We start from the raw sequence: 240,989 nt of genomic DNA on the forward strand, positions 1-240,989 counted from the left end.
AATGCTTCTCCAATCTAAAACACCTAAGTTGAAATGGTTTATAACTTTTTTTGAAATCTACTGAAAGATATCACATAAAAACCCCAAAATACATTACGGGCAAGAAATCATAATCTCGGTCTTGGTCTTAAGGCTCAGTGTCTTTTTTGAAGCAAGTCATAAAAGCAAACTAAATTGAGATGATGTCTTGTAGTTAAAGCTGTATACAGAGTCCATCTTACTTCAAAATTGCACACAACAATATCCTAAAGCGCAATTGATTTTTCTCCGCATGTACTGAAGCTTCGAGCTCTGAAGTTTCTCAATTCTTCTTTATTATCCATTGCTTTTTTTCTTATCGCAATTTTCTTATAAAAAATGAGTGCAATACATAAGGCTGGGAATGGGCATTCATGGCGAATTGGAAAAATATTCCCATTTCTTTCTTAGGCGTTTTGATTGGTATTTTATGCCGACTTTTAAGAACATGCATTATTTACAAATTCACACTTTCTACAATTACAGGTCTACAATTGTAATTTACAAATCCACAAAGTGAGTCAGATCCACGCTTATTTTGGCCCTGATATCCCCCCTGAAGTTTTTTCATCAGATTTGCAAGAATCTGAAGGACCGACTTTCTGAAAAAGTGGGGGGGGGGGGGGACTAGTCCCCCCATTACCCCCCCCCCCCTTCTGCCACTGCCTTTGTTTCGTCCAGGCGATTGTCAGATCGTCGAGCCGGGTTTCTCTTCGTCGAGGCGGTCCTGTATCGTGAAAGCTGTCGTTTCGTTCAGGCGGGTTGCATCACAGAATAGAGAATCTCTATTCTGTGGTTGCACTTCGTCGAGGAAAATGTCACTTCGTCGAGGCATTGAATTGAATTGATCACTTTCATGTAGTCGAGTCGTGTTCCAGGGGGTAGTGGTTTATAGCAAGGGGCGGGAAGAGGCGGGGAGAGGAGGAGAAGTGTCTTGGAACTGTTTTTGCTAAGCAACTGAATGCCCATCTGAGCAGCTGGAAGCCCTGTCAATGGGGAGGTGGCGTTTATGTCCTTATAAACACGGAAGAATATTTCGAAGAAGCTCAAGATTTTCTGAAGAGTCCCAGGAGCTTCAGTAGCGCCATCGCTTTTACACCGCTTTCAATTAATTTTATCACAAATATTCCAATCGCCCTCTTTTTTAAAGAACAAGTAAATTCAAATTTAAACAAGCTTTCTTTAATTTTTTCCCAACATTGAGGCCTGGATTGTTCTTAATTTGTTCATAAAGCAGTGCAAACGTATTGGCTTAACATTATGTTTTATGGAATTAAAATATGGAACGAGATTCCATTGGAACTTCGTACGATGTCAAGCAAGATGTCTTTTCAGAAACAGCTTCGCAACTGGCTTCTACAAAAGTATAATGAAATATGAACATAAAAAATCGACATTTGTCTTTATCATTACTAACATTTGTCTTCATTATTATGCAATTGTTCTGCAGGGCCGGCGAAACAGGGGGGGGGGGGCCGGTGGGTCATCGCCCCTCTACCTTTCTGCAGAGCAAAATAAATTTTCTAGGCAAAGTGGAAAGAAATCTAGTCTACCATTCTGTAATTAAGTGCAGGCACCGCGGAGCAGGGGGTTTGGGGAGAGGGGGCTTTAGCTTTAAGCAAAAAATGCCAAATTTTAAGTAATAAACTACCAGTAAAGCCTCTTTTTGTACTGTTTTAAACCCACACTTTTTTAGACCCCCCACTTTTCTCAACACTCCGCTGTGCCTGAAGTGTACTTAGTAATATTTTAAAAATGACTTAGATTAAGCGTGGTAACTATGTTTTCACCAAAGAAGACAAAAAGAAAATTGAAAATGGGAATTTGGTCAAAAAAGTCAGCCATTGTCCAAGTGGTACAACAAGTGACAGCTTGGCTAAGGGAATAGATCGAGAAAATTGATTCAGAAAGACTCTGTTGCCTGCACCAAATGATGGAGCCTTGTTTTTTCTATTGCCTGAACTTCGCTCCCAAGGTCTATTTGTTGACGGGAAGCTTCTCAAAAACTGTTGAAGGAAAAAAACTGCTGGAAAGAAAATGTTTGAGAAAATGAGAAATGAAATGTTTTTGTTGCATAATCTTTCATTTTGAGTTGACAATGATTCTTTTGATATTTTAATGTTATTGGTTTTATTAACGCTTGATTCCTTTCTTTTTCTCCTCCATTTCATTTTGGCTCCTTTTTAAATAAAAAAAGCTTGATTACGAGCTACGATTAAAAGGTTATTCCAAAAATTTGCAAAAACTTTCCTATTACATGTCAACATTATAATAGACGAATTTATGCGACACATTGATAAAAGATAGCTTGACAATATTTCCTCGGATTTTCCTTCAGTCAAAATCCATTTTAGATACTGTTTCTGGCCATACCTTAGAAATCATATTTCTAAAAATTTTCTTGCCGCCAACCAGGGTGGTCTTTCCTAAAACCTTTCATAACCTTGATTTTTTTACCCCAACACTTTCAAATACGTTTCACCGGCCCTTTTCTGTTACTGTTCGAAATGTAAAATTCGAATTCATATCATCTTGTAATGTTTAATACCTAGAACATTGTCATTATAAATCATTTTAACTGTTACTATACACATGTTACTATATTCTCTGAAATTTAGGGGCATGGGCTCGAACACCGTTTCGGTTCCTTCCAACATCCTAGTCAACTTTTTTGTTAACATTTTAATTGCTGTTAAAATTGTTAATTATCTTTATCGACACTCTTTTGACTTCTAGTGTTGTAAAATAGTTGCTGGATATTAAATGAATTTGAATTTGGAGCTTGAGAAAAATGGGGCTTAAGTTGACGCAATTTATAAAAAGTTTATAAGAATGAGGTGAAATTGAGAGTTGTTCCGCTTTTTACTGGGTTGTTCAGCTTGTTCCTCGTTTTAGAATCGGCGGCCCTAAACTGTGTTACGCCACTGACTCACCCTCCACAACAATTTCTTTTTCAAGAACATTATTCGTAAAAATATTCAAACTCAGAATCATCCAATTTATAAGAATATTTTAAGAATATTGCTCAGTCTCAGCATATTTGTACCTAATTTTTCAGCATTTGCCTCTTGTGAGATTTTCATAACATTGAATCGTAGAACTGGCCTATCTATATCTCGTTTTTCAAAAAGCGTGGTTTTTTATAGAGTGAGGGGGGCCCCAGTGAGCGTTTTGAAAAAGCGTTTATATTCAGATTGAAAAAATAAGAATACTGATAGAATATATTCAGGGTCAAAACAAAAATATCGAGGCTGGAAATGTTTTATAAATACTTTATAACATTCTTAGGTGTATCACCATCTCAGTTTACAATTTAGGCTCAGCCTGACTGTTCTTACTTTTTTCGAAAATCTGAGGCTGGATTGTTCCTAATTTGTTCTTAAATTAAGAGGATGTAAGCAGTGCTATTGCTAGCTTTTTCGCTCTAAGGAGTCGTTCAAGCCTCATTTGCCAACAAAGTGAGTGAGACAGCCTTAATTTACTGACAAATTTGAATATTCACCGAAAAAGCACCCACACATCGCTAAAAATTCTTGATTTTGAAAAAAAACGTTGTTCAAAATTGCATTTTGCAGAAGCTCAGCCTCAGCTTGTTCTTAATTTGTTCTTAACTTTTGACCAGTTTTGAGGCTCTTGTATTATAAAATTGTTCTAATAAAAAAAAGAATGAATCATTAAAAAAAGGGTGTATCACCATCTCGAAATTATTTCTTTATTTACAGTGTGCTAAAAACGAATATAGCTAATTTACAGCTTACTTAGGCTGACTACTAGGTACTTTTAATAAAAACGAAACTACCTAACGGAAATTGTAACGAACTTGATAAAAGCAAATTGAGGACCAATTATTTATCAGTCAGTATGCATTCTGTGTCCCGGCTTACAATAGGAAGTATCTGTCATCAAAATACATGACGTTTCTTGCAAGATAGGCATCAAGCTGCTCATCAAAAATAATTTCAAGACACTTCTCCTCCTCTCCCCGCCTCTTTCCGCTCCTTGCTATAAACCATTACCCCCTGGAACACGACTCGACTACATGAAAGTGATCAATTCAATTCAATGCCTCGACGAAGTGACATTTGCCTCGACGAAGTGCAACCCGCTTCAACAAAACGACAGCTAACACGATACAGGACCGGCTCGACGAAGTGAAACCCGGCTCGACGATCTGACAATCGCCTCGACGAAACAAAGGTACCAATTATGTCCAGTACATGACTCCATAATAAGCAGAATGAATGAGCAAATCGTGATAAGAGCATGAAATTTGCACACACCAGGCCCGTCGGGGGGCTGGAGGGGGCTGGGGGGCTGGAGCCCCCTAATAATTGTCAAACTGTAGTATGTTTCCTTTATAACGGTGTATGTCAAACTGTAGTATGTTTCCTACTGAATGAGAAAGAAAACAATGGACAGCCCCCCCCCCCCAATATGAATTTCTTTCCGACGGCACTGCACACAGACAATTTGACATGCTTAAAAAGATGGGATCGGGACCCAGTCTGAGAAATGTCCTTAAGAGCTATTTTTAGAATGATTTATTGTTCCCAGAGCCTTGAAATGATTATCTCTTTAACTTTGTTGAAAAAGAAATCAATGGCATGGAAATTTGTATAGATACTAATCATAACACGGTAATACGATGCGATTTTGTCATAAGTATTGCGTCAAAATTCCCCCAAATGCTTATTTAAGATCATGTACTCGTTCCCAGACCTCTAACACGCTTATCTCTACAACTCCACTAAAAATACAATCAAAGTAAAATTTCGTACGCGAGTCGGTCCAACAATCCGCTAAAAATACAATCGAGATAATTCTCTTATTTTATCTTGATACAATCAATAGCAAGCAATTTGATTTAGATACTAACTATAACACACTAAAAGAATTTGGATCGACACGCCGGGTAAGGCGAAAAGAGTGTAGGGAACCTCATTTGTGTAAAGGGGCAAGTGGCTAAAATTGGCGGGAATGGCCTGGCAGTGGCGGCTTGGCATTTTTCGACTGGGAGGCAGCAGCATAATGGCGCCCTTCATAAAAAACATTATTATCTTTATCCTGACAAGATTGGCAGTCGGGTAATGCTCTTATTTTTTTAACCTTGTCTGTCAAGGATAACCCTGGGTTCCAGAGCGTCAAGTGTAGCAAATGGAGCGTCGAGGAAATAGGGCGTTGCGGGAGAGTGCGGAGGAGGAGAGAAGAGAGGAAGCATAATGAAAATTTAGTCAAAAATCAAGTAATGTCAAACTAAATGCAAGTTTTTAGGCTTTAAAGCCAAGCATCATTCATTTTCAGATTGCCTCGTCTGTTGTAAAGGCCAGGAAATTTTATTGGTTCCTTGACAGTGGCAAAAATAGGCGTTTTCTGGTCACACGGACAAACAATCATAGTCAGATATGATTGCAAAGCTATAGAGACCAATTCTAAAATTGACTGTTGGAGAGTTTCAGAAATGGGTTTTTATCTTGAAAACTAAATTATTAGAAGTAACACAGATAGAAAATCCTAATTTAGAGAAGAATCCACAGATATAAGTGAAACACCCGTAATGTGCTTTTCAAAAGAAAAGATAACTGATTTCTCTCAATCACGTAGCAATAATTTCAGAAGAGAAGTAGTCTCCAGCCCTTGAAAATTACCCGAAAAACAGGACTACACCACCTAAAATGCTAGTTTCGGTACAATACAGGATGAAATTTATAAAATGTAACACCGTAGAAGCTTTCATAAGACAACCAAATCACCCACCCCCTTCCCCTCAAATCAATGTTGTGATTGGCTTGGTAACCGATGTCGTAATCCCCACTTATTCCGTAACCATCTTAACCAACATTGACCCTGGGGCCTGGGGGGAAGGGGGTTTAGGTCACCAGCGCATATTTTATGAAGATATAGCATGCGAAATCCTTTTTTGTTCAAATGTCTCAGCTATTTTTGGCCAGGATTGTGGGTATATATTTTTCATTGTGTTCTTTCGGACCCTTATTCTGAAGGTTTTATGTATAGCGCTGAAGATTATATCGGATAGGACTGCTGGTAAGACTTATATATTCGATTTTATGTAGGAAATATTCGATTTTTCATGCATAGCTAATATGTTCCCGTGCTTAAAAATTCACACATTCACCTTTTTATTAAAAGGTTCTCCTTCTACTCTAAGGAAAACACTTTTTCCGTCTGCGTGTTGCTACATATCTTCAATAACGAGCCATAAAGAACGTGACAACCTTCTCTTGTTTTTAGCTTTAATTCCCCTCCTCTTTAATAAAAAATAGTACTACACCGTTAAAGTTTAATTTAAAAGCAAAGTTTCAGAGCGATGCGAATCGGGTAGAACCATTGACATTACACTAACGCAAGCCAAGGCGATTTTTTTATCAGCTAATAAGCGGAAAGATCTTCACTTCGAAGCCTTCGACTTGCAGTCTATCTCGAACCTGATAGGTATGACATAACTTGAACAATGTCTCTGTCTGATATAAAAATCGGAGACTGCTATATCCCTCCGGTGTGGTTTAAACAGGGCCTAAAAAAGGAGCTCAATCACCTAGTGCCCTTTGATACCCTTTGATACACTTTTGATATACCTGATGAATGCTTATTTACTTGCTTTTACATCAGAGCAATTTGTGCAATCAAAATTCAAATTAATAAAAATTCCAATAAAAAGATCATCTGCAAATTTTGAGCCAAAAAAGCAGCCCAAAAACATATTATTTTATATGCTATAATATCTCTTTATCCAATGGCTAAATGGAAAGTTTGCAGTGGGTATGATTTCTCAGATTTTCCTGGGTACTGCCGCTGTTGCAATGTGGAATAGATGGAGCAACACAAAAGTAGGCCTATTTGAATTAACTAAGTTATATTATTAACAAAATATACAAAAGCGTATATTTACAAAAAATTCATTTCACCAGGTGAATATTTTACATAAGGTTACAAATAATTTGGTAATTTACAACATTTAGAGCTATTGTATATCTTTTACTATTTACAAATTAAAATAACAGCAAAACTTTGAAATTTAACTTTAAATATGATTGTGTCCCCAGCAAGACCTAAAAATTAACAAGAATACATTGACTATAAAGGATTGCTTACAATGCTAAAGGATTGCTTACAACGTAAGACTCTGGGGGGAGGGGGGGTTTTCGAAACACGAAAATGTAGGGATAGGTTGTTTAGGCTGGATTAAAGTCATCTAAATAATTGTCTTTGAGAGCAGAATTACATAAAAATACTGGAGAATTATACCAATATTCAAGCATCTCTAACAAGATGCAACTTAACAAGACTTTGGTGGGCAGTGCTTTGAAAATAGGGCGACATACCAACAACAAAGGGAGGCTATTGAAAAATGGAATAGGGAGGTTACAACCCTGTGCCACCATCCCGGTGAATTTTTTCATGAAGGAAATCAGGTAAATATAACATAGTCAAAATGCGTCTTGAACTTGCAGATGGGTAACTAACTTTTGCCGAGGGTAATCTGCCTCAAAGAGAACTGTTTAAGAGAACTTTTGTACATTTTAAGGCAGGGAAACAAAACTTTGCAAAGGAAGACTTAAGGCTGGATGGTGACTGGAAATCTCAGCAGGCAGGGGCGTGGGAATATAGGAAAAAGCCTTGAGCATTTGAATTTTGAAAAGAGGACTCCCCAGTAAGGAAATTTATCACAGGGGTAGTTTTCACAGGAGTGAAAGGTTACGAGCAAGGATTTCGTAAACGTGTAGATTTCAGGAAGGTAAATTCTGGAATCAGCTCTAGAAATTGTTTAATAACTCTAGAAATAAAGCGATTTTTTGGTGGATTGATATAACTATGATTTGATTCTTTACTGTCAAAGGCAAATCATTGATATTATAAGTTTGCCAACGCAATGGCCGAACATTTATAAAGGCCAGAATCAAGAAGATGGACTTACCCCGCAAATGTTTGAAAATCTGCCATTTTCTTGAAAGGATGAATGGGCAACTCCGGAGAAATGATAGTTGCTAGTTACCTAGTGGGTTTTGGTTTGGCTGTTGCATCAATGTGATCAATGCTTTTAGCAGCCAGTCGGTATCGACGCAGGCTAAAATAGAGGGATATCCTTATAAATGAGCTGCAACTGAAAAAAGTGCCTCTTAGGTAAGACACCATAAGAGGCTTATTACAAGTAAGGTTAACATGTTGGAGAAATGGAGGTGTGGTAGAAAAGAAGCATTAGGGGTTAAAAGTGCAAACTGGTAGAAAGGGGGAGAGAGAGTAAGTCTTATTCAGCTTCTTTCTTTTTTAGGATATATAGATAATCAACTTTGTGTGCGATAATCAATAATCGATAGACCTTGCAAAGTAAGACACTGCCGCCAGATTTGCCAAGGCCCTATGTTTCGCAATTAAAATAAAAAATAAATAGCAAGCAACATAAAGGAAGGTATCAATATAAGGCTATAAAATATAAAACGCAGCTAATAAAGTAAGTAAAATGGAGAGATATAATTTAAAAAAGAAATGGTACGATTTCAAAATGAAGAAAACTTACCGGCCACTAACCGGCCGACCTCGGGCTCTACCGTGCGGTGGCTTCGGTATAATTTTTTCCGGTCTGCTAATCCCCGCATTTTTCTCTCCATCTCCATGAACCTTATGTCTGCGCTTTTTTATCTCTACCCCGGGATCTTTGCGTATATTTTCAACGAGGTTGCCTCCCTGCATTCCCATAGATTTCTCTGATACAATAAAATAACTCTGAATACGGCTTTCCGCATTACCACCTTCCGCAAGTGATATTTTCACCGCAGAATCAGTTGGCATGCTCTTCTCGTTTCTGGTTCTTCCAGCACTATCGGACATGTTGACATCGTCTTCATCAAAATTCTTCGATTCGGGTATTCCCGTTCTCCTTTCATGCACTCCAATAGCATCCTGTGAGATTTGTTCGACCATTCGGTGCGATAAGTACACGTCTTCTGTTCTCGGAAGCGAGTCCACTGTAGCATTGCGCACTTTTGTTTCATTACCATTTTCGGCAATATCTTCATTTCTCTTACAAACATCTTCAACATCGGATCTACCATTGATATGATTCTTTAAACCTGCATTTGCTTCCAAGGCAATCATTCCCAAATTTTCACCACTATTTCTTATCGCAGAATGATAGTCGACATCGTCAACTTTCTCTTTAATCTTTACATCACACTCTTCATCAAAAGACCTTTTGAATGTTATGCTGAAAACAGCATCTCCAGTAGCATTTTCTCCATGTTCGGAATGAAACTTTTTCGCGTTAAAATCAGTTCTCACAACCGGAATAAGATTTTCACTTGTTCTCACGTCAACCTGAACGTTCTCAATTTTGAAGCTATGGCCACCACGGGGTTTGACCTTTTCAACAAGAGCAGACGATCGCGGTAATAACATTTCATCATCATCTGCTCTAATCTCTTTTTTATCATAACCATTTTCTTCAGATAATTTACTTTCCTTTTCTGTTCTACCTTCACAAAGACCAGCCTTTTCTTTTCGCGACAGACATGGTTCACCCTTAATTCCAGTTAAGATTTCCCTGAGATTGCTTGCACCATCAGCCTTGCGTGCTTCTGTAGGACCACATATTTCAGCTCGCTCTTCTCCACGAGGAAGGGATTCCCCTGCCAGGTTACCTGGATAATCATTACCTGACCCTCCATCTAGAAGGTTTTTTGACCCTGTTTCCGGTTCAATCTCTGCAAAATCTCCCCCGCGTACTGCTTCACCGGACGTCTCCCGCTCTACTTCTTTATTAGCCGCAAATTTCGACTCTATTCTTGAACTCACAGACACCACACTCTCCTGCTTTGGTACTTCCCCCAAGGCAGCATTTAAAACCTCCCCAGTTTCTGATGACTCCATCTTGGTCGATTTCTCAAGCACGTGGCTTTCTTTGCTTGCACTAAGCTGTCGCTGGAGCTTCTTTCGATCTAACGCCTCAAAGAATCCCTTCAAAATTGACAGTGTTTTTGATGTGTGCTGGTCAGAGGCAGATCTAGTTCTTCGTTTACTGATTGATTCCTTACTGTTGGTCGTATCACTCACCTTTGAATCATTGCTGTCATTTCTAATGATTGCCTTTTCCGATGAGCACTTTCTTGGAGAACCAACAGGACTCTCAGGTATATTATCTTTGCCAATATTCGCAGGTTCTGTCATCTCTTTAGCACTATCTTTATTATCAACCTTTGCCTTCCATTTTGAGATGAAAATGCCATCTATAGAATCGCGTACAAGTATTTTTTGATTGTTATCTGATGGATCCAACTCATCGAGTTTTCCTTGGAACATTTTCCCACTAATGAAATCTTTACCTTCAGACATCAGCGAACAATTTTCATTATGATTTTGAGGTTTTTCAACGATGCCATCCCTCAATTGTCCCTTCACCAAATTTTCATTATTCTCCATGTCGAGTTTATCAAAAAATCCATCTAAATCATTCCCTTTATGGCCAGAACCCTTTTTTGATTCTGACCGTGCCGACTTTGCCTCATCGTGAAATATCTGAGCCTCCTTCTCAAAACTAAGATTACTCCCTATGCGTTCCTTGTTATCGTGATCCGATATACCTACTTTAATGTCTTTGTCATTATTGTCATTCTCGACTCCACAGAATCCTATACCTGCTTCAGCCTCCTTAGGACGCCCTGTTGCCTCTTTGACTTTGTCTACCACTAAGGCATTCTTGTCTATAGTCTGATCTTCTACTTTTGGCGCGGCTACATCGTCTGACTCACTTTTATGAACTTTATTCAAATTTTCTTCAAAATCATTATCTCCCTTATCACGGGAATCTTTTTCTGCTGTATTTATCCTAGTTTCGAAGGACTCTTGAACAACATTTCTATTATCTTCAGCTTCAGCCCCATAGACCTTATTTTCCATACTTACTCCTTCACAATTTTTTTGTTCAGCGCCCGCTACTCCTTCTCCTTGATCATTCAGCGGCAGATTCCCATCAGCGCCCTCCCCCGGCTTCTTTTCTTCAGTTTCAACAACAACATCTTCAAGCATTTGCGGATGATCCCTTTGGTTCCCAGGCCCCGTTTTTGACTCCGAAGAATTCTCGTGCGCCTTCACATCCTTAGGAATACCGGCCAATAATTTTGTGTCTTTGAGAATAGTTTCTTTCATTGCTTGCAAGAAAGATTTTGGTAGTCGCACTGGAATAGCGGCTTCCTAAGGAAAAGAAAAAACAGCTAAAAGTTTAGACAATGTATCACTAGACACATTTTTATATTAAAGTGTTCTACCGTACGAAAAAGGCCAGTTGCTGATAACGAAAACTATTTAGGAGAAAATCCGGCCGGAATCGCAGCAAAGAAGGTGCTGTAATTGAAGTTATCTAACTGACAGGTCATTTATTGAAAGCATTACGTAGCAAGCCTTTCCTAAATACATAAATAGTGTCAAAGTGGCAGCTGTTTTAAATGTTGTTAAAAACAAGAAATGAGGCAATATCATTTGAACACTACGATAAGACGAAATTTTTTCAATCACTATAAAGGCAAATTTTTGCAAAAAAATTGTTTATTTCTTGCGGGAAGGACCAACCTTAGTTAATTTGAGCTGAGGCCTTGGTCCTTCTGGCACTCCATCCACCATATCCATCGCTGCTAGGACTTTGTCTGCCTCCAGATCTGTTCTTTTGTCTTCCCCTGCTAGGCCAGTTTCAGCAAAGCTCCACCTTCGCTTATCTTTTTGCCGAATATTATCATTCTTAAAACTGTCATCATTAAGTGCAGCCTCGTTTGTCCTTGGCAATTCAGAAATGTTGGTAGCTGCAATATCCGGTTTCAAACCTTTGGGCGTCGGGTTATAGTTTCCAGGAGTACTGGAAACGGTTGTTGTTGTTAATGATCCGTCAGCGGACGCCTTTTCCCAATCGAATGGCTCGTTTTCGTGAACACCTTTGCGCGACATAGCATCCGCAAAGCAACACTCCAAATACTAAACGCAAGATGAAAATTGTAATTAAAAAGCCGGCGACATGTTTCTTGCAACGAGTTTCCTACAATCGACTTCCACAAGATACGACATGATAACGCAAAGGAAAACAGACGAAAGCCTTAGTCATAAATCAAAGGCCTATTTGGTAGGAAAATTCAATCGATACAGCTCCACAATTGGAAAGCAAAACAAGGATTACAAGGGTTCAGAAAAACAAAACCAGATTTACTTCCTATTACAAGATTGGCCGATAAAACATAAATACGTTGCTAAATAATAAAATATTAAAATGAATGATTTGAAGCAAAATGCAAAGCTTGCCATGTGAAAAATTCATGCTCTCAGATCTCTCAGCTATTTGTAAAATTTAAACATAGAATGCTCTTTGATAACAGAATAGACAGCTTTTTCGATTTCGGAATGAAAACATTGCGCATGACACGTAGCAATCGTAGCAAAAGGGTTTTTAAAACAAAGATGTGATTTGCAAAGTGTTCAATCTGTTACTAAAAATGGTTCAGCTGAAATAAATCTAGTACATACTTCTAGCCTTTTTTGACAACAGAAGGTCCCAGGTACTTTTGAAAACACAAACCCCTGGGACCTGCTAAATATTCAACGAAGCATTTGATGAAGAAAAAAGGAGATCAACTCAGACCAACAAAATGGTTGAAAGAGTATTTGGAGGTCATTTGGAAGAATTATAAGTTGTTTCAATCAAATAACAGAAAGACATTTGATAAAGATATATTATCGATATCACTAAGAGACCCTAACAAAGATTGCTTAGGACAGAATAAGCTTTTATAAGAGACCCTAACAAAGATTGCTTAGGACAGAATAAGCTTGTATAAGCCTAAAAATAATCCCAATTTTTAAATATGCTTTAAAATTCAAGTTTTTTTATTGGTTTAGATTTTAAAATATCTGTGGGTTCTGATGTTATTAAAAACAAGTAGAAGTATTGGTTATTACTGTGCACCTCATAATCCGGCCGATCAGCATATCTCAGTTCCTCAATGTGCTTCAAAAAACCTTTGAACTCAATCGGCAGTTGTCTCAACAGCTGCTTGTGATCATACGCCTTCTTGAATGTGCCAACTTCTTCCTATTTAAAACAAACCCTCATTACCCCTTACAAAAAGAAAAAAGCTCGTATTGGAGCTTACAAGTTAAAAATATTTTTAAAATGCCAAGTTAACAGATCTTTGCATTTATTCTCATCTTTTCAGACTCAACGTATTCAAATGTTTAGAAATGTTACCAGTTATCCACTGTTTAGGCTAGTTCTTTGATCACGCTTAGAGGCTCATTTACTTTTTTTATTTCTATCGTTGAACAAAACGTCAAATTTCCAAGCGAATTTCAGAGCTACAATCACAACTGCTTTGAGATAACAAATACCTTATCTTTCAGCTTTCTCCATGGTAGGCCTCCTTGTGCAAATTCCACAAGCATATAAAACACGGACCACAAATCGTCTCGACGACTCATTTCCTGTAACAGCCAAAAAGGTCTTCTTTAAATATCGCTAAAGGGCTCTTTCTAGTCAATTTATTTTCAAGGACAGCTTAGTGACAATATAAATAAACAGACACTGATAGAAATACCACAGATTTCCGATTGGACTAAAATGCTAGATAGCGAATCAAAATATCTGATAATCAGTCAAATAGATCTTCTCAATTTTTAACTGTTTAATATTTTGACAAGAATCCTACCAGCTTGAACAAAAATTGATGTCATTGGGGAGAGTAACAAGAAAGTGTAAACCATGCACATATTTAAACTATCCCACCCATGCAAAAGTAGGCTTGCCAGAGAAGATTTCCAATTGTCGAAAAGGCGGCTTTCCAAACTTTCTGGGAAGGGAAGGGAAGGATGGCTAGCTGTCTACAGTTGGTTTTATTTTCAAAAAGGTGAGAACATTCAAAAGCAATACATGTCTGCTTTAAGAAACCATTTGAATAAGAATAGTCTTTGCAGGTAATCACAATTATATCACACCTCACCAGGAAACTGTTTTTCTTAAATTCCTTTACTCTGTCAAGCACTGTTCCTTATCAATGCAATCCGTTTAAATTCAAAAGATAAACATTAAAAACAAAAAATCATGAGCTGATGTTATTTTTGAAGAACCAGAGCGTTAAAAAATATGATAAAATGGCAAACCTTATTATCGTGAGCGTTAATGGACGCATAGCGTACAGTCCCCCTGAAACCAGCGACAGGACGTGGCTAAAAAAGAAATAAAAGCCATCTTTCAACTATTCTAGAGTCAGTAGATAATTCCTTATGAATCCCTTCCAAATATAAATGGAGAAATAACGCTAAAATTTTTCACCACTGTCACCCTATTACCCTCCACCAACTTGTGCAGCTTCATAAAATATGAATCAAATCTTGAAAAGCCAAAGACACACAACTCTCAAGCTCTGGTCCCAAGCTCTGGTCCCAAGCTCTGGTCCCAAGCTCTGGTCCCAAGCTCTGGTCCCAAGCTCTGGTCCCAAACTCTGGCATTGTTGATATCAGCAAGCAGTAAAACTTCATAAACTTTGAAAAAAATCATTACTTACAACAAAAGGGGCTCATGTAAATATCAAAAACAAGAAAACACGTGGCTTTTTTAAGTTACAATCCAATTACGGTAAAAAAACTTTGAAAACAGGGCGTGCCAATACTCAATTTCAGTTACCTCGCAACTATGATGACAAAAGTTAGCATTTATTAAGAAAAAGCCTAAGTGTACGAGAATACATCATTATACAACTAACCGGCCTTCAAAACTTTTAAACTTTGATTGATCTTGAAAAAGTTAACACCTACATCTGCAGAAACTTTTTTTGTCTTTCAGCAGTATAGTCGCAGGGTAAAAACAGCCCTTGAGGGTGACGTATATACATGATCCCACCTTCAACCAATGGTTTTATCAACACAAATCACGTGATATAAAACAGTATGCTTCACAACTGTAGAACAAATTTTCTAGAGGCAAAGACATTACACTGTCTGCAAAGATATTCTTTTCAGCAATGATTTCTAAATAAAAAAAAACAAAAATATTTACAAGTAAAGTGTTAACATACCGTCCTGACATGCCCCTCGTTATTCACATATTGTCTGCTTAGGCCAAAATCTAGCATAAACACGAGCTTCTTTGTGTCTATGGTGTTTCCGATTGCAAAATTCGACTAGACAAAAAAAGGAAACGACAATTTAGGAAATTGCGGACTTTAAACTTAACGCCACGCCTGTGAAGGTCTTTTTACTGGGGATGCTTGCCCTACCTATAGCTGTCTTCAACAAAAACACTGTCTGTATCAACTAAATAAAACATTTCGAATAAGATGGTCTGCTCTTCATATGGATTCTTTTTCAGACCTTGGCAAACAACGCAGGATGCGAATATAAACTTTTTGTCACAATTTCCACTGCGGTTTTTACAGTGTTGGAAAAATGTTTACATGTAGACTAACCTGCTTTAACATATCCCAAAATGAACGCTGTCTAATATTTTCACTTTTGACTGCGTCTTAAAAGCTTTCGCTTGATATGAGCTTTTGTTCATACTAAGGGATACACTTTAAAAAGAGGGGTATATTTATATTGTTTTTGTACGGTTATTGGTTGAATTTAAGGATATTATTTCCAGAAAAGCTCCAACTATATTAGTTCCAGTCGCTGGCATTAATGATCTCAAAAAACTGAGAACTTTCTTTTCTTTTCAAAAAGGAGTTAAAGGAGACTCGTAAAGCTTTTGATAAAAAACATACCAACAGTAGCAAAGCTGCAAAATCAAATTCTTATCAATCCTTTATTACTTATTGAGAGGATATCACTTGAAAATAATGTTAAAACGAAAGGAAATGGGAATATCAATTTACAGGCTTAACATCCCGGTGCAAGAATCCACAGTCATGAATAGCTTTGATACATTCAATAATTTGAATGCCAAGTCGAAGATAAGTACTCTGTGTAAAAAGTCCCTTCTGCTGATTTCTTCTTAGCTCAGCTAAGTTGGGACCAACTAGAGACATCACAACATAGTTGAAGCGGTCATTACGACCACAGCTCACGAATTCACAGACATGCTGGTCACCTGCAAGGAATCAATTTCCAGTCACAAATCTGCATAAGTATTCATTGATATGGTACAGATATCAAGATATGAATGGTTAATTATTAGGAATAATGTGGCAAAAGTTTAATAGAAGTGGTTTGATAATTTCATGGCACAGAACTCCTGTGATGAGTATAGGCTTGGCTCCAGTATACCCCTTCTACAGAACCGAGAAATTTTAGATGTAAACGATAAAGTAACAAACATAAAAGAAATTTTGGGCTAGCAATTAAACAAAGCATAATGTAAAACATATATAATATGAGCTAGAATACAATTGTTGGTGTACTGTTGGAGATGAGCTAATGGACTGATCTCTTGGTGCATAAGGCTGTGCCATATCATGGTAGGAACATACCATAGAGATTATAAATAACCACAGACCCACATGATCACTGTTAATAGCCATCTTTCTTTAATTTGGGGTTTGTTAAAACTTGTAACAAATGTAATTTACTTTAACACCTATCAACAGTAAACATGATCTACCATCATATCAAATCTTGTGGTAGCACAAAAATGTTTTGATTCTACCAACAAAGATGACTGATCATTAAAATAGTAAAAGTGCTCAATTTTCCCTGTTATTTTTCCTGTGCCACAGCTTAAAACAATTTTGGGATTTTACAACATGAACAGGATTTGGTAATAAGAGAGATGTCAAAACTTTGCCCACCTTGTAATTTCTTTATCACAGCAACTTCCATTTTCAGAACCTGTTTTGTTGTTGTTGCTGACTCTAGCTTTAATGCAACCATATGCTGTGTATTTGTATCGTGGGCTTGGTAAATCTCCCCTGAAAGAGGCAACATGACTAGATAAAATAAGGTGCCCATAAAAAATCATGCCCCATTTTCAGAATACTATTAACAAGAAATATTACCAACCAAATGTCCATATTTAAGTAATGTGCTAATGGACATTAGTTGAGAAAACTCCACTAAAATACATACATATTTGAATTTTGTTATAAGACAGAGCCAGTTTAATTAGAATCTGAAATTTGGGAGTTTTGAATGCCCTGTCATGTCCATATTATCTTTCTATAAGAAATAGTGAAATAACTCATACACTGTATCTATTTTCATATTTTGCTACTTTCTATTTCCTTTTTCAAGCTTAAGAAAACAAATTTACTAGACCTGAACTGCATACTAACTCATCAAGCAAGGGCTATCTTCTAAAAAACATATAATCATTATTTCATTCTAAAGAATGTATTCTGAAATCTAAAATGTATATGATCTTGGCAATGTCCCATCAGCCAATATATTCTGCAGACTTGTCCAATACATTTAGACCAACATTTTAGTGAATTAAAACTGGTAAGTCATAAGTTCATCCAAACCTGTGATAATTGTAGCATGATAAGGCATATATATGGCTTTATGTTTTATATTTATATAAATTCTATAAATTTAATAGTTTCACATGACAAGTGGCACACATTTAAGGGTACTTACCAAACCCGCCACCCCCAATTTTCTTTATCTGAAAAGTAAAATAGCATAAAGTTAATCTTCATGTCCCTGTCAAACCCATCCTTCAAACCAAAATTGTCTTTCCTGTTCTAGCAATGAAGTTTTTTGGAACAACCACTACCGAAAGACATTCACAGTTTAACCCTTTAAGCTAATCCCCATGTGTCAGCCTCAGTATGTTAGGTCAAGCATAATTTTGTAAACCTTTGACCTTTTGGGTCAGCAATGTCAATGCCATTGATTCTTTAGATCAAACATAAATTTTAACTACCCATGAATGTTATGGTAACCTTGATAATTGACAGAAAAGGTAAACAACTTATTTACACAAAGTATGGAGCCAAGGAATTGTCAATTGAAATAATCAGATTGGCACAGAAAAGATGACCATGGGTAGAGCCATCTTGGCTCTTTTATAGAGATAATAATTTTTTAGTTAAGCAAGAAAATCTTCAAGCAGCAAAAAAATATGCACGATTTATTTAATTTCACTTATAGTTAAGAGTGTGGTTTGAATTTGCACTTTTAGCGTGAAGTGTAAAGACATACAATTTTCCATCGTTGTCGGATGTATTCACCAACTTTGATCAAATCATCACTCATTTCAATCCTCTGAAAACCAGCTGACTATGGCACTAAACGTTCTCTCAAATAGCACCAGATTTCTTGCCTAAAAACAATCCATTGGAAATCAATTGGCTTAATATTTTTAATTTCTTGATTCAGCAATTAGTGCAACATAGATCAATTGAGACACTGGCTTATCAAAAGCAATTTAAGTAGATTTGTGTCAATTTGATCATTTAATAATGTTAATAATAATAAATAATAATAAATAATAATAATAATAATAATAATAATTTCGAATATTTATTCTGGATAAAAATCTTCAACTTGAAAAAGCTGTTATCAACATGTGTCCAGGTAAAAGAAGTGAACTTAAAATGAAAATCTTGCCCAATGTACCCAGTAAATTTAAACATTACAAATTTTTACAAGTTTAAAAAGGTTTCAGCTTAAGTGTTCCTGTAAGAAAAGGGTGTTCTTGCATACTCTGTTTTTATTTATTCCCTCTATAACCTATGATAGATGTGTATGCGTGGTTTGGTGGGTTTATGCCATCAATGTGATGCCTTGTGGGTCTTACAAATTATTTATAGATGTAGGTGAAAGTTTTGTGTATTGGATGACTATATACTCCAAACAAAATATTGCTCAAAGTCTATAGGTGAAGATGAAATATGTCATTTAAAGTCAAAGTCAATTTGGGAGCAAGTAATATTTCCATACAATAAGACTTTCCACATGTCATTCAGATATTTTTTTACTTTACAACAAGTATTTGCAAGTTGGGATTTTCCCTTGAAGGGAAAAAGCAAAGATAATAATGGACTTTGTTGTAAAAAACGTAATGAAAGTCCCAGTGCAACAGTTATGAGAAAATTGTTTTACTGAGTTGGCTAGCTGACTGTTGCCACATTTAGAGCAAATCATAAGTATTATTAATCCAAGAAAAAGGCTTTAATAAATAAATATTACTGCAGGTAAACACATTCAAGGATAGAATGCAATGCATATTTGCCTCCGTGTCTCCTCCCGTTCACAAAAACAAGCAATTGTGGATAACAATTTAGCTATCTTGGCATGACAAGATTAATATTGTAACTAGTAAATACTATAATACTAAGGATATGCGAATGGAAGTTAAGATAAAATTCTGTTATCAAAATATAGGTTGAAAAATAGCGCTAAACATTTCGGTTCTGTTAATTGTAGCTCTAGACGGGTTTAGGCCATCTTCGAATCGATGTTGTAGCAACCGATATAACGACGCTTGTCAGAGCAAACTTCACACTAAAACAAAAGTTTTCCTGGGTTTGAAAACAAGAGCTCACCATATTATTGTTTAGTGCTTTTCTCGTTTGTGTCTTCGGAAATCATTTCTCTCTGGATTCCAAGCTGGTTGTCATTCCGCTTCCAACGTATGTTCATGCAAATTAGCAGCCTCGCATTTATTATCACAAATGAGAAATCTGAGGCACCCGACAAAGCAATTATGTTTAATTTACTATCCGTCGCAAATAATTCAAATGCCACCAAAAGATAGCAAACAACCAGGGTGACATGAATTTCATAACAACTATAATCGCAGTCGCCTGAAGATAAATATTTGTTGGAAAATTACTTCTTTGTCGAAATTGGTAGGAAAATATTGCCTTTACTTAGTCTCCCCCCCCCCCCTCAAAAAAGTTTAACCCTCGCACTCGGTTCGCCCCTGTGTAGCACCAGAACCTTTCAGGAGAGGAACGTAGGGTGTTCATAACTTTTCTAGAAATCAGTTTAGCTTAGATTGCAAGACTTGGAGAATTGTAACGACCCTTTTTCTAAAAATTTATTTGAAAAGGGTGTCACTTGCGTATTTATTTGGCTTATTCCAGAAATGCACTTTTCCAGACACCACCCTTTTGGTCTTTGGGTTTGGGTGTTGGGAATAAGCACTTGTCCAACTAAGATGAATTCTTAATGTTTTACCTCCTCCACTGGCACGCAATTAGCTACTTGCCACCCAGAAAACTTTGTTTCTATGTAAAAATGATCGAAACTGTTGTTTATGAAAACAGGATAAAAGATGTATTTAAAGTATTACACATCAATTTTTAGGAAAAACCGGCTCCATTTTGGTAAAGTGGAGTATTGTTAGCTGTATTGTTAGCTGGGAAAATATGTTGATCTAAAGTGTTCTTTCGAATCACTGTCTGAAAGAACAAGTGGTCTTATAGAAATAATAGATATATGAAATGTTATATAGTCAAGTGGCCTTTTACAATACAACACTATTTAGTCAATAAAGGCTAACACTGTTTAAAGGATTAAACTTGTAAAAGATTAGCCTGGATAATTAAAAACCAAGTAATAGTTGGCCTGGATAAGAACAAATATTCTATTAGGAGATAATCGTTTGATAATGAATGCGTTTTCTTACTAAGTGGCGGTTTTATGATGTAATCCCCAAATAAAATAGAATGTGTACCTTGGTGATATTGCATATCCACAGAATTAATTATTCTTCCTGATAACTTTCCTCAGAAAAAGTTTAAAACAAGGCGGGGCTTTTTGGGGGGGGGGGTGACCGCCATGTCCAATGGGTCCTGCATACTTACCACCTACAACCTACCATACTCACTACTTGTCCTTATAATCTTAAGCCAATTGTCTGTAGTTATTGCTTTCGGTCTAACATACGGGACAACACTGAGCTTTTTGCGAATCATGTGTAAATTTGCATATATTTTTGGCTGTGCATTCCTTGAACTATCGGAAAACTTTGAGGTTATAGCTGAATTTTGAGAAAAATCTGAGTCAACCTGTTTTTTTCAACTGAAGAACATCGCCTTAAAATTTCAGACCTCAAGGGGTATTAGCTTGCCAAAGCAGTTTTGTGCCACAACTATGTTTTGTGCCACCAGAAACATGTTAGCGGTTTCGTGCCAACAGCTATTAAAAATTGGTTAAACTAAAAACATTCATATTACATAAATGTGCATGTAGTTGCAATACGAAGCATGAGTTGCAGCTAAGTCCTGTTGCTAGTATCTTTTTGTATGAGCTCACAGGAAAACAGTAGTCCCTCTTTTCTCTCTCTCTCTCTCTCTCTCTCTCTCTCTCTCTCTCTCTCTCTCTCTCTCTCTCTCTCTCTCTCTCTCTCTCTCTCTCTCTCTCTCTCTCTCTCTCTCTCTCTCTCTCTCTCTCTCTACAAAAACAGAAAACCCTCTACCACAAGGAGAGGTTTAAACAAAAAAGAGTGCGCCATAGTTATCGATGATATCATAATGGCAATCAATAGCACCAAAACCTCTCCTTGTGGTACTTTCTCTCTATGACTTGATGTTTTAAGTGTAATTTTGTGATAATCAACTGCCAAGAAATACGTTGGATAACCTCAGTCTATCACATTCCAAGCCCATCAACCTGTCAAAAGCTTGCAGTATTGAAAGGAACATCAAGAAATATCAGCCTAACAAACACTGCTTCAAACTTAGTGCTTCAATCCTCAAGAAAAATACATATCAAATCCAACTCAATAAGAAATTTTACAAATCCTAGCTAAAATACTTTATGTTTAGAAAAAAGAACAAAATTTTTAGTTGATTTCACGGCATCTATTATAACAACTGCACGCAAGAACAAACCCAACAGATCGACGAAAGAAAACGCGAGAAAGAAAGATGGCAGTTGGTCCCAGAGAATTTTATTCTTCTAATAAACTGGATATTCGACAAGAACTAAAATACTTATTTACACAATATCTAATGCATCTAGGAAACTATCCTTTTCAGGACAAAGACGTAAAATGTATCATACATCAATTTCAGGACAAAGACTTAAAAGGAATTATACTGGCTAAAGAATTCGTTTGCAGCCAAAACACTGGCTTTCCATCGGTGACACGGTTTATTTGATTCGCTTGTCAGTCAATCCATTTGGTTGGTCTAAAACCACTGAAACTTTCACCGACTGTGCGTTTTGAGCGATTCAATGTCGTCCTGAAAAAAATTACTCACATTACTTAAAATAGAGGGATTTATTCTGGCTAATACTCCTCACATAGAACCAAATGAATTTTGTATGACCAGAGCAGAATCAGAAACTGAGAAAGATGATTTCAAACCAACCCCGCTTGGTGATACTAGGCAATGTCGCATAATCTTGCATACTGACGACAAGATTTGGAATCTTGTTCGTCATTTGTGCAAAAAACATTTTCTTTGGGGTTGGGGGGTGGTTGTACCATGATACGTGCTTAAACGTAGTCTGCTTCAAAGTTCAATCACAAAATCTTCATAATAAACCAGATATATTTCTGTCAAATATTATGTATGGAATACAAAATATTATCGTGTGTACACTACTGTCTGCTGATACAAACTGATATCCATATTCTTATAAGCAGCAGCTGAAATTGCTTCTTATTGCATAATCTACTTTGCATGGTTTTGGAATATTTATATGACAATCCATGGCGGTAGTTCATCCAATTTCAACTAATTTTCCTCTCGCAAAATTTATAGATGCTGTTTCGTAACAGGATAAAAATCAAAGTAAAAAGGCAAAATCATATATCATAAAATAGACAGCTCATAAAGATGAACTCCATACCTTTTGTATTGAGAAGTTTCTGCCTTGCTTTCATGAAAGCTATTATATCAGCGTCTGTTTTACTATCCCCCGTCAGGTGAATGCCAGCAATGCTTCTGTGAAAAGGAAGTACAGTTTTTCTAAGAAATGAATAAGTACAGCTTTCCAAGAAATAAGTAGAATTTTAAATCTAGTTTGCTTTAGGAGACTAAATTTAATGTCATATCAAATGACGTAAGACTGGAGTTGTCAAACCTCTCGGATGACTTACTTGGGGACTGAACCCACCCTTTATGACTGGTGCACAATAACAGGGAGAATTTCGAAAATTTTGCAGCTTTAAAATTCAACCTGTTTCATATTCAAATCAATTAGCTTCCTTTTCATAATCATCCCTGCATGGACCTACTTTTGAAAACTGTGGATTCCCTTGTTCGAGTAACAAGACCATGTAAAATTTTACTTTCAAAAGTACCAGTTATCAGACATTGACTGTGTATATTGACTATAAATAAAAACTTGGCTCATCTTTTTCATTCAGCTCTTCGTTTAGTCAAAAGTAAAGGACTTAAGTTGGGCATAAAAAAGTTTTCATTCAATTTGTTGTTAAAGTTCGTCATATAAAATAATAAGAATCACAAAACTTTCTGTACTGGTACATACTTCGGATTTATTGCCGTTTAAAAGTTCGAAATTGATGTGTGTTTGGTGAAAAATGCGATTCATGTTCGGGTTTGCAAAGGGTCTTGAGACGAATCTGCTGTGACGTAAAATCAGGAACTTTTGGTTTAGGCAAAGAGCTGTTTTTGGAAGGATTAGAATGCCATGAGTATTTTTTGCAGTGTGCTGAAATATTTTAACAGTTGGTGAATTGAGATTTAAGTGGTTGTTTAGATAGTTAAAGGTTGGTCACCAATGAAGGTCGAAAAACTACTTTCAAATACATGATCCTTCATCAAGAGAAAAAATCTCTCAAAAGCACCAACCTTTATCTTTTATTTCACAACTTGATATATATGATATGTAAAACTTTATAAATAAAATTGAGCAATTTGCCGATAAATACTGAACCAGATTCAAACTTACGTGTCTACAAGCGCCGCTTTCTGATGACTACTGTGTTTTCTTGCTTCAGTCAGTTGTGATAACGATTCTCTACGCGGGTCGTCAGCAGAAAATATCGACGATGCTAAATGGGCCTCTGCTCGCAGTTTACTAGCCATCCGTCCGGTCTCATTATGGGTTTCGTATTCGTTTTGCCACGCGGCACTGTCTTTGCTACTGCTGCTTGAGTCAACAGAGCCGTGTCCGCTTGCTTTTCTTGACGCGCGGGCATTGCGAAGAATTTCATGCAAAGGCTTGTCCGGAGTGACTGGTGGTGTCTTCCAAGCCATTTTTGACGCTGCCTGAGCCTAGAAATGGTTAAAACAACCCGTCATCGATCTAGCCACAGTAATCTATGTAGACTTAATTGGCATTTTTGCTGTAACAAGAAAATATTCTGGCGCAAAATTCACAGATAAACACCATAAAATCGGATAAGGAAGCACAAACACGGATCATTCGCAAAAAGTATTCGTTTATACTTAATCATATAATTGACTTTAAAAACAGTCAGATACAACGCTTTCAAGAAAATTCATAAAATTGAAGGTAAATTGAAAATATCTGTTGAAAGCTTGGTACTAAAAAACTACTTTGCGCGAAAAGACAACTCGTGCATAAGCTTAGGTTAAAACTTTGGTAAAACAGGGCGGTTCTAAGTTGCAACTCTGACCTTCGCGCGCCATGCAATCATCGGGTTGTTCTATACAGTTGCGTTATTCACGGTATCCAACATTTTATGACAGACCGGGTAAACAGTAATTTTAATAGAGTTCTGAATATATATACCTGCAATGCAAATATTCTTAAAAGTACTAATAAAGACGAAATTATAAGTAGCACTTTTAACAAACCCCCGAGTTGAATACCTGGCCTACTGTATCGATGAAAATTGCATTTTTTGATGCATCCGTCCACCAAATTTCGAAATCTTTCTGCATTTGAACTTTTGACTTCTCAAGGAGATGTTGCAAGTGTTCAATTTCCGTTTTCAGATTCTTGAGCTTTGTAAATGCATCTTTGTAGCTGGAGGATTGGAAGAGCAATGACTAAGATTTGCCTTCTAATAAGATTTAATAAAACAGACAATAAACCTGGTGTTGCAAGGAATACAATTATCAATAATACATCAAACAAAAGTGGTGGAATCATCAGATTTAATTATATTTTCAGAAAAATGCCACAAAGAAGAGCACTGAGTAGCCAAGCTGCAGAGAAGCAATCATTGGTGGTAGGTATCTGAAACATTCGGTGTGTAATTTCATCAAAAGGCCTCCGACCTCTATTTTATAAGCCCAATATACATTATGATTGCGTAGGTACAGTAATTCAATATCAATTGTATATGATCATTATACTGATCACTCAACGCAGAAACTGCCTTTTTTTGAAAAAAAATAAAAGGACACATTGATCATGGTACAAATATTTAAGTAAATAACAAAATTGCGTCATCGGTTTAAAAGGTAAATAAAGAAATGTGGTAAAATGGCAGCAGGATTGCTGAATATAGACTTAAATAAAACATACGTCGCTTTTTCTCTGTTAAGTAATTCTCTTAACTTCATTTCCTTTGGATCTGGTTCGTTTGCAGATATATCGCCAGTTAGGCCTGTTGATTAAAATCGTTTGGATTCAAGATCTTCTATTCACTAAGCTACTCCTCGCATTAAGATCTTTTTCAAGCTCAAATCTTTACTGTAATGTTATTGTAACAATTTTATTGTTGTGAATGTGATCAGGAAATCAAACGGCCCAATCAAGAACCCCAAAAATTCTGCCTAGTGAGGTCTCTCTAAACGACAATGATAGATTCTGAATCATCACAAGGACTTTCTCCTGACCAGCCAGTTATTCTTGGTAAAATATTTCGGTTTTTCATTATAAATCGTACAAAATATCTCCCCAATGATAAAGTACGATATATAATTACGTCAAATAAGGACTTTTGCATGATAAAATATTTATCTCAATTCAGAATTACGGGGATTCTCTAAAAGCAGACTAAGTGCAATATCGAGACGTACAATTATCAAGGATTTAGAAAAAGGCAGTTGTGAAATTGCTCGGCAAACTTTGGGCAAAGGCAATTAGATTTTTCACTTGAAATTTGTTGTTAACAATCAATCAGATTTTGTGTTAAGTGTTAACAATCAGGGAGAACTCATTACCTTGCATCGACTGACGAATCTTCTGCTGCTCAATTTGCGATTTGAACGAATCTAGAGTCAGGAGTAAATTTTTTTAACCAGCAAGCTTGTCAAGTGACATAAAGGTTCTAGATTATAGGATAACAAGTGATGACGTCATAACATCGCTTTGTAGAAATTTGAATACAGTTAAGAAAAACTGAAAGACCCTATACAATAATCCCAGCTATGTGAAATCAGTTAATGTGTTTTAAACTGGTTGACATATGGTCAGTGAAAGATCTGAAGCTTATAAAAGGATCAGTTTTGTTTTGACTTGGCTCGTAACGTGTAGACCAAGACTGCTAGTTATTTGATAGGGAAATCGAGTGAGTTTATTTGGTTATATTTCAGTTAATTTTGATTTGAGACGACTATTGCATTACATGTGGGTTTTGACACCTTTTCATATACATTCACTACAATCGTTTTCAAGTATCAAGAACTTTTGAGGCAATTTCAACTATTCACCCAATCTAAATACAGTTCCAACTTTGCCCCTGTTATAGCAACTTAGTCGAATTCGATAGGAATTGCACCCAGCAAATAGGCAGCCTTAAATAACCGTCAATGTTTTCTTTAAAAATTCGACCAAATAAAAAAAAATAAATAAAACTTCAATGCAATTCAAACGTAAAGAAATGATAATTATACAATAAAGAACCCGAAAATTCAGCTTTCATAACAGTCGTTTCTAAGGAAAGTAAATCTTCGAATACCAGTGCAACTGATGCCTATTGTTACAATTAATAACTAGCAAGTTTGAGTATTCACAAAGCTACTTATTTCTGTTTTGTGAATTTGCTCAAACCGACCCGTAAAAACTCATATGGATTGCATACTTATTGCTTTCCTTGACTCGTTGACTTGCTCCCCAAGCGACTTTGCCTCTGCGTATCTATGTAATGAGCAAATCAACATCAACTTTTTGCATACAGTTGAGCAAAAAAAAGTTCCTCATCCATTTATTGGTAAATCAATTAATTAGAAAAGGGTGATATCAATGAATGAAAATTTTAATATAACTTGAAATCAAGGTTAAATTGTAGAAAGAAAATAAGAAGATATTTTAAAAATAACGTTTCGAGCGTAGCCCGTATATTTAATGGAAGTTGTAGCTTAAGTTGAAATGCATGGTCGCTTGAAACTTTGGTAAGGTTGAGCATTTTGGCAATAGTTTCTTATACTGAATTTACCATTTTTTGAAAAAATTCCTTTGTTTAATCGTCGAACAAAAACTGACATAAGGGAATATAAAAATGAAGTTTGACGCCTTGTTCAAAAACGAAAATAATGAACTTAATTTTCTTCAATTTTGGATTGTTGACAAAGATGCCGAAAAAGTGTATAGTGGCATGCATATGTAATACCACATCTACCCCCTTCGCAATTCAAAACTGGAGAACATGTATTTTATTATATAGAGATACCAACACTGGACCGGGGGCAAAGGAGTGCAAATCTTAACAACGCTTGCTCATGACGGTAGACTTATTGTGAAATTGTTGTTCAGTATATTCGTGCAGTTTAAGCTTGAAATGAACACTTAAAAACGAAGCTCAAAAATACTTACTTTTCTTTAAGAGATTTTTTCTGTTCGTGAATCGTGTGATTGTGTTGGTAATTTTTCTTAAATGAGTCGAAGGCTTCTTGCCTGGCAACAGACATTTGGCCTACATGGAAAAATCTCCTTTTAGTCTGAATCATAATTGCTTCTTTGAGATATATGTACCAGAAATGCATTTGGTTTACAAATCTAGCTATCATATTTGCTTAAACGAATGCTTAAAAATTTGCAGCTTTGCCAGAAAGTGTAGGGAAATTGAAGTTATAATGAATGCAAATTAGACAATGACGATACCAAACGAATGAGCATTTGTGATAAGAAGGATTAGACAGTGCATCAAAGAGCAGTGAAGCAATCAGACGATTCTCAAGTAAATTTCAGTCCTGATAGTTAAATAAATGATATGGTTCAGCGCCTGAAATAAAACAAGCCCACTTGTGGAGGCTGAGAAACTCCACAAATCTTCCTTTACATTCATAATGCAGCCTGTGGGATCGCAGATTATTGAATAACACATAGTTCCTGATTACAACTTGGTCAAGCTCAACAAGTAACCACAGTTGCCAAATCTAAATCGTGTTTCAGGCAAAGCTGCGTTATATCCTTGGCAATTGGTTTAATCACCAGTAAATGCAATCAAGTATTCTAGAATTTATAACAGCAAGCTTTATCGATCTTAAAAGGCTCATAACTTGACACTTTTTTATAGTTTACTAAAGTATGTAAACGAATAGAATTATGGTAGTATGCGCATCATAAAGCATCATCATTGAAACACATATTTTTTTGTAGCAAAGATTGACGACTATTCACAAAATGATTAACCATAACCAGGCACCGCGCAGCCATTTGGCTAGCAGGGGCTATAGCCCATCCACTTTTTTTGCAATAATAGGCTAGAAAATTTTTTTGAAGGTTTACTCTAACGCAACTTTGGATAGTTTACTCCTATGTAGCAGCAGTTCTCATTGATTGGGAACCATTTTCGTTCTTTTCCTAGGTGCTTCATCTTTTTTAATGATATGATGTATTTTCTAACTTGGTTAGCTTGGTTTTTTATTACCCTCGAGCTAATTCGATCTATTTTTATAGTTATTGATATTATCTTCTCTGAACCAGACTGTTTATAAAAATTCAATAGAAATAAGCAAGTATTTTTTAAAAGGAGCGTTTTCTGGCGTTCGAGAGGGCGTGGCCTCAAAAATTTTTCGGTCACACCCATTTCAGCACCTCCACTTTTAGAGTGGTGCGCGGTCCCTGACCATAACTACAGAATCAACACAAAATTAAACTGATGCTCTCTGCAGGCTAGTTAAAGTGTCCTTAATAGTATGACGAGTGTATCTAGACACATTATTCTTATTTGTAGCTTTTTTCAAAACAACATCACATAATCCCAACATCTATGGGCTCGCTCTGCTTCTAAAGCTTCAACTGCCCTTACTGCACACGTATATAATACAACAAGATCTCACTTCTTTCGCACCGATTTATATGCTACATTGCTTCCAGCATTAATGGGTGGGCAGTCATTTGCTGAAATGTGAAATCCTTGGGGAAATGTTTAGATAATAAAAAACTCTAGAAGTAGGTATACTTCTAAACAATATTTGAAAAAGAAAAAATATAAAAAACACAATAAAGCTTACCATTATCATTTTCTATGTTTTTCGAATTTCTAATATCTGCTTGATTGGCTGCAGGCCTCTACAATGCAACAAGAGAATCGCCTATCACATTAAGGCAGTTTATAGCATCACTTTGTACGCAAACTGCAAGGCCTACACTACGAAGTTTAACGTGGGATGGGGTGCGAAGGCTAACGAAAGTGGGGGTCAAGCTTCTTTCACCTTTTATTGCGGCTTTGAAATAATTTGCTTCGCAAAAAAGTGGGGAGGTCATGACCAGCCCCCCACCCCCGGTGACGTTTGCCCTGAACTACTTGGTGCAAAAGAGCTTTATTAATGTCATTGTATATTCTATCAGTTTGTTGTCAGCAGATTTCATTCAAAGCAACAAATTACAATTTGATCATGATTTGCTCTACAGGCCAATTTTTTACTGGTCTTTACAGTTTAACAACTATAGCAACTATCAATACATTATTTTGTCACATGAAAGCCTATAGGCTATGCTTAACGACATATACAGATAAAGAAGTCTTATTACTATCGTTTAAAAGCTAGTTAACAGATGGATATGGAATCTATGCAAAGGAAAACAACAAGTTTACTAGATGTTTTTTAAAATACCATTAAAATGATATCAAAAACCGATTATTCTACAAACCTCCTCAACGGAATCTCCTCTGTTTTCAAACGTTTTACTTGTCCTTTGACGCTGTCTTGACGTCATTTCTCCCCTGTGTTCCTCTCTGTCATCAGCTGACCTGTCACTATCTGATGTGAATCCCCTGCTTCGTGTTTCTCGAGAAACAAGTTCCAAGTTTCCTTTCGAACCATTTGAAAATGAATCCAGACTTCTTTTCGAATTAGCAGAGCTTTGTTTTTCTTTCCTCAGCATGTTCACAAGAATATCTGTTTGATTAGTTAAGTTACAAAGTTGGGACTCGCGAGTGGAAGTCGGGAACAGAGGCCAAATGAACTGGCGATTGAAAGGATCAAAAACTGCCAGGCAGGGACAAGACTTTCGCCCAAAACACACCTTGTGTTCATTGGGATTGAACAGCAAATTTGAAGTCTTTATGTAAGTATTTACCAATGTTTTGGTAAACCGATTTTAGAGCGAACACCTCTGCTTGGTACCGAATTACAGTTCATTACAAAGCTTCTCTAAGGGAAGAAATTATAGGGTGAGTTGACTTATGAGATAGATTCCCAAAATACAAAAATATACATACTATTATGTGTCGATGTGAAAAGGATACTTATCTCATTGTCTCTTTGAAGTATCAACTCTTTAAGTTTCTTAACTTCGCTTACGTTGGAAAGATAGTTACTTTCTGATCGATCGGGTACAGGACTCTCATCCCTGAAATTATAGATAAACACATACCTCATCTCTGTGGAAAATCCTTCAGCATAAAATTTCTATAATCCAAAGTTATTTTAAATGTCTTGTCATTTGCTGTGATTGTGATTAAAAATAAATAACGAAAAATGGAAAGTATAAGAATATGTTGCTTGATAATCTTTAGATGGGTGTAGGATGTTTTATAAAAGTGTGTTTTCCAAAGATCAGAAACCTCTCTTAATAGAAAGATTTCTTAATTGGTTCAAAACACCATCTATACGGATAAGTTTCTTTGGTACTTCAAAGGTTTAGATAGGCCAATTTCAAACTTCGCTAATTAACATTCTATGCTCCCATACTTTAGCGAAGTTAATTAAGAATACGTAACTAGCACTCGTGGTTCGTATAAAAATCTATCAATTTATAGCCAACTGGTTTCTTGTTTTCTTACTGAAATTGGAGCAGTTGAAATTGTTATTCAGATTTCAGATGCGAGTAACGCTCAACTTCCGCTACAAAATATACATACCTTGTTTCCCTGTTTATAGACTGTTTAGCTTCGACTGATTTTTTGCGATAGAAACCCTAGAAAAGTGTGGAAGTTAATACAACGCTGCATAATTCACATACTGTATATATAGAAAAACCCTAGAAATGTATGCAAATGAGTCCAAAATATAAATACAGAAAGAAATTTTCTCTACTTTTAGTATTGTTTCCAGCAAGAAGTAATTGAGAAAAACTTTCGGATATATTAGGTAAAAATACAGAAAGATGACAAAATTATTGGACATACCTTGAGTAAGTAAAAGCAATGATTAATTTTGCGCATGTCCGCGCCTACAGATAAGACGGCTTCTGGATCATTGTCTTCCAAGAAAACCCGCACAGTTTCCAACAAACTAAAAAAGATTAACGATAAAGTTACGAATAACTTAGCTAGTGACTGGAATAAATATGGAATGCAAAATGAACAAGAGTGCATTGATCGTATTCAAAAAATAAGAAAAGTACCGTCAAAAGTGATGTTTCTATTGTAATTTTATATTGTTTAAAGGCATTATGTCCGATGCATTTCGCTGGCCATCTATATTTTCCATTGGTTGCATTAAACAATAGACCAATTGTTATGTATCCAATCGGCTCATTTCTCACTGTTTTCTCGATCATAAACGCGCTGCAAAGCCTATCGTTAAGTAGAAAAGAAAGTTCAATACACTGACCTCTTTCTATCTTCTTCAGTCAACTCGCCATCATATTCAACTCCCGTTGACATTGCCAGTTCGTCTTTCAGTTGCTGTATTTCCCGTTTCAATCGCTCTATTACCTTGAGTTTAAATACAAAAAAAGATGGTACGGAAGTTTTCTCATTATTTGTTAAGGAAAGCGTAGAAATTTTTTTTAATAACGTAAAGTAAGAGCATGTTGGAGATAGAAACAAATCTTTACCAGTTTTGGATCAAGCTCCTCGTTTAGGATCGCATCATTCTTGATCATCGCCACTCTTTGTGCAAAGCGACAAGTTGATATCGACTCCTGAAAAGAAATATTTGGTTTTAAATTCTAATGGCTATTATAATCTTTAGGTATAACAACTGAAACTTTTCATAATTTCTGTTTTATACTTCAATTAAAACTAAAAATTAGTAACAGTAGGAGATAAATGTCCAATGTAATTATGGATATGGGCTTAATTAATAAGAAAAAGATGTCCAATGTGATTATTGTTATAAGGCTATAAAAGCTTTTGTATCAGAAAAAGAAAATCATTAGTTATAAACTTACCTTTAAACGGGTTTTTTAGGCCCATATCCAGAATTTGGATATCGTAAGGTGGCCTACAAGCTATCTTTCTTTGAAAAATGAAGGTTTTGAACTAAACTTGTTCAATAATGTATACTATACAATAATCTTGTATAACCATACTTTCTAAGTCATAGTGCTTATTTCGTCTCCTCTACTGGCAATAACAAAATTTAGACTTCGTTGTATCTGTATGTTTTCTTATATGGTTCTAAAACAACGATACTACGGATAACTCGTGTTATCAAGGTGTGTTGCAAGAAAACGGGTAGTGTAAATAACCACAGCTCACATCTATATTTTTCTTTTCCACTGAACATGTTGCAATCATGGTTGTCATGCAATTTCCACCCAAACTTAAAGCAATAAAAGCAAAAATTAGAACAAGGAGGTTTAGGATCGTAGAAGTAGCAATGGCAACAAAAATGTTTTAAAGTAACCACAAGTAACCATGAGCAACTTAGAACAGTAACTTAAAGTAACCGTGACCACGTTTAAAGGCACAAAAAAAGCCCATGGTTGCCAAAAAAGCAACTTGTTCCATTTAGAAGGTTCAGATAGAAGGTGACGAAAGGCCAAAGCATAGAGCAACAAATATTCTCAAGGAAGATGGCCATAAAAGAGTGTCTAATTTAATATTGTTTCTAAATTAAATCCGACTCTACAAAACGGGGTATATGAATCTATCTGCATTGGTTATGATCAACTTGCCAATAGATTCAGAGGTATGATGATTCGGTGTCAGATGAACTGCTCTAACTACTAAGACTGTGTGCTACTTCGGCAAAGTAAAAAACCACGGACATCACGAAGGACGCATAGTCTCGACCATAACTAATGCTCTTTTACTAATCAATCAACATTGAAGGAAACAAAACAAATTAGACGTAATTTCATGGATATCACTTTCTGCAGTGCATCAGTACCAGACAAAGATGCCAACTATAACAAAACGATTTCTGGAGGAAAATTAAAACATGGAAAACGTTATGACGCTGCGGATTTGCTAACGACATACCTGTCACGTAGCACTGACGTCATCATACTGTTTCTGTATGGAATGTGGGACCGAGACTTCTCTGACAAAGCGATGATAACCTAAGAAGAGATTTAAAGTATGAAAGTTCATAGTTCTACTATCATACACGGTAGTTTGCGTGAGACAATATGGTAAAATTCTATTCAAAGTCACTTTTCAGAAAATTTGAGTTGTTGATACTATAACAACAATAAACAATGCACATGTATTATTTTTATGACCAAAAATTGGAATAATGAATATCTAAGTTGCAAGTCACGACACAAAAAATTCGAAAAGGGACTGCCTTGATATTTTAGTAATTCAATTTGGTCATCAATCAAAATAAATTTGTGATGTAAAACTCAAACATCGTGCATAACTAGATCACATTTCAAATTTTGTTTCTTAACCAGTGTTTTTACAAAACGGGCCTAGAAAAAATACAAAAAAACCAATACTGACTTGTTCCAAATAATGAAGAGAGAGATTGATGTACTTTGCCTCACTTAAAAGTGTGCCAACAACGCCAGTCTTGCTAACCCTCTCTGATCTGGGACAAAAAGCCAAGACAGTTTTAACAAAGGACCAGAATACAATACTAAGGGCTAGCATCTTTACTCTAACCCAGAAATCATCAAGGCAGCGAACTTGAACACTAAAATTAGAGCTAGTCCGGTACTGATATCCTTTTTTTGTATAAAAAATATATTATTATTATTTTAGATCGATTAAGCTTAAAGGAAATGCTTTAAAATCACACAAGAAAATACCATTGAATTTTCTGAAGAAGTATATCCGGCAAAGACATGTTCTTACCCTGCAAGATCTACAAGATGGAGTTTTGCTCGTCGAATGGTGGCAGTTGCGGGATCTTTCATTGTTATGTGAATGGTAAAGATACAATGAGATCTAGTGGATGCTTGATTCATCGGTGTCTAGAGAGAATATCATCGGGTCAGCATTTTTCCGTTAGCATACATAATCGTGGCAAAGCTTTTGTCATAACAAAAAAATACAAGCTGACTGACATCGCGCGAGAAGCGCTCGCAGAGGATTGATTCCAATATAATTGGCTGGAATACTTATATTTTGCTGTATAAACACTCCTATTTAGTTCCGCTCATTTTGCAACAGCCAAGAATATTACATGCTCTTTTTTCCATTAAAGTGATCATTGACAAGAATTTGATAGGGTGCTACAAGAATAACGAAAAAACCATAAAGTTCTTTTTGACTAAGAAATCATTAGAAATTTACAAAAAAAAATTTCTTATGCTAATCAAATGCGGTCATAAGATTCTTATACTAATCAAAATGTAACCTCATTACATTTCCAAACTGACAAAATGGAAATTTTCAAAACGTCTTACCTCTGCTATCATCCTGTTGGTATCACCCAAAAATAGAAGGTTCAGGGCTAAAAGACAAAACACCACCAATAAAAGGAGCACAGCTCTGACAAAGTATCCAAGATAGCTCCGACCGATTTCAAATGTTGATGTACGGCCACATAACGATGTTCAAAAGTGTCAGGAAACAGCATGTACCATTTGCAAAAGTCGATTCTTCAAAAGTATTTAAAATCGCCTCAAAAAACGAACTCGGGGAAACCCGAAACTTAAATCTACTCGAATAGAAATTATTTCATGCTTAAGTGTTAACTGTTTCATTAAAATCGGACGCCAATTTTCATGAATCAAGAAACGCAGAAGGTAAAAATAAAATGACTTTGATGCAAATAATTCTTAATGCAAAGGGTTCAGCCAAATTATCAGATGCTTTGTATCAGCCTTTTTCATTCAAAGCAAGGTACGCTTAAAAATTGCTTTCGAATTATTCTTATTAAAAGCGGAGAAAGGGAGTAAAGGTTTTCTAAAAAGATCATCATTGGGACCATGCATGTTTGTTAACAATCTGTCAAAATTGATGTTAATTGAAATCTTTGACCCAGAAAAGCACGGGATTCCAACTTGGAGCAAACATATGCGCAACATATGGAACTGAGATCAAGAGCCTTGAATTAGGATTGAAATTATCCCCTATGATACAAACAGGTAGTAGGCTATATCAGGCTTTAAATTATTCCCACCTGTCACGTGAATAGCTTATTGCCGCAATGATGGATCACAACCTAGTCTTGGCTACACATAGCAACGCGATATTTATACCATACGGATTTGGAAACGGGCAGTTATCTTCGCCGATTTCGAAACAGTATATATTGAGAAACGTTTGCATATGCATCTAGCCAACTTGTTTGCTGTGTCTTCTTATCTTCAGAATTTTTTAATCTATAATACCTCTATTTCACTTGCACAGATTCAGATAACATAGCATGTACCGTTTGCATCTTTTCAGAGGAGGACATAGCTTTCCCCTTCTACCCTCACTAAGCAAAAGAGAAATAGAACAACAACCCACTGGCCTGTGTGTGGTCTATACGTATTTTGTTACAAAGAAATGTCTCAGCATTAACAGCAAACCAAGCAATTGTATCCAAACACCAATTGATGATTTAGGTCATCTTCTAAAGACTTGCACCACTGACAAACAATACCTGGAGATGATGTTTATGGTGCTTCTTTCAAAAAATGAACCCAGCAAATAGATATTTCGTTGTCAACATATATTTCAAACTACATCTTCTATAACCATCAACTTTAAACGTTATTTATGTTGTCGGATATGCTCTCATTAGCGGTATTCATAGATAGCAACAAAGCTAGAAACGACGCAATCCTTTGAGCTGGCAAAAGTTATAATCGTCAGCAAAAGAGAAATGGTAAGAATTTTCACGTACCGTCTTCTTCGTTGTGAGCTGGATGCACTGAAAGATTTCGTAGATGTATATTCCCATCGCTGTCTTCTAATAGATTTACTTTTCTGCAATTTTGAAAAAATTACGACATATACCTAAAGTTTCTTACTATTTAATGCTTGCTTATTTACATATGCCTGATTTACATTAAGTACGGATACATTTCAACCCAGGGAAACTTCAAAACGGTACTTTGAATGTATTTGTCATTAGCATATAACTGGAAATCAATACCTAAAATCGCAAAACACAGATTAACAATAACTCGCAGAAATAAACATAAAGAAAACGTTATATCGCTTTTCAACCCCTTCGCTCCCAAAAATTTTCTAGTACTTTATTTTGTTATAGCCTTGATTTTTCCGTATCCCTGTAAACGGTACCATGTTGATTCAGGCCAGTTGCTAGCGTGCTCAAGGGGTTTCCCAAGTCCCATTGGCCGACAAAATGGGCGAGCCATCCTTTATAGAAATATCAACTTTTAATTACAATTTGCTTTTCCAACCATTCTTTTATTTGAGCATTAATATCAATGTTTTAGAAACTTTTTTGCAAAATTCAACTTGCTGGCACTCTTTTGAGTGAAGCAAAATACATCAATCTCTCGCTTAATTTTTTACAATAAGTCAGTATTTTTGTATGTATGGTCTAGCCCCATTTTGAGCAGGACAGTTGCAAAGAAATGAACATATCAAAATAATGCTTAATTGAAGAGGAGGCCTTTTTTGAGAGACTTTGGGCACTGTGACTAGATCATTGTAAGTGAAAAGGCCATTTTGAAAGGAGAGTGGAGACGTTGAATAGTTAGCTTTAACTGTAATAATTCACAATTGACAATATTCGATGGAAGACTTGAACAAATTGCAGATTGCTTGACGTGACACGATTGAGGAAGTTATTGCTAAATACACCAACAGTTATTACATTGAAAAATTGCATCACTGCAAATGCGTAAAACGATAAGGAAAATTAGTTTTAATTTGATAAATTTGACACTTACGGTAAATCCTCCAGCTTTGCCGCTTCGTGTCTCGGATCTAACAAGTCGTATCCGCTTTCATTGTATATTTCCAGGTATGAAATGTGTGTACTATATTCAAGACTCGAATTCTACAAAGGAGAAATTCATGCTAAATTCAATCATATCGAGCTGTTGATAGTTACTATTGCTACAAACTCTCTTGAGCAAAAATATGTACTATATAGAGAAAAAGACCAATGGAAGAGAAGGGGGGAGTGCCCCTCAATCTATAAATCGAGAACCTGACAGACCAATGCGAATCTTTGATCGGCAAAAAATATTTATAAGTAATGATTATAAAAATAATAGCAAAAACTTTTCGATGGAATAACTCACGGTTTCATAGTAATTGAAGATGTAGGATAAACTTCTTGGTATGATTCCTCGGTCTGCGAATCTCTCTGCACCCCCTGTAATCGTGAATGTTTTACCAGAACCAGTCTAAGAAAAACGAGAGAAAGAATGCAGTAACATGATTCCACATGCAGTACTGAAACTTTGCATTACAAAAGGTAAACAAAGATAAAAAACGGTGAATGCATGTTCAAAATTAAATACAGCAATTCTATGTAATAATTAGTGCTTAAAGGCTGATTATTCTTTTAAAAAGGAAATTATATTGACATCTTAAAGGATGCAGCCAAAACAAAATTGCTATAAGACATGTGAATAAATCACCAAAATGCTAGCTTCTAGAAAGATAAAAGGGAACTTTTTAAAGTGGACTTTTTACGATGAGGAATGAATATCGTTTTGGAAAAAGAGGGGTAGAAGAACCTAGCCACGCTCAAATTTAGTGTCCTTTGATGCAGTAAATAAAACTTTGATGTCCTTTGAAGTAAATAAAAAACATCTAAAGCATGAAATTCGAAAATAATAAGTTAGAACACTGTTCATGTTTTGGTAAAGCCATTTCTTCTGTCTTTTCCTTCTGGATACACTGTTTCAGATACTTGATGATGAAACTAAGAATAATATGCTAACAGTGAACTATTCTAAGACAGTCATCAAATGTAAACATATCTACATACTAAATAAAACAATAAATGACTTGCTTTAACCTCTGACAATCAAGCAGCACTTGCTGGCCAATTTTCAAGAAAACTAAAGAGCAATTGTCTTATTTGTGAATGCTTAGTAAAACATACAAGATGAATAAATCTCACAGTGCTACAAAAATAACTTATTTATCATAGGGAGGGGACAGCCGATTGGTAGAGATTATGACTTCTGCAGATTGGTATATAGAGTTAAAAAGGCTTGATATCCTTAGCTTACCTGTCCATATGCAAAAATGGTTCCGTTATATCCAGAGAGAACACTTTAAAATAAAAACACAACATAGCTCAATATCAAAATTTTGTTGAATGAAATTTATGCTCAATGTTATTATAATAGCAGAATAAAGGACTCTAATCACTTTTATCGTAATGGAATTTTGACTGTTGAATGTATTTGGGGGCAAAGATATGATGAGACTTTTATTTCTATCAATTTTTCTTCAACCATACGTCAGCAAAAACAGAAAGTGGAAATTTGATATCTTACTGTAACCGTAACAAGATATCTTACTTTTCAATAACAGGCTTAGATATGGCGTTAAAGATATCCTCTTGTTTTGCATTCTGTTCAAATATATGATTGAACCTAAAAGGCAAAATCAAATATGATGAGCAACATTAAATGGCCCCAAGTAAACAATATCAAAACTTTGTCAGCATGATCATATAGTTCTTACTACACAATATCCAATGATTCGGCTGCACGGAATGACAAGCAAAAAATAAATTTTATGATTAGGTGCATATTTATTGACATAAACATACCCAATTTTACATATGCTTACTCTCTTAAAGCAATGTTATTCAAAAGTATTTGAAAAAGAACATTGATATGTTAGCATCAAGATATAGCAAAGCATTGATATAAACAGGACTCTTTATAAACAGGACTCTTTATATAGGTCTCTATATAAACAGGAAATTTAAAAAATTGCAATAACAAAAAAGGAAGAAAGAGAAAATGATAAACTCAACTTAAGATAAACTCATAGGGGATAAATAAAATGATCTCAAAAGGTCTACCTGAACTTGTATGCTTCTTTTTTGTTATTGATTAGGCCACTGGCCAAGTCTCTGGGAACACGAAATGTTACTATTGAACTTTCACCAACATCATCATCAACTTCAAAAAGCTGTATAAAACCAAAAAATAAAGTGATTTAAACTCTAGATGAGGCTTAATGAGGCTTAAAGTATAATGAAGCAGCTTACAATAATAACTAAATGTTTTTTAAATATCACCTGACCAGACCATAGATTTTTTTGCAGGCATGCAATATATTGACAGCACAAAAAACTGCCCACATTTGTATTTTAGCTTGGCAAAATCCATCAGATTTGACATGTTGTTGAAATTCACCAGCCCAGTGTCAGTTTTAAGGGGGGTCCAAGGGGACCATGGCCCCATGAACAATGCTTATGGTAGCCAAAAGAGGTCCACACCTAAGAGAAAAGGTAGGAATTGTAAAGAACAAGGGCCCCACATGTGTCTTTGGCCCCGGGGCCTGCAGTTTCTAAAAATGCCAATATTTTCTTAAACAATAAGGTCATCAAACACATTTATAATGTCACAGACAGGAAATTTTGTCATTAATAATGTTATATTGTATGGTGGAGTTTGACCAAATAGATAGACCATAACATGATTATTCTTAGCAAATTCTGTTTCAAAAATTTAACTCAAGCTTCAGTATTGTAATATGTATCCCATCCTAAATGCAGAAAAATATACTTTTTTGATGAAATTATTGAAAGTACATGCTAAAAATAAAAGTAAAATATTTTGGTCTTGCCCCTTCCAATTGTAGCATAGAACCAGGTGTTACAAAGTTTCATAAATAGACAAACAATTAAAGATTGTTGCATGCAAAACTTTCTTCCAAACAAATTGATCAAGCTTGTTAAAAGCCAGACTGCAGGGTATAGCAGTTTCCAACAAGATGTCAAATGTGCAAGAGCAGAATTTAAAGTGTGCACTTTAGTTGTGTAAATCATTGTGCAAAACTGTGCTAGAGCCTAAAGATAATCCAATAAGAAGCAATAGTGAACTATAAGATAAGAAAATATACATGATTGATAATTATTCTGTTATCAAACCATTGCAAGATATCAATGATCTTGAGGAAACCTAATTCTTCATTAGCCCTAAGCAATAGGACACACCCATGTTATGCCCAGATTCCCAAGTGTCATACCCTGTATCAGGTGTGCAGGAACATTTAAGAAAAAAATATCTCGAGTGTGCACTGCCATACTCTGCAGTCAGGGCCGTCGAGAGGCAGCTTGGGCCCAGGGGTGATTCACCAAACTGGACCCCCTTCAGAAAATATCCTGTTGCCACGCCCTCCAGTCTCCCAGAGAACAAGGGAGACACTCTTTTTAGGTACAATTGTTGAACATTTTTTAAAAGATTTTTACAAGAATGTGCAAAAACATTTTACATGAATCAAGGACATGTGGGCATTTCTCTGCGATAAACTCACAGACGTTGATTCCGCATAAATAGCTGAAATAGTAGCTCTTTTGCATTGTAAATAGATCTTGCTTCTTTATTACGGGCCCCATAGGAGCACGGGTCCCGGACTTTTTGCCCCTCCCAACCCCTCCTTCTCGACGGCCCTGTCTGCAGTTACTGGGTTAGCAGCTATTCTGTTGCTGGGGACACCAAGCTAAAAACATTAATGATACATGTGCATGCAAGACACTTAGATTGGCACTCATTGCTACACGACATGTAGAATGGAGTAAAGTTATTTGATGATGTTTGTTTGTTCGACCATCTTCAAAAATGAACACATTAGATACCAAAAGTGTGATACCTGATTTGCAGTATTTTGAGTTGGCTTCAGCCTACAGTATATTTGGATGGTTTGTTTCACCATATTCCTTTCTGAAACTTGTTGCTCCTCAGTTTTTTCTCTCAGCGGCATCCATGTTGAAATTTAGTAAACAGAGCAACCAATGCAAATACGAGGCTAACTGGCCTCGATTCGATAAAATACCAGACAAAGTTTTTTTCAGTTTTATAAACAAACTGCAGAGATGTGAAAACGAAAGAAAGTAGGTGATCATTGGACGCGTACAAATATGGATGATGCGGAGGAAATGCCAACGATAAATTTTCCACAAGTTCCAGAAATGGACTCATCGAATGATTATGTATGTTCTTCTGTTGTCTTGACGATTCTCGCCTCGACTTATCGCAAATTAATTAAGGATCATGTAAAAAATTGTTAGATATGTCCTGTTAGCATTGGAATCCACCCTTTTCAGGTCCCATTTCATGTATCTAAGTAATTTTCTGTAGAGTATAATTACTGGTGGTAGAGGGTTGTTCTTTGCAATTCACCGCCTCATTTCCTCTGACCGTAATGTTTTGATACTAATAATGGGAACTCTTTTTTCAAAATCATCTCATACTTCTATAGGAATGGAATTATTCAATGAGGAGAGAAATGCAGGTTAGCATGTATTTTCCAATACCTTCTGCCATTTAATTGGCAGATTATGTTCTTCATATATGTGCTATATAATTTCATATTTAATTTATTTTGTACCTTAAAATCTTTTTATTTTGTATAACCTTCGGAATTTATTTTACAGGAGATTTTACCTGGAATTTTTCTTGGATCTTATGCAGCGGCAACAAAAAAGATGGTAACAATCATAATGTTTCATGTTTGTATCTAATTATAGGAGTTTGATATACAATCTATTTTATAGTGAGATTGTACATCAATTTCCTTGCAGCGCAGACTGGAAACTTTGTCGCACGCCTGTGATATATTGCCAGCACACTCAAATATTCTATCCACGCACTTTTGCAGATTGGTCGTGCAAAGTCCCTATTTGGATACATTTCACATTATTAACAATGCAAATTTCTTAAAAGTGTGTGATTTCGGGCAAGCAGTCGCACAGTCAAGTGCATGAACTTGCCCACACAAGAAACAAAGTTTCCAGTCTGGTTTGCAGCTTTGTGCAACCCCTGTGTTCACATAGGGTATAGGGTGTCAGCCCTGGAAGTTTGCAGCCTTGAGAAAACAAGCCTTTATTATGGTGATCAACAGGTTGCAGAAACAAAAGATGAAGGTTCCTTTGTCATCATTTTCTAGTTGTTAAAATGATGCATGATTCAAAGGGACAATGAAAACTGGTGCTATTTTGTTACTATGTTTTGAAGATACATTAGTTGAAATTTGAAAATTACCAATCAAAACCAAATACAGAAAAAAGATATCAGATTCTTTCATTACCATCATTGGAGTTTGCCAAAAAGCTACAATAAAGAAAAGTGCATTTCTGAAACATTTCCGGAGCTGTTTGTAGGCATCAAAATCATTGATGGACCAGGATTCTAATCCCAAACACATATTTAAATTAAATTTGGGATTTAAAATGACATGAACTGAAATGAGTTGATGTCAGCTTATATATGCAGTCATGGGGTTCTTTGTACTGCTTTGGGTAATTCAAGTAGTCAAAATATCCTGGTTGGATAAGTGATGGTGTGCTGCCAGAGATAACTTTTGCCAGAGATAACTAATTCTAAGAGTCAAAGTGAAAATAAAAAAAGATAAAATATTGCTTTTGATACACACTCTAGGTATTGACTAACAGTGTTACCAAAATTTCCACTAAAGGAAAATTAGGGGGAGGCAAGGGCTCCTCTCTGCTTTTTATCCTCTGCATTACTACATTCCAGTTTAGATTTATCTTTTGAATTTTTGCCAATAATTCACCAAAAGCCAATAAGTTTTTCTTGTATTATAGCTGAGCTATCTTGAAGGTAATGGTATTACACACATTGTCTGTGTCAGACATCCTATGGAGGCAAAGGCTATCAAAGCAAATTTTCCACAAATAATACAGTTAGTATGAGTAAACCACAATTTTTTTGCAGCAATATATGAAAGCAATTTATGGCATAAAATGTATCACCAAAAAATATTCACTACAACAATGATTTCTTTGATCACAAACCACAACTGTTAATTATTTTATGTTGCAAAGCAAGATACAAAAAGATAAGAAATGCGTCATGATTTTAGTGAGCTCACATTCATGATTTCATGGGTTTTGCAATTTAATAGCTTTTGCTTAGAATGGGACTTTAATTTTTTCTGACATAGTTAACAAGTTTATTGCATGGGAAGAAAAGTGAAACAGATTAATCTTATGTTTCTACAAATAATCTAAGATGGGATTTTTAGCATAGATCATTTCTTTCCTGATTTTTTTAACTGCTGTAAATAATGAATATTGGTTTTGCAGGTACATGGTAATAGACTTAGATGAAAATATTGGAGAATCATTAATCCCATATTTTCCAATGGTATGTTTCAATAGTTTATTCTTTGATACAAACTGCTTTATTTTATCCTTAGCATCATCAAATATCCTTATTTTTGCAGCTTTCAAAAGGACTGTCAAAATCCTGGCTAAATATCACCCTCTATTAAAGTAAATAAATATTTGGGCTGAGAAATCCAATGAATATTTTCATACTCTGTTTCTTCTGAAGAAAGCTGGGGAAAGTAGTCACTGATTGTCTACACTCATGACTTCAAGTCCCTTGTAAAAGGGAGATGATTTTAAGAATTCATTTTTTAAATACTAATTGTTTGTCTTTGAGTTAACTTAATGAAAAACAGCTTTGACCACCAGGTGAAAGGATTCATTGACAATTGCTTAAACAACCAAGGTTAGTCAATAACCTGTTTCTGTTTATTATCACTTTAGTAATAAGTCTTTGTTTTAATTCAATGAAGGCCTAATATTCGTGCACATCATCTAATGCACAGTTATAAATGATGAAAATTATATATGAGGAAGAAAGGAAGCAAGTGACCCAATGTATATAATTTTTAGCATTACAAGAGTCCTGGAAACAAGAAACAGCAATTTTTGTTTGAATAAATTGTTAAAACTGACTTTGAGGCTGACTTTGATATGTCTCCACGTCAATTCTGCCAATAATTTGTATATCAATAAAGTTTTCCAAGCAATGATATGAAATTATATTTGCTGTACTAGTTTTCTCCAACTATTTACTTGGTGTTTTACTTTGTTTAAAGGTCATGTCTTGGTTCATGATACAGCTGGAATTTCATTGAGGTTGAAATGAATTTCTGTTCTTTTAGAAAATAATACAAAAAGAATGTCAGTAACTTTAAATGGCATGGTGTTGGGAATTCACAGAGCTTTCTCTAAACATTTTCATTGATGCCTATCCCAGGAATTGACAGTTCCTTCTGAATGCTTGTCCTATCAAATATGTATGCTAAAAAAGTAATGTTTCATACAATACCCCCATAAGTTTTATTGGTCATTGATACTGATATTGAGCCTATCTTGTCCATCTGAGAAACTTTAGACAAAAATTAAATGATTTAGTTTGTATAAACCTCTTGTAAGGCAGACTTCTGTAGGAAGGCATTAGAGCTCTTAAGAGCGAGTTGGCTAAACTGAACAATGAATCAATATGGTTGATAATTGTTAGTACCTGTCATCCACAACCACCCTGGGGCAACAGCTGCAGCACAATTCCACAGATTTTCTATCATTATTTAGAACAATATCTCTAATAGGACCCCCACCCATAGAACCGGGGGCAGAGATTATTGGGGCTACTAAGGGGCAGTTGCTTCACGGGTCAAATGTTATGGCATCAAAACAATTAGAGAACAGACTGCTCAAAGAAGAAACTCGGCAAATTCACTGTATGCACCCCTACTTTTCAAGGCTAATTTCTGCCACTTTTTAGACACTATTTAAGACTTACAGTATTATATAAATAGTACTAAATGACCTTTTCTCCTCTTTTTAAGTGCAACTCTGGTTATTGCATATCTAATGGAAACATATGGTATAGAATACAACCAAGCATATAAATTAGTACAGCAGAAAAGATTATGTGCACATCCAAGTATGCTTTACAAACAACAATTACTGGTAAGTCTCTAAGAATTCTGCACCAGTTTATTCTTGGATTTTATCCAATCAGCATTGATCCAGAATCTGAAATCTGCAAACCAACTTTCAAAAATTTTAAAATATATTTCTGTGACACAGGATCCCCTCCTTGCAAGTTGGTTGTGTAAAAGATAATATAGCCTTATTTTTTTATAATTGATAATAGAGGCTAGATGCACATTTGAAAATCCCTTTCTTCTTTCAAACAAAGTTTTTCTTTGCATTGATCATTTTAAATTTGCAAGTTAAGCAAAAAAGGTTGTGGGGTTATAAGGCATTTCCCAAACACTTGTATTTATTGTTCATTAGCTTAAATGCACAGGGCTCTGTTCTTTATTATTTCAAGGGACAGAAGCACATCCTCCCCCTTTGCCTCCTCTTGTTTGCCACAATATGAAGCTGGATTAAAATTATTTTGGTAATGTTTTTGTACTTTGCTTGTTCAGAATTATGAAGCAAAATTCTATTTTTGTTCAGGATTATGAAGCTATTTACAAGGCCAAACGTCAAGTAGTTGTAAATACAGATCAAGGTTTGTTGGTTTTGTCTATTGTTTGTTAGGCTGACTGGGAAATCACTCGGATAATCTGAATAATTTAAAGTTTTTTATTGGGTAAGTTTTTTATTTAACTAAAAGCCAAGATGGAATGATCCATTGTCATACTAAAATTGAGAAAACTTTGATAATAATGGAATGAAAATATTGACATTGATTGTAGTGTAATATGACACACTTATCCAGAACACATTCATCCAAAAACATAAAGAATGTTTCAACTATCCCATGATGATCATCTTTGCACCAGAAGTGCATGAATAATTAGAACGGAGCATTTTTAAAACAACTTTGGAGAAATCAGGAAGTAGTCACATAGACATCATGACTGTAAAGTATTTGAAAAGCTTTGTTATATTTTTTCAACAGGTGCAAAAAGATTAAGGGTTGATGTAGATGAAGAAATGAGTGTTGACTTTCCAAATAAATCAACAAAATTAAAGTAGGTAAGAAGCTTTAAATCAAAGATTGGCTGCTTTGAAATAATTTGCAAAATGATTTATGTGTATTGCTTGCAACAGTTCAACATTCTTTCCCTTGATACTTGCAACAACTGGTAGCATACAAGTAAGCCCAATAAGAGCAACTCCTTATTGTTAAAGAAATTAAGTAATTGAATGAATTTGATTGTAATAAAATTTCATTTCAGATCTAATATTAACAGAAAAATTGATTTGTTAAATAAGAAATTGATTGTATGTTTAAAATTTTCTGGTATATCAAGTAACATTGGTCCTTCTAAAAGGAAGTAAGAAATTGATAATTACTTATATAAGAAACAAAAAAGACTGAATACTTGCAGTCTTATTTAAGCTTACAATGGTGTTTCAAATTCATTAAACACAATGATTAGACAAAAACTTGAACTCTGTTTGAAAAATTTGCCCAATATTTGCATCACTTAATGTTCATATAGAAGATCATATGTGTGATCTCAATTTAACTATGATGTAATTGAAAAAAGAAATTCACTTTTCCATGAGTGTTTTGAACATAGAATTGCTATCTTAGTTATTAAATTAAATACTAGAGAACAATAAAATGACTAACCCTGGCTCTCTAATTGAATCTATATTTGCAATTTTTTATAGGTGACTGTGAGAACAAATTTGATGTTCAATTTTGTTGGTCTGGAGAACTGCTAGTCTCAAAAATAGGTTTCTGAAGTCTCAGGAGTCATTTTCAATGAACTACATAGTTTTTGGCAATGATCCGTTTAGAGATGAAATGTATGATTCTCTTACAAAGGTTTTGTTCCTTGGTATGTTAAGAAAACACTACTTAAGGTTGCATTAAAATTTCAATGTCTTAAAGGAACAAATCTATAGGTCAAAGGAGCATTATTTGGTATCTTAAAAGTGTTTTATATTTCATGTAAATATTCGTTTTAAATGAATTTTCAACTCTCAGAAGAATTCAATTCTATCTTGTCCTCTTATAAATGTCAAAATTGTTCTTACTAAAAGTCCCATTGAATTACGTGAAAAGTAAGTCCTCATCAGCTTCGTCTGCAAGTAAACTTGGAGCATGTTCAGCTGCCTGGGCTGTAAAAATAGCAAAACATATTTATATTTGTAAGCATTGTACCAAACCACCTTTATCTTATTTCAAATAACATCAAGCTGTATTTGACTTACAGCACAACTTTAGCCTAGTCTAAAAACACCATTTGTTTCTAACATATCAAAGATTCCACCCAAGAAAAGTTCCTTTACAAAGCTTTTGGTTTTCATAATGCTTGAATTTGAGCATACTGAAGCAAAATATACCATATTTTCTCTAAGGAACATTGCAAGGTTTATTACCAAATCCAACTTTTGTATTCAGCATTTAATAGAAGGTGGCATTTATCTGAGGGCATCATTTAATAAAAAATAAAAAATAGTTAAATGAAAAATGACAAGAAAAGTGTGATAAAAAGATAAAAATAGAATATATAAAAATAAAAGATTGGAAAAAAATTTTCCCCCAAAAACATGTATATATCAAAGATTTGGTGAGAATTTTTCAAAGTTCACAAAAAATGCATTCATGTCAGAGTTTTTATCTATGAAATGAAAACCTTCATAGCTTTACAATAGTAAGCATATAACCTATATATTCCTTATTTCTTGTTTGGTCTGTTTTCTAATCGAGCCGCTTTTCAAAATGTTGTGTTTGAAAGAGAGCAGCATTTATTACATATGGTTGGCATTTATAGAGGGTAGAGAGTGGCATTTATCAGAAAGCAGGGTTCATTCGAAGAAATACAGTATGTAAATGTCTATACAATCTAACACAAATGGGAACTAAACAATAAATAAAAACCAGTTATATATTTTCAATGTTAACTACAGCTCTAGAATACGACTAAATATGAAAAGAAATTGAAAAAAGAATTTTCAATACAGACCATCAATTCCTCTTTGTTGCATTTCTAGTTCTTTCTTGGCTTTATTTTGTTTCTTTTTCTCCTGAATCTTCTTCAACCTAAAGAATTTACAAATTCATACATCAGAGTTTCTTTTATTCAGAAATTATTGATTCTTACAAACCTAGAAAAAGTATTCACTTTCATGGGAGTTTTCCACTCAAAACCATCAGTCACTTATATCAAGGAAACAAATAGATGAAGATTTAAAAATGCATTTAAGCTTCTTAAATGCTCCTACAGGAGTTTGAAAAATGGTTCAAATGATGATTTGCCAAAATTACACAAACTTGGAAGATAATGCCAGCCATGGAAAGGCCTTGCCCAGAAAGGCCTTCAATCGAGTGTGCGGGCCTAGAGCGCACCCAAAAAAGCCTTGGAGAGTGATTTATAGAGCCCCTCAGAACATTTTAACACAGAGTAAAACAATTGTTGGGCCTTTGTTGAATAAACCTGATCAAGCATAAAAAATCTTCCCAACAGACCGCAATATTATGATTTGCATAAGATTAACCTTGAGAAAAAATTCAGCAAATTTGATGTTGGGTTTTTGAGGCCATTTTTAATCGAATAATCCTCTAATAACCACCAAGGACAAATGCCATTAAGCATAATCTCCAGCAGATTTATTTGATTTAAGAGTTAAAATTTATCTTCTGTTGAAGTATCATTTTCTGTTTTTTCTTAATAGCTTAAAATCACCTATGCAAATCAGCGATCACATTTCTGCCCAAATTGTTGCATTGCTTTTCAGTTTTTATATGCTTTTGTGAGCAGTACTCAGTATATATATATTCTAGCGTGACTTGTAGAATAGATAGTATAAAAAGCCATGCATTTTGATTAAGCAATATGAGAAGCTGAAGCTGAACATAACAGTAGTGATACTGACAGTGATAAAAGCTCATCAAATGATGGCAACTTCCATATCTAGAAAAATCTGAACAATTTTGCGACTTTGTTTTATTATATTTCTATATTTACATTAACATAGTGTTTGTTGCATGTTTTGTTATTTCATATTATGGTGCTTTTTGGTATCACCGTTAAATTTCTTATTTAACACTCTTTCAAAGCTCTCGATATGAAGCTCTCAATCTTCCAAAGCACTCAAAGGATGCTCTCAAGAATATTTTATTTAGAGGTGCAAAATAGAGCACCTAGAGTTTCTAAGGGGCTCTTTTTATGGAGCACCTTCATTTTGCTTAGAGCAAGGCCTGCATGGTTGTATAAAAAAAATTTAAATTATTATGGGCCAGTTTTGTGATAAGTATAATAGTAGAAAAACATTCAAATTCTTAAAAGTTTAGAACACCATAAGCTAACCTGTAAAACTCCTCTCGTTCCATCTCATCAAGCTCACTTGAAATATATTGCAGGGTTCTTTCCAATCTTGGAATGATTACTGAAAAAAGTCAAACATGAGTAAAATATTCTGCTAAGCTTTACCTCTATATATATATAACGACTTTCCTAATGTGCTTCTTTCATGAAAAAAGTAACTTAAAGTGCAAGGTCTTTTGGAGGAAAATACTTTCTATTGAATCAAGATTTGCTTATGATGTTTAATGAGAATAACCTCACAGAATTTTCATGATTAGGAACTTGTGATTAAACTTCCAGTGGCCAATGGCCCTTTGAAAAACAGGGTAGTTTATCATTCTTCCTAAAACTTCTTAAAGGAAAGGCCAGTTTTTTCTATCATTTTTTTCAATAATAAGTTAAAACTGTAAATTGAAAACAAAGTTTGCATGATTGCCTACCATGTTCAATTGCATTGACTCTTCTGTTTGTGATTTTGATGGCCTCATCAAGAGTAATGAATGATGTCTATGAAAAAGAATGCAAACAAAAAACTTTATAGACTATTATATTTTTGGTATATAATACAAAAGCATAGTACAAATGTTGTATGTAACAAGAAGAGGTAAAACATGAATTGCTGAAAGATGTGCAGTCAGTAATTACTGTGGTTGCCCATTATGTCTTTGCACAACCAAAAAACTGCACAAGTGAAGGTTAATTTCACTTCTTTAATTATATAACTATATTATATAATTCCACTTAAGTGCATCTTAACTAGCACAAAAGCAAAACCAGGATTGTATGAAGCAAACAATTAGCTGATTTTTACTCTGAACCCAATGATGCACATTACCTGCAGTGAGGCCAATTCAACAAGAAGCTTTACTGCTTTATTGAATGTCTGTGAGCAGTTGTTCACTTGCTGGCCACCTCTAGACAAGCCAGTCAGTTCATAGGCTGTTAGAAATTATAGAAATTTTGAGCATTAAAAATAAGATTCATATAGAAGATCATATGTGTGATCTCAATTTTAATATGATGTAATTGAAAAATGAAATTATCTTATCCTTGAATGTTTTAAACAGGGAATTGTTGTCTTAGTTGTTGAATAAAATTCTAAAGTACAATAAAAAGACTATTTTTTTATCACAGACAGAATGAAGAGATTGCTGTCTTTCAACTGATAGAAAAATATTTGTATATATGCAAAGATAACAAAACATATTAAATAAGAGGAATTACTAAATAAAAATCAAGACAAATGTGAATATAAACCTACTGTTTGCTCCATCATTGTAGGATTCAAACATTGGCAGCAAAACGCCTAAAAAGAAAGTATTATGTCTTAGCACATGTTCTTTCATGCCATCAGCACATAATATTTTAATACATTTCATTAGCATTTAAATTTATTTCAGGTAAATTTATGCATTCAAGTCCAGATAGTATTACTAATTGCTATATTGTAAACCACTGCCTTTAAATATATTTTAAAACTATTAATATTATATCTATATAACAACAGTAGCTCTCTCTCAACGGACAAATAAAAAGGTGCATTCTGATTTTTTACTGATTTGATTCTTCCAGACTGACAGAATATACAAAAACTAAAATATTCAAACTATACACATTTCATAAAATTAAGTAAATAGTTTTTTTTCAAAATCCTTTTCAAGCTGGTTGCTATACAACCCAAAGTACCAGAAAACAGTGAAAAATATTCAAACCTGCTACATTGTCCTTTCTTGTCTTAATTTTTGTCCATGCTTTATCAACATTTTCACAAATAACAAAACTTAAAATAAGAAAAATTATGTATCAATTAATGTCAAATAATGATGGAAACATACAAAGAATGCGACCATCAAAATGAAGAGTTTTGCATATATTCTTTATACATGATCAATTCATAAAATTTACTTTCTTTTAAGGAAACTAATTTTTTCTTTGAGATTTTAAAGTTCAGTAATTTTCTTTAATATGGAAACTTTGGATATTGCTCCATGCTTCTTCTAAATACAACAAAGAAAAAACCCTGCTAGTCATGATTGGTTCCTGGAAGCACTGTAACAAGGCTTGTGTCAAATTTCTTGATGAGATAAGAAACAAATCAGGAAACAAGTATGATGTACCTAAAATCTCCAGCTGCAAAATAAGCTTCAGCAAGGGAAAATGAGGCCTCTTTCATAACATCACCCATCAGTACTTTAGTCTAAAAGGCAAACAAAGTATTAACAATTAGAAAATATAAAATCAATGTTGTTAATAAACTTCTCAACTTACATGGCTTCGTTTTGAGCCTTACTCAAGTCCATGTGGCTATGGATAAAACTAAATGATAGAAGTTTGATAAGAAGGAACAGAATGAAGTGATGATACTGGTACATTCCTCAGAAACCACAGCACAATGATAAACCTTAAAGGCATTGAGTCATGATAAATAGACTGGGTATACCCTAAGTGCCAAAATCTGCTGAGTCATGATTTCCATGACTGCGATGCTATTGGTTGACCTGGAACTGATCACATGAACTCACCTTGTACTGATTAACATAACAGTTTCCATCAATAGCAAGTTGTCAAGAACGGATGCCAATATCACATGAAAAAAAGCAGCGATCACGCCGAAACCAAATGACCCCCTATAGAGAAAGCCTATTTACCATGACTCAATGCCTTTAATATTCAATTTTCAACCTTCCTCCTTTTGTTCCCCTGTACTGGCTGAAGATTGGGACAAGTTTGCCTTGAAGTCTTTCCAATAAAATGGCTTAGTTTATCCAAGATTTTCAGTAAACCAAAGTTCCTAATCTTTTGGGTTATGTCACATATAAAGATGTGGATTGTCTATTACACATTGTTATTTCTTTACAAAAAAAGGAATTTTAAAAGAACTAATAATGGCTTTTGTATATGCAAAGTATGAAAAGTTTATAACAGAGGTCAGTGTTTATTTTGAATAATCTAAATTTTTATATTCCAGCAGAGTTAAACTTACCTCAATAATATTCTTTAAAATTTTACGAAACCTAACTGTGAGAGCATCTGACTTCTTTTTCAACAAACTGTGCCCTTTCTGGGCCCCTTTCAGTCTAGCCTTCATGATGGCCATTGCCCTAAAGTAAAATTCAATAAAAACTAATAGTTAGCAAATTGTATCATTTAGAAAAAGTGCATAATCTTAACCAAACACACAGTTGAGATATAACAATATCCAGGAGTCCAGGCACCTAAAAGAAAACATTCCTTTCGCAAGTTCAGTCACGATTAAATCTACTACTGGAATTTTCAAGAACAGATTTTGAGGTACCTCGCTTGGCCAATGAACACATAAATTGATTACCAAAGAGGCTACATCAACAGTTATATAATATTTGGGAGAGGAAGAAAATTTAAATGCATTGGTATTTTCAAGGATTTACTTTTTCATACCTGGAAAACCTGGAAAAAACACGTTGACACCACAAAACTGAATATATCAGAATAAGAGGTAGTTTGCACGGTTTTCTAACAAATTATATTGCAATGTTTTTGAAACATCATTAAGAGGTAGCTGCTTCCTATTTTGGAAAATTTTATCTATCATTAATTTGGCCTTAATTCAGCAATTTTTTATGCTACTTAGCCCATGAAAACATCTAGATGCCTTTCAAAAAGTCATTTCAAACTAAGTGGCTCGACGCCCAATATTAAAAATAAGAACCTTGATGTGCGTTATAAACTTTAAATCTATCTACGTTTTGAGAAAGAAATTTGGGTAGTTGTGAGAGAAATTTAGTTCTCAAAGCAAAATAATAAGGTAGGTTTGGCATTAAAAACCTGTAAGGTGGGCCTACCAATACCTGCTGATAAAACCATGTCTTACGCAGCGATCGAATTATGCTATGCTAGGAATTTTTGTTCAAATAAGGTATCAATGAATTTATGCTAGAGATAACATAATTGTAGTGGAAATACTCACATTCGAGAAGGGAAAATGTTTATTCTGTCTTTCCCCGACATCTTGGCTGCACCACTTGACCCAGAATTGACGGAATGTTGTTTCACGCATGCGCCGCTTCTCCTTGGGAAGGTCACAAGGGGAAATCGCAATTCCTTATAAAAAAATTGGTTTAAAAGCAAAACTAAGATGAGATGATGTAATGTGTTTCACAAGGAGATTCTAAGATATACTCTCCCCCCCCCCACCCCCGACACCCTCCTTCATATCTTTATGTAAAAGGCTTTATCGAGAGGTGTTTGAAAAGTGTTCCTGTTCCAGAGTCAGCAATAATTTTGACAAAGCCCGAGATTTTAGAATCTCATTAGAGCAAGTTATCTTATTAAAACTTCGTTTACGTCGTGTTTAATATAATTCACACTTTAAGTGTTTTCCATTGTTTCTGTTACTACATTTAGAACAAGATTGTCAACTAAATCGTTAAATTTTCTTCTCTTTAGATTTTCAAATAGTTTAAAATTCCTTTTGCTGACATGAATTATTCTTTTTTCCTTTCTTTTGATCTTTGGTACTTTTATGAGATGTTATCTTTAAAGATTTCTTTGCTACCTCTCCTTTTTCAAAGTGCTGTGTTCTGTATTTGTGTCTTTCTACTTCAAAGTTCACTTCATCCGTCATTTTTTTGGCTATCTCACTCCATTTATTTGCCGCAATGGTTTCAGAACCCAGAAAACGTTACGACACCACGGCTTTGAGCCAGATCAAGGTTATACAAAGATGCAGTAGATTTAAGTAAGGTCAGTGAAAAACCTGACAAGTGTATTTGAATTGAGAGGAATTCACCCTTTAGTATAGTGGAATTAGATATAAAAACGGTTACCCACCCAGGGTAAAAAACGGTCTAACCCGGATAAAAAAAATATAAAGCTGTAATTTGGCACAGATGTTCTATACTAAGTTGGAAATGACCAGAAAAAAGCCCCATCAATTGGACATTGGGAATTCCATTTGGGCAAATACCATAATGGCGCACTGATCAGTAGTGGTTCAAAATTTTAATGTTGCTAAAACCACATAGTATGTACATCTTTTAAAAGATAATTTCATGCTGAATAACTTTTATTTAACGATTATCTAACGAAGAATTTACTTTGTTAGCTGTATAAGTTAAAAATAGTAGTGTTGTTAGTTTACTTGAGACAAATCAGTTGATAATCCAGTTAATTAAAATGCAATCTCCTAATGCAAGATTTTCATTTGAAATGCGTTAAGTTGGTCAACCTAACTGTTACTTTTCTGAAAATGTTGTTTTTACAGTTAGTTATGCTGAACCAGAGTGAACAATGAACTCATTCCAAACATATCTTCATTTCGAAGATCTCAAATACAAGTACCCCGGCTTCACATTGCTTACGGTGCTAACAATAAGAAGAACAGAGGTTTGAAATTGGCGGCTTAGTAGGATGTCGAGGAATAAAGTTCTTTTCTCTATTAATCTTTCAATAATCACATCTTTATCTATAATTTCCCCGCTGTTAAATGTAATCATTTTTGCACATGAAAAAGTGGAAGACCTGTTACCAATCAAAGAAAATTTTTTTTCTTGAAAGATCAAATTTTTTTAGCTTGAACGTGGTGGTTCTCAGGGCTCATGTCTTGATCCATGCTTGCACGATCTCATTGATCCGCCTTTTTCGTTAGAAGAGGTAATGTGAAAGTGTACGCTGACGATAATACTATTTTCAATTCTGCAAGAATATTAAAGAGTATTAAATGGTTACCAATCGAATCTACAAGAATGGTTCAAGGGAAACAAGCTTTCACTGAACATCGTCAAAACACAAAAACGCTAGACTAGCTGACCCTCTAATTACCTAACCCTCTCCAAGCTGGTCGCCAGGCCTGTGGAGTAGGGGTGGCCAACTCCCTATGTCCAATTCAGGCGAAGTTTAATGTCAAGTTATTTGCAATGTTAGATGCAGTAGCGTTATTACACCTTTGCAGTATAAGAAATCTGTCTTAAAGCCTGATTTAGACGAGACGAATTTTTTCGTGCGAAGCGAAGTCCTACAAACAAATTTCCTTCCGCTCCAATGAAAACGACTAAAAAACCCATTCAAAAAATTAGAGACAAAGGTCTCAGTGTGGCAAACAGCCAGTATTCTCGTTCTCCAGGGGTGGCATTACCCCATGCCACCACTTTGGCTACGGACCTGACCCTCTCGTGACTTTCAATGTGAAATGTCTATATTACTTTATACATCTTTCTTGTTTTCGTTAATTCGTGGGAATTTGCTGTAATAAGGAGGTTTCGTTTTCATTTCTAGCAAATCGGCTTTTTAGTTTATAAATCATTTGGCAAATGCTCTCAGTTGATAAACCTGGCTAAAAATTATGAAATGAATATGAATTATTTAAACGTTTGAATGAAAGTGGGAAGCCAAACTTTTGCAGAAACGAAAGAGGATATGACACGGCGCGAAGAACTTTTGAAAAATCCAAAAGGAGGCCAAAAGGATGGCAATGGCGGTTTGTACGGCGGAGAATCTTAAGGTTTTATTTGACCATTTAATTGAAGGTGAGGAACTTTTAACTGTGCTAAAAGAAGGTTTCAAGCATTTGCTTTTCCTACGGAGACAGCTCCCTTTACCATACCTTCTTCTAGAGCGTGAGCAGACGCTAGATAATGGTTTCCTAAACGGGCCTAATAATACTGGTAGAAGTCAAGGTAATGGTGGTAAATGTGGACACCGACCTGTTGGCCTCAGAAGTGCCAAGGCAAGGAAAAGAGATACAGCGATTACCAACATTAAAAGCAATTTGAATGCTTTGGATTGCCTTGAATCTACTAAAAGAATTTTTGCACTCGCGATCGTATTTGGTAGCACAATAATTAGCCCAAGGGAAGTTTTTTTATTAAGACCAAAATTTGGAAAGTCGGATGAAGATGTCAACACTAAAGTCGATGAAAAAAATGATGTTTCTCATGCTAAAAGGATAGACCGAACTGCACGTAGTCTGATTAGAAATCTCGTAACAAACCCGCAGCTGTCAAGTTTGTGCGAAATGAAGCCAACAAACGTGTTTATGTTTGTTCTCGCCACAAGAAGTCAGGAAAGCTCTTTGCATGATGGATTTCTGCCAAAGCAGGGCTATAAGTTACCACACAAAGGAAAACATTATGACATTATATTAACAAATGAAGATAGTTATGACTCAAATGAAGCTGATTTTTCTACTGAATTGCTGAATCTTCAGCAAGAAATGGATTTAATTTGGTATCAGGCCAAGAAAGTCTTACGCGGTTTCAGCGAAACAAAAAGTGCATTTTTGTAGGTTTTTCAATTTTTAAACTGTTCTCTATATATGAATTAAAATTTTTAAAAGGCTGACATTTAACAAAAAGAATTTAACAAGGATGTGATTCAATAACCTAATCAGTTTTAGCATTTATGATGTTATTTTATCAGCTTTTTCATTGAAAGTCTCAAGTCAAGAAATGATTAATAGATGTATGTATTGCTTTATTGTTAAACTCAGCCTTTTATTCAGTACACCTGTATGCTAAACAGGAATGTTAATGAAAATCAAATATGATCTTTGTTAGAAACAAATTGGAGTAATTTTAAGGGGGCAGTGTTATGAGACATTGCATGTATGTGGAACATAGAAAATTTTGTGTCAAGGCTGGTAAGAAAACATTAAAACAGAGAGAGCCTTTAAGGTGGAGGAAACATTGGTAACACAAATCTAAAATTGGTTAACTTCACATCTATAAACAGGCAATCAATTAAAATGAAACTACTCTTTGTTTCTAGACGCTTCATACAACTATGTTATTAGAAATAGCTGATTTACAATGCAAATTGAATTGAATTTGAAAATCATAAGTCGAACAGCACAACTTATGTTTATTAATTCTCTTTAAAGTACATAGTTCTTTTTAATGATATAACACAACCCATTGAAGTTATCAAAGATTGCTAAATAGAAATGTGCGGATTTCAGATTTTTGAACACTATCATAATATTTTTGAAGCACTTGTAAAATCATTGTGATTGGTTAGTGTCTAACCTTTATTTTCAAACAGTAATTTTATATAATCTTTTGTTTGATATATCTAATATAAATTTTTATGTAGTAGGATCCCTATAACTATTTGTTCACATCTCTGATTGTTTTTCTATGACAAAGCAGTGCTGATCATACCCTTTTTTTGCCTTCTTGTGACCCACATAATATATGATTTTGTAAATTGCTTCAGTAATTGTGAAAGCAATGTTTGGTATTGCTGTTGCATAAACTGTACCAATGGAGAAGCCAGTCAATACCCCTAATAGAACACTCCTGTGCAGTGTCATTCAGGAAATATTTTGTGTAAATGTATTTGGTCGTCATAAGATGATTGGTTTTCTGTTGGCAAGCCAGGATGCACTGTGAAAGATCCTTAAGGCATGAAATTTTTTACATTTGACCACTATTATTCATTGAAATAGATTTTTCAAATTTTCCACATAGGATTGCATTAGCAGTAGCTGCCTTGATTAGGTCACTTTTTCAATTAGATTTTGTGTTTCTTAAAAGGTTGATGTCATCCTGACTACTGAGGAATACTTTCTTGTGACTTTTAATGAAGATAAATTGAGTTATATTAACAATCAGGAGGTTTTTTGTATTTCTGTTTTCCCGCTAACATTAGGAACAACACCTTAAATTTTTAAAGATTTCTTAATCAGTTTAACTTACAAAGACAAATTTAATCTACAGTTTTTATGATAAATAGCCTAAAATACTCTGATGTATGCTTTATTACTAACTATCCAGGCTCTGTCAAGCAGTTTGTATTCTGTTAGTACAAAGCCATAATTACATCCTCATCAAATATCCTTTAATATGCCTGACAGCTGTGTGTCGATAGTGTGTTTAATTTGCAAGTGTTTCTGTATACAGCCAAATCTGTGGATTAGTCTCTGTAACAACTAGGGGCTACAGTAGCTTCAATCAAAGTCGTCTTCATCACTTGTGTCTGTCAGAAGATTCATTCTGTCCAGCTGCACAAAATCTCTTTGTTGCTGAAAAAAATTAAAGAAATTGAACCTTACCTGTAAAAAAATATCTAGCCCATAGAACAACAAAAATCGCAACTTAAATCTACATTGATTTCAAATATGAATTAGTTTCAATGCTTTCCGAAAGAGAAGGCCAAAAGGTCTAAGCGAAGAAAACAATTAGGTGCATACAATGAATTTCAGAAAACTTAGTCCTGCTGTGTGCATTTTAGATGGGATTAAAAGTCTTAGATTATAAATGATATGTTGATAATTGCAGAAAGGAAGTAAAGCAACTACTGTTTAAAGAATGATTGTTGCTCCCATGACAACGCTATTGTCTATAGTAAAAAGTAGGGACGAAGAAATGCGTTGAAAAGTTGGGGCAGGTTCAAAAGAGGGCATCATTTGACATAAATAGCGTATCTTTAAGGTCACAAAGCTACGTTGTTTAGTGCAGTGTATCGCCTGCCTTGCACTATAGAAAAACCTAATTTCCTTTAATTAGACGCAAGTTGAAGAGCTCGGGCTATTTGTAAAGCAGAGGGGGCACTTCAACCAGCTCAAGGATACGTACTTATCAATACTCCATTTCTAGCAAATCCAAAAGAAAATGCCTTGAGACTTGCACATTTCTGCTATGCTATGCACATTTCTCTCATCACCAATAACAAATGACCAAAAATATCATGTGCTGTCAAAGTCAGTTTCCTAAGCTAGTGATAGAAAAGTGGAGGCATTATCCTCGTATCCTTTAACATGGTCCAGCTGTCAAAACAAAGGTCGTATCAATTACTCCAAGCAAAGTTTCTGGATACCCCCAAAATATGAACAATTAACATATTTTATAATCTTTGCTTTTCTTGCTATTAACCTGATTTTGCTTGGCATAAATACCAGGTTTTTAGTAAAAATGTGTACCTAAACTCACCTTTCTACCGAAATATCGAACCTTCTTTAGCTTTCTTCTTCTGCAGCAGCGAAACAGCAAAATTGCAATAGAGATAAGCAAAGCTCCGACAACACCAGATGCTATCGGTAACAACACATTCACGTATACGAACCCAATGCCCTGGAATGGTAGCGTTTCAATTTAACTTGCCATATATAAACTTATAATCAAGTTAGTTTACTAATTACGCAAAACTGTATCAGAAACAAACTTTTTGACAGCTGACAGTTTATTTTGCTTGAAGTCTTTTTTGGTAGGGTGTGTTTATTGTTTATTGTAATACCAAATGCTTTATGAAACAAATTTGTTTGAAACTAGCATTTGCTGAAGGGCTACCCTCCTTGAATCTTTAACACCTGTTGCGTTACACTTTAACCTTCGAAAATGCCTGAACAATCACGAAATTTTATGCGTAAACTAAATCAACCTCAGTAAAGTATTGGGTACTGTGACCGGCACTCACCTTTTCGTTCTTTATTGCCTCAGGTACATAACCTAAAGAACAAGGAAAAAACTTATAAGTATGTAGAAAATTATGCATTAAAAAAGTAACGGTGCATTCGGCTGATTGTTTGGAATAAACTTTTGAGCAGGCTTATTCTTTTTGTCAACAAACAGCACAACACAGAAATATCATATGCGTCTTTCTGTAATTGGTTATCTCTTGTTACACCTCCACTGATCTTGAAATATAAATACAAATTTCTATATTGATGACCTATTCAGAAAGAAGATCCTTACCAGCTCAAGATCACAAGTTTCAAAAGTTTCTTACAAAATTGTCTATCAAACTGCGATGAACAAATGTTGTTTTATCTTGGCACCAATTCAAATCTTTTTTAGGTTATGTTTGGCTTAGAGGAAACTCAACCCCAAAAGGTAAGCTATTATTGCCTTAAGAATGGTTACTTTGAGAACGTATTCTTCATTTACGGATTCACTAGTCCGGTGATCATAGGCTAAAAAGCTGGGATTGTGGATTTGGCTTGCTAAGTAATATGTATCATACCTCCATATCCTTTCTCATCTGGAAGAACAGGCATACCCACAGTAGGGCTTGATGGGTAAACAGTGGATGCATACGTATCTGACTTTGACTTTGATGGGTTTGTGTTTGTCCCCGCGACACGTGAAACCGTGTTCTTTGTGTTGCCAAAACTCGTACTAAATGATGATATAGTCTTTTGTGCTGTATCTGATATCATAAGGCTGCTATGCGCTGCGGGCGATGATGAAATAAACAACGGAGTTGTTGATAAGTTCAATGTAGAAACGAAATGAGAGAACAGAGAGGCATGTTCATTTACTCTCGTTACCAATGACACGTTGGTCGTGCTGTTTACTGTCGTGTTTGTAGTGTTCAAGTGTCGCGAGCTAGAAACGTTCTTTGAGAACACGATACTTGTGCTGTTTAGGACTTTCGTTGGTTTTAAGGCTGGTGTACCTAAAAGTTCAGTACTGTTTCTGATTACTGACTTCGACATACTTTCATTTGATGAGCGAGAAATGCTCATCTTCTCTGTACTGACAGAACCAAAACTCGATGGACTTGGGACAATTGACTTGATTGGCACTGTTGGACTAGCTATTTGGCTAGCCTTTTTGTCCACAGATTCTCTAGTTTGTGAATTTTTCGAATCATAAGCAGCTTGAGCGTTTTCGTTTGATCCACCCAAGAATGGAAGTTGATTGAGAATACTGTCAATAAGATTTCCTTGTTTCCAGTGCTCTAATTGCTCTTGATTATCAGTAAGAAGATCTTCCGGCACAGAGTCGCAGCTACCTCCATGAAAAATATAAACAACAAGTAAGAATAAAACGTATACTTTCGAAAACATGTTGATCTCTCTATTTCTTGAAAAACTTGCCAAAATATGAAGCTACTGCTTCAATTTTAAACCAAATTTAGCCTCAAGAGCAAGCAAGTTGACATCTAGACACGCAAAATGCGTTTGGAAACTGTGAGATTACACATCCGCTATAATCTTATACTTTTGTTACTTTGGCGAAAATCTGCTTCTCATCGGAAAGGAGCCATTTCGGGTTTAATCCGTCACACTCTGATCCACAATAGTCCTTTAAGCTTCTAAAGTTTGAAGCACATTTTCAACTCATCTTGTTCCACTTAGAGACGCCAATATTTTTAACAATCGTTTGATACACAATGTATACAAAAAGTGTTGGCTACGACACAACAGTCAGAGTTAACAAAAAACAGACGTAAAAATCTCTATAATTACTGTATACGTAATTAGGCTCAACGGCAATGTTTCCACGACGACAATCTCCAGATCATTAGAGCATGTAGCCACCTGTTAGAGGACACTGTAAATACACGTGCAGAACTGGTAAGCACGAACAACAGGCGGGTACTGGCCGAGAACTATGTCCTTTGTAACGCAAATCAAACGTACCTCGATGGATAGACCTGCCAAAAGTAGATGAATACACTTTTCATCTGATGAATTTTTCAATATTTTTCACTATGAAAAATCATTCTACATTTCTTCAACTTTTGAAGTTAATAGTTTCTTTTTATGAATATCAAAAACCAAAGTTTTTCCCGACACTATCTAGGAAAGAGAGAGTATTTTCAGACGGCATAATCAGACAGCGCGCACTTTAGTGTGGTAGCAAGACAGCCACTTTTATATATACGACCTAAAATTGCAGCTACGTCACTGCCGAATCTCTTATAATGAAGTACACATACTCAGCATGAAGCGATTGTAATGCCCTGCTACTTTGCTGTGTTATTTAAGCAGAAACACGGGACCGGTTAATAGAAGTTGATGTCAGCGCTGTAAAACAGAGGAACACATTCAAGAATCGTTCTAATATATGACGGTTCTGTATACGTTGTCTCCTCAAAGGATTGAATTTTAAAATTCTATCGACTACTCAGTAATCTGATTCACTAATCGCTATTTATTCTACTCAACAGCGTTAAAAACTAAGAATCCATTTCAATGATTTCATATTATTATGTCTTGCATTCGTATTCTTGTTCGAAATAACACTGTAGATATAACAGTTGTTTCATTACTTTGTTTGCCAAAACACAATAGTCTGGCGTGGACTTGTCTGGTTTATGTAATAGTCGAGGTAGAAGCGTCTTAGGACTTAGGAGATGTTTCAGCTTGTTGTCTTATAGATGAAGTCTCTATACGTGGGGCCACTTGAATAGGTTTCATACGCTTTATATCATAGTAGGCACACAAGGCTATTTGGAAATGTTTACATCCTTCTGCTAAATTGTAGTCGGTTGATATTTTCTTATAATTTACTCGTGACAATTGAATGGGCATATTAAAGGGCATATGTCGGATTAACAATTGGCTAATGAAACAAAAGCGTTTGGAGTGGAATTCCATTGTTTCGTGACTTTTCACTTCTTCTTCAGTAAAAACTCACCCTCGATTTCATGCTTTCTACCAAACAAAAAAGATAATTGTATTGCATTAGCCAATCATGTTCACGACACATGTGCTTTAACGTCAGAGGCCAGTTTTCTGGCAATTTCTAGCATAAGAGTATGAAAAACAGTACAAGCCTTTTTTAAGAAGAAATTCACCCAAACTCTCCCCTAAGTGCCCTAAGTCTGACCAATGGTGATACACATATTCCCATCCTTGAAAAAAACGATTAGATGACTGTTCTTTAAAATTACAGCTAAACTATATTGGTAGAAACTGTTTCTTCTTCAAAAGGAATTTGGCAATTCATTAATTGACTACTGGTAATACAGATCTGTTACTTGACAGCATATGCTCTTCAAAACATACTTTTAACAGTGATGTTTAAATTAAGTATTTAAATAAAACTGTTAGGCTAGGCTATCCTTATCTCTGAAATATACTTTAGTAACTGACAAAAATTAAATATATTATTGAAAGCTGAAATTGGGGTAATACAAAGTATCAAGCCCCAGTATACAATGAGAAAAAGTAAATATATAACAAGAAGACAGGATAGAAAAGAAGTGGTTTTTTATTGTTCAGCTCTTCTTGCACTAACAGAGATCCAGCACTGTATGCTGCCCATCCAACACCAAACACCTATAAAAAAAGAAGGTGGATTCTAAAGTAAAAACCCTTCACAAAGTTTATCACCTGTCATCAGGGATGGCACTATGGGGTGTCAAGGGGGCAGCTGCATCCCCAAAAAGTTCCCAATGACACCCCATTGACACATAGTGGTTTGGTTTCTAGCGCCACCCCTGCCTGTTGTAATAAAGTATTACTTTGAAAAGAAGCTACATGATGGATAACAGAAATTGTTGACACATTCTACAAAAAGAGATGTGAGAAAAAATACCTACTTTATAGCTTTCAAATTTTCTTTGGCGTCTTTTTATAACAAAGTATATTTTAATGCAGCAAACAATCTAATGTTCACTTACCTTGCTTAGGGCAGCCAGATAGTATGAAACACTGAGCACTGGTTGAGCAATACCAGTGATAATTAAAGGAAGTAAACAGTAGCCAATAACACCAAGGCATTGTGAATAAGAAACCTGGAAAATGTAAATAAGGACTTTGATAAAAAGAAATACAAATGCTATTCAAACAACAAAAGCTGATGATATAAGTTCACTTATGATGATAACTTTGAAAATGGTTTTGAAATTGGTCAGTGTTAATTAAGCATTTTATGATATAAAGATAAATTGAATAAACCAAATGTTCTGTCTTTTCCAATAATAAAAGACAAACAAACTTTCAAACATCATACTGTCAAGGGCACAATTTCTGATTGCTTTTTAATTAAACCTGAAGGTTAAAAAATCTTAGAGGCTGGATAATTTTAGTAGTTCTATTTTCTCAAACTGAGTACTTACTTCCCCACCAAGTGCTCTTGCCAAAACAAATATAACAAATGAGCCAGTAAACCAGATTGTAACTATCCATGACAAAACCTAATAGGAAAATGTTGGTGATAAAAATATTATCTACATCATATTCTGAATTAATAACTTGTAGTAGTAATTCTACATAATGAATACCACAGCGCACAATATATGCTGGATGTGATAAATGCTCATAATTAGTCAAGTTGATAGGAAAGTAGACAAGTATTTTTGTGTCTTTAGAAAAAAAAGTTGCTTGTTCAGTAAAAGTTTAAAAGGGTTCATATTTCTTTGAAATGTTTTGCGTGATAAAAGGGATGTCTATCAAAAATGAATGAAAGAAAAATAAATTAAAAATAAACAAGAAATTTGGAGATTCTAAGTCTTAACCCCCAATTTGAGTGTACAATACATACCCTGAATTGTCCATATAATGAAAGGAGTGAAAACACAAGAACCACAAACAATGGACCCCAGAAGTCAGGGTTTTCTTTAACAATGCTTCTTTGAAATCCCAATGAAGGAATAGGAAAGAGAACACATCTCAATTTGTAAAAGATCTCTTGTGGATTTATATCAAGTTCTTCCCTGGAAAAAGCAAGACACAAGTATTAAGGCATCTTCAGTAAAAACATACATTTCAAAAAATAAGAAACAAAATGATTAGCAATTGAATTTGTTTCCAGTTACATCAAGCAAACATAATATGCAATATCAGTTACTGGCAAAGAACTCTGGACAAAACACAAATAAATAAGTTATGATATAAGATGAATGACTTTGACAGAGTTGCTTTTAAAAAAACAAAAAGTCAGATTAAAATAGCATGGCAATGCAATTGATCTAACCTTTTTCACATTTAAAATAGAAGCATTTCTGAAAAAAGTTTTGAATTTAAACCAATATCTATTTTCATGCTTTGTAACATATCAAGCAATTAAAAAACACTTTTAGGCAACACATGACAGTGCTGATTGATGTTTAAAGCATTTGGCTGATGATTTGAACATTATGCATTTAAGACATATCAGGATTACTTTCCTCAAGCCTACAGCAAATTCAGCTGGTGATAAAAAGTAAAAAATACTCTTCATATTGTGGAACATTGCAGGTTCACAACAGTTTCAAGCTACAGAAGTGGTAAGGTATTTAGAAGGTATGATTGCAAGTTTTGCAACTTTGCATTGTTAATAAACCAGTAAGCACAGTTTCTCCAGTGTTGCACACTTGAAAACTGATTTGCCATTGTGGAAAATCTCTTTATTTGGGTGGATCCTGAAAAGTTAGCAGCAACAAAAAACCATTTGCTCAAAGTATTGCAGGGACAGAATTCCCAAAGAGGGAAACTACAAGATCCAGGTTGGAAAACATGTATAATTTTGCTTCAACCAACAGTACATTATCAGCTGCCATCTGCGCAAGTAGAGGTATTTGAGCTGGAGCAATTAAAATCATAAATACAGTGCTTTGGTATGATATAGATGACTTAATTGATATTTTGGGTCAAACGTAAGCACAAGAAATTGTTGCAAGCATTTGCAAGTTTTCCAGCCTGGAATAAGATAAACTTCAAAAGTATCTTTGACGTTTGAAGTGCAAGCCTAAGATGTTGTTGCTGCAAAGCCAAACATTAATAGAAAATTGACCATTTTCCATGAAAATTATCATATGGACGACAATCTGGACAAATGGACAAATGGACGACACCTCGAAAAGAATAAAAGGTTTGTCATAAGAAATAAACATACAACAAGGGCTTGTCGTAGGCCTCATCGTCAATATCTTCTATTTCCAACAACCAGCCGAAGCCTCGCTTGTTTAGAATGTTTGAGGTAAGACCGTCGACTCCTGTGGCGTCTTTGGTTGTCGAGCTTTGGTCGTTGTTTATCATCGTTCCACTGTAAACATTTTGATCACTTTCTGTGCTTACAAATGAAAGCTCTCCGAGCTCAATGTTTGCCATATCTTGTGTCTGAGATGTCATTTTTACGGTCGTAGCATTAAACTATTGAGATAAATTTTCGCTTCTCCTAGCCGTTTTTCTTTTCAATCATCAAGGCCATAAATATGATATTGAACCACCTTTTCGCGAAATTGTTTGCGATAGTATCTGATAAATCTCAGTTCCAATTACTTTTCTGGATTATCCACCAAAATAAATTCGAAATAAAACTATACAAATAAATTGCTGTTAGGCTTCCAACGCTTGATTTAAGATGACAACGAACAGAAAAAAAATGTTTCTCTGCAACTCAACTAACTTGTGAAATCAAACATGGTGACGTCGTGGTAGCAACATCAACAACATAAGTTACAATAAACACTGCGAAGGAGCAACTTTGGTTAGCGAGTGTGGTGGCGGGAAGGAAGAAGGATTAGTGTTGTTTGTGTTTTGGAAAAGACGCGAAATGCCAAAAAGAAAATGCCCATTTCCTCAAAACTCCAATCTGATGAAAATGCACATTGACATGAGGGATGTTGGTAAAGAAGAATACCAAAGGGAGGTGTATGGTAAGTGACTCTTATATTGTTTTTACGCGGACTAAGAAGAAAGGCAAATGTGTGATTTTCAGTCCCTTGTGCAGCAAATCACTTCAGATCATTCAAAAGTTAATTTCAGTATCTTATAAAGAAAAAAATCATTTTGAAAGTTTTTTCATGTAGAAGAGACAAGCCAGAGTTATATAGAGGACGATGAATGTCATGTTAAATTAAATTCTGCTTGTCAAGATTTCACAGAAAATTTGACTTTGATTTTGCTGCCAGGAAAAAAGATATTTTTTCAAGCCCTGAGAGTTCCAGGTTCTTTGTAAATCATGTCAGGAAATGGGCATTGCATTGTCATACCAGATATCTTTTTTGTTACTATACATGATCAGTTCTATGGTAATATACTTATAAAATATTTCCATGCAAGGCAAAATCCTTCAGAAGCTGCTTGAATGAAAAGAAAGGCTGTGGGTACCATTTGATCATTGGTGTTTGCACTTGATTGGGCAACTGCGTGCCTGAAATCATGTACTGTAAAGAAATTTCTATTGTTAATAATGTAAAATGTAATCAAATAGAGACTGCGCTGCCAATATGCAAAAGTGCACGGATGGAAAAATTTGAATGCGTAGGCAATATATTGCGGGCGTGCGACAAACTTTCCATTCTGGCCCAAGCAGATCTCTAACTCGGGGCCCTCTGTAAAGATTTTGGTAGGTTCGTGGCTGATCACATACCTTGAAGCAAACTTTTTCATCAAGTTGTGCATTTCATAACTTCTGGTTTAAATTTTACAGAAAAGCAGTAATATCAGTACTATTGATGTTGTGACTTTTCAGGGCAATTTCCAGGCTTTATGGTCCCAAAGTATTATAAAAAATTTGTTTTTCAAGTGTTATAGATACCCAAAAAGAAACTTCTATTATTTAGATCTCAACATATATTTGCAACAGTAATGTACTGAACAAGCTTAGCTAGACTATAAACATGCTTTCAATCCAAAAATTACTTCCTGTTATGGTAATAGTGGCAACACAGATTTAGAGTGGTTATTTCACCACACTTAATTGGCACAGACAGTTTTCCATTGTTTAACTTGCATATTGGGTTATGCAATTCCCTAAATGGTGAATGGTGCTATTAAAAGATGATTCCTAGGCTAAGGCACACAATATCACTTCTTTTTGAGAAGCAGATGTCTTGCCATATGCACACATGCCAAGGCACAAACGTGCAATCAAGTGCCTCTCACTGAGTGTTGTGCCTCTAGCTGCCTATTATCTGTGTTATAAATAACAGTTTATGTGTTGATGAGTTATATGCTAAGGTGCATGTGATACCTGCTAAGGTCTGTGCAGAATACTTTGCCTTTATAGTGCTTTTCTCACTAATTCTTTCAGCTGTCCATTCTAGAAGCATTTACAATCTTCTCAGTCAAATTGTTGCAATGAGAGTTGACTCTAATACTATAAGAATCAGGACTTTTTGTAAGAAATAGCTAACGCGGATGGCCCATCGCTTGCTTGGTTTCTCCTGCGCGAGTGATCGCTCTAAAAATGATAATAACAATGAACAATGCTAAAAGCATCTGTAATGTTTATAAAAACCATTTGATCATGTTGTTTAAGGTAAAATCCAATGAAAACAAACTGTTACAATACCCAATATAAATGTGTTTCCTTTATTAACTTTATGCACATCACGAAGGGCATATCAACGTTATTGCCGGATGATCGCAAAATATTCTTCTTTTTCAAAAACACTTTAGCTGCCCAGAAAATGTTCCAAGTGCTATTGTAGTTCAAATACTAAGTGCCAATAGTATTCCTAAACATTCGCAATGGAATTGATTTTCAAATACATTCTTTCATTGAGCTGTGGTTAAGTCAGCTTACTTATATTTTCTGTGTTTTGATATATCGACTTTATATTGTCTATGTCACTTGCTTGGGTCACAAAAGATGACTAGAAATGTGTTAATTGATGAGACATTTATTCTCAAAATGGTTGAGTTTGCTCAAGTGCTGATGCAATCGCGAGCGATTGCACGCGTCAGACGAAAAGGCCCGAAGGATTGTTTCTTAACATCCAGATTAAACCTCTGTTTTAATAACTTTAAACTGTGTCCCCTTGTTATGCCTTACATCCTTGACAGGGGATTGTGGCTTTAAACATTGTGCATCTTATGCATGTATTTATATGTTTGATAATATGACTTCCTTACTGATTACTTTTTTATTTAGAAAAGACAAAAAATCTGTTGATGAAAGGTGCAATTGAGGCATCAAAGACACATGACAGTACCACCGATGCCAACAGGATTTCTAATGGAAAAGGAAAAAAGGTCCTTGGACCTGCTTTGAGTAAAAGGGTCACATTTGAAAAATGTTTAAGCTGTGGCAATGCAAATGGAGCTAGTTTAATAAAGTGTGAGTTTTGTGAACAAAATGTATGCACAGGCTGTTGCAGGGTTTGTGTTGAGTGTGAGAAGACTTTCTGCCATGTCTGTTCAGTTATCAAGTAAGTGCATTTAATGCCAATATGCATTTACAATTTTATGTGCAATTTTGTTGTTGCTATGCATATCATGGCTCTAATGTAAATCTTTTTAACTACATCAACCATTCACCGTCTGCCTTCTATAGAGAAGATTCTGACAAACACAAACTAGCTCAGTGAAATCACAAATTTTTGACAAATTTTCTAAATGGTTTTGTACTAGATATTTTTTTGGGTTGAAGGTTGTAAATAACGTATGAGAACTAGCAACTTTCTCCACTTGACTTTAATCCTGTAACTTTAGTCCCACAGATATCTAAATTTTTAAAGTTACTTGTGTTTTCTTTTGATATTTCTTTGAGTTGTGATAATCTATTGAGATGCCCAAATTTCCCTTTTTGTTATTGCCTTGTTTGATGCCTTTTTACTAGTTGCTTACCGGTTGAAAGGTATTGTTATCAGATTTTTTCACTTGCCTTTTGTTTATTGTTAGTTGATTAGTATGCAAATTTATTTTGAAAACATGATTTTGATATCAAGTGTTGTTGATGCTCTTAGCTTAGTTATGTTAGTGCTAAATTTTGCATAGTTTTACCAATTTTTTCCTTAGCAATGCTTTGCAGGTTTGTCTTTAAGAAAAATCTTGATTACATTTATTTGATTGATATTACCCATTTTTTATTCACAGCTATGACTTTAGAGACGAGAGAGAGTTTTGTCTCAGCTGTGTCAGATAAGTGGCTCTTATCTTCTTATGTGATTGCAAGAAGACTTTGGGGACAAAAAAGACATCACAGAAACTATTTTGTAATAAAAGGATTTTATAAAAACAAGAAATGTGTGCGGAAAGAGGTATCCTGAGGGTTTCTTGCTTTATTTATTTTGCTAAAACATTGTGAATAGTTCAATTATTGAACATGTAAATACCCAGTTTCTATTAACCATTTCATGTTAGCAGTACCCTTATACTTTTTCAATGCCTAGTGATTATAGGAAGTTTCTAATATGTCTCTATCTTTGTATTTTATTTCATATTTAATAATGTAAATACTTAACTGATGTTTCATCAATTTATGGAGGCTGAAAACATCAAGAGCTTTTCTCTACGTAATACCGTGAAAATTGTTTTGCAATAAAATCATGTGATTAATCAGACAAACTGCTTTCTGCTCCATTTACACTTTCCTCTTTCTTTTGCTCATTCAATTGGAAGCCAAGCAATGCAACCAAACATGCTGGTATTTGAGTCTTTTCCTTCTAAAGAATATTTTTATAAAAAGCATAAAGGACTGCAGCTTTTGACCATTAGTTTATATTCATAATGTTGTACGTTTGAAAATTGATAAGATTTCTTAAAAAACTTATTTGGGCTATTGTTGACTACTTCATTATCAAGCCATGAATAGTTTGTATGATGTTATGCACTATTTTTGATTGTTTTAAACATAGCCTTGTCTGTATTATAATAGAGTTATTATCTATAACTGTTTTCAGACAAATTTTGTCTTCTTTTTGTGACTTTTTGTTTCTGTTCTGTTTAAACTGAACTGTTTATTTGATTCTATTGAAAGACTGCTAGAAAATATGTGACCTGTTTCATATATTCTCTAGTTTTATTTATTGCACTGCAAATTTGATTTATACAGTAATTAGGTAATTAATATAGCTTGATCATAGGCAGATTACAGAAAAGTTTAGTGAAAATTGAGTTGCAAAGCGATTGCATCGCTCAATCTATTTTAGGATATTTGAAATTTGACCGTTTTAGCAGAAAGACTGTGGTATAAAACCACTGAATTCGCTGTCAGTTAAAAACTTTTGAACAACTTTTGACTGACGACATCATTGGGCACGTGATTTGCAGATGATGAATAGTAAAAAAGTTGGTAACTTTTACTATTGACAGACAGCATGTTTCATCTAATGTTGAACGATTTCCACTTAATCTATTCCTTGCTAATGGCAAGAGCATAGTCACCCTTGCTCTGAATATCGCAAAGTAAGGAGTGGCAACCATGGCCAGCATAGCAGAGCAGTTGCTAGTTTTACTTTACCAGTTATTTCTGCAAGGAACTACAAGAGTCATCATTTTCGCAAACAAGATTACAGGTAATAAGAAAATCTTTTTTATAAGAGGACATCGAAATTCGCAAATTGTTCGAGACTTTCAGATGGCATTAGAAAAAAACGCCAGGTCTAGTGGGTGTACCCAAGCATACGGGAATGTTTAGAGATATTTCGGCTATCATGAGAGAAGGAAAAATTTCTCAATCTGCTGACAAATTAAGTGAATAAATAGGATTATAATAATGACTTGATTGACAAGAGTATAGAGACAAGATTTTCAAAAGTTTATTCAAGAAGTAGAAGCTTGCTCTTGAAAAAAATCTATGCCAAAGTTATGTCCTACCAAATCCAATTCAATTCAGCTCAAATTCATTCAGAGATGAAGAGTAGGCAAGTTAATGATGATACAAGTACGTGTTTTGTGCGACCCAAAGAAAGCAGTACTTATCTAGTCCAAGCCGCAAAATAGAATTTATGAATATCTATATTACTATCGAAATTGAAAATGAATGTCGAGAATATGCAGCATACATATATTTATAAGCTTTCACGTTTTTATTTTGTAGTTTGGGTAAAATCATGTTTGCTTTGCTTAGTAAATTTTTGACGGTTTGGGATGAATGAGAGAACTTCTAATTATTTTAACCGTTTATTTGTTACTTCATCATAGACCTAAAGTCTATAACTTTCTTGCGGTGCTACAAGTGAGTTGTCAAGTCAGTTCTAGGTAAACAAGGCCTTGGCTAATCAAAGATGGAACAGAACTTATCGATATCACATTGTATTTTGTCTACCTAAGAATACCGAGTACGTTTTTCATCGACTTTGTCACCAAGATACACCACATCTTGAGCTTTATCTAAGTATCCACCGACTAAATTCGATCAGTACAAAAGTACAACATTTCGTTTTACTGGTGCTGAGCAGTAAAACCTGTGCCATCAGAAATAGCCTTTGCTTTGACGAAATCTCGTTATAGATACAATATAAAGAGGATTACAACACAATATAAAGAGCATTTAGCCAAGGACCCTTGAGGCAAACCTTAATGAATCTTGGCAAGAAGATGTTTTATTCATCACACGGCTAAATCATCATCACAATTGTTTTCTGTTTGCTAAATTATTGTGTAGCAGTCATTTGAAATCCTTATAAAAGTTGAAAAACACATCGACTCAAGAGTTTTTGTCATCTAATCATTGGTAGATGCTCTCGAGTCTCGAGAGGTTCTATCAAACTCTAACTTAGATCAACTTTCAGCATTAGTCTCCAAGTACCTGACTGTTTTCAAACGTTAGGATGTGTTGCATGGCAGCTTGTGGTAATGATAGACCAAGACTTGGTGCAAAATCACAAGAATCTAGCAAGAACAATGCTCTACTATGGCTGAAGCTTATGCAAACAGTACTGCAGCAAAATTGATGAAAGATTTCACTCAGTTGACTCTGGGCAAAATTCTCAACACCGCAGATTGCATAATACTGCCTATAAGAATATTTCAAGTCGTTATTTGCTGTCTCACCCAGTTGACTCTGGGTAGTATACAGTTGGCTCTGGGCAGTGTATGCAATTTCTAAGTAAAACTGAGTCCTTTTCTTTAATGTTCGCATGAGTGGTGCATTAAAGGAAATTGCATCAGAGATTTCTCAGTTAACCTTTTTTCTACGAAAACTGCCTCATACCCAAAATGTTCTATGTATTACCTTAAAGGCAATGTTTACATTCTGCAAGCAAAGATTTCTAAAGATGTCTCTGGAAGCTACTTTTATTTAGCAATTGGATTTTGTGGTCATTGGTAAAAATGGCATCGAGAAGATGTGCTTGTCGAGCAGTGTCCTGTTCCTTCCTCTCGATGGATTCACCCCCTCATGATTCCTATGCCTGCAATAAAAGAGAGCTGATGGCTCTCCTAACCATTGGTAACAATTCCTTTTCCTTTAGTGAGGTTGGTCATTTTGATGATCCGAGCCCAAGACCGTTGGATCTGTATTCCGCGACTCGTTGTACGCACGTTGAAAAACACATTGTATACAGAAGTGAAAAAATCCCCACGAGATGAACATCTTGGCTTAAGTTGAAAATTCTGAAAAGAATTCATGGTGAAGAATTTCAGAATGTTACATACGTACAATACCTCTACAAGTCACCAGAAAGCAAGTAGTAACAAAATGAATGGTTGCTAACAAAATTTGTTCCGACATACACACTTTCTTATAAGAGCCAGATAAACTCTACCGTGGCTGAGACTTGAATATCCTGACTGTTATTCCCAACTGTAAAATTTTTACAAGAAAATTAAGCAACAATTTTACACGACTTTTTAAGTGGCACGATTATTTAGCCGATAAAATCAGCTCTGATCTATTTTTTTCTTCTAACTTCTTATCTGAAGAAGCAGATAAGAAATTAGGGCCCGGGGCCAAAAAATCTGCGGGGCCCTTGTTCTTTACAAACTCTATCTTTGTTCTGTGGGGCCCCTTTTGGCTACGATGAGTGCGGGGCCTGGGGCCATGGCCCCCCTAAACCCCCCCCCCCTAAAACCGCCATTTGTCCTGCCCAGGCTCGTAAAGGAACCCGCGAGGTTAGGACCAGCATGCATTGCGCCTGCAACGTGAAGTGAAGGCCAGGTTACAGATGGAAAAGAATTGTTGATGGTAAATCGTGCAAATTCGTCTTCCCGGTCACAAAAATGGTTAAAGAATCTCTTGCCGAGCTACAGAAAGCCGCTGAAGAAATAAGAGATGGATTGAAGAACGTTAATGAAGACATAAAGAAGCTAACAGGAAGGGATCCAACTGAGAACTTGAGGTAAATTGTGTTGACATTGTTTACCAGGCCTGACCGTGACAACTTGTCTAGTCTAGTTGGCCTAATTGTGCAGAAATGTCTAGGTAATCGACCTAATACTGTAGTAACAATGTAAAGTAAAATGATCTCAATTGCGGCTACTAACCAACTAAACTGCTAAGAGCTATCAATCGAAACGAATTCACTTTTATCTCATAAACGATGCACGTTTTTCCTTTACCTTTGTTTAGTCTTGCTGCAACTGCAATATAGGACACTTGTTGCTTTTAAATTGCTTATTAAATTTCCTTCGTTAAGTTTCTACTGTGTTAAGGCATCATATTGGCGCTGAGCATTGGTCACATTTCAACAGACTGACAAACGTTCATATTCTACTTACGTTGATGAATTTGTATGTATTTTACACTTGTATAGAGCTGGAAACAGAAGGATACAGTTGAAAAGGAATTCATTTCAGCGTGGTGTCAGGACAGAGAACCCCATTGCAAAGCAAAGAAGAGAATCAGATTCAATTGGGGCCAGAAGGTTGGTACCATTTATGTCATTTTGCCAGATTAGTTTTTTGTGGAGAGTATCCCACGGCAGAATGGGCCGGTCTGCAGAGTATGCCACTTTTTGACGAGATCTCCGGTGTGCACGAGCAAAAAGCTTGGTGTGCCAGTGTGCACCACCAAAAATGTCTGGTGTGCTGGTGTGCAAACTATTTTCCCTTGTTGTGGCTAAAATTTATGAATTTACATTTCACCCTAAAAATGCGTGTGAAGTATACTGTTGAAGATAGCGCAAGTTTTTATTTGTATATTTGTCAAGTAAGATTCATGATATCTCAAATTGTTCATACACACTGTGCTTGTTTTTATCAGCTGACATTTTCTATGGGACCACACCAAGCCACACCCATCTTAGTTGCCACACCCAAAAATACCTGGTGTGCAACAGGTTTTGCACAAAAATATCTCCGGTGTGCACATGCCATACTCTGCAGACTGAAGAATGGGCACTGAATGTGTCTTTTTTGAAAAAAACACATTACATCTTTTCCAATATGGAAAATTCAGTTTTCATTTGCAAGAAGGAATTTTTCTTTGCATTGATACAGGGGCTTCAATGCAAGTTGAGGGTGTGGGGCTAAGTGCAAATTTAAGACTGCTCATAAAAATTTTTTTCAAAATTAGCTTATATTTTGCGTGAAGGATGGGTATTATTCTGTGCCATTCAAAAAACCTTGGATAAATTTATAAAGTGCTTTGACTTTGTTATATAGTTGCACCTTTATCTATAGTTGAAAGTGTGTTGTTTGAGGATTACATCACTATCTTAATGCAAAACAAACAGTTGTATTAAGAAGAATTGTCAGCCTTGAGAAATTTGAATAGTAATTGTTAAGTTCAAGTAATTCACTGTTAATAAAAGAGGAGGCTTGTTCTGTAAATGAATGACAAATTTGATTACCAGTTTGCAGGTTTTTAGTACCAGGGTATTTTTTGTTCAGGGCATGATCTGCTTTAAACAACCTAGTCTTTTGCACTTCACAATTCTAATTTTGACATATGTAAGCTCCATATTAAAATGTTCTCTGTTTCGCAGATGGGGAAGGACTGTGGAGGCTGGATCAAGAATTTCTGTTGATGAGCAGAGGTTGGATAGCAGTGGCGATGAAGATGATTCTTCAAAGGTTTAGTGTTTATGTGCTTTATCGCTTATTTTAGGGCTTTCACTCTGTGGTAAAAGGTCACTCCGTTGTACCTACAGAAAAAGCTGTCATACATGAAAATGTACTAACAAGTTTGACTTTATATAAAAAGCCACCAAGAGAAAAAATGGCAATTAAATTTAAGGATGGAAACATGGGAAAACATCTATCACATTCTCTCCACCCCCTATACTTTTCGTCAGTGAACTGTCAAAAACATGTGACCTGGAACAAGTAAAAAGAGGTTGGATCTTGGTAAAACCAGGGCCAAGATCCCCTTTGGCTCAACACTAATGTTAACAAATAAAATTCTTTCAAACATGAAAATGTGTCTGTACTGTAGGAAGAAAATGTGCTTGATGAAAATAATACCTAAAGACCATTTGACAGGCAAAAGGAAACATTTTGAGCAGCAAAATTTTTGACAACAAGACAATCTCATAAAAAACTGCCTTTTGTCTTTTCCTGTGCCCCCCTCTCTGAATTTCCATCCAAAGCACAAGATATGTTGGGTTTCAGTTTCTTAAAATTGAATTTACTTTTTTTGCCTTTAAGTTGCTTTTATAATTGCTATCTAGCTATTCTTTTGACACCCATTATATCATACAGCCTGCTATCCAGTCAGTGATTGCAAGTGATTTGAAACCAGCTCGTGTTCAATCCAACAATGCAGAAGAAGACAGCGGTACAAAATCTAGGTAAATATAAACGATATGAATCAAAATGATTGAATTAATAAGGTTGCAGACAATAATTCAGTTAGTTAGTTCAAATTTTTCATTATATAGTTACAATAAACAACATTTCTGAATTTTTTTATCATAAAATGTCTTCTTAGGTATCCTTTATCAGTTAAAGCTGAGATGTGGTGAATAGCTTGATTAATGTCCCTGTTGATTTAACAACAGACTCGTATACAGCTTTTTAACTCCAAGAAAAATTTGAAACATTTTTAATAATGCTCACATTTTCTGCTATTATAGTTCCACGAAGAAGTCACCTGTGATCATGAAAGATTAACAAGTTATATGATGAATTTTTTATTATGAAAGCCAATGCATATTTTAATATTGTTTTTTAAAATTTTGTCAAGTATGATTTTTTGAATTCTTTTCTACAGAAATCGTAGAATGTTTGGTTTTCTGGTTGGCACTTTGCAGAGATTTAAGGAAGATACAAGACAAAAGACTCGTGGGGTATGATATGAACAAAAAATATAATCATTTATTTTTCCAAAAAATGCTACAATGTAACAGCATGAATTACTGGGCAGTTTGTTGCTATAATTTTCTCATGTATCTTTTTGCAATTACAAGCCTCTCAATTTTCCTTAGGTATATATTATTTATGCTACCTCTCTTGGCAACCACTACCTTATACATCATAAATAGCAATGTTCACTGTGTCAGCAAATAGAGTTGTTTTGGTCATAGGAGAAATCTAATCATAGTTCAAAGACTTGTCTTGTCTAGCCAATGAAGCAGACTTTTATGTTTGTGAATTTTTGGCTGCTAGTGGGCAGAGACTTTGCTTAATCTGATTCCAATGAAAAAATGGATTCACTTTATAACTTGTAATAACCTTTCTTTAATCTTTAGGAGAAGAAAAGGGAAGAAATAGAGAAAAAACTTGAGGAAAAAGCGGCACAGGAGAAACAAGAACTGATAACTCAAAAGAGAGAGCTCTTTCAAGCAAGGAGGGAAAAGCAGCAGGAGTTGAAATTTTTAGAAACAAAAATGGAAAATGCTGTTCTTGTGAGTATAACAACTGCATGTAATGTCTCTATTATTGTTTTTAAACTTTAATACTTGTTTTTGAAATTGCAACAGAAGACAAGGTGTTTTGCTTTTAATTTTTTAGACAAGTTATTAACACAGAATAATTCTATTGGTTGTACTGTTTGAAAACCTTTAGTTTCGAAATGCATATATGTGCATGAGCCCTCATTATAAACAAATAGTATTGAATATGAAAAGTTTTACCAAATATTAAAATAGTTCTTTTTATTTGAGATTTTGAATTTGTTTTTATCTATATATCTCTTACAGAAAGAAGAAGTACTTGAACACAACAAACACCTTGGGAACTTCATTCTACTCAAGTGTAATCCTCCACTGTTTTATCTCCCTGTGAAGCACACCGAAGAGACAAAACGGTTATTAGAAGAGACTAAAACTACTCTGAAAGGTAGCACATCCCTGTTCTCTTGGTACTATAAACGGTTTTATAAAAGTGGAGCTTGACTCCAGCTGCATAGCGCTACTAAATAATTAGCTAGGCCTAATGTTATCTGATATTCTCTGGAACAGACGTTGTCACTGTACCCAGTTATTCTCTTGAGATTTCCCCCTTCCTTTGTTTTACTGATTTTGTACTTTTTGTGCAAATATTTTAATATGCTAAGTCATATGCTAAGTAACAAGAAATCATCCTACTTCTCTGAAACCTTATTTTTTATCTAGCAAAATAATGCATGGCTCATTTTTCTTTGTAGATTTGCAAAATACAAGATTCAAAGCACTGGATTTTGAAGATGATGCTGAATTAAATACATCAATGAGCATAAGCGTTGATACGGGTAAGGAGGTTAAAAACGAGAGTGTGAAAGTGAGAGAAGTCGGGCATAGAGGGCTATTTGATAAAGATAGAGATCAGTTAGAAGAGAAAGAAGATACAGAGATGGGTAAAATAGAGGGAGAGAATGGGTTGAGTGAAGGGGAACATCAGATTGGTGAGGTAAATGAACTCTTTGAAGGTAGGAGTGACAGAGAAAAGTTAGAAAAAGTTGATAATGAGGAAGTGGTCAGCAGTAAACTTCTTATAAGTAATGCTAATGTACCTGGAGGGGAAGTACAGGGTGATGAGAGTCTGTGTGAAGATAAGGAGAATATTGAAGGAGAAATGAACGCAGAAAGGAATGGGGAAAAGGAGATGGGGGAAGAGTTAACCAAGCGAGAGGGTGAAAATGAGGAAGCGAGAGATTGTGATAGAGGAAAGTCGGAGAATTTTGGGAATTTCAATAGCAGCCAATTTAGTACAGTTGAAGCAAGCCACGATATAGCAACTGATAAGCAGGAAACTCTGCAAGACACTACAAGCATGGACAATAATGAAAATTTGGCGACTTCTACACAAGAATTACCCAGCTCAGACTTTACTAGTATTCCTATGATTGCAGAACCTGGTGATTTGACAGCTCTGCCCACCAATCCTGAAGGTGATGAAGCATCCATGAAAGTTGGCTATTAGCTTGTTTTTTTCTATTAAATGTCGTGTTTTGCAAACCATGAATAGGAAAGGTCGTATATTTTCCGAGTGTATGTTTTCAGAAATGAACCGGAACGAAAAATGCAAAACTTTGTTCAGATGGGCTGAATTCTTGTTCAAAGTCTTCATGCTTTTTACTCAAAACTAGACGGATTAACCTTTGCAAATGATTTGACAAAAGTTTTTTCTTCTCATCAAAATTGATCTTCTTGTTTGTGATCAGCCGCCTTTGTAAATGCAATGAATTCAGTGCATCTGAACAGTCTCCAGAAAGATATTGTCTGATGTTGTCTGAGTAAATCATCTGTACTACAACACTCTTAGATCTTTGTTCTTGGTGCTTTATAACGACGTGCTTTTAATTACTTGAAGGAACTGTCCAGTTCAGTATATTAGCCATCCATTCCATTTTTATGCATACGCAAGAAATCTTTAATGTGCATTTACTAGCAAGAGAAAGGCATTTTCTCGTTTATTCTCTGTTTTTCCAGTTTCAGGAGGTCTTTCCTTGTTTTGTCCTACAGCGACTTTGGTTTTGATTTAAGAAACCTTATACAATCGATGTTTAAACCATCTGTATCCATGACACCATGATTCTCAATCCATCTGTCTTTTTCCTGTAATACGATATTATTTTTTATGTAATCTGATCTGGTTTCTACCAACTTTATGGTATTTTGTTGCCAAACTAACATAGAGTTAATTTTTGAATGTATCTTGTTGTATGTCGTACAAATGCTCTACAGATTTCGGATTACCGATTTCTTTGGTCTCTGTTAAAAGGCTTTGATTTCTACCTTCACGATGTTTTTCTGAAATAGTGTAATTAAGTGATAAAATATTAAAAGGAGTTGATTTGTGTCACTTTCTTGTTCTCTCTTTGTTATGAGCAAATCTTGAAAGTTTGAAAAATAAATGAAAATGTTAAATCAAAAGAGCCATTATGTTTGATATGCGAAGTATTTGTCAAACTTTGTGCCACTTTTACCTTATTGCGTGGATGGTTTCTTTCCTTGGTTTTGAAATTACGTTAGAAAATTCTGGAGGTGTAATTATGAGGCAAACCATACAAAATCAGTTGATCTTCAACGCATCATATAGATTCTATGGTCGTATTTAAAAGTAAGTATTGATAAACGACCTTTCCATGGCCTAGTGTTAGGAATAACTAAGAAGACTTACCACTTGCTTTCAACTTAAGTTAAAGTGATAAAAGATGCTCTGTTTATTAAGAGTGGGCTCAAGGTACTTGATCCCAGGATTCCGAATCCGAACGAGCAACTGAATGACTGAGTTCTGTTTACAGAATAAACTGTTTTAAACAAAACCCAAGATCCTTCTTAAGGAAAAAGGATTCTGTTAAAAGGCTAAAGTTTCAAATAGAGGCATGTTTGAATGAGTAGCCATTTTTAGTATATTATAATCAAGTACCCAAATCTTTCCACTTAATCGTCATTTAGTAAGCAAGCGAAAAAATCTAACATGACTTTTCAACTATTATCTGAAGTGATGGAAATCCGCTAACCGGGAGGGTACAGGTATTCTCCGATCAATTTTCGCTTAATAGGACATACGGTGACCTATTAGTTTGGAAACTTACGAAAGTGTTCCGTTCTTACTCTACAGTTCCGTTCCCTCAGAAATTCAAATTGTTTGGTCTCAGTGAGCAAGGCCAGAATAACAGAAATTCGTTAGCAAATGCCAAATCTTTCAGTGGCCAACTTTGAACATGTTTCACTAAATATGCATTTAAAGGAGTATATTTTACGTCTTTTAGACAATATAGGCCTAGATAAAATCAAGGACGTCAGGTACTCTATTGTTGTAGCAACTTGTGATTCGGAACTGCTTTGAAATTTGTATGAATAATGAAGCATCTATATGTATGAATTTATTTGTATGAATAAATATGAATAATGAATAATGAAGCAAATTTGTATGAATAATGAAGTTAATTTTGCTAGTTAACTTCAAATTTTCATCTAAGTTAACTTCCGTGACAAAGCATACATACGGGTCTGTGCATCATCAATAACTATTTGGAAAATAACTGGGAAGACAGTAACAATGTTACAAACGCTCAATTTATCATGCCCGGAAGTCGTAAGAACACGTGATTTCTCCCCGCTTTTTTTCTTAACAAACCAATCAAAATCTTGGAAATCTCCATTCGCATTTTCGAGCGAAATTGACGAAGGCAAATAGAAGAAGTAATGTCGTCAAAAATGCAGTCGCCAGAAATATATCAAACACAAACTGCTGCAACACCAGATGACAACCGAACAGAAGGGCTAGACATTTCTTTGCAATTTTCAGATGAATTATCTGAAGGAAGTAGCTTTGAACAAGCTGATATTCAACCTTTACAGCAGCGTTTCCAATCCATCATATCTGATTCACCACTTTGCCGGGACCTAGAAGGACAGGCCGACATACAATGGTGAGTTTAATAGCTGTGTGGTATATAATTATAGGTATATATGTTGTTAAAAAAACACAACTTGACTGCGACCATCTTTCAACAATTTTACTATTCCAAGTGGACTTATTTTAGGCTATTAGCTTTCTTGATGATTGTATTTTGATTTTGATTTAATGATTATACAATTTCATTAACATCCCAGTTTTTTATAACATGTCTATAATTGTTTATTTTCATCGTCTAATTTGCGATTTTCATGTCTGATAAAATATAAACTGTTTAACCAAAAGCCATTTTGATTTGATATGATCATATTTAGAAAATATTATGTTGAGTTGAGGTAACACATTTTCGCCGCGCTTTTTCCTTGATCATATCTCCTCTCTGCTTAGGCCAATCTAAACGATTATATGTTTTGACCTGTTCTGGGGCCAGAAAAACGCTTTATATAATTTTTTCATCCTCAGGTTGACAGATCGACTGCAAACAATTAAAACAGGAAATCATGAGGAAATAATATAATTTGGCCGTCAATGCAACACTGCTACTCATCTTAATGTTTATTAACATGATGATTTGCAAGGCAATTTCTTTTCAAGTTCTTCCTAGAATTCACCTACAATTCAATAGGTGACACATTTCCGAATGAAAAGTTCATTTTAAGTCAGAATTAAATTTCTGGCAATAATTCACAATAATGTAGGTACAACAGGAAACATCTTCCTTGAGTTGGTTCCACAGGAGCATCATTGAAACCTTTTAATCAGATTTCAAGATGTTTTTATCAATCGAAATAAATCTTGGGAACGATTTATTGTTATATTTCCAGGATGAATCGGACGAATTTGGAGAAATGGGACTACATTACGATGCTCGGTTTTCGTGTGCAGGGGGTTTTTGTAGTTCGTATTTTCGTTGAGCGAACGCTATGAGATAAAATCTGCTGAAACGTGCTGAAAAACGATATATGAGAATCACCTAAAGATTAGGTGGACATTTGTATCAGGAAGTAAAGTCTTTAAAAATGCTGTCAACCATAGTGCAAAAACTTTCAGGTTGTAGATATAACCGAATTGAAAGTAAGAAATTCTATGGAAAGGTACATACTATAAAATCTGCCTAGAATGCTATCTAACAACTGAAAGATTCTCCACAAAATTTTTTAAGGATTGGTGACTTATTTCCAGTTTCAAAACATTGTCATCAGTTTCCGAAAATCGTGAAATGTCAAGTGGACTGGAAAGAAATTGCCCAGCTTTTCTACATTGTTTTCCCAAAACAAGATGGTTTCATTTTCTTTCATCCGACACTTTAACAAAAGAAGAACAAATCAACTCTGTCTTTGGAATTGGGGAATATGATAAAATGCAAGCACATTATATGGGTAGTCCTGCACACAAAAGTTTCTTTTTACTCTAAACTTCTTCCTATTGAAAGAAAGTTCCTACAAACTACAAATAAGGATTTACTGAGACCCCTACTGAACGAGTTGGACAGTAGTTTGCCCAACTCACCTGTTTCTGCAAGTGCCCTTTCATGGGGAGAAAATGCTCTCAACTCGCCAATTTTTGCAAGTGCCCTTTCAGGAGGAGAAAATGCTCTTTTCACTTGAAACTTTCTGTCACAGTACTCTTTCTTTAGAGCCTCTTTGGAACCGGTGACCATGGTAGCAGTGGTAGCGCCAGGCTACAGCCCCTCCGTCGGAAGCATCTAGCCCCCCATCGGAGGAAATTTTAGGTTATTGTCGGAGCAAATTTGACAAAATAACGTACGAAAACTGCTTATTTTAATCATTTTAGCCCCCCTGTCGGAAGCTCCAACCCCTCTGTCGGAAGATTTCTGGCGCCACCACTGCATGGTAAATCCTCTTACATCCCAGAATGAGAGTTCAACAGCATCGTTATTTACCTAGAAATGTTCAGAAAAAGTACTATTGAACTCTTATTACCTTTTATATGTTATTTTTCTTTTTCTGGTGTTGAACTTAGTTTGCTCATTACGCTTCACTTTCTCTCTGCCAGTGCTCTACATTCAGGGCAAAGACGAATTCTTTGTTTTAACTGACTTTCAATTGATTTGCACACTTTTTTAACAGGACAGAAAGACTCAGTCTTCCTCTGAGTGATTTCGAAAAGTACGACGACGAGCCACCCAGCTGTAGCGCCTTCGAGACAATTGTTAGTGAAGAGATCAGCGAAGACATTCAGGAGCTAGAAGAAACTCGTGGTTTTTGTTTTCTGGATGATGGGTGCAGCACTACATCAGAAATTCATCAACAGCATGATCAACAGGATTTTGTAGAACTCGAGTGAGTTTCTTATAGATTGATTACATGGTCCTATGGTAGTAGGCCTATTAATTTTCGCACGGGAGGGATTTAAACAAATGTGTCATTCATGGCACACTGTTTACTCACTGAAAATCCAAAATTGTGCAAGACAGAGCCAGCTCATGTTTATTCAAAATGCTAAGGAAGATCATTGCTTCAAAAAGGTCACTTGCAATTAAAAAGCGAGAAAAATTGAGTTTTGCAACATTGTCATAGAAATTTCAACGAAACTAACCCACATTAGATTAACTCTAGATATCTTCTTGGGCTCCGTGAATTTTACTCCTTAATTAATCTAGCTTCAAACTTACAAGTGACAGTAACTAATCGGAATCTTATTCTGCAGGGGACAAGGCTCATTAGTGGACAAAGTGACTGGACGACAAGATGAGTCAGCGTATGACACTTGTCTTGAATGGCCAACTATTCAACAAGAGGCATCATCGCTCAACGAATTGTCAGATTTCATAGCAGATAGCTGCAGATTAACAAAGGAAACTTCGGTTCTCCTTAAAATGTTGGGTAGGTATTTGCCTATTATAGGAGTGTAATGCTTAGGAAAGATCAATGGAGCTTTCCCGAATGCAGCTTACAAATCAACAGTTGAGTTAAAACCCTTGGGTTAATTTCTAAACATTGTATATGACTGCTTGGCAGGGCCTACACCACGAATTTGAAGGTGGGGGCCAAGGCTAGCAAAAATAGGGGCCAAGGTTTTCCCCCTTTTATTGCAGCTTTAAAACTATTTGCTTCGCAAAAAAGTGGGTGGGAGCTATGGTCCCTCCCCCCGATGGCGTAGGCCCTGCTTGGTGAGATCTGGTCGAATGGAACGGCTATTGATGAATATGTGCCTGATAGATAAATTGTAGCTGTGTCAATACGACCTATTCAAGGCAATAAGCGATAATGTTTCACTGGCGATAACAGCCCAAAATATCCTAATATTGAGTACCTTACATAATTTTAACAGTTTTATCTTTTATCAATTTCACTTTTGACCAAAGGTTAACTATAAAATAATTAATATTTGTTTGTCCTTTTGCTATGTTGAATGTGTCCTCTTCTCCTATCCGTCCTATTATAAAAGTTAAATTCATTTTACATTATTGCGTAATACTTCATTTTCCAGAAGACGCCAGTTCGTCTCCAACAGTCGTTGTTTGCGTCGCCAACGAAGATAACTCGAAAAACGTCCTCAGTTCGGTGCAGCATCAGCTGACAACAAGCATCGGCAACCAGTCATTCGCTGCACCAAGAGACACACAAACCCAGAAAGAGAGCCCAAGGACTTTGCTCAAAAGATCAAGAGAAATGTACAGTCATGGTACAACAGACAATGGGCTGAGGGGTGCAGGAGTACCAAACGATACTTATAGATTGGTAGAAAACCCCTTGGCTCCTTATTCATCCAACGTTGATTTCAAAAACATGATAGCTGAACATGCAAATAGTTTTTTTGAGGTAACCAGCTTTTCAAGCTTAATATTGTTTCCATTTTATTCATGAATCCCATAATTTCTCTTTTAAGTTATTGATGAAGTTTCGTTTCTTTTTCAACCTATACAAACGTTTGAGACAAAAGAGTTAAACAGATAGGGGCTCCTGGGGCATGCTGCAGAAAATCTGTAAAATCTTCTTCGCCGTTTGAAATTCCAAAAAATACTTTAATTACTATTAACAACAAAGCCATCGAATGCCAAGCTTTTATCAAAATGGTATGCAATACAGTGCATACAAAGGGTAAGCAAGTATACTATATCGGACCAAAAAATGCCTTCAGATTGTAGAATCTATATATTCTAACTTTTACTCTGCATTAATGAATAAAAAGGAATACTGTTGATGAAATTTGATCCTGGTTGTTTTTCTTAATCAATTCTCAATTAGTTAAAAAGTGTGTAGTTCAAATCAAGAACACGTTGTTTCGATCTGCAGATGGAGTATGAGGCTAAAATGGAAAGACAATTTAGAAGAAAGGAGAAGAATCGTGAATGTAGTAGAAATTTTAGATACAAACAAAGAATAAAGGAGGATTGTTTAAAGAGAGGGAAGCTAGAAAAAGAAGTTTGCTTGCGAAGGTAAGTGATTTTGCTCATTGTTTTCTTCAGATCTGGTCCTAGCAAGCTCATTCTCCTATGAAGGGCTCACCATCAACCGCGCTCTGTCTACTGACGTCGAAGCTTGTCGTATTTCCACCTTTATAGTTTTGGGAGGTAAAAACAAGTAAGAAGGCAGAGTTCACACTTTGAACTTTAGAGCAGAATGGGTGCAAAAAGTAAGAAAATGTTGCTACCAATATTTGACCTTGCACTGAAGTAGGAGCTCGCCCCTTGGTTTCTCTTCTTGAATAATTTTCTAGCGCAGTGGTTGACTCTGGTGGGGCCCCTGATGTATCCCTTTTAAGGTTGTGCTTTTACTGTCAAAGCCAAGCTTTGTTTTTGATTCTTGAATTTTCTCATCTTTTTTTGAAATAAAAATATAATTAAATTTAATCTGCAAACTTCTAGCCTGTTGTATGAAAGAGCGAGATTGAAGAATGCATTGGAAGAGTTGGCGAAGAACTGTTCATCTTGTTACAAGGCAATGGAATTCTTATCTTCATTTACTAATACATGTAATAAAGAAAATATGTTGACGAAGTTGCAAGAACAAACGAAACAACAGCCAAAAGCTAAGTAATTTCTGGCTTTGTTTAAATGAACAATAATTCCTTTCTTTTTGTATCTTATTCAGCAATGATATTATGATTTCTAGCAAAAAGAGCAGTAAACTTACTTTAGACTAGCTTTTTTTGTATTCAGTTTTGTATTAACAGTGTGAATTGATGAGTGATGAATTCTTGAATAAAAGACAATGTACCAGACATGCTTCTGTTGCCTGTAGATTAATGCTTCTTAACTGTGATACCTGATGATACCGATTGATGAATTATTTCTGCAATTACATTTTTGTTGTTTTGTGCCTGGTGTTTTCAATTAATTTTCAATAATATATGATAAAGACCCAAAGGCTAACTGCGTATTGCCCTAGTTTCTGTTTTTAATGAAGAAGTGCTCAAGTAGCAAAGAATTTTAACTTATAGTTCGGAGACACAGGCTGAAGGAAGAAATCATGTCTGGAGCTAGATTGAATTTAAAAATGTATCTAGAACTGGTTCAAAACGTATCCCGTAAATTAAACTGAAAGCAAGTTTTAACCGAAGCTGGTTCAATCATTATATATCCATTTCAGTGGAAACCAATCCTTGCTAGCAACCCTTAAACGATTTATCGAAAACTTATCTACTAAAATTGGGGTTACTAAAATAAGGCCTAGCAATAAGTGACTTCTCCGATTATGTCAGGTCCACTGATACTCTTTCATCGGGGCAGTCTACAAAAGTTGCTTGGCTTTCAGTGATAAGAGTTTTTCTTTGGCTTTTATCTCATTTATGCGTCATTGAATTAGACTGTTGGAAGGTTTTCCATATTACAAAACTTAGCAGTACTGACTGTGACTTTGAAGGAGTTTTGAAGTTCTGGCGTTTTGATAAACATGATTTAAGGCAGCAAAATGATGCCGATACTGAACAACAGCAAGTTCACATATTTTACTTCCACCAACTCAGATTTTTCATTAAGATAGCCTTGGCATAATTTATTACTTGGAAAAAGTTTCTTATTTAAGAGCAGGCCCATCACCATCTGACAAAATGGGTGGGTCATCCTTTAATTGCTAGCAAGTTTGCGAATTTGCCGACTAAGCACCCCTAGATGGCAAAAAAAACCTTGTTTTCGCAATAGAATTTTTTTTCAAGAGGGTGTCACACCCCAAACGCCTCATTTAGCGTTAAGCGTTCTGTAGAAATCTCGAACCTTGCAGCAAAGGGAAAACTTTAGCCAGAACAATACGGCAAACGCCTGCTTTTGTGGCAAGTAAGCCGTTCATTATTAAGCAGAAAAATTATTTCGCTCCTGCTCAATTAGGCAGGGGAGTTTCTGATCAGCAGCGTCACAATTTTCAGAATACTTTTGATCGCAGGTTTCCTCTTATCCAGTAGATTAGCACAGAATGTTGCTTGTTCTTTACTGTAAAGAAACATCCGTAATTATCACCTTCGCTCACAACCGTGCTAAGCCTCGTGCGTCATTCTGTGCTAAGTTTTATCCACTTCCTGAGCACATTGCTCTGGAATGGTTTACAGGCATTTGGTTTTTGATTTTGACAAAGGTATTCGAATTAAGCCAACAATCCTGTGAGTTTCACTGAGGGTTTAAATTCTTCCTTAAATGCAACGAAAAAAGTGGCAGATCCTTAAACAGCTAACGCCAATGTGAAAGCCGGATACAAGGGAGAATCAATTGGTGAGACTAACGAATTTTCTTCGCGCGACCTTCCTCGCTAAGATTATCCGCCGGTTGATTCAGGTTAAGTCGCAGAGGGACTGTGCATCTGCTAAACGAAAAGCACGCTGTGAGGAAGAGAATCTCTTCGCGAAAGTTGCATAAATTTCCGTTTCAGGTTAGAGTTTGTTTTGATTACCTGCTATCCCGCTCCTGATACCAATACTCGTACGAATTTGTTTTGCAAAGAGAAGGTCCTTTGCCTCTAACGACTTAAAGCATTGCGGTTTAGACCTGTTCTTCTTTGTCACCTGTGGCCTCGTGTGAATCAGAAAGAAACGAAAGGAGGCCTCGCGTGTTCTCTATTCAATTATTCATTGACCATAGAGATAAAGATCAGCGATCGCCATATGGGAGATATTTAATTTTATAGAAAAACCTAATTCTCGTTGGCTACTGAAAATACTTGACACTTTTAAGGTTCTCTCATGTACAGTGACGCTGGTATCCTGAACACCAAGTAACGGAGAAGAAGAAATACCGTTCACAACAAATGGATCATTGAAACTTCATGTTAAATCTTCAAAACAACATGTCTGGGATAAATTTAGAAAGAGGAGAATCCTTTACAGTCAACAGATGCACGTGTTTATGTGTCAGTGCCAAGAAGGATAGAATGTGTGCGTTGACTATTTTAGGAGCTTTTGAAATAATAATAGCCGTAGCTTCAATTGGTTTGGGAAATTGGGCAGTTTTTGCTTATCCAGGACATATACGAAAAACGGCCGCTTTTAACTTCTGGTCAGGAGGAGCCGTGAGTATACCTTCAACATAAATAATTTTTTTGATAACATTTCTTTGGTAGGTCGTATAGGAATTTTCGTTTTATTCCTATACAATTTCAGTAAGTCGGTCTATCACAATATCAAGCACTCTAAAGGAATCTAATAATTGCTACCTCATAACTATGCAACCTCGTATTATAATCATTATACGTTTTCGCAAAGAAACGTTTATACAATCCATAGGAATAGAGCTTGCCAATTTTGCTACTGAAAATTGTTTACAGTTGTAAGCTGTAGCTGTTTGTTTTCCCTTTTCACAGCAAATGCTTTGTTGGTTGTAAATATCTGTTTTATTCAGTTATGTTAAAAAGACAGAGTAGACATTCACAGATTTTTTGTTATGATAAATTCAAACCTTGTAACTGTCTACTCAGTCTTGTGATGAAAAGTCTATCCATCACCCTACACTACCCAGACTGTAGCCAGACTGTAATAATCTTGGCTCCTAGCATACTGAAAACCTTTAGTTTTAGGACCGCCCACCCTATCTCTGCCCCCCTCGCCAAATCCGCTTTTCACATGTCTCACATCTGGACAGTGCAGCAATAAAAGAAACATTGCTGCAATTTCGTGATTACCCACCGATAACGAAAAAAATGATCAAGCAGCAAATATTCAAAAAACAGCTTTTAACAAAGCAATGCCGTTGATCTACCTGCCTGTACAGAACACTCAATAAAACCACAACAAAGCATTCTAGCCCCACGAGCACGCAACTCGGAAAGCACGTGTTGATTTGCTTGGATTAGAACGTTCTATGAGAATCAAACCAACAACTCCTTCTTCAATTTTCTACCTCAATAATGAATTACAAAGGCATCACAGGTGTACCACGAATGCCGCATGTTTGTAAAAAGTAGAACTTTAGATGATTTTTCAACTCTAGCCGGTTATTCGCAATGCTTCTAGCCCGATCAAGGTGCGAAACCACGGTGGTAAATGTCGGAAATAGTAGCAGAGGCCAAAATCACAAATTAGTATTCTTCCAAATACACCGCAAGCAACTAGCGCCTACTTAATAACCGTGGGAGCTTGGCACTGTGGGGGCTTCACTGCCAAATAATTGTCACAATGTTAATGGAGCATCTCGTTGCAGCCCCTATCGGAATTTCCATTTTTAGGACATTAGCAGATGCTTACAGTGAAGTGCTTACAGGCTAGTAAAATTTTGTGAGGAAAACAGGCTTAAATTCAAGAACAGCTGATTTGGTGTGAGGAACGATAGGATAATCAGTATATTCAGTTATTCATAAGCCATAGTTTTTCGAAAAGGCGCTCCATATGTGAGTCGATTGGGTCGTTGGTTTTAATCTCATTTGAGTGAAGGCTTACCAATAGTTATTTAAAGAGGATATTGAGGAGAATATCGATATTAATAAAGTCTTTTGCATCTGCACAGCATAAATTATGTAAAGCGCTCCATTTCGAATTTTTAAAATGACTCACTCTTATAAATTAAAGCATTAAAAAGGAACACTGACTGTTAGTTTCAGTTTTATTGACAAATATACCTAAAACCATACATTACGAAGCACATTACAATAAAACCTTTTTGCGGTATTAAATTTAAAAATTGCTTTGAAAAATTCAAACATTTTGAATCACACTTTAGCTTGTATTCTTATACTTCTTATACTCTTCAGAGTATAAAACATACGAACATAGATCGAACATTTTACGCTAATATCAGTCTATACCAAGGACGTTATTGACTTTAGCCTCCCAATAACTTCAAAAATATATTTAAAACCTTATAAAAATTGTCCTGCTCTTGGTCTTTAGCATGTTTAGCCCCCAAAACGTTTTAACCCCCTCAATCTGTAATATGCTCCACGGTCCTTGGCCTATACCCGGTTGTGGATCGAAATAGGCCAATCAGAAACGTGATCGCATGACTGTCGAGGTTTCCCAATCTGGGCTGCTTGCCTTGGAAATATCACCAGTGAAATCCATAAGAAGAAACGATCTCCTATTAACCCAATAGCAGTTTTTCATTGTTTATGTAGATGTTTATGTAGATAGATTCCAAAACTGCCTCATAGAACAACGATCGAGCTCTACCACAGAAATGTGGATAAACCTTACCATTTTTGGCTCATTGAAATTCCAAAAAACTTTTCAGGAGATGACCTCTTGAGTTGATGGCTGTGTTTTTAATAACAAACACCGATCTTGATTCCTAGGAGGAAATGGGTAAATTTGCAAAGAGTATATCCTAGCCATGTTAATCTAGCATTTGGTAACTCCATACTGAATTTCCTCTCCTGTTGCTTAACAAATTTTGATGTTTCTTCTGGAAACCGTCTGAAGCATCTTTGAGCTAGCCTGGGTCAATTGTCAAACGTGCAATTAGGTTATTTTCACAGTGGATGAAAAGGGGTAGCAACGGATGGCAGGAGTTGGGTGAGCAGAAGTTTTTGGGCTGTTATCTCATCAATGTCCAGTTATACCGTAAATGTTCCCTGTTTTCTAATTAGATCTATCTTTTTTGATGAGTTTTTAAAGAGTACTACGAAGGGTGTAAAGTTTCATAAGTAATTACTGATTAATGTATGTCACTTTTTTGGTAGATAATACTAAGTGGCATATTATCAGCAAGAGCATGGCGGCATGTGAATAAATTATGGGTGAGTCTCTGAAATTTGAATTTAAAAACTTCTCTTTTGTAACCAAGGGATCTTCTGTTATCGTATTGACCTTCAAGAAGAGTTTGGTGTTAATAAACTCTTTATCTTTGCTTATCAAATCACTGTAATTTAGTGTTGGCTCTAAAGTTATGAACCAAGCACAAACTACAGCAATGTTTCAGTTAAGTTTAGGTTTTCAATAGTCATACCTCAGTCAGACAATTTGGAAGACACTTGTAATCAATTTACACATTTGGATGTAATAGCCTAGCTGAGGTGGTAAAATTGGGGGGCAAACCGGCCTCCACCCCCCCCCCAAATGCTACCCTTGTACAGTCCTTTTTCACACTGTATGTCAAATTTCAGGAATTTAGAATAAGATTTTTGCGAAAACTTTACTTTTCATCTAATATGAGGAAAATATCTGTCCTTCACAGTAAAGTGCTTTTAGCTTCTCGGTATATTCACATGCGCATTTTCCTTCTCAGATCACAACTACAGCGGTGGTGTCTTTTTTTACAACTCTTATGTACATGTCAAGTGGATGTTGGATGATCAAATTATTAATTCAAGAAACTGACAAAGACAGAAGTTCTAAAGCGTTCATTTTCTATGGCTTTAATATGACTGCAGCCGTACTTGGATTTCTATTCGCTGGCCTTGCAACTGCTGTAGCCTGGAGTGTGCGGGAACAACTGCCTACACGGAGGAGAGACCAGGTTTTTCTTGTTATCAATATTAATACCGATTTCTTGATGACTCTAAGTTTAAGCGATCTCCAGATAGAAACGGTTGGGTTGAGGAGACCGGCACCGCGGAGCAGGCCTCCCCCCTCACTTTTTGCATGAAATGCCAGATATTCAGTACTAAACTACCAGTAAAGCCCCTTTCTATACGGTTTTAGCCCCCCCCCCCCACTTTTTTAAACCCCCCATTTTTCTCAACGCTCCGCGGTGCCTGAAAGAAGGATCAAACCAGTTTATTGCATTGATCAAAAGCATTCCCTGTCTACGGTTATCAATCTTAATCGCATGCCTTAATTCATTGAAAATTAGAATATGATCCTAGAAATTAATAAGGATATCATTCAATATTCCACAATGACCTTAGATTCTGTTTTTATCTCCAATCACACTCGAACTTCTAAAATCTTTCATCCAGGGCCTAATCCACTTTATTTCGTTTTCCTCAAAGGTCTTACATATGCTATTATATAGGGCTGAATATGATTAGTCTTATTAAGCTATTAAATCTGAAATAATACGTAAAATCTTGTCTTGAATATGCTTTTTGCGGCGTTTTGGTAGCAATCTATATAACCTATTCTAAACATTATTTGTCTTCTTAAATCTGAAACTTTGAAAACTAAAAAGTATCAACAGCGAGTTTTTGTCCCAATGTGTCCCTTCTTTGCCTAAGGTTTGTGGCAGCGAATGACAATTTTGGGAACTTATCACGTCACTTTAATTTAAAAGGGGTCAGTTTTTTATAATTTTCATTTGGCCCAAAATTTATTTAGGCTTGTTAGGCGGACCTTATGACCTTCATACCGAACTTTGGTATCAAAACTATCGGTGGTGTCCATAATGGTACAACATTGTTTTTGCATTAAAATTGTTGTTTCCATGGGCTTCAGGCATATAAAAACTGATAACAAAATCATGAAGGAACGGAAATTCTTCTAGGATATCCAGCTATTCTATCAACTCAACTGTTAACACGAACCAGTGAGAAATTCTGCAATTATTTATCCATTAGATGTTTGATGATAAATCTAATGTTCTTAGATAGATCATTTGATTTTTGCATCTATCTAATTGATGAACAACAAAATTTGTGGTTGGTTTTGGCTTGAGGAATGAAGCAAAATCTTTTGCGCGTTTTGCATAATGCATAAAGTGTCCGTATTTTGATGCTGATTAAAAATTGACATTGTTTTATTCAAAGTCAAAACTTATCGTTCCATTGCAACTTTTTTGCAGGCTGGCAATCAGGTAGCACCAACATCAGTGACATCATTCAGTAACGAGGATTTTCGAAGATCAATGGCAGAGCTACAGGGCCCTCCTCCACCTTATGAGCCTTAAGCGGATAGAAAAGACTTGGCTTTCTGCTTTTGTAGCATTTTGAAGAGGTTCACACCAGACTCCCAGATTACACACTTCTTTAATGAGAACATATTTTATAAAAATATCGACGCATGTGATTTCTAAGTTAAGTAATAAATCTATGCTGAAAAACTACTAATTAAAATCAGGTCAGATTTTCATCAGTAATTGCATGCTACTGCAAAGTCTACCTTTTTTTCATTTGCATGGCGTCAGTTTAAGAATAAAGAATAACAAATGTTTGAGAATATCTGGTATTCTTATAAAAAGGTGTGCAATGGTCAAAGAATAAATGAGTTTGAGTCAAAAAAGAGCTTGAAGAGATTCCAAACTTTGAAATGAAAATTCAGACATTCAGAAACATCGTATCTTCCATACTTCGCACATGGGTTTGCATGCTCTCGACGAAAATTGTGCTTCTTTTGTGAAACCGAGGTTTGATACTGAAAATGGTATCATTTGAACTGCTTGCTTCACTGTTCAGCTAAATATTTGTTATATAGTCTGTTTTAAAAGCTAAATAGTTGATTTTGTCTCCTTTTTTCTAAGCGTTTTCCTCCCTTCCCGTGTAAGGGTTTTGCTATAGGCATTCAGGTGTCTCCCAAGCATTACAACGAAAAACATTTTAACTTAGATAATAATGTCAGGGCCGACATGGGAAAAGGGCCCCAAAATTTTTACAATGGCAATTTCAATCTTTTTCATTTTAACAGTGTATTTAAAGTTTTTTGTACTTATCGTTCCTTTTTTCATCCTCGTCTAAAAAGCTGTGTGTCGTCGATGTTCAGCCATGTTCAAAAAACAAAAATACTTGAGAGGTGGTAAGAATTAGTTTCAAAGTTATCTCTTGTGAAGATTATCGTTCTTTGCTTTCTCAGTTTCTCAGAAAAAAAGGTTTAGAGCACAGTCTACTGATACTTTGTTCTGTCTTTACTGTAGTTTTTTAAATAAAAATGTAAATTTGCTAATTAAATTATTTGCAGGTTTAATTTGAAGCTTTAAAATTAAACCAGTGAAACTTTTATTTTGTCTTGTGCCTCTTTCATTGCTATTTCAAGAAATCAGTTGCTATTGATGAAAATATGAAACGTTATAATATATTATCAATCGCAAAGCTATTTCAAGAAAATGTGATGTAATGCAGGGGTTAATCGATATTTGGGTAATCAGGGGCGGATCCAGAGTAAATTTGAAGGAGGGGCAGTCGGTGGTGGGGGGCGCTGAATAATTTTCATAAATTGGTGACGAGAGTACGCTGTATTTCAGAATAAACAACATAACTTTGAGGTAATCGTTGAAGCAAATTAACCTATCGGTCTCAGAAACTTTTCCACCTGATTCTCATTTTTCAAAAGGGGCGCACAATTTCTAAAAAGGGGCACCAGACTTTCTTCAACTCGTCGAGGGAGGTGCAACTGCCCCTAGTTGCCCCCCCTTAAATCCGCCACTTTTTGGGTTGAAGGGTACCTCGCCACATCATGGCCTTTAATTTCTGCCACTTTGTAAGTCCACTTCTTAAAAGTATAAGATATTTGTTCAGATAAGCATCTCTCTTTTGCTAAGGACAGGACGTGTTATTGACAGAGGTTGCTCTTTTTGTCATTTTGGTAATTTGCCAGATCATTTTTATTAAGATTTGCTTATATGACAGCAAAACTACAAAAAATTGAAATCTGCCAAAGGTTGAGAAAATTCTTGAACACCTTTGGTGGTCAAATTCATACAAGTATCCTCCACGAAAAATGGTTACTTTCTTTGCTAGGGTTTTATACTAGGGAGGTTGAAAATATAAAGATATTTGCTCACCAACAATTTCCAGCCCCATTGATAACATCTAATTGAGAGCTTTTAAAAGAATTTCTACCGCTAAAATTTTCGTATCATTTTTGTGCACATTTTACACTTAAGAATTAATAACTTTACAAGCATCAATTTCAGAAATTCATTCCAAACTCATTCCAAAAATTTTTCAGCAAATCAAGTTTATTACAAGCTACGTCATTCTAAAGTTGTTTAATACAATCAATAATATAAACTTATACACAACAATTAATACAAAAAGAAACAAAGAATAAAAATTAATACAAAAAGGTTAAGATAAACAACAATAGATTTACTTAAAGGAGAACTGACACGCAAAAATAAGTTTGGCTAAAACGGTAGTTTGTGACAAGCAAATTCCGGGATAGAAAGAATTTTTTAAATCACAGTTACCGTTTTTGAAATACAAGCGTTTTAAGTTGAGAAACGACAATTGTTCCGACAACTTGAGACTCGAGGCGAAAATCGTCACGAGTGGGCGATCATCTTTGACGTCACAAGTGACATGTTCTCAGCACGTATTGTGTTTCTCTATAGAAACCTTTAACAAAATGCTGCGGGCAAATGTTTATTTTGTGCATGTGAAAGGAGCTAATTTTGCAATTTTGACACATAATTGACTTTTTCAATGGTTTGGGACTCTGAATCGGAGTTTTATTACACTGATTTCGAAACAAATGGAGAGTTTCAGCCGTCTGAGCTTTTGCTGCCAACCAGCGCTGCCGCTTGGGCAGCGCTGTCGTGAGTCGTCCCATGGCTCAACAGTAACGATGTTATGGACAAAGAACAGACTGGAAGTACAAACTGATATGGAATTTCTATTAAAAACAATGCTATAACTACAATCTAAATGAGATCAGGTATCGTAAAACTAGAATTTTATTTCAGATTGAGGCGTCTTTGTCTAGACTGCTTTGTCTGTATGGCCTAAATTGGCTAAAATGCCCATGATGCCCTAAACGGAACTGCAAGTTATTCATTATCAATATAGCATTCTATGATTGTTTTTCCATGTTTCAAACGCGTTAACTGTATAGTGATATTAAATAGTGAAGGCGGGTTAAAAGTCGACTTGTGCGTAATATATGCCATTTTCACCGGGCGTGAAGGGTTTCGGGAACTGATAAGTTACCTGACAGTCGAAAAATCTGGATTTATGAAATAGGCTCTTAGCTATTAGCCAAAGAACTTGATTTCTTAGTCGAAAAAATGCTGTTTAGTTGTCATAGGAATATCAACAGGCGCATTATCTTCTTTTGCAAACAATTTTGACTTGGGTGGGGGATGGTCTTTTTCTAGACTAGATTATTCCCTAGTATCTCAACCTCTGTTAGAATACAATAATCAAGATCAGTGAAATTATTATTTAGTCACACTCGCAGCTCCCATCAAACAAGGTTTTTTCTTGAATTCATATTTCTGCACCCTAAGCAGATTGCAGGATCGCTTTTACCGCTGTCTCCACTAGATTTCGTTTGTCTTTTGGCTATTGCTTCAACCCCCCCCCCCCCACCCCCATATTGCGGTTTTATTTGTAATTGTAAAAATAAAAACTTTGAAGAAACGGTATCAGTTTTCAAACAAAGTCGACTCTTTTCTTCACAAGCTTTGAGGTTCTTTGAATGTTTCGGAGCATGCTGCTTCGAAGATATCATGGCATAAAAATAAATTTTATGTGGATATTAGCGTCTTATCAGATATGTAGCTAGGATTTTCTAGCTTCTTTATACTTATAAATGAAATGCCTGACAATTTTTTGTCTTTTTATCGCAGACTATTTTCAATAAAACACGAAACTTCATTTTTACTTCTACCGTTGCGGTGAAAGCCTTTACAACGGCATTGTTAACATGTCACTTGTGACGTCAACCGAGAATTTTAACAACTCCTGGCGATAATCTTGTTTCCGCTTCGGGAAATTCCCGAGTCCTGGCTGTGACGTAATTGACGGATAAAAGTGCAAATATCAGAAAAACGGCGAATCTTAGAAGAAAACTTTTTGCAGATTTGAAGTCAGCGACAAATTTTGCATCGAATAAGCCAAAGTTATTTTTGCGTGTCAGTTCTCCTTTAATTAGCTGATGGACACATGGAAAGAACTCAAGACAGAGCTATCAAAGCCATGTGCCCAGGTAAACTATGATGAACAGTTAAAAGGATTACAGACTTGCCATCAAAGCTGTGTCAGTAAAGCACAGAAACACAGTTAGCTTCCAGAGGCAAAGTAACAAAAACACAAACTCTAGCATAGTACAGAAAACTCTTTGTGTGAACACACTTAGTATAATTTACTTCATGTTGTAAAAAAGTTAACAAGCTTTAAATGTATTGTGTGTTAGTAAAATGCCTAAAAGCAGAGGTATATGGACTGATAATTGATGTTACATGTTCAGTGTCTTGTAGGTAAAAACCAATTACATTTTCAGTGACTTTGTACATGAATGAAAGAAAAGGGCGACGTTTCAAGCATAACATTTCATCAGGACTGACTTTGTGGTTTCAAAGTTTTGACACAGAATGGGGTATATACTCTGCACCCTTGGTTTCTTTTTTCTATGGATAGGTAGGCTAAAACTATTAACTCCTTTTTGGTAATGTGGCTGGTAACACAACAAGGGTGTTGCTGTGAATGTTGGATTGCTAGTCTAATCTACATTTACAAAATCGATTTTGATTTGACCTTCTTTGTTCTAGCCCTTTTGGTATCAGCTCCCGTGTATCTCAAAATAACACCACCAGTAGTTGGAACTCGGGTAAGTAAGTCAGCCCCAATTAAATCATGAATATGATACTTCATACCAAGTTTTGAATGATAGTCAATGTTTCGTTGTTCAAGCTCCATTCCAAAAATCTCTTTGAATTTTCTTTTTCTTATTAAGGACAAAACAGCTTTCCGCCCAGCAAAAAGACTTTTCATAAACAAAGCACTACCAGGAATAGATATCCACCAGCTTTTAACATCTCTGACATTAAGAACACCTAAATTGACCAGCACTGTGACCATTTGATCATTTAAAATAACCTCCTTTGTCTTTTCCTTTTGAATACTGACGTCTTTTATTTCTGGCAGGACTGTAGTTAAGAATTTCTGGACAAGAGGATTTTCCCCATGACCTCGTGCACCGGCACAAGCTTTCACGTGGTCCACATAATCTTGAGTGTAAATAATTGCAAATTCATCCGTGCCTGAATCGAGTTTAAAAAACCGAATGCTGCCATTGTCCCTTAGCGAGTTCAATTCCCTGTCAACAACAGTTTTATCCTCTAAGATACTATAAAGCTGGTGCTTTATCACGATAGGTGGTAGCTTGAAAGCAAATTTTTCTCTTGGAAACATCTGGGTTAGGTGATCAAGAACTGCCTTCGTATCATTTGGAATTTCGGGCAACGGCTCGAGTGTAATTTCAGTAAGGAAACTGTCGTTGAACTTCCGTTTCCTGGGTTTTCCAATTCCTGATAAAGACCCACGCAGCATCGCTGATATATGAAAATACAACCTATATTTCTTCCTTTTCCATTCTTGTTTAGGATATCATCAAGTTAAAAACAGCTGATTATGTACAAGGCCTACTTTTCATGTAGTTGTCGTTTTCATTGAGCCTCGTAATCATGCAACTGGTTTTTGACAGAGCATTATGAAGGTATGGACTCAACTGACAAATATCTGATTAAAGTAAAGTAACAAAAGCTCCATTTCTACTAAAACAGGTTTTTCCCATTTCTATACTTTCGACTACAGAATTGACTTAAATCCTTACTTCATAGACAAAAACTTTCAGAAACTAACAATTGTTTATCTGGGGGATCCTTGCCCATCCACATCCCTACAATTTCCACCCCTGATGTAGCCTACAGCATAACAACTCACTTTTGGCGTGATTACCTTTCGTCTCACAAAAGAAATGAGCTTTTGCAAAATCTTTTAGTTGTCTTTGATTTGCCCCCCTCCCCACCCCCAGTTTCCAACTTGCCTCGCAAATGACCCTTTATTCCCAATGCATAAGACAGCTGAAAAGCAAAGCAAATCAGCTTGCCAAAATGATGATTTTTGGATAAAAATGTTTTAGCGCAATCAAAGGTTTTCTATGAAAAGAGAAGACCATTAAACCGATTTTCTTGTTTCTATCTGGCAAATATTTTGCTTAAAAAGTCTCTCTTTTTCTCAGCTCAGAAAACTGCCAAAATATAAGACTATAGGCTTGCCAAATTGACGGTTTTTGAATAAGATTTTTTTAAGTAAAGAAAGCTTTATACAGGCAAGAGGAGATGATGCAACCCATTTTCCATGTATTTTACATTTATCTGGCTTATACTTAATGTAAAAATAATCACCTTTTTCTCCGCTCCAAGAACAGCCAAAAAACTAAGCCTATAGACTTGCCAAATTGTCGGTTTTTGGATAAGAATTTTTTAAGCAAAGAAAGCTGTATACTGGCAAGAGAAGATGATTCAACCACCTTTCCTTGCATTCCACACTTATCTGGCTAATATCAGTGATTTGTATGTTTGTTGTTGTTTGCTCTCGTCACGTTGCGGTATTCCTTATAAATTACAAAAAACTAAGCCTTGATAAAATAATGGTTTTTATAAGACTTTTTCTAAGCAAAGAACGGTATTATCAGAAAGGAGAAAATTTATTGATAAAATTTATTTGTATTTCAAGTATATTTGGCACATATTTGACGGAAACATCTTCCCTGTTTTTCGGGAAGCTTGGGACGAAATGTTTTCAAAGGGAAGAATATTTTCTATAAAAAAGGATCAATTTTTTCATGTTTCACTTTACAACAGATGATCGCTATATTCATCTTAAGTATACCTGTACTTAGTCTTTGAAGAACATTCACCCAAAATAGCTCTAAAATAAAGGACAAAGGTGTATCAGAGGGTTTCGATGTTTATCAAACGCCTCGTCAACATGAATTACGAGAAATATTCGTCTGAGGAAATGTCTCCAACTGATTTGAGAAGGTTTACTCACAGCTGTCACATTCACTCAATGATCATTGTCCCAAATGATCACAGCGATAGAAGTGAATCACTTAATCACTCAACATTTGATCTTCGTACTCGATTGAGCATTTGAAGAAAATCACAAAAAATCAATGATATCCAGCAGTATTTTTTTAACATTAATTACAAATACAATCTAAATATCTAAACAATAAAATAAGATGTTAGCAGACGGCTGATAAGTATCAAACAGTCCCGAATGCTGTTAAAAGCATTTTACAAAACTGTTTTCATAACAGCCACGTAACTGAATTACAAGAGACTAAAATAAGAAGAGGTGAACGTTACATAAAAAATGAAGTTAACAGCTTTTGTCACATGAAACAAACAAAAATCTGGTAATGACTCATATTTCGCTAAATCAAAGCGAGCTTTTTGAGTTTGATAAATTCTAGGAAGTTTGGAAAACTTCAACAAACATGTAGCTGCCTTGCAAAAGTGACGGGAGTTCGCAGATACAACTGTTCAAAGGCCAGCATACAGGAAAATAATGTGGCATCATAGAGTTGCGGGTATGGAAAAGTTAAGAATTCTGATGAAGAGCGTGCTAAGCCAATATCAAGCTTAAAACCATCTAAAAACTAAATCAGCTGGAAACATGAATAATAAGAAAAATTTAAATGCGTAAAAATGACTCTATTTTATCTAAAGCTCTCTACCAGCTTTCTTCAATCCTTGCTGCAAGAAATTGTAGTAGTTGGAACTGACAGGATCATCAAAAACACTGCCAAAAAAATGAAATTGCCATTGTTTGAAAAAGTAACACATAGAGAAAAAGTTTGATGTTGATGCATTTTGCTAGTAAGAAGAACGGAAGGCGAAGGAATAAAGTTCTAAAATAAATGCTTAAGTTTGGGAAATAGATATTTTCAAAAAGATTTATATTTGGGGAGAGAAAATTGATTATGACATTCTTGATTGCAGGCAACAAGATTTATTTGTCGATCCTCAAGTCCTTTGTCCAATGATATCATGACCAAGATAAAAAAATTGTTTTGAAAACGATAAAATTATTTTAAGGAGAATCTTGTCAAACTAATAGAAAGCTTTTAATTGATGCCTGTTGAAACAGATCGCCCAGAATGCTACAAAATGATACTAGGAATGCTAATAGATAGATAGATAGATAGATAGATAGATAAGGTAGATAGATGGAGTCCAACTGAGTAGTTAAAGTTAGGCATAGCTGTATGGTGTTATTATAAATAAAGGTAACTATGGCCTAGCAAACAAAAAGGTTTATTTGTAGAAAAACAGACATATCGTTTGCAAGGATGGAGCTGAAAGGAACAGCAAACCTGGAAATAGAATTCAATGTTTGCGATGCATCCAATAATTCATTTGCGTTCAAACTAGAAAGAATCGTTCCATTTGGGTACTGAACCATTGATTGAACAGGGAACCTACAAAAGAAAAAGAATAAAAGTAACAGGGGAAATCAAACACTGCGAGTTGAAGTGGCCCCGAACGATAAAAAACAAATGTATAGGATAATGTAAATCGTTGTCTCAACAAGAAACCTTACTTCCACGTGAACCGTTTCGATGATTCTTTCATGCAGTGGCGACGCCAAGGGGTGGTATGGGGGTTAATTAACCCCCCCCCACACTTTTGTCGAAACATGGTCTACATATTTCGTCTATAAACGGATTAAAAAGCACTAGGTCAGGGTTGATCATATTTGACCTGATACAAAGCACTGAAGCGAGGCAAATAGGGAGTGGTCTCATGGGCAATACCCATTACCCTCCCACTCTGCAGTAGCTGGCGCCGCCACTGCGTATCATCCCGGTATTCGTTATATTGACAAAAAGAATTTAAGCAAATATCAAAAGACCCACTTTCAACGTGACCTGTGAACACTTACTTATATCCTTCCAGACCAATATCTGCAAGTTTTCTAACATCAGCATCAGTGCTGTTTGCAGAGAGGTCCTGAAAAGCGAATGTACACATGTTAAACCTGAATACATCCTATCAAAAGTAGGAAGGTAAATAAAGAAATATATTTATAGAAATATACTCGATACATTTTGAGGTGCTTTAATGCTTCTAGTCAAACCTATTTTCAGCAGCCTGTGCATCATGGAGGCTCTTTGATGACCAAAATATTCTTTTTGAGACGGTAAAAAGATATAATCACCTTGAGCTCTGCAATCAAAGACCATGAGCTTATGAAGTGCTTTTTGAGCAACTTCAAAATGGGCGAACTCTCCAAAGGCCCTTCCCGGAGAGTTCGCCCGGAACCTAGAAGGAAATCGGTATGATAAAAAGGGTCAGTGTGATTTCATGCAGTCAGATTATTTGAAAGGGTACAAATGATGAAAGTAGAGATATAATCATTGATTTTGAGCAGTGGCGGAGACTTGGTCAAATATTGGAGAGAGGGGGGCAAGCCTATTGTATTTGTCCGTTGTTTTAGAACAAATACCTCTGTCCTCAGTCTCCGCCCTACTGGGTCTGCGCACAAGCTATGTCCGCCCCTGATTTTGAGAAATATGCAAAGAATATCTCTTACATGTCTAGAGACTCACTTAAATGAATAGTTGCTTCATGACCGAACTTTGTCATAAGAGATTCAAAATCATATATACTATAGAAATGTTGAAGAGATCAATAATAATTATACCCTGAAGAAGTATCATTCGGTCAGCTATTATTAAGTTACCATATTTACAAAAAAAACAGCTGTAAATAGAAAGCTTTGAAATCACTTTAGAATAATACGAAAGCTTAAAAGATATGACAGCAAAGGTAGATAAAATTTGGCAATTAAAAGAAGAACAATCCAGAGAAAAAATTATGGATGCTTACCTCAGCATGACTGGTCGTCTAAAGCACCCCAAAGTAAAATATGGTGAACAAGTTTATCTTCATTTTGAGCTCTCTGATACGTTTTGTTGAAAGGGAAATACTCAATCTGAAAAGCAAATGAATACTATCAAGCAAAAAAACCAATCAACATTGAATAGGTAAATTGTTCCACATCGTCTACTTCTAGGATATCAATCAAAGTCTACTTCTAGGATATCAATCAAAAGCTTCTTCTTCAACACTCAAGGTTCTTTTCATGTAAAAAATAAAAGGGCAGACGAAGAAAATAAATTATGGGCAGCAATATCATTTAAGGCATAGTATTTATGTAAACATCAATATGTTTGACACTGCTGGATCGACAACTTTAATATAAGACAGCAGCTCAAATATAAAGCTAAACTCCTATCTTACATTTCTTTTTATTTCTATATTACGATTTTTCTTAGTTTGTTTCTTATTTACTTCCTTCAATTTCTACTGACTTGCCAATTGTGTATCAAAATGTTTTTTGGTTCATTTGAATGGTAGGTTGCATGCAATTTAGATATTTTTTTAGAAATTTTCGTAAACAGAGAATAGGACAAAGTAAATATTGCGATGACATGGAGATTGAAGAGCTATCAAACAAGTTGAAAGACCAAGAAAAATAACTCAGATTTTTTCTCTGGTTTACTTTACATAGAAAGAACGGGGAACTGGCTTTCTCTTTTATAGAAAATATATCAGTGGTCGAAAAATATATGTCATCGTAGTATACCTCCTGGAAGGGATAAAACTTTTTCTGTAGTATTCTCTTCGCCTCGTATGGGGAAATTTCGTTGTCCCATGCAAATTGTTCCTTTTGCTTCCTATTTTCACCAATTCTCCGGCTTGGAAATTCATTTTCAAGGGACATCTCAGGCAAGTATCCTGTTAATATAAATAAAACCTTTGAAAAGGGCAAAAACTCAATTAAACCCCTTTTCTGTAAACATTTTCGAAGTTAAGCAAGGGTGGTGTTATATAAAGGGCAACATCGTCGGCTCTAATTTGTTCAAACAAAAAATTCCAACGTAAAAACGCCACCGATGAGAACATAGCACAAGAATAAATACGTTAGGATACAGAATATTATAAAACGTATGGAGAAGTAATTGCAACCAAGGACAAGTATGACCCAGAGCATTGACTATGCCCAGAGCGTGTCAAATATAAACAATAGTTTGATAAACGTTCTGTGAACGAATATTTCATTATCTATGTCCTTTTTCTTAGACTGTAGAATGAAGTCCTAGATTTTTTTATCCCGTTTAAGGCCTAGGAGGCATCCTTACATTTGAAAATACGCTTTAGATTCTTCATAATTTCCCTGTCTTGATGGTAAATTAAGAGCCATGAAAGGGCCCAGCCAACCTTTACACTGGCGTGCTCCTAACTTTTCAATCGATATTTTGACATGTTTTACTCTGAAGAGTGTCAGACGAAAGATTTGAGCATGTTTCAAAACATTTGCCTCGTTTCCAAGCAATTCCTAAATTTACCAAAAAAATTGTTACCAAATTTCAACCAAAAAAAAATTGTTACATGGCTTACCTATATCAACCTCCATTTCCCAAGGATCACTTGCTTGGTCTATAATAACAAGAAAATAAAAATGTGTGTTTGTCAGCTAAATTAAAGGCAGTGTGTTGCGCTGTTCAATGGTTTACAGAAAATTTCTATTTCAGTGAAGAGCAGGACATACTGCCTTTAATGAATTTTGCTTGGTTTTACTCTTAATAAATTACATAAAAAATCGTAAAATTTGCAAAACAATACTTGAAACACAGCAAAGCTATGAAATGATAGTAAGTTAAATCAAAACTTATCAAAAGAGCACAAATCAAAATAATAAGTCAAAATTTAGAATTATTTATTTTAAAATTTGAGAGACAGCCCTTGAAAGGCATGTTTAGGAGACAATTACCAATGACTTTCTTTTTTCCAGTAATCCATTCCATGTCTGTAATAAAGTAAAAACACTATGAGCATAACAGAAATTTGAGAGCATGGTTTACGAAATAACCCCTTAAAAGACACTTTTCAGCAGTAAAAAGCAAAGAGCATGATTTAAAAATAGTTAAATTCTTGACTATTCCATTCAATCTCTATAAAAAGCATTAAGCATGTAGGTCTAGCCTGAAATAGCCCCCCAAATTCACCAAGGGTATAGGATGAAGTTGAAAGGAAGGATTGAAAAGAAGAAATAAATACAAAGAAAGGAATTCATGGAGACAACCTTATTGTTACAATTAATCCTGAAAGACTTTGACATAGCTATTGACATATTGCATGTTATAATAATTTGTTAGGGGGAGCCTGGCCCCTCTGGCCCTCAAGATGCTATGCCATTGTAGCAGCAAAAAAAATAAGAGAAAAGAAGAAGAAATCACCCTTAATTTACTTAAATTACATCTACAGCTCATTTTACTTACCTACATTCAACTTTTTATCATTTGGTACAAACATATGAAAATGTTCAATGTGCTCCCCATCTTTGGTTATGATAATGTTTCCAGTTAATTGTGCTGGTGTAAACCAGAATGGGAAGTTTGGTGGCTCATTCATTTGAAACTCTGCATGCACCCTACAAATAAAAATAACTTGAAAGTACCACAGATATAAATTGCTCTTTTGCTTCAGTTGTCAACTTCCCCTATCTTATTCATGCAAAAGTTAAGAATCCCTTAGCAGCACTGGTACAAGATTAATAAGATGTTAGATAGCCAAAAGAGAAGCAAGCATTTTTATATCTCTAAAGCTCATTTGATTTTCTGGCAAGATCTCAATTGTAATTACCTAAAAACTATGTCATAATAGTCCTTTGTTAATCCTCTTAACACTGCCATTGTTCCTTGAGGTGCAAATCTATTCAGAACAAAAGGTTGTGGCCAAAACATTGTCAGGATATTCAAAAGCACTCTTTCTTTCTCCCCCGTAGGCTTTTCTGGATAGAAACGATTGTGGGAAAGCCCAGGCTCTGTGTCAGAAAACAAATGACAATATAACCAAAAAGAAAGTATTAAACAACAATCATAAGACTTTTCTGGATCATCATTAGCAAAATGATACTTTTTATGTCAAATGAAACATTAAATGAAAAATTACAAAACGTTAAATTAAAATTCAGTGAACATTTTTATAAAAAACAATATATTGTACAATGTACAATGTGATCATGCTATTAGATTATGCCATTAGATTAATATGTAATTTTGGAGAAAATTTGCTTCAACCAATCAAGATCCACAGGAAAATACAGAAAAAAACAACATTTACCATATCTTGAAGAGATTGGCAGAACAACATCCCAGGCTTCTCCCACCTTCGCATTCCCTTTTGGGAGAAATATGTTCAAATCTTTACAGGTAAAATTAAGCTCTTGAATAAATGGCTTTTGCCATGATTTCAATCCTTTTAAATGAACATCACCCATTGGATCAATCTAAAATTGAAAGAGCATTGAAGATATGAAAATTTTAATAAGCACTCATGAAACCAAAGCAATGAGCATATTAGTTTTACTTCTCAACTTTTTGGCAATAGCAGGCTGAAAGCTATGGCGAAAGCTTCAAATTTGGTTTTTTGCATGCCTCGTAACCATCACTCTACTTCTAAATCTCCAATTTTTGTTTTTCTCCAACATCCCCTTTCTTCTGGATCATAGTAGGACACCATTTATTAATTATTTTGTTTAATGTTTTGATACAAAACATAATGTCCCAAAATCAAATGTTTTTCAAACAACTTAGTCTTTTAAATCTCAGTTTCACATATAAAAACCCTGGTTTACTTAAACCATCATTTAAAATTAAATCAGACAGTTGGATACAAATTTTATGTTTTTAAGAGAGAAGCTCAACAGATGTTCCAAAGAAAATTACAAAGCAATACCCCTTGCAAATCATGTTTGCTCTTTGACATAGTTTCTAGTAAAAGTGGCTTGAGTTTAGCTCTCAGTGTTGTGTATTCTACATCTTGGGGTAGTTTTGCATTGATGAGTTGTTCTTTTCTTAACTTTGTGTCAACCTAGAAAGCAAAAAATACTAATTTTAGCTGATAAGCAAATAACATACAAAAATGTTACTTGAAACTCAAATAATTCAGAGATTACTTGAAGAGAGTAAAAATTTGTTAAATAATATTTTCTTTAGTTTTCAGTTTTGCTTTGCTACTTAATATACAAAACATATAAAATTCAGGTATGTTATGCTATACACGGGACCGTATCTACTATAGACTAATACAAGAAGTAAGAACAAATACCTCTTCCTCTGTTATATGCTTCTCATGCTCTTGACTTGCTAGGATGAATTTTTTCACTGCGTCAAATTCAAATATATCAAGGTATCGATCACCATCTTGGTCATAATTGTTGAAGAGTCGTAATGTATCCTTGCTAATGCTTCCGACGACTCGATCTTCATAATTCAAAGATGAGTGGATCTCATTGATGATCTTATAAAAACCGCTTATTGAGATGCAGATTGCTATTATTCCAACCAAGAATGCCAATTTTGTGAGAAGAGACATTCCACTTCTGTTTGGCGCGACGATTCTTCTCCGTGTCAGGCCTAGAAAAAGGTAACCATCATTTCCTGTGTACAGCAGCTCGTTGAAACTTTTAAGCGATTAATCAATTTTTTCTTTATGGCTCATTTTCCTTTCAAAATTCTTAAGGTATGGAATATGATTTTTTCCCTCTCGGCGTCCTCAAAATGCTAAGATCAATTTCTTCCACACGTTGACCACCAATCGGATCCGGAAGCTTTCGTTTCCACGAATTTCCATTGTTTCCCTGTAATTTTTCTCCTTCGCATAAGTCTCTCTTTGTCATAGAGATGTTCCTTGTTCAGTTTCCTATTGTTGTAATATTGTTTAATTAAAACAATAGTAGGTTCATGGTGCAGTGGCCTGCCCTCAAACAAAAACTCGGGATAAAATCCTGACTTCTGGGAGAATAGTCTATACTTTGAGGCAAGTTTCCTGTGGCTTGTACAGGAAGCACATGTTGCCTTCTTTTAGGAATATGCTTTGATTCGTCCCTTTTAAAAAAATATAGCCAGTGAGAAGGGGTGTGGTGATATGAAAAGAAAAGGACAGGTCCTAACGAAAAGTTCTACAAAATCAATACCAAGGGGTAGGAAGGGGTAACTTTCAATCGTTAATAAGGGGCCTCAGGTCCTAGCTCTTTCGTTGCGTGGCTTTTTTATTAATAATAGCAACGTTCTTCTAACTGCAAGTTCTTTCCATCTTCTAACATTACTATTAATACCAGTTTTCAAGTGTATCATAAGATAAAAGTGAACTTTCTCTCAAAACCAATGACATCAAGTTTGAGTAAATTTTCTAATTGTTCTTTACAGAGGTGAAAATTCATTTTTCAGATGGGATGGAAAACCTCCAAAAACAAGGAAATATGCTGAAGCGGTCTAAAAGCTTTATACAAAAACTTGATCTAAATTTGGCATTGCTTGACTTGCGAAATCGTCCCGTTTCCTCTTTTTGAAAAAAAGATTCGACATACTCTTCATGCTCAATAAAGACTAATCAAAATGTAATTTAAGATAAGATAAGAATTGTTTCTAATACTTGGTGAAATTTGGCATTACCAACTTATACTTCAATTGCCCCAAAATGAGGGCTTTCGATCACTGTTATACCCTATCAATTTTATTGTCTGTGCAAAACGAAGAAAGGTAAAAACTAGATCTTTAAATTGGGCTGTCTGGTGTGAGAGTTTTCAGCAACGCGAGGAAAATGTATGATTCCAGAAAAAGTGAAGAAGTCTTTGTGCTTTCAAAAACGCGCAATTACAGTTACAATGTTTTGCAAAATGGCAACCAATTTTCCATTGCACAGAGGTATTGGCGCATATTTAACGCTGAAATGGCCTTCATGAAAAGGTCATCTTAATTTTCATTAACATTATTGAGGAGTTGGCGAAGATACTCAACCCACCAGGGAGAAGTTTTTCTCGAGCAAGCTCGTTGTTTGTTGATACCTCTAGAATGCTTGAGCCTCCCCTCCCCTCCCCTTCCACACGATAGTACACTTTTGCGGACGCTACCCAACCCCACTCTGTGCATTTTTTTTATACTTTATTACCACAGGAACTTTACATAAGCAAAAAGGCTTCTAAATCATTTTATCAAGGCAAGACAGTAAAAATACAATTGACGCTTTATAAACAAGAAATACTGAGTGCAACACAAATTGAATGCAGCATATGTCTTTGCAATTTTATTACATTTAGGGATTATAATTGGCTAGAAAATCAATATTCAACTTAAACTAGCTTATACATCATTCTTCTTTGATTATAGATTAGAAACTAAAAAAATTAAGATATTTACACTAAAATACTGATTATGTAAATTCAGGAACACAATACAAAAATAAAATATGCTCCAAATATAAAATTTTTAAGTGAAACACAGTAATATAAATAGTCTCTTTAAGTAGAGGCTTAAATTCAAATAGAAAGGGGGATACGACAATGCTAGAAGGAATATGAGAAGGAAAGCACTGGAGACTGATACTGAATGGAAATCAACTTTGGGAACGAGTCGTAGAATACATTTCTAACCCTTCGAAAACTCCAGCACCGTTTTCTACCGTTTAAGTAATGTGAATTATCTTTATTCGCCTCTTCTTTTAGCTTTGTTGTTTAGCTATACCCCGGTATTGCAATACAATATGAATATGCCAAAAATTGAACTCACTAACTAAAAACGTAATCAGAGCAAATCTAGAGTTGGGATCTGGTGATAGAATTTTTCATGTGCCGATCAAAAGAATGCACCCCAGCAAGCCATCGTGTCAGTAAGTTACTTTCGCTTGCTTTTACTGGATAAAATAATGAAATTTGCCTTGTTTATCACTGGAAAGAGAATGTTTAGGAAATCCATGAAAATTAACTCGTGCTACGAAAAGAAGGTCAAAATACTCTAATTACAACCTTGCGAGCTAAAATTCATATGAAATCGACATCGAATGCCTATGATATACTCTCATCTAAAAAATAAATTCTATACGCCGTGTTGACCTGGGGTTGGAGGTCTAAATCATCGAAAAGAAAGGGGGTCCTAGAGAAAAGGAGGTGCCAATCACCCCACTGCAATTGCTATTATATCAAACACTGATATATCTTGCTTGCCAGTTCCCAGTTCCCACATATTCCATCTGTATAATACAAAAGCTTTTTGTTATCCTTTCCTATTTATTTATTTCCTTTATTAAGAATTCGCTTGTCTTGATAACAATTTTTCAGTGATGACAAAAGCATTTAGAATTACTCACGTTTGCCAAAATCGCGTGAAAATTCATGCATAAAAAATAGCCAAGACCTCTATAAAGTTGCAGGTCGTTGATTATCTACCACCCCCTACAGCCCCAATTTGTCGGCCCAGTCAGCCTGAACCAAGTCTCAATGAACGTTGCAAAACAATGGTTTGTATAAAAAATACACCTTTGAGAAATCAAACATCAGTCTTCTTCATTCTGTTGTCTAAAACTGGCATCTTCACTCTCAAGATGCCCATTTCCTTTTCTCTCTTCTCCATTTCTTGCTGCATGGCTTGGCGATACTCTTCAAACCAGAAGACAACTTGCTCTAGTTCTTTCATATATAGTCGCTTTAGCATGGTTTGCCAACAGTCAAGCTCAGGAAGACGAAACATGTCCCACTAAAACCAAGGATATCCGTTACAGTAATAAAACCTAAAATTGGTACGTTCAAGGGAATAGCCAACATTGTTACAGGAATAATAGATAACAAAGCAATAGTAAGGAAGGTGCAAACATACAACTAAAGACGACAAGGAAGGTCACTGAAATCAAGAGAGACTTAGATACTACACCCAAAACCCCCTCTTTTTGTGGATTTTGGCTCCGGGGAAGAACGAACCGTAAATCTTTGCTCTTGTTATTAAATTAAGGGGAAAAAAATATCTAGGAAATGAATAAAGAAACTGGGAATCTGAAGTCTTAGCACATGAGAACAGAAAATTTTCATTGATATATATTTCCAGTAAAACCGAATATAAGACATTATTTATAACGCAGTTTTCCATGAATATGCCCGTTTCGGAAAATATGATTAAAAATTGCGTCAAGTTTTAAACCCCAAACAGGCCTTGCTAATTTCAAAAATCAAATTAAGTTCGTTTTTGCATAAATTTTGTTTAACAATGAAACCTTATAGTTAAACAATGAAAAAGAAACGCGGAAACAAAAATCAAACATAGAAGAAGGAAACACTCACTTTTAGGTATTCATCAAGCTTAGGAGATGCCTTGGCGTATACCTGAAGCCATTCTGGTATTTCTAAAAAGTTCAAATTTAAAATAGTATTGAATGTGAGTCAGTATGAACAGAAAGATGGGAAAGAGCATACACCATATTGAAAAGAAATATCTTATATTTCACAGTCACTGTTGGAGAGATTCTTTGATGAAAAAATATGGAGGGTAGCGGTTAAACCACTCTTCTTGTAAACGAATGAAAAAATAAGAAAGTTGCAAAGCTTTACAGATACAAAGGGCCTTGCAGGTTGAGGATTAAAGAAGAATCTTTGCCTTAAGCAGATCTTGCCGTACTACAGAATCAAATTTGAGCTCACCTGCATACAGGGCCTTGCAGGTTGATGATTAAAGAAGAAACTTTGCCTTAAGCAGATCTTGCCGTACTACAGAATCAACTTTGAGCTCACCTGCATACAGGGCCTTGCAGGTTGAGGATTAAAGAAGAATCTTTGCCTTAAGCAGATCTTGCCGTACTACAGAATCAACTTTGAGCTCACCTGCATACAGGGCCTTGCAGGTTGAGGATTAAAGAAGAATCTTTGCCTTAAGCAGATCTTGCCGTACTACAGAATCAACTTTGAGCTCACCTGCATACAGGGCCTTGCAGGTTGAGGATTAAAGAAGAATCTTTGCCTTAAGCAGATCTTGCCGTACTACAGAATCAACTTTGAGCTCACCTGCATACAGGGCCTTGCAGGTTGAGGATTAAAGAAGAATCTTTGCCTTAAGCAGATCTTGCCGTACTACAGAATCAAATTTGAGCTCACCTGCATACATATAAGGACTCGGGGGTACAAAGGTTTCTGACTGTTCTCGGAAATGCATTAAGGAACTTTCACTTTGAATCTGTGTGTTGAAGTTCTCTGCATGGAGATCATAACCATCCCTAAAAGTGCAGACATCGTTATCGTTAGTGAAGACAGATATGAAGAATTAAATTGAGGAAAAACGTCACCGAGTTAATTCGTCTTAAATAACTGAATGAAAATAATTGAAAGCAATTACATGAAAGATGAAAGCAATTAACATTTGTTCAAAATTTTGAATTTGTATTTAGGTGTATAATATTCATATAATAATGGTTAGTAACAAAAAGATTATGTGAAATATAAATCATAGATTTGTTTCAAGACCATTTGGCTCTATAAGGATTTTTAGCAACATACCCTTCACCAAGATCATAGTCTCTTTCAGGATGCGCGTCGTAATCTACCAAGAAAAAATAGACAAAAAAATCAATACAAAATAGGCGTACTTCTGGGAACCTTGTCTCTTATTTGGTTGATAACACTAAAAATTAATACCCAGTTGTGGATTGAAACAGGCCAATCAGAAAAATTCAAACACATGCCCGGTATAGTTGTCCAATCAGTAACGCATGCCCATAGAAAAATAACCATTGGAGTCCAAGAGGGAAACCGAATATCTTTAAATTAAAAATGCACAATACTTCTTCGGACTTTAATTATTTTATTAAAAAAAATTGAAATCAGTAAGATATTATCCATTGTGTTCTTTCAGACCGTTTTCTTTTGATGAAACGTTTTCTTTTTTCAAAGCCATTTTCAAATACTTCTTCTGTGTTCACTAACATCGAGCTATTCAGCATTCGAACGGTTATTATAAATGATAAAGACGTTTTTACGATGAAAGAGTAAACTTACAAATCCTTTTTAAAGGTTTGGAAAAGGTAAGGTAAGGCCATCTTGCTTAGAACTACAATCCTTTCTTGGAGGGTGGGGCTGGGGAAGGGGGTTAAAATTGCAGTTGGTTAAGGGCATTCTGAGTGACTTCAAAAAACGTTAGCTCAGAAATTTGAGTGAAACAAAAAGATCGTTAGCTCACAGATCTATTTAGATGAATTATTTTAAGCCATCCGAGCTATAAAAATAAATCTTTTAGTTAATTTTGTTTGAGTGTTAAAAGGCTGTTAACTATCAGTCTATCATAACTTTAATTAGCCTCCAGGGCTTATTTTCTCTCACAAAGTTGGTTACGCTATCAGAGTTTCCGGAATAATGGCGCTATTTTACTGAGTTTAAATACTGTCTTCATCGGTTTTAATAATCCTATCTTCCATGCGAAAAAAAAACAATCTCCTTAAGGATTAGAGAAAAAGGAAACGTAGAGCCATTACCTGGTGGCATTACATATGGTTTCACTGCCATGTCTTCCGGCCTTTCAATACCTCGATAACTTGGCATTACATCAACAACATAGTTTTGTCTAACAGTCGATTTTTCTTCTACTCTACAAGAAGCATTTAAAGTCGATGTAAGGTCGGCCTCATTTCCAGGCAAAATTTCATCTATTTTGTCGGTATTGCTTTCTTGGCCTCGTTCCAATTCATCTGCTGAATCATCGTAATCTGGATCATAGTCTCTTGGGTAGATCTCACTAACAATTTTTGCGGTTGGTCTCGCGTTTCGAAATTCAAACACTTGTAAGGGATCAGGAGATCCTGCTCCTGCACTGCCGCTTGAACCAGGGTTTGTGCGTACTCCCTCGGGTGTGCGCGGGCTACGTAAAGTTCGCATCACAAGCTGGTCTACTTTTCGAATATTAACTGGTTCAGGAACAGCTGAGTTGACAGAGCCTGTTGTAGGAACCTTGTACGACGTTGCAGGAGAGCCATCAGTTATATTATCAGAAAGCTTGGAGCCGACAGGTCTGTCTAGAGCTCCTTCATGAGATGCTTGCAGGATTTTAGTCAGGTCCTCCATTGACAACTCTTTTGGGGCATCAACCTGACAGTAATTTATCATACTAGCATTGTCCTTTATCTGTTTACTTGCTTTTTCCTGAAGTAGCTGTTGAATCATAGATTTCTCTGAACTGTCGATGTTCGGACTACCAGGATACGCAGGAGGCTGCCGATAATTATCAATAATATAGTTCATTCGCTCGAAAATCTGCGCTTCTTCTGCGTACTGTTGATCTAAGTCCAGTCTCTTTACAGGCTGATTTACACCTAAGTGATGCAGACCGTTCTTTTTCAGCCCTTCGTAAACAACAGGAATTCCTTCGTCATAAGTAGTAATATCGCTTATATCATCATCGTCGTCATCACCATCCACATCGGTACCAACAATATCGCCTAAATTTCTTTGCTCAGTAGTGGAGCTCTGTGATGGTGGTTTCTTTTTCTTCTGAAGAAATGGAATTTTTCTACGACTTGATTTGTTTAATTTATCTGCATCAAGTTTTTTCTGGTTTATTTCCTGCTCATCACGGTCAGTTAGATACGACTCCGAGATGTCACTTTCGGATATGCCTCGAACTGGCAAAGCTGACTGTATGCCTTGAATATAGCCTTGATCACGACTGTACTCAACATAACCACCTTAAAAATATCAAGTTATATGGTTAAGCGAAAGAATCCAATTCATTTGATAAATATATGGAAATAGGCCTGTATGTATATAGATAAATCAACACATCTCCTAAAAATGCCAAAACGAAATTAAAATTACGATAGAACCAAGTGAAAGTCTATAGAAAGAATGGCTTGAAAGTGATACAACTCAGCTCAAAATATTCGAAAGAAGCCCGAGATATCACAACAAGGAGCCCTACTTTTCTGTAAAATATTGTTTAAAGAACAACACAAAGGCCAGGTAAAATCGAAACCTCGATTGATGAGAAATTCTGTACAATTGATCGAGGTGGTACTGCTATAAAGATGCATTTCAGTCAAAATAGCACGATAAGAAGCTGGGGATTTCAGAGCAGCGATGTTAATATGGCAGAGAGAGGGACACATATTAAAGGACATTTTCAGGAGGGTAAAGGGTACGAAATTACGAAATGATAGGGGAGGGCAAATAAGCACCGGAATTACGACTTAGGTTTCTGTTTTCTTTCATATCATCCAACTAATTGAAATAATTTCATAGATTCGAGGGGTGTGGACACTCTCTTCACCCTTGGCATTTACACGCCTGGCAGAGGGAGATGCTATAATATGTTCAAATCATGGGGGCTCAAAATTTCAAATATCACTCATAAATGAGGCTAGCACAAAAAATTCAATTAAATTTTCCTCGTTGAAGAGCGTTCATAAAAATATCAAAGAATATAAAATTTTCGTACAGAGAAAGTAACGGATCCCTGTTTTCATGAGCGTACAACACGCGTGGGAATTGAGGGTATGTGCCAATTCAAGAACAATGCAAGTGCCAATTTTTAAAATGGTCCAAAAAAACAGCCAGTCAGGCAAAAAGATCACCAGTACTCGAATAAAAATTAAAAACAATATGTATAGGACAGCAGACCCAATATTTGGTCGCTTTTACCCCGATGCCTGTAATTGTTTTTGCTTTAAAACTTTTGATGTTTTCATTACATGTACTTGACAATCGAAAGAGTTACAATTTTGTTGAATTTGTATTGAAATTTTAGGCCTTTTTATATCAATTCAACCACCGATTAACAGGTCAACGGAGATAATACAAAGGCACGCTACCAAGGCACGAAAGTATAGAGCATTTGAAGGTGTTTTAAATTATTGCTGTGTTTTAAATTATTGCTGAGCGAGAAATATTTATGAAACGGTTGTTATACATATTTTGCAAGAAATGTATACTTCACAAAGCGAAAACCAATACAGCCTTTGCAAAGTAAGCAGGGACTGAGCTCTGAAGTCTAAGTATACCAGACTAGCTAATCAATTGATAAGGATCCCAGAAAACAACGGGCATAGAAAATGCCGCGTTTGCATTTATACGGTGGAAGTAAAGTTAACATTAAACAAATGATACTGGTGCTGTTACCTTTGTATGACGGCTGGATACATTCTCGGTGCCCAGTGGTATACTTCTAGGCCTACTGATGCAAGGAACGATGAGGCAAAAGATTTCCGGTTTGCAGTTGACGAAAGAGGAACATTGTAAACAAATTAGCCTCAAAACATAAGCTCAACCAAGCCGTAGGCGAAAATCCTCTACGTGAAGTCACGCATTACAAAGAGGTTCGGCAACGTATCACTTGCAAAAAACAAAGACCTTTTTGTGGATAACATTTTATTGTTATCAAATTATCCGTCAATCATAACAGCATTTTGCTTATTCTAGTGTGATGAAAATAATTGCCAAGCATGGATGTTTCAGCTTACATGGTGATCCTGTTTACATGGCGAACTTTAACTACTCAAAAATAGAAAGATAACCTTATTATAAACAAATTGTAGTGATTTTTAACATTGTCCTCTAGGTACACATCAACCCAAACAAGCACAAAGAATATATCCGTATAAACACTTGGTAAGAATTCGTAAAAATGGTAAGAATTCAATTTGTTGTGAGCATAATCTTCCAAGCCCTAAATTATTTTTTTTAAAACTAAAAAACCAGGAAGTTTCTTTCTGTCTTGAAGATCTACACTCAATTAAGTAATTTTTGTTGAGAACAAGCACTCTACAATTATGCTAATTGCTGAAGGTGTAGGTAAGTTAATGAAATTAGCAATGAACAGTGCAGTTACGGACATATCATTAAAGAGTAGATTTTTTACTGCTCTATTTTTAATAAATTACATAATGATGTTGAAGCTTCTAGCAAGCTCTGATGCCTGCTTGAATAACAACGCTTTGTGTCAAGTGATGGAAATTAAGATTTGTTTGAAAACCAAATATCTTCAGTAGTGGCTAGACATCAACAGACATAAGTCAGTGTTATCCCAAAAAAGTTCATAATTCATTTGAACTAGAACTGAGCTGTATCCATGGACAAATAGTTGTATGGAATTTCTGGTAGCAAATTGCAGCTTCATTTTGATTGACTGCCTATTTAGAGAAATGAGCAACATTCTATCAGCTGATTCTCTTTGATCAAGCTATTTAGAGAAATGAGCAATATTCTATCAGCTGATTCTCTTTGATGAAGCATACATGAAAAATTCATTTTTTGTAGATTCTTGCTGAGTTATTAATGAGTTTTGCTGAGTTTTTGTAGATTATCTGAGTTCATAATTTTCACAATCCCTTCCCCAAATCATATTCGGAAAGTCTTAAATTTTGGTAACCCCCTCCCCCTTCATAATGATTTCATTAATATCTGGTGTCTAAGGGTATTGAAAAAAGTAGTTTGTTTTCCTGCAATTGTAACACCATTGGAATAACACTATGAAGCATGAAAATTACAATGCCTGCCAAAGAACTTGGAACAGCCAGCAATTTATGTTGTGTTTTTTTCTAATTTTCAATTATTTTCCTAAATACTACCTCTTCCATCCCTCTTTCCCCCAAGAACAAAGTTGATAGTTTAGAAAATATCATAAAAGTTAAAGAAAAAAGTTCACTACCTAATTGTCTTCTTTACTCATTCGGAAACCTGTATTGTTCCAAGAAGGGAGGGGGATGGCTGAATTTGCCTTTGAAAATTTGTGTCAGTGTTTAAGTCTTGGGCGACAATTTTTGGGAACAGAAAGATAATGTTGGTGTTACTATTAAGATGAAAAACTTTTACGATCATTTCAAATTAGTACAAAAAAGTATAGAAAGGATAAACAAGGTTTTAAATTAAGTTACATGGATCAAAGATTGTAACTTCTAAGCTCAATGACAAGTTTGACTAGAATAATTTTCTTAAACTTTTAAGAATAAGATTTTTTCTTTCAAGCCCAATCATAACATGCAGGAAACGCTATCTCAGGTTGTGGTTCAAGGAAAACTTTTCCTGATGGTACAATTCTTGAAAATACATTATAAATATCACTCTTTGGGGAGTATGATGAAAACAATATAGTTATTTATCTTCCAGGTTGGAAATCAGTTATGATAGCTATGAGCAACACACTTTCACCTTCAACCTGCAAGTGAAAGCATTTGAGCTGCAAGCAACTTGATTGAAATTGTGGGCCAGGTGTGAGTGCAAGAAACCCAGCATAGCTGTAAGCATATTCCAGTCTGGTTTATCTTAGCATAAAACAAAATCAACACCGTGAAGACTCTTGATACAAACACATTAAAGCTGCAAATTCCTTTCCTTAGTTGAACATAAACCCTATGTTTACATACTCTACTGATACACAATTCAATACAGATAGAATGAAGATAGCACAAACCTGTCTCTGATCTTTAGCAAATACACATGAGTGCTAATGGATTGAGATTTATCGACTTTAAGGGTCACAATAACTTGACTGTACAGTATTGATCACAGGTTCCCAATGCTTTAAAAGGTTTCACCACAGAAGACTTTTATAATATTTAAAATTATCTACCACTTAAGGTTTTCCATAAGAAAGAGTTACATAACATTTCTCTGTTGTTTACTAGATTTTAAAGAAATAGGACAGATAAGATTGATAGGTATAGTAAAATAGTTCTATCCGAACTCACCTCTCTTGCTTGGCTCAACTTTCACATATCTGCCATTAAGAATATATGTTTGTGCTAGTTCTGGCTGTTCTTTCTTTCGAAACATCTCCTTGTGCAGCAGATAAAAATACAGTCAGATATTTCAATACTTAACCCTCTAAGGACCAAAGCAAAAATATGTTGCCATTTATCAATAGAAATATGGCCTACGCAAACTTTTCATCTTTAACGGATTCGTAAAATCCTTTCAAATTGTGAATTCTTTCTTGACTTATAGAAGGATTGAATTCTTTTCATGGTTTTGTCAATCACATCTCTTTGCGGAATTTTTTTAATACGATTACAGTTTCTTTCATATCCAATGTTTTCTTGTTGCACCGCCGAATGTGGTGGCGACGAGGCGACAAGTACAATAACTTCTATTGAAAATTGGATAAGAGGCCGGGGAAAACTTTCGCCTCGCTAGCGGTGAAAGCAGTCAACTTTTCGAAGGATAGGCTATGTTCTAAAAAATCATCTGTCGTGAAAAGTTGTAATTTATAGGATGATCCACACAGTTACCTTTGGTGACGGGAAATTTTGTTGTTTAAACTGACAAAGCAACCTTTCCGTGACAAGTTGATTAGATAGTGCTTAATTATCCAATTAATAATCATTTATGCTGGTAATTAAGTACCTCAATTATGAATTGGGCAACACACAATGACGCAAAAGACATTACTAATTTCGAAAATCAAGCTGTAATGGTAAAGCGTGTCTAACAAAATTTGTATAGAAGATCAATAGTTAACAAAATACAAACGAATGAGTCATTGAATTTACGCAGTTAAGGTGGTACATGATATGATCAGATATTTCCCATTGAAAGAGAAACGTCCTGGAGGGATATCATGATCTTGCCCACGCACCATGTACAAAATATGCATGAGACGTCAACAGCCTACATTCTGAGACAAATGGTGGAAAGATTTTATTCTGGAGGGAGAATGCACTAGGCGTTTGTTCGAATATCTGTTTAAAAAAGCTAAGATAGGGAAGACGAGAAAAGATTTATTTCTGCTTGTGCTTTACAGCTTATATCTCACTCACATGAGGGAGAGGGGTTCGGGGGGGGGGGGCTCATGTGCAAAATGTTGAAAAAATAGGAAGGGCATAAATTGAATTGGCTACCCTTCAACATTAAAGAGGGGGATCAGCCCATCTGAGCCCCCCAAGCACTGCATCCCTATTTCTGAATGGAACCGTGTAATCAGTTTTCTGAAAAAATTGCCTTTGCAAAACTTAAATTTAGTTTTTGACAGGCCTTTAACTTACCCCAAAAATCCCCAAAAACTAATCTTGATCCGAGATTTCACGAAAGAAGGTGCGAATGTTAATATTGTAATAGTGCTAGTTTGGATTTCGTTTGTTTTGCAACCTGTAACCTTAGTAATTCTATCATTGGCGGATCTACAGGGGGGGCCGGGGGGGCCATGGCCCCCCCCAAACGATTCGACAACGAGAAACTTTGAATGAAAAGACAGTAAATACATTAACTAAACATGTAAATTGATAAGGTAAAAGTTTTTGCATAACAAGAAACTAGTTGTTTATATAACTAACAAACCAAAATTACTTATTACATTACATGAGAACACTAACTGCGAGCATAGAAACATGAGAGCTTTGATTGAGTAATTTTGTGGAAATCAGTGATCCCAACTGATGTCAATATATTCAGAAAAGAATTTGAAAAGGAAGTAGCTATATCGTAGCAAAAACGTTATCGGAGATTTTGCCTTTGAAACGAAAAGCTACATGCGAGCTCATTTTGCGCGAGAAGTGGTGTGTTTCAATGTTGAGTATTGCGATATAATAGCAACGTCATTTTGTCCATCTTTTAACTACTTACAGCTTTAATGGGATTCGTCTTGATTTTAATGCTGCGAATGAGTCAATGAGTTTATCGCTCGTTGGTGTTCTGTCACGGTGAACTTGCAGAAGAAGTAGGGATTCTAATCTCTCCTCAGACATTGTTGACCGAATTGCTGTCAGGGTAATATTCAGTTTAGAAAATAGTCGTTCGGGTTCTGCTGTTGTCACCGGTAGCACAGTGAGAATGTTGAGTAATGTATGCAAATTAGGAAATACATCACCTTGGCAGTCGCCTAAAGCGCCGATAGCGGTATTTGCTACTGTACTTGTTCCACGTGACAGCCATTGCTGCTTCCAAATTTCATACTCTCCTTCAACAATGGACAAGGGGTCTAAAAAGACTCCGTATTTTAGTGCTGCAGGCAAAATATCTTGCCAAGTTGATTCTTTGACGAAACAAGGCAGAATTCTTGTAAGCGTCGCAATCTTCTGCTGATGGGGACCAAATCTTGCTTTCATATCTCCAGCCAATTCATCAAGAAGAGGTAAAAACACATTGATACGATAATAATCAATGGCTTTTTGATTGGCTTCACCTGCATTTGATCTGAACCTGGATTGACTGACTGCTCGAGGAATTGCGTGCATCTCTTCTCTGGTCACTCCAATATTTTCGCCAAGAAGCATTGCCTCTTCAAACATCGAAGCAAACTCATTTTCTTCACCTTTACGCCACGTGTAAAGCTTTGACTGTGTCGCAGAAATCGTCGACATTGCTTTCACAAGATCGCTACCAATTTGTTGCAAAGAACGGGACACTGGGCGAAGTACAGCAGACACTTTCTCGGCCAATACTAGCGCTACAAGGAACTGAGGGTCTTGCAAACTTTTTAACAATCTCCTGGCATCTTTTCTTGTATCTAATGAGTCCCAAGCGAGCATTTCCTCCAAGCACACAACGATGTAAGGCAAAAGCTGTCGTGCAACCAAAACTGATTCATGTCTTTCGACAAATCTTGTTTCACAGAGGGTCACCAACTGCCGTCGCTGAAGCTCTTCAATTGATTCTCGTGCTATGACTGCTTGCAAATAGCTGTTTCTTTTCGCATGCTTGAAGAAATTGTTGATATCTTTGATGTCATCCATGCAATGTCTGATTGCTGGTATCTTTGCGGCTCGAGAACAACTTAGATTTAGCGCGTGCATGCAGCAGTGGATGTAGTCAGCGAGTGGCGCAGCAGATTTGATAAAGGAGCAAACACCAACTCGCTCACTGGACATCGATGCAGCACCATCATATCCTTGACCAACGAGGTACTGCAAATCCAACCCAAGCTCACTTATATGGCGGAGTAGAGTCTCCCCTATTGCCTTGCCACATAGCTTAATTTCATTGTGCTCTGTTTCATCTGATTGGTCACTGCTTTTTATGTCTGCAATCAGGTCTAAAATTGCGACCGGTTCTTCTTTGATAATTTTTGGCACATTTTTTGTGTCAACGTAACGAATTGCAATGACCAACTGTTCTCGTTTCGCACAATCTTGGGTTTCGTCGGCCATTATTGTCCAGAATTTTGCATTTTTTACATCTCTTACTATGTCCTCTTTGACAATATTTCCTGCACAGGCAATTAGCTCGTTTTGTATCGTTTTGCTTACCAAAGAAGCATTGCGTTTGCAAGATTTCAAGTGATCTTTCAAGTTTGTATCTCCTCCCCGTACTCTCAATCGCAGCAATGCCCTGAAGTTTCCATCATTGTGCTTGGGTTCCATCCCAGTTGAATCTACTGGTCCATCATCACGATGGCCTCTAAGCGCAATATTTTGCCTGGCGCATGTTAGAAGGGTGTCGATGATGGGGACCAGCGCAGTCCTGTTTCTTTCAATCTCTTTCTGCCTTTCAATGTTCATTATTGATCGAACGTCCTTCTCACTCCCAGGTGTTGCACGGCTCAAGAACTCCGTGTACTTTATGGCACATGTCTTATGAAAAGATGTTTCTTGGTGACTTGTGAGGGCTCCATTTTTCCCTGTCAAGTCTGAAAAGTTTACAAGAGGCTTGTTAACAAGTTTGCCCATTGACTGGCCTGCTCCACCTCCGTATTGTGCACCTCTTCCACCTCCACTCTCGCACGTCTTGAATAAAACGCAATAAACACACCAAGCACCGCAACATTTTGGCTCTCTGCTGACAGCTAGCCAGGGGAAGGTTTTCAAGTGATTTTCACCCAGAAAACGCTTCGTTGTCGAGGACATACCAACCATGAGCTGATTCTTTGGTTTTTTCTTTTCAGAAAATGGATATTCATCCCTTCTCTGCGGCACCCACCTCTTCGATAAATATGCTTCCCTTTCGTTATCTGTCAGCTGTTCTCCTCGTTTTGTTTTCATTATAGCTCTACCAATGTCATATCTATCAGATATTGCAACATTTACTTGTGTCGCCATACAACAGAGGTCTGGGTGTGTTTCCTCTTCAGGACAATCCTGGACTACCGCAACTTGGCTTTGTGTGTCGAATTCTTCACCAGTAGATTTTGATTCAAATTCTTGGCAAGTGGTAGTTTCACATGTTTTAGAGATTTCAGGGTTATCTCCAACTGAACTGGTGCGGCTACTTTTTGAGAAGAATGATTCAAGAGTTCTTGATTTCTTTGGCGGACCAGACATTTTAATCAAACCTCCAGTCGGCTTTATTCTCTCGCTTTCAGTGAGGCAATAAGTTGCAAGTGGATGTGTAACACAAGAATTATGATAAGCCTAAAACAATAGTTCAATGCAAAATTAGATGTGACCGGATCTCGCGGCTCATATGGACTATGGTTTAACACAAATCATGACTGCGATCATGAATGAATGACGTCTGCAAACGTTAATGGTTGAGAAAGTTATGGCTAAAATGGGTTACAGTTCAAACATTGTTCATCGTGTTATTGCGATTGTGATACCCAAAAAGCGTCACTATTTCCAACAAAAGCAAAACAGTACCTATAACTACTCAGCTTTGCCTGTTATGCTGCGATGAATTTTTGGTGACTACCCATTTTGAAAATTTACCATTCAAATTATACGCACCAAATACGTGGGGACTTTTGCTCATTTTCTAAATCTTTTTTTCATCTTAAGGGTACGTGTCTTATGCCGGCTTCTTGAACACAGGAATTATAATGTCATTCACGAACTCTGATGCGTCATAGTTCCCCTCCCAAGTCAAGCGCGAAAGCTGCTGACCAAATATTCAATATGAATATTTGTAAAGGCTGAAATACACGATCAGTTTTTTATGTCAGTTTTCCCCAAAGTTATTTCTATATCCGTTTTTCATCAGTTTAACTAAAGAAGCGCGTGTTTACACGATTAGCCAAAGTTCATCAATTTTTCATCATGTATTTTAGCCTTTACTTCGCTTGGAAGTTTCTCGCAGCAATGAAGTTTCTTAATTTTCAGTGTTCTGAGAGTGTACCTTCTTATGAAATTTTTTGATAGAAAGGGGCGTTTCCCGCGTTCGGTGAGACTTTGAAGGGCGTGTCTGTGAAATTTTCGCAGGCCTCCTCTTCTTTCATAAATGGCCCTCCCCAAACGCAGACGCTGGATCCGCCCCTGAATTCTATCATTATTCGCACAATCGATTGTTTATAATTCCTTTTGTTTTCTAATTGCACCTTTAGGTTCATTAATTATTTCATTTGGGATTTTTGTATCACTATTCAGTTTATCTAATTAATCTTGGGAGTAATAGATTTTGTATACACTATTTTTATGTAAATTTACGTAGCTATGAAGCATTACAATTAGTTCTTGTTTAGGTTTTATTTTGGGCGTGTTACATTTAGAGTTAGTTGGAGTTTGAGTTGGAGTTTTGAGGGGGCCTATTATAGGTTTGCGGCTTCACGGCTTGGACCCTATTTTTACCTGCGGCCTCCGGATTTAAACATGGTTTATCTACGGACTGCGGTTTCAACAAAAGGTGCGTTTTGCGTCTTTCGGTATAAATTCGCAACGGTTTACGGCTTCTATAATACGGTTGCGGCTTTCAAATGAAATAACGGTCCGCGGCAAGGCTTTTCGCTTTGCACCGAAGGTTTTGAAAAGAGCTCCATGTCGAATAGGAGTAACGTAAGAATGGACAAGCTACTGTCAGTCATTGCTGTCAGTTAGAACAAGAGAGGGAGAGGAAATTTAAACAATAGTGCCCATACCAAAGAGGTAGGATAACACAGTGATATAGTGTAACTGGTACCTCTATGGCCCAGCCACGTAGCTGCAGGGGGGGGCACGGGGGGCTGTGCCCCCAAATGAAAATTTTGACAACAGCTTGCCCCCTCTGGCTACAGTTTTTCCAAATGATATTTTGAAAACTTGGCATATTTATAAATCCATGACCTTGATTTTGTCCAAATATATCTGTTTGTTATATATCTGTTTTCTTGTTTTAAAGCCTGCCCCCCTCAGGTATGGTTCTTTCTCGAGTTTGCCCCCCACCTAGCCGACACCTACAGCTACGTGGTTGCTATGGCCGTGTAAGCAGGGCCGTACCTCCCACTGGGCCAACAAACAAATAGGATCCCCAAGAAATATTCGGCAGTTTTATATGGTGTCATAGGGTTATCTTACAATGTTTTCGAAGAACATTGTCTCCGCAAGGCGGACAAAATATCTACGTACAATTTTCAGAATGATTCATGGGATGGTCAGTCCCAATTAATTCACAATAATAGGGGTTGACGTAATATTCATGACTAGGGAATCTTCAGAAGATAATTTTACAGACAAGGCAACTAGATATAACTGAACTGGATATCATTAAAAAATTTAAAACAATGAATAAACCATCAATCCTAATGTTGTGGACATGGTCTTGCAAAGCGAGCTGTGCCCCAAAAATTTTTGAAGGCTGAGGTTTTATATGGTATCAGAATCTGCTCGTAAACTTAAGGGGCCGCGCAACATGTTTAAAAAACAAAATTACAACCAACTTGTGCTTTAATAGGCTTTTTGAACCAAGCTTTACATTACTCATCACTGCGCAAATGCACAACCTTTACATGTACACGCTGCAAAAATTTATATAGATGACTCTGTCTCATATGGACTGTCATAGCATCCTAACTTGACGAAAGAAGAGAGGGATGCTTCTAAACAACCTGATACAATTATCAAGCAATATAAAATCATCTAAAGTCTTTGCCCAAAAACTTTATACAAACTCTTATGTTATCTCCTTATATTTCCACTTATTTTATGATAGGAATTATATGGGCAGAGTTTTTACAATCACGTCCTCCCGCTACGAAGAGATCAAAATAAACAAAAAATAGTCACAGAATAGGAAATAGGCAGAAGGGTAACTCTCGTCGGTTCCTTCGTTGTTTTTGAAGCCTGATTCAACAATAGAATTCCTTAATTCCCCTTTAACCTCGATTTCATTAGACGAACTTAGCCATGACAAAATTATCATTCATTAATCAGATATAAACGAATTATGATACATAATTGAATTTGTTCACTATCATGGGGCATTTCGTCTCAAATAAAGTTGTCTACTTTCATTCTTTTTTAAAATTTCCCCGACATTCTAAGCCTCGTATAAGTTAACGCAGGCGCAAGTTTTTTCAGGCTTCACCTGATAGGCAGGAGTTCCCCTTCTGCCTAATTCCTATTCTGTGCATAGTTCCTCCAATGAAAACGAGGACCTTATTTGAAACATTTGTGATTATATTAAGAAAATAACCAGGATTTTAGAGGATAGGGCCAAGAGAAAGGAAGTATTTAAATCTTTATAAATAAATAAATATTTAAAATTAGCACGAGGGGATGAAATTGCCCAATCTCCTAACATGTAGAGTGAAAACATTGGATTATAACAATGATATGGTCAGCGAAAACATTGAATCAGCTTTTATAATTCAAGGAGCACAAAGACGACTGTACCAAAGATATGGTCTCCCCTATGGAGCTTTTCGGCAAAACCAATTTCAGCATTTATGGAAATGTTCCTTTTTTATTCCCAACTCCCAGCCTTCCTTATTAGTCCCGATATCAAGACTTTATCCCAACCACTCAATGTGAGAGATTCTGTCCTTATATAAAGAGAAACCATCTAATTTTTTTGTAAAGGCAAAATTGCTTCAAAAGGTCCATTTTCCAGTAAGCTTGAATCACCTATACTCAAAATGATTTTTCATCCTTCTACGGCAACCATGGTGCTGTCTCCAGTGATAAACCTGTCGAGACGTTTTGTTAAGATTAAGGACGTATTGTTGTCGATAAACAATTGAGCAAAAAATTCTAATTTTTCATATGCATAGCAATAAATGTATTTTATCTAGCTGCAGAGGCAATGTTTTCAGCTTTCGAATAACTTTTCAATAACTCATGAAACTGTTTCTATTTCTAAGAAGCGAGAAAAGTGATGCAATGACGGGTCGGCTAGCAAAAGAAACTATCTTCCTTGTTGGCCCAGAGTCAGGGCACAGTTTGGTTGCGCAGTGAGGTTCAATAACCGATTTATTCAGTAGAGCTTGAATAGGGCTAGCTTTTTTTCGAATTTTAATCCATTCATATGATTCAGGGTACACACTTTTTATAAGAAAATAGTCTATAAGAATATTAAGGCTCTAAATCGCTGAAATTTAAGAATAGTTTAAGAATAATGCAACGCTCAAGCTTCATCAAGAATCGAGTTTTTGGTTTACTTGAGTTTTGTTGAAAGCAAGAAAAATGCGAGTTTTAATAATTAAAAAATTTTGTGGCTCTGCAAAAATTAGGCATTCTAAAAAATGTTGGGATGTGAAAAATGCTTGGGTACAAACACGTTAATGTGTCAATAGATGTTTAAAAATGTTTGGATTGATACAACGATAGCTTGCTGCGAAATATAGTAAGGACCATTAGAAACAGTTACTTCTTATCCCCCTTTTCAAGTAGATGGCTTTTGGTGTCTCGTGATGTTTTACGAGGCCCTATAAGAGGGGACGACATTATTTCATAATTCATGATGATATCTTACAATTAATTCATATTTCAAATTACCAAAGTAAAGTATTTCGAAATTGTCAAATGTTCCATTCTACCCCCAAAGTAGAAAGTTTTTAGGAGGTGTCAGGACACATGGGACCGACTCACATACAAAATAGACTGAGTCTTCAAAATCAAACTTTGCAGATAAAATATTGAAAATGGTAAAGAATATGTTCAGGAATAGCCAAAGGGCCCCGTACTTAGGTAAAAATAGGGAATTGATTCTCTTTGGAACTGTGGTGATCCTTTGGTAATTTTGAGGGGAATCTAAGGACACTGGATGAGAAATCCATCTTTGTTTTGCTCAACTTGTTTTTGGGGAACAACTAAAGAAACTCGAAAAACATACACGTATCAAAACTGATAGTCTAAAGTCTTTTGCGTGGAGGGTACAATATGTAGGGGCCAGTATTCGTCTATTTTGTTTAAAATAAGAATAACCTCGCGGAAAACATGTCTAGACTCAGATAAAAAAAATTGAAAAATGAACAATATCTGTTTGGAGATTTGAAAATTTAGAAGACAGATTTTATCAGCAAATCAATCCTGCAACTTAAATGTTGTTTATATTGAATACTGTTGTTTAGTTGTATTAGAAAGAATTCATAGTATAAAGTTGTGGAACAGTTAAGGTAGACAAAAACACTTTTATGATCTTATCTGGTATTTTTGTCTATTTTGATGAGATAATATAAGTCAAAACAATTTGCGGTAGATTCTATGCTATTGGCTTTTTTACTAATCATGAAGTATGAAAAGCCGCCTCTTCTTTTAAGCGCCTCCTGTGAGAAAATGCCCCAAAAAAGTTTGAAAAATTTAAAAGAGCAACCCAGGCGTAATATGGTATCCTAACTTTGGGTGACGGTTAAGAGCGAGAAGGTCAAACTTGGTGTAATGTATGTTTAGACGAGGGGCAAATCACTCTTTGAAAATCTCGTACACCGTTTGTGAAAATCCTATTGTTTTATCTGAAAATTCCTGGAAATCCTTTTGTTTTAGAGGAAATCTCGTTCGCTATTTGCAAGAGTGAATTGCCCCTCGTTTTTTGCAAATTTTCCACAGTAGTGAAAATTTTTAAAAAAATACTCTGAATCAAACAGAAACAACACAACTGAATACAGGCAGTATGTAGATAAAGAAAAATCAATGTTGAAATTAAATAAGGACAATGTTAAGTTCTGTCTTGTATGCACCCTCATCACAATCCATGTTCAAGGGACGATCCAATGAGAATGGAAGCGCCGAAGACATTTGCTGCATAGAAAGTCTTGTTGTTGCTGTTGTTTTCAATATTTCTTTGTTCTTTCAGCAGAGTGGCTTCGAGTTCAGTGAAAATGGCTGCCATAAAGATACCCCCAAATAAATACAGAGACGCAATTGATCAAGTTATAGCTTACAATTCAAAAATCTTGTTAGAAAGAAGACTGCGATATCCATACATTGATGGCCAAACCGGGGTAGCACAACAAGACTGCAACCTTTGGGTTAGCCGGGTGGCCAGAAGTGCTCCTGTCAGACAAGGCCAAATATGCAGTTACCCGACTAGAAGGTGGAGGGTTCGCAAGAGACCAGACTTTGATAAGTTGAGCAGAACAAGGATGAAACAAGAATCTCAAGCAAAAGCAAAAATATCGTCGGTTTCAATGGACTCATTCGAGCCAGGTAACATTGCTCTTCTGATATTACGTTTTTTTCTGTCAGCTTAACGAATATGATTGTACTTTCGTGGAAAAGTCATGGGAGATGTAGAGTGCATAAAGACATTTGTAAAATTTCTCAGTATCGAACCCATTGAAAATCTAGACTGAATGATTCTTGTATTCATATTTGTATTTTTGTGTGTGATTCAGTTGTTTTTATCAGTTTTTTGTTTTTTGGTCATTCATTCAAACAATGAGAAACAGAAATTAAAGTTAAGTACATATTTGTGAAGTAAACAAGCTATATTATAATTATTAAAGCTTAATTAATAAGAAATTGATAATAAATTAATTGAAAATGAGATAATTGCTATAATATGTAAAGCAAAGATAATCTCATTGTTGTTTAGGACCTTTAGAAAAATCTCCATGCTAAGCATGTTTTTATATCAATGTTTTTGATGCATTCAAACTAAGCCAGAGCACACAGGCAATCAATCATTACAAATCTTTTATAGGATTAGATGAAACAAGCATGTCAAGTACTATTAGTGAGAAATTACAGAGAAATGAATCTGAACCACCAGAGCCAGCACCACTGCCAAAGCCAGAGGTAGCAAAGGCTTCATACGATTATGAAGAGCAAGAAGACGAGGCTATGTCAGATTATAACATCAGTGATGATGAGTTTACACCATCAAAACGAAGGAAAAGAAAGGATGCATCTATCAAAAGGGTTTGTTTTGCATGCTTAAATATCCCTGGTGGAAGATTCTAGATGGGTCCTTGAGCACAACACAAATTTTCAATATCCTGTTCCTATCCATTGTTCTTTGCACTTAAAACATTTGATTATTTTGTTCCTCACGAATTGCTGATGAACTGTGCTTTGCTGGTGCTTTTTCAGTATTTATATATTCTTAGTATTTATATAATTTTCAACATTTCAACTTTTAGGGTAAGAAAAATGCACTAGCTTGGAAATTAGCTGATAAAGTAAGGAATCTCACAAGAGAGGAAGTAAACAGTATGGGGCCAGAAGAAAGGAAAAAGCCATACATGTGTGAAAGTATGCTATTATTAAATTTAAGTAGAGTATTGATTTTTAGATTGAAAGCGATGCCCTTCTTTACCTCCGAATTTTTGACAAAAGGACAAAATGTACTTGATTAAGGCATTTGTAAGGTTATGTATAACTGACAGTTTTTGGTGTTTTCTGCTTTTAAGATACATAAGCCAATAAAGTGATAGAATATGATATTTTTTCTTTAGATATGATAATTATGTCACCATTTGATTATTAAATAAGATGAGATACTTCTGGTTTTCTATTATGCTGAGGTCAAAACCATTACTTTTAAACAGTTTGTTTCAAACGCTACAAAAACACACAAGGGATAAGGTATCATTACCAACATTATGACCATGATGCTGAAGATTCACAACCTCAGGCAGAAGGTGCTGAAATGCCAAACCCAGAAAAGAAAGAAGTAGATCCATCCAAAGCAGACATTGAATCAAGTGCGTATTGTGACTTCTGTCTTGGTGATGCAAGGGAAAATAAAAAAACTGGTACCAAAGAAGAGCTGATTTCATGTTCTGATTGTGGAAGATCAGGTATGTAATCAAAGTAGCAAATTATTTTAAAGTCTGTTGAAAAAATAAGCAATGTCACAATATATGACAGAAGAATGGAGGGGTTAGTGGGATGGTTCATGCAATACTTTTAAATACATTGGGATTATTATGATAAAACACCTCTTTTCTCAGGTAGACAATAGTTTTTTTTCTAACTGGTACAAATTGCATTATCTATCAACAATTCAAACATTCTAAACTGGTTTGACTACAAAACATGTTTGACCATGCAAAGAAGAAATTCTCTAGCCTCTATTTTCTATTTGTCTTTTACTTTGTAATGACGTAACTTAATGCTAAGTTACAGCTATGTAACTGCTAGAGTTCTATAATAGGGTTTAAGGAGCTAACATATTATTGTTGTTTTACTTGAATAGCATATTTGTTTTCTTTGAAGAAATTATCATGCAACCTTATACCAAAGTAAAACATACAACTGCCAATGATTTTCATATATTTTTTATAGGATAAATTGTCATAATTATGCAGAATGTTTTTTCTTACTTGTCAAGGGCACCCATCATGCCTGCAGTTTACAGACAAGCTGATCATTGAAGTGAAAAAATATAAGTGGCAATGCATTGAATGCAAGTCTTGCTCTTTGTGTGGGACCTCAGATAATGATGTAAGTTGCAACAGTTGCTCATTGTTATTGTCTTTTTACCAATCTGTTCTATTTGGATACAGTTGTTAAAACAAATATTTTGTTTTTAACAGTCAACTCCATTAATTATGTTTTTGCAATGTGATCTCTTAAGTAAACAAAAAGATTTTTGATGTTATAGCAACTTTTGATGTTTGTTGCATTTTGAATGAAAAGAATGGGATATGTTCCTGTAGACATAAGGAAGAAAACCTGAGAGTTTTTGTGAGTTAGGGTGACTTTTTAACATTAATTTGTTAGATGTAAAACATTCATTAGGATGTATTGCTTTACCAAGACTCTATGAAGTATGTAAGAGTGACATGTCAATTACAATTTCAGGATCAACTGCTTTTCTGTGATGAATGTGACAGAGGCTATCATATGTACTGCCTTACTCCAAAGATGTCAGAACCTCCAGAGGGTATGTTTTGCTCTTGTTTTTGTATTCAGTCTTTTAATTAACTGATTAATCAAACTTTGGGTGCTTGTTGTACAACTTTCTATTATTTGACAAAAAGCAAATAGTTTTAATCATTTCAAAGCCATTTTGATATTTTATATCACAAAACGATTGTTAACTATAATTGTGACCACTTTACTGCAGTCGTATCTATGTTCATTACCTCATTATTGCCATATTAAAATATTGGTGTATAAAACTGGCAAGTGAAGAGCATGTTTACATGTTGTGTAAATGCCAAAAGTTTTTTTTGAAGGAAAAGGACAATTTACTCTCCATTTGCTTAGATTTTTATATGCAGATTTGTAAGAAGAAGGGATTGCATCGTTGCAGGGGTAAATTGCTTAAACTTTTCATGTTTAGAATGTTGATCTTGAAAGTAAAATTGAAAAGTATTACTTTATCCTTTTCAAAGGGCATTGGTGTTGCAAACTATGTGAAGAGAGGATGAAAGCTGCTGGTGAATACCCACCTGAAAATTAAGATGCAAGGAAATTAAATGCTTCTGAATGTTTGGAAACATGCGAATGCAGTTGGAAAATATTGTTCATTTAATTTTGCAAAGCAGACAATATATCTAAAAAGAAATTACAAAAAACATTATCTAGTCAATATATTTGGTAAATCAATAATTTTTTTAAATAGATAAAGATAGTAGCCACCAAAAATGTATCTTCTTTTATCAAAATATTCATGAAATGATTCTCTTCAGAATAGTTCTGCTTTTTCCTGTAGGTTGTTTTATTTGTCTTGGATTCAAGATTAGCAATTCATTTTCAGCTGTTATCAATCAACGACCTTTAAAGATATTTTGTATTGAAAAGATAGTCATAATGAATGATTTATAAGTTTGATATTTAGGTAATTGGACCTTACTTGAAGTCGTTTGAATCATCCTTAAAAAAATTTTGTTACATAAGTTTGACTTTTGCTACATGTCAAGTTTAAGTTTTTTATGCGTTTAAGTCAGGCAATGCAAGTCAGACAATTTGTTTCAACTGATCCGTAGAGATCGGACTTATGCAAGTTAGAATGTATTTAGTGATTGGAACATTCCAAATGCCTGATCCAAGAATTTTAATCTTGTATCTTAAAGTATCAGGTATCATTTCATATCAACCTGACCTAATAATATATCAGATTGGCACAACTTTGAGTGCCCCCCCCCCTCCCCCGTGGAGCGGATGTGTCATGATACGATACAGAATCCATTTAATGATGGAAATATGGAAACGAGACTGCAGCAGAGCTTTTGAAAATACTTTTGAAATCCACAATTCCAATGAGGGTTCTTTTGTGCCCATAGACAGTTTAAACCACTAGGAGAATCACACAGAGTTCAATCATTCAATCGAGTCTTCTCTCTATGTGCGCTTTTTGTTTTTCCAGTCTGCGTTCTCTTTCGTCTTTAAATAATGATGAGGACTTTCAATACAACACTTCAAAGCTACATTGAAATACCTCGATAAACGTTTGATTAATAAACCTTTACTCACACAACAGCCTCAATATTAATGATCTTAAAAGATTTATATTATGTTGGCTTTTTTGGTTAATGACATTAATGTAAAAATAAAAGATTTTAAAGCCCCACAGCGTCAAATACTAATTTCAGAGTACTGTACATAAAAATTCCAGGTGGCTAGTAGATTTTTTTTATTTTATGACAAAGCGTCCTAAAAGATTACGTAAATGAAAAAGATTAACGATGTTCAAACATCGTGTGTTTCAATGCACCCTAAAATCCTCTTGCTCAAGCGACTTTTCCGACGGTAGTGGATTACGGGCAAGGATTTTTGTTTTTCAAGTCATAAACAATTCTGGATTAACAAGCAATCTTCTTTTAACTTGTCCTTTTAACTTTCTCTAAAGTCATCTCTTCAGAAGAAGAAAATGCTCCATGCATGTTCGCTGCTTGTTGATTGTCTTCCCTAGCTTTAAGTTTGACCTGAATCAAAACTTTTTCTGAAAGACATTGCCTTAAAACAAATGTTATTGTATTATTCGCACTTGACAAGCTGGTTTCATTCCTTCCAACTGATGTGATTTGATTTAAGAACAGAAAGGAAAGCATTGTATCTTTCAAGCATCCAAAACTGACACAAAGTTAACAATCCTTTCACACCGAAACCCGCACGTTCGTGTCAGGATGCAAATATAAGCATTGCCTTAGGTGATGCATATCGCTAGAAGAATGTTTAGAGTCACCTTTTTTATTTAGTTTTGACATATCAAAATGATTTTATGTTTCTAAATTGTTTGAGAAATCAAGTTGTTGTGAAAAACACCCTGTTTGGTAATTTCTATGACCTCGTTATTCGAATTGATTGATAAAGTGCGCCAAGAAACAAATTGAATATTTCGAAACTTTTTGAGCAACAGGTGAACCATAGCCCATAAAACATGACGATCGCACAGTCAACGGCTGCGTGGTAAACCCAAAAAACAAAATAAACTGAAGGGCCTCACCCAAACTGCGCCATTTTTTCCTTCTTTTCCCTTGAAGTCAAGGAAATTGTCTGGACTCTGAAGTACATAAACACTTTTCTGGACTCTGAAGTGTAAAAAACGGCCACATCGACATTGATGCGTTCGATTGCTGACAAGCGGTTATTAACCAAGGTTTTCTTTTGAGTAAAATTGATAGAAAAGTTCTTCATAGTTCTTGTTCTCGATTTTAAAAACAAGGGACCATTTATAATATTGCAGTCATATTAAGATTGACTACTGAAAAGGCTTTCATAGTTTCAATGAGCTAAAACGTAAAAACTGAGGTGCACAGAGTTAGAATGATGCGAAAGCTAGAGAGACTCTTGATGTTACATAGGCTATTGAAGGCGTGATTTTTCTTACTTAAAGTTCATAAAAATACCATCGGCATACCTCTGGGATGGGAAAATGTGTAATGCTTTTAATTGGTGATGCAAGCTTCTACATCATTTATCTCTGTTGTTTGTTTGAGGAAATGGCTAATAACCTTGAGGTCGTCCAGTTTCCGTCTCAGCGGGTACGACAAAATTTGTCATCCTGGACTTTTCAGCTGTGAGCTGAATTTAAGATTTATCAAAAACACAAGATTATCAATTATTGAATGAATATTTGATTGCAAAGAATAAAACTAAAGCATAACAGAATTACAGCAACAGTAGAAAAAATAAGTGATTCTTAAGTAGCCAAAAGAGCGGCATTTGCGTTCATTTCAACCCAGAAGCATTCTAGCTGGAGTCCTGGTACAGGTTGAACGACATTGCTGCGAATCAAGACTATGTCCAGAGGTACTGGCGAATTTCATTCATGTATGCATGTTAGCCAGTAGATAGGAATCTCTATGATGTAAGTCAAGTACGTTACTTTGACCAGTCATAGTCAATTGTGAAAGAATTATAATGAAGATGTAGGAGGAAAATCAGCTTTTTGTTTAACAGGATTCATTGTAAAAGCAATAGATTTTTCTTGGCGATATCCGAAATGCAAGGAAGAAAGTTTTTTAACTGTCATTTTCACTAAAAATAGCTCTCCACTGACGTGCATTCATTGAATACTTAAGTGTCAGCTTCGTAAAGCCTGTTTCTTTTCCAGCCTCACCTTCTCAATCAAGATACAGATGTCTTTTGTAATCAACTGGTTTTGATATCATTAAAAAAGTTATTAATTATTAACGGTTTAATTAAACGAGAATGCTGCAACAAAAACATAGAGATAAATAAACAATCGACACTAAAATTCCATTTCTGTGACATTCTTCACGTACCGAAGAAAAATGAAATATTCATACATCTAATTATATAAAACAAATGCCTACACATTAAGCTCACCAGGCCTCTGGTATAAAAACGGAATCAGACATCTTTACTTTATTTTTAGACTTACAGCCAAGAGCGTCTAGAAGCATGGTGAGACTTTGCGCGATGTTTCTACCTCTTTTAACAGAGATCCTGTTTACAGTAAATACAGCTTCAAAGCTCACTAGAACAGGAGTTTACAGCTACGAAGTGCCTCAAAAAGATCATCCACATAAAGCAAACTCCAGACATTTGAGCGTATTGGAGTATCCTCAACAACTGACGTCTTCAAACCAGCACGACGATGTTGAGGATTTATCTAGTCAAAATGGCAAGAATCTTAAAGATGAAAATGGCTTTAGAAACTTTCGGATACGGTCATTTGAACATCTGCGGAGAAAAAGGAGTCTTAGCAAAAACCGGTCTGGGAAGGAAAAAATAATTAAACGAAGAGAAGGCACAAGGGGAGTACAAATCAAAAATTTCTTCATTGATCCATATGGAGAACTAGATCAAAAAAAGGGGATGACATATCAGAAAAAAAACATGCTTTGGAATTTAAGATATGGAAGAGAGACTTTCAGCAAAATGTACCAGCCACTGTGGAATGGGAGATATGGGAGAAAGACATATCCTACTGATGAGCAATGGAGACAAGGAAGAGATACAGAAGAAGTTAATGGGCAACTTAGACAAAGAAGAGAGACAGGAGAAGTAAGCAGCCAGCCATTTTGGAGTTCAAGGTTCGCCGGAAGAGAGGCAAATGCCGTTAATGAACAATTGAGGCCAGGAAAAGAAGCTGAGGAAGCAAACAGCCAGCCATTATGGAATTCAAGGTTTGGTAGAGAGGCAAATGTCGTTAAAGGGCAACTTAGACAAAGAAGAGAGACAGGAGAAGTAAGCAGCCAGCCATTATGGAGTTCAAGGTTTGGAAGAGAGGCAAATGCCGTTATCGAGCAATTGAGACCAGGAAGAGAAGCTGAAGAAGCAAACAGCCAGCCATTATGGAGTTCAAGGTTCGCCGGAAGAGAGGCAAATGTCGTTAATGAACAATTGCGGCCAGGAAGAGAAGCTGAAGAAGCAAACAGCCAGCCATTATGGAGTTCAAGGTTCGCCGGAAGAGAGATAAATGCCGTTAATGAACAATTGAGGCCAGGAAGAGAAGCTGAAGAAGCAAACAGCCAGCCATTATGGAGTTCAAGGTTTGGAAGAGAGGCAAATGCCGTTAATGAACAATTGAGGCCAGGAAGAGAAGCTGGAGAAGCAAACAGCCAGCCATTATGGAGTTCAAGGTTTGGAAGAGAGGCAAATGCCGTTAATGAACAATTGAGGCCAGGAAGAGAAGCTGAAGAAGCAAACAGCCAGCCATTATGGAGTTCAAGGTTTGGAAGAGAGGCAAATGCCGTTAATGAACAATTGAGGCCAGGAAGAGAAGCTGAAGAAGCAAACAGCCAGCCATTATGGAGTTCAAGGTTTGGAAGAGAGGCAAATGCCATTAATGAACAATTGAGACCAGGAAGAGAAGCTGAAGAAGCAAACAGCCAGCCATTATGGAATTCAAGGTTTGGTAGAGAGGCAAATGTCGTTAATGGGCAACTGAGACAAAGAAGAGAGACAGGAGAAGTAAGCAGCCAGCCATTATGGAGTTCAAGGTTTGGAAGAGAGGCAAATGCCGTTAATGAACAATTGAGGCCAGGAAGAGAAGCTGAAGAAGCAAACAGCCAGCCATTATGGAATTCAAGGTTTGGTAGAGAGGCAAATGTCGTTAATGGGCAACTGAGACAAAGAAGAGAGACAGGAGAAGTAAGCAGCCAGCCATTATGGAGTTCAAGGTTTGGAAGAGAGGCAAATGCCGTTAATGAACAATTGAGGCCAGGAAGAGAAGCTGGAGAAGCAAACAGCCAGCCATTATGGAGTTCAAGGTTTGGAAGAGAGGCAAATGCCGTTAATGAACAATTGCGGCCAGGAAGAGAAGCTGAAGAAGCAAACAGCCAGCCATTATGGAGTTCAAGGTTTGGAAGAGAGGCAAATGCCGTTGATGAACAATTGAGGCCAGGAAGAGAAGCTGAAGAAGCAAACAGCCAGCCATTATGGAATTCAAGGTTTGGTAGAGAGGCAAATGTCGTTAATGGGCAACTGAGACAAAGAAGAGAGACAGGAGAAGTAAGCAGCCAGCCATTATGGAGTTCAAGGTTTGGAAGAGAGGCAAATGCCGTTAATGAACAATTGAGGCCAGGAAGAGAAGCTGGAGAAGCAAACAGCCAGCCATTATGGAGTTCAAGGTTTGGAAGAGAGGCAAATGCCGTTAATGAACAATTGAGGCCAGGAAGAGAAGCTGAAGAAGCAAACAGCCAGCCATTATGGAGTTCAAGGTTTGGACGAGAGGAAAATGACGTCAATGAGCAACTGAGGCAAGAAAGAGAGGAAGGAGAAGAAAGCGGCCAGCCCTCGTGGAGTTCAAGGTATGGAAGAGAGGAACATGACTTCAATAAGCAACCAAGACATAAACAAAAGGCGAAAGATAAAACCATAATATCGATTATTCACAGGGAAAAAGTAGATTCAAGGGATCCACCTTTGTTGGGTAGCCGATATGATAGAGATCAATCAAAAAAGCTGTGGTTTGCCCGCCTGAAAAACAATAAACCGGAAAATGAACAGAGAAAATTGGCTTCTGGAGCACCAGAAAAAACTGAAGAGTATGGAGATGGAAAGGAAGATGAAGAAGAGGAAATACATCTGCATACGGGATCAAAAAGTAGCAAATTGAACATTTTACCTTTAATAAAGTTGATTCAAGGAAAGTTCGAAGTTTCAGGAAAAAATTCAAAGAAAAGTTATGCTGATGAAGAACGAAGAAAATCGAAGACGAAATGGAGAAGGGCAACTGCAGATGAATTGAAACGATTCGATGAGATTCTACACAGTAAAATTGACGCATATAAAACCAGTTCTATTGAGAAGAATTCTAAGAAGGAGAGTGCCAAGTTAGAAACCCGTGCTATCAAAACAGACTTCTAATTGCATTCTCAATGTCATAACAAACACTTGAAAAGACTAGCTTCAAACAATTCTTGTAAATCAGTGGCGATATCTTCTATAAATGGTCTTAACATATAAAAGATTCATATTTAATAGAAATTCGGCATTAATCCTCTCCTTCCTTGCTTTTTTGTCTTTTGGGATCTGTTATGTCCTTTTCACCAAACAAGATAACCGATATTGGGACTGGGAGAAAAGTGCCTTTTCAAAAAGCGTTGTTTTTTATTCGAGGGCTGGCGATTTTCATTGGAAACCATACTAGAATTGAGTAAATGCTGATCGGTTCATCTACTAATGTTTATCCTTGGCATGGCATTCCCGCCAGGAAAAGAGAAAAGATGGTACACAAAGAAACTATTTGGCATAAATGCAAATTTAAACAGAGGTTTTTTCAAAATCTTGAATCTCAAACATTAAGATAGATAACATCAAATAAATTTCTTCACAAATCAATAATATTCTACAATTAATCATTTTAATCTAACAAATAAGTCACTACAATTCATATCTTTCACATATTTGAAGAAATACATTACAACATAATTTCGCAAATTAATCTATAGGAATTTATTTTCGATTTTGAATCCTAGCAATACAAAAATCTTTTACGAATCTGTGTTGGTAATAGCAAAAAAGCAAAAAATGACAATTTATATAAAAACAAGCCGTCAAAATGATTAACGCAGAAGGCTCGACCGCAACAAATCAGCTAGATATTTTCAACCTTAATCTTAACATAAGAAACATAACTGGGTTTATAGGAGCTCGATGCAAAATACTGGTAAGCCGGTGGTAAGAGAAACAAACCTGGCAATCCTTTAAAGCACTAACGATAGCAAACTGAAGGCAGTATGATCGCATATGAGATAATCGACTCAAATATCTTTCCTCTGTTCTCATATGCCATGGCTAGAGCAACACTCGTGGGGAAATAAGATGGCAGGCATTCAAACTTCGATTTTTCACATACTGATTCAAAGGCAGTTGTTAAAAATCTTTATGAAGAAGAAAATATAGATTAACATGGAAAGATAAAGAATTGTATGCATCCATTAATTAGCACACACCTCATTCTGGCAGCGCACCGTTAGTGCCTATAGGTCAGCATCAACAGTATTCAACGTGAGTGCCCTTGACTTAGCATCACTTTCATGTTCAATGGCATCGTTCAGCTCATCAAAGTCTTGTAAGTCTGGCCCAAGATCGTCTGCATTCAGCTCATCTTCAAACATCTGTTGGAGAATCTCTTCAGCATTTTTCGTTTTTCGTTTCTTCAATTTGTAACTGACCCTTGCTTTCTGAACGTAATCTACAATCGAGAAGTTTTCATCCAGTCGATTCTCCTGGGGTCGTGTTCTGCTAAGATCACTGGAAAGAGAATAAAAAACGAACACTATGGTCCTGTTCACACGTATGTGGACAGTTGGAATCAACAAAAAAAGTTTGCAGATTCAGAAATTTGCCTATCACAAGTAGAGTATCCAGGTCGGATTTGGCCGTCCACTTTTCACAACTTTTCTGAGCATGGGTCATCGAGCACGCGAGCCAAATTTACGTCATAAGATTAAAAAAAGGCCAGGAAAAAGCGAAAATACGATGCCTGGTCGAAATCGTGACGTATATAAAATTTCTGATTCGGTGGTATAATTGACGAAACATTTGGAGATTCAAAAATATCAGTTAACGTGTAAACGAGGCCTCGCAGGATTCATTTTACCCACAAATTTTAAAACTTGAAATTATCTAAAAACCCTTCATATCCAGATCAAAGATACGTCGATTTTCGATCAGGAACATATTAGGTGAAGCATAAAAAAATACAATACAGCATTCTCTTTATAAAGCTCAACAATTTACAAAAGTTGCTTTGCATGCTATTTCATTGCACTTTTTATCAAGTTCAAATTTTTTATTCTTCCCTAATATGACACCGGTGAATATAAGGCCAATTAAATGCTTATCAAAAAGCCAATACAACTTATTTTTTTTAAAATAATTTTGAGAATGATTGCATTCTATGATATAAATAAACGTAATTATTTTCAACATTAGGCATATTTCTCACTATAGAAAATACTTACAATATAGCAATAAAAATACCTTCGTTGTGGATAACGAATAAAATTATAAAATTATGCATGAAAGGCAACGGACAGACACTGAAGTGGCTTAAGCCATCTACCAATACCACATGTCTACAAAAGAGAGAACACTATGACGCAATAAGAAACTCACTCTTCCGAACCGGCTCCTGTTTCTTGAATTTTCTTCTCCAAAGCAGCTTCGTATTTAGTCTTAGAAAAAGTATACTGGAGCATGAAAGCTTCCAAAACAAATGCTACAAAAATGCTGAAAAGAAAGTTGAACTGAAGTCAGACCGATTTGCAACAAAAACATATCAAAATCTCAGTAAGAGTGTACCAAAGTGTGGCGTCATCAAAACAATGTTTCGGTGTTGACGATGTAACCTGAAAGAGCGTAATGAAGTACCACTAGATGAGCTATATTAGTTAAATATGTTAAAAATTGGTTGAAACTTGGCTAATAAAATATTTCTTGTTGTCAACGGATTGCTGTTATTTTGGCTTTGTTACGGATATTTAATTACAGTGATACTTAATGGGAAAGAATTCATGCTCATTTGATAAAATTTGTAATAATTTTAACTGGTTTTCACATTTGGAGGTATTTAATAATGCTCTTTCAGGTTGTGTGATTTATGTTCAAGCACAAAAACTATACGGCATGACATGACGCGAAGAGTTTAGTTTCAACCAATTAAGTTAAGGAGGCAATATTCTAAAAGTGTTGGAGGACAGAGAAGCCGTAGGGCTGTAGGGCGGGGAGGTAAGGGGTGGTCGGCGCCCCGGTGCTCCAGCGTCACTCTTGTGGCAAGAAAACCACCACTCAATGCATGATGGCATACCCTCTCAATTTCTCCTTTAACGTTTAGGATTTGTCTATAGACCTAAAAGAACATTAAAATAACGGATAAAACACACACAAGGTAAAAGATAAAATTCTAGCAATGACAACCTGAATTCGGCTAGGTTTCCGACAGGTGAAGATAGCATCTTAAAACGTCTGCTTAAAAAATATGATAATAAAGAAATGATATACTACGCGAATACTTACTTCAATAACACAATTACACAAAGGAAATGGAATGAGAAAAAATAAAGTCTTGCGCCTCTATTAGTGACGCGCACAAAGCCATCAGTTAGTACTGAACTCTCGTTAAGGAAGAGTAGGCATAAGTTTTTCAAATTATTTGATAACAGAGATAAGTTATCTTAATTTCATGCCATCATATCCTAGAAAGAACATCGCTAAGTTTGATTTATCGGCCGGACAAACATTGAAGCTGATCTTTTTAAGTGATGATTGACTACTATCAAAATCATTGCTTATAAAAGATTATTGAGATTCTTGTGGAATACCATACAATCGACATACAAAAAAGATGTTGATGAAAAAGTCCCATCATGTTTAGATAGAGGTTCTCTGCTTTTTGAGAGAATTTTCAAAACTTTACTTTGAAATAAAACAAAACTTTGAAAGGAAGAGTTTATTTAAATCTGTTTTATAACAAAAACAACAAGAAATGCCACGAGAGAACAAGATAACAAGAGTTGGATTACTATGAATAAATGATGCGAACTACTGTAATAATGGACAGAAGAGACTAGGAGACATGGTGAAAAACAAGCAATACGGTTTGCTGTAAAAAAGAAGTTTGGTTAAAAGGAAGTCGAACAATAAAAAACGATAAAAACCTTATAAAATTTCAAAGAATATCAAGGGTGTAGTAAACTTATTGCCGTTTGCAGGAAATCTTGAGGAAAGTATTCTACGACCAAAACATTAAGAAAGGATACCATGCCACTGGTTGACAACAGTCAAATCAAACAGCAAATTGAATGATTTCAAAACATCGTTGAAGTTTTTCCCGCAGTAGTTTAGTCGCACATACTCAGATCCCTTTAAACGCTGGTCTCCGCAATTTGGCGGAAAGATCTCCAAGCGGTTCGTGCTGTTGGGAACTGGCAGTTCATGCATGTACCCAGCGAAAGCCTCCATGCCAATTATGGAGTAAACATAGTATAATATCTAAAACATTACAAAAGTACAAGATTAAATTATGAATCTAAGCGTGCGATTTCTATGAGAAATCATTAGCTGTAAAAACATTTAAAAGGTAAGAAAACTGAAAAGCATTCTCAAAGCTTATTCTAGAGATACAAGAGGTAATAAAATAAAGTCTTAGCTTTGGAATCTACGCGTTGTTACTATGTTTCTACCATCATGTTTTGCAAAAAAAATTAAAAAGGGGTGTAAACTCTGAGCTACCTATTTTGTATCCCTTCTCGCTTTTATCAGAATTTTAAAAAAAATTCCGAAACTTCTTCTTCAACTAGAGCTTTTTTAAAAGGAAAAGTGATTGAAAAAATAAAAACTCGAAGAAGCCTTGCCATAAAAAGCTTCACATTTTAGTGCTAAAAAATATTTCTTCAAATATTTACAATATATCCCCTGTCGGAACATATTGTGTTTGTAAAGCCCCAAAAAATGTTGGCTTTTTCATAGTAAAAGCTCTTGAGTTCAATGTGAATTAAAAAAGTAAAAAGTTTTGAAATTGTTGAAGCTGAGTGCCTTGAATTTCGCAAACTTACAAAAATTATTCCACCATAAGTAAGCATGGCAGGGCCAATTTGCATAATGGTGTTGACAATTACTTTGAACCTGTAAAAAAGCGACATTGGCATAAATCAATACTTCAAAAACAATAGCTTAACCTTTTACTGATCTTATATTTAACATATTCTCTACAAAAAATGAAGAAAAGGGTACACTGTGTTGAAAATAAGAACGAGAAGAAACTCATTCGCAAATTGCTGAACATAAAATGAATTTGGTTCTTGGTTTTTACTGGGAGTTTCCTGCTCATCGGTAAAGACGGCAGACTGTATGGGGATGATAAAATGTTCAAGTTAATTAAGCTTGTATATAGGTAATTATTTTTGCACCGAAACCAAAAACAACAGGGTATGGTATTGAAAGTGCATGTTTTCGTGGATCTAGGATATGGCATGCTATTGCCTTTTCTATAAAAGAGTCCCAGACACTTAACAACTTCAAAAGAACAATTCAAAGCTACAACTTTGGTTGCAGTTGTAGATTGTGCAGATTGTATTTAGGTAATTTAGGGTTTTTATAGTTATATTCTTTAATAGTATTCTCTCGTTTGTTTTAATTTAGATTTAATTTATTATAGTATCTTGCATTTGATTTTCGGTTGGCTTAAATTCGCATGTGAGCTAGCAATAAGCGCCAACCTTAAAGGACAAGTGACACACTTTTCACCCTGTCTTTTCTTTTCATTTACTAATAGATCATCATTTAGAAGTAAGTTTTTCCTGGTTTAGAACAAAAAATTCTAATCAGGGGGCGCAGGGGGCGCAATTTTCCTTTTTATCACGTGACCCTATGACGTACATTGTGATAACTCGGAATTTTCCTGTCATTAATAGAGAGTTTACGAAACACGACGCGACAGGTCCAGACGAACTGAATTCGGTTAGAAGCGTGTTGTAAACGTCAATATTGCACTGTATACCAGTAGCAGCAATAACAAATTATCACAATCTACGTCACGGTGTCACGTGATTCATTTCCCGCCATAATTTGAAAAGGGTTTTTAAGTAGGAAAATGAAATCAGAAAGGAAAAATATTTCAACAGCACTCTCATACAGCATTTTACTTTAAGTTAAAAGAAGAAAAAATTCTGGCGCCAAAAGCGTGTCACTTGTCCTTTAAATAAATAAGTTATTATTATTATTATAAGCTTGGAAAGCGGAAAATGTTTATGGAAAAAGGAGAATTTAAGGTTGAGAGACTGGAAATGTATTTAAGGGAGAACCATCAAGGTTTTCCGATTGTTTCACGGCCGAAAATCGTAATAGGGCATCAGCAATGTCATTTAGAATCACAAAATATGACGAGTATGGAATTCAATAGTAGCATACCTGTCGTACTTTTGCACAATCTTACACAGTCGTAATACTCGAAGAACCATTAAAACATCCAAACCAGCTAATGCTGAAACATAACAAATCATGGGGAATTAAGAAATGTCAATCAAACTTTAAAGGTTGCTGAACAAATCAGACATGCAGTCTCGTGGCTTTAAAGCAACAATTTTAAACGCAAGTAACATAGTTTAACTTGCATTACGTATAAATTTTGGCTATCGAAAACCTAAAGTTAACACAAGCACGTATAACAAGACGACGAAGTGGTACTCTTTATGTCCACATAAACATACAGTAGCTTAGGACTGACAAAAAGCCTTCCGAGTCTTGATACCGTAAGCGCAGACAATATGCATAGTTTAAAAGGTACATTACATAAAAGATACATAATTTAAAAGGTACAAGGTACAAAAGGTACAATATGCATTACCCGATATCAAGTTAAAACTTTATTAATTCGTGCAAGTATTGCTCATACCAACCCAGGACATACCAACCCAGATCAAAATATTTGGTTAAATAATAATCAATAGCATTAGTTTACATGAAACTTTTAAAGCTTTCATTGTGAAACGAGAAACGTTTTTCAACATATGTGAAAACTAATTTCACAAAATAGAATCAAAATACTGGCCGCTTGGAAGAAAGGAGGTTATACAACTTTGCTAACACGGCATCCATAAGTATTAGAGAGACAAGACTATTACCTCTAAGTACAAAGTAACAAGAAACGCTACGAACATTAGCAGCATGTTCATAGAGAAGATTTGGTTAATACGTGAACATACTTTTATCTAATATCCCCTCGATAACTGCCACGATGGTGGCTCCACCAATAACAAGAACGTCAAAGCTGCAAAAAAATAAACAAGTTAACTGGTTGATATTTGCCAAAACTTGTAGTTTGTAATAATCACAACAGTGAACTGTCAGCCATGAATTTTTCGTTCGAGCTGAAATACATTTGTTAGGGCAAATTTTCTCTTATTCTATGATTGTTAAGCACATAACGTAGAATGTCAAGAAAATACGCTTGCACGGGTTATTTCTCAAGGATTATAAATTCATTCATCGTCGTTTAAGCGATCATTTTCCCACCTGAGAAAACGACCAAAGAATAAAACGAAAAACGGAGCAAATTATAAAAAATGTAACCAGTTTCGAATGCTCGTCAAGAAATATTGAAATATGATCACTCTTCAGTCGATAATAACATTGGATTATGTCAAAGAATTTCACTTGACCAATTAACATTTCAGAAGATCACTTCAACGATACAGTCAAATTGATTGAACTAAATAACACAAAAATATAGCTTACATGGCTTTTTATCAAAGAATGATTACAAAACTCTAACAACACAAACAATTCAAAAATTTGAATAAAACCTTTACTGAAACACAAATTGCAATACGACAGCAACATGGTACAACACTCCCATCCAAAAGTTTTGGGCGATTTACCAAAACAGTGTTTATAAAAAACTAACTTTTCCTGTAAAATAGCGCATACTGCACCCCTTCTCCCAAAAGAAAGAATGGTTATAGAGTTGAATACCATAGCTATTGGCAGGAAAAACTGTTAGCATGCATAAAAACATTGTTCTGAGGAGGGGGGGAAGGGGGGGGAGATGCAGTATAAATATTAGAACATTGGGCATAGTGTATCAGGACTTTTTGCAGGGATTGTAGACGTTTCAAGAGGCAACTGACAGGACAATATCAAACTTGTTGTGATCAAGCACATCACATCCTGCAGCCAACAAAGATACGAACAATTTTTGCAGCGCACTTAAATAATTACATCTGTATAACTGATGTAACTGATAGTAGTTGTTAAAGGAATGTTTTTGCTAAAGGTTCAATAAAGGCGTTATTGCCAACTTACATGTTCCAAAACCTGGAGAAAAATTTTCCAGTTCCAAAAGTAAACAACTTGAGGAACATTTCCAGATTGAATACAACAAGAAATGCAATCTCGGCTCCATCGTACTCGAAGGCGATGCAAAATGCATTGGCCACAATGATTAAATAGAACACATACCCAAAGAATCTGAAAACGAAAGAGCAGGGCTGTTCAAATACATGGAGGATACCATAAGGTTATTTTATATGGATATCTGGTTAAGGACGAAAGGAATTTGCAAGCACTTCAAACATATATACGGTGGTGCCCGTTATATAAAACATATATACGGTGCTTTTCATATGCCGATCGATTTAACACAGGCCGGAAAGAGATGACCTAATTTTATAGTATGTATACTGTATGCAATTCGATATGGTATACCTGAAAACTAAACGTGTTGTGATAACCTACAGGTTTGAATGCGGGTTTAGGCCATTCCAGGGTGTTCAGTGACAATATAAAGTCTAGCGAGAGTGGGTAGCAAAAAACCTTATTGCAAAAAGGTCCTCATTACCAATTAAGCCATGAATCGGGTCGTGAATTTAAAGATAAAGACCATAACGGTGTTTGGCTAAACGAATGGGCAAATATTTGTGAAGACGTATCAAGTCAAAAAGATCCGGGCGAAATGCATTTTGTTTGAGCGCCAGTACCAGTTGTTTACTTCATCAAAATATGCGATGTTATTTAAACTTGAACAAAGTCTAGTCTTTCTTAATAGCCATTGAAAATACGGCGAGGTAAACAGTAATTTATGCAAACCGCATTCACGCCTTTGGTCAAATAAAATTACTGGGTACGTTAATTGGAAAAGTAACTCGAAAACTTTCTATTCCCAATTAAAAATAAATAACACAGAAAGAAGGCCATTCGTATTAACAGCTGCACTGAGGTGTTTGAAAACATTAGGTACAAACAGGGGGTATGTAGTTTCTGGTGACGTTTTCCTTGCGACAAGATCGTTAAAACGACAAGCAAAGCAGCCTTGAGAATGTCAAAGTGATTATTATCATTGCCAATTTTGTTCCGAGGTCAACATAAAGATGCGACAAATGTAACTGTAACAAGATTGCTCTTAAAATTGAGGATAAGAAACTACTGTAGAGGGCCTGTATCAAACGGTGGCTTTTATTCTGCAGTTTTTTGTTATTCAAATGGCGCAATGAGGCGTTTCCTATTTTAGTAATCATAATGATCATAAGCTTATCAAATTAATTTCGATAATATTATAATCATCATAAACATCAGTGCTTGGATCAAACTATTGCACAATACTTGAATCATACAAAGAAGTCAAATACTGTATGCAACCGCCATATTGGTCGAACACAATACTATAAAAAACTCTCAAATTTTTGGTGAGACCATATACAAGAGTCTTTGAACTCACATCTTGCTAATAGAATGTTACTGTAACTGCTAACAGAATATATGGAAATTCAACGACCCGACGCTTGATGTTGTGTCGGGCAGGACCCTTAACTTATTCTCAAAAAAAGCTGCACGTGGACATAATAAATATAAACGGGAGAAATCATTTGCCCGTCACAAAATTTCCTTCAATACGATTTGAAGTATTGATATGTGCTTAGAAAGAAGTCACGAAGATGGTTATAAGACAGCTGACAAGCGTAATTAACACCTGGACGAAACATCAACACATTAGCACCAAATCACCCACGTATTTTCAAAGTTATCTACAGTGGATATTCTAAAGGATATCATGATTTCACGTAAACACAAAATGGATGTTTATTTGTTAAACAGGTGACTGCTCTAATCAGACTGATGGCTTCCAGACCAAAAGAGAGAATTTTGAAACCATTGAGCCCTGTGAAAAGAGTGGTGCCCAGTCCTTTTTCTATCAACCAATATGTTGAAATGTTTTTGATGAATCGTTTTGGCACATGTCCTCTAGAGTTAGTTGCTTAGTCGAGTATTAGAATACATGTAATTGAAAACGAATTAAAATAGATCTCACAAATTGATGTTTCCGTTCTGTCACTGGCCTAAAGTTTACAACATTAACTGCTAACCCTAATTCATACAAATCTTAATCTGCACAGAAAATTTGCGTTGCAACAACAATATAGAGACATAAAGAGGCCTAACCCTGTGATTTTGGATGATAAAATGGTGGCCTATTTCCGAGAACTTCTAAAAACGAAATAATCAAGTCTTCTTCGCGCATAAAACCTAAGCTTTCTTCGCTCAAACCATTAAGAATCGTACGCATATAAATTCAAAGTATTTTAACTAAATCTCAAAATGTCAAAACACGATAAAAGTGAGGTTGGGCTTATGATTAGTGAAGCATCCTTTTCATTTGTTGCTGCAATCAAATTCTTTATCCAACTCTTACCTGTGCTCAACACATTTTCTTAAAAACGTTACCGCTCCACTGTTGAAACAAGTGGGCCAAATGCGGGCAAAAAACTGCGGCTGTTTTGTCATTTCCTTCATTTTCACAGATAACAGGTCAGCCAAGAACATAAACTCTCTGAAATCTGTAAGATTGATAACAGCCAATTTAATAACTAAAAGGGCGTAAAGGTGTCCATAAAAATGAAGATACAGAACATAAAACTGATTACTTTTGCATTAGAAAATTATTTATCTTGTGACAAAGAAATGAAATCTTATGAAAATAAAATGGAAAGTAAAAATGGAAATAGTTTATATATTTACAAACTTATAACCATGGACATATAGTGATATCCGGATGTAAACATACGAGCAGATACCATTTTAGTTTGAAAATCAAAAAATTATTATCTAGGAAAATAATATCCCTTGACACAAAAGCTATTTCTCGTCTATTATTCCTTCACTAAACGAGCCCTCTGATGTGTAAGGATTTTAAATGGCGCCCAAATGCCTGCTAATATAGAAAAGGGTTGTCACAAAAAGTCAAGTAGAACCTTGGCTCTCAAACCCAGTCATTTTGAAATAGCGGACCTCTTCCATTAAGCAAGCGAGGCTTAAGCAATTGACGTGTCTGTACTGAAACTAGACAGCAGGAGATCGCGTTTGATATTAGAACGAAAACTAAACTCCATTTCGAACCCTGTGTGTTGTAAGACCTAAAGTCGGAGATTTCCCGTTACAACTAAAACATATAAAATTAAAGTTATCCTGTTTGGGCTATTTCGAGTAGCTTTTACGGCAACTGGTGCGTCTATTTCTGGCACTCAATTTTTTATCAATGCATAAAAATACCACTGAAATTCAATGGAACAGCTAATCTCGTTGCTGTGTTTCAAATCTCAGTTTCATACTTGTCGGATCTTCCTGTGATTTATGAAACTGCTTTATCATTGGACTGAAATTTATTTCCAATATCCGAGTTTATATTAATCTCCTCAAAGCACCATTACCATACGACTTCCCTTTTTAATATTTGAAAAGTACTCTCTTCCTGCTTCATGCTGTTTTTTATCCATCAAGAAATCTTGCTACGATTACAGAAAACGTTTTCACAGTCGCGAAGTTTATCAAACTGATTATTAACCACTCAACCTCTGGGACATTGCAGAGATCAAGAGGACAAAGCAAAGGGTTCATACATCATAACCTCCATTCACGGGCATCTTGCAATGACAATAATTTTTCAATAACGGACAATTTTCAATAACGGACACCACCTAATAGCGGACATCTCTCAATAACGGACACCTCAAAAGAACAGATTCTCTTGTCCTTAAAAATTCTATTCTTCTGTCTATGGCATGTGGAAGAAGCCTGAAAACAACGGACACCCATTAAAACGGACTGCACATCCAACAGCTGTCTGTAAAATAGAGGTCTCGTTGCAATTCAATTGATTCAGTTGGTATTCAACTGCTATAGCGTCCTAATCGACAGAAGAAAGCTTGTCAATAAACGGTATTTACTTACAAATATAACCTCTAGAATGCTCATCCAAAACATGCCACATGAGCATCACTTGAACTGGACTGGTCTTTGGCGCCATATAATGCATTAAAGCCCTCCAACGGTGAAAAGTTATCACGAATTTCCCGTCTCTTTTGGTCTTCAGACATTCAAATGCACTACGCAGATTACGTCGTTTTCGGTACACTACCGCCTTCACTTCATTCTTAAAGAGGCAAATAGTAATTGTTAGTTGAAAAACGACAGTGGGATCAACGCAGATAGGGCAAATTTTCCAAGAAAAAACTATAAGCTGAATTTCAAATAATTACACACTTATACTATCTATTTTTCTGCTAACGTTCGATAGTAAACTAAGAAAGGCTTCTAAATCAACCAGAATACCACCTTGATTGCCCTCTGGCCTACTAACTGGTCAAACACTATATCAGAACCAACACATAACAAACTAATTTTTTCGGATGAGGATGTACAGTTTCTAAGAAAAGGAATTTATTTTGAAATAAGGCTTCTAAGTAGTTTATCATAAACAAGAGTTTCTAATAAGATGAATAAAAAAGCAAGACTACCCTGAAAGTATATGACATCAATACACTTTGACAGAAAGTAAGGAACTTTCTGCCTCTCGCACATATTTCGTTTCCACGAGCTTTTTCATAAAATAAGCTCACAAAGAAACTGGTTGTGCCTGCAGATTCTTCACTAAAGTCAATATATATATATATATATATAACCTGTACTGATGAAATGCAAATTTGCTTCTGTTAGAAAAAACGCTTATATTTAAAGATGTTAATCACAATGCTTGATTGAACACCATTTCTATTACTGAACTTTCAATAATGAAAGATTCAATAGCTTGAAAATTTCAATAGCATTGTTCTTTAGTTGTTTTTGTACTTGGATGTTGAAAGTTTGAGATAAAAAACTTGTAGTAAACAGTTTTATTTTTATTCTTATATGTCTGTTGAGGCGAAGAAACACAACAGCTTCCAACCACTAGAAAGCAGGGATAACCATGAGAGAAAAACAACGAAGAAATCAACATACTGATAGTCTTTTTAAAATTCAATTGTATGCTCTTTTGGTCTATTTACCTTTCCTTAAGGGCTATTAAATATCAGACAGTAGATATAAATTAATCTTACTTTTTACTAACAGCAATAATTGAAAACCAACATGATTTTGAAGGGAAAGCAAAAAATCTAAAAACTACATTCCTTTACCTTGAGATGCTTTCTGTAATTTTTGTAAACGACAGCAAGGAAGATGCTGACGAATATGTACATGCAGATGATGACGTAAATAATGAAGAAGATGCAGTACCAGTTGTTGTGGTTGTACGCTGGCATTCTACAAAAGAAGTCATATTGCTAGAGAAGCAGTCAAAGCATATAGCTAGCAGGCAATAGCAGTTACCATTACTAAATCTGGTTGCTATCAGCTAGAAACTGTACTAGCTGGTTAAGGTGTTATTACCAATAGCTGCATCAGTTTTCCTGAATTTGGGTATAGTGAGTATTTTACAACAACAAGAAGGACGTAAGTTACCAGATTTTTGTGGCTTGATGATGAAAAATTATATGACAAAAACATTTTGCTTCTCAGGGCAAATTCATCAGCTTCAAATTGTTTCGAAAATATCCACTATTAACGAAGGACGAGTTAGAAAAAGAGAAATGTTCTCAAGATGCAAGGAGGGGGCAGTGCCAGGCCCTTGTGACCTTCGACGCACAACAGACAACAAAACTGTAAACATTCAATCGCAAAAAAGTATGTTTGGGTTATCTAAAAAAAAGATGACATAAGCTGGATTCCAAATATTTTTTGGATTACTTAATTTTCTCTCTCTGAAAATGTGACTAAATTGTTCAAGAGAGATCCAACCTGTTGAATATTTCTCGTGCCAAACTACATTAAAAACTCCGAACTGGTAAAAAGAAAAAAATCATTTACAATATATCGTTTACAATGGACGAGAAGAGCATGGATGTAATGCTTACAAATGAGTTATTTTGGTAGTCAGAACAATCATTTAATCGGCGCGCTGCAATCAATGTATGACGATCAATCAGGGAGCGAATGAAGGGGAGAGCAAAATATTTACTATAGTAGCTGTTTGGATATCATGATAAGGGGGAGGTGAGGGTGTCAGACATTTCGTTTGATTACAGTGTCAGAATTTGACTTACCAAATGAATGAGGCAACCCCTGCAAAGAGAGCCCTTGCTATGACAGTCCTTGCAGCTTGACATTAAAAGAAGTGTGATAATTGATAATTGAAATAGAAAATATAATGAAGAGAAAACCTAAACCTTAACCTTATGATCAAAAGAAATATAAAATCAGCTTACGTGATATCTGGATTGTTTGCTGTCGTAGTGAGAATATAGAGCGAAAAGAAAATGTCAAAATAATCGCCAAAGTATTTTCGCCCATCTAATGTTTGAAGATTCCTGTAAGAAAATGCATCAAGTAAAACAAAATGCTATGAAATGATTCGATTTGAAATTATACAGCTTGTAAAAATAGATCTATCAAATCGTGAGTTCATCCAAAGCTTTTCTCCAAGCCCGAGGAAAATAATCAGTACCATCACAAAGGCTTTCATAGAGTAACCCAGCCACTCTTTCACCATGCGAAGAAAATAAATAGGGCAGGAAAATAGGACAGCATGTCCAGCGAAAGGGATTCCTTTCTGTGTACCATGAAAGTTACCCACGTCTGTCTCTAGCTTCTTTTTCAGATAATAATAGTAGAAAAAAGCGTTGTAATAATATTCTTTTCATATTGAACACGACTTTCTTATCAACTGCGTCACTACGTAAAAAAGAGACCTGTTTTCATAAATGATACGAGTTAATCCAAATTACAGCATTACTTAGAGAAATAGCTTAAGCAAAACAATCCATATTACATTTGCCTCATTTCAGCTTTTAGAAACCTTTGGAAACTTAAGCTCGCTGCCTTCTTTAGATAAATCTCGAAACGTCATAACAACTGTTTTCAAGCGAGAGCGTATAAAATGACATCTTCAACCTAGGACCTGTCTGGTTAAGTTGATCCGTGACCCTCCTAAATCTGTTCGATTATAGACTGTACAAAGTCCTTAAGGATACCGACAGAATTGTTCCAGTTTCAAAGTAACAGAATATGGAATTTAAAACTTTCAACGGGGCGCAGCTAAAATAGATCAGTCTTAAACTAGGATCAGAATAGATTATTCTAAAACCAACGAGTCTTGTTGTATAAACATCGACGCTAAAACATTGAAAATTCTTTCAATATTTACAGCAGAAGACTGGGCACTGTCAACAACCGTTTCGGTAGCAAAACAAAATAGAGAACAAGATGGCGATTAACTTTGCCGAGAAATAGGCTAGCAGTGGCCGTTCCCTGGCCAGTTGTCTAAGCTACGAAGTAAGAGTGACCTCCTTGTCTACAAAAAGCCAAAATCACACATTTGGATTATTGCCCAAGCCTGAACTAATGAACAAGAGTCACCAACATAGAGTCGACTAGGCCTGCAAGCTAAACACAAAAAGATCAAGAGATCCTCGACAATTTTGCCTCAGTAAATATTTATAAGTTGCTAAGCTACATGAAGCTTCTAAAGCCGAATTACGAAAAATGGTTTATTTCTTTGAAAGGCATTTCATTCCGGTATATCGCCTTTACCAATAGACTAGATAATAAAACAACGTGTTAGGCCTTGTTCAGTGGAATCGTTGAACGACTAACTAGTCGGAATTCAGGGACGTGTTTTAAAAGTTTCGAGAGATCAGATTCAACTGACGACGATAAGTCACCATATTATTATGACTTCTCATTCTGTATACCGCAGAATGAATAAAAGTTAGGAAATACGAACAAAATAATTTGTTGAAGTTACGAAATACGAACAACGTATTGAAAAAATTCTTTTGAAAAGAAAAATAATCCTTAATGTAGAATAGCACTTGACATCGAAGCTATATTAAAAAAATTAACAAACCGTGGCTTCAAAAGGGGGTAACCCAGCATAAAGAGAGTGCTCAGTATAGCAGGGTGCACTCTTTACACTGGGAAAAGGTCAGTTTATTTCGAAAAATCCTTTAAAGCTATGCTAATCGAGCAGTGTCCTGGTCCTTTCTCTCAATGTGACTACACCTAATTATGGAGAGCAACCGCATGTAACTGTATATTTTTCAAGAATTCAAGCCACCCGTGTAGAAATTATATGTGCAATTAAAGTTACTGTGCATTATTGATCTGTTGTTAAATGGGTTTTCTCTTGAGTCTATTACACATTTCTATAAGCTGTATTGGATGGTGTTCTTATTAGAATTGGACTCAGAAGACTCCTTCACACTGCATATTACCTTTTAACGGCAGTCCAGACAATGGAATTAATATACAAATAAAAAACGGTAAGATTGAAAAGGAAGACTTATCACATATGTGGCCTTTGCACACAGCTATCGCGAGTTCTAATTACACTGCCTCGTTTATCTAGCCTCTTGTTGACAAAAAACAATAGCAGGTATCGATTTCACCCAAAAACGGGGGTTGCCTTGGCTTTATCTTAACAGTTGGTTCCTGCTACTTTGCTAGTAAATTTTTTGCACTTTGTGCTGCAGAAGCCGAGACACTTGCTACAAACCAGCAGGTCATTAACTAATATCTACAACTCAGAGAAGGAAAAACACAATAAAACGACATGGAAATATACTACACGACAACAAGTAACGGGGATATTCAAGAGTGGTTACGGAGCATTTCGCCCCCAATTGTCAGAGATTGTGAACGAGGAATTGATTTCTTCGCGGAACTGGTTGCAAGTGCAGTGAAAGAGAAATTGGACGAGAAAGAATCTGTCACGTTAGCAGCAGAGGTAGATGTGTTTTCTGGTTTCAAGTTCAACGGTCCATGTTTGCGGAGACTTTTCATCGATGGCAAAGTTTTCTACAAACTGTTTTAACATATGCTGTTCAAATCAAGGAACAAAAAGCACAATGGCGACAAATGCAACTGTGAATTAATATTAACATTAGAGCAAGGAGATAATAATGCTGTTTAACTTGGACTTGAAAGAAAACCAACAAAACAGCAGAAGTTTCGTTGACAAGCTAAAGGTGATTCTGTACAAAGTAACGTTGATTAATTTCTTCTTGACAATTATGACGTATATATAGTTAGAAATTCAACTAGTCATCTGCAATTTTCACACGAGTTTGTTGCACATTACGATTCACCATAGAAATATCAAGGCATATGTTCTTTTAAGTAGCGAAAGTTCTAGCCAAAATGACTTCCAGCAAAAATCCATAATATTTCACAGAGTCGCAGGAAATAAAATTTGAGAAGTGTTTGAGATCGATTTGATCTTTTAGCCTTAATTCTGAGCAACAGGAGCGAAATCCGATTTACACAATGACTTCTCGGTTTTCCGAAGGGCAATTTGTTAGCGGTTTCATATGACAAAATTCGTGTGTTGCCTTTCAAAGATTGATGAACCTAAGTATGCAGATTACTATTTATGACTTCTTTCCGCGTTGCTAGCTAATTTTTGTCAATTATTATAGTTTGAAAACTGTTGACATATCGAAAATGCTTCAGCAAAACCGCAATAAACTAAGGGCCCTCGCATTTAATTATCGTATTATGAACAGCATTGAAATGAAACAACTACTCCAAAACAAAAATATAAATAGACTACAGTTTTAATAAAAAGCGCCTCAACAGATCCCTCTTCATCAAAACAAATCGCTTTGAATTCAATGAACAAAGATTTAGCTTACATTTTGCATTTTAATACTGCATGTCCTTAATTAATTACTGTAGTCAAGAGTAGCAAAATAACATCTAATCGATGCATAAACTTATGTGTTAATTCCGCCTCCTGTTAAAGCAATTCATCCTCTTCTAAGATGTTTGTTATTATGGATCGACAGGCGTTGATAAAAGCCTTGGGTCTACAGAATGTCCTTGCCATTTTACCATCAGCAAAACAAATCAGGAAGGCTTGAAATAATGTTTCAACTCTTCATCTGCATAACCAAATTGGTTAATTTCATTTATCACGTTTCTTAGTAGACAGAGATCCGGAGCCAGTGCATGGTTTTATAAAGTTTTTAAGAATTTTCGGGTGGTATAGCGCCCCTCCCCCTCATGCTACTTGCTTCTGCGGTCCAAGACCAGGGGCAGAGCATTTACAGTACCATAGAAAATTGAATACTTTATTTTCAAGGAATAAAAATTTATTTTCTTTCTTTAAACGTTACTTTACAAACAGTAACGCCCATGTTATCCATATGGAATAAACAAACAAGAATAAATTTTAGTTTCGTAGTTGCATTTTTAAGTCATAGAATAAAAAAACAAAGAAATTCGCCATCAAATTAACCATCCCATATTTTCTCTTCTCTGATTTATACTGGCCACTACATAAAAGGCAAGACGCCAGAGGAAACCCCGCCCCACCCTGCCCCGCCCACTTTCCCCAAAAATTACAAAGGGACTACTTTTTGAGCCCCTTTGTGAGAAAAGTGTCCCTGTGAGAGAAAAAATGCCCGAAGTTGGCCGCCCCTGCTGCAATTCTCCCAAATTGAAAAAAGACATTTGTTTTAGCAAATGCCCTCATCGGTTGTTTAAATCAATAATTTCGTTTCTTTGCTCGACCACAACAAGCAATATTTATTCGTGAAACCTCGTGCGATTTGCAGCATCCGTTTTCGACTAATATAGCCTTCTTTCTTTAAAAACCACTTAATTAACAAACCGGTATGAAAAGGATGAACTGAGTCAATATGTAGAAACACTTGAGCCCATCACGAAAAAGCAAAGATTTGAAGATGTATCTAAAGATATTTTGAAGCCGCTGCGGAGGGTGAAGACGGGTCGCGGTTCATTTACGTAACCAATCAAATTTAAAAACCGAAAACTTATCAAAGCAAAGTGCACCCACCGTAGTTAGCTAATGAAGCCTCTTTTTCGTAGAAATATACCATTTTAAAAATGATGGTACATAAAACCTCATTTTACGAGTTTGGACATGATGTTTACAGGAGGAAACAGAGGAAAGTCGGGGTAACTCCGCATAATTTTGATGATGATTGTGGTAAATATTCATAGGAGCAATTTACTTACAATCAGAGAAAATTTTCATTATCAGGGCTGTTGAAACGAAATCTATATTAGTAGAAGGGGCTAAGAGAAGAGCAATGGAGGGGTTTTCATCATCCAAGACTCGGTTGTAAAGACAGTATAACTACAGAAGTACATAGGTGACTCGTTTCACATTTGCTATTAAACATTTTTCAGTTTCTCGTTCATTTTGGCTTAAGAAGGTTTAAGAACAACTTCATCATTTCATTTCGCAAAATTTTGTAAACAATGTCGAGCAAAGCTGACGTCAGTCCCTGTGCTTTCGCTTAAAACAACCGCAAAGATATGTTCCAGCCGTTTCAAAATGATATATTTTGTGTTTCGCCACCCCTAACAAGATAATCTGCTACAGTACATCCGAAATCATGTGTTTGCCATAGAGGATTTTTCTTCGGTTATTTTATTATGAGTTGTACTGAAAACTGAAGAAAATAAACTTGTAGACGCCTAAAAATGAACAACAAAGAACGGAATAATCAGTACCACAAAGTCTTATAATAACTTTTTCCGTTATAATCAACTTCTCCGTTACCCGAAGCCAAAGAAAACTGCTAAAGCTCACTTCAGTCGAAGTTACAAGGTTTAGGACCAAGAGCCACCATAGCGGCCTAACAAGGGGGATTAATTTTTGCATTAATAACATGATTGTGCTGCAAACTTTAAGAAAAACTAAAAAAACAGAAAATTTCTTGCCATTATGATGTTAAGAACAGTAACCACGATTATTGGTCAACCATACGCTAGTTTGGAGCTGCTCATGCGACGAGGTATCAGACAATGGGAGATTAGGATAAAGAGACAAAAGTTCTCTTTAGCAGCTAGGACTGGATACGCCTAATATTTTTCTTGCTTGGGGCTCGAGAAACCAGCGAAGCCGAGGTGAAAAACCATCAACATTCAACCACAATATTGCACTTGAGGTTCTCCAGCTTAACTGTGATCAATCAGAGTTGGTTAACATTACTGTGACTTTGAAAATGCTAGGATCTTAATATCAAAATTAATAAAACTATTTCTTTATAGATCATCATGCTTTAAAAAACAATAATAGGGGTTTGAAAAAAAGGATGAGGTTTCAAGCATTTCTTAGCAAAAAGGATCAAAATGCCTTTTCGGCATCCTTGGTTATGCAAGCCGTGGTTACTTGCAGTCGAGCCGGCAGTGTATTTTTTGGAGAGGCGAAAAGATGAAAAGGGTTTCAAAAGAACAACGCAACAAAACCGTCACAATACAACGGTTTTTTGTACAGTGAAATAGAAAATTGACTTGCATACCATCATAGAACTGCCAACAGGTCATCAGGAATTTGTAATCGGGTAAAAACTATGATACCTGCTTAAGGTCTTGGAATTGTATGGGTGGCCCCTCCCCCTTGGTCTGCTACACATTGGTTTACTACAGAAGGACGTAGGGTCGGGACTCAGGCTTGTTTTATGTGCGACTTGCAGGAGTTATCGACAGTCTTCTTGAAGCCGCAGCAATGGAGGGGGGCGCTTTCTAGGTTTAAATTATTGAAAGGAAACCACCTGCAGCTTCCCATTTGAGAAATTTTACTTTCCTAAATCAAATTTATAAGGAGGACTTGGCGCCCATCATAGCGGACCTTTTTAACAGGATACAGGGCGCAGATTTATAACAGGACCTGGCGCATATCATAGCGGACCTTTTTAACAGGATAGTAGAGTCTGAAGATGCTTTAAGGCAGTTCTAGAGACCAAGAGCAAAACGAGACAGCAAAAACCACGCCAGGTCAGCAAAATAATAGAAATATAGCTAGGTCAAGCTTAAAAAACATCAGAGATAGATTTCATGGGCACATTTGCACAAGATTGAAAGGTTAAACTTAGACAAGGGATCAAGTTATTTGGAAATCAAAACCTTCAGCGTAGGTTAAGGCCAATTTAAGAGTCGTTGTTACCCAAAGTTAACAGAGCTAAATCGTATGATCTTGGTTTGCGTGACAAGTAATGACTTTTAAGAAAGGACATATGAATTGGCCTATATGCAGTGATATTGGTTTACCAGCTACCATAGCAACAGAGTTAGACGGCGCATCTAGCACAATGTAGATTTAGCCGGTTTACATCAGAATGTGGCCTTGCTCATAAATAAAAAACCTGACAAATTATCTGCTAAACCTGCTAGGTTGTGCTAGGCATATTCGTTTAGAGCTGTGAGACAACCGCAAGTGCAAATACCCGACATTGTTCAATATATCAACCAAATGAGGAAAGTCTTCAAACAGAGCCAGGACCATGTACAGAAAGCATTTCGCCTTGAGCCTCGGTTTCGCGACATGAACTAGCTTGGTGTGCATGAGTAATATCCCTGAATTTTGCCTCGCTTTCACAAAATTTGTTTGGAGGAAAGCATTTTGCAAGTTCATAACCCTAACAAGACGTCTTTAGGACAAGAATGCATATCAAAAAAGTAACTTCGGCAACTCCCAAGTAAGAAAACATCAACCATCGGCGCCTCCAATATTATACTGTGCGTGCAAAATCATTCCAAAACATAGAGTTTATGAAAATTCACCCGAGAACGACGCTTTTGTTATAACGTCTCCTTGTAAACAAATCTGATATCTTTTAAAGACAACGTAACATAAGAATTTTGCAATGGATAACGCCAGCTAATAACATGTCCATTCGCCCTCAGACAGTGAAACCTTGCGAAAAAACTCTTGACTATAGATGGTGTATTGGCGACCCGAGATAAAAATGCGTATGCACTTTTTCTTTTTTATAAGAACCAGATAATTTTTGCCGAGGCTCAATGCTCCTATTTTTTGGAACATTTGAGGTTCGGGTGTTTCTAGTGTTGTTGTTATTCCAACATTAGTTTTGATACAACTGTGTACTGTGAATTGCCCCTTGGACGACGAAATAGCAAATTTACGTAAACACGGTTTAAAAACACGAGGGAACATATTAAAAACACTTTGTTTTATTGGTACGCTGTTCTTATTTTTGTGGTAAATCGAGCCTCGGTATTCCGGTGTGTTTTTACAAAGAGAAAAAAGTGTAGTCAACTTCAGTGCGCAGTAGCACTTTAATGCATAATATGCTATCTCGCATAAGGCAAGTGCCAACTACCTGTTTTTTGGTATGAAAAATCAGAAGGTTTGTTAATTAGTCATGTCTAGTATCATGGGAAATACTCTACCTACCCCCGGAATGACACAGCTAGAGTGCATTACACTAATACTTAAAACTGGTATTGAGAAATCCGGAATTTTATTCTTCAACTTCAAAAATGTTGAACTTATAGTTTTCTATTACAAACTATTTTCTCTAAGAGCCAGTAAATAGGGCTTCAGGCTTTACTTTCTTTCTTGATATTTCAAAAACTTTTGAGGCTGAATTGTTTCTCTCAAATCATTATAATAGGGTCCGATTTAAATAAATCTAGATAAGAGTCAACATTTTACTACAGAGCACCATCCGATGTGTTAAATGCAGGTGTTGGTTTTTATTATATCATTAGCCAAAGGTTAATCTATCATGAAAGGTATATCCTAAATAATAATACCCTTTTTACATTTCATAGCACTTCAGTCTCAGCTTGTTTTTAATTCGTTCTTGATTCCTGGCTAATTTTGAGGTCAGTGTCCTGCATTATTCATAAAGAGAGGCAGAGTGCAGTTCGATTCAAAATTTATGGCACCAATATAGATTTCTCCACTAAGTCACACATATTTGTATAGATAAACGATAAGTCAGAATACTTACTTCCTGCCAAACAGCTTCAAACCGAGCAGCGCATACAGTGAAATTATGAGCAGCAAAAGAATCAAAACATTGGAAATCTCAGGTAAGGTCCTTCGAATGTTTCTGATTGCTCTTCGTATCTACAAGAACAATTACTGGTTTAATTCATCTTGCCATGATGTGTATCAAGCAGACTAGTACTCTGATTTCATTCCATTACGTATAGCATAATTTGATTATACAATGTCACTAGCACTCTAGGCTATCTAATGGCCAAGTCACAGTACCAACTCAGCTGAAGGGGTCAAGGGACTCAATTTGCAGACAAAGGGGGAATTTTTAACTAAAAAATGAGGCAGATAAGGGGATATTTGGCGATTTACATGTGCTCTTAGAAAGGCCACGGAAAAGCCGTCACAGTTGATACTCAAAAACAATTGATATGCTAAAGCCAAATTGCCACACAATACAAGTTTTAGAGATACAGCTCCTTTTGCTGTCCTTTCCCTCACTTTTCACTCAGGGACCCAAAATATTGTACCCCGATAGCAGCCGGCGGATAGCACAATTAAAATAATTCTAGCACAATACTGCAGATTGCTAATACGGCATATCTGTGTTAATGTTTATTTTCACAAAAAGGCAGATAAACTATAACGACTGAACAAAGCTCGGTATCGTAAACGAAACGGCAATTTCTTATGAGGATATGGTATCTATAAAGGTACATTCAACATTCAATTTTTCATACAACGATTGAAAACTGCCATTCTATTGAAATTCTAACAAGGTTTATCTGATGATGGCATGGACCGTTTTAGCCGTGCCCCTTTCGTTTCTCAACACAGATTGACTGAGTAATGTCGTGTCCAAGCAACAAGACCGATAGTGAAAGTAAGTTTAGGTGAAGAGCACAAATAAAAACTTCATATGAGCAATTTTAGGGAGGTTATGATAAGTTTTTAAATATTTCTTTAGACAGCATTGCAACGGCAAATAAAAGTCAATTTTCCAGCAAAGCAGCTCCAAGCGGAATTTTTATCTGTCAGGCCGAGGGACACAAGTACACAGCACTGTTATTCTAATCTACACCTCTTTCTTCTTTCTCCAACTAATCTGACCCATTCTTCTCTTCATAGTTTTCTAGAAGAGTTACTTTACCGCCTTGCTGCTATGCAGCCCCACCCACTTTCCCGCCTCTACATAAAGGGATAGGTTTGAAGACGGAAATCCAAGTAAACGTTATAGCAAGTTAAAACAATAGTAAAAGTCATTAATAAATATGAGATCGTTGCCTACCTGACGACTTTCACTGAAATTGATCATGAAGGCTGGTCGCAAGACTCTGGACCATCTGATCGCATACTTGTCATGTCCTGTGTTTTTTAATATGATGTACAAGCCCATGTCGATCAAAGTAGCCTGAAAATATGTATTTTAACATGGCATGAAATGAAAAAATTTTTTCTTGAACGGGAGGGGGAAACTGCAACGATTCCACAAATGAAAAGTAGAAAAACGTTGGAAGTGTTTAATGAAATTGCTAGAAGTTTCAAAGATACATCCCGACAAAGCTCACTATAATATGTGAATCTTCGACGATTTGTTCTCGATTTGTTGAGGTGGGGGGAAGAGAGAGAGGAGGAAGCTGCACAGTTTCGGCATTTCAAAAAGCCCTGTGTTCAATTAGGGCATAGTCGCAACAATGTAACACAGTTGTAAACAAAGTGATTGGAAACTGTTTCAATGTGTGCGATCCTTTTGAAATTGTGTCTGAAAAATGGTGGCATTTCTCCACCCTAATCTATATAAAATTAGCATTTTAACTTCTTAACAAGATAGCATTTAACGAAGCATTAGCAGCAACAAAAATATCTTAGCTATCAATGCTTCTAAGCAAAGTGGAAGTTTTCCATAATGTAACAATATAATTTATGAACAATATAGCAACAATATCATCAAAGACCTACCTCTAAATATGCAGATTATAACTGGTGGTAATAAACTATTTGATATTGACTAAAAAGAAACATACCAACAGGCAACCTAGCACAATGATGACTTTTCTATCTTGCCAATGCCTCCACTTAGGCATGAAGGCCCAGGCATGATACAGTCTGCCGAAGTATCCAATTAGGCAAATCATTTCCAAGGACATTGTTGCCTAACACAAATTGGAATTACAAATATAAGTACAATTGCTGATCACTTCTGTGAAAAGTTCAGGGTTCCAACAAAGAACACGAAACCACAGTGCACAATAGGGACCTGGGCCCAGACTGGGATAAATGGGGTTGGGTCTGGTATATTCATACGGTGGAAAAAGGGAGTAGTTTTTTATATAGTAGGCCCTAATCCCTAATGAAGTTGTCGAAGTCATGTTTCAAATAAATATGTTCTTGCACCACCAAACCGCCAATTACAATATTATTTGTCTAAAAAGGAGGGTGACTATGTTGTATTAATTTAAATGTAAAGGAGCCCCATATCTATAATATAAATGCATAATAAATTGTTTGAAAAGTCCTATAGCATTCAACACGAGAATCCTTAGCCAAATTCGTCTGTGATTCTCACTCTTTTAGAAATTTGATCGCCACAGGGCAGCGAGGCTTATATCAAAGATGAATAATCATTATAAGAACCCCTGACTCCAGTGATGCAATGGTGTCAGAGATTCTTATGATGATGTTGACAAGCAATTATGATGAACCATGATTTATCAATATTTCTGACAGAGAACCGATTATGATGATTATGATGAACCATGATTTTATTAAAATTTCTGACAACAACAGCGTCCAAGGTCAGGGCGCTTTAGCGGTAAAATAATAAGACATTTGATCCAAAACAAAATATATATGTGCCTAATGCTGTAGCTAGTTAAAGATCAATTTAGCATTTTACCATTGTACTGTCGTGTTCAAAAGAACTCCTTCAGTTTCCCTCTTATATCCTCTCTAGTGTTTTAACAATAAATTTAGGAACAACAACGATCAAACTTACCCAGTGGGGAAGACCCCATCCATCGACAGCAGGATCCTCAAACAATACCAAAGCCATGTTTGTCCAAATCAGAATAAACAAACCAAAGCGGACAACCGACTGGTTATACCAATAGTAAAGCCTGGTTGAAAGAAAGAGCAAATTTAAAAAAAATGAAATAAGGGAATTCACAGTATAAATAAACTATTACAAATTTTAAGATAAACTTAAGGTTGTAAAAGCAGTAAAGATCAGCAAAATGGTTACCCTTTATTCATGATTAAGCCAATTTCAAACAAGCAACCCATGAACTGACTAAGTGTTTAGGCATGAAGCAAAAATAGTTATAGAAGTAACAATCGACTTAGCATCCGCTCAAGTAAAAAGTATATGTAAAATTCAAATTTGATTTGATAATAAAGAGGACAGTTTTTAAAGGTTATTATAATGATTACTTCAATTGTTCTGCATCGAAGAGAAGACCATAAAATCTTTAATTAGTATGATTTATGACACATGACTTTGAGTAAATAATTAGACTTTATCTGATGTTTTCTTTCAGTTCTAATGTCGTTATGTTATGTTTTGAACCTGTGTCAAATGCTCACAAATATGGTACACGGCAAGCCACAAAATTGCATTTTTTTAGTACGAAAAAATACTTTGCAATCTGGTATCAGATCTGTGCGTTTCTTTAGTGCTAAATTTTTGGAACAATATTCCAGTAGATATAAAAAGATCATTGCCTGTTGTCAGTTTTTTTCAAAAGCTTAAAACCTTTTTATTCTACAAGAACTATTAAATTTGATTCTGAAGCGAAATTTATTTTTCTGCCATTCATGTAAATGATCAATTTCATTTAAAACCACCTTAGAAAATGGGGAGCTCTCTCCTTGATTAGTTCATCTACTGAGAAAGCTCGGAGAGCTCCTCCTAAAAAACTCCCCTGCAAACAACATCTTACCTAATTGTCTTTTATTGCCTGTTGTTATAAGTATTTTATGTAATGTGCAAACATTGCATGTAATTAGTTGTAATTAGTTATTTTCTCTTATCTTGATAAGAACCAGTAAATTTAAGATCAGGCTGACTGTTCTTAATTTTCTTGAAAATTTGAGGCTGGATTGTTCTTAATTTGTTCTTCAATTAATGGGGTACAAGCAGTGCAATTGCTAGCTTTTTCGCTTTAGGGAGGTGTTCAGGCCTCATTAGTAGACAAGTTTAAATATTCACCGAAAAATGGCTAAACATTCTCGTTTTTTTAGACGAAACGTTTTTCAAAATTGCATTTTACAGTAGCTCAGCTTCAGCTTGTTCTTAATTTGTTCTCAACTTCTGACCAATTTTGAGGCTCATGTTTTAATAAAAAATTTCTTTTAAAAACAAGAGTGTATTGTATGTAGAGGAATTGTAAAATATAAAAAACTGAACACAGCTGAACTGAGCTGAACTGAACTGAACTAAAAACTATGTGCAAATGTATGGAAAAATCAAAAATATTTGTCCAATTTTTGTTGGAAAATCTCACTGTCATTAGCCCTGGCCAAAAAGGTCATCACCCTTAATATGAAGCTTTCATTGTGCAAAATTTTCAGTAACAAATTATAGTCTTATGCTGTAAAAATATAACTTGAGTTGTTTAATAGATATATTTAAAATTAATAACTTGTATAAAAAGCAGACAAAAGGAATAGGATCAAGTAGAGAGTGAGTACAGACAGCCTTTTTTAATAACATTTGAGATGTTTATATTTGATGAAAAAAGGTGGCAGTCAACTATTTAACTGCTTGCCAATTAAATTGAACTTTTGAGCCATGTAAGAACAAGATTGACAGAGACAATTTTCAGATGTACACAGGATAGAGATTTTCAAAGACAAAAATGTCATAAATTAGGGGCAGACACCTGGGGGGCAAGAGGGACAGTAGCCCTTCCCCAAATATTTTGAGAGATGGTCTTTTGTTCTTAAGCAAATGGAAAATGTAACATCATCTTATCAAAACAATAGGCTTGCCCCTCCCCCAAAAAATGGACAAAGTGTCTGCCAATTCCATAAATATAAGCTAGCCTGTTATACAAGATAGTATGATAATATGTGATAATTTATAATTAAGGTAAAATTGTATAAGGAAAATAAGGGACACGCTTTAAATTTCATTTTTTAGAATTTGCTTATGTTTTCCTCATACAGTTTTACCTCAAATTCAAGTTATATTGACAAAAATGCCAGTCTCCATGACAAACATGGCCCATATGAGATATGTTTTGGTTTCCTAAAAATTCATGGTAACTATCAGGTGTTTCTTTGCAAAAAATGCTGACGGAAACATTCTGATAAAAACACAGAACAGCTTTCTACAAACATATAACAAAATACAATGTTAACCTTAACTGCTTTTTTTCTGGTATGAAGAATCCATTCCTGCCATAGAAAGCTTCCTCCACATATGTGCTTGCAAGTAACATTTCCTATCAATAAATTTTTCAAATACATGAAAACAAAGTAGGAAATTTTTATTCATAAAGGATTAACTATTATAGAAATAGTTGTCATTCCCTTTGCATGATTAGAGATCAACTGAAAATTTACAAAAATTCATTTTGATTTTTAAACACTACAGAGATGAAGCATCGTTATTTGAAATCAAGCAGCACTATCAGAAAAATAGAACATCATATTAAACAAGTGGGAGCATAATATCATAAAAAGTACACCTCTGTAAGATACAAATAGCTATTTTTACCTCTTTTTCTGAAAATGAAAGGATAAGTGACCCCTGCTCTTTATAGCTATAGTTGATAGTGATCTAAATTAGTATATCAATCTGGTATATTCTAAATTGCTTGTCCACACTTGACATTACCAAAGTAGGCCCAAAGTTTATTCAATACACTTGAAGAACAAACTCCAATGTCTAGCAGCAGTACATAATTTATATACATTATATGGTAACAACAAATCACTCATGGTACACAAACAGCATTTCTGTGAATCATGTAACCCATTATATATCATAGCTTAACATGCCTACAAAAACTGCAACATACAATACCGAGAGACAATTCTCTCCACCAGTGGCGGCTGGCACAAAAATAAGATGGTACTAGTAAAGCAAAAACTTTTAGCAGAGCGAACCAGCTAGAGGAAGGGTGGTGCAGGGGCGTAGTCTCTGGAAAATATTTGTTTTTATAGATAAAATGACTAAATTGTCTTTCAATGGCGGGTCAGAAGTTTTCATACAATACCTCGCTTTGTTTGACGTCATGTGATATTTCCAGCTGCAGGGGTTAAATGGCCTTGCAGCATTTTATCACTAGAAAGAGGAATCTAGCTAGTACTGCAAACGATTTTTTCATTGTTGGATTGTCAAAAGACAAACGGTCTTACGTCACGTTGTCACAAGTGACAATGAGGAAGACTTTTGCAGTACCGTGTGAATAAGGTCTAGTACCGTGGTGTGTATAAAGGGCTTATTCAATGCCAATCTTTCAATGAGAATTAAGATATAGTTTATTCCCCTGCTCTTCCCTTTTTTGCCATTAATTCAATTAACATAAAAAAGCAAAATCATACAATACCTAAATATTTCGAGCTTTCAAAATAAAATGGTACTAGACTGGTACCGCTGCAAGCCGCCACTGCTCTCCACAATAGTAGAACAAGTATTGCACATTTCAAAATTCAAACTGAAATTCAGTAAATATTTCGGCCACACCTTTAAAATATCTGCCCAAATAATAGCTTCTGAGTTTTGATGTACAAGATTTACACTGAATACTGCAACTAATTTTCACAATATCTTTCATTTGAGGTCATAACTGATTTCAGCATCTTTTATTTGGTCTAGTTACCAATCTTGATCAAATTCTCTTGATTAGAGGAGAAAATAAAGAAGACTAAATGCATACAAACATTTCAGTCACACCCTTTTCATTTAAATTTTACAGAAATGCCCAAAAATAGAAAGTGCTATAACTTTTGACTTACAAAAGATACTGAGCTGAAATTTTGGAAATGTATAAAACCTAACAGGAAAAAAGAATTTGTATCATGCAATAACTTTTGTTGTTGTCTGATTAAGTTATTGTATTATCAGCCAATGGCGCACAAATAAAACTGCAAATTCAATGAAGCGTCGATTCAGTTATTCCATTTTTATCTTTCAAAATTTTAAATCATCAATTCGAGTAACTTTAAATTAAACAAACATTTTGTAGAGATGCTTCTTGCTCTGATAAGCATGGAAAATTGCTTTGGAATTGATGCACAAAATTTGTTGATGAAATGCACTGGGATTCTCCTTCATTCTCTATAAACTCTCTAAGTCAGTACTTGTTTGGACCTCAAAGAACCTCAAGGATTTCAAATCAGATCATTTTCATTGGTAACAAGAAATTTTTACTTATTTTAAGGTAAGGTCTTTATGATGGCCAAGGAAGGACATAGAGTTTGCAGATTTTCAGGTAAATTTGAGAAAAAACTGCCTTGTAAGGGGGATGTTTTGCTTTTTTATGAAAAAACTGCCTTCCTCGTTTCCTTAGCATTGATTTGATTTCTCCAAAGAGACTGTTGTGCATTATTTTAACATATTTCACTGCATTAACTCCCACAGTGCTAGTTGACAATTTACCAATTTATATGGGCCTAACTGTATCCCAAAAATTACCCAAGTTGAGTTGGAAAATTTCCCGGCTAAGAAGTTGGGCATAATGACTTCATTTGTTGTTTCCTAATCTCTAACTATTTTGCTATCATTTTCTATAAAAAGTTTCAAATCTTTAGAATTAAAAGACAAGTTATCCGATGTTGTATCACAACTTCTAGCTCCTTAACCTGTCAACATTTTGATTTTACTTTTGCAGATATTTTTTTATAACTGCAAAAATTCTTATGCTTATATTGTAATTCTAAGTATTTTGAAGTCCTCAATAAATTTCAAAGAATTTGACTACAGGTTTAGCATGATTATTTTCTCGTTTAAGGGGAATATTTCAGCGTAAAGATATAAGTTTGCAGAACTCTAATTTTTTTGGATTCCATTTTCATTTGGGTAGTTTATATTACATTCCTTTTATACTTTTGTCCTGGTAGTTTATATTACATTCTAAGTTACAGTTTTGAGAAATTCTGGATGATTTGACATGGAATGACCCTACTACCTGATTACTTCCATTTGTTAGCTAAAATCTTTTTGTAATGAGTGATTAACCAGGTTTTGCTTTTTCTAGCAACATTAATCACAGCAAAGTGGTCCACACAGGCAACCCCCATGAAAATCACAAAACAAACCCTTTTGCAATATTTCAGCCCCACACCCTAAAAAATGCATTCATTTGATAAGATTGAGGGGTTTTCCTGTCATAATCACTAAACAATATGACTTTTTGGCTAAGTAGACTGTGGATGTGAAAAACATTTCAGAGTGCTTAGAGTTGTATGGTTTTCGATCAAGATCCCACCCTTGTTATCTTCTGACCTGAAATTACCAATTTAGAACCAAACGATACAAAGCAAATAATGACTTTTCAAGTTTTTTCAATTGACAATTTGTTTGGGCATGCTTACGAATTCGTCTGGAACGCTGCCTTTTCTGGGCTGACCAGAGGAGCTACGTGGAACATTCGTTTCATTGGTGACATTCTCGCCATCGTTGGTCTCCGGACAATCATAATCGACAGAGAGTTCAAACTCAGCGACAGCTTGTAGTGCAACTTCTGAATTGACAGGAATACAAAGCTCGTCTGCAATGCTGTCTCTCGTTGCTTGCTGTCGCAGTGACATCGACCGGGTGTCTTGTGGTTCTGGAGTGGTGTCATGGTTTGCAATCACAAAATTTTCAGGGCTGCCTGGATCCCCATCATCAAAAGAAATCAATTTCTCGCCTCTTATTTCCTTGTCTATACTCTCCATGGTTCAGGAGGAAGCTAGCTAAATATGAACTCTTTGTAAGTTGCTTTATTTTGAAGTGCATTCCTGAACAATCAAGTGACCTTCATCTGCCGGATTGCCGCTTGTCAACTTGATCCTTGGTCTTCCATCGTTGTTTTTCGTAACTCTGTTACGAGGCTGGCGCGAAATGCCACTAGAATCCAGGCAGTGCTGCCGAGGGGAGAGGGGGCAAGGAGGACAAGTTGCCCCAGGGCCTCGAGCTCTAGGTGGCCTCTTAAAGTAATGAATTCCAATTTAAGATTGGAATCGATCAAACGTAGCAAAAGCATGCCTGAAAATTGCAAAAAATTCTAAACGATTACAGGAAACGACTGCAAGAAACGACTGTTCGGTTTCCTGTTTGCAGGAGGCGCATCTCAAAACGAAATAATTTTTTTATTCCCAAGAGACAGGGATTTTGGTGTACTTACACAATACAACTGAAGGCATGGCGAATGCTCATACATTATTCTTACCTCCAAGCATCCATTGTATAGATGACAAAAGAATCATAAAATGACAAAACAATGATAAAAGAACTGACAAAAGTTTTGAGGTTGCAAGAAATTTGATAAAATTGAAGTATTAAGTAATAACCAATCGTTGAGATGATAAAGAAATACAACTTTCTGGGTCACAACTATGCCGAAAAAGTTCAATTTCAAATGAAATCAGATCAGAACCTTACACAAACTCTTAGGATCATTGAATGAAATTTAATCAGAGTTAATTTCCTGACGGACATCTACCTTCTAACAGTCGGCCTTATTTGTTATTGTTTGCTATCTGTGATGGTCTCTTGTGACGTAATTCCTTGTGATTTTCTTGTACCCGTTTTACTGTTTATGTGCAATGGATGGGGAATGTTTTGGCCTTCTTAGGACCGAACTCGAAATACTAGGGTAAGGTGTATGGTTCATAGCATTTACATCCCCTTCATTGCTCTGAGGATATTGAATAATTTGGCAAAGCTTGCGCCTAACTTTGCTTGGCAAGGCCTAAATACAAGTGTGCTGTTCATTTTTACCAGCCCTCCCACCTTCGTTTTGTTTCTTAATATGAAAATTGCATTTTCGTTACAGCCCTGCATTTTGAGCTTTTTATTCCGGAATGTGGGACCGTAGCCTCATCACTGACTTACTGATGTCAATAGCATATTTTCCTGAAGGAGCTTTTTTGCCCTTAATTTTGTAGTGTTATTTTTTTACAGAGATACTAAAATATACAAAATAGCGTTCATATTAACAGATTAAGAATAAAAAAATTCACACTCCAATTCAGCAAACAATCGTAACAATAATATCACATACTGTAATTATACAATTTTTGGAAATTTATATTCTTCTAGTTCGTATTCTTCTTATAAAAAGACACGACAAGAAAAAATTCTGGAGCTTAAGGGGATGCTGGAACCAAATCGATACTCTAGAAGGTCTTGGATCAAGCTCATCAATGATGACCGTTTTCATGCGGAATTTTCTTCAAAAAGATTCCTGATCTACGGAAGCAAGTATTTTTGCTCAGCATATGTGCATTTGTTGGGAAAGTTCCAAATTTCATCTTGATTCTCACTTTTTCGACTTCTGTAAATTTGGCGCAGATATCTTCACTTTGCCAGGAATATTTCTGCTAACATCGACATCCTAAAAAATTCAAAGAATCAAATTAGAGATAAACTCATCCAGGACACTCAAAGGTATAATTAAAAGTTTGATCTTCAGAGAATCAAAAATCCTCAGAACTGGTCTCAAGTAATCCAATATTTTAGGGAAACAGCACGAAGCAAAGGCTCTTGATTCATAGAATGTTTTCCCACAGATAAACTATCATCTATTGAATGAGCAATGCCAAAATAATTATCCATAAAAGGGCCATGAGAACGAGCAAAGGACCACGAGAATATGGCTCAGTGGGGTTATGCGAAGAAAAAAATTATCGATCTTCACGAAATTTCGAGCTAACTGATTATTTTTATTGCAATGTCCGCATCATCTTCTTTCATGCAGCCCTGCAATTTATCATCTTCTCCCAAACTGGGATCTAACTTTCAGGCAATTAGACACATTAAATACATCCTTGGCAGAATTGTCTGTTAGAATCTGATTAGCCAGTAGAAATAAGACACAACATATATAACGTACTTTTAAGCTCCTAAATAGATCTTTTTCTCGCTGAGTGGCTTCTTTGGAGGTAGAAAATAAATGCAAGGCAGTCTTTGCAGCTAGAAGAAACAGAGACAAGTTATCACTTTCAATTAAGTTTTTTCTTCTATCCTCGATCTACAATATACTTGAAAATGAAAGCATGCAGGAAAAAAATTGAAAATCAAAGCATTGCAGGATGCTCCAATAATCACGGAAACTAACCAAGTTAAGTCTAAAAAGATGTTAAAATAGTATTTATTATACTTAAATAGTTGGGACCAAACCTTTTCCTTTTCTTCCAGTTCCTGGAGTTACTTTGACTTTATACCTTAAAAACAGGCAATAAATTAAATGAAAATATGGCTACTACAACCAACCTATACTCGAATCACCGAGCCATGCAACATTTATTTTTTATTGATAACAGTCGACTGCTTATCAAAATAATGTGGTTGAAATTAAAGATAACAAGATATCAGCGTACAGGCAAAAAAGATTGCCAGTAAGGATCGAGCATGGATTCCTATATCTTCTCCAAAGCCTCATTTACCCTCATTATCATTGCTACTGACATTCTGTTCACAGTGATGGATAGCTGTATCAAAAAGAAGCAAAGCTAATGAAGAGTTACTACCATAAAATAACTTACTTGTAATTCTGCATGGTGCTGTACGGTGCACAAACTGGAATGGCGAAAAGCAACAAATCCTCAGTAATCGGGCTAGCCGTCAGTGTATCTAAAACCGAAACATTTTCCTAAAACGGAAAAAATGTATTTGATACTGGTGTAAAGAAACCATAATTTTCAAAACACAGAAGACTATCATACACTGTCCAGAAAAATATTGTGGCTCTCTTCAAAACGTTTTCGGGGAAAGGTTTAAATACCACGCCCAAAAGGTCTCACTGTTTTGCGAAGAAAATTTTATGAAAAATAGGCTGAAATGGAGCCAACAAGCAAGATTCAAAATAGGCGGTCACGTAGAACGCTTACTAACAAATTTTACAAGGAAAAGCGGTAACGTGTCATTTACTGTTGCCATACATAAAACTAATATTTAAGTCGATTACGAAAAGTTAAACTGAAAAGATTGTGTGAAAAAACCTTATCCAATTCCTCATTAGCAGCCCCATCTTCTTCATCTTCAACAGTTTCGTCGGTAAGTGCACTCATCTGAAATATTACCAAGAACATAAACTAGAAGATTTAACATATGATAAAACAAAACTACAGAACCGAATTGTAAATAAATAATCTGGCCAAAAAAACATTTACTTTAAATGCTTAGGAAATTTATGGTTTCATTCATAAATAATGTGTAGCTTGAATTCGTGGGCTTCTTCATTTTATGCATATAAAGGTTCCTTTCAGTGTTTGACAGAAAAAATGTCAAAATAATGATATAAAAGATTTCTTTTGATAACTTGCACAATTAAAAGAAAGTTGTTTTCTCAACGAGACAAAAATTGTTCAAAACCAATATACAGTGCAAAGCGAAATTAGTTTCCCTCTATATTTAACACAAATTTCAAATAAAAATGCTTCTGCTTTCAATACACGGTAAGAAATAAAAATTATACGCTTTTCATATAGACATTTAACAGTTTTAGATATGTTTTCTCTTGTATCAAAAGGTTTACTTTTTTTACTTACCGTACTAGTTGAAGATTCTGTAGAGATTGTGATTTCTGAAGGAACACAACACATTTTAAGCCGTTACATCAAAACAAATGGAATCATGATCTTTTCAATATAAACGGTATCGAAAAGTATTAAAGCTACATAAAAACAAACGGTATCATGGTCTCTTGTTGCTGTGTTATAGATAAAAGCAAAAATCACGGATACTTAGAAATTAGCACTATAATCAACTCAAACTGACAAAGACTCGATTTGCTGTTCTTACCATCACTTTCGGTTATTTCTGAGGTAAGAATCAACGGTTGTTCCTGCACTTTCTTCGCACCCTTCCCAGACTGTGGCCTTTGTTGTTGCACCTGCTTCGATCCCTTCTTGCCCTTCTTTTTGCTCTTCGCTTCTTTTGCATCTCCAGCGGACTAGAATGGAATATCACAAGGTATTTAAGGCAATCAACATTCAATTGTTACACAAGAAAACCTAATAGGTTCATTTGAAAGAAACGCGTTAAAAGACACCTAGATTGACACAGCAATCTGATTTAGAGTTCCCAGCAGGAAATAGAATATATACAACAATACAACGGCATCTGTTTCTTCGTTGAAAACCCTGAAGAGGGCAGTTGGGTAAGAAATATTCTGAAAATATCCAAGAAAAGAAATTTTGAATGCAGCTTCAACAATTATTCAGTAAAGGATAAGTTGAATAGGAAGTAAGTTGTTGTTACGGCCAAGAGCATGTTAAATGTATTAAGTAGCTAACATATTCGGTGGCTTAGCCAGCATATTGCAGCGGTCAAAGATGGATTATTAGAAACTCGAAGGATTATATGCAGCAAGGGGATTGTATATATACGATGCTTCTATGAATAGTGTATTGAGCTATTGAAGTCTTGAGTTATAATAGGTTATATCGAAAAGCCATTTGATAATAACCAAAGACCGTTACTCGCTTCCTCTTTAAGTGTAATAATGATTCAATATCTACGAATATCTATAAGGGTAATATTGAATTGATATTTACGCCAAGCAGCTGCATTATCATTTCTTTGTCCTCTTCATCTTGGTCTTTGTACTTTTCCTTCATTTTCTTCAATTTACCCTGAAAGAAATGAAATTTTGCAAAAGGATCCTTGATAGTACTTTGAACTTTTGAACAACTTTGGGGATACAAATTGTGTTTCAAATGAGAAACTGAAAAGAAATAGGCAGTCACGTATGAGTTGTTTATTCACAGACAAATGAATAAACAACGTCTAATGGCTTCAGCTGTCCAAGTCAGCCTCAGCAAAGTCATTGTTAACGCCAAGTCATATGTCTTAATGCAAAGCTCTATTTCTTGCAACATTTTACATTGGCTCAAGATATTTCGTAGCTGGTAGTTGCTATAACAGAGAAACTAAGGAAGCAATCGGAATTCAATAAAGGCTAGGTTGAAGATGGCCTATCTTTCTCATTTCATTGCTTGTTTTCTTAATTTCCTTGATCACCTCTCTTTATTAACGACTTTTTCATATCCCCTGATGTACTCAAATATATAATGAAACATTGGAATGCCATTACCTTTTGTCCTCGTTTTGAAGCTTTTTGAGATGAAGGCTGTTCACTTTGCGTACACTCTTGTAGATTTTGCTTTTGTTTCTTTCCGGTTGAGGCAACAGAATCTGCTCTGTTGTTTTCCTCTGTCACTGATATCTCATTTGCTCCTTTCGATTTTTTCTTAAGATCTCTAAAAAATGGGTTTATTCAGTGTAATGACTGACTTTAAAACTAACTAGATTGATTACAAGAATATAAACGGTGTGTATCAATATTTTGCATCCATTCCAGATGTAAGTTGATTGGAGAAAAATATGAGCACATGGAATTTGTTTAATAGAGTTGGGTGCAGTCAAAAGTTGTGTTAAAGATAATACAGCCATTTATACAAAAATATATCATCTGCAGCTTTAAAGCATAGGAATATTTCCTTACAACGAAAGCCATTTTGGGTTCTTTAGCTATATGAAGCGTTAGTGGAACGGACGTTAGTCTAAACAAGATGCCGATGAAAAGGTTGACTCAGCACCCCTTATCATCTTCAACGGACAACTGGATATAAATGTTCGTTCATTTTATACGTCTTCTAATGTTTACACTAGCAAATGTGTTGAGGGGTAAGTAGAGCCTTTAGTATGCGGTAATACAGTTCAGTTTTTTAGCCTAAAGGGAAGCTGCCACTATTGAGAAAAGTAAACTACATTACAAACACATTATTTATTAGGAGTGAGAAAATCAACTATAAAAAATTGACCAACCTTCTTTGTTTTGCTGAAAGTCTTGGTTTTCCTTGCTGTAAAGAAAGTCACATGGTATTCTTAAGATCTTAGACAGAAAGAAACAGAGACACAAAGAAGTATAAGATGATATGTGACAATGCTAACCAGATTTTTAAATGATATCTAAAGACACTAAAATCAAAATAAGTTAATTAGAAACTATATAAAAAGGGTTAACAAGGCAATGTATAAAAAGAGTTAACTAGAAACTATATCAAACGGGTTAACTAGCAACTAGAACTCTTAAGCACAACCCTTAAACCTCAAGGGCCTTTCAATGCAAGCGTTATTTATGTTCTGAAGTCCAGACTGCATTTGTATCAAACTTTCTGAATTCATGGATTTTCAGGAGTGTTCCCGCTCTTGGATCAATGATAAGTGGAGTAAGTAGAATACACTGTGATCTATATTCAATTTAAATCTGTAATATTACCGTTTCTTGCTTTTCGCCAATAAAAACCTTTTCTCCATCTCCAAAGTCAATCATGCCATCACTATTATCTGTCGATTTTGCAGCTCTCGAATCTACTTTCAGCTCGAAACTAAGTGACAAAAACCATAAAAGATGAGATCAGCTGCTGCCACTAAAACGCGCAGCATGTTAAACGAGCAGTTACTCAAGTGTTTGATGTGTCACATTGATTCATAAGTTATATCACTTAATTTTCATTCAAACATTAGCAGACTTTAATTTTCTAATTTTTCATCCTAACTCATTTGCTTCCCAGAAACGCTTCATATTTATATCTTCAGTATCAATCTAAGGGATAGTTTGCTAAAGAGTGGGAGAAGAGTCTTGCAATCTAAAACATACTTTTCTCCGGAAACAAATTTCAGCTGAAGTGATGTATCGGGGTATTGGGAAGAATCCTCTTCATCGTCTTCGTCAGTCAGATTTTCAACAATGTCTGGAATAGTTGGTGAATCGCGTGACATTTCATCTGCTTCATCGATTTCTTCCAAAAGGTCAATTTCATCTTCCTGTTCGTCTGGGTTTGCAGAACTGTCTTCCTGTAGTAGAAAGTGCATTTTGAATACAAGAACATAAAAAAATAACATTATCTTTGGAACTACTATTAACATAGTCATTATCTTTCGAACTAAATTCAATCAAAATAAACAAACTTTTTGGTACAAGATCCACACCTGTCGCACTGGATTGGGAATTAAATAAAACCAGCATCAGGACAAATAAACTTTATATTAACTGACTAAATTGGCTAAAGCTTAAAACTAGAAAACTGTAATTTAATCATTATTACCTTTGGCCAATCTTAGACGTACAAAGCAAACAAGAGATAAGAATCATAAAAAAGCAACAGGCCAACGTAAAAGGTAGATTGAATGAAAAGTTGAACCTTAAAAGTTTCAGATTCATCTTCGATATGTTTTGGCATCCGTTCGTTTAAGTGGTTCCCAACACTCGTCTCATCCAGTTTAAACATGATTCCAAAGCCCATCATCAAGTACGACGGGGGTAAGTAATTCTTTTTTCCACGAATCATGAAACTTCCGGTTGTTAGATACTCTCCTGAGGGCGCAGTCTTGGACACCTGAAAGAAAGGGTTTCGTATGGTTTTTAGAAACTTCATAAACAGTTAATTAACTGTTCGTTACCCCTTCAGAACCATCCCTAGCAACCAGATTTCAGAGCCAACATACCTTACAATTTCCAAGTATTGAAATTATAATATTTTTATTTGTGAATACTGCAATACATTCTCAAGACTGGAGAACCCCTTCAAGAACTTCTTCTAGATCTGCAGATGATACCTAGAGCGCTACTACAGAAACCTTCCACATTGTTGCATTCACCATGTCCTACATTAACCGATGCCTCAAACAAGTTGGCTTACAGGAGTTTCGTTTCTCGGAGTCTAAAAATGATATGATAAAAGTTTTGTGTACAAAATTAGCAATATATAAGCCTTTAATCATTAACCAATTTAAAGCTAACAGAATGGAACCTTACCTGATGGTGAAAAACCCACCACGCACTGGTGACCACTCTCGCCTGCCATGCAGCACTGTAACAGATAGCCATAGTCCCGGCTTCGTTAAGGGTTCGAGGCGGAACAGGCTGTCCCGTAGGATTCTTCAAGATAACACTGCTTGCACCATGTAGATCAGCGTGGACATACAAATCGCCTGTAAATATGTGTCGTGCAATAATAAAAATGGTACAGTCTGTTTGCTTTGCAAAAAACAGTGATAACACTACTGTCTAAATCGATCCTCTATATAGATAATATCTAGATCATGTACAATTCTCTACAAAGGGTATTTGCACCTAGGAAAGGACTCGCTACAGATGAACTAAGAAAAAATATTCTAAAAGACAGCTTGATAGAAAATAATTTGAAACGTTTGGGTCACACTGCAGAGTTCTTGAATCAAGGAACATCTTGAACAAGAATTGTACAGCAAAATTATTAAAAAAACTGTCTTAGTAAAACCTCCAATCAAAATTACACCTTCCTTGTTGTTGAACAGTCCTAACGCAGCATAGCAAGTATAATCAGAACGTTCGTGTCGAAATGGATGTTGGTACAATCAGAATCTTAACAACAGAACCTAGATAATTCTTCATAATCTTTCTTTATAATTGATCTCAAAGATAGGTGTAATACCTGGCTTGAGGTATCGCTTGACTAACAGTTCATTTTGTTGCTGATCCCTTCCAGCGATTAGAAGGTAATTGTCTGAGCTTACGAACCAAAGAAATTTCTCAAACCTGTTAAAATCGAGAGAAGAATTATAAAAGATTATACAGAAAGAATACAAAAGATAATGCCACATGTCTTCAAATCCAGAAGTTAGATATAGAGTGTTCTCTAACACAGCTAATTCAATACTGGGCATTGAATCTCAGAACTTTGTAATTGGTCAGTAAACCACAAGCTCTTTTCCAAGATTACATAATGTCATAAACTCCAAGATCAAGTAGGCTTTTAAATATCAAGGATAAGACAATAAGACTTTGCCTCACCAATATTGTTTTCTGGCTTTGTTGATGACAGCCGAAGTTGCAACTTCCTTTAGTGTTTGCTTTGTCTTCTTCTCAGCTGATTTTAACGCCTTCGTCGATGTGAAGAAAATGAACAAAATTTATGAAAAACTGTTTGATCCACTGACATATTATAGCTGTTCTAAATGACACCAAAAGATGAAAAGTAGCCTATTTTTACTCTCAAATAATATCAATAGATTCTTTTGCAAATGTCGCCAACAGTTAACGAAAATATAATTAGATCAGAAGGAAAAGTACTTAGAGATTACAAACTCCAAGTTTCAAGAAAATCTGAATCACTTCAAACCATATCATGAAAAGAGGTCCATAATAAAAAAGATTTAATTTAGAACAAGATTTGATACAATAAAAACGACTTTAGAACGTGTGAAAAGAACACTTGTGGTCCAAATTCTTAGATAATAACAAACCTGATGGCCAGGTTTAAGAAAATTTCACGTCCAAAAAAATAAAAACTCTTTCCTTTTTTAAAATAACAAATCAAAAAGCTTCAAACACAAAATTTTCTAAAATATTACCTTTTTTGATGCATCAATCGTTTTTTGCTCTTTACCTGCAGCATGCCTTCTTTTGTCATGATATCTAAAATCATATAAATTACATTCAATTCATAATTCAAGTTTCTCTAATAAAAGCAATACTCCAGTCTTAAATTACCCTTTTTAAAGTTGTTTATCCATCCTATATACCTTTATTACAACACTAGTTGCTTCTCTAGCATGGAAACTAAAACCCATAGAATCCTCGAAGAGTGAAGATCTCTAAAATTTCAGTCAAAGGGCTAAATGCATAGGTAAAAGCGGATATCCCAAATATTCAAAAACCCAATATTCATAGAATTATCAGAAAATGTCAGAGAATCTGGGTAAATGATCGGTATCTGAAAGAGCTCCTATTGCATGTCAACAAACCTAAGATTTATAAGTGTGTTACTGCTTCATTCTGTCGAGAATAAGTCAAAAACAAGTTAGTGAAGTCACTGCCACAAATAGAATGGACAAAATGCATGAGGATATGTTAAATGATTCACTATTCCCTGCATTTAAGGAATTCAGAGATATTAAGGTAGCCTCGAAGGTATTCAAAAAAACTTACTGCCTTGCATTGGAAAATGCCGTACAGCCAAGACTGATATCCACAAGGATGAAATCTTGCTTCTTCTGATTTTATGAAATTAAGAAATAAACTGAAAATGCTGTAGAAATTTATAGCAATAAAAATGGACTGTTGAGTATACTCATCGGCAGCGACAATTTATCATTAAAATTTAGTTACAAATGCAACAAGAAAAAGTTAAGGAAATAGTTTCAGTACTATCAGTAATACTTTGAACATAACAGACAAATTTCTCACTTACTTATCACGCTAATAAATATCGGTTCGACTGAAAAGGCATTTTTATCGGCTCTATAGGGGGTAGAATGTAACAATAAAAACTAATAGCTGCAGTTATCAAAAATGGTAAAAAGCTGTGGTACGAGAATAAAACATAAAGACATTTTGCTCATGAAAGTGAAGAAAAGTATATAAACGCTCAACAATTGATGCTCGCCAATGATAAATCCTTGTTATCAATCAATTTCAAAAAGACACTCGAATGAACTCTAGATATAAACAAACCTTTTTCTTGCTTCTACTTGAATCTGCTTCTTCATCCGAGGAGCTTTCTTGACTTTCATTATCGTACGGATTCCTTTAAAAAAACAAGAAGAATGAGGGAAAGAAGCTGAGCAAACAATACTTAACACGTGCAAATGATTAGTAAATAAAGCCAAAAAGTCAAGGAAAAACTGCGAAATTCTGAGTTTAAACTCACTTTAGCTTCATCATAATTTGATTTGTTCCCAGCTTTAATTCTTTTATAGAACATGCCACAGGGTCACCTTGCTCCTGAGCCTCTTTTACAATATTGTTAATTTCTTCCCAATCAATTTGATTGGCTATTGCACTGTTGACAACTTTTATTGCTTGGTCAACCTGTGGTAACAATTTGCAAGTGTGGCATTATTAGAAGACACAGAATAATTGATAAAGAGTATCATTTACAATGACATGAGAAGCTAGAAACCAATTTAAAGCCTTTTGTACTTTCTATTTTGCAATACCCAACATCAATGTTGCATGCAGAATTTAAACAGAATTGCGTAAGAAATACTTACCAGAGGCAAATTTAGTTCGATCAGTGCTGCTTTATTTAGCCCCATATCCTAAAAGACCATTGTTATTTCTTTCAAGGACAATAAGGGTAAAATGTCAAAACTTTCAAAAGTGAAGACTGATCTACAATCTTTCCTATATAAACAAACCAATTTCTTAATTGGCAAGCTATACAGTGCTGAATCCAATACCATTCTGGCACGAGTTTTAACACAAGAATACTTATGAAAGATGAAAATAACGCAACCCATCCAAGTGAGTCATCTGAACATTCTATAATATTTAAAATAAATTTTAACACCAGAAATAAGTAAAGACGACATAGTATCAATGGATTACCAAGATTAAAGTAACGGTTAGATTTATAACTGAATAATTAACAGACAGCTCAGCGGCTAAAAAGCTTAACAATGTCATCAAAAATTCTAATCGAGAAAGATATAAGTCCTAAATATCATAAAAAAACCTCAGTAGCACTTTAAAATTATTAAGCAGGTCATGGCCCTTTAAAAAGTTTAATTGTTTAGCTCAATGAAAAGTTGATAAAATACCTGTGATTTCTGCAAAGCATCCAATCTTTTATGGTGATCCAGTCGCACATTCTCCAATTTTTTAAGAGCATTCTTCTCCAGTTGTAATGTTCTAAGATCTAATTTTTGACTCTCTAATTTCGAGAAAAATTCATCCACTGCCTGCAATGAATCATATAACGTTTCTATTAAAATTAAATGTGCATCAGTTTAACACACTTCATTTGGAATTACATGTTGGTGACTTTTTTGGACTTCATCTCTGGGATGTTTGAAAATATTCTTTGCAGTGTAACGACTAACAGTATTTTACAAAATAAATCAAATGAAGGGCCATGGACTAGATTACAAAAAAAGAAGAGAAGTGAAGTATTTGTTTGGTGTGGTAAGCAACAAATTTATAACAAGAAAATAGATACCAAACATACCTTTTGGAATGACAAAAATTCGATGAATGGGCTATCTTGATGTTGTTTGAACAAATATGGATGAAATTCGGTATACCTGGAAAACGACTACAAGTTAACCCATTGATATTCTAATATCGAACATTATTTCACGTTCTATAAAATAGACAAAGATGTATCTGTACGCATGAAGGTAAGGCTACTAAAATCCTCCTTCTGTTTTAACCCTAACTGGGCGACCTAGCATGAAATGTGTAAACTACTAACTTGACAGATAAAAACCTAAAGTCAAACATATCATGATTATTATCCTTAAGAGTTTCTTTATCATAAACGTTTTCAGCGCCTTTCAAAATCTTCATTGCCAGAAGCCCGTCAAAGGTGTACGTAAGTCTGTCACATGTTTCCACCGGAAATGAGGCATGGATAAAGAATTCATTAACCACTTGAGGAATTGTCTTTGCCAGAACTTGCCCGCCAAATTTTTCAACGAACATTTCTTAGAACCTTGACTGAAGTAGTTTCAATCACTGAAATTCATTGTAAGATATCTTTTTATCAAACCCACTACAGTAAACAATAGCAAAAGTCACACGTTGGTTTAAATTTTTTTCAAGTAAATTTGTTTTAGTTGTGAAGAAACGTTCTTTAATAATATGGTCAGCACTATTATAAAATAGTTGGCATGAAAAGCGACTTAGTACATGGAGCAATAAAACAGGACGACGTTTCAGTTATATCTCTTCATCGACTAAAACGCTGTTATTGGAAATTGTTTCCAAGTCCTATTAAACAACGCGCAATACTGTTCCTTTTAAAATCCTGTTTTATAAATGTATGAGCTTCTTTGGCACTTTCCAGTATCTGATACAAGAATTAGAGTATGGGAAAACAACCTAGCATTCGAGGAAACTTATCTGTTTTATAAAAATAATTTACTTCATTTTTGTACTTTTTCCACTAGCAAACTTACGTTAAAAGTTCATTTCCAGCTGTTGACTTTTCTTTATTTTGTACGATGTATCCCTTGAATGAAAAAGACACAAAATAGTAGACACATTAAATAGACAGATATGTCAATAAGCAAAAGACATGGCAATAAGCAAAACTAGTTCAACACATAGCTTCATCTGCATGACACATTACAATTCCTGTATCTCAATTCTTAATACCAGTGATTTCAATGAAGCTCAATACGGAGGCTTATGTGAGAGCATTATATTCGCACATAGTAGAGCGTTATCGTTCCGCGGGTATACACCAATTCGATTAACGACCTCGTTTTGGAAATTTCTCCAAACTTAATTATACGACTTTTTTAAGCTCAGATTTGGTTTTATCGTCATAATTTTAGGCGGGATATCATTTTTCATATTGTTTGAGCTTGTATTTTAGATTTTACCGAGAAATGAAGTTTGAAAACTTGTAAAGGATTTGACCGCAAAAATCGTTCCGGGGGAAACTTTACCCCCCTAGTCGCCAATCACGGTCAAATCCCTTATGTCGTCATAAAATCAATATCGTGAGCAATATCATAATGAAAACTTACAAGTAGACTAAAATCATTGCTGTCAATCCGAATCTGGGGTCAAAAATTTTGTACAAAATAATTTGAAGAATTTTTCAAAATGAGGCCGTAAGTCGAATTGGTGTATTACATACGTAGAATTATGGGGAAGGTAGCTGGAAGAAGGGCGACAAAGGCCAATTCCAAATAAAGCACCCTAAGACATTTTATGCTTTCAAACGCAAAGAAAACTTTACCCGGAAGATGCTATTACCATTTGTCTTTTTGTTAACACTAAAAATGGACCCTCTAAGTAGAAAGAACACATTTTATCCGACACATAATTAAAGTGATGCAATGGTTTTAAAAACAACACGTTATGGCTTCGTACCTTCTCTAAGCCATTTGAAACATCAGTCATAACTGTCTCGGCCATCTTAATAGCATCATGAAGTCTAACGATGTCTATTAAAAAGGAACTACCATAAGATCCTATGTTACTACTTTGCCGAACAAATGGGAGTAAGGGAATCGAAAGAGGATACAAGTGACACAAAAATGGTTGATTTATGGAGGAAATTTCTTCGAAAATGGTTGATCTATTTATAGAAAATTCTTAATATTTCTTATCATGATAGTTGAATAGTCATTTACTTCAACAAATTAAGATCCTGTCTGAATTAAAAAAAATTATGATAAAAAAGCAGAAAAAATTACATATACTTCTGAGTGAAACATAAGGGATTAAAACCAATGGCAAAAATATATTTATATCAAGGTATGGATTTGAGGTAGAATGATACATTCTATGTAGTATCTTACTTTTCAGCAAATCATTTAGGGATGGGAAATAAGGTCTGATACAAAATGCCTTAGCTCTATTAGTTCTTAGGGCTAAGTAAATCGTGTAAAAGAGAAAGATTCACATTTTACTCTGGAAGTATCATATTAATGAGAAAATATTACCAATAATTTCCAGCCTATGATTACCAAAAGGCTTTTGAATCAAGTAAGAAAGAAATTACCTTTATCCATAGCAAAGTCATCTCCTACTTTACAATTGGGTGGAAATCCTGCCTCTAACAAGCAGTGTTCAAGCAGAGCTGGGCCAAATACTGAAGCAAAAACGAAAGAAAATCATGAATGCATACTTGATATAAAAATACCTACTTTGTAGAAACTAAAAGCATTCAAAAAAAAATTCAAATTGAATTTAAAAAAAATTGTTAAGTAACATTCACAGATCTTTAAATAATTAGCTATATCAAATAATTAGCAAAATATAAGATCTTATGGCAGTAACCTTAATTCAACATTTAAAAGTCACAAAAAGTGAGGAAGGCTTGAAGAGATTATAAAGGAATCACTCACTAAATAATGGGTTCAAGATTCTTTTAAGTTGCTCTCCAGGCTTCACATTTTGCAAAATTTCTTTTAATCTAGAGATAAAACAATATTTCATTTGGTTATAATAAGAGCATATCATAAAGCTTATCTGTTTCTTGCCTAAAAGTTTGTTCAGAAAATTACATAACATCATAACGTAACTTTATGTGAAGAATTTGAAACAATAAGCAACAAACAAAGCTACTAAAATCTAGCATTGGCAGTAAAACAAGACTTAATTTCACTAAACACGAATGGGGATTTTTAAGATCTAAATAAATAAAAAAAAGAATTATGGGATTAAAACAAGAAAAAGAATATAAAAAAGTATTTTTAAGATCTCTCGAAATTACTGGTGCAACAAAAAGTAATGTGAGGTGAAAACTTATTTAAATCTACCATTCCACCTCTACATTTCTAGACTTCAGTATCTAACTTCTGATTTTCACACGTAAGGTGTTTCACAAAATCTGAAAGCAAATAAATTCTAACAATCAAATAGCATAGAATAGTGCATAAATAGCATGCTTATATACTTTTGTCTTCCTAAAAAACTAAGAAAATGAACTAAACATCATGCTGCTCAAATTTTATATCTTTTTATTATGTATCTGTATAAATATTACAGGGAATCAATCAATAGTGTCATTGCCTTGTGTCACTATTGATCTATACCTGGATTTAGATTTCTGCCTACTTATTCACAATTATAAGACATTTATACAAATATCTACCTAATTACAGATATCAAAAGAATAGGTTGCTTGACGATGAAACTCAGAGTAGCAACTTAGAGCCATCCTGTTCTGTACATCAAATGTGTGGACAGCTCGATCAATGCAACATGGAGCATTTTATGACAGACTCATGAACAGTAACTTTAATATACAAATATTTAAGCATGCTATGAGTCCACTTTTCTCAGCTCATTTGAAAGAACTTGAAGCTTAAATGAATGTTTTCAACGTTTTTAAGTCTGAAAGTTGACAATAGATTAATTTAATTGCAAAACATAACTTTTCTTTCTAATTGAGTGATCTGAAAAGGACATCAGAGCCTTAAAAAACAAAATGTTTTTAAGCTCTCTCCCTGGTAATATTACCTTTCAATTGTAATCAATGGTTCAGCTTCTCGTGCTTTCTCGATTGGATATCTTTCCCTAACTGCAAACCTGACATCTTCATTGTCCTTTCTAACCCGCAGTAGTTGCAATATTGTATATTGATGATCAGTCAAAACTATGTTCCCCTGTAGAGAAAATGTGAATTATACTTTAGTGAACAACCACAACCAGATCTTAATGTTTAAACAAATATAACAAAGGCACTACAAGGCTAACAAGCAAATAGGATACATAAAATATTGTAGAAAAATCCAATTAATTCTGATAAGGCTTACTCTAAGTTATAAACTTCTTCCTGATCATTTATCACTTTTTATTTCAAGTTCTGGTCATCTTTCTTTCTAGGAAATAGCCCCTTCATTTTCTTTATACAGATTACAAGAAATATTATTATAAACTTTCCCTTAGCTTTGCTTAGTTTAAAATGTTGCATGCAAAAAAGATCTAATTTCTGCTAACTTGGATAATCTAGAAAACTCAACCAAAAGAATCTTACCCTGTCATATAATTCCACAATTAAATGACATGAAGCTTCATTATAACCAAAGCAGAAATCAACAATTCTGTCCACACCAAGTTGTTTTGCATAGACAAGTCTCTTGTTTTTCAAATGTTTTCTGCACTGAAAGGATATTTTTGTCATGAGCTTCAAGTACACTGTCATTAACCAAAGTTTATTAACCAAACCAATTTAAATTCAAATTTCATAACAAGTGTTATTGGCATTATGTAAAATCTTGCTAAAAACTCATTTTTGGTGTCTGGTTAACTATGAGGCAACAGTTTTAAGCATGATGCTTAGTACATAGGTATCTAAAAGCTTGTATTAAGCATAATAATACAATTATGGATCAAGGGTGTTTTTTTTCAGCCTCTGGTACATATTGTCTTAAATAAATATTATGGCCTACAGGAGCAAAGTTAAGCTATATTCTTACAGACACATACTCTAAAGGCTTAAAATACCAAAAAAAGTTTAAATGTATTCTGAAAGGGAATTAAAGCACTGCAGAATTAATTAAAGCTCTCTAGAAATAAAGTAAGATGTGACTTCAGAATACAACATATTTTAAAGCACACCTTCATTGAGAATCCAGAGGGCATCATATTTTTTGGCCAGTCAAATTCAGTTGTGTGAATTCTGTTTCCTGATTCAATTAGTAACATAAGTTTTTTGTCACTACTAAAACATAGAAAGAAACAGTTCAGGCTTTGATAGTTCAAAATTTGACACATTGAAAGATTCAACTAAATCAACAATGATTCAATTCAAAACTAAAAACAAGGTGGTTGGTAAATAAAAATATTAAGTAATTGTCTTCAATTTCTGGCAGTTCTTAGTTGCACCAACATCTCAGCTACCGTTAATCACGAACTTTGGTATAACACCTTCAGCATCAGATAAAAAACTAAAATAATTGATGAAGAGACTGCTGAAAATTGAACATACCAATAATTTGCACTAAAATATCTTGTTGGCCTTGGATTATAATTTGGGTTTGATATTTTAAGATTTATGAATAAAACTGGAAAATAAGATGAACTTGAAATTTTTTTAAAAGCTAAAAGCTAGTTGTAATGTCTCAATCTAAAACCGTACTAAATTAATAAGCCTCCAGGGTTACACTAAGGATTAATGGTTTTTGTTACACCTCCTTTATATCAGCCAAGCAAAGTTTATCCACAATAAACAAATGTATCTACGCAGCCCCAAACTTGCATTTGACAAATTCTGCATAATAGGTTTCTTACCTTGATAATTTAATGAGGTAGGTCTTATTGTCAATGTCATACACATTAACAACCCTTAAACCATATGCATCACTGGAAACAGAAAATCAGTGTCAAGTCAAAATTTACATGAAATATGCATTCACACAACTGCACTAATCATACTTAGAAATTGGGCAGCACAAACATACAAGTGGGCATTGTGGCAGCTGTACCAGGACCTCCGACAAAGGGGGGCCAGGGGGGCCATTGCCCCCTTACTTTTTTGCAAAACAATAGAGCTTTTTAAAATCTTTTGTTATGATTATTATATTTTATCTTGGCCCCTCCACTTTCCAACCTGTGTCGGAGCCCACGTGTACCCCTGTATGATAACAAAACAATGACAAAGAAAAGTGCCAATCAATCTACAAATTACTAATGGCATAAGCCAATAACATGATAACGGAAAGTATCATCACAGAAATTGTCCCCAGACCCCCCAAGGACTTTTACAACTGACACTAAGAAAATTGGTAGCATCATTTGATAATAAGTAAAAATGTTACTGTTTATCAGACAAACTTAATTGGAAGAAAGAACACATTATATTTTTGGCCATTTCTTTTCGAGGAGAGGTGCATAAAATAAAGATTTAGGACTGATAGAGATCATAAGTCGATCACAAAAATAAATTTAGAACCTAACAACCTACCATTTTGCAAGTTCTGCAAGAACAGCTTGAAGGTCTAATGTCGTGAATCTTGACTTCATAACGGAATTTTCTCTCAGCTACAAATTCTGTAAATATAAAATTCCCTTCACATGAAACTACGAGATCAAACCTCGTTATCAAAATCTGGAAACGAGGTGAATTTTTATAAGTGGAATTTGTCGTCGCTGAAGGATGATGGGCGTATAATAATGATGGAAATTTTCAATTCAATTAAAACTACAATTACGAACTTAACTATTACAAAGGTAATTTGCAATTGGCTACCCTAGGTTTAGAAAGCAAAAACAAAAGACACAAAACAGCAGAAGAAGTGAGAATCCTAGGCAAAATCAATGACAGGCTCAGAATTCTTTACAGAAAGCAACATTTTATTGACTTCTCCCTTCGTAGATCGCTAGCAAACGCACAAACTCAGCCCCATTTTGACTATGCAAGCTGTGCTTGGTTTCCATGTCGAGGATGTTCTTACCAGCAGGCCAGAGCAGAATCACTCGAAGATCGAAAAACAAACTGAACCAACCTTCCGAAAGGAAAACATAGGGCAAAATTGCCTCTCATATCTTGGTCCCAAAATTTGGAACAATCTACCATCAAAACTAAAATCTGCAAAGAACGTCAATAGTTTCAAACGTAAGATCGAAGATAATTTCTTTGATGATCTACAAGGTCATGAGAATAGCCCCTACATATTTTAATGAAAACCCAAATTCAGCAAACGAAAAGGTTCTAGTTCCAAGTTTTCCAGAATCACTTTTTTCCAAGTTTCCGATAAAAAATCCGTTTTTAATGAACACATTTCTTTTTTATAACACATCTGGAAGGACCATTGTTTACCATTGTAAAAACTAAACCATTGTTACAAAGAATGCTAAGGAGCATTGCTTGAAAAGGCTAGCCAGTGCCACACAATATCGAGGAAAATACAACCAACATAACTATCTGATTAAGTTATTGTGAAAAAGAGATGAAACATAGTGCTGGATCATAAGCACTTCAACTCGTCGTGCCTCGTTTTGAGGCATTATATCCTGACTACCATCTTTTTGTTTATGACGTCAATTGATTGTTATGAAGAGCCTCAGTTTCATCTCGCCGTAGAGTAGCAAGTTGATTGTGACGTCACATTGATTAACGCCTATAAAAGGAGCAACAATTAACTGAGCATTCGTCAGTTCAGTGGCTACGGTAACTGCATTGACTCTTTTTAAAGTTGAGTTTAAACTCTCAAACTTTTAGTCGTCGTTCAGAGTGAGATACATTTTTCGAGAGAAGAAACAAACACAGCATGGGTTGCTGTCTTTCAAAGTTCCAGAGGCCTAATGAAGGTTTGTATCGTTAATTGCGATTTAAGCTTACATTAGCTCAAAGTAGGATATCTTTGATGAATGATTCTTGTCTCAGATAAGCATAAACTAATTTACAAGCGTGCAACATCAAGTGGTTCCTGTTTAATATTACACAAACCTAAGGACAAAGCAGCTAATTAACATATTTATCTCATTTATAAAATTATTTTCGTGTTGCAAGCAATTTTAATTGAAGATTAAAGGTAAAAATTCTCAAACATAATTGTTCCAAAAATTTACGTTTTCTGTCGGTGTTAGTAGAGCTATCTCCTCATTTTTAGCCTCACAAACCAACCGAATGTCGTTGACACTTAACAGATTGACAAAAATATTTCGAAGAAGCAAAAGCATTCGAAAAGGTGAGATTGCTGAGTATCTCAAACATCATTTTTTTGTTTTTTCTCGATTAACTGTTTTACGTCAATTCTTATTGTTTTTTCTCAAACATCAATTCTTATTGCATGAAGATCACTTTGATAGAATTATCGTTTATTAATGTACATTTTCGATACATTGTTAGTTATTCGATAGACAAATTGAACACTGATAAATTTACCCATTGCATTTTAGAACGGTCTCCATCGATCCACGAGCAGATAACTCTTCCAAAAAGAAACACATCTAGGGTGAGTCATTCTGTTCTGCATAAAGAGAGCTGCGTTTGCTTGCTGGTCTCAATTCGATTTCAAACACAATTCTACAATTTCGACCATCTTGATTGAACATGAGACATTATTGTAAAGTGGCTAAAAGAATTTAAGTTAGTTTCCCTATTACTCAGAAAACTAGACTTTTATTAACTTTGGTAAATGATTTATCACAAAACCGTATAATTTGATTGCTGATGTAAGAACCGGGAAGTTATCTTTCCTGTATTTCTCATTGGTTCCGTGGTAACAATGAATTGGTCACTTGCTGAAAAGTGAAGATGAAATAGTATCAAACTTTCTTTTCACACATTTAGCATGCATCTTACGTAAATATCGAATAATAAAAGATATATCTTATTTCTGCAGGTCATTTTCAGAGCTAAAGACAACAATAAAGGAGAGAAATTGCCACAATCCACAAACTCAAGCGGAAATTTCCATTTCAAAGCCAATCAGCAAATGCATCATGAACATAGCCGGATCAATTCATTGGCAGCAAGAGATCAAATAAGTTACGCATATGGTGCCAAGAGGCACCCTTTACCCTATGTTGTCCCTTGCAGTGGCAACGTCGTAGATCCACAGTCGTATCCAAAGAGCACACCTGACAGCGTGCTAAATGTCATCGAACATTTTCGCCAGAAGATTGAGAAATTTGCAGACATGGATGACGATCCGCTCGACTCCTATTACCAGCAAGATTCAGGATATGAAGATTCAGTGTATAGCGCAGAGTCGTCATGTTTAGCTCAAGACGATACTTGTGACGAAGAGGTATCAACGAGTTGCGAAGAAGAGGAAGGCACAAGCATGTACAAAGACGAAGAAGATCAGCAACAATTGCCAAGCATGGACAGTTATGCTAAGAGCACATTAAATGATCTTCCATTACATCTCAAAGTGTCAATGGAATTTCCCAGATTTCCACAAAACAACGGCCCAGACTATGCTAAATCTAGCTTATTTGATGACGGAGATCTTACACCAGTAGACGTTGGGCCACTTGATCCCAATCCTACTGTCAAAATTCCAATGGTCCTTAACGGGCAGATCTTCCCTCTTGAAGTTGAACGCAACTCTGAATTGGCAGTGGCATACCACTTGATTGAGTATTATGCAGACAAGAAGGCACACATTGCCAAAAGAATTTGTACTATAAGAGCTAGATTGGGTGCCAAGTTTCTGTTTCCTGTTTTTGTGCATGGAAATGTTGTCAATATTCCTTTGAATGAGAAGGATGACAATGTGAGTGCATATAGGGAAATATCGGCACTCAAATGCTTCAAAACTGATCAACTAAGATAGATTTTGGCATCCAAGTTAACTACAGGTTTGGTTGGCTACGACTTCCAACCTTCTATCAATACAGGACATCTGTCACTGTGATACAAAACAACATAATGTTTACTTGGTTATAGAATATTTATCTCCGATGTACATTAAGGTTGATGTGAATAAAAAGTGTGAAAAACTTTAAACCATTGTCGTTTTTCGTATTTTCCTCTCATTTCTTTTTCTAAACAAAAGTTTTAAACAGAAGTTGAATGGATACAAAACCAAACCTACTGTCGTCTGCGAGTATCGAAGTAATCTTTTGGCACGCAAAAAAGGTTTTAACTTGCACGAGCTTTGTTGCAATTCTATCAGCAATGTGTTTCAGGAATAAAAATTATGATATCTCAAATGGCTTTTTAATTTTATCTTCAAAGGTAATTTTCACCGAGTAGGAATATCATAAACAGATCGTTGATGATACAAAGGTGTCTTTACAATGGTGTCTTTGCAAATGAGGCCGGTTATCGGGACAAAAATTACCCTAAACTCCACACAAAAAAATTGATGTAAGTATAGAAGGCATACTAAAGATTGCGTGAAAAAAGTCATTGGTACTTTTTGTCACTGCTAAACAACACACTCGTGTGCAACGAATGCTTTTTCATATGATTGACTAGTCAAATGCTGTTCTAGATAGCTATAAGGAAGGAATTTCGATGCTATACATGAGAATTTAATTCAAATGTTGTCCTGACAAACACTGTAAAGCGCTTAAACCACGATACGTCATCAAACATAGCATCGAAGAAGTGATTTTTCTAGACCATTGATACAAATGAGTAAAAGAATTATCGAGCAGTATACAACCAACAGAACTACATAAATATGTAAAATAAGGAAGAGATGAAACATAGTGCTAGGTCATAAGCATTCCCAGCCGGCGAGCCTAGTTTTGATGAGTTTAACTTTGGTTCCTCGAAGTCTGGCCTTGATGAATAAACTAGCTTGAAAGGGAAGAGCATTCAGTGGATAGCAACCACTAGTCGTTATTGTGTCACACTGTATTAAGAAACGATATCTAGATTTCATATAAAACTACAGTATTTCCTATTGGCATAATACGAAATACGAAAATCAATTTTGATTGGCAATAGTGTTGTTATTCTCGTTGCACTAGCAAGACACATAAACAGGCTAAAGGGTTTGTTTTGGCTCAATAGACGAAAGCACTCCCTATTCTAATTCTCTTCTCGGTTTCTAACCGTATGAAGTTTGAGAACAAGAGTCTTTGAAGAACACTTTCATGCCGATTTTTTATCGTCTTTTAAGTCGTCTCAAAACATTAAAACCATTAATATTAGTGCCCAGTTCAAAAAGTTATGCATTTGAGTACTTTTATTGAGGCGCTTGCCTGACAAAAACATTAAATTGGACACACGACATCGACAAGAACTTGAAGCTGAAAGCTTGGTTTATACGGTCGAAAAGTTTCGCAATGTTTTGATGCCACAAATACCATTTACCAGCCAGCTTCAGTTCATTATTCTATAGTGCGACAAAAGAGCATGGCAAAAATCGATGGTGCACTGTTTTTCATTTCTTCACGGTCTTGACCTATTTCTGTGAAAAATTTTCGAAAATTCATATACCTTTGGAGAGGAAAAAACACAAACGTTGGTTTATAATTAAAAGAAGAAGAACGTTATGTAAAGAAAATGCATGGAATTGAGAAACAAGGACAAGTATGAAATACTTTGTATCCAAACGATAGAAGTACAAATGGAAAAAGTCAGCTCGCGGTTCACGCCGTCAGTGTGTTCAATTCTTCGTCGTCTTCTTTGAGAGGTCTTCGTTCAGCCAGCAATTCATTGAGGTGAGATTTTTCATACGGCTTGCATGTCAAAAATCGATAAAGGGGATCAGTTATTATTCTATTGTCCTCACAAAGCCGGTTCTCTATAAATTCGACTGCTTCTAGTGACAAGACTAGTTTGTCGGTATTGAGAATCTCCAGAACGTTGACGTCTAAAAGAAGAGAAAAGAAGAGAAGTGAAACAAGACGAAATGCAAGAATTGATTAAGGGATGCGTTTAATTGAGATGTTTCAGGGACTTTGAACTGAGGCAAATAACCTCCGTAAGGTGGACTGGGTACGAAGTAAAAGTTTCGCTCGGCAAGCAAGCAAAGTGGATTGGCTAAGACGGTAAAGCATGCCTGAAACAAAACGAGTTTACAAGCCAAACAGCATTATTTAACACACAGGTGAGCGATCTTGTCTGCCAAACATTTACGCCAGTGACAGCACAAATAAACGATTGCATAAAACCAACCCAATTGCTATAGAATATACGTTCAGCTAAGAGGCACCTTTACCCGAGAAAAGTCAACCTGGTCGAACTTAAAACTCGGTTTCTAGGAAAGTCCTTTGTTTTTGATGCGATTGATTGCATAATATCAACCCAGAGCAAGTTTAACTCACTTTTTCAATCCGAGACAAGTAGCACTCATTGCTAAAACGTGTATACACAAAATTGAAGGAAATATTGCGAAATTAAAGAAATTTTGAGTAACAAAATACTAGTTATTCTTCAATAACATTGACAACTGTTTTCAAGCTTTTCTGAATTAAGACATTGTCAGGGATAAATTTTCCGCTCTGAGATGACGAAAGATTTTCGAATCTTCCAGATCAAATACTTTCTATATGTACCCACCCAAGCAGTTGTTGGTGATCACCGTTCTCATTGATGCAGTGGCGTTTCGAAGTGATTCATTTTCAAAACTGTAAAAGTGACAAAGTTTTCAGTTGTAAGAAAAGGAAGGTTGAGGAGAAAATTGCAAATGTTTTTCCTAAGATATCAAAAGAACAAGGAAAGGTTCAAAGACCATGTCAATTGTTGGCGAGACGATGCAAAATAAACAACAGTGTTAATTGCCAACGTGATGAATGGATTTGAAATTCAGGTAACCCACGCAGCAAATATATATAGAAGAAAAACGGTTCAAGCTAGCAGTCCTTGAAAAAATTGAGGTAAACGTCATATGGGGAAATTTCTGTTAAGGATAGCTCCGTTTGCTAAGACTAGCAAATATCCTTTAAGATCTATTGAAAAATATATAGTGATTGAAGCAGTTACATCATAGAAACATTAATAATGTTTTTATAAAGTCTATCTACATAGTTTCATAATTCAACAACTTCATTCATTCAATCATTCCAAATAATACAAACCATTAAAACGTTTTACAACTAAAATAAAGATATCTTCAAAAGAAAGACATTGCAATGCTTGTAGGGCAGGTTACGGACTGGTATCAAACATTATTATATATCATTGGAATATCAACAGATATAAGTCATTTATGAAGAATATAAAAAGAGTAATTGACGAGAAAATTGTAACAATCTTAACTGTATGTTCAACATCTGTAGCACTTTATCAATACAGAAAAAAACGTACCCATCAACAAGTGTGGCACGCATCCATCCTCTTCTCTCAAGAATCGGGATTAAATCCTAGACAAAATTCAACAAAAATCAATGATGAAATGCAGGGAAAGTTTAAAGACAGCTTTTTGGCGTTTGCAGATCAAATGTAACTAGAGAGCTGATACAGCCACAAATCTTTAAGATATTTACTTCCATTACTAAAGGATTACACCTAAAAAATATTGTTGCGAAGAATTGAAACAAGAACATTTTTAAGAGATAAATGACATTAATAATCATCAACATAATGATATGATGGTATAAAATTGATCACTGGAATAATGAAATGCTTAGGCTGCATCAGAAAATTCCAAGACTCTTTTCGAAGTAACAAATGTGTTTGCAATCTTACAACTTTTATGTTAAATAGGTAAGAGAAATCATCCGAGGATTGCAGAATGTAAATAGTCAGAAAGAAGTGATTTCGGTACCTCTTCATATGGGCTCAGATCATCAAAGTTTTCAACAATGTGAAGATCACCCTGAAATAAAAGAATCATAACACAACTCTGCATACTAGGCTATCACGAGACTCAAGCAGTAAATACGATACTCAGTAGATTTGAACTCGATGGAATAATGAATGAACAAAAATTCAGTTCTTAAAGAAATTTGCGAAACTAGTCGGTATGACTGATGGATGACATCAAGATCTAGAGCAATGCAAACAATTAAGGAAGGTTATGAGAAAGGGTTAAGATTGCTAAGCTTGCCGTATCACAATTGGCCAGTATTTATATATTTATAAGGTTATTAAGTGGTGCTGATGATAAGATTATAAAGAGAATGATGGGAGGGCGATTACCTAATTCTTTACCAAGCTGTCAAATTGATATAAAATACAATAAACATTATTAAAAATTGATGATATGTTCTGCTTACAAATCCAGCTTCACAAAGCCTTTAGAGCATTTAACATCCAATCGGGATTCGTACTTATCAAGCATTTTTGCTGCAGTATTAACAAAGGTAGCTTGGTAAGAGGGTTATTTGAAATTCAAAATCAATGCCAGCACCTCAGCTTAAGTCTCTTAGCAATTAGGCCTAAATACTAAGGCAGGCAGGTAAGCCACTAAAAAACTTTTTTTCTTAAATCTACAAAGTCAATACAAGAATTAAGTATTTAGCAGAGAAAATGACTAGCCAGTGCGAAATACCTGAGCATATCTGCAAGACAAGATAGCTCTGAGGCCCATTCTTTGCACTTTCACGGGGAGGTTATATTTGAAACTTTTAGGAACTGGTCCCAGTGCGACACCACCTAAAATAAAATTCAAATTCAAAGTAACCATGTTTCAACAGCCTTTGGGTAAAGACACTGAATTAAACTTAGTTGCTTTTATGTCTGCACAACATTTATTTCAAGATAATTTTCCCACTTTGGTTTTACATTTTAATAATGCCTTTTTGTTAACGGCTCAAGCTAGATAAGTTCAGACTTTTCTGGGTTGTGTTTATCTCAGTATTATTTTTCATGCAACTGTTTTAAAAAAATAAAAATTGAATCTTGCTGAAGTGGTGAAAAAGTTTTATGGTTATTGAGAGGATCAAGCAAGTCTTCTGAGTTTCTCTACAATTCTGAGGTAAATGGAGAAAAGTATTAAGCAAATTTTGCTACAGAAACATATAAAAACAAAATACGGGAATTAGTTGACGCAGGAGATCCAAGAGGAATTTGCTTAAATCTCAGACAAGTTTTAGTTTTAGCTGACAATAAAAGATAAAATAAATTCACATATCGCTATCCTTTATTATTGCGGCCATCATTTTTTCGCATTCATTTCCTTTTTATGCTTATCTACTACTTATATACGAAACTCTAAATATTCCCCTTCTTGAACTTTAAAAACTTCTTCTTCTCCAAACAAACGTTTGCTGAGAAATATACTGACATTAACACTTTCAAATCATGTTGTAACAGGCCCCATCAGAAGTTATTTTTTGCAAATCATACATATATTCATGAGTTTCCTTTTTTGTACAATTTTAAACTCTCATGAGTGAAGATGACCAGGCAAAAGCAAGCCTTTTCATCTTAACTGCCAAGCTTTGAAATTTTTTTCCAAAAGAATACGGGCCAAAAAAGGAAAAAATTTACTTCATCCAAACTTGAAAGTAACTAAGTTTTATTTTCATTGTGGTTAGTCAAATGAACGATCTGTTGTTTTAGGTAGTTCATGCATTTCTTATAAAGTAACTTCGGTTTTAGAATGCTGTTGGCATTTTTAACTTTAAATTTTAGTTTTAGATAACAAAAACTTTAAATAAATTGACAAAATTTTGAGAAAGTGCTTTCAAACCTTTGTCCATTAGCAAACAATGGCTGATATTATAACACACAGATCTAAACTTCTAATAAACAAGTGAAAATTCTAATTTTCGTAACTCTCTAGAAAATGCCTCATACCTTTTCTCCAATGAGGAGCACGAATACTTCCTTGCCTTGCTCTTCCAGTACCTTTCTGTGGCCAAGGCTTCCGTCCACCACCACTCACTTGAGATCTGTTTTTAACACAAGCACTACCCTTGAATAGAATATTATCAAGATCAAGTAACTTTTCAAAAATTGAAGTTACCTTGCTTAAACTGCATGTTAAGTTAAGTATAAGGGTGCTGCAAAATTTTGAAATGCGATGATTAAGCAAAATTATATCAATTTAAATAGGCAAAAAAAGAAATGATTTAGGTTTCCAAACAGTCAGTTATTGGAACATTGATGTTCACTATCAGTATCAAGTGAAAGTTTATATAAACAATATATATTTTATCCTAAAAATCAAAAGACAGCAACTAAAGTCACTCTGCTTTTTTTCACTATCATCACATCTAGGTAGGGCTGTCTGTGAGGATACATTTTAGAAATAAACATTTACTTCAAAAATCAGATAATTTGTTAAAGAAAATGTAAAAGAAAGGGCCCCTCTACAAAGAAACTCAGAACATTCATTGTCTGTTCCTAGCTATTGTCTGCTATTGTCTGTTCATACCCCCAATTGTCCCTTGGCTTCTTAATAGAAAATTCTTACCTTTCGCATACATGCTCTCTGCCAAACCATTACTCTGTGAATGATGTCTATCCTGTAAAGAAACAATAAGCAAAGTTGAATTCACCACCCTAAAGTGACAATGGTGCATCTTTTATTTAATTATGTTTTTAATCTAGCAGTGACTGCGAATGTAACTTGGCAAGAAAGAATGAAACTACCACAGATATGACATACCTAAAAGAAATATAATGTAAATGTAAAACATACCATTGAACCCAGTAAAGACATTGGATCTGGGATAAAATAGAGTGGGTGGAAAATGTCCCAAATCCCAATAATTAAAGGGTCTGGAATAAACAGAGTTGGTGGAAAATTTTTCAAATAATAATAAATAGGTCTATGATAATAATTAGTATTGTAATAGTATTGCAATAAATAGGTCAAATTAGAATTGTAAACAAGATACTGGCCTTAAAATAGAAAATATATATATATATATATATATATATATATATATATATATAATAAAATAGAATATATACTAGAAATGAGACATGTTCTCCGTTACTCCGAGTTTCGTGCTTACGCACTCATCAGACAGACTATAAGTTATCTATAAGATATATATCTATTGCTCTGTGCTTTTGCACATCGAGCACTGTTCACGTCAGAATAGACAACGCAATCTGGAATATATATATATATATATATAAAAGTGGCAGTTTTAGGTGGGTCAAGGGGGGGGAGCCACAGCCCTGCACTTATAGAAGCCAAAAGGGGGCCTGCATCTACGAAAAAGAAGAAAATTATATAATATAAGAAGCCGCAGATGTTTTCTTCCATGGACACCACATTCCTAGGAACAGACACTGCCATATAACAAAAGTTTAATAAAGATATACAATCTTAATAGTGTTTAAATGCTTTCCTTTCATCTTGGTGAATGTAACTTCAATGTATACACCTTGCAGTTTCTTAATACACAAGGCTCGCAATAATAAACATGGAGACTGGCATAAGAATGTCATCACGGATGGATTTTTGCAAAGAATTAATAAGCAGGGGAGACCTTTGTTTATACTTCAGAAAAGCAGATATATTTCTTCAAAAACAACCATCAAAAAATGCAGCATTCAACATGGAACATACCTTGGATTTGTTGCAAATACAAAATCATTCAAAAGTACCATGCCAACAGGGGTAGCATCTTTGAAATTTGTGACAATGGCATTTTTTCCTTTGTCATTCTCCAAATATCTGTTTTCCATGAACTTCACTACAGATGGACTAAACATTCCTAAAAAAGAAGTTAAACCTGATTAACTAAACAGGTACCTTAACATCATGTGCTTGAATGATGAAAACCAGGGGCGGATTCGGGGTGTCGCACAGGTCGCACAGAAGACCGTCAGATTTTCAGAATTTATTTTTAGTCTTCAGTCATTAAAATAAGGCAATCATGTTTACCATAATCTTTTATTTCCCTCCTTACAGATAATACATTTACCTCTCTTTACACAATAAACACAGGACCGAACCTTGGTAGATCTCACACGCAATGCCACAATTTAATTCAAAGACCATCTTAGACCGTAAACAGTATGATTTTTAGGCATGTCGCCCGTGCCCCACAAATATGCAGGGCTCTTTGTTATGCAAATAGTTTACCAAATCTCACCAATCAAAATTCAAGTTTTCACATATTTGTCCGGCATGAAAAGTCTGTAAACACTATGTTAGATTACTGTGCCGCACAATTGCTGGCAAGGGAAAAAAGTGGACGAGGTTGAAAGTTGTGAAGGAGAAGAGTCCTAATTTTCTTTATTCATGCGGAAAAGGTGCACAGAAAGTGTACACTTCTGAATCTCAAGATATTTTGTCTCAACTGCGTGTTTGGATTTGCTGGAAAATTTGGAAAACCTTTTAAAAGGGAAAAATTTTTGACTGAACAATTTGAACGTTTCAGGGCCCCAGTCCCGTCGCCACCCTCAAAACTACTACAAGGCCTGCAAACCTCGTTGGTGAGGCAACTCCTAAAGATAAGGGCGTCCATTAAGGCATTTCATCAATCAAAGTGTATCAGTCTTGCTTAGCGGGACAAATCGCAGTTAGAAAGTTGACGCTTACAAGACATGAAAATAATATTCTATACCAAAAATCAGGATGGCTTTCTTGAAAAAAGGTGAAATTATTCCTTTTATTTATAGTGGTTGCAATAATCAACATTGTGAGCTTTAAGGTTTTTGCCCTTGAAATTAAACCTAGTTGCTCTGGTTCCGGGGGGGGGGGGGGAGTGTGTATTTAGTGCTGTTATGAGTTAGAAGGGCTAACTTAAAGAGAGACCAAGGAGATGACATGAAGCTATTGGTTTTGTAAAGGCAAAATATTTGAAGGTACTCACCTTCTGGATTATACTTTTCAGTGTTGAAATGTGGCTTTTCTATATTATGATTTACCAGTGGCACTGGTCTTGTCTTAAAATTACGCTGAATAAGCTGTGGAGTAAATAAAAACATTAGAGTATAGCTTGTACAATATAACTAATACATAACTCTAACAAGATTCTTTAAAAGACTAATTGGATGCCTCTGCTAGTCTTATTTAAAACAGACATTAATGTACTACATAATATTCAATTTTTAACGGTTGGTCCTTCCAAAACAAGTCAAGTTGCTTTTCAAAATAATTTACTGCATTTGCCCATAGTAATCAGGTAAATCATTCTGCATTGACACAATGTGATTTACTTTATCCATTTCCTATAATCACTTTTGTTTACTTTGTCCATACTTCTTAGTGGAAGACAAATCCATGATCCAGTTCAGCTATTTGATCCCCATTCTATTTCAGCTATACATGGACAAAGTGTGTCACACACTTTCTGCTTTTCATGGCATTTCAAAGTGTGTCACACATTTTGTACCTGAAGAATTTCCAACCAATTTTCTGCACTACACTTTCATTAAAGTGCTTCCCTGGCCCACCTGGGATTTCATCAAAAAGTGCCACACATTCCAGTCTGGCTAGGCAAATGTAAAAGTTTCCCTTTTCAAAGCAATTCCTAAATTTTGAACCGCCAAAAGTTGGAAATGCTTAAAGTTATTCTCGAACATTTTGGATGATTTAAGCTTCTGAATAACAAAACATAGATCTGTGCTTTTTGGTTCAACCTTTCTACAGCCTTACCTTGGTTGCTCGTCCAAATCTAAACTGTTTCGCTGCAAGACTAGCACATGTCTTTGGAACATTAAGTGCACTTTGAAATGCCATTTTTGCTTTGCACAAAATTGCTCAAAAACGCACTACGAGCTTTGATTTCGAAGAGGAAAACTAAGACAGAATACCATCATTGTGAACATAAAATGTTGTTACATCCATGTGAGGAGGATAAGTTCGAACGAGGCACATTGCTCCTGCATGGAGGCAACCTATCCATTCTTATGCAATACTACTACAAGCTGATAAAATCTGCTTCACTAGCTTGGATGTCGGCTACGGAAAATCAAGGAAAATTGATACTGTGATAACTGTTGTGCTAAAATAATAAAGAATTATGCTTCGCCCATTTTGTACCAGAAGACTGGTAACACTTTTTCGTGCAGCAAGAAATGCATCTATGCCCGCATTTGTGACGGCAGCTAGGCCGAAGATATACACCAGGCCAAGTTCCAATTTGCAGCCAGTAGCGTTTCGATTATATAGCTCTGACGCAAAATGGACCAACGAAGCTTTTGATAACATCATTAAAAAGGATAAAATAGTTGTTTTCATGAAGGGTACACCAGAAGCTCCCATGTGCGGGTTTAGCAAAGCTGTAGTAACGATTTTCCAAATGCACGGTATTGTTGATATCACTGCCTTCAATGTCCTGGAAGATGAGGAACTTAGACAAAAAGTTAAAGACTTTTCAAATTGGCCAACTATTCCACAAGTCTATATTAATGGAGAATTTGTTGGAGGTTGTGATATAATGATCCAGTTACATCAAAATGGAGAGCTGATAACAGAATTAGAAAAAGTTGGATTTAGGTCCATTTTAAGTGAGGCAGCTGATTAACTAGCAAGACATTATGTTAACTTGTTAAGTGCAATGTTTTTTATTAAATTTTATCGTTTTCATGAAATACTGAGATAGTGACCTCATAAACTTAATGTGTCTTATCTACACTAAAATTCTCACTGTAAAATTAATTTTGCTGCAGTATTGAAATTAAAGATTATTTAAAAGGATTTGCAGATAAATATGAAATTAACATAGTAATTTTTCTGTACCAAAGCGATTTATAAAAACAGCACTAATAATCAACATTAGAACTGGAAAATAAAATGACAACAAAAGGCTGAATGACAGAAATGGAAGAGTTGTGAACCCTGCTATAACACTTTCAATTCATCCTTCCAAATTTTGGTGGTAAAGCAGAAGTAGCCTATACTTATACAGGGGATAATAAAGTTTTTTTAAACCTCTTATTCACTAAATTTCACTAAACCTTTGCTTAGTTGATAAAATATTGTCTACAATAAGATAAAAGATGCATCCAATAAGATACTAAATACCAGAACCAAATTTAGAACAATTGAAAACTAGGGCAAGATCACTTACCAGCAAAGTAATATGGAAAAAATATTTTGTTCAAGAGATATTCCTCAAACAATGGGGGAGAAATTTCAAAGGCAAATAACAAAGTAGACACTTTCAGTAAAATAGTTTGTATTGTCTGATGAGTTTGAATGTTTGTTAGGCAAATATACCTTAGAAATCCTACTGCAAACCCCCACAGGGCTGTATTAATAGCAAACAATTATTAATCAAAAAGGTCTCATTCGGTGGTTCAAATAGTTGTTATTCAATTGAAATATCAGTAGTATTTTGTCTTTCTAGGCAAGACTACAATTTGTAATATTTGGCCACATTTCTCTGTTTTGATAAGTAAATTTCCAGCATGTTAATTCAAATGCATTAGGGTCATGTGATTTCTTCCATGAAATTAAATTTGCTTTTTAGTGGACATTAGGGAAATTTATTTTGTGTGAGTTATCTTCATAGCATTTCTGGGGGGAGGGATAATCATTATTTGAGACCCTGTTTTCATTACTCCATTTTCGTATGTCTCTGTTTTCAGATCTTCCCATTTTAATATTTTCTTGGACCATTCCCATTACTTCAGACCACTCCGTTTTGGTCAAAACAACCCCATTTTTATCAGTTCTCATATCTATTGTTCAAGCTCTTTGTGAAACTGAGAATTAATTCTCCAGATTTTTGCTGTTTGCAATAAAACAACACATTTTCAAATGACTCCATTTTGGAATGACTCCACTTTGAACAGTGTTTTCAAATGACTCTGGTTTCGAAAAGGGTCAATAAGGGAGTGCACTTGTATTCTTTTTGTTTAATTATTTTGCTTTTAAGAAACTTCTTCTGAAATTATTGTCTATGCACAAATGCTATTAGAGCTTCAAAAAAATTGCATGGTTTCTGTTTTACGCATCACATGCCATAACTTTTCAAGGCTTGTGATTACCAGCACACCCAAAAATTCCACATTACCAGGATGGGTGGCAAGAAGTAAGAGTGTTGTTACCAAGTGTAGACCACTAAGTGTTTATTCACAGAAACAAGTAAAAAATCAAGTGAGGAGTATGTGCAGCTTCATGGCAGAGGCTAAACAAGGTCTATAAAGGCCAGTCACCAAACCAAAGAAACTTTCTAAGACCCTCATTCTTGGCAGCTGCTGGACTTCACCTTGCATTGTTTGCTTTACAAACCGGTTTAAAACGATTTTGAAGTATCTGGTTTACATTAAGATAACTTTCACAGTCTTACCTCATCTTTTGCCTAAGTCAACATGCTCACCAATAGTAAAAATACTTTCAATTACCATTCATTCCTCAGCTTTTTTAACCTTATATTCAATGTGATAAATATCAGTGAATTTCTAAATATTATAGTATAATGTCTAGTGGTTTTTGCAACAACATAAATCCACCAGCTTTATTGAGCACCTATGGAATATGTCTTGGCTATGACTGTTCATTTGCTGGTTCATCAACATCGTGGCTTGCATCCCTTTGATTTATAAGGTCAACTAGAAGGTGAGTTGGGACTTCTGATCCTCTAACATGAACTGCGTAACAAGCTGCTTCAACTTTTTCAAGACTCTGTTTCAATACTTTTGCTTTGTCCTTCAAATCTTTGAGTCCTCTTCCAGAAATAAAAAGAAATTGACTATGCACTTCTCTCAGGAAGTTACAGATTTCTTTACATTTTTCGTGATTCCCAACTCCAATGCAATTTACACACAATCTCATTAACTCCCCAGTTAAATCTGCTACCCCTAATATATAATCTAGATGGGTTAACAGAATGTTTGCTTTAGGTCCCTCCTCCTTTTCATCTGACAGATACATTTTGCAAAAGTCTTCATATGATAACAATGTGTTGTCTCTAATAAAATTGTAAAATGTAACTGCTTCAACATATTCCTGGATACCTCCAGAATAAGCAGCTGCAAACTTATAAGGGTCATCATCAACAAGTTCCATTGCAATCTTTTCCAGAAAGCCTTTGATTTCAATTACTTTTGAATGTGCATCTTGTAGTAGCTTTGGTAAGTTTTCTTCATCATCTGAAGAACGATGCAGTTGAAAAATGAGCCTTTTGCTTGCAATTGTGGTATCTCGATTCAGCTTAACAATGCGCTCTCGTTTGTCGTACCTACAATCAAGTTCTTTTTGAAAGCTTGAAAAATTTTGAAGGAGGATAGATGAGTTCACGTCATATTTTTGCCTTTGTTCCCGTCCTCTACCCTGTTTAATGTCCTTTCGCCTGTTAGAGTGCCTATCTGATGACGAAAAGCTCATCGCTGTTATTTCAAATACAAAGCTATATAATCCTGTTTTCCGTTTCAAACTTCGTTAACCAGATCGCCATTTTGGAATAATGTTACCGTGTACTGTACAATTGTTGCATAATTTACCCCCTGCTTCTTTATCAATCCTTAATCTATTTCCGGAGGAGCATTCACATGACGGGGGTGATCAATTAATATCTTCCTGCTTTTAAAAGAAGACTGGAGACAAGGCGCGAGGACTTGTGAAAGCATGGAGGACCAGGAGTGAAACTAAAGAGAAACGATCCTCAGATAGAATTCATAATATAAAGATAATCTTCTGTTTCTGTAGGCTCATGAAGGTTTCATAAACCAACTGGATTTAATGCCCAGTTTATTTGTGAAAAATGTTCTACCACGTAAGTAAATATGCCTTAATCCAACACAACTTCTAAAGGCCTAGGCTAGTGAACTTCCCCGTATGGTTAGATACTAGAGTGCCTGGTCTGCTAAGTACATAGTATGCTAGTGAATAGCCACTCATTTCAGTGGTTAGAGGTTAGGTCGATCATAGTTTTGGGATTGTGTCTCTGTAGAGGTTTGATTCTATTTATTGATTTGATGGAAGTAAAGTAGTGTTATTTACATACTACTGACAAAAGTGTTTTCTCGGTATGGAAAAATTCAACAGATGCAGTGCTACTTTTCACGTTCATTAGATTCATGCAAGACGTCTTTGCTTATTTAAAATTTGCATCAAAATGCTTTGTATGATGACTGTAGCGTTAGGAGTTTAATATCAGTGCTGCATGAGATGCCAATGTTGGAATTTTGTTATTGTGAGCTCAAGTTTCCATTGAATATTTGCCGTGGTTATTGTTCCGGCACCGGATCTTTTTACATTTTGGCTATTCATCCAGTAGGCAAGAGCAAAACATTAACTGTTTTATTTGAATACTCAACGAAACTCCTTTCAACAAAACAATCTAACCGTAAACTGTGATCTAACATTTATGTTGTTCGAAATGTTTTTAATGTAGCTTGTTTGCGATAATTCTCTAGACTTCCAAGAAGTGTACACGGAGCAAGCTCCGCCATAAACTTAATTAGCAACCCGACACGATTGTCGTGACCCCCCTCTTTTTGGCAAAAATGTTCATCGTTTCTATTGGGTTTTTTAATCATGTAGGGGTGCTTCTTCGGCAAATTTTCAGATTCATCAGCAAATAAAGGATGGTTCACCAACTTTGTTGGCAAATTGGATCAGAGCACCCCTTCCCCTCCCCTAGTGATGGCCCTGTGGTTCAAGTAACCAACCAGACAATATTTCTAGTTTCAAGTGAACTTGTTAGTAACAATAAATCACACAGGCAACAAACATTTACTTTGTTTGCATGAGCCTTGCAGCATCAGCCTAACATTGCTTACAGGATCCGTAATCGATTCTCTTATGAAATTTAAAACAGAACTATTGGATGTGTGCAGGCATCAAGTGTTTTCATGCGCATGCATGCCGGATGAATAGCTGAAATATACCATAGCATTGAATATTAAGCACGAATTTACAAATTGCTCAACAACCTCTTTTTAGTTACATCAAGCACTCTTGATCCTAATCCTGATGTTGCAAAAATCAGATTTGGTCTAAATGCTATGTTCTCATCAGTAATTAAACGCTGATAGGTCAATTTCCATAAGCAAAAACTGGGGTGTCTCTTTATATGTTGAGGCATCCAGAAATTGGCCTTGGTGTGACCATAGACAATGAGCTTATATTTTAGACAGTATATTGACTGGATTGTCTCAAAAACAAACCAAATTATGGGTCTCATAAGACAATCTTTTGCAGTTACATTAATCTAAGGACCCATCTCTTTGCTATTAAGGTCACTAGTAAGACTGATCTTGACTTGAAAGTATGAAACACAGTTTGAGGTCCATGCTCTAATGTCATCAAAACAAAAATTATATCAGTGCAAATACAAGCAATTAATATGATCCATGAATTAAAAGATTGAATCGTCTGCAGGCTGTCAAGTTACTAACACTTGCTTTCATTGCTTTTGAGGTGACATGATACAGTACCCTACTGGGCTGTATTATGTTGATACAACAAAATTGTTCAGTATAGATCAAAGAGATTTGTATGTAAAACATGGACATCATCTCAAAATCAAGAAATCTCGCCCAAGATTTAACGTTTGCAAATGTTTTTTTACAGAAAGATGCATGAATATGGTGTTGACTACCAAAAACTGTAGTTCATGCACCTAATTTGAACACATTGAAAAACCAGGTTGACCATCATTGGCAAATTAAGCAACTACAATAATATTTTTTGGAATCAAAATACATTTTTATTTACTTTATTTTGGAAATTGATACTTGACTAACCAATATGTATGCCAGAGTAGGACTTTGATACTTTCTGAAAATTGATTTTCTTGCTGGGAAGTTATTCAAATTGTACCACCAAAACTCAGATGGACAAGAAATTGAGTTGCACAAATCACTTAGTAGAAATCCATTTTCAATGAGGGATGTAAAGGAAAGTCAGAAAATGCCACTGACTGTGAACAGAAAGTAGAACTCATAATCCATTCTATGAAGAGGTAGTAAGGTAAAACTTTCATAAATCCAAATCCATTCTTTTTTCCAGATATCTTTGGAACATGATATTCTTCTACATCCTCGCTACTTTGGGCCTAATCTACTACAAACTGTGAAACAGAAGCTTTTCACTGAAGTCGAGGGCACCTGTACTGGAAAGTAAGCTAAATTGTGATTTTTAAAAAGTTGGCAAAATATTTACAAATAAGATTTCTAAAATTTAGCGAAAAATAATGCATGCTTTACCCACTATTCACGTAGCTGTTAAGGCTCATACCTCTTATGGCTTTGTGATATGCAGTAAGCAAATTGCCTGCATTTCAAATGGTGGCAGTTACTTTAGGCAGTTATTACACAGTAGGCATAATTGCTCACACACACAAGTTGACCAGGCCCTTGAAACATCAGTTTTTCACTCTAATGGTTTTAATTTAAATGGTTTATATGCCTTTCAAAATCTCACAGTTTGTTTTCATAGTGACAATAAGACATTCATTGATATTTTAAGTTATATAAAAAGAATAACACCCTGTCTGCACAATAACACCCACCCAGAATAGAAGAATAACACCCAGAATAAAAGATTCAAGGACAGCATTAAACCAATTGATGATTTTTCTACTACAAAAAATAGAATAATCAATACTGGTAGAATAAGTATTTTTATAATTTTGAGAACCTTGATGTTAGAAAAAAATTCCACTTGTTTTTTGTGTGAATAACTTATTTTGCAATTTGGAGAGATGATGAACAATTTTCTTTAATGGATTGAAATGAAACTAACATTTTCTTGCAATGAAATTAATTTACGAATAGCATTCCTCTTGAAATAGAAAGTATTTCAAACAATCATTTGTGGAACAATAATGTTTTATTTTGATGTTTGTATACTTTGTTCTACTGTATTGATAGAGTAAATTTGTTTTTTATTGTAGGTATGGATTTGTTATAGCAGTTACAACTATTGATAATATAGGTGTTGGTGAGATCTTGCCTGGGAGAGGTTTTGTAGTTTACCCTGTCAAATACAAGGTATTACCTAACAATGAAATTTCAAATTTATTTTAAAAGCATTGCATAAAATTAAAATTAAAATGGACATGAGCTGAAAAGAATGTTTGTTTTTATTTCAATTGGTATATAATTATTAAGTGAAGATTACTGTTAACATTGCTGCTGTTTGGTGCTTGATACTGTAAAATATAAAGCTGTATGTTGTGATATTCACATGATCATAGTTCACTGATGTTCTTATTAATATATAATTCAGATTGATATGCTCTATAGCTGTCAACCTGCATCATCATCATCACCAAAACATACATTTAACAACCCTTTTTGGTTGATACAAATGTCCGCAATGTCAACTACATGTTAAATTCGTTTACTGTCACAGTTTTGAAATTACAAATTATTAATGACATTATTGTCATTCCTTTTAAAGGCTATTGTCTTCAGACCATTTAAAGGGGAAGTGTTAGAAGCAGTTGTCACCCAAGTCAATAAAGTATGTAGTTCATGTTTGTAATTTCAATAAGATAAAACACATCTTTTATTTATAACCCCTGTTATAACAAAGAAATCATTTGTAGTTAATATATTTCAAGGTAACCTGAATTATTCTGAAGAGGTATACCTCAAGGTTCATTTGTTTTGGACTGAAATAGAACCAATTTTTTCAGGTTGGGCTTTTTACTGAAATAGGACCACTATCATGTTTTATCTCAAGACATGTAAGTATTATTATTATTTTATATATTAACATTTCATAGATTTCCATATTTTTTAATTATATTCTGTTTATGTTATTAATTTTTTCATATTTCTGTACCACTCTATTCCTAACACTACAATGAATTTTATGAGGTTGTTATTTCAAGCATGTTTTTAAGAAGCATATTTTATTTTGTTTCAGCTCCTAGCAGTTTGAAAATTGACTGTATTTAAATGCTTTAGATTGTTGAACTAATTATCTTTTGTCTTTTCAGTCAATACCATCAGATATGGAATTTGATCCAAATTCAAACCCACCATGTTATAAAACAGAGAAAGAAGTAAGAACTCTTTTCCTTTTTTTGACATTATCTGTTCAGAAAGATAATTTTCTTAAGAAGTCATGTACACTGTCAAATTACATTGGCTAGGAAATCGTATTAGTTTTTTTGTACAACCTGTATTTATATTCTTGTTCTATTGAGTTTATGCACAAAAGGGTTATTTTTGTGCTTATCTCCTGGTAGCAAGTCAAAGCTGTGTAATTTGCAACTGCAATCATACTTTTAGTTGGTTGCTAAATTATTGGGTGGTAATTTTCTGTTGCTGCTTAGAAAATTTTCTTCAAATGGGATTTAGTGGAAAAACCCACATCTCAAAGAGATTGCTTTCTAGATAAAAGGCTTAATAACTTGTTTCCACATCTTGTATATAGCTGTGATTTTAGAGTCAGAGAAAAGTATGTCAATTTTTCATTTCACATCTGAATTCCATCTGAATTCTTTTAGGATTTAGTTATTCAAAAAGATGATGAGATTAGATTGCGAATCATTGGCACAAGAGTTGATGCAATTGACATTGTGAGTTTTTTAAATCTTCATTTCCACTAAAAATATTAACACTTTTCAGTGTGGATGCCAGCTAGACCTTTTTAGTGGTATCGTAAACAAATTCAAAGCAGAATTCACTGTACATTACCACTTCATGTGCACTGTTACAACATGATTTCAAATGGTTCTCTTTTCCACAGCAACCTTAAGAAATGTTTTATTGTTTTTTAGTTTGCAATTGGGACATTGATGGATGACTATCTAGGTGTGTTTCTATGTTTTGTTTTGGTTACACTGCTAATAGCTAAATTTTCAAGTTTGGGAGTATTTTTATTTCTAAATTTGTGGATGCTTGTTGGTCAAATTGATGCCCGGACATTTGAAAAACTTGATTGCGCTTTCAGACAAAAACAATTTGAGCTGGCAATAATGACGTTTAACTTAGTGATAATGATTTTTTGAGAAACCCTTCCAAAATAAACCAAGACATTGAAATGCTGCAAAATTGCTGCACTTTTTATCTGTTATCATTTTTTTGTTAAAATAAGAAACCTTTTTGTGCTACAAGCCTTACACAAACCAACTTATGTCAAATAAGCAGAGAACAGCAAAGTCAGGTGACTTGAACTCAGTTAAATGGGCCAATAAAACATGGTAACTTTTTACAAACTGGTTCTTGAGATGCAAATATTTTCGAATAAAGAGAAATAAAACTCTCAGGTGGGAAAAATATTTGCCTGGAGATGCCACCGATTGATCATAAAACAAGCATGACATATATTGTAATATTTTAACCAGATCATAAACATTCATGCAAAGCAGACATATCATTCAGTGCAGGGCCATAAAGCCATATTATTTCTTTACTGCTGCAAGTTATGCTGAAATCGGTCGGTACAAGGGTACATTCACAATTCTTCATCATTTTCCTTGCAATATTTACCGACAGCTTTTGAAAGTTCAATTGTTTGTGAAAAAACCTGTTTTGATGCAAATTTAGTGAGGGCAGAACGTTGATGTGGCGAGAGCTCTTGCTCGTGACAATTTTCATGCTTCTTTTTTTCCAAATTTTTTGAAAATCAAAAGCGGCATAGCTTTTTCCTATTATTTTGATAAAACATTATTTCTAGACAATATTCAGAAGTCAATTCTTTGTTTTGGTTGCTATCATCTTGAGGAAAAACCCTCACTGAGTTTGCTTACATACCGTTAAGACTGTTTTTTCTGATGAATTAATAGATACAAGGCCAAAAAAACTGCCTTTGAAATTTGCAACCAAATTCAAAACTGTACAGATACCTTCGTGAGGGGAGTGTAGATCTATTGAGATATGTTTTTCTTTAATATTCAGCAATATCTTATCATGCATATTTACTGTCTTTGATTATTTTTCATTTCAAGTATTGGTATTAATCACATTTAATTCTTTTTATGTAGGGCTCATAAGCTGACACAAGTTAATGTTATTAATGTTGTTTTACTGGAGCAACTCCATGGTTCAGTGTAAACCTGAAAAAGTATCTGGCTCTAAGTACCAAATTGTTCAAAAAGACAGCAAAAAGACATTGTGCATGAGACAGAAAAGATGATTTCCTTCAGGTGGACTGGATTGGTGTTCTTACTTGACAGTTTAATTTCTTGGTGCATTAGACTAAATGTATGTCTTCATTACTGCATATTTGTGTAATGAATTTGTAGTGTCTTACATATTTCAGAATAACTCTAGATTAACTGAAAATAAACAAATTTTAACACAAGAAGACTTTTTAGAACTGGTCTTTAGTCACTAATAGGAATTTTCTTCACCAATGTCTAGCAAAACCAAACTATTACAAAGAACATCAATAAAATGCATTGAAATTCATATCATGCCCAAAAATTGCTGCCGGTTTTATATTTAGAAATGGGTCTTCAGTCTTCGTCATAAGGAAATAATCATGCGTGTGGCAAACCACGCGCATTATCTCTTTCATGCGTGCGATTCACACTCTTAAAAATCAGGCTATTTCGGTCCCAGTTTACACAGTCCTGTTCAAAAACGGAACCGAGACGGTACAAAATTCGTTTTCTTTCGTAAAAGGGTCAAAACCATTCCGGATGGCTGATCACAATTAGCTCGGTTCCAGAGTGCTAGAGTAAACGAACGGGCGAGCCGCGACCGTTTTGTCACGGTGCCAAACTTGCACGCAGGGCCGCCTAAAGAATTGGAGGTCTTGGGGCTAAAGCGGAGAATTAGGGCCCTGCGAGCGAAGCGAACAGAAATTTTTTGCGACCACGCCCTTTAAGCTAGCTTAAAATCGTTTATTCGCTTCAAATGTTTTACTGTTTATGGGCATAATTTTGTTATTTTTAATCAATTTTATTTCAAAACAGAATTCATTACTTTGTAAGGCCCCATTCACCTCGAGGCCCTGGGGCAATTTGCAGAGGTCAAGGGGCAGGGCGACTTACGTGAAGTTATGTAAAAATTTTGAAAAAATAAAAGCTCTTATAACATTTTTGTCGGAAAATCTAAATTTCTCGCCCCTTTTATGAATTCTCCTATCTACATCACTAGATTGGTATTAACATGATTGCCGGAAGATCTTCTTTTTGCGGGTCTATTCGTCGCCTGCCTCTCGCATCTATGATAAAAAAGCCAATTTTCTTTTGAGCAATTTCATCGATATTTACTCCGATAATGGCGAAAACGGGAAGGTAAAAGTTTTGGACACTACCTGACGACCGCCATGTTTCCGGGAGAATTAGAACAAAGCAAAGCGATAAGCCACGATACAGAGCGAAATAGGCACTATTAAAAGAATAAGCCGATGTTGCTCAGCTTATGAAAAACAAAACTTCCAATGTTTCGTTGATGAAAACAATTTTATTCAAGTCGAAAACGACGGTCAAATATGCAACTCATGCGTGCGATCAATCGCTCGCATTATTGGTGCCATGCTTGTGCTGATGCGTGCGCGTGCGATCGCACGCATTAAACGACAAAGACTGGGTCTTAATTAGATCTTCACTACCTTAGTTTTCTTTTACTTTGATTGTTATAAATGTAATAATAATGTACAATTTGTTGGTACCTTGTCCTTCATAAGTCAGCTGAGTGAATGTCAAGGTTTTGGTATGATGTTAATGTCACAACTGCCATTATATTTTATTGTATCATTTATATGTTTCTTAAGAAACTGGAACCAAATGTGTTGTATTTTCTTATATTCTTCAAATAAAGTCGCTGGAATGTATGGGTATGAAAATTTTTGAAAAAAAAATGTAGGGAAAAGAGAGAATGAATGATATCTTTAAAAATGAAAAGATAATGTAGGGCAGAAGAAGGGGAAATGAGGAAAATGTGATGGAAATGTAACAAAGAATTTAGCATTGCAACAGGAAGGTGTAACAAAAGGAAGAGTGATTTACAGCTTAGGATATTAAAGAAACTACTGTATAAGTCAAAAAAGGCAATAAAAACAAATCATTGATAAAAATGTAATATTTCCAGCTATAAAATCATATTTTCAAAATACAAGTATCATACATTAAAATATTTTAATGTGATGAAAATTTCAAGCAGTTTTTAACTGGATCTCAGTCAATAAAACAAATTTTTAATCTATGCTCTAATTTCTTCAAAAGTGTGCATTCATCAAAACCCATCAATAGCATCTTTGTAAAAATCCAGCATATTAGAAAGTTTTTAATTTACATAAATACAAAAAATATGACCAGTTAAAGTGAGGAATATGTGATTGAGAATATTTTGTTGTGGTATAAGAAATTTATCACATACAGTTGCAAGTTTATCAATCATCTTCGAAATTTTTGCAGAATTCTTGAATGAAACAAAAAGAGATCTTTAATCTCATTCTTCAAAACATTCAGTATGGTGTATAATTAAAAGCATAATTGAAGATGAAACCAACTTGAGATGCTACAATTCAGTTGTATTGTGATTTTTTGTTTTATGATGAAAACTAGCAATGATAATTTATGAATGAAACCATATTTCAGAAGTTTTTGAAAAATCCTGCAAATTGTTACACTAAAAACTGGCTTTGGTAGTCCTTAAGGCTCAGCAACCCGAAATATCATTTGAACATGATAATGGATCAATGAAATAAATATAGTTAAGTATTAGCTTCGTAGAAATGTTTATGACGCTAATGCTGTCAACTAAAAGCCCTCTTTTAATCACTGAAGAAGTACGAGTATTAAAGGAATTATGTACAACTTGTCAACACCAATAATAAAATACAGTAAACACTCACAGACAAGAGCCTACCAAACCTGAATAGGTTTTTATGATGAAGGCTGAACAGAAACCCAGGTTTTAGCTTCATAAAATGGCTTTTTTATTCCAAAGTTTTCATTCAGAGTTTCATTGTAAATTATCGACATGTTTTAGACTCTTGGGTCAACAGCTTAAAATATTTTTAGTATGAATAAACAATACTAAATATAAAAATCTCTACTATACACTGCAAAAAGCTTACATTCTCAAACTTGCTTATTTTTTAAATAAATAGCCTGAAATTTATAAAGTTTGCAAGTGAGAACCTATTCCAAACTATAGGCTGAATTGGTTCTAATACACGAGGGCTTTGTTCCACACCAGGTTCTTATAGGCGGGTGTTTACTGTACACTAACGGCAGTTACCGTCTGTCTGAACAACGTCACCCAGAAATCTTGAATAAGCTATTTCTGGTGTATTCCCTCACCATTTCAAGAAAATCAGCCCCTAGATGCCCAATCAGTGCATCAAATACAGCTATTTTTGGAATACTACATTGTCCTCAGCAGCTTTGCCATATTATCTCGGAGAACTTTATTGTCAGGATCAAGGGCTAACGCTTTACTGTAGTAATGTCGTGCTTCTACTTTCAAACCCTAAAATGAAAAGCAGGGAGCTGCATTTGTATGGCTTACAATGTATATAATACGTCTGTTTCAAACAAACAAACAAATTGACTAATCCTTTGTCATTCTGCGTAAATGCTACCTTTAGGTATAGCTCGAGCAGTTCCGGACGATTGCGATTTCGGACAAATGTAGCCGAATAAATATATTAGGACAAATACCGAAAATTATATAGTGTACGAATATTTTGAATCATTCGAGAGAAAAAAACATTAAAAATGGTAGGTTTTCATCTGTGCAGAAAATATTTGGATTTCTTTTCTTATATAATAAACAGACATTGCCAGAATCTAATGTGGTTTGTGGAATCAACCAAAGCATATCCAAATCGTACCTGTAGATGGTAGATGACTCCAACATTTTGAAGCGCACTGAAATGATTGGGATCCAACTTCAAAACATCTTTGAAACTCTGAAAAATGTATACCAAACGTTGATATATGTCGATTTTTGATAACATAAACGACATTTATATATGCACAATAATAATATACATGTTTATACAGGGTAATACTCTATCAGTACGTAGACGTACTGTTATCAACAAAAGCGCTGTTAAAATAAAATGCAATTAAGAATCATGGTAATGATTCAATAAAAGTCAAACTAGTCAAGGAAATAACAAGAATATTGAAAAGAAGAATATTTGATCACACGTACCTCTAAAGCCAGATTGAAACTATTCAGCTCACGAAATGCATTGGCCCTCATGTAATGGAGCTCAGGGTCATTCATATTATACGCCAAGCTGTGTGTAACTGCTTCTAAAGCCTAAGTAGCAAAGAGGATCTCTTGTTATAAAACATAGATTCCTAAATATATATTAAGGAAAATTACTGTTTTTATTAGCAGAGGTGGCAGAGCTGTATCCACTTTCGGTGTGAAGAACAGGACAGTTCTAAGTTGCGACTCCAAGCATCATCCTTAATCGGTGTTTAGGACCGTCCTGTTCTATACACCAGAAGCGTCAATACCTGTAAATGTAAAGGGTATTCTGAAGAGTAAATTGTACGTAATGGTTGGTCAGCCAATGCATCCATCGGCGGGAAACCTTCCGTTTCTCTGTCTAATTGTATTAGTATCAAGAACAGATGTGCGAAATGATGATGTTTGGCTGCCACTCCATGAAGGCGGGAAACGCCCGCTTCGATATTCACAGCACAATTACCTAAATATACATCTAACATCTAAGCCTTTTATTTCTAAAGGATGACCAAATCCATTTTCTGATATCATCGGATGTTATCTTTTTCTGAAAGGGTCTCCAAGCAGACAAACAAGAGTGTTTTCACCTGCAAGCACGCTATCTAAGAAGCTTATGAGGTGTCTGCATACGACGCTTGTGCGTCAGTTGAAATTAAAGCTCAAAGTTAGATAAAGAATAAGAGTTCAACTCTATCGGTGATACCACAAATGAAGTTGGCGATAAAAGAGAGTGTCGAAGGCCACCCATGATCCTAATAAATCCCTGACTGGATCCTATCTTTTTGCTTGATCATTTTTAGATGTCCACCTATGCGTAAATCAGTCGAAAACATAGAGATTTTTTTCACTAAACACATCAAAAGCCATCTATATTAATTTTCAAGTTAGATGCTTTCTCATCTAATTCCAGACGATCTCGGACAGGTGAGAAACTAGTCTTTTATACCCAGTGCTCCACCTAAAACCCTATGGTTGGATGCTAAAATGCAGAAGGAGTTAAAAAATGTACAGACAGTTTAATCAAACAACATCTACAAGCTACTTTAATTAATGCAATTCATTGCATTCCAAACTTGGTGCCATTAACTACAACTAATCAATAAAAAATCTTCTGAGCTAAACAAAGCATGGTATACCGAATGAAACGAAAGTATTGTCGCACCACATTCGCACTTGCCGTCTACCCCCCCCCCCCCTACACCCAAGCTAAACCCACCATTAATTGTTATGCTCCTAATAACTAACACATGTCGAAATTTAGACCAAGATCAAGGAAAAAGATTTCTCCAACATATCTTGGACACAGATTGAGAAGTTGGCATTTATGTAATTAGCAAATATTAATCTGTTTTTTTGATCAAGGTTTCATCTTGCTCCACGCTGGGCAGGGCTTATATTTGACACCAAAGTCATCAGCTTCTCCGTGGAAACTATCGAGGAGGATAGAATATGCGCAATTTTTTCATATCACTGGTAGACAAAATGGCTTTCCGTGGGTACGTATCGTATAGTATCAATGTAATTACAGGATCATGTAAAAACCTTTTATCTAACCGACAGGTTCAAAACAATGTGTCAAGGTGTTGGGGGTAAGAATCTATATGCATAATTTAAGCAGACCACATTGGCTGCAGATGGTATTTAAAGATTGACCTCGCCATTGATATGCTCAAAAGAAGATTTCATCAAACAACTGTCAAAAGTACCAACCTCTTTTGGTCGCTTACGACTCATGAGAAAGCTTGCCAGAACTTTGACAATAGCTGAGGAGTTGGGTAAGAGTTTTAAAGAGTCTCTCAACAATCTTATTGCCTCGTCCTGCTGACCCTGTTCAAAAACAGCTGTCGCCTATTCGAAAAAACTTTCTTTACAAAAAACATTAAATAAATCGTTTACATGATTCATAAAGAAATATTTGTTCTCTTATGCTACACTACCAAGAAAAAGGTTTCCAGGTCTCGAAAATTCGAAAAATGTTTTATTAAAACGGACTAAACAACTAAAATAGTCTTCAGAAACATTCTTAGAAGAACGGAATGGTAAATGGCCATATGTCATATGCTCAAAGTAGAGACAGCATTGAATATTTGTATTTGTTGCTACCTAGCATCCGGAGGTAGTTTTTAGGACACTGAGAAGCTATGCTTATCGAGCAGTGTCCTGGTCCTTCCTCTCGATGTAACCACACCTCGTGATTCGTACGCCTGGAATTACAGAGAGCTGGCGACTCTCCCCACTAAGGGTGAAAGTTTGGTCACACCAGAGACTCGAACCACGGACCCTTGGGTCTGTAGTCAGCGCCTCTAACAACTGAGCCATCCTCGCACCTCGCATTAAGTGTCGACATAAGCATAAAAGCATCCAGATTTTTATTTCTGGAAACTAAAATTTTCAACTTTATAAGATTACAGTCAACCTGAAAATTGCAATGGGTTTCTATTAGCAGATAAATGAAGGGTTGAACTGCTGTCTTTCTCAAACCATTTCACCGCCAATCACCAAATACTACTTAATAACGAGCAATTCATGTATATGCACTTATTACGTCAGCAAATTTTGAATGAACACAATGGTGTCAACCTTTCAATCATATAAGAGCCACTAAAGGGGCCTTAAGAGCCAAATATTTCCGTTCGATAGCCATTATAGAAGAACCTAGCAAAACTGAACATGGCAGATGATAGGATCTTATACGCCGGTGTTTAATGTGCTTTATATTTGCAATATAGATGACGAGGAAAAGTATTTTTAATCAACAAGAATTCTCGCGATTGTTACAGACTTCATAAGAAAATGAGACCCTGGTAAATCACGAGAGGAAAAATAAGGTTTTTCAAACCAGATTAAAAATCTCATTTTTGTGGAGTTGCTCCCTGACTTGGATGCTATCCTACTGATTTCATAGAAACATAATGATTTTCTCTATTTTCAGCAATGTACAAAATGCAGATAAAAATTAAAGAAGCAGTTATAGAATGAAAAATTAATTAGTTAATTATTCACACATACATGATTCTTGATATAATCTTCATTGCGTGGCTCATACTTGAGTGCCTCGAAAAAAGCCAGCTCACTTTCTTTCAACCGTCTCATTTGATATAACAAAATGCCAAGCAAATGTAAGGTATTTGCATCTCTGCCAAGTCTCAAAGCCCTTGAAAATAAACAAAATTTAGATCTCTACTTGCTTTGACCAATAAAATATTTTGACGATTATCAGTATCATAATTGAAGAAGAACTATCACTAAAAACTCAAAACAAGCAAATAAATATAAAAGGGAATATTTCTAGTAGCGTTTTCATCTTACATTCCCTTATCAAGATTTATTACGCAATAGTACAGTCTCGAAGAAACATGTCTAAAATCACTCAAGAAGAAACATGTCAAAAAATACCCAAGAAAAAACATGTCAAAAATAACCAAAAAGTAACATGTAAAAATTAACCAAGAAGAAACATGTCAAAAATTACCCAAAACGAAATAGATCGTTCTTCAAACATGGTCTAACGCTATCGTTGTTTTGGGGACTTGTTTATAAGGATATTTTTAAGATAAATATACTAGATTGCGTGCGGTACAATATAATTCTATAACGACGTTTCGAGCATGGCCCGTTACTTGATAACGGGCTATGTCAATGGATTATGTTAGAAGTATCGTCAATGACAAATGTTTTTTTCAGCAAGATACTGATGACAGTTCTGTTGATGATAGCATTGGCGATAAGTCAGACAAAAGATGCGCAACGTTTTGTCATTTTTGTCATATCAATATTGTATCAGAAAGGAAATACATGCCTTCTGTAAACATTTTCTGCATCTTCGTATCTATTCACTGCTTTCAACTGTCGACCATAATTGACGAGAAACAATTTTTGCAACGGTTGGAGTTCGATTGCTTTTTCGTACGCATGCAACGACCCTTCGACATCACCTAAAGCAACATTGAAATGTAAACTACAGTGCTTGATGGTATATCGTATATACAACAAAGCAAAGGAAAGGTGATTGTCAAATACCACCATTCGTTGAATTTATTACATAATTAACATTGGAAGATTTATACAACATATCAAAATTAATTTGCTTTTTATTTCTATCCTATTACGGCCTAGAGGACTCTAACTGATGATACTGATACAGTTGTAGGATGATGACGTTGATGACGTTGATGATTATGATGATCATTGACAGTAACAGTGATGATAGATGATTGATGGTGGATCCTCATAATGATCATGATGATTGACGTTTGATTATATATTGGTTAATGGTGATGGCATTGTTGATAAATGATGACTGATGATTATGGATGATTATGGGTAATGATTATTATGCCGATAATTTTGATGTTGATAATAATGATGGGAATATACTTTTTGAACCAGGACTCCACAATCTAATTGCAACAATCATTTCCAAAAAATTCTTATTTAACATCGTTTTCGATCTAATAAGACAAAGTTTAGACACAGAATAGTTGTACCGGTAGACATAGAATAGTTCCAAACAATTAATTAAAAAGACATACCGGTATTAGCAAGAAATACACCGTAGTTATTGAAGAAGTTGGGATCATCAGTTTTGAGAGATGCTTTATGAAATATTTGAAGGCCTTTCTTAGTTTCACCAAGATCATGGCAAGTTTCAGCAAGGACTTGGATGGCATCGAGATACTCTGGATTGACCCTGAAACAGCAAAGCAAAAGCTCTTTCTATTTCTATGTATAGTTCCGTGGTTATTTGAGCTCATTGTCTCCCTATCAATTAGTTTTTAGATCAATTTGCACTGTAGGTAGAAAGCGTATCTACGAGTCACAACACAACTAGGTGTGGTTTCCACAAGGCTCTTGTCTTGTTGCTCTCCGTCTCACTATTCAAGTCAATGACACGCGATTCTTCTTCAACTACCTTTATAGCTATGAAAATGTAGGCTCCATAGACTTTCTGAAGGCCTCGGGAACAAATAGATATATTTATACATAATCATAATACATTTCTGGTGTAAACGTATTTTGGTGTATAGAACAGGACGGTTCTAAGTCGCAACTCCGAGTTTCACGCTTTATGCGATCATCAGTCAACATTTATTACGGATCAAAGTCTTTTGCCCTCTTCTTATTTTTGACAAACAGTGCAATACAGCACTGAAATGTATCTAGTTTGCAAAAACTTTTCCTATGTATACAGAAAATTTTCCGGTGAACTACATATTTATGGAATTCGGTAAGAGATAACGGCGTGATTTGAGGTGTATGTTAGTTGTAACAATGCTCAAGGAAAGAAGCACCAACTGAATAAACTCAAGCTAGCTTTGCTACCTTCTAGCAAGAAAACTGCAATTGAAGATTATTAATTTGCCTTTAACAAGATGGTTAGATCTTGATTTCAGGTACACCACTGGTAATTCTGAATGCTAAAATTTCCTTCATTCATAGGTTACTTCATAATAAGATTAACAATGCAGAACCTAATGATGAGATAGTACAGCTTTAACTTTTAAGACTGAACAAGCTGTATTATAATTAGATTGAAAAAGCTGTATAGCTGGTTTGCATATTTTGAAATATTTTGATTAAAACCAACTTACTATATGCAAGCAAACATTCCCCCTAAAAATCCTACATCTAAATCCTGCCAACAAATTGAATAAATTATGAATTTACCTTACTGAATTTTCTAGCAAATCCTTTGCTTCTAAGTATTGTTTTTTGCTCCTGTGAAAATATAGAAAATGCAAACATAATTATACTGCATAAGCTTCTCAGCATAAATTACAAATCAAATATCATATTGTTTTACTTATATGAAATACAATTGTAGTTGGATATCAGACATTTGGATTGGAGACAATGTTAGCTACGGCTAAATGTATGGATCAGGTTGCGCGGATTCTTTTGACATAAAGAATCTATCATAACAATTTGCTTTCTAATCCATAATCGACAGGTACTTAAGTGTCAACCATCAGTCAATCAAAATTGACCAATCAACAAACGTAATACCACTCACACGTTTAATGATTGGCCAATCGTTGATTGACAGATGGCTAAAGCCTCTTTCGCATATCATTTGCTTTTAATACAGAGTTTTTAGAGGTTAATAAAAAAACCTTTGCCACAAAGTGACGAATTTCTATTCTTTGGCAAACCAAGGATACTAGAATCTTTTATCCAATCAATGAAATTATATCCTTAAAATGAATGAAACGCCGTCGTCATCACAGCAGAAGAACAATGCAAATAATCTTTTAAGTTTACTTATCATACAAAACTTACGTGCTTATAAAATCGTACCTTTCAAGGGTAGGCAATCAAAACCCCAATGACCCTTATTCAAAATACGCCATAGTTCTTGAGTAATGAAGGACAAAACAGATAAGATTCTTACTACTTTTGCCGAAAGGGTATGGGATGAAAAATACATCGTTTCAACACAATTGCATTCTCAGCTTCATCATCGAATTAGGCAGTTTCGTTAAGAGAAAATCGCGATTTCATTTTATTGACGTTTCAAGGCAACGTTGTGTTTCATCAAACGTGTCAAATCTATTTACGAATGTTACGAAATAGTTGTTCACATTATCTGTTATAAAAAACACGTACAGTATCTGAGAAACTCATTGTCACCATTAACTGTCAACAAATGAGGGCTTTCATAATTGTGTTTAATTCTCCAGCAATATTTTAAAATGTAGAACACAGGTTACACCTTCTGGTTTCTTTGGCAACGAAGAAAAAATTCGAATCCATTTTATTTAATAAACTTAACGGCTAGCACCTTGAATAATTTTTTACAGCCAAAATAAGGCATTCATTCTTTACTTGCAATTCGCTAATTTATACAATTTGTAATTTCTTCGATGTTACATCCCTATATATAGCACTGCAACAGAAGATCAAACTGCAGACATTAAAGAACGAGTTGGAAGCCGAAAAGATGAAAATCGGACGGATAACCATTCTACAGACGATTGTTTTTGTTTTCCTTTCGACCTTGGCTGTTTGTGGAAATGCTTTGGTGCTATATTGCATTTCGCAAAACACAAGAATGCAAACTGTCACGGGTATGTTTCTCGTGAGCCTTGCAGTCACCGATCTTGGCGTTGGCTTGATAAGTCTACCAGTATCGCTTGTATCTGCATACAACCCTATTCTTCTGTCCAATAAGTGGTTTTGCGATCTTAACGGGACTAGTATGATGCTTTTTCTGCTCTCTTCGTTGCTGACCCTAGGCAGTATCAGTCTTCAGAAATATATATGCGTTGGTTTTAACAAGCGAACGAGTTTCAATAAAAAAACTGCCAAGCGTTGCATAGCTGCAATATGGGTGGTGTCCGCTGGTCTAAGTTTGGCGCCAGTCTTAGGCTGGAGCAAATATGGGACAAGCAAAGACGGTCATCAGTGCGGTCCCTTTGCATGGGACATTCCCGGGAGAATCTACAGCGCTTGTATTCTGGTAATAGGCTTTATCATTCCTATTACAGTCATGAGTTATTGTTACAAAAGCCTTTATAGGAAGATGAGAGAGCATAATGAAAGAATGAGGGCAAATGCAGTCATTTCTCCATCACTACCGTCAGTGCAAAATCAAGACAACAGGAGAGCAAACCGACTGGAGATTCGCATGATTTATACGTTTATGGTCATTGGCATTGTGTTTTTGTGTTGCTGGTTGCCGTCAGGAGTACTTGTTATCTTAGAATTTGCACAAGTCGAAGAACCGCTTGAGTATGAGTTATTTGCACTCGCACTTGCATACGGGAACTCGACTCTCAACCCGATAATATATGCTTATCGACATCAAGAATTCCGTAGAGGCTTTAAAAGCATCTTATTGATGGGGGTACCGAAGTGCTGTAGACGAAAAGTCAGCGATTCAAGTAACGAATTCGAAAGGCAAGCTTATGTGTTCGGGAACAACAATGCTAGGATTCCAGTTACTGTATAATGATGAACGATACCGAATGCTTGTTGAAGGACAATATAAAGCAAGAACACGCTAGTATCATGAACACTTAGCTGGAGACCTTTATTGTATATAGATTTTTGAGGTACTTCGGCAAATCTTCAATGTATCAAACTTCATGGTAGTCAGGCATAACCTTAAAAATACTCATATATATATAATAAATAAGAAGCAGAAATGACCCAACTTGTAATTATCTTAGTCTACTTGGTTTATAGACACCACAATCACTCAGACTGACAGAAAATTTCTATACAAGACCAAATAAGCTACCACTTTAATGTTTCCAACTGTGAGTTGGCTTACTTGGACCTTTATCATAAACTGTTTTTATAAATATTCACTTTGATTAACAGAATTGACTTGAAAAAAATCAGAAATTGATAGGAAGATGGAAAGACGAAAGAATTACCTGAAAAGACAAGCCAGGTTATACATAGCCTTGTAATGATAAGGGTTGTGGAGCAGAGTCTGTTTGAAGTGGTACTCAGCTTCCTAAAAAGGACAAGGAAATTATAGGCTACGCGTAAAAGCTGTCTAAGCAACAAACACCAAAGGGGCACAGTCAATGAGTCGCTCAGGCTCAATGTAAACAACCCACAAAACAACGTTTTAGTAATACGTGGCTAAATCGTTTCTAATCTCAGACAAATTATTTTCTGAAATCAGTTATTAACGTATATTTCACCTTCAAGATGCTTTAAACTCTCTATCATTCAATATATGTAAAGTAAGGCATCAAATAAAACAACCTTGGTAATTATTTGCAATACCTACTTTTGAATTTCCCAGCAAAGTTGCTAAGTTATTGTGGGAGCTTGCATGCTTTGGGTACAACCTTGAAAATAAAACTTACTAGGTTAGCTAGAAAAAGGAATACAGCTGCAAATCACAGTTGCTGAAATGATGCTATAAAACAGGACTTATCTTAATAGTTCTGAGCGACGTTCAGAGCACGCCGCTACTTGATATCCAACTATGGTCGTCTTAGACACCAAAAAGATCAGATTAAAGGTTGCATGACTGAAAAATATATTTATGTAGCTAACTTCTTTATGTATCTGATTTTGAAGTTTATATGATGAAGCAGAAACAGGTCATCGATCCTCAAACTTAAAGCAATATTTGGAACTTAACCAACTGCAGTTCGACTTTGCTTTGCTATCCACTTAAATGGTCAATGATGAATAGCGGCGGGAAAAAACGACTTGCGAGAGTGTACATGATCGGAAAGAGGTCAAATATCTGGCGAAAAGTAGTTGTAGAGATCAAACTGATCAAACAACAAAACTTTATAATGATCAACAAAATTTGCTTTTGATCTTTTTGAAACTTTACTCAGTATCATCAAAAAAATGTTTGGTAACCAAAGAAAGTTGTCGAGCAGGTCAAGCATTCCATCAAGCATTTATGTGCAGGTTTCTGAACTATTATGTGAACAATTTTGGCGGTACAGAGCTTGCTTTCTTCAAAGCCATTTTCAAAAACTGTCATGTGCAATTTTGCCTGTTCGACCGAGGTTACATGACACGGGGTTAAACGACACGGGGTAACACGACAGGTAGCCCCAAGAAAACACAGGGGCATTTACCAGAAGGGTTGTAACGGGTAGAACTACATTAAGCAAAATATTCGCAGCGCAGCTTTGATAAAGGCTGTGACGTCATAAACGAATAACAGAAACATTTTGGGTGTTTGCTAAAGCCCGAGTTTGGCTTAATCTAGTGGTGTATATATGATGTAACTTGTATAATAGTAAAAAGCGTGTATCGTATCAGAAATATAGTAGGCATCAGCTATTTGAATAACATTTGTAGCTAATTAGAATACTGTCGGCTGCATTTTCAATGAATATATTATATGTTTTGTTTTATTCTATTATTAATATGTACGTAGAAATTATGTTCTTTACATTAAGGGCCACTTCAGCCTGGCGGGTATATCTTCATTGTAAAAAAATGTATTTAAGAAAAGTCAGGCAACAGATTCAAGAATATGAACGTTTTCTATTTCATCCGGAAAAACCGAAAGGAAACTGCTCCACGCACTGTCTTATACTTTTTGATTACATGTGTTCAGCACGGCCTAAATTAGGGTTGAAGAGAACGAGGATTGTGTGCTAAATGAAGAATACCAAAATGATGTTTACATCTCATCTTCAAACTATTACTGTGGCTCCCTTCTTCAATTTGACGCTGATTTTTAAAAAGAACATCGTTAGCCCTGAGTAATGAGCACTGTAAAAAAAGATTGTTTTATTTTCGTTTTTCGCGATTTCCCCATTATCAAAACAGTTTTTGTAGAATCGCATCTTACGAAATCTTAATGTTTCAAGTCACAGAAGCCTTCGACCTCAAAGCAAAGAAGCTTCGATTAACTGAAATCGAGAAATTCTTGGCTTCTCAAACAAGAAGTAAGCCATGGTTTAAATAATTGCTAAAGCAAAGACCTCACTGCCACTCTGTAATGATAAATAGCTTCATCTGTTCGATTGCTGTCTTTAAGGAAATTTGCATAGTTGTAATGAACCTTGGCGTTGTGTGGGATGACTGCCACGCCTGACCTGGAAATTGAAAAAGTTTGGTCATCGTAACATAAAAATTGAAACATTTTCCATTATAAATGCAAAGTAAGCATTAATTTGATTAACGTTTTGGCAAATTGTAAAGCTTTCAAGTAAGTTTGGGCGAAAATTCAATACAGAATGCTACACGTTATTAACATATGCAAGAAAAAATAAGGCGATTTAAAGCGTTTGACAAAAATATAAGCACGCGATTTTAACCACACAACTATGTAGTGTTTGCACATTTTCAATAAGTCTAAATAGAAATGATTGAAGACCTTTACGCGGAAAAAAGGCGTGGAAAATTATACTCTTCGTGGAGAAGTCGTTTCTGCAACAGCGCATTTGTAACGAAGAGACAGAAGGTATTTATAAAAACGGCTAACACATGCGCGTACCAAATGATGCCAGATGGATAAACGAAAACAATTTTCTGCACAACTACTAGCAATTATATTCGAAAGTTAGGAATTATTGAAAAAAGTTGACACCAACAAACCTAAACAATGTTTCCCTGTTTTTCCAGACTTTGTTTCTATTAATTGTTCTTAACATGAACAAAACAATCAAAGAGACGAGAGCTGCAGCTAAAAGTCTTTTGTATATCGAGTGACATTTTTCATCGTTATGGTGTTCCGCACTTGCGTTCAAACCTCTCTGATTTCCATCAACTGATGATGCTTTCCAATTTAATAAAATGCTCAAACCATGGGCAACCAAGACACAGTAGCCAAGACTGTTCACAAAGGAAGTTAAAATAAGTTCTGTGATTGCTTTTAAATTTGGTGACAATATCTTCATACTTTAATCTTAAATAGTTGAATGAAAACTTCTGAAACCAACATCATTATTTTACTAAATAATAAAGGCCGATACTTTTTCGATGGATTCTAATGTTAGTTATACTATGAACCACAGCAGTCCCGAAAATTAAAGCATGGAGCGTTTTGAATTGGTATAGGGCTTTTACACTGGGAATCTGTTAATTGGTGCGGTACTAACGAAAGCTTTATCAACAGCCAATGTTACTCTAGTTTCGTTTGCATCGAACAACCATGTAGCATTCAAAATGGTCCTTTTCCAAGTGACAATCGGAATATGACGTCCAGCATAACATTAATTTCATATACAAGTGCTACACGGTGAAAAGAACGATTATCTTGAAACCATTCCGAAAACCGGGCCTGAGTCAGAAAAACGTAGTAGTCGAGAACATAAGATTTTCATGAGCAGGCAACACGTTTTGGACTAAAACTATCCATTGTTTATTATCCAAAGCTAATTCTGAAAAGGTGGTTAAAATTTTAAACGAGGTACGCATGAGTCTTAGAGACTCGACAGTCTCTTTAAGCAATATCACCAAGAACCACTCATGCTTACTTCTTTTCACATTTTACTACCTTCCACAAGCCACTGACAGCCTAATTGCTCGCGCTAGGTAGGCTTTAGGTCCTCATTCAGTCTAGCAGCTGTACTGATGAGCCCTGATATGAGGCGAAACCGGTCTACAGCCGACTGTATGAGGTGTCAGTAGCTTTCTTTACTTCACACGTTAAAATGTTACCCTGAGATGACAAAGATATTGCAGTTTCTGCTTATCGACAGGTTCACAGTTTCAAGGCGATGAATTTAATTCACTGATGGTATATCCAGAGATTTCAGATAAGAGATGCTACATCTTAAATAAACCCAAATTAATAGCAACTAACTTAAAAAGTTAACAATTCGGGATCAATTTGTTTGAATCAAAAGGATTCAAGATGACTTATCGTGGTTGGCACATTTGTATCGAAGTGCTTTGAGACGAGATTAAAATAATCCAACGCCCACATAATTCATCCTAATATGTTAATTATTATGTTAATTTGAATATTTATGTTTTCTGCCGTAAATAGAATATGTATGATATTTACCTTATGCTGTGTATTGAAAATTGTGCCATATTAAATTTTGTTGATATTTACCCGTAACAACCAGGTTGTGTTATTGTTGCAAATAGATTACATGCCATGTTGGCATAGATACATTCAAATATATAACAATAAAGCCTACGCAACAAGTAGAATATCATTCTTGTAGAAAATTACTTTCAGTGAAAAAGCGCAAGCTAATGCAGACATAATCTCTACTATACTAAAAGGTTTCCTGCATTGAATTTTTATATTCTGTCGTTTGTCAGTACCAAAAAACATAGACATCCCTCAAGCCGCAAAGCAAAAATGCAGTTACACAACGAAAATAATTTTTCTCGAGAAAATTCTTTCGTAGGTTGGAAGTGTCCTATTTAAGATTCGGAGCATTTGGTGAATCTAAAATTTGTGAGTTTATTTTTTCGCAGTAAGGTCAATATAATGGAACTGGAGGGTTTCTTTACAATTTTCATCACATTAAGAAACATTTAGAAAAGTTAATTCTCTGTTGCTTAAAGCCAGTTTGGATAAGCAATAGAGGGGCTAAATGTGTCGAAGCGGGAGCTACATTAGTTTATCAATACAAATTTCATTGTTTTCATTCTTTCTTGCAAAGTATACCAAAATGGAAATTTGGCTTACCTTGGAATATAAAGAATTCTCTCTGCGACGACAAACCCAACTCTGATAAATAAGTTCGATGCAGGAAGAAACGGAATAACTAACAGAGCGACACCAATAAGTGTAGTTCTTCTGCTGACGACCTAAAGAAAAAGAATTGTTAAAATAAACTATGGAAAAACATATTATAAGTGTGAATCTGTTCAAACTTTTTAGTTTGTATCGCAATTATCACTTCAGATTGGTAAATTACCTAAATTGACTAAAAACAGAAAAAGTAATGTGAAAAAAGTTCTTCTTCTCTCTTGGAGTCTTAAACAAGCTGGGAGTTTAGTGACCACTGATTGGCCAAATATAACAAATCAAAAGCGTCAATATTTCTCTCACATTTCATTCAAACCGCATCTGATATAAATTGCTGCTTAGCTTTAGTCATTATTTTATGTTTAAACTCTGGCGAGTGTCAGAGGAAAAGTACTTTATGCTATGTTTCTGCTTTTCCGTGTATCTTTCAATAACGCGGTGCTCAAAGCGTATTTGGATGAGTAAATGCACGCAAAAATAACAACTGCTGATTGGTCTTTGTTGATTACACGCTACCGTAAAGCCAAGAAATGTACATACGTGTAGAACATAAAAGCTCAAAGCTACTACTTAAAGTTTGACGATTTTTGCCTGATGATTGCCTGATGATCACACGCAGCTTGAAATTCAGAGCAACTTAAAAGCATCTTGCTCCAAACACCAGAGCGCAAATGTAAAGATATATATACGAGTATGAAGCATTTTGAAACAGCTGATACTCTTTGCTTAAAGGTAGTATATTCATAGGAGATATTATTAAATAAAATTATACAGTCACAAACAATACGTTGTCTGACTTTATTACCATTACCAGTGCAGCTTAGCATTGATTCATTCGGGTTAAGTTGATTAAAAAGCTAAGAATTTATTTGACTGCGAATTATCTGCCTCGACATCGCTCTGTACTGAATAATCGTATTAAATGTTGTAAGGTTGCAAAGCGTTTACTGGCTTTTCTTACGTAATCGGAATGATAAGAAATATTATCTAAGGTATTGCTCCTGATTTCAGATTTGAATCTTTATCGGAGATCAATCAGATGCGGCCTAAGCTTGTGAAATTAAAGAATTTGTAGGGATCAGGACCTAGCAGCCGGAGAACTGCCAGAAAATGAAAACTTTGATTTTAAGGAAGATTTCTATTATAATTAGAAAATTTCTAAGAATTCGGTGAAGCGACATAGATCCAGAAAAGACGTCAAGAAGACGTAAATAACAAACATCAAACGAAGTCTTCAATTTTAAAATATGAAAATGGTCCCAAGACATTGTCAGGAATTAGTAGTAACACTTCCCTGGTGTCTGAAATTAAGAATCAAACAAAAAACTCAACAGTTATACCGTAAATCTTCGAATCAGCCCCCTGGCGGCTTATCTATTTTTGATATTTTTGAATGGGGGCTTATTCGAGGGGGGACTTATACGAGGGGGGGCTTAAAAAATTATTGTAGAAATTAAGAAGAAATTATTAAGGGACCTCGTTTATCTTAGTATAAATTTCTTTATGAGCATTTAATTAATTACTACCGAAAGTATGAATTTGTTGTGGTAATTCAATAAAACGCCACAGGCAACCTCAGATGGCAAAAACCATCAAATTGAGGGGTCCACTTTGAGAATTTACGGTAGCAGTGGGGGCTGATTCGAGGGGAGGCTTATTGACAATTTTTAGTTCTAGGATGGGGCTTATTCGAAGGGGGGCTTTTGCGAGGGGGGGGGGGGGCCAATTCGAAAATTTACAGTAACCCATTTGAACTGACCTATCGACTAAGTATATTTGAATATTTAACAGCTTTCAATTGAAATTTATATTCAAAAATTGTAAAAAGCTCAAATGGAGACCAGAGGAGTTGGTTAAGACAGAAAACAAAATATTTGAAATAAGACCAGTTGCATCTAGAGGTGTTTTTGCAATGGTGTAAGTTCAAATAATTGTGTCAATACAAGTGGCAGGCTGTGAAGGGGTTGGTAGGTTGTCTAAACAAAACAACGTACAATAATGTTGGTCTTCTAAACCAATTAAATGACAGAACAGCTGGATTCATGTCAGCATTTCATCAGCAGTTGTAACGATTGTGTATGCATTTACTTTCAATGTGGACACGCTGCCTTTGAGCAATCCAAAGGAAAATAAGCGGAGCGTTCAAGGATAGGAAGAATGCATGTCAGCATTTCATCATCAGCAATGCATTCTTTGTGCCCAATAGAAGTTTTGTGCGTGCTGTCAAAACTATTTAGGTTCAGCATTCATTGGATGTCTAATTGTAGACGGTTACGTCATAATCCTTAAAAATTCAACATAGCATTGTGAAGCACTCACAACCAAAACTGTATAAAATAACTGTGTTTCAGGCAGGAGTTGGGGACATTGCTTATTCACTGCAATGTCATACATGAGTAATAATATTAAACATCTAGTAATCCATTTAAAGTAGATTTCTAATAGGATTAATGAATCATAGAACATACATCGTAGTTGGAGCAAAGTGCGACCAACACCAGAGCAGCAAGGCCAAAAAACAACAGAACAGAATAGATGTTTCTGATGTCACCAACAGATTCAACCAATGGAATACTTCCAATCTGCCAATCATACGATAATCGATGGGGACACAGCAACAACCATATGTTAAAGACACACAGATAGCAATAGGTCATAAACCTCGTTCCCAGTCTTGGGGCAAACGACGCTGGGTTATCTTCTTCGTTGAAAGCGGGAAGTTGCGCATTCATTATGCGTAATCTGAATGCTAACAGAGAAAGGGCCTAAAAATTAACAACAATGAGTTGCATTTAGCATAAAATCTCCAAATAGATTTCATTAAAAACATTATAATACAAACAGGAGCGGGGAACATCAATTTCTTGAATGATCATGTTATTCTTTTTAAGTCGCGGGGTTGAATATTTGTGACTGCAGTAAATATAGGAATACAACATTGCAGTAAATATAGAAATAACTGACTGTAGGACCAAAAAAATTGTGCCAGATTTGTATTAGATTTCATGTTTGCATTGCCGTGAAAGATTTTAGAGAATAAGATAGAGCAATGGAACTGTTGATCGAAATTTCATATAACTTTTATAAAATGTTTTGGTGGGTATCCTGAAAAGTAAAAATATGTCTGCTTTCAGTTTTTCTTCATTTTGAAGATCGCTGCCACTAACAAGCGAGTAGGTATTAAGAATTAAAATTCAAAAGATATGCACAGGTAATTCATTTGCTGAAGTCTGCATTTAACTTGAATCACGTAGTAAAATACCGAAAAGTAAATTACTGAAGCGGTGAAAAATCAATGACCTTTGGCTAAATATCAGATAGTGTGACCATAATGAAAATAGAATCTTACCGTTAACGCTAGAAGAACTATCCTTACAAATAATCGTTTCAGGCTCTCTAATTTTTCGCCTGAAAGGCTATTGAATATAAAACTAGAAGAAAAATGTAAAAATTTTAGGCACAAAGAAGGCATAAATGGCAAAAAAGAGAAGAGCTTAAGAGATGAAAAATTATAATAAAGTTAATGCTGGAGTCAAACCAGGTTCAAAACTTAATCTACCTATAGTCTTTTTCTTAGCTACTACATCGATTATTGAAGGAAGAGAGAACGATCGACATATTGAAATATAAATATTTCAATATCTGAAAAAAGATCTTGGATCAAGCTGGAAGTAAGCTCGAAGGCTAGATTTTGCAAACCAAAACCGAAATTGTGCTTCATATACGAGGTTTCGTAACAAAAAGCTGTGTTCAAATTTTAATTGCAAATGTTGAAAAGCACGATGAATCTTACGAATTGTGGATATCCACTTACGAAGGAGTCGACAGGCATAAACAGAATTTGAAATTGCGATTCCTTATACATGACAATAGAAAATGTCTAATGAGATTACACGCGAGCTTCTATAAATATTGTATATCTCCGCTTTTTGATCGTCGAGAAGAAATAAAAAGACGAAAAACTAGGCTGTATTTGCAAAGAAGTAAGTGTTGCTGACAGAATGCGTAAATAGACATATTGGATAAATCGTAAAATTTACCTCTGTATCACATCCAAATGAAAAGAAATGTCTAGTACAATAAAAACACCTATTGCTGTTATACCGTTTTCTTTGCAAAGCATTGCCAAACTTGCAAGGATAATGCTTACAAGGAAATGCGACCAGCTCTGATCCTAGCGGTAGAAAAAAAATAGTAAATGGCGGCAACACACCCAATAAATAAAAACAGAATGCTGCATAAAGATACATTCATTCACAAAAATCTTTGTGCATTTTATCCTCCCTTCATTACAATGTTGCTAAAGAAAAGTATTCTCGGTTGAAGGCTAACAGCTAACTAAAGCTTCAAAAAACTTTTTTATTTCAGTAATCAAGTTTATGGGAGAAAAGTGGGTAGACTTTAGGATGCTAACAATTTATCACAAACCGTTTTTTAACTTGTATGTTGTAATGTTACAGTTGTTTTGGCAAGGATTGACAGGAAAATCATCAAAAAAATTATGCTTTGAATTTTCACAATTGTTTCACAAGAGGTTTAGAACAGACACTTATTAATATACTAAGAGCTAACAAAAATGGCTCAAATGGAAATTGTCAGCCGTTTTTTAAAACAGCTTACATTTTAGCAGCCTCTCTTGACGATATTAGAAAAAGCACCAGAAGGTACAGTAAAATTCTCTAAGAAATCTCAGTGTGATAAGGCCTATTTGATGCCTTTTATTTCTTACCTGTTCATACAGCTGCTTGTTATTATTGTCGATCTGATAAGATGTAGCGCAAATGGAGGATTTCATGACCCTAAAATAAATATTTAACTAAAAATCCAAAAAATTGTTTTAATTTATTAAAGGTAAAGCAAAGAGCAGCAAGAAACAACAAAACAAAAATTATCAATCAGAACATTCTATGTTTATTTATGAATTGATACTTTCCTAATAATTTCTTTTAAAACAGGTATGCTTTAAAACTATTATGGAGTGGTGAAGCTGACAACTACTGATAAGCCATGATCTTTATTTAAACATAAAACTAACGAAAAGCCAAAAAGTTAGCAACAACTTTGTAAAAAAGTGGATGCATGTTGTGATACTTCCCTACATCGGCATTTCGCTGATTTTCAAAACATGAGCATTGAAGCCATTACACTTCTTACCAATATATTGAAATTAAGCATTAGAGGGGCAATATGTTTCAAGGTGGGGGCTTTATTAAATGGAACAAAAGAAAAATTCCTGTGTATTATCCACAAAACTTTCATTAGGTAGATAAACCATTCATTTAAGTCTAAGGTGTCATAAAAAGACTCAATATCTAAAGACTTAACATACACCATCATGTCTCTTATCCTGAAGTCTTAGCATACACTGTTGTGTCATAACATTCCTATTACTGGTCACATCTCAATGTTTGACCACATACTTATAGGTTACAAAAATGAAAGATGCTAAAAGGCCACATTACACTTACCTCAAATAGTAAAAGAGGGAAGAAAGAAACAGTAAACATGACAATATATCAGCTCTTCCAACAACACCAGTTACCTGAGAAATCATTGGATATGGTTAGTACTTGAATGAAACAGACTAATTACATCCACAAACTTGTGCCAAGAAAAAATTGAATGATTAATCATCAAAGAGTCTAAACTAACACTTACAATTCAGAGGTGGACACTTGGTAAAATATGGGGGACAAGCCTATTGTTTTGATAAGATGATGTCACATGTTCCCATTGTTTTAGAATAAAAGACCATTGTCCTCCAAAATATTGAGGGGTGATCGTCTACTCTCACCCCCTTCAGGCATCCACCACTGTCATAATTATTGAAACATTATTATATAATTGTTATTAACTCCCTCTTTTTAAGGCATTTCTGTATGTCTTTATGTACGTCAATTTTTCAGTAAATATAAATGTGTGAATACAAACTTACAGCCTCTGTGTGTACAGGATGACAAGCAAAAACTGCAGCTGTTGCCAGTGACATGTTTTGGTCCAGAAAAATGTTGTTGTTACAAAAGGTGTAGAAAAGTGTTGACACAAAGGTGTGCAAAACAACATTTACAAAATGATAGCCAAATGGGTCTAAACCATGAAGAAAATAATTCACTCTGAATGTCAACACAGTGATTGGCCTGTAAGATTTATGACTTGTGTTGTCAGTCATAGATTTTCCCCAGAAGTCATTTGTGAGCAGGTTCTTCCATGATGTTTCTGGGCGCAAATCTGCATTTTCTTTGATTGCATAAACATCATCATGAGCAAGGTCACAGCTAAGACTGTTCCAGTAGGACACCAGACATAGGAAAATAATTATTGTGAATGATGCTGCTTTGTTTATTTGAACATCCATTCTGCTTGCTACATTATGACACACAAGTTGAATGCCTCATTGCAACTTTAACTTGAAACAAATCCAGCAATGAATTTACAGGAGATGTCAAAATTGGTGGTTTTTTTCTGTGCACTATAAATAGAAATGCAGGTCAAATAACAATCTTGATGCAAAAGGCAGTAAAAGGGAAACCTTATATCGTTGTTATATGATAGTATAACATAAATTCGATAGTAGTACCATAAAAAGCACGATTCAATCATAATAAGAAAAGCCTTTGCATGAAAACAGCAACTGAAATCTTGGCCATGTTTCATACTTTCCGTTCCATGATTTGATTTGATCAAAATATACAATAGATCTATGTACCAACGTACCATTGCCATGATTTTGGCGCCATTCTTGGTGACTGGATCTTGCAATTATCGCAGCAATGCAGGACTTGAAAGAACAATTGCTTCAGTTCTATATATATTTTTCTAATGTTTGTTGTGAGTAGGCTAAGTTGCATAAATGTTAGAACATCACTTTGGGTATTTCAATTTACAACTTTTGACGAGACCAAAGTGATCAAATGATCAAAACTATTGTACCCCTGTGTTGCTTTGTTGACAGTTGGCAATTCAACTCAACTCAATAATGCCAAATAACTAAACGAAGGAAATGTGAAAGCTATTAATTTTTTTATCTTGAAAATATAAAGCTAATGTAAATTATGTGACAATCAAGAATAAGATCAAGCAATAGTTTTTCTATTCCATATCAAAAAATCTGAATGTACTGTACATGAAAGTGTGCTAGCATCAAAAACGGTGCTCTAGTTTTAATACAGAGTCACGCTTGATAGCAAGATGTATGTATATGTAGAAAGAACAACAAGTTATGCAGGCGCGCAACCAGAAATTTCAGAGGGCAGGGGTCCAAGACACAAAAAGGGCACTAATTAAACTTCATTAAAGGTCCACCGGGGCATTTGTTTAGGTACACCGAAAATATGAGCAGTTAGTAAATCTGTAAAAATTGTACGCCAGACAAGGGAAACTGATCAATAGAGAAAAGTTGTGGTGTACGGTTTATTTTGTGGTGAGGTGTGATGAAGTTTAGGAGGCCCGAAGGAGGGGGTAAATGGAAAAAACAATGCCTCTTGCGAGCGAAGCGAGCAAAAATTTTGCCACCACACCCTTGCAAATAGCTTAAATTCACTAATTCGTTTAAGATGTTTTACTTTTTGATTGTAATTTTGTTACTTTTAATAAATTCCATTTAAAAACGGAATTCATTGCTTTGTGAGGCTCCCTAGACCTCGAGGCCCTAGGACAATTTGCCCCTTTGTCCCCCTCTCGGCGACCCTGCTGTCATCTCCTTTTCCCAGCGCCAGCTCACTTTTGAATAGCAACCCATCATCTTCCATATCCGAAGACATTTTGCGCTTTAAAATATTATTATTGAATTCTTTGCTTCGCACTACAGATTGGAGGAGGTTGAACAGTTCCACGAGCCTTGCCTTCAGCTGGTTTCTGTCTCCAAGTCTTGCCTTCAGCTGATTTGTAATACTGACAAGGAACGGAACAGCTGAACATCAACTTTTTGTGCCATATTTACTGCTTGCTAATACCAGTCCGAAAATATTTCTCTGCATTCGCTCGTTTCATGCAAAGGTCTTCTATGACCCTGTCAACTATGTGACAGGCTTGAAAAATGTCTTGGTTTTTATTCTTGTAACTTTTTACCAGAGGTCGTAGAGGCTCTATCCCGTTCAAAATCTTGTGCCTTTATTTTGGTTTTTGAGTCCCAGAACCATTCTTCTTCAAAGCCAGTGCGTAGCGCATCATAAAACACGCTGTAGAGTTTGGGCTTGAAGATAGACTCTATTACTGCAACATGATGACGTTCGACCCAACAAGTGCGTGAAAGTTTGACTAAATCATTTATCTGTATTCCTGCGAGGTCCATTACATCTCCGGAGTGTGTCATTTACTGTATGACCAACCATTTTAGCGTAATAGTTAAAATATTCAAGCAATTTTCCAGGAAAAAGGGCACTTTTCCCCTTTTGAGAAAAAGGGCAGGGGTCTGGACCCCCAGGACCCCCCCTGTAGTTGCGCGCCTGTTATGAAATACAACAGCTGCTACACTCCCCTCGCGAGAGTATCTGCACAATTTCTAAGTTAGTTGCCAATCTGTTGTTAAAGAAATTTGTTTGTAAATACAACGGCAGTTTTCATTAAAACGTTTTTATCAATTTCCTCAAACTTTTCTTGGAACTTTTTTGGCCGTTAATCTATTTACTCGTTGAAAAAAATTATCTTATCGATGTGTAAGCAAACATTGTGATTTTTCTATTAACTATGCTTATGTTGGACGATAAAATTATTTATATTTACCTAGCCTACAAAACGTTGTTTTTGTAGACACTTGTGACAATAAGTATTGTTTGGAAAAATTATTCTTAAATTATTTTAACAGTAATTCTGGCACTTCTAAGCTAATCCAATAAACACATTGCAAGACATAATCATTTTTCTTGCTATTTTTATCAGATAATCCAAGCACAATTTTTATCACTCTACGTCAAACAGAGCATCGAAATCTTAAACAAATTTCTGTCAAGATTTCTGTAAAGCATCACACTTGTAATTCAATTATTTCGTTACCATAATGCCAACTGTCAGACATCTACCAACAGTACATAACAAATAACCTAATAATGTAGATACAATGAAAAACAAGATCACGCGAAAAAGTGCATCTACCCACATTATCAGTGTTTCACTGTTCTGTTGACTGTTAATGGCAGGGACAGATTTACTGGCGGGTGAGGGGGATGCTTCACCCCTCCCCTAATAGTTTTGAGTCTTTGGGTCAAATTTGCTTTCATTCGGTGAAATGCATTTCTTGGTGACCAAAAGTAACAGAATAAAGCAAAACGTTGCTTGATTTGTCTTCGTATCTTCTTTATCTTAAAGTTGAAAGCTTAACTTTTGAAATGGGCGTTTCCAGAATTCTCCAGCCACTTGAAGGGTGTGACACAAAATCCCAATCATTTATTAACACCCTCTCGCAATCCCTACCTATTAAATACGTCCCTGGTTAATAGTGTTATAGTACATTGATAAAGCCTACAAAATGATAGTAATGACATTTAACAAAAAGTTTTGCTTTGTTTTTTAATTATTAATCTTTTATTTACTTACTTTTATTCTGTCTATTTATTCGTTTAGTGCTGACTTTGAAAAATAACCACAAAGCCATTTTATGCCAGCAGTGCTAAAATATCACTTCGTGCTTCGTAAATGCCGCTATTGTAAAATTTTAGTACAGGCAACTGTAATCATGCCAGTAATAAAGGCATGTCAGACAGCAAGAAGCAAAAGTGGCTACACATAGAATTGAGTGCCACATTAACTATCCTGGAACCAATCAAACTGAAATTTAAATTTGTAAACTACAACTTTTTCAACCCCCCCCCCCCCCTTCCAATCTTTAATATGATCCGCAATCCTTGAAATCAAGAAGTCTAACAGGGGCGCCGGACACTTTTTGAAGTGGGATGCCTCTAGACAAATTGGCAAACTTTTATGTTAATTTTTCTCCCCATTATCTTTGTTGCCACTACCTGAATATCATAGCACAGCTAAAGCCCCCCCTCCCCTCATCTAAGACAGTTGATGTTACAAGAGATCGACCGATTGCACTTTTGACAAGTCGTACGTTCATTTTATGCATTTTATCTTGTCTTCGTCAGTGGGAAATGCGTTTGAAAATGACTTTTATTCGGAAGAATCCGATGGAAATTTCGGCTAATCTTTACGGAATTGAAATCAAATATACAATTTACAAGCAGATTTGATTTTGAGCATATGTTATTTGATTGATGAGTATATACCATCAGAGGCCCCTGGGGTGAAAAAGGGAAAAAGGGAAAATGCAGATCACCTGCATTCTGATCAAATGCAGATCAGAAAAATTTGCAATAACGCCCCTTACGTTAGCTTAAAATTCCTTTTCAGAGCGATTTCTTGGAGTATTTTCGACATGTTAAACGGTTGTTAGTTATCCGACGAAAGCCCGAATTTTCCGACGACATCGCTGATTGGGGGGGGCGAGGGACTCGAGCCCCCCAAACCCCCATAATTTTTGCCACTGGTTGACTATGATTGAAGAAAGTTTTGATAGCCCTCCCAACGAATCCCTGACAATAAATTAGAACATTTTGAGCATTAATATATCGGAGCCAGGGCCTCCGACGAAGGGGAGCGCAGCCTTGGCCCCCCCCTACTTTTTTGCAAAACAATAGAGTTTTTTTCAAAATCTTTTGTTATGGGTTTTAAATTTTCCCTTGGCCCCCCCCCACTTTTCAACCTTTGTCGGAGCCCATGGGAACATATAACATCGCGAGAACAAACAACAGTTACACGATTTCTTCCTTAAAAATACTTTATTTTATTCGTGTTCAATGATTTGAAACTTTTTCTTATTCTTAGCAATGTCCGTTTATGAGATATACGCTTTTTCTTTTTGAAAAGTCACTTACTTCAGTATAGCAGCTTATGTATATGATACCGAAAAGATAGCATTGTGCATGCCTGAATCAAAATTGCCGTCCATGTCGTTTGGCATTCCATTTGGCGGTCTTCCTTTGCTTTTGCTGCTTTTTCTTAGGTTCAATAAAGTTCCCATACCCA

General features: G+C 35.4%; 25 protein-coding genes across 28 annotated transcripts; 11 read left to right on the plus strand and 14 right to left on the minus strand.

Moving 5' to 3' along the window:
* Positions 1-6,872: 6,872 nt before the first annotated feature.
* Positions 6,873-19,791, minus strand: LOC135688886 (uncharacterized). The gene is made up of 13 exons (XM_065205944.2): positions 19,488-19,791; positions 18,142-18,262; positions 17,575-17,602; positions 16,788-16,907; positions 15,876-16,090; positions 15,078-15,182; positions 14,164-14,229; positions 13,396-13,488; positions 12,974-13,099; positions 11,596-11,991; positions 8,552-11,220; positions 7,952-8,101; positions 6,873-7,085 (listed from the first exon to the last, which is right to left on the minus strand). The coding sequence occupies exons 2-12, from the start codon at positions 18,193-18,195 to the stop codon at positions 8,026-8,028; spliced, it is 3,948 nt and encodes a 1,315-aa protein (XP_065062016.2). The 5' UTR covers positions 18,196-18,262; positions 19,488-19,791; the 3' UTR covers positions 6,873-7,085; positions 7,952-8,025.
* A 2,034-nt stretch (positions 19,792-21,825) lies between these two features.
* Positions 21,826-41,261, minus strand: LOC135688494 (kinesin-like protein KIF6). Its single transcript, XM_065205365.2, has 27 exons — positions 41,105-41,261; positions 39,309-39,418; positions 38,797-38,871; positions 38,503-38,545; positions 37,561-37,665; positions 37,204-37,313; positions 36,186-36,268; positions 34,756-34,802; positions 34,202-34,320; positions 33,848-33,935; positions 33,383-33,462; positions 32,657-32,720; positions 32,011-32,097; positions 31,785-31,888; positions 31,358-31,463; positions 31,091-31,146; positions 30,476-30,579; positions 29,878-30,125; positions 29,238-29,295; positions 27,595-27,694; positions 26,864-26,919; positions 26,004-26,054; positions 25,363-25,444; positions 24,702-24,858; positions 23,815-24,140; positions 22,750-22,844; positions 21,826-22,136 (listed from the first exon to the last, which is right to left on the minus strand). The coding sequence occupies exons 1-27, from the start codon at positions 41,213-41,215 to the stop codon at positions 22,126-22,128; spliced, it is 2,676 nt and encodes an 891-aa protein (XP_065061437.2). The 5' UTR covers positions 41,216-41,261; the 3' UTR covers positions 21,826-22,125.
* Positions 41,260-47,225, plus strand: LOC135688512 (serine/threonine/tyrosine-interacting protein). The gene is made up of 11 exons (XM_065205388.2): positions 41,260-41,444; positions 41,714-41,746; positions 41,889-41,942; positions 43,059-43,156; positions 43,560-43,620; positions 43,953-43,989; positions 44,363-44,402; positions 45,116-45,239; positions 45,738-45,792; positions 46,186-46,262; positions 46,908-47,225. The coding sequence occupies exons 1-10, from the start codon at positions 41,373-41,375 to the stop codon at positions 46,260-46,262; spliced, it is 651 nt and encodes a 216-aa protein (XP_065061460.1). The 5' UTR covers positions 41,260-41,372; the 3' UTR covers positions 46,908-47,225.
* On the minus strand, positions 46,439-53,648 carry LOC135688503 (V-type proton ATPase subunit D). The gene is made up of 10 exons (XM_089110564.1): positions 53,496-53,648; positions 52,533-52,650; positions 51,667-51,746; positions 51,262-51,329; positions 50,811-50,855; positions 50,385-50,488; positions 49,990-50,056; positions 49,553-49,631; positions 48,209-48,285; positions 46,439-47,360 (listed from the first exon to the last, which is right to left on the minus strand). Exons 1-10 carry the CDS (start codon positions 53,534-53,536, stop codon positions 47,293-47,295), a joined length of 747 nt encoding a protein of 248 aa, XP_088966690.1. The 5' UTR covers positions 53,537-53,648; the 3' UTR covers positions 46,439-47,292.
* Positions 53,649-55,955: 2,307 nt separating this feature from the next.
* On the plus strand, positions 55,956-61,254 carry LOC135688983 (uncharacterized). Its single transcript, XM_065206070.2, has one exon. It carries the CDS (start codon positions 55,992-55,994, stop codon positions 56,808-56,810), a length of 819 nt encoding a protein of 272 aa, XP_065062142.2. The 5' UTR covers positions 55,956-55,991; the 3' UTR covers positions 56,811-61,254.
* On the minus strand, positions 57,193-61,313 carry LOC135688972 (uncharacterized). The gene is made up of 4 exons (XM_089110591.1): positions 60,485-61,313; positions 59,939-59,970; positions 59,455-59,595; positions 57,193-58,547 (listed from the first exon to the last, which is right to left on the minus strand). The coding sequence occupies exons 1-4, from the start codon at positions 61,311-61,313 to the stop codon at positions 58,473-58,475; spliced, it is 1,077 nt and encodes a 358-aa protein (XP_088966717.1). The 3' UTR covers positions 57,193-58,472.
* A 1,004-nt stretch (positions 61,314-62,317) lies between these two features.
* On the minus strand, positions 62,318-66,605 carry LOC135688991 (protein YIPF4). Its single transcript, XM_065206084.2, has 5 exons — positions 66,073-66,605; positions 64,741-64,912; positions 64,316-64,393; positions 63,878-63,991; positions 62,318-63,533 (listed from the first exon to the last, which is right to left on the minus strand). The coding sequence occupies exons 1-5, from the start codon at positions 66,306-66,308 to the stop codon at positions 63,396-63,398; spliced, it is 738 nt and encodes a 245-aa protein (XP_065062156.1). The 5' UTR covers positions 66,309-66,605; the 3' UTR covers positions 62,318-63,395.
* Positions 66,606-66,628: 23 nt separating this feature from the next.
* Positions 66,629-70,828, plus strand: LOC135688997 (apoptosis regulatory protein Siva). The gene is made up of 3 exons (XM_065206096.2): positions 66,629-66,835; positions 69,058-69,334; positions 70,002-70,828. The coding sequence occupies exons 1-3, from the start codon at positions 66,733-66,735 to the stop codon at positions 70,048-70,050; spliced, it is 429 nt and encodes a 142-aa protein (XP_065062168.2). The 5' UTR covers positions 66,629-66,732; the 3' UTR covers positions 70,051-70,828.
* A 3,153-nt stretch (positions 70,829-73,981) lies between these two features.
* LOC135685770 (uncharacterized) lies at positions 73,982-80,012 on the plus strand. Its single transcript, XM_065201842.2, has 8 exons — positions 73,982-74,188; positions 74,603-74,713; positions 75,776-75,863; positions 76,491-76,579; positions 77,002-77,077; positions 77,480-77,635; positions 77,930-78,068; positions 78,376-80,012. Exons 1-8 carry the CDS (start codon positions 74,070-74,072, stop codon positions 79,128-79,130), a joined length of 1,533 nt encoding a protein of 510 aa, XP_065057914.2. The 5' UTR covers positions 73,982-74,069; the 3' UTR covers positions 79,131-80,012.
* A 145-nt stretch (positions 80,013-80,157) lies between these two features.
* LOC135685782 (uncharacterized) lies at positions 80,158-87,735 on the plus strand. The gene is made up of 6 exons (XM_065201851.2): positions 80,158-81,588; positions 83,666-83,878; positions 84,246-84,421; positions 85,029-85,360; positions 85,835-85,977; positions 86,407-87,735. The coding sequence occupies exons 1-6, from the start codon at positions 81,362-81,364 to the stop codon at positions 86,576-86,578; spliced, it is 1,263 nt and encodes a 420-aa protein (XP_065057923.2). The 5' UTR covers positions 80,158-81,361; the 3' UTR covers positions 86,579-87,735.
* A 532-nt stretch (positions 87,736-88,267) lies between these two features.
* On the plus strand, positions 88,268-94,899 carry LOC135685801 (uncharacterized). Its single transcript, XM_065201874.2, has 4 exons — positions 88,268-89,035; positions 91,637-91,693; positions 92,182-92,412; positions 93,676-94,899. Exons 1-4 carry the CDS (start codon positions 88,793-88,795, stop codon positions 93,778-93,780), a joined length of 636 nt encoding a protein of 211 aa, XP_065057946.1. The 5' UTR covers positions 88,268-88,792; the 3' UTR covers positions 93,781-94,899.
* Positions 94,900-95,916: 1,017 nt separating this feature from the next.
* On the minus strand, positions 95,917-99,577 carry LOC135685790 (winged helix repair factor 1). Its single transcript, XM_065201862.2, has one exon. The coding sequence runs from the start codon at positions 99,095-99,097 to the stop codon at positions 98,279-98,281; it is 819 nt and encodes a 272-aa protein (XP_065057934.2). The 5' UTR covers positions 99,098-99,577; the 3' UTR covers positions 95,917-98,278.
* Positions 99,578-100,733: 1,156 nt separating this feature from the next.
* Positions 100,734-108,255, minus strand: LOC135685762 (selenoprotein N-like). The gene is made up of 13 exons (XM_065201830.2): positions 107,737-108,255; positions 107,365-107,499; positions 106,750-106,915; positions 106,270-106,450; positions 105,906-106,057; positions 105,398-105,433; positions 105,025-105,063; positions 104,210-104,361; positions 103,450-103,555; positions 102,779-102,882; positions 102,503-102,570; positions 101,934-102,038; positions 100,734-101,359 (listed from the first exon to the last, which is right to left on the minus strand). The coding sequence occupies exons 1-13, from the start codon at positions 108,001-108,003 to the stop codon at positions 101,281-101,283; spliced, it is 1,590 nt and encodes a 529-aa protein (XP_065057902.2). The 5' UTR covers positions 108,004-108,255; the 3' UTR covers positions 100,734-101,280.
* A 1,397-nt stretch (positions 108,256-109,652) lies between these two features.
* LOC135685752 (uncharacterized) lies at positions 109,653-119,647 on the minus strand. The gene is made up of 6 exons (XM_065201817.2): positions 119,116-119,647; positions 113,914-115,119; positions 112,943-112,985; positions 112,544-112,662; positions 111,737-111,798; positions 109,653-111,158 (listed from the first exon to the last, which is right to left on the minus strand). The coding sequence occupies exons 1-6, from the start codon at positions 119,198-119,200 to the stop codon at positions 110,952-110,954; spliced, it is 1,722 nt and encodes a 573-aa protein (XP_065057889.2). The 5' UTR covers positions 119,201-119,647; the 3' UTR covers positions 109,653-110,951.
* A 1,334-nt stretch (positions 119,648-120,981) lies between these two features.
* LOC135687736 (52 kDa repressor of the inhibitor of the protein kinase-like) lies at positions 120,982-123,618 on the minus strand. Its single transcript, XM_065204378.2, has one exon. It carries the CDS (start codon positions 123,616-123,618, stop codon positions 120,982-120,984), a length of 2,637 nt encoding a protein of 878 aa, XP_065060450.2.
* A 5,645-nt stretch (positions 123,619-129,263) lies between these two features.
* Positions 129,264-133,068, plus strand: LOC135690126 (zinc finger protein ubi-d4). Of its 2 annotated transcripts, XM_089110425.1 has the most exons (8): positions 129,264-129,630; positions 130,127-130,344; positions 130,566-130,677; positions 130,974-131,225; positions 131,759-131,871; positions 132,232-132,313; positions 132,768-132,836; positions 132,880-133,068. In XM_089110425.1, exons 1-7 carry the CDS (start codon positions 129,303-129,305, stop codon positions 132,833-132,835), a joined length of 1,173 nt encoding a protein of 390 aa, XP_088966551.1. In that variant the 5' UTR covers positions 129,264-129,302; the 3' UTR covers position 132,836; positions 132,880-133,068. The 2 variants fall into 2 exon arrangements, with proteins under 2 accessions (XP_088966551.1, XP_065063675.1); XM_065207603.2 differs by having other exon boundaries at positions 132,768-133,068.
* A 148-nt stretch (positions 133,069-133,216) lies between these two features.
* Positions 133,217-139,282, plus strand: LOC135690081 (uncharacterized). 3 transcript variants are annotated; one of them, XM_089110423.1, is made up of 2 exons: positions 133,217-137,696; positions 137,787-139,282. In XM_089110423.1, the coding sequence occupies exons 1-2, from the start codon at positions 136,243-136,245 to the stop codon at positions 139,153-139,155; spliced, it is 2,823 nt and encodes a 940-aa protein (XP_088966549.1). In that variant the 5' UTR covers positions 133,217-136,242; the 3' UTR covers positions 139,156-139,282. The 3 variants fall into 3 exon arrangements, with proteins under 3 accessions (XP_088966549.1, XP_088966550.1, XP_088966548.1); XM_089110424.1 differs by having other exon boundaries at positions 133,217-137,060; positions 137,244-139,282; XM_089110422.1 differs by having other exon boundaries at positions 133,217-135,685; positions 136,217-139,282.
* A 262-nt stretch (positions 139,283-139,544) lies between these two features.
* Positions 139,545-171,029, minus strand: LOC135690072 (two pore channel protein 1). The gene is made up of 18 exons (XM_065207530.2): positions 170,420-171,029; positions 167,240-167,322; positions 164,874-164,994; positions 163,903-164,031; positions 163,167-163,289; positions 161,889-162,007; positions 153,366-153,467; positions 152,238-152,364; positions 151,015-151,216; positions 149,480-149,624; positions 147,097-147,261; positions 145,998-146,062; positions 145,204-145,276; positions 143,850-143,919; positions 143,055-143,286; positions 142,312-142,402; positions 141,412-141,525; positions 139,545-140,544 (listed from the first exon to the last, which is right to left on the minus strand). The coding sequence occupies exons 1-18, from the start codon at positions 170,762-170,764 to the stop codon at positions 140,271-140,273; spliced, it is 2,580 nt and encodes an 859-aa protein (XP_065063602.2). The 5' UTR covers positions 170,765-171,029; the 3' UTR covers positions 139,545-140,270.
* Positions 171,030-172,058: 1,029 nt separating this feature from the next.
* On the minus strand, positions 172,059-189,600 carry LOC135690055 (ribosome quality control complex subunit NEMF). The gene is made up of 32 exons (XM_065207505.2): positions 189,449-189,600; positions 188,776-188,847; positions 188,104-188,206; positions 187,520-187,645; positions 187,003-187,148; positions 185,886-185,953; positions 185,540-185,629; positions 184,906-184,979; positions 183,981-184,033; positions 183,029-183,104; positions 182,622-182,762; positions 182,073-182,120; positions 181,730-181,890; positions 181,534-181,606; positions 181,009-181,073; positions 180,432-180,495; positions 179,872-179,960; positions 179,513-179,616; positions 178,855-179,030; positions 178,241-178,435; positions 177,697-177,893; positions 177,316-177,424; positions 176,862-176,896; positions 176,128-176,293; positions 175,589-175,666; positions 174,834-174,984; positions 174,581-174,615; positions 174,032-174,100; positions 173,576-173,682; positions 173,211-173,254; positions 172,924-173,003; positions 172,059-172,425 (listed from the first exon to the last, which is right to left on the minus strand). Exons 1-32 carry the CDS (start codon positions 189,505-189,507, stop codon positions 172,351-172,353), a joined length of 3,129 nt encoding a protein of 1,042 aa, XP_065063577.2. The 5' UTR covers positions 189,508-189,600; the 3' UTR covers positions 172,059-172,350.
* Positions 189,601-194,414: 4,814 nt separating this feature from the next.
* Positions 194,415-202,616, minus strand: LOC135690164 (uncharacterized). Its single transcript, XM_065207637.2, has 10 exons — positions 202,404-202,616; positions 201,619-201,712; positions 200,367-200,514; positions 199,257-199,308; positions 198,638-198,755; positions 197,388-197,491; positions 196,662-196,712; positions 196,202-196,257; positions 195,455-195,522; positions 194,415-194,765 (listed from the first exon to the last, which is right to left on the minus strand). The coding sequence occupies exons 1-10, from the start codon at positions 202,485-202,487 to the stop codon at positions 194,542-194,544; spliced, it is 999 nt and encodes a 332-aa protein (XP_065063709.2). The 5' UTR covers positions 202,488-202,616; the 3' UTR covers positions 194,415-194,541.
* A 154-nt stretch (positions 202,617-202,770) lies between these two features.
* Positions 202,771-203,355, plus strand: LOC148959254 (glutaredoxin-related protein 5, mitochondrial-like). The gene has a single exon (XM_089110938.1). It carries the CDS (start codon positions 202,771-202,773, stop codon positions 203,272-203,274), a length of 504 nt encoding a protein of 167 aa, XP_088967064.1. The 3' UTR covers positions 203,275-203,355.
* Positions 202,822-206,196, minus strand: LOC135690175 (translin-associated protein X). Its single transcript, XM_065207645.2, has one exon. It carries the CDS (start codon positions 206,079-206,081, stop codon positions 205,242-205,244), a length of 840 nt encoding a protein of 279 aa, XP_065063717.2. The 5' UTR covers positions 206,082-206,196; the 3' UTR covers positions 202,822-205,241.
* Positions 206,197-206,307: 111 nt separating this feature from the next.
* LOC135690184 (DNA-directed RNA polymerase II subunit RPB7) lies at positions 206,308-214,393 on the plus strand. Its single transcript, XM_065207659.2, has 9 exons — positions 206,308-206,469; positions 208,710-208,819; positions 209,596-209,692; positions 210,105-210,167; positions 210,343-210,393; positions 210,649-210,714; positions 211,162-211,233; positions 211,435-211,468; positions 212,641-214,393. The coding sequence occupies exons 1-9, from the start codon at positions 206,458-206,460 to the stop codon at positions 212,652-212,654; spliced, it is 519 nt and encodes a 172-aa protein (XP_065063731.1). The 5' UTR covers positions 206,308-206,457; the 3' UTR covers positions 212,655-214,393.
* A 279-nt stretch (positions 214,394-214,672) lies between these two features.
* LOC135690063 (protein O-mannosyl-transferase TMTC1) lies at positions 214,673-236,897 on the minus strand. The gene is made up of 20 exons (XM_065207518.2): positions 236,682-236,897; positions 235,903-236,436; positions 235,436-235,509; positions 234,697-234,766; positions 234,008-234,141; positions 233,317-233,398; positions 232,436-232,732; positions 229,905-230,026; positions 227,852-228,088; positions 227,236-227,349; positions 225,564-225,624; positions 225,199-225,281; positions 222,485-222,535; positions 221,350-221,507; positions 220,617-220,752; positions 219,827-219,971; positions 218,528-218,665; positions 216,773-216,883; positions 216,447-216,524; positions 214,673-216,082 (listed from the first exon to the last, which is right to left on the minus strand). The coding sequence occupies exons 2-20, from the start codon at positions 236,320-236,322 to the stop codon at positions 215,978-215,980; spliced, it is 2,616 nt and encodes an 871-aa protein (XP_065063590.2). The 5' UTR covers positions 236,323-236,436; positions 236,682-236,897; the 3' UTR covers positions 214,673-215,977.
* Positions 223,132-225,204, plus strand: LOC135690142 (RYamide receptor-like). Its single transcript, XM_065207622.2, has one exon. The coding sequence runs from the start codon at positions 223,758-223,760 to the stop codon at positions 224,766-224,768; it is 1,011 nt and encodes a 336-aa protein (XP_065063694.2). The 5' UTR covers positions 223,132-223,757; the 3' UTR covers positions 224,769-225,204.
* Positions 236,898-240,989: the final 4,092 nt, after the last annotated feature.

This window comes from Rhopilema esculentum, chromosome 10 (assembly GCF_057945365.1).
Source record: "Rhopilema esculentum isolate cy_ngs chromosome 10, ASM5794536v1, whole genome shotgun sequence".
Lineage (NCBI taxonomy): Eukaryota > Metazoa > Cnidaria > Scyphozoa > Rhizostomeae > Rhizostomatidae > Rhopilema > Rhopilema esculentum.

Bases quoted from the DNA above. Each gene is read 5' to 3' on its own strand.
- LOC135688886 (XM_065205944.2), bottom strand. From the start codon at position 18,195: ATGAGTGATGATTTGATCAAAGTTGGTGAATACATCCGACAACGATGG. The intron at 11,992-12,973 runs GTGCACAGTAAT...TCTTGCGTTTAG, and splicing joins CTGATCGGCCGGATTATGAG to TATTTGGAGTGTTGCTTTGC. The intron at 11,221-11,595 runs GTTGGTCCTTCC...TCTTTTCCTTAG, and splicing joins CTCAGCTCAAATTAACTAAG to GAAGCCGCTATTCCAGTGCG.
- LOC135688494 (XM_065205365.2), bottom strand. From the start codon at position 41,215: ATGCCGCTGAGAGAAAAAACTGAGGAGCAACAAGTTTCAGAAAGGAAT. The intron at 37,314-37,560 runs GTGAGTTATTCC...TCTCCTTTGTAG, and splicing joins TCTTCAATTACTATGAAACC to AATTCGAGTCTTGAATATAG. The intron at 30,126-30,475 runs GTATCCTTTTCA...CTAATCAAACAG, and splicing joins TCAAAGAGACAATGAGATAA to ATATTCTTGTGAACATGCTG.
- LOC135688512 (XM_065205388.2), top strand. From the start codon at position 41,373: ATGGATGATGCGGAGGAAATGCCAACGATAAATTTTCCACAAGTTCCA. The intron at 41,445-41,713 runs GTATGTTCTTCT...ATACTTCTATAG, and splicing joins TGGACTCATCGAATGATTAT to GAATGGAATTATTCAATGAG. The intron at 43,990-44,362 runs GTTAGTCAATAA...CTTTGTTTAAAG, and splicing joins CAATTGCTTAAACAACCAAG to GTCATGTCTTGGTTCATGAT.
- LOC135688503 (XM_089110564.1), bottom strand. From the start codon at position 53,536: ATGTCGGGGAAAGACAGAATAAACATTTTCCCTTCTCGAAT. The intron at 51,747-52,532 runs GTAAGTTTAACT...TTTGCCTTTTAG, and splicing joins TTTTAAAGAATATTATTGAG to ACTAAAGTACTGATGGGTGA. The intron at 50,856-51,261 runs GTTTGAATATTT...CTTTCTTTTTAG, and splicing joins AAGAAAGGACAATGTAGCAG to GCGTTTTGCTGCCAATGTTT.
- LOC135688983 (XM_065206070.2), top strand. From the start codon at position 55,992: ATGGCAATGGCGGTTTGTACGGCGGAGAATCTTAAGGTTTTATTTGAC.
- LOC135688972 (XM_089110591.1), bottom strand. From the start codon at position 61,313: ATGTTTTCGAAAGTATACGTTTTATTCTTACTTGTTGTTTATATTTTT. The intron at 59,971-60,484 runs GTATGATACATA...CTTGTTCTTTAG, and splicing joins AGATGAGAAAGGATATGGAG to GTTATGTACCTGAGGCAATA. The intron at 59,596-59,938 runs GTGAGTGCCGGT...CTACCATTCCAG, and splicing joins AGGCAATAAAGAACGAAAAG to GGCATTGGGTTCGTATACGT.
- LOC135688991 (XM_065206084.2), bottom strand. From the start codon at position 66,308: ATGACATCTCAGACACAAGATATGGCAAACATTGAGCTCGGAGAGCTT. The intron at 64,913-66,072 runs GTATGTTTATTT...TGCTTTTTCCAG, and splicing joins GCCTACGACAAGCCCTTGTT to GGAAGAACTTGATATAAATC. The intron at 63,534-63,877 runs GTAAGTGAACAT...CTTTTTTTATAG, and splicing joins ATCTGGCTGCCCTAAGCAAG to GTGTTTGGTGTTGGATGGGC.
- LOC135688997 (XM_065206096.2), top strand. From the start codon at position 66,733: ATGCCAAAAAGAAAATGCCCATTTCCTCAAAACTCCAATCTGATGAAA. The intron at 66,836-69,057 runs GTAAGTGACTCT...TTTTTTATTTAG, and splicing joins ATACCAAAGGGAGGTGTATG to AAAAGACAAAAAATCTGTTG. The intron at 69,335-70,001 runs GTAAGTGCATTT...TTTTATTCACAG, and splicing joins CATGTCTGTTCAGTTATCAA to CTATGACTTTAGAGACGAGA.
- LOC135685770 (XM_065201842.2), top strand. From the start codon at position 74,070: ATGGTTAAAGAATCTCTTGCCGAGCTACAGAAAGCCGCTGAAGAAATA. The intron at 76,580-77,001 runs GTAAATATAAAC...TCTTTTCTACAG, and splicing joins GACAGCGGTACAAAATCTAG to AAATCGTAGAATGTTTGGTT. The intron at 78,069-78,375 runs GTAGCACATCCC...TTTTCTTTGTAG, and splicing joins GACTAAAACTACTCTGAAAG to ATTTGCAAAATACAAGATTC.
- LOC135685782 (XM_065201851.2), top strand. From the start codon at position 81,362: ATGTCGTCAAAAATGCAGTCGCCAGAAATATATCAAACACAAACTGCT. The intron at 81,589-83,665 runs GTGAGTTTAATA...CTTTTTTAACAG, and splicing joins GGACAGGCCGACATACAATG to GACAGAAAGACTCAGTCTTC. The intron at 84,422-85,028 runs GTAGGTATTTGC...TTCATTTTCCAG, and splicing joins GGTTCTCCTTAAAATGTTGG to AAGACGCCAGTTCGTCTCCA.
- LOC135685801 (XM_065201874.2), top strand. From the start codon at position 88,793: ATGTTAAATCTTCAAAACAACATGTCTGGGATAAATTTAGAAAGAGGA. The intron at 89,036-91,636 runs GTGAGTATACCT...CTTTTTTGGTAG, and splicing joins ACTTCTGGTCAGGAGGAGCC to ATAATACTAAGTGGCATATT. The intron at 91,694-92,181 runs GTGAGTCTCTGA...TTTCCTTCTCAG, and splicing joins GGCATGTGAATAAATTATGG to ATCACAACTACAGCGGTGGT.
- LOC135685790 (XM_065201862.2), bottom strand. From the start codon at position 99,097: ATGCTGCGTGGGTCTTTATCAGGAATTGGAAAACCCAGGAAACGGAAG.
- LOC135685752 (XM_065201817.2), bottom strand. From the start codon at position 119,200: ATGTTTCGAAAGAAAGAACAGCCAGAACTAGCACAAACATATATTCTT. The intron at 115,120-119,115 runs GTGAGTTCGGAT...GATATTTTTAAG, and splicing joins AGTTGAGCCAAGCAAGAGAG to GTGGTTATGTTGAGTACAGT. The intron at 112,663-112,942 runs GTATGTTGCTAA...CTGCACTTTTAG, and splicing joins GACTATGATCTTGGTGAAGG to GGATGGTTATGATCTCCATG.
- LOC135687736 (XM_065204378.2), bottom strand. From the start codon at position 123,618: ATGTCTGGTCCGCCAAAGAAATCAAGAACTCTTGAATCATTCTTCTCA.
- LOC135690126 (XM_065207603.2), top strand. From the start codon at position 129,303: ATGGCTGCCATAAAGATACCCCCAAATAAATACAGAGACGCAATTGAT. The intron at 129,631-130,126 runs GTAACATTGCTC...AATCTTTTATAG, and splicing joins AATGGACTCATTCGAGCCAG to GATTAGATGAAACAAGCATG. The intron at 131,872-132,231 runs GTAAGTTGCAAC...TTACAATTTCAG, and splicing joins GTGGGACCTCAGATAATGAT to GATCAACTGCTTTTCTGTGA.
- LOC135690081 (XM_089110422.1), top strand. From the start codon at position 136,243: ATGGTGAGACTTTGCGCGATGTTTCTACCTCTTTTAACAGAGATCCTG.
- LOC135690072 (XM_065207530.2), bottom strand. From the start codon at position 170,764: ATGGAGAGTATAGACAAGGAAATAAGAGGCGAGAAATTGATTTCTTTT. The intron at 162,008-163,166 runs GTAGGCAACGAT...TTGTTCTTGTAG, and splicing joins ATTTCAGTGAAAGTCGTCAG to ATACGAAGAGCAATCAGAAA. The intron at 143,287-143,849 runs GTAAGTTTGCGA...GTAATGTTTTAG, and splicing joins CTTATGGTGGAATAATTTTT to ATATTATACTATGTTTACTC.
- LOC135690055 (XM_065207505.2), bottom strand. From the start codon at position 189,507: ATGAAGTCAAGATTCACGACATTAGACCTTCAAGCTGTTCTTGCAGAA. The intron at 182,763-183,028 runs GTATGTTTGGTA...GATTCATTGCAG, and splicing joins AATTTTTGTCATTCCAAAAG to GCAGTGGATGAATTTTTCTC. The intron at 182,121-182,621 runs GTATTTTATCAA...ATGGTCTTTTAG, and splicing joins ATGCTTTGCAGAAATCACAG to GATATGGGGCTAAATAAAGC.
- LOC135690164 (XM_065207637.2), bottom strand. From the start codon at position 202,487: ATGGCATTTCAAAGTGCACTTAATGTTCCAAAGACATGTGCTAGTCTT. The intron at 200,515-201,618 runs GTGAGTACCTTC...CTTCTTTTTTAG, and splicing joins TGAAAAGTATAATCCAGAAG to GAATGTTTAGTCCATCTGTA. The intron at 196,258-196,661 runs GTACCGAAATCA...AATTTTGTCTAG, and splicing joins ATCTGAGCCCATATGAAGAG to GATTTAATCCCGATTCTTGA.
- LOC148959254 (XM_089110938.1), top strand. From the start codon at position 202,771: ATGCTTCGCCCATTTTGTACCAGAAGACTGGTAACACTTTTTCGTGCA.
- LOC135690175 (XM_065207645.2), bottom strand. From the start codon at position 206,081: ATGAGCTTTTCGTCATCAGATAGGCACTCTAACAGGCGAAAGGACATT.
- LOC135690184 (XM_065207659.2), top strand. The intron at 208,820-209,595 runs GTAAGCTAAATT...TTTTTATTGTAG, and splicing joins GAGGGCACCTGTACTGGAAA to GTATGGATTTGTTATAGCAG. The intron at 210,394-210,648 runs GTAAGTATTATT...TTGTCTTTTCAG, and splicing joins CATGTTTTATCTCAAGACAT to TCAATACCATCAGATATGGA.
- LOC135690142 (XM_065207622.2), top strand. From the start codon at position 223,758: ATGAAAATCGGACGGATAACCATTCTACAGACGATTGTTTTTGTTTTC.
- LOC135690063 (XM_065207518.2), bottom strand. From the start codon at position 236,322: ATGGATGTTCAAATAAACAAAGCAGCATCATTCACAATAATTATTTTC. The intron at 225,625-227,235 runs GTCTTTGCTTTA...TTTATTTTCAAG, and splicing joins CATTACAGAGTGGCAGTGAG to GTTGTACCCAAAGCATGCAA. The intron at 222,536-225,198 runs GTAATTCTTTCG...ATATTTTCACAG, and splicing joins AACCTGGCTTGTCTTTTCAG to GAGCAAAAAACAATACTTAG.